Raw genomic sequence first — 230208 nt, forward strand, 5'->3', positions numbered from 1 at the left:
GACCCGGGGCCCGGGGCCCGGGGCCCGGGGTCTCAAGTCCGCGAGAAGATTACGCCAATGCTCGGATCAGACCCGAAAGACGCCAATGCACCGCTCGATCCCTCCTCCACCTTGTCGTCGGTCGTAGAAAGCTCTCAACCAGACGATGGTGGTCGGAGCACAACGCTCCTGCTGGTGGCTTTTCCACTTCCATCGCGCAGTCTTCTGGCCGGACCGGACGCCGCGATCTCGCCCCGCACCCGCACGAAAAACCGTCTCGCGCGCGTATCGTCTTGTCCTGTCTAGTTTAATTTTCGCCGTCCCGCCGAAAAAAAGAAACCAAACAGCGAGCATTTTCTCGGGACGTCGGAAACGTGCTCGCATCTGCTCGCTCTCGTTCGTAATAGAATTTACCTGTGAATTTGCATTTCAAGTGCCAGTCGATGTGAAGACGGTGGTTTCATGAGGAATTAGCGAAGAAGTAACGGAGTCGAGAGAGACAGGTTTGGTCCCTTTTTTTATCTTCGTTTTGCTCAATGCGTTATAAATTACATTCTCCGCTCTCGCGGAGATATAGGCTGCGTAATCGAGGGTATCGGGCAATTTTCAAAAACACAAACTTGAATCATTCTCCATTTCGGAATAAGGCTTTCGCGACTCTCGCGATCTTGCGAAATCTCCATAGTGTTAAATCGCTCGTTCGAGAAACGCTTTAATCTCCCGGTGAAACGCACCGATGTGTATACCTATATGTTTTATTAATTTCAGGCGCGCAATATTTATACTTTACTTCGTATCTATATACGCGTTCGCTATTAAAAAGAAAGCGAAGCGCCGCGATGTTTCGACGAACTTAATGAAATTTGTATTACCTCACCAACCCTAATCATAGTGTTTATTTAGAAAGAGTTCTCAGCTCCTGCCCGCGGTCAGAATATCATTGTTCTCTTGCGACAGTTCATGTAAGTTGGCCCGGGGGAATAGCCTCGAGAGAAAACTCGAGAAATTCAAAGTTAAGATTTTAAAACATTAATATTTATCTCTAATATTTTTACTCTCTCTCTCTCTCTCTCTCTCTCTCTCTCTCTCTCTCTCTCTCTCTCTCACTCTCTCTCTCTCTCTCTTTTTCGTATCAGTTATTTAATTATAGAAATATAATAATATGTTTACCTCTGCCTATTTATAAAAAATACAAATAACCCACGTATGATGGGTACGAGTCATCCAAGTGAATCGAGGAAAGGATATACAAAAACGCGAGCATTAAACCGAGCCGCTTCGGAGATCGCAATAAAGACAGGACTTTCGCTGCTCGTCGCATCCTGTACTTCTTCCTGTTCAGTCTTTTTTGCATCATCGTGGCAAGATGACAACGAGAGCGAACTGGTTTTATCATCGAATTTGTCACATCAGACTTTCCACTCGGCCGATGAGCGCGAAATCGAAAGAGTCTCGCAAAGTATCGCTTAAAAAAATAGCGCAATATTCTTGATCCTTTTGCGCGATATTTACCATCGCGAGTAGTCGAGCGATTGCGTTCTCCAGCAAAGTCACGAATTTCTAATCTGCTCGTCGGGAATCGCGAGTAACGAGAAGAGAGTTCGACTTAAAGAGAGACGTATACTCGAACGCGCCGCACACGTGCATGCACCTTCACACATGCAACGGCACGCACGCATCGGGCACGCATTCGTGCGCTCGCTCCACGAATCTTATTCCCGATGGAAACTTTCGTCGGTCTTATGGTAATTTATTCGTATTTATCACAGCACAGGAAATAAATCATATACGCCATTGCCATGAAATTGCGAGAAAAGTTTTCGTCGACGTAAGATCTTAAAGATAAATGAACGAGTAAAATAATTAACTAATTTAAGCGGTCGCATAATTAATCAATGAATATTGCGAGACGATAGAATAAAGATTTCGAATCGCTAATAATTTCAATCTCTTTGCCACCTGTGTGAGAAAATACCATTGAGTTTATAAATTATAAAGCGTTCATCGATTTATTTAAAGCAAGACATTTCACAAGCGAGCACTCACTTAACTTTCAATCGAGAATCACGATAACAACATATCTCCCTACCTTCTCTTATCGTGTATTTATCTAAATCGAGAAATTATTTTGCGCGTATGCAAGTTGCTACGATCAACCACTTCATCGATTAGGCGGGATAAGTTTTCCGTAACCTCGACGATACCTCAATCGACCCGTTCTCTCTCTTTCCTCGCCTCTCTTCTACTTGTGTAATTTATCGTCTCGCTTCGTCCAACGTGTTCTAACGCGTCCACCACGTTCACTTTCAATCGGTGGATTCCGCGAGGCGATTGTATACACGTTCGAAAGTGAATTTAATTTGCGAGAGGAACGCGTTAAAAGCGACACGCCTTGCCAGCTCTTCCTAACGAGACCCGTCCTTTTTTTTCAATTCCATTGGGACCATTTCTTGCGCTTAAAACATCACGATATATTTTCACCACATCTCTCGAATCGCTCGATTTCAACGATTAAAATTAAAACCGTTAAAAACCCCATCAGAAATTACGATAAACAATTGTGTCAGACAATTTTCCAATGTTCGTTCTTGCATAGATTCTTGCATAGATTCTTCGCATTCCTATAAGAATCTTTAAGTACCTATATATCTTCGTAATGATTTCGGACTCACGAGGGGCAAGACCGCAATATGCGCGAGAATTTTCGCCGCGCGCGAGAACGTCGTCGTTATGTAATTAAAAAAGTTTCATAATCACACGGTCGTCCGTTTTCTTAGCGCGCCGATGAATCGACGACGGAGGGTGCAGCGACAGCAGCAACACGTGCTCTCCCAATGTGCCGTTTGCGGGATCTTTTTCATAAACAATATTGCACAGCGCCACGGCGTTACGACATAATCCATGTCCGCCGTCGCGAGCAAGAGCGAGCGACGGTCGGCTTTCTCCCGATACGCCGGCGGAAAAATAAACGAATGACTTCGCCATAATCGAACGCCCGGATAGTTTTGCGATCCGCACGATTTGCGACGACGGCGACGGCGACGAAATTCCATTTCGATCCGTCATTAACGCCGGCTAAAAAGGTGACGATTAACAGAGGGAACACATAGTAAAAAATGTGTACCAAGGAAAATATAATATGTAATGATAAGACATCTTTTATTTATAGACGTATCGCGCAATATCTCTCAAATAATTACACGAAAGATACGGTTACAAAAGGGTATAAATAAAATTTTGCTCGCTAATGATGACATTGTTTGGTTTAACAATCTCGATAATTGTTATCTTATATCTTCCAGCCCACACACTCCTCACTGTATATAATAATTTCTTGGAAAATATAGTTACATTCACGGAGAAGATGCTGAATAAATGATTAAGAGGATAACCCAGGCAAAGGTGTACAAGTTCGGAGAATGTATATATGCATAGCTCTCTGATTGTGAGTAGCGTGCAAATAAAAATAACAATATGCATTTGAAGTTACTACTAATCACTATCAAGTAAAAACAATCGTTGTAAAAAGTCACCATTGATTGGAGAGAAAGCCAAAATTCACAAATTTAGTGAGTGCTAAGTGAGAATTGTTATTGTTTCCTATTGATAAACATCATTTTTTGATTTATCACGTTTCGTAGAAATTTGAAAAATAAATTGTTGGTGCAACATGTAAATTTTAATTGTTTGATAGAAATCAGACTTTTGAAAGCTCATGGCGTATCGCCCGAGGACAAAACGAAATTTGACCATCAGCACTTTCATAGTAAGAAAACCAGACCGGTGATCGAATACGTCAAGAAGCAAAAAGTATGTCACACCTTTGCACGATATGTGACGATGTTGCCCGAGTCTACTTTCGATAAATATATTTATTTATTTTGCAATCAAAATGTTGTGTATGCAGCTGGTGCAGAAGTAATAAAATAATTTGTAATTATTACTATATAAATAAGGACAGATGTATATAAGTATTTCTATCTCAGGATTATTAGACGTAATCTACTTTATATCATTGTAAAAGTTACATACGTAAAAGCCTACAATAAAGTACATTGTATAACTTGTATGAATTTATAGCGCGATAGGAAGTTACCATCGAAACGCCGTAAAATATCTCCTACATGGACCCCCATCGATCTCATTGTGCTCTCTTCTCTAACAAACAATCGTTCGCACGGAATAGGAAGAGCAGGAAGAAGATAGCGGTGAAGCACCGGCTTCACGACACATTAATCGTACTAATTATACACGAACCTCTCAAACACAGACCTCTCTTCTTAGGGGAGAAATTCGTAGGAGGCGAAACGGCGAATTCGTTCGATTTTTCTCTCCGCTCGCTCTTAAATAATATACTTTCGAATAGTTTCGCCAGATATATCAAAACGGTATCTATTGCGCGTTATTAGCACCTCGTGCTTACGTAAAGCCTCGTAATGAAGCGTGCAAAATTATTAATCATCTTGATATTATATTAATGCCTGATCCTCGAAATTGAATCGATGTAAGTTGAAAGCGCAACAAATATCTAGCTTTTACTAAGCAGATTTAAGAAAACCGCAAAATTAGCTTTTTTTAATTATTATCTTCATATTTTTGTATTTGTTGTATTGATCTTACACAATAAATCAACAAAACAACGTAAACGATGCTTTACGGTCGAATAAATTTTATTCTCAGTAAGAGTGAAATTATTTGTTCCAAAGCCAGTTTCTCGTCTGAATCGGCAAAAACGGCCAAAACACTTTCCGATTGATTCGATCGAATAAATTCTGAATCGCTGCCCGAAACAACAATTTTTGATAAAAATTAAGACTTTTGACTAATGCGCCAAAAAATTTGAAAATAACATTTTAAATGACAGAATATAAGAAAATAGAATTACTATTAATAATCGATAATATTAATAAAAATAACAATTAATTCGATAAAAATATTAAATGATATTATATTATTGCGCAATTGCTTTGTAATAAATGAGGTTGATTGAATTTTAATCCTAATTTAATGCCTGATCATTAGAGCGTACAATAAACTTCGTGAGTGCAAGTATTAGAAACTAATAAATATATCACTACAACTACGCATATATTGATTCGTTAAACTTGTTTTCCCACAAAGAAAAAATTCTATATATTTCCTTTACATGTAAATTAATAATATGTTATTTACAAATAACATATAAAATTAACTAAATATACACCCTCATAGAAAGTTTATAAAATTATTGAAAAATTTCTAAATTCTAATTGGAGAAATCGTTCTAGCGTTAGAACGGAAGCTTGGAAACACGATATGTTGGCGAGATAAAACAAAAATTATAACACTTTAAGAAAATCTAGTATGGAAACATAATAAATTTAAATTTAAATAATAAAATTAAGAAGAAAAATTTCTATTTAACATGTGTGAAGAAGCTCTTATAGCTGCTTATATCAGAAACAAGTAATATTATAAGCAGTATATTATAACGGAAAGAAATAAAAATACATTTTATCAAAATAATTTTATGGAAATAATTCAACTTTTCAAATTTAATTTGCTCTTCTTATTTAGCATTAAGATATTTTTCTGATTTATTTTTCATCGTAGCATAACAAATTTTATTTTCCACTCTACTTATTGCTTTAACGCTCTGGAATACAGAGATAATTTCTATGCAGGCATTTCTATATTTAAATATAAAATGTTCATGCTTACTCATTTTGACATGAAGCCATAAGTCATTCGCAAATAAATATATATCCGTAAAAAAAAATAAAAATCGATTCTTGCATGTTTACTTCACTCCTGGACACAGCTGTGCAGAATCGCATTTTGCTCGTATCTTTCGAAAATCCTCAATGCGGCCCTGGTGCTCGTCCAAACAAGTTCAACGTTTCATACTCTACACACAACCACATAGTAATCTACATAATTTGCGAAGGATACTTCTTACGCGCACGCACGATCAACAGCTCCCGTTGCGATTATTAACGTTTGCCCTGCATATGTTTGCCTTACACAATTGCACACTTTCTACCTACAAGGCAAGCAATGCTTGTAACTAAGGTAACAGATACCCTACGTGCGAATAGCATGATACGAAAATTAGAATGGCGAGAGGTGTTTGGTTTGCGATCGATTCATTGATATAACGGATTACGATAAATCTATTTCAAACAAGATCCGCTTTAGTAAATATTACATTTATTGATACACATATTCTGACTCAATCTGACTTAGTTCACTGCTTTATGAGAAAGTGAGCAAAACTCGTTACAATGAGATCAATTCTCTTTTAAAAATTTTGGTTACTTTATTGTGCGTGAAAAATATCGGTTCTTCCTTTTATTAGAAACTATTGCAAAACAATAAAAAATTGTGTCCCTAAACTACACATTTGTATCTTTGGTTCTGATATTTGGTTTCGTGGTATTTAGCTTCTAAATGTCAACCACCAGCTGTTTATGTAAATTGTGGCTTCAAGCGGCATTGCGATAAATTGCTAAGTCACATTTAATTATAGGATCTTAAATCAAATTATAGTTTGTAGTTTTCCATATTAATTACAACATCTTATCATATTTCTATGTATAAACAGCAATTCTCGTTAACGAGAAAAAGATTGATATTCTCGAAAAACGAAGAAAATTTTCGTATTAATTTCGCAACTTGCAGTATGTAATCGCATCTTTTAATTAACGTTTTCTCTCATCGTATCGCATTGCATTCGACATCAGTCGCATAGTTTTTTCTCGGTCGACGATTAATTCAATAATACGCCTCGGAGCGAGCATTCGAATAGCACGCACGAGGAAATGAAAGCCTGTTATTTCGGCATACTGTACTTTTGAAGGCTATCGAGTTTTGTAACCACGCCTTAGCTCGTTCAAAAAATGTCATTTGTCACATTTGAAAAAAAGCAAATAAATTTTATAGAAATTATTATTAAAAAAAAGAAATAAAATAACTAAACTCAAAATTACAAATACAACTGTCGGAATATTATGATTTATTTTTATTAATAATGTTTATCTCTTTTTTTATAATTCTCTTTTAATTTATTCAAAAAAAAAAAAAAAAAAAAAAATTAAAAACCTCTTAAACATTCTTCGCTGCACACTTGCCAAGATTGACTTAAGAAGTCTGATAAATCAAGTGACTCGTCGTACGAGCCATCACTTCCGGTGACCTTTAGTGAGCATGGCTGACCGTTACTCGCATGTCGTAACATAACGTAATTTACCGTAAGCTAATAGTATGTGAGTAACACATTCCGTATATAACTTGACAAAGAATACATCTTCGAGAAGAAAAATATTAAATAGGCAATAATAGATACAGCACGGAGATGTATTTAGATTGTATCTCTCTCTTATTGCTCACAGAATACGTAAACTCTTTCAGCAGTATGATAATTTTTTTTAAACTTTTTTTTCTTCACGTACAAATATCCATTTCTAATAATCATAAAAATGTCATAAATATAAAGATACAAAGATATACACATACGTAGATAAATGTCGCCGGAAAAAAAATCAAATAAACAAGAACAAATTACTACTCATTACGAAACGCAGTATTATTATTTGCTGAGTAAAAGAATTGTCCGAAATTATATTCATAGATTTCGTTAAGATTCGAGTCTCATTTGCGCAGCTTCCGGATAAAATTAATCTTTAATCTGGGGAAGGGATGTTTCCCATGCTTCTTGAGAACTCGCTCTCGTTGTGACACAAACACAGGGAACAATTACGAAAACTTGTGTAACTGAATAATGCAGTCTTGTATGGTTTTAGCCAACGGGGGAAGCATCCTCTCTCTTTCTTTCCTACTTTTATAGAAACGATAAAAATCTATCTGAGAACTAGAGCGCGATAGCGCACTTAATTAATACGAGCATATACGCGGTGCACTGCGTGCGATTGGCTCGAGCGTTCCACATTTCTGTGCGGAAACCGAAAAGTACGTGCGAGGAATCTCTCGCGTGTATTATATTTACGCTTGAAAATTACATGCCGCGCCTTTCTGCTTAATTAAAGGCGATAGACCGGAATTGAATTCTGTTGTGCGTTTTGCATTATGTTGGATTCATTTATATAATCAAGATACATTATGTATAGTTAGACATATAAATATATAAATATATAGATTTTATATTTATTGATGAGTTTCAAATTTATTAGATTCACTGTAATGTAAATCTCATTAACAGACCGAGTATAAATGTTAACAAGTATATATTTTAATTAAGTTTATATATATATATATATATATATATAAAACTAGTATAATATATATATATATATACTCGCCTGGTATATAATTACATCAAGTTCACAAGATTGATAATCTAATTTGATGTTGAAAGATTGCAAGGTTACTTTCACCAGGCGAGATAAAAAAAATAAATTTTAAAGGCGTGATGACGGTATGCAAATTATCGACAACGATTGGCAGTTTGGAAAAATGAAGAAGTCATTTACGAAGACATAATTTAAGTTAGGATGAAAAATTTTTTTTCAACTCCTTAATAAATTTTACAAGTAAATTACATGATATGACATCTATGTATATGATATACAAGAACTATATAAAAAATTTAAAAAGATTCTAATGTAAATTCAAGATTCGGAAAAAGGATACAAGAATGCAGTACCTATCGCAACAGCCTTGCGTGAAATATCTAGCATAATGAGTTATTGAATCAACAGACATTATCACAATTATCGCATCGGGAATCTCTTCCGAAAGATTTTGCTAAGCAGACGCGTGCGTTGCAGAAGCATACCCTCTAGTAATTAAACATTCGCAATCGCTACTACAAAGTCACACCCGATATTACGTGATCGCGCATTTATATAACACCCGCATTATCCTTGCATTATATGGTTAGCAGTGGTGACAGCACAGAGAAAGTTCCTATCCATTCCCATATGCTCAAGCACCTCTACAGTCTACGGCTATAGTGCTAAGGCTCTTTGCTTTGATTATATTCGCCGATTTACAGTGACGTACAATTGACTCTCAACACCCTGAGGAATTTTACTGACATTTCGCAAATAGAAACTTGTTTATCCTCCAGGATGTTTTGCGTAAAAAAATAACAGCAGGGAAATATCAATAAAGATAATAGATGGAATTTTAGTGACTTAGTATTTTCACCCTTTCTTTTTTTTTACACTATATCAAATGATTTAAGTTTTCCACTTAACATCTTCTAATTAAAGTATACAAACAATTAGCTAACACGAGATTAATTTATTTGTTACAGTGCCAACATGCGGGAGAAACGATGGCTGCTGCTGCTCGCTCTGTACGGTAAGCATAGGAGGATAACCATTCTGGAGGATGATTCTTCGTTTCTCGACGATCATGTTTCCCCAATACTAAGCGGAGCTTGTCAGCGGAACTTTTACTCGATTTCTACTATTTCTCGAAATCCTGTTTGTGCCGCTCCGCAGAAGAAAGAATCTCCCCTTGTCCATTTCGCGATCCCCTCTAACATTATGTCTTTAGTATTTTTGGACTTTTCACGGCCGTAGTGGAATGCCGAAGAGGCAGTGGACGACCTTCTACACTCGAGAATTTTAAGTCGCGCACGTAGATCGATTCTCACCGCGATTCATCCGTGCAATACAAAACAACGACTACCTTCCACGACGAATGAATTAAGTTGTGTATATGTGTATGTGAGATGGATAATTCAAAAAAAAGTTATTATATTATAAAAATGTCTGTTAATATCAAAATGGAAAAGAATTGTCTATTTGAAAGTACATATTGCCATATGAAAGTAAAGTAATTAACTTAAAAATTGTAAGACAAAATATTTCTCTCATATTTTGCTCACACAATTGTCAATGTTAATAAAAAGCTCGTAAGAAAGTTTTGACAGACGAGTTTTATGGATCGTTAATCAAAGGTACCGAATGGAAAAAGTACTGAGCCCCGAATCGTCGAGTGAGACAAGATTTTTATTAATCTCTTTCATCTTATGTCAAACACACATTTGGTATTCGTCCTGCGATCGTGGCTGTGTGTGATCCGCAAAAGCATTTTACAAAGAGGTTCCACGAAGAAAGGAGGACCTGTCGTGAATGTCAAGAGGGCCATTTTCTTTGTCTCGTCGTGAGGCATGTAATAATTTTAACAGTTCGAAAATTCAAATTAAAATATTCAGTAAAATGTACATTAACGTCAACTTGGCATAATCGTTTCATAATCGTTTTATTGCAATAATAAAAAAATTCAAATCTAATAAAAATAGGAAATTCCGTAAAAATTAATGTGCCGGAAAAGAGATTACTTCACCATTGTTTATAGTACACAATACAAATGCGTATTACAAATTGAAATCATTATCGATTTATTCCACTCCATTCCATTAAAACAATTTAAATCAATCACGGTTAACATTTAAAATGTTTTCTGACATTTTCTGCTTCTTAGGAAACCTTCGATTCAAGATCTTTAAAATCTCGCTTTAAAATCACGAAATAATTGAGAGGTTGCTATTCTTATAGCATCGTAAAAGTTTTACGATAATCATATAACGCTATATAAATTTTACAACGCTAAAGATAACTAATGTTTAATCATTACTATGTATTAGACGCAGAGGTAATACACGTAAACGCGTCTCGTAGCATCACAATTTCTTAATGAAAATTATCGATTGGGTTAAAAAAACGTGGTCACGCCCGCCAAGAAAAGAAAAGGTCAGGTCATTCCCATTCGCTCGAGATTCCGCGTCGTCGATAGACAATTGGATGAAGCAATTTATTTATGCCGACATAGTTAACAATAGTGATTTCGTCATGAAAACAGATTTACTGTAACTGTATGCATGAAAGGGGAGCACGCCCACGTGTTAGCATTTCTCACAAACGGAATGTGAGCGCACTCTCATAATTCATTTTTATACAATGTCGGCTTGTGCAGCGCGGTTTCTTATCGATCGCAAAGCCTGGAAAAGTATGATTCCGTTATACGATCGGTCGTCGAGCCATGCATATTTTCAACATCACTTTCGAGGACATCCACTTTCCGGTCCATAAAACCGCGTTCACGTAGCGCAGTCCTAATCGAACGTGCCGTTTTTCCGCATGTATGCGCACCATATTCGAGAATCTAGAATGTGTCGAAAATAACGGGAGCGAGAAGCATAAAATGATCGTAAAAACAACGATTACAGGCATTATAAAAATACCTACTCGATTACTCGCTTGTAATTATTTCTTCACTTTCACAGTATATATTAATTAAGTCAATAAAGTATGTATCATTTATTAATTCTCGCTGCTCTTTCTTCGAAAAAAACGATATTAACGTATTAATCAAATATATAGGACATAAATCATTGATTATATTCACGCTTATAAAGATGTTACGACCTCGGAAGATGAAATATTAAAAAAGCGAGAAACAAAAAAACCTCTTTTTCTTTCTTTATCTTAATTCGTACTTTGCAAACTGTCCGTACTTCTACGTCTTAATTCCCTCAGTTGCTAGTTTTCAAAACAGCCTTGAACTACTTCAAAACAGTTACAAGTATAATTCAGTAACAAGGTCTTCGGAGGCTAATGATTGGAAATGGCCGTTAAACATTTAGATTTTTTTCACTCATTTTAGAATTTAATAATTAAATATTAATGTAATATAAAATAAAGAATAAAAAAAATATAATTTAGAACCTATTAAAAATTAAAAAGAAAGAGAGGGAAGAACTTAATATAGATTATATTAATATAAATTAAACAATAAGGAAAATAAATAAGAAGAAAATTGAAAAATAAAAACTAAAAATTCATGAAGGACATTGATTGTAGATTAATACACAGTATATATTATAAGCTTATTATGTTATCACGTATATGGTTCGATTGTAAATCAACGAAATGTGGAAAGGAAACGATCAATAGACAGCCTTGATCCGTTTAAGAACAATTACCCAACCGAATGCACTCGCTCTCGGTGAGAGAAAATTACAACACTTATGTTAGATTCTCACAACACTTCACGTCCAAGTTTTGCAACGCCGACGCTTCTCCGCGATTTACGTAATCCGTGGATACGTATAGTGGCCTTTTTCCTTAATGTATCGGACAACTCATCAGAGCCATCGATACTCCTTAAGTAATAAAAATAAACTATATTTACTTGGAACTGATTCGTGATTATTCTTCTTCTTTCAGTCGTGATGCTGAGTTATTCCTAAATCAACGCTCTCGATAACGAGATTGAATTTTTTTTTTTATATTTGTAGGAATATTATTAGCCCACGCGGTCTCTGCAGCACTCAAGGCCAGGCCAAAATTTAAAATTGCGACAACCTCTACGACGACGACTACCACCACAACTGAAGAGCCTCACGAGGAGGAAAATGAAAACGCAAATTCGGAGGTACATATTTAAAAATATATAAAAAGATTACCAGATTCGTAACATAACTCACAAAATAAGATGATTAATTCTCAAGTATTATCTAATAGTTTTTAATTCAATATTTATCTCATAAGCCCGGATTTTAATGTTAATATTTATGATCAATCTTAAATTACAATTCTAAATCAGCGATTGAAATTGACATATGGTAAATGCAATGAATTCAATTTACTATAAATGTTTTGTAACGAAAAATTGTACATTTGTATAAAAACTTAATTAAAGTGAAATTATGTCTAATTCTAATGCTAGATGTTCATATTGTTCTCGTGATGCATGCAAAATACAATCGTCGAATGTTGCAAGACCGATTCAAACAGTCACATCACATGAGTACCAAACGAGTTCTGATTTCGTAAAACAGAGCTTCTTTGCGAATAAACCTCGTGATATGCATATACAAAACGAGACATAAATTAACCGCTAATTAAACATTTCGCAAAACATTATACAGCCGCTTTGTGACAAGTATTATGATAAGATGAATATCGTGCATCGTGTTCTAAATAACAAAGACATCACTGTGTAAAACGTTGTATGCGTAAATTTAATTTACGATCGACTTATCAGTATCTAAGATATCTGCGGAGGCGCCGCGGCACTTCGATTAATTTATGTCAAATAAATGTAAACTTTAAACTCACGCGCACGCGACAAGTTCACCTTCGCACACAAACGAGCGAATGTGACATCACCAAATCGAACTCGAATGCTCATCGCTAAACATTATTGCACGGCACACAGCGACTTCTTCGAGCGTAAAATAACTTTTCTATCAGATACTAGTCTGTCGAATGCGAGCGCTTTTCCGTCCACGGTTGTACGGAAATTGTTATTACGACAAAATCGAATCGATGCTCGTAGCTCGCATTTCCCGCAGCGGAAATGAAAGCTACATGAAATGTGACATAGACATAAATTTATTAAAGGTTTCAAACCTTTGATATATATACTCGAGCCTGTTATTTTGTAAGATTATGAAAAGTTCAAAGTCTCAAAAAAATTCTAACATTTATTCTTCCAGACGACAACTGTCGCGATCGAAACAAACGGAACGACCGGGCACACTTTAACAGGAATTCCGCAAATCGATTACATATGGGACCCGAATCTACCGCGCGAATTAAATGGCTATAATCTCAGTGATTATCCATTTTATAATAGTATACCCGAAGATATCGATTTCAAATGCGACGGCTTGCACGACGGCTTCTACGCCAGCGTGCCGCACAAATGTCAGGTAATTAATTTAATAATACTTATATTACAGAAATAATATCTAATCGGGATAAATTCAGCACGACATGTATCTTTGAAAATAAAAAAGAAAGATATACACAATCATAATGCGTGCGATTCGACATCGAAGGATGCTCATTACATTGAACGCAAAAAGCTTCATCGCTGCTGCTTTGTAATTAGAAACATATAATTAAAACAGTAATTAAAAATATAACATTAGAAATATATAATTAAAAACAGGTGGTAAGTTAGAATTATTTCTTTGGCAAAAAAAACTGATGCTGTCAACGCTAACCGCGGTGATAGGAAAGTCGATATCGTTTGAATAAATTTCAAAGAAAGATCTTCTGGACACGGCGATGTCTCCGTCGCGTAATAAACAGATGTCAATGATCCGAGAGTGTTGCTTCGAGTTTATTGACGTTTCTAGCATCAGTGAAAAACAATAATCATGATCCGATGTGTACTAACGATAATCAATCTACGAAGAACTTGATTGATAAGCATCGACACCCGACGCGAGCAGCCATGAACGAAAGTGAGTTCTCGAACGAGATGCGAATGCAAAAAAATGCGTATCGATTGAGCACACTTTTACCAATCATCGCTGAGAGCGATCGTTTCACCGTGAATCCTGGCATGACGGGATCGGCCTGAAAAACGACCGATTGAGAAATCATCGTTGCAACGACGCAAATTTATTTGCCTCGTTTGAATGCAATCAAATTACTCTTACTCTTCTGATGTAATTACCATATATACACGAACGGTAATTATTACAACTATATAGAAGGAAGTGTAGGCGAGATCTGACGTAATACCTATTATACGAAATTAAGAAGATTAACATCGCATTTATTAATACAGTATAGTGAAGTCTATTTCGATGATAACCAACGAGTATAATAATATATATTATACTTGTTGTACACTCCGTAATTTGTGCCAGGATAGAACGATCGATATTTTCGAAAATTGTCAAATAATTGGTAGATATACCATTATCGCGTCGATTGTAAAAGCAACGACGCAACACGAGTAGAAATCGATATCGAAAGTGAAAAATGTTTTACTGGCCGCAATAACAAGGTCGCGGTGGAAAGAAGCCGAGGAAGAGGACTTTCGTGGTCCGCTACGCTTCTCGTCCCTGACCGTTCCGCGATTCACGTGCGCGCGAAAATCCTACGATTGTGAAAGCGAAAGATTGCAAAGCAACCTCTTTCCGATGTACTCGGTTCAATCGTCTCTTATCGATCATTTTCACGGGGCTGTAGAACGAATGTACCATTGTCATGCAAATATCGTAAGCGAGATTCGCCGGCCGAGACGCGCTCCACGTGTGACGTTGTAAAAAAAAAAAAATAAAAAAAAAAAATAAAAAAAGAAAAGACGATTTACATTACTGTGCGGTTTGTAAAAGATTTGTCGCGGAAGAGAAATTGGGAAATGAGCAATTAATTCGCCGCACCGGCTTCCTGCCAGGAAATCACTCGCGATCGCTTGGGTTATTTTCTGATCTTTCCCGTAGCCCCGGGCAAATTTACAATTGTAATGGCCCTGATGATTAATGCTTCCAAGCATGATCGATAAAGAACATCTACGGAAAGATAATACGGAGTAACTTATTATTAATACGAAACTAAGGATGTGAAAGATATCGTACGGAAAAACTCGTCGAATAAAGAAAGACGCGTTCTGAATAATTCTAACGTCAATTCTAATGCAAATAACTGCAATTTGTTTTCAGCATTCGGCATAAAGGAAGTTCTGACAAACGCTTTACCAACTTTCCACCATAAATTCTTTACAGAGTTGAAACTACCGAGGACCAGAATTTCCTGAGAGAATCGGTGTTTCATATAAAATAAATTTTGCCGAAAAATATTATCAAATATTTAATAGAATGCATTCTCGATAATTACAATTGTAACAAACTAAAAGATAAGTCGAAACAAGAATATATTTCTGGCAAAAGTTTTATATAACAACTTTAAGTATACTAAAATTATTCTACACCGCGCGAGGCTCATTAAACGCGCGATTAAGCATTCAATGATCGTCTGACATTTACATGGCGAGTTGAGTAAGATTCATGATCTATTATTGGAGGAGATCAACTCCCCTTCTTTTTACAAGAATCTTAGTGAAACGATGTCGGACACTTACCGAAAGGATGTGCTCTAAATGATTCTAGATAATTCGCCAGATAATTCACTAGAGTTTTTGCGTTCCAGATAATACAGCGAGCCCTCCTCGCACACTAACTCTTTTTTTCTCTGTCTCTCTCTCTCTCTCTCTCTCTCTCTCTCTCTCTCTCTCTCTCTTTCTCTCTCATACCGCAGGATGCACATTTATGTGACTCGATGCAATTATTTGCCGTCGCACACATGTAGCCGCCGTGTGAAAGCTACGTAGCGTGCGGTAAGATCGCTCACGTTCGTTCGCGGTGAAAAGTGTGCTAAAATCGTCATATCGACGTTTCGTTATCTGAAGAAGACGTAACAAAGTGATAGCGAGATTTTCAAATAAACATAAAAAAAAAAAAAAAACGACCAAACATCTTGAAAAATCTCGAAAACCTGACATGCGGCGCCAATTCGTCGCCCGCTTTCACTCATCGATCGATTCGATTTCGTAAAGTTTATTCGTCACAATTTATTTCACTGGTCTTAACGATCATCATTATAATAATTAATATGGTGCTAATTTAAAAAAATCCGTTGATAACGACCCGTGTATCACGCAATCATTCTTATCTCGCTTGAATCTCTTTTTCAAGGTCTATCATCACTGTCTCTTTGGCACTCGCTACGACTTCCTGTGCGCTAATTTCACGGCGTTTGACCAGAAGACCTTCATCTGCCACTTTGTATCTGAGGTCGATTGCGCCAACTCTAAGAAGTACTGGCATAGAAACGACGCTCTTTATCAAGCAACTACAACTACAACTACCACGAGGACCACCGTAACGCCGGTTACCACATCAACCAGTCGACCGGCCGTACGTGACCGAATTCCACCCAGGAGAAGACCACCGGCAAGAAGGAGACCCTATGATTATTATGAGGAAGACTACTACGACGACGAATACGGTCGTCCGCGAGACTTTGTTAGTCGAGACGAATACGAGTACGACGACCGGAAGTACAGGCGTGATAGGGATCGCGAGTTCAGAGACCGGGATCGCGATCGCGACTTCCGGGAGAGAGATTCGCCATCGCGCGGCAGAGATGATAGAGATCGAGATACCGCTAGAGACAGATACCCAGGTAGAGGCAATAGAAGAGATCCATCGAGATCAAGAGATTCGTTGGAAGATGATTTGAGACCACGAGGAAGAAATCCGGATCAAGGTACTAGATCAGCGTCGAGGGAGACAGACGATTTAGATGTGTACGATCGACGACCAGAATCGAGAAACAGAGATACCGACGATCGAAGATACTCTGATAAGAGGTGAGAGGGAACTTGTTGATCTCATCTGATATATATATTAAATAGGATAATATTTACATGTGTTTTTAAATCTCTCTCTCTCTCTCTCTCTCTCTCTCTCTCTCTCTCGTATTATTTGAGTACATTTACAAGATTTAATATTACATTTACGTGCACGTTAGGTATAGAGATGATTATGATGATAAGGAACCTGTAGCGCCTTCGGCGAGTGCAACGTCCAACGCGGAAGGTCTGGTGAAACCAGCTGTGCCCAGTAGTAGTTCGGTTTATGCAAGACCGAGAACGCCACCCAAGATTAGACGACCGGTACCACTCTCGGAGCAAGATAAATATGCATATAAAACCACTCCTGCGCAACCAACAGGTAAAATTGATTTCTCTTCGGAAAGTAGTTATTAAATTGCTGTTTAAAAAAAAAATAATTAAATTATAATTAAAGAAGAACCACGACGACGACCGGTAGATTTGGTGGAAGATGATTATTACGATGACGAATTGGAGGATGTTAGACCGATTAGAAGACCGCTCAGAAGAAGGCCCTCGTATAGGGACAGAGACAGAGACAGAGATTTTTATGAAACTCGCGACAGAGACCGCCCTCTCAGGTAAGGTAATTTACACAACACTAATAGATACAATAAACTAAACTACTAAACAAATCATATTTATATAAAAAGAGAGTGTACTAAATATTTAAAAAATTAATTATATACTGATTGAATCGTAATATTATTAGTAATGAATCATTATAATTGTAGGTGTAAAATCTCATACTGTATAAATTATATCAAGATATTTCTAATATATTATACAATCATTGACATATTTTTCTATTAAGTTTTAATATAGAATTTTAAAATTACTTTTTAACAAAACACGGTTGCTGCAAAAATCAATTTACGAAAGCTTAACGCGACCATTAAACTTTACATTAATCGTTAATTAATTAATAACCATTGATGATAATAATTATTAATTTTTCTAGAACTCGTTATCATACATCGCCGGAAGAAATACGACTCAGAACACATCAAGATCGTTCAAGAGATCGCTACTACGATCGAGAGAGGGATCGAAGTAGAGACAGATCTTCTGATCGTGGAAAAGATCGTGGTTCCGAGAGATCTTCGGATCGTGATCGAGGAAAATCGCAAGATTCCGAAAGACCCTCAGATCGTGATCGAGGAAGATCGCAAGATCCTGAGAGATCCTCGGATCGCGATTCGCGTGGAAGATTGCAGGATTCCGATAGGCAAGAACGACCATATTCGCCTCGACTTCTCGATCGCGAAAGAGACACTGAACGACTGCGATCGTCCTCGAGATCGAAAGATCTATCAGATGGCACTGAAGCATCCAGAAGACCGAACTCTTACGATCGAACAACCGAGAAAGCTACTACTACCACAACAACAACTACAACAACAACGACCTGCTTACCGGAACAGTTTATTCACAAGTCTGAAGTAGACACTAAGGATGCGATAACTGATCGATCAGAAAAGCCATCGTATCCGGAATCGTATTCGGAACGGCCATCCAGACCTATTCAGACACAGAGCGATATTCAAGATTATCATAGAAATTTGTCTGGCCAATCTCAGAGAACGTCTCAACAAACGGATTATCAAGACAAAGACTTGGAAAGCAAGAATGAACAGAGCCATCATCAGGTCACATATACGGACGAATATTTGTCGGAATATTATGACGAGCCACTGGAAGATTCGTCTCCATCTCCCCCTCCACCTCGAACTGCCGTTCGAATCGTAAAGAGGCCTTTCTTGCCATCTCGAGGCGGTAATCCTAATCCGAGAGGATTGTTACCAGTCGGTTCCAAAGCGCCGCATTCGTCTAGAAGAGAGGAAGAAACGACTACTGATCATCGAAGCGCTTTAGGCGAAAACGAGCACAAGAGTTATTATGCACAAGAGGAACAAGAAGATAATAGAAACACCAATCATCAAGAATCACACTTAAAATCGGATAACAAACAGTATGATGCTTACAAAGCTATTCAAAGTGATATTCAGAAAAAGCAACAGCAAGACGAATATGACAGCGCGATATTTAGACCTGTGCTACGAAGACCGATCGAAAAGCACAACGAAAAGGAGGAAGAAGAGGAGGTCTCGAAGAGTCCAGAAGATCTGTCAAACTTCTCCAAAGGATACTCTACTCAGAATCAATCTTACGATTTACGCAATCATCAAGATGAGAGTCTAACGTCCAAGTGGACGGAAGATTATTCGAGCGACAAGTACGCGAACGCCGGCAACGTGCAGACCGGTTCTCCGATTCGTAACAAAGTCAGAGCAGGCGTAGAGACCACGCCAAACATTTACAGCTCGACGTACAAAAACGAAGAAATCCCGGACCACTTGCCTTCAGGACCTGGCAATTACAGAGTCAAACAGAAAATCAACGAAGTAACGCATCGACTTCAGGATATCCCGGAGAGTGAATACGACGTTACTCTAAACGATGCCCTGACGCCGACCTTGATTCAGGAAGCCAATTTGCCAAGTGGATTCGTCCTACCTATTCACAGACAGCAACTTGGTAGAGATGCTGTGCTACAACCTTCTGAAAACAATTATAAACTCTCCAGACCGATTAATCATCATCATCAGCAGCAGCAGCAGCAGCAGCAGCAGCAGCAGCAACAGCAGCAGCAGCAGCAGTATTCGCATCAACAGAAATCGTTTGTTCCGAGTCCTCCATTCCTCCCGCCAAATATCAATAATAACGATCGAGCCCGAACGATGTATTATAGGACACCGGAAGCTATACAGATCAGCGGGGCGCAATACAGACAGCAGAGACAATGGCAAGACTACACCGTATATTGACGGATATAACATCGTATGGTGTATCATATACGAGGAAGAGAAATTTTATCTTGCTTCACGAGCGATAAACGACTAATTTATACTGCCACCGATCGACTTATCTTAGGAAAGACACTTTCGTGAAAGAAATTATTCACTTCTTTCTTTGAAACTGGCTTTCCGCGGACAGACATCGCGCGTTTGACACTTAGCCTTGTAATCAAAGATGATCAGTATCTTTCGTTCCAAAGAACGCGTGACACACTCGTCTCGACGCGTCACGTCGCTCTGAGGATAGGAAATAATCTGTAAACGATTCAGTTAGCTATTGATAGTTTTTAAAATGATAAACTGTTCATTAAAATGATAAATTGTTCATTAAAATAAAAAAATAGAAATGAGAAAGATAGATTATTGTATAAATCGCAAAATGCCACACTATTTAAAAAGAAAAAGATAGTTCAAGTGAGAACATAAAAATGAGGTATTAGTCATCTTGATACTTATGAATACTACATGATTATTCACATAATAAGAAGCAAAAACAAGATTAATATTCAACGATATAACATCAACCATAGATAATTCTAAGAAATTCTTCGCTAAAAAAATTCTATATTATTAGATCCAATTGCAATAATGTAAATGCTGCAAGATAATGTTTTATAGTAAACTTGATGTTTCCTCTAGTAACGTAATCCAGGAATTAAACTTGAAACATAATACAATTGGATAATCATTTAATTTGTGATAATAATTAATATTATTCACGATAATAATCGATATGAAATCGAAGTAGAAGTTGAAATGTTAGAAATGCTGAAAACCTGTATCTCAACTCTATTCTTCTTAATACAAACTTGTAAATAATTGCATGACTCTATCCTAGGTATATTCGTTATATTGCAAGTTATACTGTAATTCAAAATACAATATAAATATGTTGCCTTATAAAAAAATTTTATACATTAAATCTTATCGTGTGTCAAATTTTAATTGATATTATTAGCGGATAAGTCTTCCTGAGCGTGTATCTTGTCTTAAAGCTATGTCGATATTTACGTAATAATATAAAAGAGTGAGGAAATATACGTACCATTGTGTTATTTATTGTGTTATACTGTCTCCTCTTTATATAATCTTGACGCCAAGCTGTAATATGTAAATATAAAAAATGATATCTGAAAATACTCAGTTGCAGAGAACTGTTTGAAGACCTTTATTATTTATAGTACAAATGACATAAATTATACAACAGAATATCTGATACTATAAGAAACATTCATAGACATTATAAGACCGAGTCGAGAAATCCTGTAGAGACAAGTAATTTCATACTAAAGTTTTAAGCGACAATCTTTGTTTCCAGATAGCTTTAAATAACTGCTACTTACACTGCCTGTTAATGTGCGAGAAATATATATAGAGCAAAAATATAATATTATATCGAACATTGGTATCAGAGCAACAATATGTAATATTTACATGAAAATACTTTAAGATTAGATTGTTTATTATGCCAAAGAAAATGCAGTGGTTCGCGATCAACGATAAAAATTCAGTCGATAATAACATAAAATACATCACAGAATCATGATTCAAAACTTAACAGAGCCACGCATACACAAATTATATCGTTGTAAATATCGAATTTTCTAGATTCTAGATGAAAAGAAAACACAATCTGAACACACATTTCTGGCGTGAAACCAGGATATTCAACAAATATCTACTATGACTTTTTGTATAAACGTGGCTGCAATATATGTATATATAGTAACAGTTAGGATATTCAGTCAAATCATTAAAATGCATTGACCTAATAACAAATAAGCAGACAGTACTAGCCATACTTTGGATATGATAAAAGTTAGTTGTCGCCTTACTAAAATTAATGCAATAATAATTCGCCAGTACTACTCGTCATTCTTAGATTTGTACTCGCGAACTATAAAAATATCAAATCCCGATCGAGACGGTCTGATCGATGATCAAAGTTACTATACATCGAATAATTACTATAATTTTTAATTCTAGTGCATAGTTCTGTACAAAAATGAGATAGAGTATAAGAATAGGATGCGTATACAATATATATATATAACTCTCGAAAGTTTGCTTTGTGTGTTAATCGCGAGCCAAGGCCCGTACGATATACGGATAATATCTTCCTATATATCACGATTAAGTTAAATTATAGGAAGAAGTTGTTGGCAAGAATATGCATTCGTGAGTAGCGAAAGGTATTTACAACTTTATTACATCAAAGAGATTAAAAGGTGTGTCGGTTCTTTTTTGGTATAAATGCAATCGCTTCCAAATTTCTTGCGGTTTAAAAGGTAACTTTGTTAAATTCACACGTTTATTAAAGTTTATTAATTAATAATTAATAGAATATTTCACATTATATTATCTTATATAGCAAAAAATAAGTACTAATTTAGATTCATAAATTTGGATTTATAATTTGGTTTTTTATTCCGCGATCATTAAATGAAAAAATTATTAAATGTAAATGAAAGAAAGAATTATGAAGAAAACAAGATATTCAAAGTAAAAAAATTAATACAAATATTATTTACAAATATTATTAATGTATAATAGATTCAAAAAATTGCCTGTGTTGCCTGAAAATGTTAAAAATTCAATATTTATTGTATATAAATTTAAGAATATTGCAGCTAAAAAATTAAACTATAATTGAAACTATAATTGAAAAAAATGTGTTTAATAGAAGAATTTTAAAAAAGAAAATTTACATATATATAAGTGTATATTAATAAATATTCCTGTAAAGAAAAATAGATGTAATTTTTTTAGATAATAATAATAATAATAATAATAATAATAATAATAATAATAATAATAATAATAATAATAATAATAATAATAATAATGATGACACAATATTTAATATATGTAAAATTTTGCATATATGTATAATGAAGATGGTGACGAAAGAAATAATCACCGAATTGTTATACACCTATATTATTATAATATTACGTAAAATTTACTGACCAGCTTATTAATATCAATGTAAAAAATTATGCTCTCAGTGAATGCTAAAACTATTATAAACTATTATAAACACAGTCCATTATACCATATACAGCATCCTTACAACCATCACATATAAAAATTCGACAACTAGTGTGAGTAACAACGCTTTTATATACTTCTCTCATGACTAAGATAAATGTTACAGTTTTATCGAAAAATATTCCTTTATTTTGAAATTATCTTGAAATTATAAAAATGTATTACATTTATTATAATTATACATATAATTATAACAATTGTATAATTAAATATATATCTATATATATTCCTATATAATTATATAATATATATACGTATATATTTATAATTACATGTATAATTACATATGAATTTTCTTTGTATCGATCGACAAATTTGATTAATCTATTCTCGTATATAAAAGCGTAATTACTCGCGCGAGTATATCTTTGCATTTGGCCTCGTAATTCATCTTGCTCCTCATCTCTCATGTATCTCGTGATAGAATCTTTTCCGCTGATACTTGCACGAAATTACTTGATTTCTTAAAGGTAAAACACACAAGCGTTTCAAATATATGTACGTGTATCAAAATCTATTAGAACTCACCACACCCATTACTACGTACATACTATCAAGAGAAGCGTACATAGCACTCGTTTAACGTTTTAAGTTTTGGTCAAGTGCGCTTTTTGTACACGCAATGTGTGTATTTGTTCGCGTCATAATTTTTTTTTTTTTAATTTATGCTATCGGCGGATCGTCGTCGTCATCGTCGTCTCTCGGGACTAGGACATTGCCGTAATGATTCTGACGGTACTGTCGAAATCGTTGCAGCCATTTGTATCGTCTCGCGCTGAAATATAGTAGTACACCGACTACTACGAGGAAGGTAGGTATTAGTAGACCGGCGGCTACGGAGCTACCTGAATCAAATTGATTAGATTTTAGTCGCCAGCGGTATTGCTGCTGTTTAGTTTCGACATTCAAATCCATGTTTGCGTCGACCTTTTTTTCTATTTATTTTTTTTTTTTTTTTTAGCATATCAGTGAATGAATAACAAAGCTAAACAACGTTATCTATTCATGACTGAACTAGCTACGTTGTCTGACAAAAGATGCTTTTGAAAAAAAAATCATAAACTTTGTCAAAACTGTACAATGTCTGCTAAGTCAGAGGTCTTTTAAATCTTTTTCAGTCTACGTTTTAAGAGGATATTTTAATATTCAGTAGCGCATTTATTTGCATTTGTATTTTCCAGTTTACACGTACCTCCTTCTGATTCGGATTTAATATCTGGCTTAGAGGTGATAGCGTCGACACTCGCCGCTGCAGATGTAATTCTAATACATTCGCCATGAACTAAATGAAACTCTCGCTGACACTCGCAATACGACTTCTCGTTGTTACTGCTTACACATCTTTCATTCTTACCGCACTGCTCGTCCGCAAACGATATATCACAAGGCTTCAAATGCATCCCATCGTCGTTCTCTGAAAAGAATCGCCGTCAATACATTAAAGAGTTGAATGAGTTAATCCACGTGCGGCACTAGCATTCCTTCAACTTGCATGCGAACTAACTCGCGGTTCAGATCTTCGTTTTACGTGCAGCTCTGTATATCTCGAATAAATTAATAAAATCAAGACACTGCTTTGTAATATGTATATCAACATGATAATTTCACAACAATTTATTAAAAACGGTAGAATCTAAAAAATTATTATATATTTATAATAAATGTATGCACAACATAATTCTTGATTAGATATTTATATCTAAATGATAAGTAAGCAAACACAAGTTATCGATAACATGTTCAAAATAACCATTTATTGGATCTATCAGGAAATAAGCATTTACTGCGAGATGAACAAAGAGTGTGATAAAATGATAATCAATAACACAAGTCGTCACGTTTAAGTTACATATAATCCAATTCAAAACCTTTGACACCTTAATTTATTTAATTAAAAATACTTTTGCTGTAATTATCTGCTGAACAAAAATAAATCCGCTTTGCTTACACAATACTAAAATAATGCTGCTAAATTAGTTTGTAATCGTCAAACTGACAAAAATTATATTCAGATAACTGTAAACATAAAAAAATTTTTAAATTGTATTTTTATAAAATACCGTGATCTTTACTATATTATTATTCATATACATTAAAAAAAATAATTTACATATATTATTATAATTTATAAATAATTATTATACATTAAAAAGATAATTTTGTGAATACATACAATAAAGAAAAGAAAAGTGAAAAGTTTCATACTTTAGTTATTGCAAATCATGCCTTAAGACATTTTTGTAAAAACTCAATCATTCTAAGATATATTAAACGCATTCATCGTTTTAATAAAATATTATTAAAAAAATCTTACACAGATTTTTTAGTACACAGATTTCGTGAAATGTGTGTTATTCAAAAGCTTTGTTCGAGACTGTGTAAATATATTCGCGAAATGATAAAGCGATAAATACAATTACTAAGCAATATATCAACATATAAATCAAATACATATATATCGATGATTGCGCACATCATACGAGACTTAATCGAACACGTCACATTTCTTATTCCTTTCATTATCGCTGACCAACTGTTTCGTTATCTCATCCAGAACAGAAGACATAAAGAAACACGAGGATGAATGACATTTTCGTAACTCTATCAAGCCCGCGTGACGCATGATTGGCTGAATCAGTTAATTGAGACGAATTCGTTTTATCAACAGTATATACGGAGGTTAACTGAGGCTGAGAGTCAAGCGTATTAAGGGACTTGTTTTTGATTTAAGTGACTGGTGTGGCATTAATTTTATTATTTAACATCATCCGATGTGATTTGTCTCATTGAAATATCGACATAGGAATGCACGGAAATGAACATCTTGTTACTGTCTGTATAAATAAAAAATGCATCCGTCGTAAAAGAAATACTACATTGAAAAAAAATTTTTAATTATGTCAACATTCCTACTATTGCGAATAATTTATTATATTCACAATTGTAAATACGAGTTTACTGGCAGATTTTACATCGACCAATCGCAAAACACATTAGATACAATCATAATTCAGATTTACTGTAATAGAAATTTACCATCATCAGTGTCAAGTTTCGACATTTGTAAAGGTTCGAAGTATCGTATTCGGTTTCGACTCGTTTATTGCATTCTTGTAGAGTCGCGTCATTGCACAATACGAGGGAGAGATGTTTTTCCGCGATAACATCGTAAAATCAAACCGTTTGGGTGGATACAAAGAGTCTGTTCATCTCAGGAAGCATCACAGCTGACGAACCTTCGTTAAACCGCATCAGAATCGGAGACTTCCGTTCGAAAAGACATTACTACTCTATCGCAAGTTAAGATTTTATATATATATATATAATTTTAACTTGCGATAAAGTAGTGTCATTTCAAGTGATTAATTGAAATCAAAATGAAGATCCATCAGAGATTGCAAATCACGTGCAAAATAGCGACGTTTATTGCAAAATTTTAAAGTATATTAAAATCGGAATTTGTAATTAATACATAGAAAGCATCATTAATTTAACAGTAAAGTAATTGTGATAGACATGTATGCCGATATTTATACAATTTAAAAGAGAGCTATTGCATTTTGACCTATTGAACAATGCATTGATAATTACAATACCAAAACAAGGTAATAATATTCAATGTATATTTTGAATAAAATTGGAAATATAAAATCAGTTATTGTTATCATGACATTTTTAGATAAATAATCCATCGTCACTGATACAATAAACAATAACAAAAAAGCAAAATTAAAGAGCAAGTGTTGGCGCGCAAATTTTTAAAGTAAAAACTTTAAAGTAAAAACATATTATGACGATAAATAAAAAGCTCGAAAAGAAATATTCCTTGCGTGTTTTCGCTCAATTCCACGTCAATTATCCAATTTCGTCGGACTGAATTTCGCCACGTAAACGCGAATTGGCCAAAGGATTTCATGTGCACGTGTAATACAATATCTCGCGTATACTTATCTCGTTTATTACATATTTATACATATAAGCTACACGCACACAAATATATGTATACTTATATAAGAAAAAAATCCTTACTTTGAAATATATCAGAGCATGTGTACATATTTTTTTATAAATTAATTGAAGGAGCTGCAAGAGAAAAGGCGAAAGAAGAAAAAAGAAAAGAAAGTGCGCTTTGTATTAAGACCGATACTGCAAAATAAATTTATTTTTAACCTATGATTATATGTATATAATATATACGTTTCACATTATTAATACTTGGTTTATTTTATTATTACTATGTACGTACAAATGCATAAATAGACGGACACGTGTCGTATACTTATGCGCAATTTAAATAAAACAAACGTACAAGAGTGCAAAGTGGATGAGGGAAGTCGCGCATTTCTTCGCCTACTGAAGGCGCCTTAAAATATTTGTTAAATATACGAACCAATGTTTGCACATGCGAATACCGTTCTGCCAGTTTTCTTTTCGATGAATTCTTTTACACGAATACTTATATAAATCTTCCGGGTGTTTAAATTAATACAAGAAATTTCGCTGCAACGCATGACATTGCGTACAAGAGCTTTCAATAATGTTTGAACCGACATAAATATGCGATTAATAAAAGCAAATAAAACAGTATTGCCTCGGCATCGTAAAATTGATTGCGGCAGATTCACATGATTGGCATAGCCGCTAAATCCTCACTGTTTTCGAGAAAATCGTTATGAAAAAATCCTAATCTTCTAGACAAGATAAAAAAGAAATTTTCTTCGATATATCATATCGAATCATATGAATATATTGAGTAGTGCGATATATACATATATGTATATATTATATCAATATATAATAGACAATGTATATATAATATTATGTAAATATGTATATTCAAAATGTATAATTGTATCTTTACATAACAAATATTTTCTTTAAAAATAAAACTTTCGAAATAAAGTCACAAAAACCACAAAGCAATTAATTTATCTCATAGAAAGTGTCATAAAAGTGACAAAACGGAAAAAGGAATAAATACAATAATGTGTACATTCTTATATCTATGTAAAAAAATTCATCTCATAAACATAATTAGGAGAAAAAAAGCGTGATTCAATATTTCACAATGAACTTATGTGTCACGATGTCGATTTCTACCCCGAAGCTACTAACGATTATGTCATGCAAAAAAAAGGTATTTCGAATCGATATAAATCGTGTACGGATTGACAACGCAAGAAGACATTTAAAAAAACACAATCCATCTCCTTAATGAGAAAATATATTATTGTAAATATATTCGTACTTGTGCACGTTTCGACGTCGTAATTATCCAGGAAAATATGGCGCTTTTTTGCAACGAAGCGTTTCAAATTAGCTTTCGTAATGCGTTGAACGAAATAAAAAATGCAAGAAATTCTTAATTAAAGTGCGCATAAGTCCAGTTCCAAGTAAGCATGATACAAAAACTTAAAAGAAATCGAAAGAAAATACATATTTAAACGGCATTTGATTGCAAACACGATATAATAAAATATAAATTCTTTATTCATATATGTCACATATATTTCTATATTTTAAATTTCAACGCACGATTACGTCAACGGTGACCACGCAAGCAAAATTTCCATCGATATCTAACTTTTTCGGAGTAACTGAGAAGTATTTTTAGTCTGACTTTGTCAACAACAACCTTGGCCAATTATTTGCGCTTTTATCATATCACATGCAATTATTATAAAGCATGATATCGCTAAATTATCGCTGTACGTACTTCCTGTAATTCCTTAAACGACATAAAAAATACACTTTGCAAAAACTACAAATATACGTAAAATGTACTCGAAATAACTTCAGCGGAAATTACCCAAAGTATTTCCGTGGAAATTTTCCGCGTAGCAAAAAATACATTTACGCTATATGTGAAATTACCGGAAACAGAAATGCGTCACGTGTTGCGGGTTGATCTCGTTTCCGCGTAGTAGAACGGAGGGTGCTCTCTCGTTTCTCGGATTGAAGATTTCAAGAAAGACAGAGATGAACGGCAGGGACGGGGAGATGAAAGGGACAGGAGAAAGAGAGAGGAGAGAAAAGTAGAGAGAAAGAGAAAGAAAGAGCGGAAGAGGATTATTGCGACTAAGTTGGGGTGACTGCTGTGGATTGCTCGGACGAACCAATTTCGTGACCGCTCGCGCTTTAATTTACCAACCAGACAACGGAGGCTTGACACAGAGTCTTTCTCTTATTTTACTCGAGAATATTCAGCAAAAATAATAGCTACGTGCGTGCATGTGTGTACTCACCTGCACGGCAAAGCGTCGACAAGACGCCGAGAATCACCACGATGAGATAGCAGAAAATATTGGTCTGCGCGGTCTGCATTTTTTCCCCGACTTCCTTCCTGTTTTCCTCGGTGTCGTTATCTTGCGACTCGTTGATCACATAATAATAAACGCGGTTATTCAAAGGTCGTCCGCTGCTCTCACTCGCGGTTACGCTCTCTCTCTCTCTCTCTCTCTCTCTCTCTCTCTCTCTCTCTCTCTCTCTGTCGCTCTCGCGCACTTGCCGCCGCGTCGTCGTTGTCGTTGTCGTCGTCGTTGTTGTTGTTGTCGTCGTCGTCGTCGAGAAAACGGAATCGCGTTCTCAAGTCCTACACCTCGCCGGTTAAACGCTCAACAGACGTGTGTCAGCCGGCGGCGCATCACTGTTCGTCGGCCGGCCGCCACCGCTTTTGACAGATAAATGCTACGCCGCGCGCCGCGAAACGCGTTCAATCATCTGTTATTAAACGACCATTTGCAATTATCGAAGCCAATTGGTCCGAGGAGTCGCCGTCATCGCTGCCGTTGCCAGTCGACTATTGGTTCCGCGTTTCGCAAGCTTCGCGACTACAGCGCCTCGAAAAACGCGACGCAGCGCGGAAATTTTGAAATAGAAACACCGCATATAAAATGCGTAGATTAATATTTTCAAATTACGTCTATATAAATCTGGTTCAACTGTCTAATTTGACACGTTATACACTCACCTTCCAATATCCAAAAGACACAGTGTTAAACGATCTTTGAAAATACAAGTAAAATACACGTTTGATTCTATGTATTTGCAGACTCACGCGAAGAACAATGAACGTTAAAACTAGAGCAATTATTTAAACTAAAAGCAACATTAGTCACATAAAGACAAATTTTTTTTAATAGACTGCACAGAGAATATACGTCTGACGTGATTTATATATAGCATTTCAAATGTATATATATATATATATATATATATATATATATATATATATATATATTGTATATAAATGTGTATGTACATACACTGGACGCGCCTGCGCATCTCTTGCGAGGGAACAGAACGACAACAGCGGCACGTGTGTGTCATGGCGAATGTCAGAAACGCCGCAAATTGAGCGTCTCGAGCGTTTGGTCGTAAAAGAGAGGTAAACTGACTTAAAATTATCACTATGAAGGAGGATTCCGTATTGAGCTTTAAATGGCAGAGCTTCCCGTCACACATGGTGATCTCGCTCGACACGTGCTACGAAAAACAACAGTTCGTCGATCTATCGCTGGTGTGTAAAGACAATACGATCCTAAAATGTCACAAAATGGTACTGGCCAATTCGAGCTCGTTCTTCCGCCGATTAATTATGGCTAACGATCATCCACACCCGATGATCGTCCTGCATGACGTCGAGGCTGACGATCTCAAAACTCTCGTCAACTTTATGTACTGCGGCGAGATACAGGTAGTCCAAAGTGAGGTTAGAAGGTTACTGAAGCTCGCCGAAACTCTAGAAGTCACCGGATTACGACATATCCCATTGACAATATTGTCTGGAGAAGGAGCCAACAACACTTCGAAGGAGCACTGTGACATATCGAAGAAAACCGCTACAGTATCACGATTAAAGATAGAAGAAGCTAGAAGTTCAGCCAGCAAAAATACCAATTCTGAACATGAAATAAACGCAAAAACACAGAGTAAAATATCCATGCAGTCAAAGTTTATTCCGAAGGTAAATCCTTATAATAAACCACCGATTAAAGTTCCTCATGATACGATGAAGAAAAAGGAGGAAATCAATATAAACGAACTATGTCAACGACTGGAGAACAGCAATTCTGGTATCAGTATTGTAGACATTAACGATATGCCGAGTACAAGCAAGGGATTGCCAAATATACCCATACTACACAAGAGAAAAGAATCCTCGGATTCTACAATCACTTGGCCACATGTATTAGCCACAATATCGAATGATAAATCACTACCGTTGAAGAGATTACGTTGCATCATGGATGAAATAGAGATTACAGCATCGAGAAAATCTTCTGTTCCTGTTGTTGTAGTAGATAGTAAACAAAATGAACAGTTAGATAGAAGGAAAATTAAGAAGAGTTGCAGTGAAGATCACAGTATGAATACAATTTATATAAAGGACGAAATCGACATATCTTCAGACATGGAAGAAGACGTCGACATGGATCCTCTCGAGGTTGACGACAATGACAATGAAAATTCAGAAAGCAGTAAAACATCCACGCAACAATTCTTCCCACAGATATTATACCATTCATTAAACAAGAACGCTCATTCTCACACAGAATTCTCTGCTAGAAAAGATCCGAACAGTTAATGCAAAATTTCATAAACTGGAAAAGAATTATACACAAGTCTCATTTTTTCATTACATGTTTTTTGTGGAGTACTTTAATATTTCATACATAAAATATTGTCTCAATTAAATAACTGCTGTTGCTTTCTTCATTGTTTTGTTACTCTAATCATATTGTTTTCATAATAAAATTCGTACAGAACAAAATTTGTTTTGCAACCTAAATCCTGTGTGAGTAATATTCTGTAAACATTTTTATGTGGTAATTTAAGTAATTAATATATTGACATGTATTCATATTGATTATATTTAATATTGATTGATTATATATAAATATATATAATACATATGAATAGCGCAAAGTAAACCATGGCAACTTGTTATTTGTTATGTTTCTATGGAAGCAAACTTCCTTTGTCTATGGTGTGTCAGATTTCCTAATTGTTTCTACAGTTTTTATATAAAAAGAAATGGATGTGAATGAAATAAATTGTGATAAAATGGAAAAAGCAAATCATATTTATAATGACTTACATCCTGATAAAAATGTAACTGAAGAAGAGTTTCAAAATTTTATGCATCGTGTTTCTGAAGTAGGTAAGTATTCATGTGACGCTGTATATCACGAATTTGTTTTTCTCTTACAATATTCCTTATTTAAGAAAAAATAGTCAAGAAATTAGTATCTTCTGATTCAAAAGAGCAAGAAGATGGAACAAAGTTGGCCGATAAATTTTTAGTAGAAAATGTTCAGGAAAAGGAAATTGATGAAAATGAGGTAAAAATTAAAACTAATCGGTCAATAATTAATAAATATCCTTCAAAAGAGGATAGTTCTTCCAATGATCCAAACAAGATGTCGCGGGGTAAGTTATCTGGATAATACAACATCGCCATTAAACAATGTAATAAATTAGAAATTCATAATTTGTGTAGAAATGTTTATGAAGAGCATGGAAGATGATGCTAGAAAACGAAGTGAAGATCGTAAGATTAGAAATAAACTGGCAGCACGGTTACTAAATACTGCAAACTTTGCATTCAAAACAAGAGATTATGAGAAGGCTGTGACTTATTATAGTAAAGCAATAGAACAACGTAAAGATTTGTCTGAATTATGGAATAACCGTGCCTTATCATATATACATCTTGGATTATTTGAAAAGGCCTTACATGATTGCGAATGGGCGTTAAAACTAAATAATTCAAATTTAAAAGCTCTTTTGAATAGTGCTAAGTGTTATATGAATCTTGGAAACAAGGAAAAGAGTAAAGAATATATACAAAGAGCCAAAAAAAAGAATCCTGCTTTCAACAAATATATTCATGGTATTGTTGAATATTTTTTAACAACTTAATTTTATATACATTATATAATAAATACTTCATATTTCACAGAATTTGAAGAAAATTTAGATGAGGAATTTAATCAATTCAATATTTAAATAATTAATGACAACGAGATATAAGTAGCCTGTTTTAGAAGGATAATGTCAAATATTGTTTCAATATATAAAGTAACATGATAAATTAGCAATATAAAAATGTATAATTGATGTCAGTAAATACTTTTTTGTAGTTGCCTAAACAATAAGTAATATCAAGATGTTTCTATTTTCGTTGCATTATCTTCTTTCATTTCTGATAATGATCTTGGTTCGTGTAAAAAAACTGTACACTCAATGCCCTGAAAAAATATAATATTTAAATATATAATGATGTATTAACTTGGACATATACAGAGAAATTAATTCTGTATGTTACATATGTGTACCTGCATACGTGCTGCTCTTACAAATCCTTCATTAGCAGAAACAGTGATGCTTTTCATATTTTCACCTGTTGCGAAAACCAGTCGTGATCGATCCTTAATTTTACCCCCTAAACGCAGTTGCATAACTCGACCAGTAGTTATATCGTCAACAATTTGAACTTTTTTTAATAATTCGTGAGCTCGCAGTGTCTCTTTTGGACCACCAATGACATCAATGATATTCATAAAATTATTATATGCTGTCTGGCAAACTATAAGTTCTTTATCACGAAACAAATTTTCCAGTATTGGCTTTATAGGACGTTTTCTTTCCATCTCAGTTTGTTGCGTAAGCAACGGTTCGCGATAAATATAATTATTATACCCATTAGACATATTTGTAACATAAGCCAATAGCGTTGATACATCCAGATTCAGGATTTTAATCTCAGTCGAGAGCGCAGATGTATTTAATGAATGTAAATCCAAGTCTTGTGGAGAATCATCTGTAGAATCTGTCAGTAACTCCAATTCATCGTGTTCTACCTCCAAAAAAATAAATATACACAATAAATATATTAGCCAAATTATTTTCACACACTATATTAAATATTATATAATGCTTTTTCTTTAAATATTAAATATTTATTAAATTATACTGACTGTTTAAATTCTCATTATCCATATCTTTTCTATCTCCTTCAACTATAATGCCCATTTGCTCCAAACGCAAAGCTAGAGGAATCTCTATGCCATAAGCAAAGTGAAATATCACATCTGGTGGCTTATAGTGATATAGATGGCATTTGCTACACATAAGATACGAATTAGCTTGATCCAAAACAGATTTCTGTCCATATTCTCCTTTACCAAGAGATATCAAAGTTAACGCTCTAGCATTTCTTGCTATAACCTTCACCCATGAAGCACTATTGTTACATACTAAATCAACTTCCAGTCGTGATTTCTGATGTTTAAAAGGTTTCATCACACTGACAAGATCCTTTGCGCACGACAATCTAGCCACTATAGCATTAAGATGAATCAGATTCGTGCTCTGTAAATGTTTCTTCTTCAAATTCCCTGAACAATGTACCTTTAAAAAAAAAAAAAAAAAAAACAAAATTATTAATCTGCTAATAAAATTTGTGTTAATTTATTCTATCACAATTGATTAATTGTCCAAACTATATCCAAACTTTTTATTTATCTGTAGAGATTATTTATATTACAATAGATTTTATTATTATCACAGCTAAATTTTTTTCCACTGTTTACAGTTAAAATAAATTAAATGTATGCATGTATACAGGTTTTACAAAACATAAAACTAAAAAGAGAAAAGGACAAATTTAATATCGATTACAATGTAAACAGACAATTTAGCCGGTATTAATACTATTCAATTTTTAATAGAATCGACAAAAAATGTAAGTACTTACTTTCTCTAGAAACTTCATCTCTTGTTGAATCTTTCGTATCAATTTGTCAATCCCATCGATCTTGTCCATGAGCTTCAGCCGCTCGATCATACTGCGGCCGCTCGCGATTTTCTCCTCGAGACACTGAAACAGCTCACCCTTGCCTTTGCCTTCCATCGTCGTCGCGGCCTCTCCATCAACGATCGGCCACACGAGCGGGCTCGAAATCGAATCTTTCCTATCGTCGCACGTGATAATTCCGCGCGGCGTACAGGAACGTCGACGTCGACGTCGACGAGCGTAGTATGTGCGGCCATCTTACGCCGCAGGTCAATATCACATATCACGCGCCGCGTAATGTCGTCGGCTCGTGTCAAAGGCAGCTGAAGGCTGAACCTAACCTCACAAACTTTTCGATCCAAGTGACAGTCGATGCCGACGAGCGAGTCGCGGTCCGCGGTGCGACCTTACGTGTCGTCGTTACGAAACGGTGACGCGAAACAGTGTCAAGTGCAAGACGACGAGGAATTCGCGACGTGCCGACACTCAGAGCACGAAGTCGCAGTGTCATCGTGAACGGCGCGAGCCTGTCAGGGGCTTCGACCAAGATAATCATCGAGAAAATTCCCTTCCGAAGGAGGAAATGTCCAGTGCCAAAATCATAGAAAATCCAGAAGTACCGGGTGAGTCATCTGTTGGTTCCCGAATGATCCCTCTTCTCGATTCATAAAAGCGTGCGACTGTGCGCGACAACAAAGAAGACAGAACTCATTGTCAATGTGTCTGAAAAAAATAATATAAAAAAGGATGCTTCGGGCCGCGAGAATCATAGAATATTTTGTCGGTCCATCGTATATGCATCGTATACACATCGAGAGATTAATCGAGTAATTGCGAATTTAATTCGGAATTATTTAATTTACAGTTTACTCGCGCTATGAAACTACCATCATGATCCGTCGGACGAGATGATTAGCGTGTATATCCTGACCCGTAAATTGCGAGTATCGTTTCCGAGAAGTGCATGCATAGATCACGCGATGTGCGAACGCATAACGTTATACATATATGTAGATCTGACCCTTGTAGTATGATTTCCAGGTCGATCAAGGTTTTATTATGCGTGCTCACAAATCACAACATTTTATACACACGTATATCGTTTTATGTCGCTTTCGTTGATTTAGTAAACAGTTATCAATTTTTTTAAATCGAGGATATACTTATAAAATAGAAGTATCCAAATTTTAGGGTAAAGATAAATTGATAGATCTTCAAGCTCATATACATATACTCGTATACTTATGTTATAATATTTAAATAATCTTTACGCAAAATATATATATATATATATATATATATATATATATATATATATATCTAACTTATAATATAATAATGTTTAAACAATATAAAAAATTTATTATTTAATAATTGTAAAATATATCATAATTCTAAATATAAATAATAATAAAAATTAATTTGCTTAGATTAGAATATTTCAAACGTAAAACACGCAACTTAAATTTTTTTTGTATGTTTTTTTGTATGATCATATAATTCCATCTTTGTGTAAAAGCTGTAAAATATTTAATGTTTCACATATTGATTTGCAAGTAATATTAAAGTCGTGAGCAATTAACGGACGTTGAAATATATATTATGCCATGACGTAGACGAGAAGCTAAATATATGCCGCTGTCTGGAAGGTTGAGATTATTATCGGGTGTGAAAACTAAAAAAGTGTAATATCGCGTTGCTTTTGTATTCAACCGATATCACGAATTAGCACTACGTCAGTATATTGCGGGTAATTAAATACAATTTCTTCGTAAATTATAAGCATGCGATAAGCATCTTGTCTTAATTGCCGCGCGAAATCATCGCTTTTTTGTCGATTACTTTTATATTTTTCCGCAAAACCGGAAGCGATTTGTTGGCCCGCAATAATTAACGCGTAAATCTCGCAAAATATTGGCTGATCGGTATCGATTTGTTGTTCGTAAATACATTGTTGTGTTCGCGAATACACTAATAAACTTGCTCTCGCATTCATTGTCAGTCAAAGTTACAAAAACTCTATTCTAAACTCGCTTTTTGCTTTTTACATTTTACCGTTAGAGGCTAAATAAATTGGCGTGAAATAAATTGAAATAAGAGCAAATAATAGAAAACGCAGGTCTCATATATCGCTACATAATTATTTTACCGTGTCATACACTTGAAAACGTTTTTGTAACAAAACCTTGAAAAATTATCTCGGTAAAACAGCGGGATACGATTGTCAAAAAAAGCCTTTTTCCTTTTTTAAGCCAAAAAAATATTGTATTGCTACTGTTCTGGGATGAAGAGCCCATTATTCTTGCCTCGAGACTCTTTTTAGCACAGATGACTCTCGACTCTAAACCTTCCGTTTACCTCAATTTTCTCGCAATAGGATTCGAATGTTTCCTGCCACCGCCTCCACCGCCGCCGCCGCCGCTGCCACCACCGCCTCCCCTACCGCCACTACCGCCTTTTTCTTGTTTGAACAAACCCTTGGACAACAATAATGGACAATCAACAACGACGCAACATCAACGAACGACGAGCGAAAATGTGATGACCGCCGCAACAGCATCGGTTGCGACCACCAGCGACGGGGTTCCTCCGACCCTTGGTACATTTCCGAATATACTTTCCGTGCCACCAAGTCCGTATATATTGCATCCGACGATGCAACCACAAACTCCCGGACAGCCGTCAACCCCGACCCCATGGTGGATACCTACCGACAGTGATACCTCGGACGTTTATCAATGGTATGATTCAACTTATAAGGGTGCAACCACGACGGCAGTCTCTCCCGCAGCGACACCGGCCATTGGAAAAAACAAGAGCAAGAATTTTTACAAACGTAAAAACGAGTTTATCGATCCCGCACAGGATGCAGGTAATTAAAGAGAGTAGCAGCGTTTTGAAAATATATCTGACTTTAAAATCTGTCGGAGGTATGAATTTTAAAATGAAAAAAAAAAGAGTTGTTATATGTATATATTTTGAAATGTATAAATATTTAACATTACTCTTTTGCATTGATTTCTTAGAGAAAGTGGCGAGTGCGCAGAGGGAACTATCGACACTGATGAAACCGCTCAAATGTGATCTGTGCAATGCAGTCGTAAGGCTCGGCTAATCATAATCGGATAATTAAAAATCTTCTCTCTCCGTTTAAATCTAGTTTAAATTCCAAGAATATGTCTGCGATGTATTGATTTCTCACGTCAAAAACTTATGAACACCGTATATCGATGAAGCGAATCATACTTTGCAGATGAACTCCACGTTGCAAGCGAAATTGCATTATGACGGCAAGCCACATCAGAAAAAAGTATCGATGTTTCTCAATCAGAGCGTTAAAAAACAGAAAACGGAAGATGGCCAAGTGAGCAGTACAACCAATAACGACTGGCAAAACTACTGTGATGTAAGAGGCCTCCAAAATGTGTTTTGCCTACAATTATGTATTTATACATACATAAATTAATATGTACCTCGCATACGATCTGCATTGCTAGATATGCAAAACGTGGTTCACTTCGCAAACAGACGCCACGCAACACTACGCGGGCAAAAAGCATATTAGAGCGGCAAACGGCGGTCCTCGTGCAAGGTATGTATGCCTACATATAGGTCATGTTTTTACAATAATATAATTGCGTTAATATAATCCTGAAATATATCTAATAAATAATTTACTTTAATAATATTCACACTCACAGTGTATAGCGCAAGCATTAATAATGTAGATTGAGAATTTGGTGCAATTTGTCATAATAACGATAATAAGATGTTGCATTTCACAGGCCATCGAAGAAGTCACAGAATCAAAATCAGTACAATCAGGTAGACTCGACGGGTCGCTTCGGGATTGGAATGGCTTTCCAGGCAGACGCACAACCCGCGGCAACCGCGGCACCGGTAGTGTCCGACGGAACCGTCGCGGCACCGAATCCGGCCGCGACATCATCCATCTACGCAGCATCATCGTATATCACGCCATTACGTTGCGACTTGTGCGGAGTTTCGGCCAACCGTCAGGATCAACTAGAAACGCACAAGCGCGGAGCTCGACATTTGAGGATGCTAAGGCTCAATGGACTGACTGTGCCTGAATCAGGTAATATCTATGAATGAAGTAAATACATGTTGTGTGAAAACTTGTCGATTCTTCTTGTTCCATTTCAGTTGAAAACGAAAATGTGTCCAACGTCTCGGAACCAATAGACTATTCTATTTATCGAACACCATCAGGTGAGAAAATATATATATATATATATATATATATATATATATATATATATATATATATATATATATATATATATATATATACATTTATATTTTATACGCGGATGTATAGAAAAAAAATTCGAGAAAAGAAAATATAGTTGTACGATTAACGGAATATTAATGCAACAATGTTCTTGTTTTGCAGGCCAATATTACTGTGCACCGTGCAATCTATCGTTGAATTCGGAGACCACATTTGCCCAGCACGTAGAAAGCAAGAAACATAAAAGTCAGTCTAATCCAAAGTTGCCCAATACCGTGGTAGCGGCAAAAAAAGCCAGATTCAAGAAAAAATAAAAGTACCATAATGACACATTACTTTTTAATAACATAGCGTTTCCCAGTTGTTAATTCATTTCTTTAATCAAAATCTTGACGCTTTTGTTTTCCCTGTATGCGCGTGTTTCTATTTCATGGACATTGTATGATAAGAGGAATCGATTTCCGTAAAAAATGCAATAAACTGTGATAAACTTAAACATTGGAAACATTGTTTTCGAAATCATAGCCGTGTCTCTTGGGACGCACGCCATTAAAATTTTCGTACGCCGCTGAATTTTATTAAACTCACCGCAGACGGAAGAGGTGTCGAATATTGTGAATTAACGCGAAGATAGATCAAGCGGCGACGCCGACTGATGAGAAACGTAAATATGTTAGTTACGCGGAACGAGTATATTTAAATTAAATACCGATTAACTCTAGATTAAATTTGTAGTAAATCGAGCGCAATGATTTAGACGGTAGCTCGTTAAAACGCGTCTCGAGCGTCGCGTAATCGTTTTCCACATTTATTCAATTACCGAGATTAACTCCACGTAATATAATAGAACTGTCGCAAGATTCGCCAAATTCTCGCGTGAATACGTGTATGTGTGTTATACTGCGCCACTATGTAAAATTTATGCGTCGTTCGGTTCTATCTCGTGACCTTCCAACGCGTTTTATGGGCAAACAAACGAGCCGAATCCTCGTAAGACACGTATGACCGATCAACATTTCCCGCTTCTTTTTACTGTCATTTATCTGCGACGAATATATCTTCCGTAAAACGGCAGCGAAAATAAAAATGTCGGGTAAAACATGAATCAAACAATAAAGTACTTGTGGAGGCAGCAGCAGTAGCAATGTTTATGATAGCTATCCAAAAATGGCAGTAGGAAACGGGCGGTCCTCAAATCGAATAGTCCGACAAGGAGAACGTCTCCTGGTGTGAGCTTAGGAGAATCCTCGATCATCGCAGCGATAGCATCGCGTAATTTCGAAATACAAGTTTTCAGGCCGAATGAGAGGTAAGGAAAAAAGGAAACAAGTACAAGAGGTTGAAAAATCTGAGCGTCAAAGGTGTACTCGAAATTCCTCCGGGTTTTAATATTCCCCCCTGGGTTCGCCGCGCATCGCATACCAGTGATTTTCTAATGAACCTCGGCAATTTAGCAGCTGCGCTATTCACCCTTTTCGAAGGTATCTTTTTGGTTTTCGTAGAAATCTCTTCCTCCCTCTCACCAGCGCCAGCGCGACGCGCGAGATTAGGATCGCTCTCGCGAGTAGACTTGTAGATTGTTGGTTTATACCTGCGCCTCGGATTTTTATGACCCCCCTCGTTTCACGTGTAACGTGTATTCGTCTCGTTTTATTTTCTACTACGTTCTCTCCCGATCGGCCGATGTCCCTTTTTCATCTTTCGTCTCCCACGAATAAACGCGTTGTTTTCATTTTGGGTTTTACAACCTGAGAGCTACGAAAAAGCGAAGTGACTTTTGTATCGTACTTTGTCGTACAAACGGAATTTATCATGAAAAAGGCGCGCACGCAAACTTTTCGTTAAATGATGAAACGCGATATAGCACGGTTCGATTTCCAGCCGCCGAAGCGAAGAGAAAAAACAAATTAATCTGTGACGCGACGAAGATTTTAAGGAACCTATATAGTCATTAATCGTCCGCCCTGAATTCCGATGGAATTCGTCTCGATGACTGGAGAGAATTTCTGAGAAGCCTCGGGTCAGAGTAAAGAGTCGCTTCCACCTGCAACGGGCAGTAGCGGTGCAACCAGACGTCGTGAAAAAATCAATCGATCGACCGACCATCCGATCGCTCCTCTTCTCGTGGCCCTTCCTCTTTCCCCGTTCAGGGCGAAAGCGTTCTCCACGATCGACTTCTTCTTGTTCTCTCTCGGACTCGGCTCGATCTCTTGGTTCGGGTCGCGCAAAAATCAACCTATCTGTCATGAAGAAAATCTCAATCGCTACGCAACGCTACGTGTTATTAGGAACGCATGAATAACCAGAGAACAAGAGCGAAAAGAAAACCTTGGTGATTGCGATTATTCCATGGAAACACAAAGAGATTTGTGTAATCGAGGAGTTAGTCTTACAAACAGCCTTACATATACATAATGATACGGACATTTGTGCGAGAAAAAAGTTTTAAAGCTTACAAGAAATTCCTGTTATGTATGTGTATGCATCTTTTTATAACAAAAGAATATAATAATAATAATAAATATAAAAGTATAATAATAATTATAAATATATAAATATAAACCAAAAATATAAAATATATGATAGAAGGTATAATCTGAAAAGTAATTTTCTAATAATAAAAAAGTGAAAAATAAAAGTTAAAATTATACATAATTTCAATTACGTATTCATGATTATGTTAATTAGATCGATATAATTATGTGCTTCATATTTTGCGCGAAATTTATACCTACATCTGCGAATTTCGCAAAGTTCAGCAATTTCCCGACGAGATACCTACTTATTTTTAGCACAACTCCACTCTATTTAAACGTAGTCCGGTTTGCCTCTGATTTCGTAACGAACGATGAATGGGATTAATACGTAAGGAAACCAACGGATGCCGAACGGGGCGTAATCGGTTGTTACGGAATCATTCGCGCAGAAATCCTCTTCCGCGGTCCGCGTTGGATCTGCTCTATCAAGAGAGAGCAATATGCCGATCGATAGATCGTTTCGGATGGTTGGTAACCCGGATATCGATGACGGATTGAGTCAGTTCTACCGAATCTGAATACATTTTTAGGTGTAAGCGACAAAAATTAATAAAGAAACAGCACGCAAGTAAATTCGCCGTCTTTATATAAATTTCATTACTATCTGAAATTGTTCCTGTTCGAAATTATCGTACAATCTAGACACTTAACATTCTAAAGTATACAAGGTGCTCCAGAACTCGCAATCTTAATAAACTATTTATCTAAATAAACGTAATCATATATACGCATGCCTTCTCCTACGTCATCATCGCTAATTTTTTAAACGAATCTCGTCAACGCATTGAATTATCCTGCAAAACGAGGATGCGATTTATATCTGTCCATATCTCCATTTTCGACGTGAAAGAGTTTACAACGTAGATAGCTTCCATTTATACATCCATTTGCGAGTTTTCTGAAGCTCTAATTGTATGCCTCGAGCGCTTCGCTGGCGAATCAAGCGGCCGCGCCGGTGACGTTTTAAAACGTGCCATTTTTCGCGATCTTTTCTAATATCGCTAACAAATGGCTAACCGAGTTAGCGCCGGTCGAACGGTACCGTGCATAAACTGGAGAAAACCGGACGAGAGAGTGTAGAGCAGCTCCTTTGTCTCGACGTCGATTCCATTGTTCCGAACCGATGCGTAGAAAAAACTTAAAGAAACAACAACGATGACGGTACGGGCGTGCACGAATTTCTTCGACGAGATGACGGCAACTCAGCGGTCGCTCCGATAAATTCGTGCAATTATTTCTCGATTAGGAAGGAGAACCGGGAATGATGCCGCAAGATTATATCGCCGGGTGTTAATGGAACGAGCATGCACACATCAGTCGAGTTTTACATATGTTTCTCCGTTGCTGACTGTGTCATTCACGATACCTCTCTGATTGTAAAAGCATGATGGACAATTTCGAAATTAATAATCGTCTTCTTTTTATTTACTACGTGGTAGGATAGAGTAAAAGAAACTGCAGAGCAAAAAATATTTGTTACATGCTTTAGATTCTTATATTATTTTTTTAAGCACAGTATATACTTATATATAAGTATATAAGTACTTAGAATTAATGAAATTTTAACGGTAAATTGTATATGTATATAACTTTTTAATGAATAAATTTTAATAGAAAATAAGGTACTTATTTGTAAAAGGCATGAGTGGATGACAGGGTGACATAGACGGGATAATGAAAATGAATTACGGTCATAACTTAAACTAGTGTGACTTAACCGTCAACATTATCGTGATACCATTAAAAAGCTACAATTTTATACAACACTAAATGAGGAATTTTCTAACCGCAATAAACAATTATAGACTTTCGAGAAAGAGAAATGAAAAAGAAGAAGATTGTTTTCTTCGAACGAGGAGCGATGCACCGCTGAGAGCAAATCGTAAGGGCAGGAAGAAGAGGAAGGAGGCAATAAAAACTGATCGAAACGTGTCTCGATGAGACCGACCTTGCGGGCCACCAATGTCGAGAGAGCCGTCGAGAAAATAGAAAATTGTGGTGCTCCCTAAATGCGGGCGGTGTGATGTCATGCGGAAATAGCCGTCCGTCTACTCTTGCCAATACGCTACCACACCACGTCGCCGTCGCGGCCGCAACCACACAAGATATAGAGGAACGATCTCGATCGATCACGAACGATTACCCCCTCGCCTCACTACGAAAGCAGAACCGATAGCTCATGGACCTCGAGACCGGTATAATCTCGATGGATCCAAAGTTCGAAGTTAAGTCGCAGAGAAACGTATCTGACGACAATCTTCGCGTTTTTATTGATACTAATAAGCCATCAATAAATTTTCATTCTGATTGAATAAATATCTTTATCGACACTAATAACTCGCCGATAAACTTTCATTCTGATTGAGAAGTATCTTTATATATGTATATTAATTTTTTATTATTTTTATTTATTATTGTTTTTTTTTACGTTTTACATCTCGATTATACGATTGTAATAAATAATATAATGAGATTAAATCACTCAATCTTATTTTCTTGACTTGTTAAAGCATATATTCATTGAATTAGAATTCAAGAATCAATATCTCCAATTAAAACATTTTCAAAACATTCCAAAACATATTCTCAACTATGTGAAATTAATTGTTGTCTTAGATGACAATTCCACAAAGTGCAAAAAAAAATGATTAAAGTTCATTATTAAACTGTGCAATACATTATTAAAGTTCGATAATTGGAGAGATGATAAAAATAATTATATAAAAGGCGTTGTTGAATTCATCTTAAAAAATTATGAAAAACACGAAAAGAAGAAAATTTCTCTATGATATGAGTATAATAAATGCAACGATCGTTGATTACTGACATTCGCAATCCTATCGCTGAGCTCTCGTGTGTCTTTTCGACACTAATATCGATTGCTCGAACTATCACTATGCATCGTTTACGAACCTCTATTAACCATAACTCGTATCGTTCGCGACGATTACAATTTTCCTTGCCGTATCTGCTGTAATTATGGCAACTAATTTAATGCTTCCGGCGTGCCTCGACGAATATAGGTATCGGGCCGATCGACGAAGATCGCTAATCTTTTTGTTATCGGAAATTGTAATTCAGTTGCGGCTAAAAAGAGAAAGCGAGCGATGGGAACAGTCTCGATGATCGAGATTTTTCCCGTTTTGCGTCAAGTCAAGTGAAATAATTTCTATCTATTTTAATCGTATATATTAATCGATAACAATGTAACTTTTATTATAGGTCAATTTTGATTTTAACAAGATGATAGCTGCTCACAAGATTAAAACCTTTAAAAGGACTCTCAAAGATTTAGCATCAGAAATTAAAGAATATCGATATAGATATATAGACTTTGCGACCAAGACATCGTCATATTTCGCGTAATTCACTTTTATCAGATACTTAAATAACATTTATAAGAGAAAATTATTCATATTTTAAACAATATCTCTTTACATTGGTTTTAAAGGATCGCGCATTATGGAAACTTGAATATTTTGATATATGAACTTCTCGACTGAATGCCTTTTTAGAATAACGAATGATATAAAGGTGCGAAAAGATCCTGAAAGGCTTTCATGACATTCCTATACGCAATGTAGTTAAAAGCACCGCGGAGAGTTTCATTTTTCCCAGTTCGAGTTAACAAAGAGACTCGGTTACTTGTGAAAGAGTATCACGAATGTGCGAAATCATAAGTATTGTAAAATGTTCTTATGGATTAAGTAAAATTTATTGAAAATTTGAGATCTTTTTTCAAATTATAATGCTTAAAATTTAGAGCATTATATAATTTTAGGTGAAATTATTTTCTCTTCCATACAGATACAATTCTTTTATTTTAAAATATATATTTATTTATTGATAAATAGTACAGCACGTTCATAAAAAAATATTGTTGTTTTCAATAAAATAATTGTATCTGTAAAAAATGTAAAGTTATTAAAAAATTTTTAAGCAATATCATAATATATGTAATATAAAATAATGATATGTATTTCGTGATATTTTATTTTGTTTGTTCAAATGCCATTATTAAGAATGGTTTTTCCTTTTTCTTTACTGCCATTTAATTATTTTTTCTAAATGAATTAATATTTAATTCTTTATATATGTATAATGATTTATTTTAATAATTCAATAAATTTAATTTAAAGTTATTACTAAATCAAACAATGATCTCTTCAATAATGCCTTTGGAGTAAATGAATTTAATCATGTTTAATACATATCTAGAATATATCTAGTCTTTATATTTACAAATTGTAAAATTCAGAGAAAATTAGATTAAAATCTAAAAGATTTATCTGTATCAATTTTAAGATAGCTCTAAGATGACTGTATTTGTATGTGTATTTCGATAAAAAGATTAATTTTGTTTAATTCTTTAAACAAAAGGCCATCTAGATATAAGCAATTTTGATAAATTTGGATCGCGTATCTCTTGACCCTCCTACTGACTAATTACTCTGATTAGAATGTTAACGTTTATGATAAATTAATTATAATACTATGTGTCAGAGCATAATAGTATAAGAAAAACTGACAAAAAAAATTTTTTTTACTCTCTGTATATGTATAAAATTATTGCATTATACATACTTTTTTCTTTATTTCACTATTAAAATAAATGATAATTAATTGAAACAAAATATATTGATTCAAAAAACGCTGTAGACATATTAGTCAACTGTATCCACTACGTAATAAAAATTTATAAATATTATTATTTTATTTATTTACTTGTGATCTGCATAAATAATGTTCAGAAATACTATAAATAAAAAACTATCTCTTGTTTTATTATTTGTCAGATAAAAAAAACAGTTATATCCAGAGATAAAAAAGCAGTTATATCCTTCAAGCTCAAATTTCTCACATTTGATGATGTCGTCGCAAAGATACATATAATGAATAATTTATAGTTTGTGCTTACCTCGATCACCGAAAAAAACTTTTATTGCCCATGTAGATACGTTCAAAATAAACTTACCCTGAGAACAATCAAAAATTTAAAAGAAATAATATAGAACTTTATCTTGTAAAGTTGCGAGAAAAAGAATTATCATTTCGAAACGTAGATGATATACATACTCATAATATCAATGTTCTACGATACGATGTAACAAATCGACACGACCAAAGTTAGATACGATCGATGCAGTCGAGGATACAAAGTATCAGGAGGTTCACTTTTATGCACTTCTTTTAAACTTTTCGCATTCGAAACGAAATATACATTTCCCGACGCGTCCCGGAAACTATGTCATTATTAAGTTGCACTTCCGACGGGAGCGCAATTTGGCGTCGCCACAGAATATTCAATGTTATAGATGCACTTGCCGTTATTTTTAATGTAACCAACATTTATTCGAGAACGATACGAAAATCGCGACCTGCTATTAATTTTACGACTTACAATTTCCATGGTCCTCAAACTTTTTACATTCAAAACGAACAAACGAAATAAAAATAGACATAATTTCCAAGACGTGTATATCTTACGCGTTTCAGAAATTATGTCTTTATTACGTTGCACTTTCGATGTGCGCGATTTTATGCACTTTTCAATATTTTTAATATAATCAATATTTATTCGAGAGCGGTGTAAAAATTGCGACTTGTAATTAATTTTATGATTTCCGCGATGCTTTCTTTCTTTTACACTCGAAATGAAACGGAACGAAAAATGAAATGTTTGTTCCACATGTTATAGATCTGCAAATTATATGCACTTGTAATATTTTTAATGTAGCAAAAATTTACAATATTAAACGATTAAAACTATTTCACCGATTATTTTCAAAATGATATTCTACATTGGTGACATCTTTAAGCGGATTAACAACTGTACTCGTACTACATTGTAAACAAAACGGGGATCATGCTTCCGAAAATCTTTCCCATGCATGTGACATTTGTCAACATAGTTTCTCGTTTAGTATCATCTAGATTATCACAGAGTTAGTCCGAAATTCTCTCAAGTTTCACTAGTGTCATACAATATTGTAACGTATTTGTTAACACATCGTCATAAAATTATATAACATTTGTATTCTACATTTAATATGTATATATATATATATATATTTTTTTTTTTTTAATATAATATTACTATATAATACTATAACATTATAAAATATAACATTATTGTAGTCTATATACATAAGAGTTAGCATTTACGCGTTTATATTCAATGTATGTATGTACACACATACATTGATTCTATACAACTTGGAACTTACGTGAGAACGTTGTCAAGATCGTTTAGATAATTAGATATTCTTAGATAACATTGCCGCGTTTCATCCTTTCCTGCAATTTTCTGATTCAAAAGAGTGAAGCTTGCGCACTTTTTGCCGCACCATTTAAACGGAGAGCGCAATCACCGCAGTTTGATTTTATGGACTGAAAAATTGAAAATTGGGCTCTCAAATGGTATGTCATGAATATTATTTAATTCTTAATCCAATCTATTATAACTAAGAAAGGAAAAATTATCTCAATTTCCATTTATTTGCAATAAAAATACTTCGACATCACTGATTAAGCGTATTACCTTTAGCAAATAAAAAAAAATTGAAATGTAATGAATATGGATATTGCATGAAAGCTTTAACAACTTATATATAAGAGAAGAAAATAATTTCTCAACATAGTAAAAAAAGTTATGAAAAAAATCCCTATATAATCTATACAAAACTATCAAATCATTCTACATGAGGGCAGCATTTTCAAATCTATCATCGAGGGGCAGGGGGCAGCCCTGCGTCTTTATCACGTGATCTCGACGCGGGGATATCGCGACAGTGGAAACTCGAGCAGATTTCGAGCGACAGACGACAGTTTGAGTCGGAGAGTGCGGTGCCAAGGGCGAAAGGCGAAAGGCGAAAGTCGGCGACGCGCGCGGGATATATTCGTGCGGCCTAGGACATTCCGGAGTATGAGAGGACGATACGACCGGCCGATGTCACGCCGCCGCGTCGGTATTAGTGCGCATGTGCGCGGGTTACACTTGACGGGCTCAAAAAATCAATGACCTCTCCCTGCCGCGCGATTCTCGCGAAATACGTCGGTCGTAACGAGTAACGGCGACGCTTGTTGGTTAGGCGATCTTTGGCGATTCGCGCGCGCGAGATCGCCAAGATCGCTCGATCCTCCATCGGGACGACGCGACGTCGCGACGTCGCGCGCGATGACACGCACCACGCACCTCGCTCGCCTGGCAGTGGCATCGACGACAGCGACAGGGGCGACGCGGGACAGGAGAGGGGGAAGAGCGCGAGAGAACCGAGAACACGGAGAGAGAAGAGAAGATGGCCGGCGCGGCGAGGGTGCAGCTCGGCTGGCGGCGCTAGTGTAAGACGGCCGAATAGCGGTACGCGGTGGAAACCAGCCGGGCAACCTCCACCGTTCGACAGCGCCGCTCGGCTCGGCGCTCGGCGCTCGGCGCTTCAGTTCGTGTCCTCTCGTTGAACACGACGGTTGCGGTCGTACTGGCGTCGCTCTTCGTTCGCGCATCGCCCAGTACAAACTCAGCAGAAACGAGTAAAACAACGCGTGTAAGAGGGAGAGAGAGAGAGAGAGAGAAAGGAGCGAACAGACTTGTGTGTCGCGTGAGAGAATAACAAACGCCGGAGTTCGAGTCGATAAACAAAACGTCGGAACAGTAATACGGTCTTATATACATTGAGAGATTGTTGTTTGTTTTTTTGTCTTCTATGCGTGCTCGGAATTCGGAATAAAAGCGCCAGTCGCTCCGAAGGTGTCTTCAGTCTCGCGCCGGCAATTTCACAGTGAAGTCTATAGTGTGAAAGTGGTGATAATCCCAGTGCGCGGCTAATCCGTTTTCGCGCGACGCGTCTCATCTTCGATAAATTCTTCTCGCCGATTATACGGTGCAACGATTCGCGACTCGCGTCGGTACGCGGAGTGGCGAGGCGTTGAAGTGAGGAAGGGAGGGAAGAACGAGAGACAGCGCACGCAAGAGAGGAGCGCGTACACACTCTGTCTCTCTCTCTCTCTCTCTCTCTCCTCGTCGCGTCGCGCGCGCGGTGCACCACCGCCGTCCGTCCACCTTTCGCGTAGCCGCGAATGCACGGGATAAAATGGCGCTTGCTTTCGTCCGTGCACCTCTATCGACCGTGACGAACTGTTCGACGGGATCGCGTCGGCATCGCTCGCCGCGGCCCTTCTGAGAGAATCAACGACGTCCCGTGTGCCGCCCGTCGTCCTTCTTCCCCGTGCTCTCGGATCCTCGACGTTCGTTGTCGTGATCGTCGTGCCCCTTTCTTTATCTCCACCGTCGGGGTACCGTATATGTATGTGTGTGCAAGTGCCAGAGAATCGGGGAGCTATCGAGTGCGGCAATTTTTGGGCGAAGTACCTGCCGACGATGGAGTGAGTTCTAGGTGAGTCCAAGTTGTATTCCCCGATACGATAATCCGTAAGAATTGCTGCAATTTTCATACGTGAAATTTTCCATAGCGAATGTGTTTAAAGCGAAGCTGTCATGAAAACAGTCTTGTGATAATAATCTGATAGTTGTAACAATGTGTTAACTAAAGGTCAATGTATATATATATATATATACATATAAAATATAAATCACGATAAAGAGCGTTAATCTATGACTTTTTATACTTCGCAGTAGCCTCTAGATATCACAGGCAGCAATTCTGAGACGGTATATTTTATACGCGACCCGTTATATTATGAGAATGTAGATGCACCGCGCGAGGAATCGCGAGACAACTTCGCGGCGACTCACGTAACGGCGAAGTATTAACGATCGGTATCACGGTGAAAGGCATTAATTCGCTTCTCTCGTTCGTTCGACACTCCTAGTAGATTCCGTTCTAGCGCTTTTTCTCGCATTTTCTCGCACATTTCGTTGCACTACGTTCTACGTTCTGTAAAATGAAAAAATCGTAAAATTTTACGTGTAAAATTACAAAAGTCGTAAAAAACAAATTTTCTACAGCACTTTTACCTCAGCTAAGCGAATAAAAGGGAACGCATTTAATAAATTTTTTACTTTATCTTTCTTTTATTCTTTTCCCTTGAAATTCCCTTAATTTTCTTCTGTATAAATCGATTTAACCTGTTCGACATATAAAGTTTTCTTGATTAATACGTTATATTATACTTTCATTCATCACATAACACGTGTGTAATTTCTTGGAATTATAATCTTTCCAAAATTTTTAAAATCTTTTCTCCCATTTTCCTGAACTTTGAATAAAAAAATACAAGAGAGGGTGCATTGTGTGTATATTTCATTCTTTGATGTAAGAATGTAAAAGGTATTTAAATAACGAGAGAGAAACTTAGGGTCAGTTTTCTATATGGTAAAATGCTATAGACGGACAAGCAGTTAATATCATTTATGCAAAGAAATTTTTAGGGCAACGAGGGTCACGCAACGCGACACGCGATATATATGCGTGTACATAGGTAATACTTATGTGTGCACAGAGGAGCGCGAGCGTAAAGCTTACGCGCGCGCTTTCGCACGCGCCGAAAGCCGAAACGTGCCGAAGAACGCGCCTTCGGCATAGCGTGCGGTGTACAAATACGCACGATGTTGTACCACACGGAAAATGACAGGCCGACGTGTTTGAGCTCGACTCTACGCGCAAATATTTTACGCGGGCAAACACTCGCCGCGACGTATCGTTTCCTCTTTCTCTCTTTTTTTTTTCTCTCCCTCTCTCTTGTCGCGCGGCTAGAGAATTTTCTTCCTCGTTACGTAATCCGTCAAACGTCAAAACGCGATTCTCTGCAGAGTCATTTTACGAAGCCGTTTCGGGTTACCGTCTAATTTCTTTTTTTTATATGGAGTATTAAATTTCCTTTTTGTACTTTCTTAAATATTAAAATCGAACAAACGTTTCCAACAACGTTTTGTCTTATGATTGTCATTACAAACTTTATTTGTACTTGTTGGCGATGTATTTCGTAGTATTTTGCGCGCTGTGTAACAGTAAGAAGCTCACGTTAAAATCTTATTTATAAAAAAGTATATTGAACGATCAGCTTTATTTTAAAGCTTATTCAATAAATTTCTTTTAATTTATACATATTTAATTGCATGTTATCTATCGACGTATTGTATTGACTATTTAATCTTCGATATTTAAAAGTCACATAAATCTATATGCAATAAATTTCACTCGAATAACAAAAAAAGTGATTTATCGATTTGTATCGATTAAAACTTATTGACCAAATTAAATTCCAACAGTCTCTCGTAATTGACGCAGGATATGATCTTAAATGCTAGAAAAATCGGACAGAGGGAAAAATTTTCGTGACACTATCGCGTCACAAATATGCCGAACGAACCGATTGTTATCGCGTGGTCGACGTGGACGTTTAGGTAGGAGTGTTGGTAATCTTTCGGCAAGTTGTTAAATAAAACGGGCCATACAATTCTTCGCTCTTCTACCTGTTGTCGATCTGGGCAGGTACCGCAGATCCTATACACAAGATTTACCTCGAGCTTGCAGTGTGTAACCTTTTCAAATTTTTTACTGTGAATGGTAGTAATAGTACTTTCTCCCAACCAATAAAGATCTATCGTACAATGGTTAGGTTGGACAGTTAGATGGGACGGTTTAACGCAAAATATATTTTAGTTCATATTTACGCACACGTTCGAAATATAATATATTCTTTAAAATATGTCACGGCTATGACTTTAAAAATTGAAATATAGCCAATCTTGTGTGTGTGTGTGTGTGTGTGTGTGTGTGTGTGTGTGTGTGTGTGTGTGTGTGTATGAATCTTGATAATTTATAAATTTATATGAATGTTAAATAAGAATGATTAATATTGCAATTTTCTCTTTTTAAACTACATTGAAATTGCGGTCTAAAAAAAAAAAAAAATAAGAAAGTAAAAAAGTAAATAAGAGAAATTTTTATTTAAATATAAAAAAGTGGATGATTTTTTTACTTTCGAGTTTATTATACATATAGTTGGTATTTTTTATTTACAAATACGAAATATATAATATTTTTGATGAAATCGTATTATTTTAAACAATGTTTTTGTGAAAATAATTTCTATATTTATGGAAAATGTGCGTAATGATAGAGAAGGTATACTTGTTTAACACGCTCGTTGCAAAACGTTTCTCGCTTGACAAAATAATCGAAGAATTAAAGGACTAAACGGAGAAAGTATGCACGGTGCGCAAAATAACGACAACCTAGTTTATTAACCATTAACCTCTCCATTAACTATTATACTCGCAACATTTAACGGCTCGCGTGTAATATCGCACTCTCGCGCGTTCATAAAACACGACAGTTTCAAAACAGTTTCCGCTTCGTTCGCAAGCGCGTTCAAGTAGCGGCGGTGGCCTCGTTTTGCGATATAATCGTGTAATCGATTTGGTAACGATTGAACTGTCCCGACTCCCGAGTGATCTACGAATGCATTCTAATTACAAGAAAACAAGGTTAATAAAACAAGATTCAAATGTTATCGCGTTACGCGAGCATTAAGCAATAATATCGCGTGTATATTTTAAATTTCTTTTATGCTCTAATTATTATTTCATTTATATAAAAATACATTTATACAAAAATATATGTTATATAATTTTTATATATTTTTATAAATATCTCTTTAGCTTTTTTTTTTAAGTTACAATATATGTACATATACATATATATATTTTTTTATAATACAAATATATATTTTATAGAAAATTGTAATTAGATAAATCGGAGTAAAAAAATTTAGTAAACTAAATTGTCTTTAAAATTATATGTATGTGGTAGTACAATTATACAAAAGGTATATCTGGACGATCTTAAATCCCAAGATGTATCAGAGGGTTATAATCGCGCGTGCACGTAGAATATAAGCGTTCGCAGCGACTTACCCGTGTCCCTCGTTTTCCCTCATATTTACGCCGACGTGACTCCGAGCTTACGCAATTTCATAAATGAATCGACCCGCTTCCGTCATTAGGGCGTAATTCCATTTTCGGCGACCCCCTTCTCCCTCGCTTGTCTCTCACGATTAGCCTCAATTTACTGTATAATGTATAAAAGCCGCTAATTGTCCCGTATCTTCTTTCTTTTTCGTCCCAGACGGGCGCAACTACCGTCTTTCACATGCTAAACATAATGAAAGAAAGAAAGAGAGAGAGAGAGAGAGAGAGAGAAAAAGATAGAGAGAGTCGCTAGCAACGTGAGAACGAATCCCCGATGTTTGTCTCTGCGATGCTATCGTCAAGATCTTGCCCGATAATCGTCGATGGACCGTTAGACGAAAACGATCGCAGGCTCTGTCGAGATATCGCGTTGTCCCCCTCTTCTCTCTCTCTCTCTCTCTCTCTCTCTCTCTCTCTTTCTTTCTTCTCCTCTCATTCTTCATCTCACTTCGCATACATACGTACGTTCCCGGGGGCAAAACTGCGTGAAAATTAATGAAGCCTAAGCTTTAGTTGTCAAGAGAGCCCCATAGGCATCTTTAAAACACTCGGGGCGAAATGTTATCCGAAATATTATTCCCTTCATTTTACTTTGACAGAGAGAGTTAACACTATGATGTGATTTAAAAATAGGGTAAAAAGTGATATTAAACTTACCGTCGTATCAATTTTGCTTATATTTGAGAATTGTAGAGGTATATAAAGCTCCAGGAAAATTAGAAATTAAAGCGTTTCACAATTTCACAGAATAATTTTTTTTTCATAAATATGATCATCAATGTTAGAGCATGCCGAGCGCGTTATCAATAATATTACCGTGTGTGTATGTGTGTGTGTGTGTGTGTGTTCGAGTGTATTTGCTTACAATACTAGAAATTATTCCGTACTAGAAATGAATCCCCAGGCCCTAAAGAGTTCCCATACTTCACTGCACGCTCCTGAGAAGCAATCTCATCGACGTGGCGAGGATCGGAGCAATTAATTATGATTACTGGTATTATTAGAGACGCTCACTGGTGTGTCTATCGACGGTCGACGCGTGTGCGTGCGCGAGTGCGTTCGTTCGCGACGTGCTGACTCGGTTCGCTCGTCCAACGTGTACAATCGCTCTCACACACACTCGTTCGAACCGGGCTTACTCGCCGCTGGTGTAATTGCATCGTGAAAGTGTTACAAAGCGATCTTCGTCGACTCCGTGGAAACGCGTCGCGTTGCGTTGCGACGCGTCGCGTCGTCGCTCGATCGACCGCGGAGTAGACGTAGTAGACGTAGTGAAAGTAGTGCAGCCACCTGGCTCGTCCTTTGCAAACCTGCAGCTAGTACGTATATACCTTCGCCATTTATGCGCACCAATCTAGTCCCGCGAGATAGACATAGCTAGAATTGAACTTTTCAAATACTGGGAGAAAGATAATGGTTCTCGCGTTTGACAATAGCTCTGTCAACGCGCACGATTATTCGTAAAAAAAATAACTTTCGTAGACTTTGAGAGTTCGCCGCGTTTTTAACAATTCTTTTGTCTGTAATCGATTTTACAAAGTTAAATTAAATTTTTTTTATTCATTTATAGCTTTTATATACATACTGCCATATGGCCAAAGTTATTATCCTTAAATTTTTCCTATTTCTTACAATTAGTATGTATGCCAAAATAAAGATAACATTTTTCAAATCTATCGATGGCTTTAAAATTGAAACTTCAAGCTTTAAAATGTTTTTTTCATTTTTTATTTGCAATGATTTTTTGTTGAGTATCAGCATTACTTTCACAAAGTATAGTTCAGTTTCAAAACCGTGTAACTCCAAAAAACCATTGAAAAAGGAAGAAAAGCGTTTTATACGGGCAAAATGTTATAGCTTATGAAACTTGATATAAATTTTTCAAGAGAAATTTTTTCTCAAGCTGCAGAGTTTCAAAACTAATTTTAAAGAATAAAACAATAATGCGTGTTCTTTTTTTTAAACAGAACAGATAAACAAATTTTAAAGCTTTAATGCGCTATCGGTAGTGTTTAAAATTTTTTTATCTTATTCTGCTTACTTTAAAAAAGAACACATTGTTTATTTTGTTCTTTAAAACTATGAATCTTTTGAAACTGCAACTCAATAAAGTTCCATTAACTACAACATTTTATCTATACTAAATGGTTTTTTTACTTTTTCTATGATTTTTTGGCGAGTTGTACAGTTTTGAAACTAAATCTGTATTTTTTAGAAATAATGACGATACTCAATAAAAAATTATCACAAACAAAAAATTAAAAACAAAAATTTAAAGCTTGAGGTTTCAACTTTAATGTGTTATCAATAGGTTTTTTAATTTTTTAATCTTTTCAGTATTTATTTTGACATACATATTAAGAAATAAGAAAAATTTAAGGATGTCTAATAATTTTGGTCATTGTGTATATATATATATATATAGACACGCGCGCGTGTTCTTTCTTACTTTCATCTTTTACTACATCTTTTCTGCATTTAAGTCTTTGAAAGGCCGAGATATATTCATTATTATTAGCAGTGGTTTTTGAAAATCTCGAAACAATTCGAGGATTACACAGGATATTAAGAAAGTTTTACAAAACAGAATGCTTCGTCATGGACAGGTCGGCCGATTATAATCTCGCCTTACATTTCCGACCACGCCGACAGGTCCTCCTGCAACCGCGCCTAATCTCGCTCGTTCATCTGGGATCTAGGGTTACCCGGTGGTGACCGTCGCCAGCGTCAGATGAGTGCATATATAGTTCGAGCACATTGTACAACTACGTGCATCTCGAGGAATATTACTATATTATTCGCGAGGTTCCATTTCGACTGGACGCGGAAAATATCTATGAACGAGATAGAATCTCGTTGCGTTGTTTCCGACCCACGTGTCGTGAAAATTTAATTTTTCGAATCAGCTTGTATCAAGTGTTTATACATATTTATGAAAACCGCTATAAAGAAAGTTCGCATTTCTATTGAGAAGCATTCGTGATGATATAATTTTTAGAGACATTACTTTTTCGAACAAGATACTTTGGTATAATTATAAAGTAATAGTTGTATTTTTTTTTTAAATTAAGATCTCTCATCTCTTTATCAAAGCCGCGATATAGACTCGTACTATAACCTATTTGAAAAGAAACGATTATTGAGCAGTTACAATTTAATATGCGCAAGCACTATCTATGGATATTCGTACATTTGTTAAAGTCATCAGATACCACTCGAACGATTAATTACATCCCTATATGTTGCTAATCTTTATCGTTTAAAATTGTACGTCACGGTCGCTCACGGTGATCTGACTGTGCGCTGAAGATCGTTAGATCTTTAGATGATTGATATCGGAGATTTCTTCATGGCCGTTTAAGCGAGACGAATAGAAACGTCACCTTATCTGCTTACGAGAGAGTGGACGAGGTGTTCAATGTGTTTCCGAGATGGCCGTGTCTCTTCGCTTCTTAATCTACAAATTACACGCGATATGAGATTCTCGTATAGCTACTGGAATTTTTAATGGATCCGCTATGGCTATTTGCATATTTCCATGACATCTGCCATGGATTGATTTACTGTCTTGTATCGAGCGACACGTTCGCTTACACAAGCGACGGTGGAATTGATAATTATCCCGCTGGTATTAATAAATCCCGTTAAAGAGAAAGAGAGAGAGAGATTTTCACTCCTACGTAAAACAAAAATATTTGTCGAGATCACGCCAAAAGATTAACGCGATTATATTCTCGATACTCCCGACGGCGTTTAAGCATATGATTTTTCTTAATGTTCGCTTTCGATATCAAATTTCTCTTATAAAACATCCGGCGCATACATCGTTAACGATCCGACATCTGTAAAAAAGAGAGGAAGAATCAGTTATAAAAACTGGCCGTTACGTAATTTGATTTATTCGCGATTTTACTCGCTTGGTGTTACCGAACGTCAAGAAAGAGAGACGCTAAATTTTTCGTCTTTTATAATACAGCGTGCGCGTGTATGTCGAAATACTCGCGGGGCGTGAATTACGGCCGCTCGTTCGTTTGTCAGATTGCGGTTTCTTTCAGGCAGTGGAAATCATTCGAGTCGCCTTGAGTGCCGTAGTGATCGATTCCGCGGGCAACAACGATCGGGAGCGTAATAGAGAGAGAGAGAGAGAGAGAGAGAGAGAGAGAGAGAGAGAGAGAGAGAGAAAGATCACCTGTGTGTGATATAGCAATAGTAATTACGACAGTATAACGTGCCCGCGCGCGCTAGATTACGAAACACCCCGTGGATATCGCGACACGGGGTGAAAGGTCTCCCCACTTTGATATCTATAAGAAACTTACATCGTGTGATCACATATTTGTACGTACATGTATATACATCCACATACATACTTGGATGCAAAGTCGACAGCGAAATTATTGGGAATTCACAGATGGTTTATCGGTGGCCGATTTAATTAAAACGTTCGGGCGGGCGTCTTTTACGATCGGCGGCCGATATTCGTCCTCGTCGATATTAATTTGCGAAATCGGCCGTGAGACAAATGCTTTCGTCGACCTAATTGTTCGATGCTTGAGCGTTTTATAAACGGATTCTCGCGACCGGCTCACATTTGCATACATTACGCCGCGAATGATGACGTCGAGACGGACGGATACGAATGTCGGTAAACGTTATCTTCGATTTTTCGATAGACCGCCTCCCATCTCCCCGTTATTCATCGGGCATTACGTACTTTCTCTCTCGCCGATCATCGCCAACATCGAGGGATAAAGCGATCGTTATCGTCTTTGCGAAAGAGTCATTCGTCACCCCACGCGCGAGTAAGATCGACGGGAGAGATGGTTGTCTTCTTTCGCTCATGAATTTCTCGCTGGGGTAAACTGGTGGCTTCATTGTGTCCACGTGGCCGACCTTTTGCCTTAACGATCGACACGCGCATCCCTTTGACAATGGTTACTGTGATCAAGAGCATTGTCGGAGATATACATGGACAAGATAAGCAGTTGTTAGGATCGTCCGATTTTAGCGAAATATTTTTCTTATTTAGAAATTTTATTTTCTTTTATTAAATAATTAAATAATCAAATCTCATCAGTTATATTTCATTTCTTTCAAGAACGACGAGAAAAGGCATGGGAAAAAGCAGAGAGTTTCAAATCAATTAAAAAAGAAATAGAAGTAGATTTAGGATGCCTAGAACTAGTAGATTAAGAAATCAGATTCGTATCTTTTTTTTTTTCCTCTAAAGTAAGAGCTGAAATATAACGATCTCGCGATAAATTCGGCGAGAAAATATTCGACTCTCGTCTTTCGCCGAAACGAAGATCCGATCGTCGATTCACGGAGGGCCTCGCGTTGCATTATTATTCGATAGCGGTTTGAGAGGGAGAAAGCTCTTTCGTTGGTAGGTGAAGAATAAATTTCGCACTGTCACTGAAGGAGATAAATGTGGCAGCCGTCGCGACGAATGGAGAAGTCTGGCTCCGATTATCGATATCATTCGCGGCCCTTCGCACTACTCACATGTATAACGGTGTGATTTTTTTTTTTTTTTTACATGTTAATCCTCTGAATTCATTTCGGAAATTGCCATGAATCGTCAGGTATAATCGTGAGTCTCAATAAAGATTTATCTTCTTTAAAAAATTCTTTCCTTAAAATAAATTATTGGTTAAAATATATTATTAAAGGAGAAAATTGAAGAAGACAGATTGATGAAACACATTTTTTTCGTCACTAGTTATTTTATTAAATATTTATGCTTATGTAAGGCAGATCAAAAAATTGTATTGCCGTCAGCCCACAATTCCAGTATCAAATTACATAGTGGAACATATATATACGACTTGCTAATGACGAAAGGATTAAGATGGCAGTATAGTATTTCCTGAGAAAAGCGGCGCCAAGAGAGGGTACACTACACGACAAATTACCGACGATAATTACCAAGATTTCGTTCGTCGAGGGGCGATGGATCTAGGTTTATTTTCTTGTTGACGACTCGCCGTTGAATGAACGCGAGTCTCGCCTCCTTCGTTCGTTCGCTGCTCGAGTTTCATGGGAATATGGCCAATGGTGGTTCTCTCTTTCTCTCTCTCTCTCTCTCTCTCCGAATCTTTCTTGTTCGCGTCTTGCGTCGCGCATATGGCTGTGTTCTTTCGTTTTCTTGCCGTCGACGGGCCATTTTTTGGGAAGTGGGCGTACCTCTTTCCGGTTTTCGTTCCATTGTGTCCTGCCTCGCTTCTTGCGCTCGCTTGCTGAGAATGCGAGTCGAAGCTGCATTCGCGCGAGCGCGTGCAGGCACAGGACCGGATTATCCCTACCTGTTTCTGTGCCACGCACGCACGTATAGATGCCTGCTCCTGCCGAGGTACGCGGCATTTCCTACATGTCGTATGGGAGAGGTATTTTCGCACTGAAACACACCTAGCAACTCGTTGCGTTTTACACGCGATTAAATAATTGCGAAAATTGAATCTTTTTATTGCTCCTGTAAAAATATATTTATAAGCCTTAAATATTGTATTTAAAAACGTCCGTGAGAAAAAAGAATAAAATTTAGAAGAATTATTTAAATAATTTTACCTAAATATTTATCACACAACATTTGTCTGTTTCAACGCATTAAAAATTTGTATACGTAACAATTAATTCCTTCGTATAAACTCGAATCGTGAATAATAATCTCGACGTCACTCAACTTATCGCCCTATTAATCGTGATCACAAGCGCGTGACATTAGGTCTGAGTCGCTATAAATCATGTGTCTGCCTCGGCATCTTTACAAATCTAGCTTTTCGAACTTAAAGCGCGAGTGCGCGCGTTTCGTTTTATCGATCCAGTTCGCACTTCGCTTTCAGAATTTCCCAATAAAAAGATCATCGCGTCAGGATATAACGCTTGAACACAGTCGTTGAACCGAAAAGATTTAAACGGCTACCTATTTATGCTGTCTATGGTTAATAGTAGCGTGCCGCCAATAGCGAACCGATAGTCAATCTAACTGTTCAGTGGCAAATAGATATTGAAGAATGACGACAGCATGCCGCATTTTGATGAAGGATTCTGTGCAAGAAGGACGTGGCCACACGAGATGGAGGAACCGTTAGAACTAGTGCTTCTTTCCCGCCTCCTCCTCCTTCCTCTCCTCTCTCTGGCCTCCTGCTCGCGCGCGCGCGGACAGTTATCTCGTCGAGAGGATCAAAAGATTCGGGTCGAGGTTAATCTCTACCTCGTCGTCCGACAGGCACCTGCGATTAATTTCATACCTTTTCCTCCAGTTCCTCGATATCCTTTTCCTCGTACGTCTCTTTCTCTTTTTCTTTCCCCTTTTTTGGACACGCAATTTTTCGAGAAAAAGGACGAGAATCGCGTTCATGATATTCGAGGACGAGGCCCCAATTTATCTCGACTCTCGCGCATCTTAATACTCTGTAATTTTGCACGTAAATATTTACCATAAGAATATTCGGCCGAACGGGATTTTTGCAACGACGGGACATTTTTTCACGTAGGAGATTATTTTCACGATCGTAATATCGAAAAGGAGAGCATTCGTCGTTGTTCGGAAAAATTTTGCTCGTCTTTTCCTTTTCCGCGATTCATTCGCCGCTCTCTTTACTTTACAAGCTCCGCCCAATGTGTAAATTTACGGATCAAACGGCATGTTAATCGATCCGTACGACATCGAAGCGAGTTCGTCGCGCGTTTGTTTGTTCGGGATCTTTATTCGCTGTTGGCTCCTAGTTTGCACCGTCTAGCGCGATAAAAGGAGCCCGTAGAAGGATCCAAAGGCTTTCGGTACCCCATCTTTGCTTCTCCTTTTTATGATCGCGCACGTTTAATGCGTAACATGTGTCAGCTTCTCTCTTCTATCTATTTCTCTCTCTCTCTCTCTGTCTCTCTGACCGGACCTTCCGAGTTTCTACTGCCTTGGGAGAATCCTTGGCTAAATATTTGACGTGCGAGCGCGCGCAGCTGCGACGGGATTCCGAAACGCCGAACAAACGATCGGGGATCGGCAAAGATACCGTTCATTATGAAATTCCACCTGGTAATCAGAGGACGGAAACTCCTTCTTTCACAAACGCAGTGAATCGAGCTTCTTTTAACGTACCGCCAACAATAATAGTATCTTTGCTAATATTTATTCAATGCTATTTTATTATATACATCTAGGAAAAATTGCGAAAAAAGAATTAGAAAAGTTATATTTTTTGTTAAAAATAAATTTACAAATAAAAGTATATTATATTTTAACAATCTCAAAAGTTTTTTTTTTATTCATCTGATTTTTCGCATCTGACAGTCGAAATCAATTTCGTTATTTTCTGTCAAAAGAATAAATTATCTATTTAAAAGAGATTCACACAATCTAGTATGTAGAAATCAATGACCAGTATGGTCACGTGCAGCCGATGTAAAAGCATCGAGTCGGAATAAACGGTCTGCATGGTCGGCGCACACTTTGCTTGGTGAGAAAGTATCGCGGCGGGAGAACGATGATATTCTTTTCGAGAAGAATATCGAGTGATTTGGCCGAAATTTCACGCTGTTTAACCAATCACGATCCTCCGTCACCTGCCCGATGGTAGCAGTGTGTAAGAAAGCATCGTTTAACGCACAAACTTGGCAAAGCGGATCGTTTTCCTTTGTCAATGGATCGCGCGCGCGCGCGCGCACGTCATCCGGAAATACCAAAGCGCGTTCAGCAAGATGCCAGCTTAGGAGTATATATCGTATCCGAGGGTCTTTATGCCTCGACGTGGGACACCTGGGATCCTCTTTCTTCTTCTCTTTCTCTTTCTCTCTCTCTCTCTCCCTCTCTCTCTCCCTCTTTTCAAAGACGACGACATTACCGATTCGTCGACACCTCTTCGTATTGAAAATCGTTGTCCATCCGCTCGTGTAAAAGCTGATCGATCGAAAGTAAAGAGAAGGCGGGTCAATTTGTCTCCGGATGATTTGGAGAGAGCTCATGGGGTGTGTGTGCATCGCACACTCCATGCCGTGTAACGTCCTCCTGCTGAGAACAAACGTTATAACGCCGTTGTATATCGAAGATTCAGTTAACGCGTGATACATACCGATTATCGATCGTGCGCGTTACAAAGCTGATTTATTCTCATGTACATACGTTGCTCTCTCGCTCTTCAAAATATCCTCTTTTCTGATTCTTTTTTCGCCAGCTTCATTTATTTTTTTGAATATTTTGATAGTTTCTTTAAACAAATATTTAAAATTAATTTTAAATGAATAAAAGGGTTGGGTCATTTAAACAATATATCCGTTTAATTTTACTAATATATGTTTTATATTAGTTATAAGAATACTTATTATAAAGATTCATGTCGTTGTAGATAAATAAAGCAAACGCACAAATTATATAGAATTCGTTTCTTAACTGGAATTTATCGAGAGATATGATAGTTTTATCATAACCTTTTTATCAAACAATAGTAGTTTAAGAATGATTCTCAATGCAAGGATCAAAGTACTCGGGTAGTGGTGTTGGTATTGGATATAGATTAATATCTCATCGCCCAAGTTTTCTTAGGAACGGTGACTCAACTTTTTGTATCGCGCATCACGGTGCGGTATTATTAATTCTGAGAATCGATGAGAATTACAGAGTAATCAGGTTCTCTTATCGTGTTTATTATCATTATCGTTGCGAAAGCTAGAAAGCAAGAGAGAGAGAGAGAGAGAGAGAAAGAGAGAGAGGTAGTTCGTGAGAAGAAATAAGATTTGTTAGATCTACCGCTCTCTTGATTTTTTTTTTTGATTTTTTTATTTTTTAATTTTATCTTTAGCTGCTTGCGCGTTGCAGAAGTAGGTTAAGTCAATGTCCGAGAAGAGAGGGGTGATTTAAAAAGATGTATTTACTGAATTTCCTTCAATTGACCTGTGTATGTGTGCACTCTTTCTTTCTTCCTTTTTCCTTCTTTTTTTTTTTCCTTTTTTCTTTTTACGGTGTCCGATAAGTTCGAACTTTAGACATCTCCGATGATTGCGATAGTGGCCACTCATCGACAAGCAGACTCTCTCAAAAGGTTAATGATTTCAAGCCTCGTCGGTCGCTCAAAAAGAAAGATGAAAGAAAAATATATAGCTTGCGTATTTATACGCACGAGAGAGCACATACACATCTCGGCGCTATTTAAGTATGCACGCGCGTTTTCGTCGTCTCATCGTTCTAACGGTATCCGCGTCTCTCCCCTATTTGTTTAATAATTATCGCGCGATCGAAGTTTTGCATCGAAGAGAAATCCCGACGCTTCGTTAAATATGATTTATGAATGCCGTTACATTATCATTATGCCGCACGATTTACGCGTAGGTGTAAAAGCGCGTTCGCGCCGATTAAATTCGCAACATTTTCCATAAAAGAGAATTTGCCGCCGATGATTGATTCGTTATAAATAATTCGATCCAGTGTATTCATAACGAGTTATTTCGATCGCGACTCGTTCGCACCGGTAATGTAAGAACTTCATAAAACTGCCTTCGATTATTTATAATGAATAATTCAGTGAATCAAATCCATTGGAGATTGTATTTACCGAAATCATTCGTGTTTGCATATACAAACTCTCCACTTTTTTTGTAACTGGGAACAGATAAATGCCGATTTATTTAATATCCATTAGTGTATGTTTCTCTCTCGACTAGTAATCATTTTTGCATGATTATTGAATTTTTTAAACTTTTCGATTTTATTAAAATTTACTTGAGTCAAGCGAAGCATGAATATATAATATTATATTTGGTTTAAAATTGTCTTGAATATATTTCTAATAATTCAAAAACTTGATATAAATATGATAAAAAAGTGATATATTATTAATGTATCATTAATATATTTTTTACAAGAACGGAAGGTTCTTATAGTCTATATATATGTAATGAATTACGGAAATCCATGTACAATTTCTTAATTAGCGGTTCTACTTCTTGATTAGTCTCGACAGATTTCGATCCTTTGTACGTGTTGACGAAGTGAAACGCTTAATCGGCATCCGAGTGGATCCTCTCGAAAATTGAGAAATCAGGAGCGTGTATACAAAAGAAGAAGGACGTGCGCACGCCGTATGCGTGCTTCCTCTTCTTCCCTTTCCCCCTTCTCGTCACGATTCTCCTCTCTTTTTGATGTCCGTCTGGGCTAGGTTATATACGGAGAACGTATCTACCTTTCCTTCCCTATCGGGCGGCTACATTAGCCTTTGTAGATAGCGTTAAGTGCTCCTGAGTATATCCAGGCCCGCCAATGCCGGTGGATCTCCAGCTGTCTCGGTATATATATCGGTACGTGCGAGTCTCGTCACACGAGCCTGAGTACTGACTACTGGTTCCAAAAATCGCTTCTTTTCGGACACCGCCCGTTACTTAAACACGATCAGTGTAGCATTGACAGATTTCATTTGAGAGAGATTATTCGCATGCGAAATTACAATAATTATTTTCATTTTTATATCTAAAATAGAAATTTTCACGGAAGAGTGGCTAAATAATGTATGCTGATCAATATTAATATTGTACATTTCGAGAGTAATAATAAAAAATATACATGTATTTAAAATGTTACATTTAAAGAGCAATATATGTGTAATGTTATAGAGGTATACGTTCATTGTCATTAAATACGAATAGGTAAAATATTTCCAAAGTAACACACACGAAAGTAACAAATTCGTCTGATAATACTGATAATAATTACGTTAGCTTTTCTGTTTGAGAAATTCCTTTGAAAAATCGCTTGCTCTTTATCGGGAGCGCAATTTTCCTTGAAACCTTACGAATCATCAGAGGCGACTCACTCGCGCGCGAAATCACTAATTATCGCTTTCTGATGGGAATAATGGTGATTACGCGCGTAACTCGTTATAATTCTAGCGAATACGTGACTTTTTATTTTCACCTCGACTCGCGATCAGCCTTTTGCGCGCGAGTCATTAGTATTGCTCATCTCGATGTTATAGTACCTCGATAATACGCGCGCTGAGAGAGCCGGCCGCGCGTGAATGTACCAATTATTGAGCTTGAATGAAAAATGAACGGATGGTGCGAGAAGGATGCCTTTCACAGCCACTCCCTCGGACATTTAGTGTAATCTCTATCGTTTTTGAATATGGCTCGCGCACTTTTCTCGTCATTCGCGTGAGACGCGACATTTCGGTAGACGAGCGATCGCGTTCATTTTTTCTCACAATTTGTCTGAAAGAGGATAGACACTCACACACTCTTGTGCTTTGCTCTCCCTGGACTTTGAGAGACGCGCGAACTAATAATTTGTCTCTCTGTAACGAGTAGAGAGGCTAATAAAACGTAATAGCAATGTCGCGTACCAAGTGAAGCGAGATATACGTGTCACGCGTCGGACTGTAATCTCGTATGTAAAGTAACTTGCCATTGTACACGGTGTCCCCGTAGTTATGAGAGAGTCTACAAGCGGGCCTTCTTCCTGCCTTAGGGCGACCGTGTGATTCTAACGGCGTCCAAGCGCGACGATGAGCACGGGGCTCTTGATCAACGATCCACGAGCGGTTTTTCATTTCTGCGCCAAGATTTCCTTGCGCGGAGCAGCCGGCTATTTCAAAGACTGACTCGTGTCAATTTAATCGATGAACGATATGGAAACATATATATCGAAAAATTAACAAATACGGAAACGGAAAATAATATTTCAAGAATAAAAGGGATTTTCAATCATAAAAATGATCTTGACACTAAAATACCCTTTTCTATTGTTTATTATTTTTCATGCGTTTTAAGCCTGTTTTATAAACTATCTATCTCGAATTTATATTTGCTGAATTTTGGCTAAAATAACTGCCGCGGGGATGGAACTGCGCGTGCAATGAAAACAAGCGATGGGTGACGAGAAAAATCGTGGAGGCACGATACGACTCGTAAAAGTCTCGGTAAAAGTCGTAAAACTATAGCCAGTCGACGCTAAAGTCGTAACGCGTCACAACGACGAGTCCGCAAGTTACGGCTTCGACGTCTTTACTTTCGTTTGTGCTGTAATGAAAGAGAGAAAAGAATTCGTGGAATCGTGCGCATGGCAAAAAAAAAATCCACAATTTAATTATATCAAAAAGAGTAATGCTGATAATGTCGAATTTTCGTTATTCTCTCTCCTCTCTCTCTCTCTCTCTCTCTCTCTCTCTCTCTCTCTCTCGTCGTTAAAAATTTAATTATTTTGTATCATCACATAATTACATTTGAATATGTTAAAAAGATTTAATATTAATTTTATACGTAACAATATAAAAAATCATTTTATGTAGTAAAACGGAATTATGCGCAAGGTATTTAAAATTGAAATATGGAAATGAAAGGAAAGAAATTTTTACATAATATTATAATATTAAATTACAATAAATTATGCAAGTTGCACGGCATATTTTTAGATTTATTTTTCCGCGATTTGACATCTTCTTGCAATGCATTGATTTTTTTTTCTATGACTTTTACGACTTTGACATTACGGATGCATCAGCTTCCGTAAAATACACGTTAAAAGTGTCTTTTATAGTACTCTTGGGGCGATGCGACGCGACAGTACGCGTATATACGTTTGTGTGACCAGAAGCAATTCGAACCACGTATATGCGATCACTCCCCGATGACTCGATCTATTTTCGAAATTCCATCCCTCTCGGCTAGCGCCAAAGTGCACTCCCGTGTAGTGCATCACGCCGTTACGATTACTTTTTCCTTTCGTTTCAGCGTTTCTTCCTTAAACGTACGCGAACATCGATGCACACGTTAATTGAAGAGAGAAATCTGGTATCCGGCAGTCCTACAAATGTATTGTACGACTTCTTAAGGCAGACGTTAAGAAACGTATGCAAATCTTGATTATGAAGGAAAATATTGACAAATTTATTCCATTTTTTAAAGCAATCTTATATATTTTTTAATAATATATCACACAATATATATAATAGGCTATTTTTCAAAATCTTAATCAAAATTGCGCACTGTCTATGGTAAATTGGCAGAATGCAAATTTGCACTACTCTGTCATCTCGTTTTTATCCATCGAATTGTCTCTCTTTCTTTGATTAATTGAGTCAAATCTGTCCTTCTTATAATCTTTGCCGATAACATCGTAACGAACCGATTTATTTCTTTTTGTGCTTGATGACGCTAGAACGAAATACCACGTTCGGCATATTTCCGGGCATGTTAATACCTAAGGAATTTTAAAAGGTCCGATTTGTCATAGTTTCTTCGAGCGTGAGTCCGGTCGTCGATCCTCTTAATTGGGAAGGCTATATGACACTGAAGAAAGACGGCCTAGGAAGAAGATGGTGGTTAGTTTATTCTGCCGGTAATTAAAAAATTCATACACCTTGCACGTCGGCTAGGGTACTATTCTCAGGGCTCGATTAATTATCGTCCGGAGTGCGTTTCATTGTTAGGATTATTCATTCGTGGAGGTCATTACTGCGAAAAGAGTAAAATCCGCGGAAGACAAGGCACGAAGAAGAGAAAAGTTCACTCTACCGTAGATGTGAAATTGTTTGGAAAGAAAATGTTCGGGATGGTGCTTCGGTAACCGAAGGTTATCTTCGAATCTCGTTCCAGGTACACGAGGTGTCCGTCTCTCGTTCACGTGTACCGTTAATTCAGTACGGGCGCGAGGCCGAGCACATATCGCCAAGTATAATAATTAATAATTATCCAGATAAGAATAATTTCGCTCGTTACATACTCCCTTATCACGTGCACCGAAACGAAAAAACGGCGAGTAAAGATCTTTCAACGGTGCGCGATCGTAATCGCGTTATCTCTTCAGAGGAGCGTTTCTTTTTTTTTTTCTTCTTTTGTCTGATTTAGCCATTCACCACTCACGCGCATTTGCGATATCGATCTCTCGAGTGCGGATCATAAATTAATATATAATGCATCTCGTACTTTCACGAGGCGCGCGCGACTTTCGATGGCTCGTTAGCTCGCCTCGATGCGTAAAACGCCGAGAGAGGAGAATGCCAGCCGATGGAAAAAGCAGCCGGGAGAATCGCACACAGTGTGCACACGCATGCACGCGTACTTTATAGCGGACAGAAAGAGAGAGAGAGAGAGAGAGAGAGAAAGAGAGAGCAAGAGAGAGGGGGGGGCATATTGTAGTGTCCGTGCATTAGCGGGACTCCGGCACGGCCGAGTATATCATTAAATATGAGAGCCGCTGAGTCGGGAGCAGCTCGATCCTTTCTTTTTTTGTTTCCTCGTCGAGTCGCGTCCTCCGTTCTCCGCCTAGCTCGGTTCTCTTCGTCGTTCCTTTGCCTTCTTCTGTCGTTTCTTCCTCTTCGCTGCGTTCCAGCGTCTCTTCTCTCTGACCGACGAACTCTCCTCTCTCTTACCTTCCATCCTTCCTTCTCGTCTCACTCCTCGGTTCACTCCTTTACGCTCTCTCTCTCTCTCTCTCTCTCTTTCTGTCTGTCCTTCACCCTTTTTCCACCTCTTTCCATCCTTTTCGCCCTAACTGAGTTAGTTCTACCTGAGTCGCCGAAGTCTCTCCCGCGGCTTCGCTACCCTTTACTATCTATCTAAAGGTGCGTTTATATCATGTGAGCACATGAATAGAGATGTGATTAAAACCGAATGAATTTGCTCCTTTATAAAATGACGATAAGCCAATAAATTATTAATGATATTAAAGTTATTTTGAAACCACACATACAAAAATAAATAAACTTTATGTTATACAATATCGTTGTTGTGTTATTAATATTCTACAAAATAATAACAAGAAATTCTTATAAGTTAATTGGAGCTGAATAAATGATATAATTGATTCTTGATCTAATTGAAGAATACGAAACAAATTTGTATATATAAGAGAAGGACAGAGCGACTTCTACTTTATGATTAAATTTTAATACGATAAATTTAAATCTCCAAATTGCGATGCACGATAATTGAAGAATAAGATGCGATTCTTAGCGTCACAGTGTATTTGAAATAGGTCGCGCTTGGACCAGTGCCAGAGAAATTCATTCGCGATAAGTGCGGACGCACCTTTACGTTTCATTCTCTGTCTCTCGCTCTCTTCCTCGCCGCTTTCCTCTTTCTGCTAGCGATGCCTCTCGTAATTGGCGTGACACGCTCTCCCATTCCTTCGTTCTATGAGTCGCGGGAGAAGCGGAGCGTATACGGACGATACCCTCTACGTCGCGTCGTCCTCCGTCCTCGAGGACCCGACGCGATGCCAAGGTTAGCGGCTCGATATATAGTGTCGCGTATATTCTCGATGACGGATATAGCGAGACGAGCGATCCTCCGAGTCGTCCCGCTTTATTTATTTTGCATAGAAACGTTTTGTCGCGTCCGGCGGTGATTTCTACGGAAATATTTCGACAAAGTGAGGGGAAGAGCAAATTCGTCGCGGATCTTTGAGAGAAATTCGCGCTACAAACGGTCTTGTAATTCGGTTTAAAAATACATAGCAGGATTCCTAATGAAGAATGTTGGAGATGAATTCTAAGCGTCTCTCTCTCTCTCTTTCTCTCTTTCTGAAGAAGAGTTGCATATTTTTCAGTATACAACGGCTTTGTATATCGCGGTTTCCCGCGACGACCTGTCGAGCCCTATTCACGTTTATGTTAATTTCACAAACGAGCGGTATTCATAGAGTCGAGATACGCGACATAAAAATTTCGTATGCAATTTTCTCGGCGAACGCGCGCGCGTAATCGCGGAAAAGGACGCACGACATCGAGAAATCGAGTCGTCGCGAACGTTTTTCCGTGGCTGTACGCGATCGGATTTTTCTCGCGCGCGCAAAACTCGATGATTTATTATTAATGAACGGCAGACCTGACTTTCGAAGGAAACCATTAATTATCGAGCCGTGCAGATTGCCGCGAAACCGCGCTCGCTCGACCAGAGACCCGACCGAGACTGTCGTGACCTCGTTTCCAACTGCAAATTATAACTTACGGGCTTTGCATTATTTCCCATCCCTCGTATCTCGGGCTCCTTGAATGCACGAATACGCTGTCGCGTGATCCGTGCGCGCGATGGGTCTCTCCTTTTTTCTTTTTTTCTTTTTTTTTCTTTCTTATCTCGGACCGAATTAAATTGCAAAGTCATCTATAGTCTCTCTGTAATTTATTCCGAGAAACTTCGTCGATATGTCCACGGCCATGAGCCATCGAGAGGGAGACGGCTTAAGCGATGCTAAAACGATAGCTCGATTTCCGATAATTGCTCGATCGATCCGCCAGCACCACCCTTTCCTGTGACGCTTCCTTTCAACATCTAGCCGGTTTTTCGGCTTTTTCGGCGGGGAAAAATATCGTACTCGATACCGCATCCGACGCGAATTGCGTCTCGTCAATCGTCCGGTATTATTTAACCGTCTGTATCGCGTAAATAACCGCGCGCACGTTTACCCTCCGCTTTATCCCCTTTTCTTTCGCCTTCCCTTTTCTTCTCTTTTATCGCTCACCGACACAGCGGGTAACCGATAGTTCGATCATATATTGCATACGATCGATTCAATGGGGAACCAAGAGAAAAAGGGGACCGCCGCGCATGAGTAAATGTAAAAAAAATGAGGTCGAGAGACGGAAGGCGGAGAGGAGGCTCATAATACAATATAATAACAATACAATAATAACTCAGTCATAAACAATTATTTTGGTTACAAATACTAATACGATTTATTTCTTTAATCTTAAGTCCCATTGTATATGGATATATCATATACATTATTGTTTTCTATTTAAATGAAACAAAATGTTTTACATACATAATATATATTCTAAAAACAATTTTATGTTTTTTACTTTAACGTCAGATTAAACTAACAATAAGGTCTCATCGAAAAACAAACTTATGAGTAACAAGTTAATTGGATACACGTGTAAAGAAAAAAAAAATTTGTTACCCGAGGGACTAGTTTCTCAAACCCTCAAGACCCACCCTCCGTGTCGCCAAAGATTTTCGATGGAGGGATTAATCGTGACACGAGTACGACATCATAAACTCGCGTCGTCTTGATATCGCGCTCGTGAGAGACTTGGATAAAGTCTCTGCCCGTCACGACCCAGTAATCGCGGCCGTCATCAGTCGTCGGAGGAGAAGTGTAGCGCGGGTATCAGCTGTTGCTTCTCCTCTCTGGCTTCTGCCCGGCTGACTTTTCTCGCTCGTCTCGCCGCATCGCGCCGCGCGCATGCCGCGGCCCTTCAGGGTCATTAAGAATCCATTAAGAGTTTTCCAAACTCGGGAAACTAAATATAAACTAGGCGGCCGCGAACGTAGCAGGTGGTGTCTTAAGCGACCCTCGTACAAAAAGATACGGACCGAAGGAAAAAACTTGGACGAGACGAGGATAGAAAACGCGCTTATTCTTTCCTCAGGGACAGCCTCTTCGCGTTGATGGAAGGATTGTAATATTAGGCGCATAGACATCTGGTCCCTCTCTTTCTCTTTCTCTTTCTCTTTCTAAGTTGATCTGTAACGTTGACACTTTCTTTGGAATAATTATCGCGAAGGTGTTTCGAACAGGCGATAATTAGTAACTAGGCAATATATTCTTTCAATAGATGCTGATCATTACCATATATATGCAGTTAATTATACGATTACGCTTACAATTCTATTGCTTAGATTACAATTAGCCTCAATTCTTCGGATATGTAAAGTTGTCTAGTGGAAACAATAGATTCGCAGTAACTGAGAATAGGTCGTATAGAAAATAATGCTTGACGTAATAAGATTTGAACGAGAATTTCGATTACATAAAAATCGCGTAATACGAAACGTATCGTATACTTGAAGCCGTTTGCAGTGTATCGTGCTCGTAACATCTCTCGCAGAACGAGTGAAAGTTCATTTCCATCGTCTCTTAATCGACCAGCGAGTCTAGTCGGAATGAAGTTGTATCTATCGTCGGAGAAAGTTTTCCTAGGGACACCGTACAGCAGTTTTAATTGAAAACTGTCCGGAAGATTGCCAAAAGATACACCACCGCGAGATTCATTTTGCAGACGCGATCGCGCGTTTATATCCGCATAAATATATACACATATATCTATAAATATATATATATATATATATACACACACACACAATATATACGTTCCTTTCTCATTCACGGGAAATTAATCATCTATTCACGCGCGTCGTGCCTTTGTCCTTGGGCGATTAAATCCAGGCGATATTCTCACAATCTCTTCGACCGGCAGATATCTGCCGTCGCGCGATTTCGACATGTACGCTGTGTATATGTATGTGTGTATCTCACGAAGACAGGCCGTCGGACACCAGAGCTGGATAACATTCCTTCGGCATTTTTCACCGATTCCTTTTTACACTGGTCCCCTTTCTTCGTCATCGTTGGCCCTGCACTCTCCGCGGCGTTCTGATTGTACCGGTAATCGAGGTCGTTAATCACTGTTATTTGTCGCGTCGACGCCGGAAGCGCCTCAGTACCACCGAGGTCGCGGTTAACGAGAAAAATAGACACCGCATTTACAGAGCGGACGAGTAAATGTCGGGGAACGCGAGTGCCAGCATCGACACGAAAGAGAGACGAAATTGAGAAAAGACGAAGCAAAATTTGCTCCTGGCCAATTTCCTTCGGTACGTCGTTGACTGTTTCTATTTCCGTTTCTTAACAAACGGAACCTCTAATGCTTAATCGAGTCGCTTATAGTTTCCTATCTTACGCATGAAAGAGAACAAGAATCGACTTCCAATCAATGAAAAACTTTATATTTTCCTTCTCTTACAATTTTTTTTTTTTTTTATATAATCTGTCAATTTTAATTAAAAATTTGGAAGTACGGATTTTATGGGTAATTAAAAAGTAACTAGTTATCAATATAACTGTTTTGATTTTAATATTAATAAAGATTTCGCATACATCTTTATCATTAAATAACGTCACTAATTAAAATATCTGTCGAGCATTTATCAATTCATTAATTCTATATTTATATATCTACATTTATTAATTCTACAATTCGCGAAAGGTTTCATTACTCTACTTTATTTTATCGATATACAAAGTTCTGTGAGTTTTCGGGATTATATATGGTTTCATATTAAAGTGCCCTCATAAACCAGTACGGTAAGAGGATACTCGCACTGTAGCCTAAAATGGCGGACGAACCTCACCGGGGTCATTACGATCGAGTGCATGTCTAATGAACGGTTACTCGTTAATGGAACTATTCCCCCATTGAGGATCATCCGTGGCACCGCGTGTGGGGTTGCGAACGGAAACCCCATGCTGCCTTCGTTTCCTCTGGGACGAGCTCGACGTCAGCCCGGGTGTCTGAACCCCCCTCTTCGATTCCCGAATCTCTCTCTTCCTCGATCGTACGAATGTCCCTGACGCGAGATCCCGTTAGTGTTTCGCCGTTTAATTAGAAAAAAATAAACATCGGTTGTTTTTCGCCAGCGACTGGTTGTTTACGAATTCGAAGTAACGTTTCGACTCGATGACGTTGGCGAAAACAACTACACTAATATTCGTCATGATATTACCATTTGACTTTTCTTCATATCTGTTAGTTGTGACATATATTTTGAAAAATAGAACTACGAGTATAAATAGAATTGTTGGCATTGATTTAAATGTTTGTTTGCTTTTGAAATAGAATAAGGAGTTTACAGAAACTATACTGTAAAAAAATATGACAGAATTATATGAAGAATAAATATACAACAATGTAATATATAATAAAAATGCATAACATATTTATTATCTATTATATAATTGTCTTCATGTGTAATTTTATTTATTTTTTACAGAATAAAAAAAACAAAGGTTTTCTCGCGACTAAAGTAATTTGATGATGTGTGTTCGATATCTTATTTATTCTAATTATTACGTTTTTACTGTTATTATATATACAGGATAAAATAAAGTTAGTAATAGCTGTGTGATAAAAATCTTTAATAATCTTTCTATTTTTATTTTTATGTTGTCCGAAATACAAAATTCAGATGAAAAATTTTTATACATCCAGATTTTTTTTTTTTTTTTTTTTTTTTTTGTAAAATAATCTTTTACAAACATCTGCCGTAATACGATCTTGTAGTTTCTATTTTTGCGCGGAATAAACAAAAAACTTACCTAATTAAAGGATACTTGCTTTATTTGTCACGATACTAAAGTAAATTGAAATTTCGTTAGAAAGACCGTCCCAATAGGATCGAAGGGCGTACAAATCGCGGGTCAGAATACGGGCAAAACCACAGTCGTAACCGATGGTGCATCTTAGGAGGGCGAAAGTAAGAGGGGGGCGAGATGCGAATGAAAATATTTCTCGCAGGAGCGTGAGGTCGTATACGCATAAGAGACAGGAGGGTGAAGTATCTGTTCGGTCAGTTAGGAGAAACATCCCGAGAGAAGCCTCGAGGGACCGCGTGGGGAAAACAGGGCGTTCAGGGACCCTCCATATGTCACAGGACGATGCTATCCTGATGTCGGGACATGGTTCGATCTGCGCAAAAATGCGGGAAGAATTGTGGGAGTACGAGGGATTCGGGCAGAAGATGTGAGGGAACGGACGGAGGGAGAGAAAGGGAGAAAAAAATCTCTCTCTCTCTCTCTCTCCCTCTCCGGATAAGCCGGAAATGTACGCTACGAATTGTGCGCTAGAGAACATATACGGTTTTTTTCTCCTGGTAAACATCCTTTTCTCCTTCCTTTCTTTTTCTTCATTGCTCGGTAAATCATCCGGATAAAGGAAAGCGAGGAGAACGAAGCGGAACAGCAAATTGTGTCGCCTTCGAGAAGGAAGCGATAATTTCTAGGATTCGCGTATAACTCTCGCGTTGTAGCCTCGACCAGACAGAAAGAGGGGGGGGGGGGGAGAGAGAACTAATAATGCCCCGAGGGTACAAAACAGAGATGTAGTCCTTTGAGGAATAATTTTATTCCGAGGGAGAGAACTTGAATATCTCTTTCTCTCTTTTTAGCGACGCGACGGCGACTGACAAAAGCGTTTTAGCCTATGAGAAGCTTCAAACTTTCCCGTCGAGAACTTCATCTTCCGCGCCTGTTATTTATTGGATAAAGTAAGTACGCGTCGTTTCGCCGACAACGACCGAAGATACGAGCCTCCTCCCTTCGACCCTCGCCGTCGCTTGTAGTCAGTTATAATTTAACTTGGGGTATTAATGTCCCTAATTATTAAAAAGTAGCGAACGCGATGAGAGACCGTGTCTGGATTTCTCGGAAAGCTTTTTTAAACACGGTACGAATTAGTTAAAATTTTATGCGCACAGAAAGAAAAAAAAAATAAGAGGAACAAATTTTCCTTTCACACGTCATATTTTTATCCGCCTATTTTTGTCAAGTATATATCATAGTTATCTGTCTAATTAATAATGTATCTCAGAAATCTCTTTTATTCGTAAAAAAAAGAAGCAGGTCTGTGTAATGTCTCTCCGGAATGATGAACTATACCTCGCGCGCCGAGCTAACATATAAAACTAAATATAGCGGAAAGAGAGACAATCCAACAGTGTTGCGTAGGAAGAGGGAAGAGAAACGGGGAGGGGGAGAGATAGCCCAACAAAGGGACAGTGCGAGAACTAAAGGGAGAGAAAGAGAGAGAAGAAACGAAAGCCATATGGCCCTAGAACATAGTGCGTGCCCACGAAAGAAGCAACGGAAGAAGTGCCGGCAACGACTCTCGGAGTTTCGTTCGAGCCCTCGTGAAATATAGAACCGTTGGGACCCCTTGAGTAAAATTATGAGGCACGCGAGAGAAAGAGAGGGAGAAAAGAGTAGAAAGAGAGAGAACGGGTGGCCTCATGAGAGAGCCCATTGCCCAAAAAGACTGCGAGTATATCATCGGGCACACGCACTCGCGCGTCGATACGGAGATACGCATGTGCCCGTGCGCGTGCGTCACGAAGACGCGTGTATCATTTCACTATACTTAACGCAATCCAGGAGACGCGAAGCCGCGACGAGGAGCTTATCGTCGAGATTAGAGACATATAAATTACGACGAGCGTAAGCACACCCTGTCGTTATCCCTGTTGTTATATTCTTCTTCCTTCATTTCTGACGAAGGGAGGAAGAGGTAAAGGGAATTCCATTTGTGCGAGGGGTTCAAGAAAAGCCGAGGAGACCACTAATGGTCGAACTATTTTGACGTATGCGAACAACGTACAGAACATTTGTCACGACACGTCACGGATAAACGGAGGAACGTGGATTAGGCTATCACCTGGCGGCAGTCCCAGATTCTGTCCTCCTGTCATTCTTCTTTCGGAATTCTCTTGTTCTTTTTCTTTCTCCTTCCTTCCGTTTTCCTTTATTCTTCGATTTTCTCTTCTGGTGAAAACGCGATAAAGATTCGCTCGACTCCGTTGAAGCGGATTCTTTACCGTGAGTAGAAAAGGAATGGAGGTCAGGATCGCGTGACTGATCATTGATGAACTCAACTCCGCGGAGGCCATTAGCTTTATCATCAGCTGTCCAGTTGCACGCTGGACGACGCACGATAAGAAAAACGTACTGCTTTTTTCTCGTTTTTAGTTCCGCCTGAATGACTCATATTTGTCTTTCTAAGTTTCACAATATATCGCTCGGGTATAGTGTTCTTTGGTTTCGTATCGCACTAAAAAAATATTATATATATTACATATATATCAAATAAATTCAATTGAGCTTTTCCTTAATCTTGAAGATATTAAAATTTTTTTTTTCCTTTTTTTTAAGAAAAGTTATTCATTATTTATTATACATATATTTATCTTATGTATTCATATAAAAGTTTTTCATTATTTTTATTATTTATTATACACGTTTATTATTCTTCCTATATTACAATTTCTCTTAATATAGAAATTAAAAAAAATTTAATTTATGTTTGAAAGATATCCATGTATGCAAGGAAGCACTCTAAACTAGTAATGAGAAAATATAAAAACGCATGTAATCAGGAATGCCTATGCTGATTATAGCGGAATGCTAATGAATGGGGCGAGTCTTATTTCTTATATTTCAGGCGCTCGCGTAAACGTCAGTTTCCTTTACGCGGATGGTTCGTTTAGATAATCTCTCCGACCCTCAATCACGAAAGCTATTTATGGATCATGCGAATCTCCAGCACATGCGCGCATACCATCTTTGTATTTAAATCTCTTCCACACGGATAGCTTTCGCGCGTCATAACGAACAGAACCGGATGTTTTGTCTATTAAACGAATGCATTATCGCATGCGCGAGGGATCAAACATTTTTCTGATAATATATCAGTGTCCGTAGAAATCTGATTGGATCTTCTGTCAAGAACCGGATCGAGCACAATGGATATGCTCGATTGCACGACGGTGATATGACGGTGCGTTAGGGTTACACGAAATCTTAATTAAACATGGACGAGAGAATCGATATGCATTGCGTCTTTTGAACGGATCACGGTCTTGCTCGATGCAGCGTTACAGGAGCTAGCACGGTTTACTTTCACTTGGCACAAGCGACCGAGCCAATTGCGAAATTCTCACGGTTTTATGTATCGACAGTGTAGATTTGTTTGCGTTTGCAAATCTAATCACGCTATACGATGCTTGCCGTAATTTACGCGAGATTTAATTCGTACGATATGGTCGTTAAATTTATAAATTAATCACGAATAATATAATTGACAAATTGCAGTAAACAATTAAATCTTATTAGTATTTTATTTCTTTTTAATTACATATAATACATTAACACGTGATGTAATAGTTTTACGAAAAAAGGCAAAATAATTTATTTATTATACGATATAATTTATAAACGGTATTTTGTAGATTATGTTATAAAATTTAATAATAATAGGAAAGTATCGATGATAATGTGAGTTGAAAGAAAAGCTTTTTTTCTATTATTTTATCAGCGTAAACACGTGATTCTGAAATTGAGCAGATAGACACAAGCGGTCCAACAAGTTAGAGAAACGAAAATAAATAATGGAGTTAATCAAACTAAACAAACGAAAGACTCAAAGGAAAACATAAAAGAAAAGGAGACGACGTAATAAGGTTTTAAAGCGTTGTTTTAAAATTTTTATCGCTACAAACATTGCAATAAAATCTCGGATAAGAAGATCGTGAACGCAGATTCAAAAAAGTAGACCTGATCACGCGATGGCCGCCTTAACGACGATGTTCTTTCATTTATCAAGAATGGAAGTTGTCTCGCTTCTTGTGTCTATCCGTCACTCGTTAACCGGACGATCGTTACTATCGTAAAAGATGAGACAGAAAGGGAGTGTAAAAGAAAGAAAAAAAAAAAAAAAAAAAAAAAAGAAAGATCGGATAGAAAGACGTAGTTTCGGAAAAATAATAGCGCCCGGATCGCCTCGAGAGTGGCAATCGTTCAAGGTATAATAATTTCGAGGAACCTTTTCTCCTGTAGCAGTCGTAGGTTTCCTTTGCTCTTCATCCTGCTCTTCGTTCATGCTTGCGCTGCTTCTCCTCCCGAGTCTTTTCTTTGTTACGTTTACGAGCCTCTTCGGATCCGGAGTAAAACCGCGTCGCTTCTCCCGCTCGCATTTCTCTCCTCTTCTTCCTCTTCTATCTCCCCCCCGTCCGCACGCGGCATGCCGGTGAAATAAATCCGTGTATTCCAGAGGGTCTTAAATTCAACCGGAAATAGAATTTGTCCCGGGGCGGTCACGGGAGTCGGCATGAAGAAAGTCTGACGAAACGTTGAAAACAAGAAAAATCGAACGAAAGCGAGAGCCCGCCCGAGTAGCGATGAGAAACAAGAAGAGGAAAAAGGAGATGAGGGAGAACTTACACGTGGCTCGGCAAAATTATTCTAATGCTTTCTCTAGACGGCGAAAAGATGTTAGATAAAAGATAAAAAATTGTATGCCGTAAGAAGTGAGACCAAACTTTATTAATTAATTAACTTAATAATTAATACTTGATTAACTTATATTCCATTAATTTAAATTAAGATTGTTCGAACATATCAATTATAAAAAAAAAAAAAAAATATACGAAGCGAAATCTTCGTGAGGTTCGACTGTTTCATTATTTACTTTTCGTACATGGAAAGATTACTGATAAGAATAAAAAATGTCTTACTATAAGATGTAATGTCTTACTAAGGATTAAAAGATCCGTTATTGAGCGCGTAGAACACGTTCTAAGATCAATCATTATAAATAGAATGACGAGCTTCCGTTATGTGCGTGATTGGATATTTTTTATCTTCATGTACAGCGTGACAATCAAACTGTCATCCATCATGTTTCGGAGATAGAGACTTTCTTTCGGATAACAAACTTCGGGATAAGTCCCGTAAAAGAGCGTCAGGGAACGTCTTAATCTGGATAGAAACCTGACTGTGGCAAAAGTTTTTCGCAGAGTTGTGCAAGAGGAGTAGTAGTCGGAGGGCTTGCGGCGGATGGATGGAAACGCGAGCGCACGACGTTACGAGAGCCGGGGTGGGGAGAGGGAGGGGAAAGGAGAAAAGCTTTTCACCTTGAAAGGAGGCAAGTGCACTCGAAGATATTCCCGAAAGCCGAAGAGAGGCATTGTACACAGTATATGTATGTATCAGAGGCACTCTTTCGGCTGCACCACCCTGTGATGGGCGAGTATCGCGGCTTGACGCGAAACTCGTTGGAAGAGACGCGGCATCGCACAGAGGCAGGGCTTAAAATTTTCACGAGCCACTCGAGAGTCGGGAGGCCTCCTCCGCCTCCCGAAATCTGCAATTTGGCGTACCTACCTGCCTGGGTGGCGGATACGCGGAAAGAGGTCTGGTCCGGAAGAGGACGCGAGGCGAGGAGACGGCGAGAGAAGGAGAGAAAAAGACGCGAGAGGCCTTTGCTCGTTGAAGAAGGTAGCCAACCACCTACCGAGTGGACGACCTGCTAGCGGGAGAAACGATTCTCGTCGTGTTTACGTCTGCTTTTCGGAGGAAGTAAAAAGTACCGGCAACGAGATGCGGGGATTGGACAAGAGAAAAAAATGGAAAATAGTGGCTCTTCTCAAAGATACTCTAGATATCCCGCCTACTGGGTAACTATCCTTTTCCTTTTTCTTTTTCTCCATCAGCACTTCAGTCCTTTTCCCCCCCCCCCTCTCTCTCTCTCTCTCTTTCTCATGCTCTCACTTGAGACAAGCTGTTTTCGGCAATTTCTTTAGCGGGTCTTATCAAAAAAATGAAAAAGCAGACCGGATGAAAGTAGGTACTACGGATTTCTAGCTTGGTCCGAGAAGAGGAAGTCGTTTTGAAGTGGGAAGGGATGAAACGGAAAGAATGATGAAGGAGGCCCGAAGAGGTGCGCCGGAGGAGAAGGAGGACATCTTAAATTTTTGACGAGACCACTCGTCGGGCAACAGTAGAAAACGAATGGTACCACAAGGTTGGTAACCGAGCTTAAGAGGCGCTACCTGGCGCGCCGACCCGAGCTGAGCCGAGTCGCAACAGCGGCGGTGGCGGCGTTTTACTAAAGTCTGCAATTTCGCGGATGCATCTTGGCTGACCTGGCTAGAATCGAAGAGAAAGGGAAGAAGCGAGAGAAGATCTTCGTCCGCTTTAGAAGAACTTCTAAAGAGTGCTTACCGTCTCTCTTGCTCGTTCTGGTTTTTCTTTCCTCTTTTCTCTTTACTCTCCTTTCTCTCTGTCTTTCGTCGTTCCATTCTCCAACACTCTTGCTCTTTTCCTCCTCTTTGCATTTCGGCACTTTAGAATTTTGTTCCTACTTAAATCCTTGCGCCCGCGCGTTCTCGCACGCGGCACCCTCTGTCTTTCCTCTCTTCTGTCTTGTCCCTCTCGTTTCATCGAAGAATGGCGAGACGCCGACCAGACCTTAGAGCCTATCAGAGCGAAAGCGAAAGACAGAGTGTGTCGAAAAGAGACGGTCGATACTTTACTCTCTCTTTTTATGTTTTTCTCTCTCTCTCTCCCTGCCATGTCGCGTTCTCTACGAGTACAAGAAGAACAGAAGTCGAAGATGGTGAAGGAGAGAAGGCGAGAAGGAGACGGATAAACTCATGGTATTGATCCTAAAACCTCTTACTCTCCCTTCCATCCTACCTTATCCCGACATCCTTCCACTATCGTGATGAACCCTAAATTTTGTGTTCCAAGTTTTCGTCTCTTTTCTTATTTTTTTTTATTCTCACCATTCCCGCATTCTGTCGTTGTTATTATTTCCTTTTTCACACACGGTAATTGACTGTTGAATAGTAGCAAATTTCGATATTACCAGAACCCTTCGCCAAATATAATGCAAGTTGACCTTGAACTCGAGATATGTCGTTTGTGGGATGTACTTTCCTTCTTTCATGTGACACATATTTTTCTCCATTGTCAAACCATTGTCAAATACTAGCATTTTTAAAAGAATAACACTTGTAGAAAGGATGTCTCACAATTTTATTCCTACTATTTTTTAATTAAATTTTAACAATTATATATATTTTCTTTTTTAATAGTTATTTATGTGTATTTTTATAATTATTTATAATTTAATTAGTAAATTAAATTCTATGTTTATATCAGAAAATATAATAATTATTATAAATAATATTAATTTATTTAAAAAGTAAACAACTATTTTGCATTAATCAGAAACACCGTATAATTAAAATCAAAATTAAAACATTTTTTTTTAATGAGAAAATAATATCGTGTTTTTGCGAGAAGTTATCAGAAGAATAGAAAAAAACTAATGAATGTAATTCTTATTTTTACAAGTAATAAAAACTATATTACTCTGTATATAGCATCGATATTTTGGAAATAAAAAAAGATGTGATTGTACAATAAAGTAAAAGAGGAGATATTCTCACATTTTAATTAACGCAATTAATTTTTATTTGTTTCAGATCCAGCAGCCAGTATACCGCTCTTCGTGTAGTGATTAGAAACTTCCACATCGAAGAATCAAATTTAGCGAAGCGAGATCGAACAATTTATCATACAACTGTATCACCATGTAAAGTAAATGAGAAGAATTAATTTCCGCTCGTCATATTAAAGGAAAACACATTATGTTATGAATGAAAGGAGACTACGAATAAATATCACGTGCATCGTCGAGTTCATAACATTGTTATTGATCTAAAGTCATTACGGAAAGTATCATTCACAAACATACGATCCGCACGGCGAGTGCGTTGGAAGAATTCTGAAAATAGAGAAAAGCGACAGCCGCAGAACGATAAGCTGGAGCATAAGCGGGCAAGGAAAGCTGTGGCTGGTGAAGAAGGCGGTGGTGGTGGGTGACAAAGAGGGTGGAGAAATTCGGCGGTGGCCATCCGTGGTGGTCGTGACGGACAAGACGACAACGCGAGGCGCGAAGCGAGACTTGGAGGAGGCATGAGGAGGCGAGAGTGACGACACTGCATCCTCGCGCTGATCGTGAGAGGACCGGCGGCCGTCCACTGCGGCAGTGTGGGGCCCACACGGCGATAAGAATGGCCCCCTTCAATATGGCGGGCGTAGCAGGCTTCCTAGCCACCTGCGCCGCCGTTGCTGCTTCCGCTGCCCACCTTCTGCCGTTACTGCTGCTGCTAATCTGCCCGCGAGGGACCCAGGCGGATCAAGGTAAGCGCTCGTCCGTTCCCTACCGTCTTTTACCTTATCTTCTGCTGTATACGTACTTACGTAGAACTAATCAAGCCGAGATGATAGTCCACGGCGACACCTCGGGTCGCGATATATCGCCACTCTCGAATGTATACTTATTGTTAGCCAGATGTATCGGATTAGGTAGAATTCAAGGGCTTATACCATCGCCACGTGATCGACCGATCTGTTGATTGTCTCGAGAAAACAGAGTCTTTCGATAACCGTTTATTGTGAATGACTTAATTATCTCGGCATTGCCTGATTGTTTTTATTCTATAAGAATTACATTAAATATTTTTAGCTTTTCTTAATTGTCGGAATTTATTAAGAGAAATAATATAATACGAGATAGTTTCAAATATACGAAAAAAAAAAAAAAAAAAAAAACTTTTTTTTGGAATATGCAATACGACGGAAAATAACGCAACATAAACATTACGAAAATTAATACTGGCACAATAACTATTAATATACGAATAGTAATTTGCGATAGTAATATATACGCAATATTTCTTTTGTACCGATACAAGATGTTGATACGGTTCTTCTTTCGACTAACGGAGAAGCGAACGTAAGGGACACGTTAGTTCGCATCAAGTCGACGTTTCCTGACGCTCCGGTCGTAATTTCGCGGCACGGCGCGGCGCGGCGGCCGCGTGATTTATTGCGCGGAGACGCTGAATATACGAAGAAAAGAGAGACAGAGAAAGAGAGAGAACAACCAAATTGCCACGACACTAATTACGTACGCACCGCTACACTTACTCACACGAATATCCTGGCGACCGATCACGTGGCGACTATGAGTTTCTTGTCTACTTTAAGTCACATTAGGCTATTATTTTATATAATCCCGTCTTTTTTTTCTCATGAAACAAAAGTCGCCAACCTCTTATTCAGCATTTCTTCTAATATCGTATCTGATAAATACAGCGCGGCTCTTTATACATCTTCTTTATTGTGGCTTTAATGCGAGTTATAAAAGAGCTATCATTATAAATTAGCAAAATATTTTTTACTCGGTAATTTTTTCCAGCCTAAAATACGACCTCGGACACATTTTACTTTAAGTATAGTCGAAAGGCTAAATATATGTATATTAAAGGGAAGAAATTTCAGATCCATTTACATTAACTACGCGCTTTGTCTCTTGTCCACCCTTAATCGCGATATAATTTCTCGTCGCATCGAGGTTCACGGCAACGCACTTTTAATTTTCTTCTCCCCTTGTTTTTTTTTTTTTTTTTTTCTTTTTTTTATGAGCGCCGAGTCAGTATCTCGAGGCGATGGATGTTGTTTGCTCGGATAAAGAATTCTTCTGTGCGCACTGCCCTCGTCCCGATCGTTGCGAACGTGATTTAACGGAGCCAAGATTGGCCTTCCAGTCCCATTATGCGTTTCTGAAGATCATCCACGCAGACTATCCGGAACGTTTTCCATATTTTAACCGAAAAAAAGCCTGGCGCCCCGGGCATCTCGATGGCTCGCCCTCTCCGCGGCCCCTCTTATTTCCCCCTTTCGTAGAGGGGAATAACGATAATTTCGTAATGCGGACCAATCTTCCGAATTGCGAGATCGTCCAAGGTGCTGGTAGTTAGCGTTCAGGGATTAAAAGGGTATCGTTTCGTCGCGCTTTTGGGGACGGTCGGCGCGCCGGCTGTCCGAGACGTAGAGACGCCTCCACGAATTCGGCCAGCAAACTCGCGGCATCCCGTTTAGCATCTTATTTTATACGATGTGATTTTCGAGCGTTTTTATGAAAAATAAGATGTATAACAAATAAAAAAGGGCAGCTAAAATTCTTATATTTCGGACGAGAAACTTTATTAATATGGAAAATGCATGTGTGTCGTGTATATGTGTGTGAAGTAATTAAATTTTAATTTCTACATTAATTTCTTTACTAAATATTTATATAATATATACTTTTGATCTCGTAGAAAAATAGAGAACATAATTTATAATATATAACAGAATATAATTTAATAAATTATTATATATTTTTTTACAAGATGTATGCATAAGTGTGTGTCATAGCATACAGAACTATACTATGCTTTACATAATCGATTAGATAATAATCAAGACTAATCCACGTGCTTCTTGCTTCTGGTGAATTTCGGATCTGACTTGGTTTCGAGATCTCCGGGTTACATCCTGCGATTGCGGCCACCGCGGAGTACCCGCGGCAAGTTTCTCCGGTGGCCCCTCGAGAGTTCTTCCCCCTCCTCGATACGTAACGCGTTTAATGGAACTTGCCAAGGATCTGTTCCCAGTGGACCGTGTCTACCGATGGAGGCGGCTAACTTTGTTTTCCTCAACTCGCACGAAACGCGAGCTCCTCGTTATCCTTGCCCCCACGATATCTTTGCGAAGCTCGCTTCTCTTCCTCTCGCCTACCCTCTCTCTCTCTCTCTCTCTCTCTCTCTCTCTCTCTCTCTCTCCTTTCGTTGCTGCCGTCGCCGCTAACATCAGCGAACTTTATCCTTCGATCGCACTCGTGATCCCTAAGATGCGCGTCCATTACTTTGGTTCGCGAACTTTCAAATTTACAGGTACAAGCATCGCCGGTGCTTCGAGAGCATCCTTCGTTCCGAGAAGAGCTTGGGCTCGCGAAATACCGAGACTTAAAATTCTTCATTGGTGCGTGACGTTTGGCGAAATCAAATTTCTCTACCGAAATCATAGATGCACACATGCCAGCGATCTCTCCCCACGATATGAATCATCGTGCTCTAAATCAGCGCCTTTATCTCTTTTTAAGAAAAAGGAATTTTTGTCAACATAAAAAATTAACAATTACTTATAGATAAATGCATATAATGAATTTATTTTCATAATATTACATATTTGACTTTAATTCGAATAACGACATGACAAAAATATTTTACATTGTTATTTTTTAAATTCACTAACGTCAACAAAAAGAAACTAATCTATCATACATAGCCTTTAGATTTTTCGTCCTCTCGATCGCAAAAGAACTCTTTTGAAAATTTTAAACGAACCGAATCCTGTTGCGGTCGAGATTCAATTACTTTCTCGAAGTAAGGCCCATGAATGTTGGCTACCACCGTCCACTCGCGCTCCGAACTCATTTACCGTTCAGAAGCGAGTCCATCGTTCTGCTCTCCGACGATGCGATCGCCCAGAGAGAGAGAGAGAGAGAGAGAGAGAGCTCGATGAAACCCCACCCAAGGCTCGAAACTTCCTTTCATTCGATTCCGTTGTACGTTAACAGACATTAGCCAACGCGAAATCAGAAATGGACGAACGAATCAGAATTGCGATAGCGCAGACGAAGAAGTCCCATCGCTCCTATAATTGCGTCCCTCGCTAACTTCTCCGTTGATCCGTTTACCGTAAACGCATTAATCGATACCGCCCACTCGATGTGCAGCTGTCCTCGGCTGGCCTGAGACGTTGATTAAATTTTAGCTAATCCCGCTTTACGAGCGATCCTTCGTCCTGTCTCTCATCGCGTCCCACGCGCGCGTGCGCAAAGGAGAGTGTCCGAAGTTCTCTCAAACGTCTCTAGCGTCTCTTGACGGCAACGAGTTTCCTTCCGTCCGAGTTTCCTTCCTAGAACAGAGCAACGAGGAAGAAAGTTAGCGATTCCCCGATGCGGGAGTGACATCAGGATATCGGGAGCGAGTGTCGGGAACGGGTGTCGCGAGAAACAGTGTGCTCTCTTGCCGAGCAAACTCGATTGCCTCCGCGAAAAGGCAGAAAGACTCGTTCGAGCTGTGCTCGTGGTTGTACGAGAGCCAAGCTCGTCGCTTTTATTCCTTCCTCCTTTGGCTCCTTGTCTCTTCCTTTCTCTTTCTCTCTCTCTCTCTCTCTCTCTTTCTCTGGCTGCTGCCTTTCTTCTCTCTTTCTCTCTCGTTTCTTCCTTTCTCTGTCAGGGCACGGTGAGTAAGAGACGTGGCAACGCCGCAGGAATGCCCCCGGCCAACCCTCTCCCCCTCCCACCGTGTGCATACCTGTACAACCTACTACTCTGATCCCGGGCCCCGACTGTACGCGAAGGAAGCCTGGCAGCATCCTATCGGTCCGACAAGGACGGAGTAGGACTTGTCCTCTATCGTCTGAGAAATAAAGAGAGAAGCGGAGAGAGAGAGAAGGACTGCACGCCTGGCTCTCCTTATGTACGTATGCGAAGATTGGGCTTATGGTCTAGGTACATTTCCCCATATGCGAGGAAAAGATTACGCGACGAATGTATAGGCTACTTTCATTGACCGAATCCGAAAACGCTGTGGCATTGCAATTGAAATAAGAGAGAGAGAGAGAGAGAGAGAAAAGCAAGAGGGCAAGAGGAAGAGGAATTCAGTAGTATTTCTCCAGATGCATCGATGCATCGCGGCGAGAATGCTTCTATCGCGAAATTGATGTTTTTACGACCCGAGTAGTATGCGCTCTTCTTGTTCATTATGCAACACGGAGGGAGATACGCGTTATCTTGTATTTAATATCACTAAAGATATCAAGGAACGTTCCCGCCGTAAATAAAAATGTTATGTCTTCCGTATAAGGTGTTTGAAAAAACTGAGAGATGCGTGATAGCGCAATTTACATGAATCACCTGTTCGATTTTCGGTATCAATTAAGAATGAGAATGACGTTCGGCGAGTTAATATATTCGAGCTATCGGACGTCATTATCGGCAACTTGTCAACGTCTCGATACTACGTTTAACTTATATCTTCGAAAGATGTTGGCTCTATCGATACCGACGGGACTGATTCTGGTTATCACACCGCCACGCCGGTCGATCTTTCAAATCAGGTTCTCTGGCGCGCCGAAAAAACTTCATATTTTTAACTCGACGTTGTCGTGCAGCCTCCCTCGCCCTCGCGGAATATCAATGCGATTTAAATATTCAATATCATCGGCGATGTGCAATATCTGCCCAAGCTGTGGCACGAGTCACAAAGGCTCGCTTCGGTATAACCTGCCAGAATAAAAATCAGTATTTTTTTTATCCCGAAGCTTTTTGTTTCGTCGGATGATTGCACGAAACCGCGCCTCTCCACCGTCAATCTCTCTCTCTCTCTCTCTCTCTCTCTCTCTCTTTTTTTTTTTTTTTTTTTAATGTCATTCTTATTTCTATAAATAGCAGATCGAGCTTTCCGCAGCGGAACCACCGCAATTCACTGCTGAAAAGAAACCGTCATCAGTGGTCCCTTTGTCGCGCACGTTTTCTCTTGGTAGATTGTCCGTTCGACGACGACGGCGACGGCGACGGCGAAATGCGGCCCGATTATGGACTGTAGAGACAAATAAACTTGTCAAATTCAGGGCGAGGTGGGAAAAACGCGAGAGAAAGACGGGATCATATCTCGGAACACATATCTGTGTATATGTGTGTAAACGCGTCTTGGACGTGTGCGTAACCCGGCGCAAAACGAGCATTGCGCGAGACGAAACGCGATATGCACGCACCGGGTACACGAGTGAGCATAAATTTTAATCGCCGAGAAAAATCTGGTGAGTGAGGTGGAGAGTGAGAGAGGAAAGAAGGGAGAAGGACGTCGGTCAAGAAGAGGAGGAGACAAGTATAGAGATATATAGAGAGGTTAGGCATGCCGTCCAGTAAAACGCCTCGAATAGCGGGGTCCGAAGTACGCCAACGACGAACGACTCGTGTTAGCCCCGTGTTACGTGTTTCCCCATTTCAGCCGGGTATTCAAACCGGTATAATTTCCGTGAGTTCGAGCTGCGATGCTGTAGGCCATGTCAAATTCGGTTCTCTTGCACAAACTGTCATAAACATTCAATTTGTTTATAATTGCTAAATGCATTGTCAATCTACTGATTACGACAATGCTTTGTTATAAATTTATAGAATGAATGAAATATATATTCCGCAGACGACGAGTTCTATATTGAAAATTTTTAAAGTTACAATTAAAAAATTCAAGTAAATAATTAATACATTTTAATTTCGATATATCACATATATTTCGTATAGGTATGTATGAAACAACGCTATGCGTAAAATTCGAATTCTAAATTTCTTTTCACATAGCACAAAGTTATTTCTGTACTAGCAGAAAGTAATCCCGTGGAGAACGATATTCTGAATAATTTTATTACGAAACGAAGAGCAGATAGCAATTTCTTAGGTAGGGAAACAATATGTGGGGATGAAACGAGGCGAATTGCTTCTCGAAAGTGGCGTATATCGACGTGTACACCCCCGGCACTTTATATACGTATTCTCTCTCGGTTTTTACACCCCTATGCGCGCACCCGACGTCTAGCTCTTTCGCGTTTCTTCTCTCCGCGCGAGGTGCTCTCCGTTTCTCCATCCGGAGAGCATCTCCTCTCTTCCTTCATCCCTCCATAAAGTCTCTCGAGGCGTCGCGACGAGGGCGTGAGCCGTCGGCCGGTTACATTTCCTAGCAGACCATTATTTCTCTCTTACACCTACGCACGCGTGTGACTAACACACACGCAGACACACACACAAGTCTCGATGGTTGCACGTGCACACCGGGCGGGCTCCGCATTTTCTCCCTTTTTGCCCCCGCTACTACATTACCTTTTCCGAGCAGCAGGGAGTTAGGAGTGTCTCGCTGCATATTAATGAAAAAATTTGTGACTTCCCTCCGTCATCCAGCAGCAGCAGCAGCACCAGCAGCGACAGCAGCAGCACCTGCGAAAAAAGGAAGAGTCGGAAAAAGAAACGAGAGATTTCTCACCGCTGTTGGATCTCTTCTATTTCCTCTTGTGGCCGCGTCTATCTCTCTGCGTCTTTTGCTCCTTTCGTGTGCGAGCTAGCGCCGTTATAACGACACCATAAATAAGATATTTCGTGATGTAAGACCGTCGTTTTTTCGTTTCAAAGGCAACAGTACTTGAAAATGAACATGTACGACACATGTAGGGAAGACTTGTGACTTCAGTCACTTAGGACAATCTTAAATAATTCCAAGTGCTTTCTTAAAAGTCAAACCATGATATCGTCACAACGAGATAAGTCTCAACTTACATTGCGATCTAGAGCATAGATGCCTTTAAATGGTATTTCGAAAAATTAAGGCATATCTCGAACAAGTTGTCGCGCAATAAATTTTAATTCACGCGATCAGGTGCGACGATTACATTAACGAGAGATATACAACTAAATAAGGTTCGGGTTCGGCGAATAAGCAGAACAGCCGGATCAAATACATACGAAGGTCTCACGTGTATATCGGAACGAGTTTGATGTCGTGTATTCATGCGGAACACGATCAGGTGTAAATGCATTTCTAAGACAGCAGTTAGAAGGGGCGTTGTTGCATTCACACGGGACTCACTTCTAACGCGAAGAAAGCATTTATGTCGCGTTTAATGGTAGTACACGTTAGCGATGAATTTAATGCGTCCGCCCGTGCGTAAATATTCCAAGTGTTCGCGAAACGTCGAGGTTTCAAAATTTTAATACACGGCCGTATTTCAAATTCGTTAATCCGACCATAAGTCAATCTAAACGTTAAAACTTCAGCTCGAAATGGCTTTCTGAGCTTATATCATGTCATATAAAAACATGTCGATATTAAATTGATATTTTCTACAAGATCTGTATTACGCTACAGAATTCTGGAACGCGACATTTATCGTTTGGTTTATTTATTTTCGCACACGGTATTGCGAGGATTCTTTAACGGTCGACGTCATCGGTTATCGGGCATCAGGACATCTTGGATGACCCGAGTTTTAGGCGCATTCTGACAAGATGGCTCGCCATTTCCATCGCATGGACCATCGAGGTCACCGCCGGACAGAACTCGACTGGTCGATTCGCACGAGAAACGAAACGAGATAACTTATGCGCGTGACTGACTCAGGTTCCTCGTTATTTTGGATCATGTCATAAAATCTTGGTCTTAACAACGCACGCGAGGATACAACCCCATCCTGTAGACTGGAATTGAAAGATTCCTGGGAACAGCGGTCGGCCAAGAGAAAGAGACGAAACAGAAAGAGAAAGAGAGAAAGATAGAGAAACCGCAAATATCTCCTTCGACCGCGAGAGCGAACGCTTTGCTAATGAACCCTCTCATCGCCCTCATCGTGCTGATTAACGACTTCTCGAACAAACCAGCCGGTCTTCGCGCGCTGATCAATATCACGTTTTTTAGGAAATTAATCTGCGTGAATGGTTGCGACCGCGATTCTATTTAATATAATTATTTCTACGAACTACCAATATCTTTGTCCATTTACATCTATCTCATCATTTTAAGACTGCTAATAAAATTTCTAGGTTATTGGCAAAAATTGTGATATTTTGCATGATTTGTTGCGCGAGATTTTCTTATTATATACTTCTTATCATAATATTCCACAATTTTACATCTAAAAGTGTATATATATATATAATTGAGTCTGTTTCTCATTCTCTTTTTGATTATATTCAGTATCTCGACGATGAGAGAGATGACGTATTATTAAAATAATTTATAAAACAACTTTTCCTTCTTGTGGAATATCATGCGATTAATCGAATGCAATAGAGGGGAGCTTTCGTCATCCGAATTCCAAGGATACGTTCTCCAACAAAGCAGATATACTTTTATGGTAGACGCTGTCATTATACGGGAGAGCAGTAATGTAGGGAGTGAGGACAAAAAGAGATCAAAGGGAAAAAAAAAGCGAAGAAAAATAATTGTAATCACCGTTGCTCGTCCGTAAAAAGGAATATAATGAGCGAATCGTTAATAAAATAATTATAATATTGGGCGTCCGATAATAGATTCTTGGAACGCATTAACCCCAGTCTCCTTCTCTCTCTTCCTCCTACCTGAGATAAATCGCGCTCGCTACGTGTATATATACCAAGCAAGGAAGAGACGCTTGCACGCTCTTATGCACGCGTACAAAACACGTGCAAAATCGTGATTATATATACTGGTGCGCGCACACATACACACACAAACATACACATACTACGGTAGCAGCCACAGGAACGCCTCGGTGTCTAATATTCTCGGTATGTGGAAATTATCGAGCCGTAGAAACTGCCGATCGGACAGGTGGCTGACAAATCGCGTTGAGGAAAATATATACAGGCTGTGTGCCCCAGGTTCCCCACACATTGCCTTTCACATGTTACTTTCCTTTCGGCCTTATACATACAATATATGTATATTCCATTTAATTATAAGTGTAGATCAAGAATCGTCTTTTCATCTTCGATATTGTTGATTATAAGCCGAATACATGCAATATGTATACATATATTTGTATGTGTGTTTAGATCGCGTCTTGTTTGTATATGGAGATCATCGGTATATGCGGGATTACTGACCCGCATAAATCTCCGATAAAGGCAGAGCGTCGCGACGCGGCGCCGGGCAGCAGCAATTTTCCGATGATTCTCGCTGATCGCTTCGGCGAATCGACGGCACGGTAGAAAAAAAAAAAATAATAAAACGTATAGGAGAGACGGACGATGGCCCACCCGATTCTAACGAGATATTTATCCTCTTTTTGTCGGTCGGTGAGATCGTGCCTGGCCAATTAAAAAGAATAACGAGAAATATAATCGCCTGAATCTCTCTCAGAGTCAGCTCCGCTCTCTCTCTCTCTCTCTCTCGCTCTCTCGCTCTCTTTCTCTCTCTTTTAAAACATAGGACGATTTTTCGGCGGGTATTTGAACCGATTAATTTAATTATCGCGATCACAGCATAAAGATCTACCTTCTTGTAGAGATCACGCGGTAATTTACATAGTGATGCGAGATTCGACCATTTGAGAAACCGGACCGAGGAGCGCGATGCAAACACGGAAGAGATCGAATCGACGAGAAACGATCAGGATCGGCAAAATCGGGCCGGAGCACGTTGTCAAGCGAATTTATTTTTTTTCCCCGTGACGACGCGGATGCGCGAAAGAGAAAAACAAAGAGCTCGGACAGGGATCACCGATCAGTTCGCTTTGTCCGACGATCGTTTGGGACGATTAATTTGATTATCGCGATCTGATAGTAATTTACATAGTAATACGCAGCTTAGTAAGACCGAGAAAAAAAAAAAAGAAAAGAAAAAGAGGATCGACGAAGAGGCGAAGAAATGCTCGGCGAATCGAGGCAAAACAAAGAGCAACGAGAGAGAGAGAGAGAGAGAGAGAGACGATGTCTCTCATAGTCACCGAATCCCCCGCTTACACATCTCGTTGTTTTAGATTAGAGAATTCGATTATCGCTGTCGCGTCTCGGATGGAAGGCTTCTATTCCAAAAAGCCTCACTCGGTGATTTACATGCTAATACAGAAACCGCTCTCTCTTTTCTCTTTCCTTCTTTTTCTCTCTCTCTCTCTCTTTCTCTCTCTCTCTCTCTCTCTCTCTCTCTTTCTCGTACAAACATACGCACTCGGACGAAGAGAATATAAGATAAATTAAAGCTCGTTTCACACCGTGATACTGCATCGTCGCTGCCGCGCGTATCGTTGGCGGTTAATACCGCTGGGCAAATTTATGAACGGGTAGAAGATGAGGATGAGAGAGAAAGGGAAGGATGATGGGTTTTATTTATTCAGATTCGGTCAAATCGCGATGCATGAAAACAAATAAATACATATTTCGGTGAATTGGCTCTATCCCAACATACGAATGATAATATATACATATATCTTAGCTGCTGACTTTCTTTCTTTCTTTTTTATTTGTTGACTTTATTACTTTATATTTATTTAATATTAACATATAGCTAATTTGCATCTAAAAAGCTTGATATAGAAAACTATTTATTCAATATTGTCCCATTGTAATCAACATCTTATTCATTCTATTAACGATATGCATCTTTTGTATCTTGCATTTGAATACGTTTCTATTTAACTACTTAAATATGATAAGAAACTGTTTCTCTCTGTCACCTACGTCACTCGCACGCACGCAATTTAGTTAGGGAATTCATTTTAAAGTGTTAATAAATTTCTTTTTCTTCCTTTTTTCTCTTTTTCTCGTACCGAAAAAAGTGATGAAGAAGAAAGACGAACTTGAAGAGAGAGAAATCACTGGAAAGAGAAAAAGGCGAGGAGGGTGAGTTTGGGTAGAGTTGGAGCGGTCGACGGAAAACAAAAGAATGGAGGCCGCACTTGAAAAGCACAATTGAAATTCAAGATCCATATGCAAAGAGCGCCGCTGGCAAGACTGAAAGAGGAAGTTGGAAGATAGGAAGAAAGAAAGGAGAGAGAGAGAGAGAGAGAGAGAGAGACTCTGTATTGCTTTCTCGCTAACTCTTTCTTTCTCTTTTCTTCACCTTTCTTTGAAGGTATGCTCGGTTTCCCGCGATATCGAGAAGATAGAGCTATATTCTTTAAATAATTGATTTAACATGTGTACATACATTATGCGCAAACATAATAACGCTATGTAAATGGTAATTCCACCCATGCGACGCTGGTCCATCCACGGCGTAGGCCGAGTTCAGAACCGCGTCTGCCATCCCATTCCATCGTGTTCGTACTCCCTTTTGCTTTCCTGCCGCCACTGCCACCTTTCTTATGCCGCCCAGTCAGACCCACGTTTGTGAGCCGGAGACTATGGGACCCCGCAGAGACAGTGGGAGAAACCGGGGATTAAGTTACCGAGCGCCTCATATTTTTTCATCCTCCCAGGGAATCTTCCCTTTTAGTTCCTCGCTTCCCCTTCACTCTTTTATCATTCGAGGAGGGTAATAATTCCACCTACGAATTTGGAGATCCATTTCCACGATCGGAAAGATTGGGCAAGGGTGACGAAGTCTTGACGCGCGCGAGAGAAACGGAGGAATAAATTATCAGATGGAAATCAAAGTTCGATACGCGTCGATGTCGAATGCATTTCGATTGTCCATTAATTCTTCAAGACATAGTTTACGAGCTAGGAGTTTACGATGAAATCTATTTTTATTTCTGTGACATACATTTATGCATATTTTTTTTTATTTCTGTGACATACATTTGTGAATAAGATTTAATTTTAGAAAAGCACATAATATAGGTATTACTGGAACTTTAAGAAATTGGAAAATATCAGTCATGTCTCATTATCAATAATTTGTTAGCTGAAAGTGACATAAATCTATTTAAGCAAATCGTAAAATAATTAGATTCTAGAATCAATCAATTTATTCGCAATTTGCTTGAACAAAAAGCAATTAATTTGGCTTTCATAATATTCACATCAAGCTATATATACAAACGTTGATTGTATTCCTAATCGCAATCTCTTTCGCACACAATGCGAATTCGACGGTAAACCTCTGGATGCCCCATTGGGGCATACTCCGGAGCGCGTATGGGTCAATGACACCCTGGCAAATGGTTCGAGGTGCGATAGGCTACATCAATGCCGGAGAGGGGATGCATGCGGACGGACGGCAGCGGGCGGCGATCGAGAATGAAGCGAAAGGGAGACAAAGAAGGGATATATAAACGATAGAGAGAAAGAGAGGGATAAACAGGGATCTTGACAAATTGGAAGGCTGTTAAAGCAAAGGCATGGAGGCGTCGCTCGTTGGAACCGGAGAGAGAAGAGAGAGAAGGATCTCTCGATGAGAGAGAAGGAAAGAGAAGGAGAGAGAATAAGTCGCGAGAAAAAGATGGTCCGCGCGACACTCGTGTCACGACGGACCTCGTAGCGGCATTTTTAGAGCCGAAATAAAGTGAAGGAACTAACGTACACACCGTCGTTTGGATATCCGCTGGGCGTGCGTCGTAAGACGTAGGTGGTCTCTCTTTTTGATATCTTTCTCTCTCTCTCTCTCTCTCTCTCTCTCTCTCTTTTCTTCCCCTTTCCCTCTTTCTTTTACTGTCATTCTCATTCTCGTTTGTTTCTTCGTTCGTTCGCTTTGAACCGAGCTAGCGCATGTGCCGGCGATTAGATGAGCGCACATGCGCTCTCCCACCTTCACGCGAGTTTCTCAAGAAATGTGAAATTGCGAGACTGCGATTTCTTCGCGACGACCAGCTGGACACCTGGTTCACTCCCCGATTGATCGCACGCCGTCCCGATTTGCATTTCGACGCGTCAGCGTCGTCCACGCATGATACTCCATAATCCTTGTTTAATGTTACAATCTTAATTTAATGTAAGCGATCGTAAGATGCAGAGAGATCCGAGTACAAAATGATTAATATTAAGAATTTTATTTATTGAATTAAGTAAGAAAAGTTTATATTTTCATTTGATTTTTGGAAGGTTACATCTGTTTTCCATACATTATTATGTTTAACGTATGACAATATATTATTATTAATATAATGAGATACAAAAAAGCCAATGACGAATGATAAAATCGAATGAATTTGGATGGCCAACGGGATATTTCGTTAAACTCTAAGAATCCTAGAACGAAGATGGAAGCGAGATATGAAACGACCTCGCTCGCTCGACGCTCCGACGTATGAAATGCAAATCGGCCGGGATAAAGATGAAATCTGGATAACGGTATCAAAATCTGGAATATACTTCCTCGATGCGCGAGCACGATGGGAAACGCAAAGGACGGCGAGCGTAACGTCTCTTGTTCGCGTTTATGTGTCCGATCTTGATGAAACCGGCAGCAGTCTTGCCCTCTCTCAGAAGGAGAAAGAGAGAGAGAAAGATCTTTAACCTGGAAGCTGCGGATGAAACTTTGTTGCCGCTCGTGAGAGTCGGGCATTAGCAGGAGTCGACACCGCGGGTGGGATTTGGTGAATGATAATCGCGGAACGGTAACGATATTATACCGAGTGAGATCGGACCCGTTGATCTCGTGTGCGTGCACGCGTGCGTGCGTGCGTGCGTGCGTGCATTCGTGCGCGCGCGCGGAAGACGAAATCATAATCTTAATCGTCCTCGTGACGGGCAACAGGTTCTCTCACGCTCGCGATTCAATCGTACCGTCTCTTTGGACATATAACGCGCGCGAGAGGGTCGACCCCCTCCCTCCACTCTCGCCCCCTTTTCCTTATACGAAGATCGTACGGTAAGGACAGGCTCGTTACGTCACTCATCCATCTATTTCCTCTTGCGCGACCTCCGCTATTGATTTATCGCCGCGAGAAAGCATTCGATTTCTTCTATCATAGAGAGAACGTGCACGCGGGTCGTCCCTCTGATTAAAGGTATGCATTGTGCATTGATCGACGACTGACGGATAGAGTGACAGGGGGAGAGAGAAAGACGGAACGGTATCACCTTACGCAAGCTCGATTGGAAGTCGCGGAGATAAGCTGACCAATCGACATCGGTGACCGAGCCAATCACTCAGGGTCGACATCAGATCCCCGAAGGTTTGGACTTTGGAGACGAGAGAGGAAGTTGATCTCGATTCTCTTTGCTCGTTAACCACCGATCGTCTGACCCAAAACACTGCATGTCAGATATATAATTTCGATATTTCTCCAATGCACGATTTTCGAATCTTGATATAATGAGTTTCGTGAATGCAATCATGCAATAAAGAGTTTAATGTGACAGTGATTTGACATACTTTTTTAAATACTGTAAAAATTAAGATATATACAAAGATATGTCTTTTTTTTTTTTTTTTTTAACTAAATTACTTTTTATCAATTTTTTTTGTTAAGCATTGACTCAGAGAATTGCTTATTGCACAGAAATTGATATTTATACTTTATGTTATACTCCATTTATGTCAGTCCTAGATTCTATATGTCATAGATTACACGAACGTTTTGGCACTGACACTAATGCAGTAATTATACCGCACTATCATACCTAACCGAAAGTACATCATTCAACAGTAGATTTGCATTTGTAATATAGTCCACCCACTTTCAGCAAAAATGACGAATCGATTTATTTCATGGTTGACAAATTTTTCTTAAAACAAAGTACACATTTGAAAAGAAAATCGATTTAAAAACATGGACACTAAAATACTACGTAGATATAGAACTTTATGTAAAGTGCTTTATTTGAACGTGCATCCAAACGGAAATTTCTTTCGCCGATCGATAAGATCGAATTCCTTTCTTGTTTGAATAATATGAAAAATCGAGAGATAGATAAATGGAAGAAATAAGAGAAACTGTTGGATATATGCGCCGGCTGGACTCGGGAAAAGGGGAGAACCGCGCATAGGCACGGAGAAAGGGCAAGGGGAAAGAGGATGGGACGAAGACGCATCATCGGTGGAGTGAGTTAGAGCCGGCGGGCAACGCTATGCATACCGTCACACCCTGCGACACGCTCCAAATTTGAAATTTAAATTCGGTACCTCTCGCGGGACCACGTTGTATGTACACCGGTTACGTACACACATACACACACACACACCCACACGCACGCACGCACTGCGGTACGCATACGACGGAGGAAGATCCATACATGTTCACGAATGCGTATACAGGATGCTCCAAAATAGCTTGAATACCTTGCACTGAAAATATTGACTAATTAAAGAGTTATTTAACTCTTTTTTTTTTTTTCTCTAGATAATTTAGGAATAAATAAAAATGAGACGAATATATAAATGTAAAACTTTATACTTTCTTTAATTTGAAATGCTTTTATTTAACAATTTTTTGTTTGACAAAAAATACTATCTACATGTCCCATGTCAATAACATTACGAAAAAATGTAGCATCTAATAAAATTTTCTTCAAGAAATTCTCAATATTGATGCAGAATATCGTGAAATGTTGAAGCTCTCTGTGCAACCTGAGCGAATCAGAATATTTGGAAGAGCAAGATGGAATGGAGAGCAAAAGAAAAAGAGAGAGGAAGGATGTATCGTCGTTTTCACCGACCTGCCCGTTAAGTCGTTTCCGCTCGTCGATGAACACACACGGGAATAGTAATTCGAGACAGGCCCTGCGTCGTGTCCTTTCACCTCCCGTGTTTGCCCTCTTCTCTCTCTTTCTCTCTCTCTCTCTCTCTCTCTCTCTCTCTCTCTCTCGTTCTTTCTCTTCTCTCTCCCTTCCTCGCGCGACTGGTAAAGTTGTCTCGAGTCGTGTATGATTGTCTTGTCGCTGTCGATCCACGATTGCATTGAATTCGAGCGAAAGGGAGCTCTTTCAGAGGAAGCTTGTTTTTCAGATGTCAACCAAAAATGTGTTTTACTTTGCATCTTGATCGCAGCTATTGTCAAACACGATTACCCACTTTGTTCTCAAAGAACTAATTTGAAACAATAAATCCTCTAAAATTAATTGGATGATGTTTAAGAAAATGATTCATAAAAACGCGCGTTAATAATTCACAATCTTAATATTTATTGAAAAACAAATTCAAGAGATTAAAAAAAGAAACATATTTATTGATTATCGTCTCTCTGTACTATTACATCATATTTTTCTAATATAATACAGTTATCCGATATACTTATGTTATACTTAAACGACGGTTCCATTACGATAAACTTATACATTACATATAGTAACCACAGAATATTCTACAAAATAGCAGTTATGTTGCTGATATTAGTCGCGAGATGAACACCGCGACATTTTCTCTTCCTGTTCGTTTAGCCGTAAACTTTTTACCGAACACGCGTAATCGCATTTTCCTCGGTTATGGTTGATCCAAGCCAGAGAGAGCAGCACATCCGTTTGTCGTAATTTCTCTCGTTCTTGTCTCGCTCTTATCCCCGACATTCCACGACGACACACGCCGCGAGTGGTTTGCGTCACGTGACACGTGTCCGACGAACGGAGGCGCATAATGCACGTGTCGCACGCACGATGCGTAGCGGCTACACCAGCCGTTTCGTACCGGCGAACGGCTGCAACTTTCTCTTTTCCTGTCGATGATTACATCGGAGATGCGGCCGACCAGCACAAAATCCTTGAACCGTACTGCAATTATTTACGCGATTATTTTTCCCTCATAATGTCACACACTTGTGATAGGTTAATTTTATGAGGTAGCAGTATTAGCAAAAGAAAGTCTTAAAAAATTTATATTGGTCCTAAAATGAACCCTCGAAAGATAAGACCTACAGTATATAAATCAAGGTATATTAAAATGTAAGTCACACAAAAGTAGAAAATACAACACATAAAAAAGAGATATATAAAATGCATTTTAAAAATTCTGTAAAAATTATTTTTCATATATTTTATACATATTTTAACAAATTTAAACTAAGTTTTTTTAAGATACAAAATGATAAAAAAAAATGTTTAAGTTACATAAAGTAAGCTTGTGTTTTTAAAAAATTTAAATGCTATTAAATATGTAGAACAAATTTATGTTACATAGTATGTAAAGTATACAGAAATACATTATATATATTTTATTCATATAACTTTTCAACGATATGAAAATATGCGCATAGTCCAGTATTTTATATATATATATATATATATATATATATTAATTATCTCGGAACATTTAACATAAAGCAATAAAAAGATCTATATCAGATCTATGGAAAATACGAAAATGATGGACTACGCGCATATTTTTATATGATTGAAAAATTATACGAAAATATATTACAAAATGACTTTTATTTTCGTGATGAAAACATGATCACTCGTGTCTATTAACGGAGACTCAAGAAACATAAACACTGTTTGTATATGACGAGTCAATCGTACAAGGTCACCGACCGCTGGAGTGGGGATTATATACGCTACGGCTGCGTAAGACGACTATTGTTAGTTTATTCAGTCGATTATTAGCTTTCGGTTGAGACGTACACGTGCGGAGTTTAGTAAAGACCGAAACTAGTATCATTGCGAATCGAATAATACTTTGACAGGTATCGTGTTATATATTACAGCACAAATATTTGTGTCTGTATATAACGGCTTGTACTTGTATTTAACATTATTTTTAACTTATTTCTATACTAAATTTTTGGTAAAGCAAGATTAACTTCAGGTTGATCGTTAAAATAATGATGGTTTAAAAGGTGCGAGAATTTTTTATAACCGTTTAAGGAAATAGCGCATTTGCGGTTTCTTTAATAGTCGTTTTAACGATACAGTTGAATAGTTACTAAAACATCCTAGTAATCAATTGAAATTATTTCCGTAACCGTATTCATTGAAATTATTACTGGATACTTTAGTGCGTCTCTTTCCGCGGTCATCTATAGTAAAGAAACTATAGTTATCTATTATCCCGGAATTACCTTACACACACACACAGAAAACTGGTACAGCGCATCTGATAGCCATGTACATTCTACATATATATAGATTGACAATAGTTATGCTCGGAGTAAACTCAATACATAGTTTCTAGAGACATGGCTCTTTCTTACGTGGCTCAAGTTCGTTCGCGTCGCTTCGGAATATCAAATCGACTTGAGGAGAGTTTGTCATTCCGTAATTCATTTTATATCTCTTTGTATATCCGACCTACGGGGAAATAAACATCTCGCGACAAAAGTATAAATAGCGTCGTTTAAAATGCAAATTTGAAGAAACGCGATTATCAAGCCGCGGATTGAGTTCGTCGGATATTCGGCGAGAGGAAATCTCATCTCGACCCCCGTCGGCGAATAATCCTGAGGTCAATCCGCTAAGGCTTTCCACGAAGTTTATTAGGAGTGATAGAAGAGCCATGGAGAAGGAGAAGACAACTCTGTCTCTCTCTCTCTCTCTCTCTCGTCCAGATCTTACTCCGTGAATTCGGTTGCGGAGGCGCGTGCCTATTATATCCAAAGTTCTTCACGAGAGCACTCGAATTAGACCGGCACGCTTGCATTGCAAACTCTAGTACGAGATACTACTTCACAATGAGACGGCTTAGAGGGCAACTGATCCTACGGCTTAAAATGAAGTATCCCTTCGCGATACTGATGCTCGCGCCCTTATCAAATACTTGCATTCCAAAATGTATATGTATATCTCGTAAAGCCCTTTCGCCTTCGCGAGGCTGACTGACCTTTTTGATTGACATAACATATTTATCTCTTTATTTAGAACTTACTTGTCTCTTTGTTTATATGGAGAACAAAAATTCACAATAATACTGCAGACAAAAAAAAAAAAAAAAGATACATCATTGTGCAACTTGGATTAAGATTGCCTGAAAATTTAGACCTCTGTTGCGTCACGTTCCAGAACTTTACCTCAGATTAATCTTGAAATTATAATATTTTTTTTATTATTGCTATAATATATTTCGATACAATACTTTTTTTTATACCTTTCCCTCATATTCCACTGCGATCGGTTTGGATGCAGCGAGATAATCGTAATTCTCGCAAGTGCTTTTGTCGAAACGATCGATGGTAGAATAGGAAATCGATGAGATGCGAGAAGATAGAATCATGAGGGAGGAGGGGGGGGGGGAGAAGAGGAATACGGATAAAAAGATCAGATAGATTTTACGACGTACAGTTTTCACCTTTGAGATTCCCTCTCGTGTCGGGGCGGATGGATAGGTGGGCGTGTTACATCCACATCGGCCGGGGTGCTTTAACTTAGAAATTCAAGAACTTGAGGTCTATGTAGAGGGTTTACGAGGACGCTAGTTGTTGGGGTGGTGACGCGATCAGCTCGGTTCGATATTCGAACGAGTATCGCGAAATGCACGATAACGAAGAAAGAAGCGAAATAACGATACAGAGAAAGAGAGAGAGAAAGCAAAAAAAGGGGCATTATAACGGCACGATGAGGAGGCTGTAAGAAGGAAGGACGAACGAGTGCCAAAGCTGAAGAAGGAAAAGGCGCAAGAGATACAAAGAACGCGAGGCGAAAAGAAGAAAGACGAATGAACGCAGAAGAGAGGAATGCGCTGAGCGCGTAGAAGAGAGGCGAGAAGAGCAGGAACGGATCGACGAAACGAAGAGGCAGAGAGGAGAATCGAGGGTAGTTGGTAGCAGCCCAGACCCGGTCGATACGACTATTACCACCAACATCACAGTCGCCACCTCTACCTCTACCACGACGCGATGCAGGACACGGTGCGCAACCTGGTCCCCTAACGTGTATGCACCCGATACGCAACGAGATCTTTTCGTTTCTTTTTTCCGACCCTCTGCGCCTACCTCTCTGTATCTCCCTCTTTCCCTTTATCTGCTGATATTTTTTTCACCCTCGCAATACGCTCTCGACGATCCGCCATTTTGAGAGGTAGCTCGTATCTCCCTTCGACAGATCGACTTCCTCACAATGACTTCGATACGCACTTGTCTTTATTAAGATCGGCTTAGTCTGAACGTAGTTTTAATTTTGCGTCATATCGTGTTATATAATATTTATATAATGTGTTTATAATTATATTTGCTAAAGATATGTTGCGACTACATGACAATGTAGTTAAAAGGACTACTCATTAAAAGCAGATAAAAGTATAAAAAATCTTTGGTAATCTCTTTTTAAAATAATTATTAACATTTATAAAAAAATAATCTAATTTTTAATAAAATTAAATAAATTTATTAATTAATTTGTTCAGAAATAAAAGAAAGAAATATTATTAGAATAAATATAGTACAAGTTATGCTACGATCGCGTACTAAAATCGTGTTTTTTATTTTTCATTGCAGTTGTTCTCTTGGATACGACGACGGAGGAGAAACTGGACTGGACGAAATACCCGTTCGGGCCTCAAGCTAACACTCCTGGCGTAAGTACACTGAATTTCTCATTGTTTATTAATGCGTAAATGCAGAAGGTGGAGAGAAACCAAAACTCTTTCTATATTTACCGAAACATTCTTAACTCTTTTTTTTTTTTTTTTTTTTTATACAATAAGAAGGGAAAAACTATTTAAGTTTAGATATCCTCAGTTCTTCAAAATATCGAGATGAAAATATCAAGAATTCAAAAGTAAGTCCGTATTTGCGCTCTTCCTCGACGTAAGGACGAAACAATTTCTTAAATATCGCGAATTTTCTCGGAAATATTCGACGTGCCGACAGCAACACGAGAAAATTCTCGTCGACGCAGGAATTCCGCTTGCTCGCGCGCGCACGGTATCCTTTTCCGCGAGGCCAAAGAAAAATATTAAAAATGTCTCATAAATTAATACTCCCTCGCGTAAAGTGGTTGCGTTCACTGTTCAAGAATGGCCTTCGAGGGCTCTCTTTCTTCTCCGGCGATTACAACAAAAGGGAAGAAAGAAGGGCCTAAACGGGAAAAAATTCCAAGACTTCCCGATATTTTCTTCTCTCGGTTGCTTTTTCTTTTTCTCTCGCGCAGAAGAAATCTTTTTTGATCCAACCGGCCCGGGTTCCGGGGGTACCAAAAGCACTTTATAGTCTCGGTGCGCGCATACATGGGCCCCCGCTGGTCGATGCGTTCTCTCGGCGCCATGTTTGTTTTTCAGTTGTTAAGCGCGCAGCGGGCCTCCAGACAGGTTTAAATCAGCCTCCACTTCTCTCTCTCTCTCTCTCTCTCTCTCTCTCTCTTTTTTTCTCATCTTCTACATTCCTTCTCTCTTCCTCTCTCTGCCGATTCTTTCCTCCCGGCACCTTCCGCCTCCTTCCCACCTCCCCGTTCCTCCTGCGCGCTTCTCGAGCGAACCGCATATACACCGTTCGGTCCGTGAGTCAGTCTGACCGGGTAACAAATTGCTTTTTGTTTGAACGGACAAATTAGTGATACGGCCACGCCGGCTCGGCAGAGATGCCGGTCGTGAGAGGGAGAAAGGGGGACACGCGGTGTTTATTTAAATATCGTAGGAACCGAGAGTGCAGCTTCGCGCAAAGGGGACGTCCTCCTCCTTGACCCCACGTGGGTGTTGGTCGGATATTTCGCGTTTGCCTGGATCACGACGATAAACTGACGACTTCGATTTGTCTGGCAACTCGTCGGATATCTCTCGAAAATTAACGTTTTTTCATTCTATTTTTATTATACCTGTCTTCCTTCTTTATTCAACGCTTTTTATTTAATGCATTTATTTAATGTTAATATTGTAATATAACAGAAAAAGCTTTTTCGAAAAGGTATAAAACTAGGTTCTTGATTATCAATTATCACTAAATTTTAAAAATCTTTCGTTCATCATAACTATAATGATACATAGATACTATAATATATATTTTTTCAAATATATATTAAAAAGCAGTTTTTAAAAATCTTGCCCCTAGTATGAAAAAAAAAATCGAGCACGACGGAAACAGCACACGTTGCGTGCATTGCGTGCTTGTCCTCCTTTTTTTTTTCGAAGAGTCGATCGTTAGTGTCGCGACGCTAATCGGCCAGCGTAACGCTCTGTTTGAAAAGGTTCTTTGAGGCTGCTGTTGATTTTTCTGGGTGCTAAACGTTCAACGCGCGTCTCCCTCCGAACCGAAGAGGGATGGATATGCCGACGAACCATACACGGGAGTCTGATTTTTTTAAATTTTTTTTTTATTTCTGGAATGACCCGAAAAAGAGCGTTCTCACTGCACACCTCGTCCTCCGTGAACCACTCGAGTTCACTTTGCACCCATTCCATCTAGTCCGTTGGAAGTGCTACGTCCAAATACACGTTCTCCCTCTCTCTCTCTCTCTCTCTCTCTCTTTTTTTTTCTCTGCCTCTCTTTCGTGGACTCTCGAGCGCACGTGCTCGTCGTAAAAAAACGGCCGCGATATTAGTTACACCTACGAGCCTTTAAAGTTCCTCCCGAAAGCCAAAGGTCCGTATTCCCGCCACACTTTTAACGCTAACATAAGTGTTACTGTCCGTACAATTCTGTGTGGTCGCCTATTGACACTGTGAACGTCTTCCTCATATTGGACAAATAAAACTCAAGCGCAGACGACCGTCACATGTGTGTTGGAATACGAGACAAAGTTTTCAATCGAATATAATATTTTTCCTCATTACTTTTAATGACATTTTCGTATATTTAATCTTGACGAAAATATTCATTTGAAATTCCATCTCTTGCACATTTCATGAATCGACTGAATCGGCAGCAATAATTAAATTTGTTGCTCCAATTGAGAAATTCATACGTCTTTCTTTACTATACGAAGAATGCGTCAAGTATACCTAAGCCAAAGTGGAGGATCCTCTTAATTAGGCTAGTTCAGTTGATCCGCTTTCCCGGGCCGACCCTTTTCGAAGGAAGTCGAGCTGCCTGAAAGCAAGATCGATAAAAACGAGAGTATTTTCACGGCTCGCTCTCGCACCACGACCTAATCAGTTTTCTCAGACAGGGATTAGCGTGCCTTCTAGCGCACGCCATTAGCTTCGATCATATATGACGGGAAATTTATCATCGAGAATGAATAATTTATCTGGGAAGATGCAGGTCTAATTAGTCGAACATCGTTTATCCGAAACTCACTATATTAATAAACAGAATAGGGTGATATTTTTGCAAGCGGAGAAGATCGTAAACATATTTCTAATTGAACACATAAATTGCTTAAGGAAGACGATGGTGCTCTTCGATTTTATTTATAGATATTATGCCGTTTAACTAATGCATCGTTTACTAAATATTGTCGGATATTTCGTAATTAAGCATAGTGAGAGAGAAAGAAGAGTGCAGAGTTTAGAAGCTTATCTATATTTTAATTAGAAAAAAAAATAATCATGTGAGCAAATCGCGGTATACTTTATGGATGTAAATCTCTTACGTCATTTTAATTACTCTTCTTCAGTTGGCATTAATGTTCCACGATAAACATACACGATACACGGTGGCCTTTAATACTGATAGCGAGACGGTTATTAATATACAAGCAAAATTAGCTCGAAGTATTTGAACAAGCCAGCGATGGGAGAGTATGGCAGGGCGAGTGTGGAGAGCGAAAAGACGCTTTGATGCTAGCTCTGGAAGCGAGGGTCAAAACTCGCATAAAGGATCGAAGATACACTATGTGTTCTTTTTCTCTTTCTCTCTTTCTCTCTCTCTCTCTCGCCATATTATATATTCTATCTTAGTGCCCTCGACCGCGATGACTTTTGATGAAAGATGCGAGAAAACGTCGTTAGAATTAATTAAGCGTCTTTTTGACCCTGAGCTTACTTTGAATTGAATTTAAATTTCGTTTCAAGCTCTTAACGTTTAATAAATATCAAAGGGAGAATCTCAGAATTTTTATTTTGGAAAAACTCTGAAAAATGTTTTATTTTTTTTTTCTTTATTCTTAATCCCCGAAAAATACATAAAACTTGGAATTTATCATCGACGTATATCAGCAATTGGAATCTTAAAAATAGAGAAAGAGAATAATTCGGAAACTTTCCTTAAAAATTTCAAGTTACTTAGGAAAAACGACGCTCTTTGATTTCATTCTCGCCGCTTTACTTCAAACTAATTTCCATGCTTAAGAAGTCGTAATCCGATCATGATTGTCGAAATGAAGAAGTTTCGCTCGCCTTTTAGGAATATTGACTTGCATTTGCACTGAAATTCGATAAAGCCGAGCGATTCGCGAGTGGAGAAGCGTTCACCGGTCCAGCTACTTTCGCAACGAGCGACACATTTCGATATCTCGGATATTTCCGCAGAGGACGGGATGAAGTCGTCGAGTCGGATTTCCTCCAATAAGGACACTGAAATCGGATAGATTCTCGTCTCGCGTTTCGTCGAATTTATTCTATGAATAGGAAAACGCGGGATACGATGCGATCGCGCGCGCTTAATGGGAAGGCGAGAAACACAGAGGCCATTGGTCCATTGAGAGTAACGGTCCTTTCTTTCCACGAGCGTCCATCGATAGTCGGAAGGCGAATGCTTACATAGTGGCTCTCTGCCGGGAGATCTCGCTGTCCTTTTTATCCGGAAAAATTTATCGTCATCTTGTGAGAGCCGAGCTCGTTTCCTACGCCATGATCGATTGTAAAGAACGGAGGGAGAGGAAAGGGGTGGGGATTAACAGTTAGAAAGTCTAATAAAGAATGACGGGACGATTTTAAGGAAACACTGTTCTAGTGATGTGTGCGTGTGTGTGTGTGTAATACTTTTATGCTCAATGTCTCGTTAAAAGTAAATTATTGAATGCCCGATGTACGGCTCGAGGGCGTATACAAATATCCGGATTTCCAAAGATATTGAAGGAAAATCTAGTAATAGGTTTCAAATAGATACGTCGGAAGATTTATTTTCAAGAAAATAAAAAGAGTCGATAGTATTAATTCCAAAATCAATTCCCGACAATTCCTAATCGATTATAAGTCGGAAATCTATTTCAAATTAATGACAAAATCTATGTTTCCTGACAAAAAATATCACCTGAGGTTTTAAACGTTTTGAATGTTTTATTGGATTATATATAGATTTAGATATACTTTTTAATTTAGAAAATGCTGATTTGTATATATATTGCCATATTTATAATTACAAAATTTGTAATTACAGACACGGTATATTATATGTACGAAAATGATCCGTGTAACGTGACAGTAAAGGTGCGATTCAGTAACCCTTGCAAATGTATTTTCACGATGCAACAATAAAATCTCGACAAAGATTGATACTCAAATCTTTTACGGGCGGCTTTAAAAAAAAAAAAAAATGTCCTCTCGCCGCCACACATTTCGCTTCTGTTGAATGCTTATGGTAGCTAAGTTCATCTTGCGGCTGATAAAACATAGTTGATCGTGGTCGCAGTTCCGGAGAAAAGACCTGCTTGCCTCGGTTCGCACGTGGCACTCAGGCTTCTATCTGACCGTTTCATCTTCCGCTTCCTTCATCTTCATCCATCCTCGTCTTTCACCCTTTCCGTCGTCTCACTCTCCAGTAGTCCCCTCTCCCTAGTTCTTCTTTTATCTCTCCTTTACCCTCTCTTATATCCACTAGCTCCCTCTTTTCGTTATTTTTTTCTCTCTCTCTCTCTCTCTCTCTCTTTCTCATTGTGACTGCGGCTCTTTAACCACGCCCGTATCTCCATCTAAATGCGCTCCTCGAATGCGAAATTCGCGTAGTGATATGTGACTCAAGTAATCGTGTCTTTTTCTGAACACTTGCGTCCTCTGGAAACCTTCCTGGAATGCGATATAACGCCCGCGGGAACATAATCGTCTCCAATGAGAGTATAATGTACGACCAATGCAATTTTCTAAGTCAGCATCTTTGTCGACTAACTCTACACTTTTGGATAAAGTACAAAGATTCATACAGTTGGCATATTTGAGATATATATATATATATATATATGTATATTTTTTTTTTATATATATTTTATATATCTTTTATTGGTAACACGTGGAAAGAGAGAAGGAATACGCGCGTAAGCATGCGAGTCGAAGAGCACAGTCGAGCACGCAGGCTACGAGAATTTTACGACGTCGAGTGGCAATAATAAATATCAGGTTACTTTCGGGTCGTATCTGGAATAGACTCTAACTGACTATTAGCTAAATATTTATTAGCTAGATAAGGACGTGATTTATTCCCCCTTCTCTCGTTCGACGCTTGTTACGAAAACCCATCGACCGCACCCCATCGACATTGACCCGTCGTCAAGTATTTAAAAAAACATCTTCATCTCCTGCCGGTGGCATGATTAACCGGGGAGATTAACTGCGCATGGAATTGATTATTTAAGACCGTCTTATCGATGATGGTCTTCCACTTAACCGTAATATCTGATGACAATTAGAAAGGAAGGAAAGGAGTCTTCTGTTATCACTCGGAAATTTATCATTCCGGACGGAAATTTGAGAGCCACACTTGTCATTCGTATCCGGTCTTCCTGGATCGTGTCTCCTACGAAGCGGGACACGTGTTTATGGGGTCAATTTCGCCAATCGAGACGCTCGATTTCGCGTTAATGTAATCGCATTTCCGTTTCTTCCGAGTAGACGTGACTCGATATTCCCTTTCACCTCGATTTATCTCCCCGCATGTGTTATCATACGAACGCGAAAACCGCTGATTATATACAATGTGAAATGATCCTGCATACCGCTCTTTGATGAATCATTTGGTTTTATCGATAAGATGACATTCCTCTGATATCGACAAAAAGTTATATTTACAAAATCGCTATATTAGAAATATTTCAATCATATTTTTTAAATGAATTTCTCTTCCAAAAATTAGGCACTCAATTTTTTTTATTGTATGCATATTTTATCAGCGAGATTTTGCACATTTTCGTCAACATTTATGTGTTTGGAGTGCGAAATGTTACACGTCATGCATATATCAATACGATATATCAATACGTATATGAAAGGAGAAATATATCTTTGATACTCAAAACTATTGCCGCTTGTTTAACGGTAGAGATATCGAACGATCGCATGCGAATAACGCGGGAAATAGTAAAACTCGTTCTCACGGAAACATGTCGGCGAGTTCTCGAATTGCAAAACGGCCGCGCACCGCCTCTCGTAAAGTGTCACCGGGGCCGCGCGCATCGGGACTACGCCGTATAATCAAAGAACCTTCTTTGCATGCAAGCGAAACTCGCGTCGAACGAAAAGTATCGATTACAGAGATTTTTCATTGAACTTTCACGGAGCAGATATAAATCCTCTCTGCCCCTTTTTAATTGCACTTTTTTCAAAGCACATTTTGTAAAAGTTACAACAATGGTAGATTCCTGTTTTTCACCTCTGTTAATTCTGAAAACGATCTCAGAAAAAAATTTCCAGCGTTTATAATACAATCTATAGCATTTTTATTTTATATGGAAAGTTTGCTTACATGAGACACATTACAAATGTATATGTAATTCACTTATAAAGTTATATAATATTAATCCTCCGTTAGGCGCATTGTTTCATAGGTATTATTTTTTAAGTTACTAACACATCGATTTCTTTATCTATTGTAATATTAATCAATTTGTTCTTTACATATTTATTATTTTTTTTACATATTTAATATCTGGTTTGTTAGCCAAGTGCTAAAAAAATTATTTTAAAAGCAGGGAAAATATTGCACCTAACGGAAGGTTAATATTAATGTCATATTGACATACATTTAAACAAGGCAAGTACAGTTTGAATATTTTGAGAGAGAGAGAGAGAGAGAAGATATAGAGTAAGTAAAATTTTATATCATAAATGAGTATAAATTGTATCATAAAAAATAAATTTATTTTTATCCGATATCCTCGTTTTGTTGATCATTCACATCAGATAGTTGAAGAAAATTTGCTTCCGTTTAACGTAGAATCATTAAATTAAAATAACATGCCAGTCGTAAAGTCGAGTTTCTTCGCGAAACGATCGTTAATTCATTTCTGAATTAATTATTAAGGACCCGTTGAACAAGATCCTCATTTACGTGCAACTTTCTTATAGCTAGTAAACGTCGGCTTATCTATTAAAAATTAATCACGACAATTCTGAATATGGACAGCCGCTTTAAAGTATACCCGTCCGCAACGAATTTGCCGTCAGTACGAAAGAGATAATAATCGTCCAGCATGACTTTAATTAGGAAGAAACCGGCCAAAGTACAAAAGGGAGGAAGAAGCGAGACGTGACGCGAAGTGCGTAATAAACTTCACGTGCGTACGACTTCCCAAACCAAGCACGTTTTTCACGTTCGTTAAATTCTGCGTACTAATTATACGGAAGCCAATCCAATCATTTGCCTTTGCCGGCGGCTCTCATCCTCCGAGGGGCTGAGAGGACGATTTATTCGGGACCGCGCAGAAAATCGCGAACCTTCGGGAATCCGCCTCGTAAATTTCTTCGTGTACGTACGCGAAACGGGATCGAGCACTTTTCTCAACGTTGACTAAAAAGCGGCGTCGACAAACAAGGGGTTTAATCATACGACCTATAATAAAAAGCTTTATAAAGTTACTTGTTACTTACACATATATAAAGTAGTAGTAGAAATAAATTATTTAAAATATTACATGTGTTGTGCATTGCGATTTTATTCACGTTACATTCCATGTAATATCGCATATACATATGTATTCGCTAGTAAAAACGAAATGAATAAATTTCTTTGCTTTAATATCTTACTCGATAATCGTCGTTTTAAACTGCCATGCAATTTAATAGATCAGAATGCTAATGCGATTTTTAGCTGTTGCGAAAATAGTAAATGCGACATACATAACAAGATAAGTCTTGTTCTATATTCAATACGTGATACCTGCGCGTTCTCCGATAACACGAACGTGAATTTGATGGACGACATGTAGACCGGGGAGAAGGGACGGAATTTTCGTTGTCTTCGTCGCCATGCCGAACGGTCAGAAAATGTGTGGAATTCCGTTTTCGCTTTCGTCGATGTCGCCTCTCCCTCCTGAATGTGAATCTCGGAGACAGTCGACTGACCTCGCGCGGGTACCTCGTGCTATGCGCACGGAACGAAATTAATGCTAATCCCTTGGAATTAATCCCACGAGCCGAATGATTGAATGGAGGTTGGATTATTCTGGTACGCGCCATCGGTCACACGAGTCGCGCAGCGAGCCGTTTCCACGGGATTAATCACCCCCGGTGCGCTTCTTTTCCGCCCCGATCGTGGGGCTTTTTTTTTTTTCCACATTTTATGACCTCGCGGGTGGATTACTATCGACTTTTTCGAAAGCGCGTCACCATGCGCTTTGACAAATAATGCATGATTTTTCCCGGCGAGGCTGCCCGCGGGGCATTTCACAGAGTTTTTTTGGAGTTTTGCGAGAGCTGACAAATGTCAATCGACACCATCGATTCTTTATATGACGCGGGATTAACGGCAGCTCGAGCTCGATTGTAACACCCATGATAATTTGAGTCGCTCCACGCACGCAACGGACAATTAAATCCTTTGCAATAATAACAAATAAATCTTTATCGTATAAAAAAATACCACAGAATTGCAGTATGATATTTATTACGAAAATTGCAAAATTTATATGTATATATCCGTTTTATTACGTTCCCAAGTTTGATTAATTTGCTAAAATTTTTATTCCACAATTATTGCACGCCATGTAATATAAACCTCAGTTATTGTAAATCAAATTCATGATAACGCGCGATGACTGGATCGGGCATGGTATGAGATTAAGTCGCATTAATGAATCGGGCGACCCTCGTAATCTCGATTCTTTATAATCATCTTTTGTTCCCATAACGGAAGGTCGTCTTATCTGCTAACCACGCGGATGACTGGGATGATTCACAATTCACACCGATACACGCGCAAGTTCTCGCGGTGTTATTTATTTATTGTAAGTGACATTGACCCATGCGATGATCGTCATCGCGCCCATTCGTTGGATCATCACCGCCGATCTCTGCATCAGTATGACCGATCTTTTTCTTTCTCTTTTCTCGCGTATCGGGTGACTATGCAAGTTAAAAAAAAAGTCGTTCCTCTTTCACTCTTAACTCCGTCGTATCCCTCGACATTAACGATACAACAGGAGGACTAAACAGACGAATGATCGTTTATTAGAACTGATAGCGTTTTAACTGGCTAAGATATTTCAGGCGAGCAAACCGACAAGAAGAAAATATATATAATACCGAGAACGAGAGAAGGGAACAAGAGAAGAGATCTATAGCTCAACTTAGTCCGAACCATATGTGTGTCTCTATATGCTTGCGTGTGTATAGTATGTATGCTTACGGATACGAACGCGAAGCGTGTGGGTTTGAATTCTGTCCGATTAAGATTTAATTTTTAAATCACGACCGTTCGCTCTGCACGAATCTACATGATTGTCGAGACACGTGCCATCCTGCGAAACGTGATTGTGCTTCGTTTGCCGTTCTCTACAACCGCAATATCTATTCGGCGGTGTTTATTCCTGCAGGGGTGCGATTTCGCGACAGATGGCTGAAACCTTGACGAGACGATTTGTCGATACGGTCCAACGATTACATTCGATCAAGCAAATGATTCGTTCTCGATTGAACAAATATTTGCAACCACAAAATATATAATGATCCTCGCGTGCAATTTCAATTTGAAGATGTCAAAGTTATTTTATTATTTACAACGAGACGAAAATTTATCTCACGCGATATAGTCAAATATTTTTCACGAACGAGTAACGATCTGTTTCACGAGAACTCAATGTCTCTTTGTGAATAGAATTCTTTTGAAAAAAAAAAAAATCTTCAAATCATGCATCGTTAATGGTTCGATTCTTGGTAGATTTTCGTGGAGAAATGCTGACCTAGCCCAAGTGGTCGGTCACAAACTCGGACCGACGACGACTGCATAATAACCGAACGGTTCCTGGGAACCACGCAAACGCGGCATTATGTACGCGTGTCAATCTCCATTGCCAAGCGCCTTCCGTTTTCATGAGGCTTAATAAAAGCCTCGTCCAACGGCGAGAACTGTATATAGACCGTCTTGTGTAAATATTGATTCCCGGTATTATCGTCCCTGAAATTGAGTGACCAGAATTTTGGGCGTTTGATACTGTCATTGAGCTGTCATGTCGCACTTGCAATGTGACAAATATCGTGTCTATAAAAACACTTTACCATTATTATGTCAGCGCGATTAGTCATAAAATAATCTGATTAAGATAAAAGATACGAAAAATATTCTAGGAAAGTAAAGATAATATAAAAGCGATAAAAGTATTATTTTCCATTTTTTTTATATTTTAAATCTGTAGAGAACTTATAGAATATTCTAGTCTTCTGTCATCTAAATGTTTCATCGCTGAGCAAAATGACAAAAATCAGAGTGCTCCCTCGATTTCTCATCGAGTTTAACTTTCAGGCCGCGGACTCGCCGACGAAACAGTTGGCGTCGTATTCGAGAAACGTGGTTGCTCTCACAAGACACGGCATGCTTGGGCCCAAAAGTAGTTTCTAGGAATTAAAATCATAAAGACGGCGACTACGGTGAATACGAAATCTGCGGCTACCATCTGTTTCTCAGACGAGGAAGCGGTGAATGCAGTCGCAGGTAGGCTGTCCGCGTCGCATCAGCGACATAAATCCCGCCTTATGATGCCTCGTTTCTTTTCTGACGGATCTCGATGAATTCACAATGAATTAATAGGATCGCGAGCGGAATACGGTAGGGAGAAGAGGTCAAAGTATCGTGGCTCACGACCGAGTTTCGGCCGTGGAAAGGTCACACGCGGATCAAGATGTACGGGACCTCGCCGCGTCCGTCGCTGCATTTTACGATGTCAATTGTACGTGAGCCAGGTTGCGGACTCCTACTGCACAGTCGATGTCGGGTTTCGTGTACATGCATTCTTTACCACGCGTTCGTGTGCCGTCTTTATCGATCTGCCCTGCATCGAACAAGTGTGCGACGATGCTCTTAGACACTTGCTTTACCCGCTCGCTAAATCCGTATTCGTACACGAAAAATTTAGAGGTTTTTATTAATAATAAAATTTATATTTATTTCTAAACTGACATTGATAAATTAATTCTAAGAATACAAGAATACTCAGGTATATATATATATACACCTATATATAGAATTTGAATGGAAATTAAGCACTATTATTCATGGCGTAGTTTCAACCTCTTTGTAGCCGCAAAAAAAGATTGGGAAAAAACTTTCAAAGCACAGGAAAGAATGCGAAAGACCGACAGTGCCTTTTCGAACGCGTTCTGCCTACCGACGAGATATCTATTAGGATGGCAAAGCCTCTCTTAATGCATCTGTACGTTTCCCATTACGATTCGGCGCGCGTTGGGTTAAACTAACGAGACCGGGCGACTGGGAAGCGAGGGCTGGAGAGGAGGGTTTCGTAACGGGGCGATCGGAGGAAGAGGACAGAGAGGCTGCCGGGTGGTAAGAAGGAGCATGATGGGGCGAGAGATAATTTGGAAATGACAGAGAGAGAGAGAGAGAGCAAGGGAGGGAGAGAGAGAGAGGAGGAGGAAAGCGGGACGCAAATACGTTGGGACGTATATAAAACGAGAAAGAGACAAAGCGAGAACGAAAAGCGGAGAAAGTGAGATAGAGAAAACAGAGAGAGAGAGAGAGAGAGAGAGAGAGAGAGAGAGAGAGAGAGAGAGAGAGGAGAAAGGATGAAGAGAATGCCACGGTTGAGTTTCCATCTCGATTGGCGCGGGTTTCCATGACGACCGGTACGTGACCACGTTGCCCATGGGGAAAACAGCGAAAAGAAAGGGATGGAAGTGCAGAGGGAGGAAGGGGGATTGTACGACGGGGCGCAAGAGTAGTGTCATGGGCGCAGTGAACGGTGCGCGCGTTCTCTGTCACCCTTTCGTCGACCTCATCGTGTGTGCGGGGAGGATGACAAATAAATGGATACAAAGATGCGAGGTAGAGAGAAGGAACGGTTAAAGCAACCGCGTGGGCTCACGTGCGAGCGGCGGCTCCTCGGAAAACTTTAGAGTCAGCGGGAAGTCCGCTGGTCGGGCGAAATGGATCGTCGCCGAATTGTCGCAATTGAATTCGTCAATTGTCGGTGAGATGATGTTGCTTTGAAGCCAACGGGATGGATTAAATTGTTTTTTTTTTTTTTTCGCTGACGATTATAGTAGTAAAGATACTTCGATCATGTTGAAATAACCAAAACTGTATTACTTATAAATATTACTATTATTAGTTAATATCATTATAATTTTTATTCGTGCTGCTATTAATATTATAACGTTTGCTATTAATAACTCGATGCAATACCTGTTATACAATACAATCCGAAGTGTTTAAAGCCTCCTTAATCATGATGTTTTACAATTTAATAAAGCCTAACTGTTTTCTCTCATGCAATTAAACAGCACGAACCGCAAATGAAAGCGCCTCGTAATAATTGATAAATAATTATTGACGAAGCGATATTTAGCGTACAAAAGAGGAGGCGTAACAATTGGAGCGGATCGAAACACAGCCGACAGACCCCTTCGAATCTCTCTCGGTCTCTCTTCACACGGCGGTGGTGGATTGCCAATTTGTTCGGAGGGTCGAACGGCAGGATCCGCATCGTGCACTTCTCGCTACCCCCTCAAAGGATCTCCCCAGCACGAGAACTCTGCGCGACTATATCCCGAGCTCTCGGTATGCCGCTTGTATACATTTGTATGCGCACACGTACACTTGCGCGAGACGAAAATCCACGCGCACGCACGCACGCACGCACGCACGTAGGATCGATGATTCATCTCGGGGAGCCGACATTGCCCCGAAATAAGGAGCCGACCGACCGAGAGCGGCGGGAGAGACAGAGAGACAGAAAGAGAAAAGTAGTGCTCTAGCAGCTTTTCTTCCTCCGGTGCGAGACGCGCATACCAAGCGTTCTTTGGTAGCCGAGGGTCGTGCGGAGGAAGCGGAGAATAGAAGTGACAGTCGGAGCGAAAGTCAATTTGGAAAAGCCTGACTGAGCGTACCGAAAAGACGGACGGGGAGGAAGGTGCGAGCACAGAAAGAGTCGAAACGGACGTCGGGACGACCGATCGACCTTTCCTTCTTTCGCCTCCCGTCGCTCGATTCTTCACCATTTCCCGGCGTTTCGTACCGACACGTATCGGATCCCTCCCTATATCCGGAGAAAGCTATTCTACGTCTACGTCAGCTTGTTGCGCGCCCAAAAGCGAGATCTAATCCTAACTCGAGAGAAAAGAGGAAGCGAATTTGAAATTGCATTGCCAACGAAATGTAACAGAATTCACAAACGTTAGAGAAGGATTTTATCTTTTTAAGAATTTTATATACTTCTCCTTACAATGTAATTCTTTTTCATCGTTCATCTTTAATACATTACAATCATTTCTTTTACATTTAGGAAATTTTTTTAACATTATTTCTATGCAATACAAAATGTTTAGAAAAATATTACGATAAAGATTATTAATTGTAAACATTTCAAATTATCGCTAAAGGATCTAAGTTTCTAACATGTTTGAGATGTTTCAAATTTTGGATGTATAATCATCCTATACCAAATGGTCCGTAAGTGCATCAATGAAGCAGCAATCTTTAGTATAGTTGAACGAAACGATACTCATGTATCGAGACGTTCCGAGTACATACCATCGGGGTTGATATCCTTAGCGAATATCTCTACTTACGGTGCATACGCTGGATACCTCGCCTCCACTGCTGACCTCGAAACTCTGTGCTATATTCGCCCGTTGTGTTTGTCGAGTAAGAAGTTTGCGTTGTACGCTGTATCGGCTACAAAGAACGAAGTCCATCTAAAGACCGGAGATATATCTCGATCGGTATCGCGATACGCGTTCGTTTATAGACTGAGTCAGGACCGAGAGAAAGAAAGAGAGAGAGAGAGAGAGAGAGAGAAAGATATCTTAAGAAGATCGTGTTTAACGATCTTTTAGAAGCGACCGGTCGGTCGATGGTTACCGCGTCCGGATATCGTCCTACCTGTAAGACACGCGCAACGAGAGTAACACACAGGGTTAAACGTGTACCCCCGGTTACATCGTATCTCGCGGTGGTCCAGCCGGCATCGCGAAGCCCGGGTAAGATTGGATCAGCGAGTATCGATCATGCATCGAGATGAGACCTGGGCCGGAGCTCTCCGCTCCATTCGAGTACTAATGGAAAGACTGGTATTCATGTGAACGGCCTTCGGGGCCTCTGCAGGCCGTTGCCTCCGCATTCGTTCCTCCTCCTCTTTCTCTTCCTATCTTCTCTCTCTCTCTCTCTCTCTCTCTCTCTCTCTCTCTCTCTTTCTCTTTATTTCTCTCGCGCGCTTCTTGTTCTTGCCGCGCTGTGTCTCTTTCTTTGCACGCACAGCCGCTCTCCTTCTCTTCCTCTTTCGTCCACACTTTCTGTCTCTTCCTTCCTTTACTTTCAGATCTGTATATCCGTCATCCGGACCGCGTCGTTAGATGAGACTCTGTTTATTGACGCGAGTCCTCCAGTGGCTCCTTGCTCCTCGTTTCCTCCTCGATGCCTCGGTACTGTTCATCGTGTGCGGTATATACAGTCTGTCCGTGTAACTCATGGTGTGTCAGGATATATATGTGTGTATTCGCAGCTTAATGCGCTTTCATCTGAAATCTCGACGGTGCCACACGCGTCTTTCCACGAGAATTTCGTACCGCGGGATCAGAGATAATGGACTCGAGGGAAGGCAACGGAATATATCGACGCGACGGTACAAAATGAAGGGTGAGCGAGAAGAATGACGACAGTGAGATTCGAGTCTCCGTAAGCTTGTTTCTAAGTCTTATTAAAGTTGACCGAACTTTCCCGCGAGACATAGCCGTTGAAATGTCACGGCGGAGAAAAGTACAAGAGGATGGACCGAACAGATTAATGACAAACTAGAGCTAAACGATCCTAAAACGCACGTCAATGTTTCAAATGTTCTTTGCTTTCGACATCTAGTAATAAAAACGATAACAATTTGTTGTTAATACTAAAGTTATTAATGATTATGAGCTTTTAGTTTTATCCACATAAAGAATTGTGTAAAATTTTGTGTAATAAGTATTATATTATGAATCAAATTAATTTAGATCGATTAATAATCCATTTCTTTGTCAATATATATTATTCTTATCTTGTTCAATATTTATGTTTGAACAACAATTTATAATAGAAAGACAATAATATTTTTTCAATTAAACAAAAGCAACTTAAATCTATCAACGTCATTGTTAGAAAAAATATACAACTATCTTACTATTATCAAGAAATGAAATACTGAAACTTTAGTAAGATTTAAAAAACTTGAAGATGAAAGAAAATTCATTAAAAAAGTCTTTAAAATATCTCTCACTTATTATTTCATACGATATTAGATTCTACAATGATAAGGTACAAAAAACAGTCCCAATCAAAATTGAGATATAAAAACAGTTTTTCTCTTTTTTTAAACAATAAATATATGTTATGAAAATGATTAGGACTAAATTTCATTTATCGATAATTATTCGCGATGCGGCAAGCGGGTGCATGCATAGGGATCGCATTCTCGACTTCTTGATCGGCGTGTTCCACGCGCGTGGAACGAATTTATGTACATGTATGTGCGACGCGGCCTCGGCGTGAATGCACTCGAGGGTGTCAGAAAGAGAGAGAGAGAGAGAGAAAGGAGAGAGAGCGGCAGTCCGTTGCGCGCCGCGTTCCCTATCACGAGGAGTAATTGACTATATAATGGATTCCTGCGACTGCGATACGTCAAACTGACAGGTCCAGGGGCGCGCGTCGAGAATCTCCGCCGTTCAACGCGCGCGACCGGGTCCTTCGTTATTAAACCTAACCCCTGGGCAAAAGAGCGTGGTGGACCCTCCAGCTAATTCGTGACGATTTTATAAAGCTGCCGCTTCCTCCATCTTTTAATCCGGAATGAAGCGGAATGAGTCGCTCGAATTAGCATGAAACTATATGTATGTACTAGCAGTCCCTTGACGAAAGGAAAAATTGCATCCAATGATTGGTATTGATTCTGACTAACATCAGTTGCAAAGATGGAATGCGACAAAGTTAATATTGATCAAAAAATATTTATTTCGGTAAAACATAAGTTACATTGAAAAATTAAAGTGTATAAATTATATTTGTAATATTTCACAGAAACAGATCGGCGAAATAATGATTACATAATATTTGAAAGTAGTATTTATATATTAAGTAGTCTTTTTAAAAACATATTCCTTTTTTCATTTATATTTTATTTATATTATCGATAATTGGATTCTCAACGAGAATGGTATCGATTTCAATCTCTAAAAGATTCTCGAGCGGACAGACTTGCGGGCAAATTCAAGCCTGATTCAGTCCACGTGGCTCTGTTCTCTTCCCTTCTCGTTACCGCATGACGTGCGCTGTCTCGTCAGGGGCGTTCAGCCCTTCTGACACGCGAGAACGTGCACAACGCTAACTCGAAATATTACGACGACGGTTAAGCTCATTACGGATGGGTGGTTATCGTAAGGCACACTAGCTGTCGTCGGCCGCCCGACAAGTAGCAAGGTCCACCGACGACGGATTTCGACAAAAAAAAAAAAAAAAAAAAAAGGCAGCGCGCTCGAAAACCCGTTTCTCCTTCCAATAATCATGAATCCTAGAGAGAGATATGTTCCCAGCACGTCGAGAAACTTAATGAGGCTGGCATAACACGTGGTCATTAAGTATTATAATTTGGTGTCAAATGGCGCGAGGCAGATTCTTCTTGATTAAACGAAATGCGGTTCTATGTGTGACGAACGATTATAAATTCTCAAAAAACATACATCAACGACCAATATAAATCGAGAATTATCGTCGAATGATGTCTTCTTCTTCCATCGTTACTCATATATCGGGAAGATAATTTTTTTTTTTATCGTTGAAGAAAAGAAATGGAATCTTCTTTGCTATACGTTGCTAGCATTCTTGAAGGCACCATCGTGTACCATCCCGGATACAATTTCACCCCGCGCGGCAAATAGAAACATCGGGTGTCGGATATATCGGCATAGTCGAATTTTGCGAGATCCCTTGCGAGGAGTCGATCTTCGCGTCGTAAATCTCGCGGCTGGAAATTGCTTCTCCCGGCAGCGTTTCGATCCCGCGGTAGAGAACGATTTGTCCTTTTCTGGAAGGAAGATCCCCACCCCGAAGCCGTTTTCCCGGCCCGAATAATCTGGAAATAAATTTTCACCCGACACCTTCTCCCTCCCTCGAGTTTCTTATTTCACCGACAATCTTTTCTCCCCTCGCACGCGCGTATATACGCGTATATTCGCACGTATATGCGTATCTAGGAAAAAAAGAAGAAAAGAGAGAGAGAGAGAGAGAGAAATCTCAGTTAAGTGTCGAGGAACCGTGGAAATGCTTCTTAAACGGTCTTCCTGCCAATCTTTTGCCCTGAAATACGGTTATATCGGCTTTGGGGTGCGCGGAATAAACGGTTACATAAAGTTTTCGATTGGCGCGTGGCATAACAACCCCTGTCTGCCCATACCATGTCCGAGGGATGGTCGCCCATCCTCCCCTACTCGAGGATACACATATGTGCACTTGTTCGTCCGTAACGGACAGACTACCCTCGGCCGGACGCTGTATTATATTGCGGGCGATATCTGTACCATTGTATTTAAAACGGCGACTATTTCGCGAGTCGGGCTCGAGTTAATGAACTTCCTACGACAGGATAATGACGGGGGCACTCGCTATTAAATTTGCTTCGATGTATACTCTACTTATTTGCTCTCTCTATATATACACACCTCTACTACGAAATTAGTACTCGTGCCTTTAGAATTCTAATTACGATATGACGTTGTTCACACTAAATGCAAGAATACATATGAGAGAAAACAAACAAAATAAGATATATTTATTTTTTGTAAATTTAGGATAACTGTCTCAGTTGTAAGTCATGTCCCAATAGTAAGTCACTTTTTCTTTTTAATTCATTTTATTAAACAATTATTTATTATATTTATTATAATTAATTAGTAAACATATTTAAAAAGAAACATTATCATGCCATCTATTAGTAAAATATCACATTTTTAACTCAACTATAATATTGCAAAAAAATTAAAAAAAGAATTTTTAACTGGCGATATTTTTGTATAATCTGCAGTGTAAATTGTCAATAGTAAGAAAGACTACATATTACATGCTTTATTAAATGAAGCAAAACAAGAGGTATGTTGTTTCGTATTGCAATTGAAACAAAAGAATTATAAGTAACTTACAACTGGATCATCAATAGACGATTATCAAAATTTAAATAATTATTTTATATACAAATAAAAACTTTATTTTTATTAAATATGATAGCTAAAAGTTTAGAGAATTATTATGTAAAATATATATATTCGACGTATATTATATTCCTTTTTTTTGAAACATAAAAAGATCGTAGTCAACAAATATCTTAAATGACTTATAACTGGGACAGCTATCTTAATACTCGCATAATTTAACAATATTAAATATATAAGAGAGAAAAATAAATTTTAATATTATGAAAAATAAATGAATACTAAAATATTAATATTTAATAATAATATAAAATGTAGTACATTTTTTGAAACTTAATAATAAAGGTCTTTCTGATAGTTTATTGTATTATGAACGCAATTAGCGTCGATTCTCGCGAGTTGTCGGCTCAGAAGAAGAAGAACGGGAGAAAGTTCGATCGCGTCTGGACGCGGTACGTGTCCGTCGTGAGCGGACCATAACGCGCCGCATGCACGTAGCTCGACGGAGGAGAGAGCCCCTACGTGCCTGCCGATGCAACCTCACCCCAAGGGCGAGGGTTAACCCCCGGCACGAGAGCTCAATATATATTAAGATCCGCGAACCCCTCGGACTAAAAGTTCGTAACGCCCCCTCCTCCGTCGAAGTCTCTTCCTGCAGACTCTCGCTAACCTCCCTATTCGGAGCTACGCCGTCGGAATTGCGATTATGGTGGCGATATTACTGGCGCAGGGGCAGTTCCCCTATCCGCAAGGGTGGCAGCATCCTACATCTAAGTCTTTCGTTCCTCCTTCTCTCTTCATCTCCGGGCGCGCGCACGAGCTTCGAGCTTATTGGCTTTACTTCTGAGCCATCGACTCGTATCTATTTACTGCCATGGTTTGATCCGCGGGAAAAGCCATGGGCGGCGGATACTTTTTCTTAGCGAGTGCACCGCAGGGTGGCTCACAGGTAGCTTTGGCCACGTCGACCACATGGTTTCCCACAGTACCTACTACCTCCTTCCTTTTGTCAGTTAGTCTTTCTTAACGAATTATATAATAGATGTTTAACCGTGAAAAAACAAGACAAATAACTGGTTGGGAATAATAAGAATCGGTCCGGTCGAGAGTCTTGTATTTGTTAAGATTTTATAACAAAAGGATTACGGTACACACAGAGGGATGAAGTGGTAAGAAATATTTTTATCTCAATCTCCGAGGATACAGAATATAACACAAACGAAATGTAATGCTTTAATTCGATTCGTGATTTATCACCGGCGGCAGCATGGCTATACCTCGAAAATAAAGATCGAGGGAAACCAACGATTTGCACGTGCTGTTGCTTCGCTTCGTGCTTTCGGCGCGGAAAATAGCAAAAACGTGTCTACCTACTGCGAGACGGCGAAGCGAGGGCGTGCGATCGATACTCGACCACAAAGTGCTAACCGCATAGTTTTCGAGATATCGATCGATGCACAATCTCTCAGTTATACTTAACGCAACCGGGCAACTGTACGTGCTCACGAAAAAGATTATCGTGCTATTCTACTATCTCAATGATATTTTCCACATATTAGCGTTATGTAATGCTTTTTCTAATCTAGTGCAAAAAAGTTGATAATAATTTATCAAAATATGAAGAATATATTTAAATTAAAAATAATTAACATAAATTGCATTAACAAATATTATTTTGCGATTTTTTTTTAATTATATAATAATCCGACTGATGAATATAGCGACAATAAAAGAATATTTATTTAACAAAACTTGGGGCTCTTTAAACAGATTGTAAACCCAAAGGGAGAAAAAAATATCTCGTCCCATCTTGGATGCATCTGTGCGTGCACGACTGACGAAAATGACATAGGATTGCAATGAGATACGGCAGCGGTTAATCGTCTTTTTTCCCTCCACGCGATGAGTAATTTCATGGGACGGTCACATCGAGCGGAAAATCCGCCTCGCCGAAAAATCGACCGCGACGCGTTAAAAAGAGAACGCGATCTCTCCACGCGATCCAATTAAATGCCGCGCGACGTTAACGACGCGCGGCCTCTCCTCCGCCTTTTTCTCACAGCTTCCAGTGGGATAAAAGCAGCAGCCCATAGACGTAGACTCATGGAGCACCGCGCGAAAAGGAGGCTGAATTTCATCGTTCTAATGAAATTTCCTAGACGATAAAGAGCAGACGTCTAAATAAACACGTGCATGACAGTGATGGTGGGTTTTCTCGTTTCCTTAATAATCCTCGGACGAAACGTTCGCACAGGGAAAAATTGACAGTAAGAAAGCATAACTGTAGAAATAAATAAAAAGACATAAAATGTGGGTCTGATTTTTTATTTTCAATTCGCGTCTTGGCAGCTTCATTGATTTAATTATACATGTGATCGAGGATATATTTTAGGATATATGTTAGGATGTCGTTAGAGGAATATATGCGAGGTGCTCACTTTAAAAGCGATGTAAATCCCGTTTGCCAAACCTCGCTAAAAACTATTAATTGCGATCGGAGGCGTGCGAAGGATACCGGATCGTAATTCGATGCGCGGACGACGGCGAATTGCGGAACTGTTGGTTCCCCGTGATTCCCTGGCTGCTCGAGTACTTTCGAGCGTGCGGACCGCTGAAAAAGCTTTTTTTCGCCGGCAACGCTTTAATGAAATTTTTTCGACCTCGTCATCGTCCCCGTAATAATCTCCCTTTTGCAACCGGGTAGCCGGCGCGGCTTGAATTTATTGCAGCCCGCCTGCCGGAAACACGTCCGCGAGGAAATCTTCTGGATAAGAGGCTCACGGCTCTCTACCTCGGTCTACCGTTTTTTATCATTCCTTACCTGCCGAGTCTTTCCTGGTCCGAGTATGAAATACGCGGGAGCGGAGAAGCGCGTAAAAAAAAAAAGGGAGAAAAGAGCGACGAGGAGAAAGGAGAAGGACAACTGGAGAAAGAGAGAGAATGAAAGACAAAGTTCCGGTAACGACGAAGACGAGGACGACGAGGACGACGAGGACGACGAGGACGACGATGACGACGACGATGGATCCTTCTTGCCCCGGTCGGAACTTTTTGCGGTCACTCTCGGGACGAGCCCGAGAACCGAGGGGGGCAATAAAACTAATGGTAACGCGCGCCGGTAATTCCTTGCGGTTTGTTTGTCGCAAGTCGACGACCTGGCCTCTCCGCCTCGTCATTTACCGAGGGAGGATTCTATGGCCAATGTCGACGACAATGATGACGGCGACGGGGTGGTGCTTTCTCACTTTCGTCGCGGTTACGTGGCGTAACTCGTAGAACTGGGTTAGAAGAGAATCGCGGATCTCAACTAGAGAATTATACCTTCGAATACACTTTCTTCGATATACTTTCAGAAAGATCCCTCTCGATCGCGCTCCATCTACCCCATGTCATTTATTTTACTTAGAATTTAAAAAAGAAGATGTTTCTAAAACGTAATTTGTTTTCATGATTTTTTTCACAATTTTTTTACAGTGGATAGAGGAATCTTTCACGAACTTCGACAAGGGTATCAATTGGCGGAGTTACGTTGTATGCGATGTAGCGTACAACAATGTGAACAATTGGCTATGGACGCCATTCGTGGAGAGGGGTCCGGCGAACCGCATGTACATAGAAATAAAATTCACGACCCGCGACTGCTCGCTATTCCCCGGGAACGCTCTCAGCTGTAAAGAGACCTTCAGTCTGCTCTATTACGAGTTTGATGCTGCTACCAAGGAACCGCCTCCGTGGGAACCAGAAAGTTATAAACTTATCGGTGAGTGCAATGAAGCGTAAATATTGAAAGTTTTATCTCGAAAATGGAGTAATATGATAATATTCTGAAAATGTCCAATTTAAAGGCTTACATGTTTTAACCAAAAATAATTAAGAACAATTAAGACGAGATAAATTTAAAAGATGAAAAAAATTAGAATATCGTATAATATATAAATTGCCTCTTTTAGTACCTATATCTCTCCTTCCTTCACTGAACTTTTTGATTTCAATATCTGCTTCTCATGTGCTGACATATTTGACATATTTGCAGGTCGCATAGCCGCGGGTGAGGGTAGATTCAATACGAACGCCGAGGTGATAATAAACACCGAAGTAAAGTCGATTCCAGTGACAAAGAAGGGCGTCTACTTCGCTTTTCGCGATCAGGGGGCATGTATATCGATCTTGGCCATCAAGGTGTACTACATCAATTGTCCCGAGATCTCGGTGAACTTTGCCCGTTTCCCGTCCACGCCGACCGGCCGCGAAGTCGCGCTCATTGAACAAACGCTCGGTATTTGTGTCGAGAATGCTGTCAAAATTGCCCAGCCGACCTTCCTCTGCAAGGGAGACGGCAAGTGGTATCTACCAACGGGTGGATGTCACTGCAAGCCCGGTTATCAAGCTGACGTGGAGAAGCAGCAGTGCAAGTTGTGCCCCATAGGCAAGTTCAAACACGAGGCGGGCTCTCACATCTGCGAACCATGTCCGGAACACAGCAAAGCTTCCGATTACGGTTTCACGGAGTGTCGTTGCGATCCGGGCTATTATCGGGCGGAAAAGGATCCCAAGAATATGCCTTGCACGCGTAAGTATCAATTGAATTTTATGTAGTTTCTTTTTTGTCGAGATTTAATCTTTTTCAAATATAATCTTGAAATCTAAACATTTTTTAAAGCATTTAAAAGATTTCTCCAGCATATCAACGTTAATATGTTTGAACTCCGTACTTTAAAATTGCATTATTAACCATTTAATATTCGCGAGATTTTTTTTACTTTAATTTAAAAGTTGCACGTAAATATGGAAGATGGAGAGAATTTAAAGGAGGACGAAAATCTTGAAGAATATACTTTTTGTGCAGAACCACCTTCGGCACCGCAAAACTTGACTGTCAACTTTGTCGATCAGTCCACGGTGATCCTTTCCTGGAATGCGCCGCATATGCAAGGTGGCAGGTTCGACACGACTTATAAAGTGGTCTGCGATGCTTGCAGCACGGATGTCAAATACATTCCCAATACTGTGAGTTTCCTTCAAAGCGCGGGCGCGCGCGCGCGCGTGTGTGTGTGTGTGTGTGTGTGTGTGTGTGTATGCATTTGTATGCGAGCACAGATTGCATAATAGAGAGTAAATTATTCTTTGATCAAATACTTTACGGAATTATTTTGTGCAATAGGAAACCTTCAACGACACGAAAATCACGATAACCGGTCTGAACGCAGTGACTACTTATCGCTTCCAAGTATTCGCCCAAAATGGTGTATCGCTGTTGACTCAAAAGAAGGAATACGTCGACATTACTGTTACAACGGAAGCCAGTGTGCCGAGTCTAGTGAGCAACGTTAGGATCACGAGTGTCAAAAGCTCCGAACTTAGCATCAGCTGGGACGCGCCGGTCATCGAAGTCGGCGGAGACAGCGATCTCGTCGAACGATACGAAGGTAAAGCTAAAGTCCCGCTGTGATATAAAGCTCTGCCAGTAATGCGTGGCGATATCAATTCTAAATTGTCACTCGATCGCGCGGCAGCGGGATTAATAATCATCTCGATATCTGATACCAGTGAGGTGTTACCCGCGCTATGACGACGCCACTAATGCAACCGTCATTCAAACGTCTGAGCTGTCTGCCACGTTCAAAGGCCTAAAGCCTTCCACGGATTACGCGATACAGGTTCGCGCCAAGACCACCCGTGGTTGGGGCGAGTATACGCCGGTGGTATTTAAGAAGACACCCCACGCCATGGGTCTAGGTAAACGCGCATGAACAACATTTAGATTCGCGTTTCGCAATCTCCTTTGTGTACTATATATATCTCTAATGCGAGCACTCTGTTCACAGACTACGTCGGTGAGGACGACAACATGCAAGTTAGGATAATCGCAGGGGCAGTCGTCGCTGTCGTCGTACTTCTTGTCATTATTATTATCATGACCGTTTTGATCCTTAGAAGGTAATTAAATCACTTTCAATATTGGAAAGAAATATCTCTAACAATAAGATATTTTCCATTTTATAATTAAGAAAGAATATACATATATGCGAATTATCGAGTATTTGCGTATTAATACGCGTAAAGATACTTTTTTTCAATTATTTTGCTCCATTTCGTTGCAGCAAATTCATGCGATTCATGCGATTTCGTTGCAGCAGGGCCTCGGACGAGTGCAACAAGAAGCAGCCCAGCGACTGCGATACTCTGGAGTACCGAAACGGCGAAGGTACGTTTGCATTTTGCTCAAAGTTTCTCTTCCTCTTTAAAGATTTATTATCGCTGCTACCCCCTGTCACTTTTATAGTTGTTTCATTGCGCCCTCGTGTCTTGTGACTAATATATATTGGAATCACTGCGCCCCCCCCCCCCTCTTAGATCCAGCAAGTGTCGAAGCTATAACCCCGTATGCAAACAGACTCATAATACAATTAAACACCCCTCAGTAGAAATTTTTTTACGAATGAGAGTGAGAGAAAGAGAGCTAGCTAAACGTTAACACTGTAGAAAAAAAAAACAAAGAGAAAGCAGTCGGGGGCTCTGAAATACGTCCATCCGTCTGTGGGACATAAAGAGAAACGATCGCTTTCATACCAAATTCCCACTGATTTGGCCCGCGGCCCGAATGCGATTATTCTAACCAAATTCTTTCGATTCTTTCTTTTCATGTGCGATTCCCCTAATCTATCGAACCTGCCTCCATGAAAAATCCATGAAAAAACCCAATGAAACAATGTACACAATCGCCTGCTACTACAGGACTAGTTGTGACCTACAGTAAGTCTTCTCCAAACACCTCAAGTTTTTTTGTTTCTAGGAACTCAGTTTTGTGTAGATTATTTTTGCAACCCTTATACATGCATTACACCTTCAGACTTTTACGCTTTTGCATATATACACGCATATACACGTACATACGCACGCACGCATACACATACAAACAAACACGCGTGCACATGCGCGTGCATATAACAATTTTTTGCACGACACCTAATTTTCTTAAATACACATTGTGCGTGCTCAGCGTGCATTGTGCTTGCGTATGTTGTGTCGCATTTTTTTGTCAATATTGCATGCGTATTGTTTATTGTTTAGCGTATGTCGATGTTATGTTATCGAATAACTTTTATATCTTGATATATTTGATTCATAAAACAATTCAAGAAGAACATAACCGACGAACATAAGAGACAAGGAAAAATAAAACTACGCAAGGATTTTTTTTTTTTTTTTAAATAAGAGCGTGGATTGTTTACTATCGGAAATAATTGTTTTCACTTGAATTTAATTACACGTTCAATGGCTTTGTCTGTGTGATCAATCGAGATTTTTTTTCTATTTTATTTCTCGCTTTACGTCATTAAAAAAAAAAAAGGACAAAAAAAAAAGAAAAGTATTTATGATTGAACACCCGCCGCTTTTTTTGTTTTTCTGTTTGTAAATTAGTTTGTTGGTTGTTGTGTTGTTCACAGTGCACTGCAAAATGGACAGTTCACCGATTGTGACAACCCATACCAACAACAAGAGCAAGTCCTCGCGTAAGTCCTTTGTTTCCCAAAGCGATTTCCAAGTCAAAACTCTTGTGCGACCGCAAAACTCGCGCAGACACGTTCGTATGACATATTAAAGACATAACCGAACGCACTGACATTCGCACACACTCCGAGTTCTCCAAGTTTATTATAGTTTCGCTTTATAGTTATGCTATACTCTATTCTATTCTTTCTTCACTGTGTTCTGTGGATATGTGATATGGATGAAAAGTACCTACGGAAGTAATAAAAGCATGTCGTGGCCCCATTGTATTTTGCACGCAATTGCATCATTGTATTCTTGCAGCCAATTTTTTGTGTTACTTTTTTTTATTTTTACTTTTCTTTAGATGATCGTGCTTCATGATTGTTCATCTTCTTGCATCGATATACGCAAAGTACACTTGGATATTTTGAGCCGATTCAAATAGAAACTAAATTAATATGAATAAAAGAGGATTGAGAAGAAATTGTGTGAGAAAAAAAAAGTATTTTTGAATCGTCTGAAGAGTATCCAGGACGAAAATGTGAATCGTTGAACTTTGCGAATGTATCGATAATAATCTGGATAAATATCAATAATAATTTAGCATATATACAGGCATGCGAGAAGTGTGCATTTTAGCATGTGGATTGGCTACGCGCGAGATTTTTTTTTCTAGCGTACATAGACACCGCTGTTCGACATTTAAACAGACCAGATTTTAAAATAGATAAACACATACAAGTAAAAAAATGACTCTTACTGATCGAGTAAAGTGGGACTGAAAGAGGAGAATATATCTTAGAATCCACCTGCGTTTGGCTTTCTTGATTGTGTCTTGTTTTTTGGAAATTTTAAACTCTTTGACGAGGGAGAATGTGTGAGTGTTACTTTTTTGATACGGTATTTGACACGGTTGGCCGAGCGCGATAGAGCGAATGTTGAGACGCGCGGTCTAAAGTTCTGTCAAAATTTCGCACCACCGGCCCTCGTGTTAATATAATGAACTCTGTTTTCGTGACGTTGCAGTGACCACGCCGCTATTCACACCTGCAGTGGGGGTCACCGCGGCGGGCGCAGGCGGTGCAGGTGCAAGGAGTTACGTGGATCCTCATACTTACGAGGATCCGAATCAGGCTGTACGGGAATTCGCCCGAGAGATCGACGCCGGATACATCACGATAGAGGCAATTATAGGTACGCAATTCTGTATATTATTGTACTTTACATTATCACATGAGCGAAATTATCAACATATACTGCAACTACTGTAATAATATCACTTTATGGATAGTCTTTAAGATCATTTTAAAACTTGATTATATCTTTTTGATAATTTTTTTTCTTTTTTTACGGTTACAGGTGGCGGAGAATTCGGCGACGTCTGCCGAGGGAAACTGAAACTGCCTCCCGACGGACGAACGGAAATAGACGTGGCTATAAAAACGCTGAAACCGGGCTCTGCGGACAAGGCGCGTAACGATTTCCTGACAGAGGCGTCGATAATGGGACAGTTCGAGCACCCCAACGTGATATTCTTGCAAGGTGTGGTGACAAAGAGCAATCCGGTGATGATCATCACGGAGTTTATGGAGAACGGCAGCCTGGACACTTTCTTGCGCGCTAACGACGGCAAGTTCCAAGTGCTTCAATTGGTGGGGATGCTGCGCGGCATCGCCAGCGGTATGCAGTATCTCGCGGAGATGAACTACGTGCACCGCGATCTCGCCGCGAGAAACGTGTTAGTCAACGCCGCTCTGGTTTGCAAGATCGCCGACTTTGGACTCAGTAGAGAGATCGAGAGCGCCACGGAGGGAGCTTACACGACCAGGGTGAGCGATAGATTCAAATTGCAGAATCAAAATGTATGACATGTACCAACATATTTATGATTTCTCGATATAATATCGATTATTTATTATTTTCAATCTATTTTGCGTTCAGGGCGGCAAAATCCCAGTACGGTGGACGGCACCGGAAGCAATAGCTTTCCGTAAATTCACCAGCGCCTCCGACGTTTGGAGTATGGGCATCGTGTGCTGGGAAGTAATGTCGTATGGCGAGAGGCCATACTGGAACTGGTCGAATCAAGATGTGATAAAGTCGATCGAGAAGGGCTATAGGCTTCCAGCGCCGATGGATTGTCCGGAGGCTATTTATCAACTGATGCTCGATTGCTGGCAGAAGGAGCGCACCCATCGGCCGACCTTTGCCAATCTCACGCAGACTTTGGACAAGCTCATACGAAGCCCGGACACGCTGAGAAAAATTGCTCAGAACAGGTAAGGAGCGCGCCCACTTGTCATTGTTTGATCCACGAGCAGTGATCGCCAAATGCTGATACGTGATGAGATTACGAAACAATATCCCCTAGAATATATTAATCGTAAAAATAATGTTAAAAACTTATATCGTGAGTCAATTATCTAGCGGACAATGCAATCATCATCATTTAACGCAAACCAAACGTATACGACGGAATGTATAAAATATCGGCACACAACGAATGAAATTTGTTTAAGTGCTTCGAACATACATTCGCAAAAATAGTTTCCGTTGCCATCATCACCATTTCTCTTTTTTTATATCTTGTTGAATCATTTATTTATTAATATTTTAATAAGAATCACGCCGCATGCTATCGAGTTATATACATGTCGTGTCCATAAATTAATTTCTCTCGACAGCTAATACTTGTTTTCATTCATTCGCCGAAACGCTCACGCACAGATGTCGTGCTATATCCGTTTCACGCTACTTACAATGGGCTTTGACATTATGGCTCATTGACGTATGATGTTCCGCACAAGCACACAATCTTATACACATATATTATGTGCCCGTATATGTGTATGCAGTCAAAAAAGAAACAAAAAAAAGGAAGTGTGCATACTCATGCTCGCGTCGTCGTGATACCTCGACCTGATTGGCATTACTGGAAGCGAGCATATATACATACTGGACTGTCATTCGTATTATTGCTTTTGTTCTCGTGCTTTTTTCTGTTTTATTTTTTTTTTTATTATTATAATTATTATTATTTATTTCTCAGTGTTTTCTTGATACAATAATCCCTTTAAATAATAATCATCAAAATTCATTTCTGTTGCATCTATACTACCTCGATATTTATTTTCTGACATGCACGAAAAAGAGGACAAGGTAATCATTAGATTTGCTTCAAAAAATTCAAATCTCTCTTGCTTCTCGCAATAGCACACACTTTCCGCATAATGTCTCTTGTTACGGAAAATATTTTAACATCGAAGAGTCACATTTGCATACTTCGAAAAAGCACGCTGCTTAGCCAAAAAAGTTCTTTTCTGCATCAATTGGCGGGAAAATTAATTTATGGACTTTGCATAGAATACTTTTAATCGTGTATTTTGATCACGTTCGAGATCGCGACGATTTTTAGCAGAGCTTTCACAATCGCTTTCGCCGCTTATTGTTTCTACATTTCTTAAATCTATGGTTCGCATTTCACGCAATTATTTCTTACAAGATGCAGCTATGTGTAGTAAAAGCTAATTTTGTCTATTTTGCATCGCTCTTTTCTTTGATGGATTTTGATAAAATTAAATTTTGCTGCGATCGAGAATTAAAAAAAAAATATTCGCGAGACAAAAATTTCTGTTTATAATTGTAAATTTCGTAATAATATAATTTATAATTTCGCGTTCATACGAGAATCGAAAACCGCAGCGAAAAATCGGGTAAACCTCCTTTTTATAATATTCTGCGAATATATCCCGTTGGCATGGACGAAATTTAATAATTATATCGCGAAGTGTTTATTTCTATGCCAATGAGGTCGCAGTATTTGCATTTGGAAAATCTCGTTGGTTTCTCTCCTGTTCCTTTCGATCCGCCTCTTTTCTCCTGGGCTAATTCTTTGTGCTTTTGGTTTTGTGGTGTCCTTTGGTACCTGACTACGCGAACTACAACGCAACTGCAACGCAACTGCGACAACTATCGTCCACGACCACGACGACCAACTACAGCGTGAGGCCACCTGCACACAATCCGTACTATGTCACAAGCCATACGGCTGCCGTCCAGGCTGCGGTGGCGGCTGCGATGCCACCAGGCCCAGCCGCGAGCACGGCGGGCCCGTTCGTAGACATAGTCGGCCATCAGGCCCATCAACAAGCCCAGTCAGCGATTGCCGTTCCAGTAATGCCACCAGGAGCCGGCCGTAGCTTACACTATCATACACACGCAGCGACACACGCACTGCCACACCAACAATCATCGCTGACCTATCCCAATTGGGTCCCGTTCTCCCATTTTAACTGAGAAAGGGGTCCCGTTTGTAAAAGATTAGAACGAGCAAAAGCATCGTTTTTCCGCCCGTCTTTCTAGCCGTCAAAACTAATATTCGGCATTGGAATGTCAGATATTGAATCTCAAAAGACTGCATCATTCTATATCGTTATGGTTTTACATTACTTTTCACGATCGCGCTAGTCGTAGGAAAATTGTAGGCGCTCTTCCAGCGAAATAGTGAAAGCGTGTAATCCAAGTTATCAGACGGAATAGTAGATGTAACGAATATAGGTACGCGCAGCATCGATAGGAATATTATCGTCGTGCTATAGACTGTATGTACAAGAGTAGTACCGTCGTAAAGAAATCTCATATATATATATATATATATATATATATATATATATATATATACACATATATACATATATATATAGTGTTTTTATTATAAATTATCGACAAACGCGAGAAGAGATAGCATAGATATGTATTAGAATATTAGAGAATATAGAGAATTTCTATGTTGCATAACTGAGCAATAAATTTTACCGTATAAAGAGTTAGAGCATATTATCAATTTTATATAAATGAAACGAGATATATAAATTGATCGTTTAAGAATTTCCAAATTTTATAGAAGATCAATTCAACCATCGAATAGCAATACATATACGCGATTAAAAGCTTAGAAAATAAAAAAAAAATGATTTAACGGTGTGCATGAAAACAATTAGTTTTTCAGATATTTCTACATTAGTAATCATAACTTTTACGGATATATACATAAAAAGAAAAAAAGAAAGTATATACGTAATACATGTACACACATATAAATTTATTGAGGGTGTCCCGATATTAATGTCATTCTTCTCTTTCAATTGCGAATTGTTTGGTCAATTTAGATTCGATAAGACGAAACTTTTGATATAAAAAAAATAATTTGCAAATTGCTCAAAAGAACTGTAGTAATAAAGAAAAACAATCATAGTTTCTCTGACGCCTCCTGTATATCATTTACATAAAATTAAAAGCCGCAAAGACTTATCAGCATATGTACAATACGCGCGCGTGCAACCGGTTGACCATATTAGAATAGTATTTTTATACGTAATGTGTGTTAAAAATAAAAAAAACGCGATATAATTAATCGTGTCGTTCATATTTCCGCATCGATAATAAATCGATCATATATATAATCGTAATATTAATTCTAAAATATTTCCACAGAATGTGATGAAGAAATGTCACGACACGCCATTCTAAAACAGATTTACATGCATTAGCTTATCTATTACAAGAGATCCGCATTTTAAATTATACTTTCTGTAAATTTAATTCTATATATATATATATATATATATATATATATATATATATATATTGAAAATCTCTAGCAACGTGTAAAGATCTATCAAAAAACCGGAGGTGAATATTTATCCAATAACAAAGACAAAAACGATTCGTCCATAATTCCTTCAGGTGTTTTATTTAAATATTAATCGTGCAGAATTCTTTTTATTTATTTTTTTTATTTTTAAGTTCGAGTATATAAACTACTCTTTAGTTACTTAAAACTTAAGTTGCTCGCACAAAACTACTTATGAAAGGTAATATAAAAGGGATATTCGCATCGACACACATGCGTTAGGGGAGAACTCAAACTCGAGAGTCATAATCAGATAGGTGAAACTATAGCCTGCAGATAGTAACACACATTCGGTATAATCTCCATCGCACTAACAAATGCTAACAATTGTCAGAATCAGGGAAAGGGGTGCTCCAACCCCACCCCCATCCGCCTCGTCGGCATCTTCCAACGTGCGTTTGAGAAACAGGTAAAGAAAAAGAAAAGAGAATCAAAAGCGCAGCATCCTCCCATCCACCCACACCGAATTCCCTTTTTGCGGATACGAGAAAAAAGAAGCGCAGAAGAACAAAGCGCAATCATTTCTGTTTCGTCCAGTGCCCTGAATAACACAAAGCTCCTTCGCCCTTTAACGTTTCGACGATTCGATTACATTGACTGTGCTTTCACGTTCTGCTCTGCTTCTTTGACGTGATAATGAAATATTGCCGCCATGTAGACAGCAGACTCCCTGCGCTTTAGTAACCACCTTAGTTTGCGTTGCACTGCTTGCTTTCATACGCACCGTAATCCATTCAAATGTATGTATATACACCTCAACTATAAACTATGTACCACTAACGCGTTATACATATGACACATTCATGTTCATCAACGATACTACTGATGATATTATTAATTAGCGTTATTACCGCCCTTGTTATTGTCATCGCGTCGTTATTGTATTATGACTATCATTATTATTAATATTTATGATAATTTTATTACAATATTTGTGTATTATTATTATTTGTATTATATTGATACAAATTGTTATTCTATTAATATTATTTTTATTATATTACGATACTTATTATTATTTAATTATTATTTAATTTTAATTTTTACTATTATTTTTATTATTATTTCTATTATCGAGACAAAAAGAAATTGTACGCTTGCATCCGTATTAATATATTCTAGAGCGTGCGTAATATCTCATATAAGAGAAAATGCACGAAATCCTACGAAATCCTAATTACTCGTATACATGTAATAACATTGATCGTTTATTTTTTTAAGTGATTTCTATAATATTATTTATACGAGATCGATATAGTATACGTATGAAATGACTTATAAGCCAAGTGTACATATTTAAATAGGTTTTTATTTAAGTTATGTAAGACCCTCGTTTTATGTTCTCCCGTACTGTCCTCAAAAATTTGTAAAATAAACTTTATATCATCTCAATAATTATTTTGGAATTTCTCACAGATATTTTAATATCTGTAAATTCATTGTAAGTTTCGATAATTTAATCTTTTCATCTCAATAAGCAATATAGCAACAACAATCTCCTATATAAAATGTCTCTTACAATTTGTACATGTCTAACATTTGTGCATATATTTTTTTTCCATGTATATAAAACTAGGAAATAACATGGTCTCGTTTTATAACCGATAAAAATTAATATATATTGACAAAACAAATAATTTATATAGTAAAATAAAATATGATTGTTTTTCCACTTTGACTTGATTAAAAGTACATTGTCGATAAAAGAACGAGATCGCGTTTTGAACAGTGTATTGTATTTCGATATCTCTCCAAATAGCGAAGATACATCACTAATAACGATGATAAAAAAACATGAAACAATTAATAGACGACGAACAATATTGATCTTTGTTATTTCATTCATAGCTTTTATCGTTATTAACGTATAATGTAGTCAATAGCAAATGAACAAATCTATACCCGTAAAATATACATATAAATTGTGCGAATGTGAATGTACTTCCATAGCAAGATGATACGATCTATAAAGAAGCTTGAAATCTTGCGAATCCCTTACAATCTCCTTATTTCGTATATTATTTATTCATGAAAGAGACATTTCTTAACTTGTCGTTGTTGACAGGGGCACCAATCCACTGGCGCCAGACGCGGTGGACCTAACGCAATTGACGTCTGTCAGCGAATGGCTGGCTTCCATCAAGATGTCACGATACGCGGAGAGCTTCGAGCAGGCAGGCGTGACGACGCTGGAAGCTGCGGCGCGTGTCACCGTCCAAGAACTCACGGCTCTCGGTATAACGCTCGTGGGGCATCAGAAGAAGATTATGAACAGCGTGACGGCGTTACGGGCGCAGATGTCGGCCACCTCGCAAGGTTTCCTCGTATAATAAGGCTGCGACGTATTAGGGTTACTCAAATCCTGTAAAGGGACCGTACATAGGAATCGGTTGATCGGCATAGAATTTCACTACCCTATGGATCTCAGAAATTTCCACTCTTTTTCGAGGTGCCCCGTGAGACGAACTGCAGGGGACGACGAACCGTGTATCATCTAGGACTCGTGATTACCTAGTCAGAACGAAAATGTCCTTGAAAGAATATCTCTTCGCACGCGAGTAGATCCGGTAAAGTAGTCCGGTGGTTGACTGAGGTGGAGGAATAACACCTCCAAAGCAACACGCAAACACCGTTTCGCCGAATGATTCCAAGTACTCGTACTGTAGACATTCCACGTTAATAAGAGTTGAAAAAAATTCATTCATCGCATTTATAACTTCCCTCGATAAAGCCAAGAGGGAATGAGAAAGTACGAGGACCATGCATTCGTTATCTCGCACTTAAATTACATACAACGACTTATCAAACTCGTAAGGTACTGCGAAACTTTCGCGTAATATCTATAAGTGTCGAAGAAATCACTTATGAATAATGTCATTCTCACATTCAGATCGAACAGGATGTCATAAAAAAATCGCTCTAAAAGGCATTTGGCGGGATCAATGTAATAACACTTTCTTCTACGAATAACGAGCGCCAATTTAGTCTTTTGTTAAGCCGTGATCATATCTAAAGATCAGACTGACAATGGAGATGCACGAGCCATCTCTGTAATCACTGCCGCAAATTTAATGTTAAATCTTTCATCACTAATGTGAACAGCCTTCTCTTTTACTTTAAATACCTGTGTAAACTGTTAAATTGTATATGTTGTATATTTTTTATCGAAGATCCATTGAGATTTGCAGCCGAATTTCTTATTCGTCGCACTTGTATTTTGTGACATTTTGTACTGAACGGCAGCTCCTTTTTAGTACGTATATATATATATTTATATATATATATATATATATATATATATATATATATATATATATATATCTGCGATATAAGGCATTAAAAGGCGAACTACATGTCGGCCTAAATGTCATACGAACACGTCTGCTTCTGGGCCTTGCTTCTTCTAAGTATATTAAAGTTACGTCTCTCTTTACATAACAATCGATAGTAATGTGCGCCTGATAAAGGGAAACAACATGACGATTTAGAAAAGTAGAGAACCGTATCACGAATTGTACCAAAACCGGACTGTAATAGAATTTTCGAGATTCATTATTTCGTGTAGCAAACGTAGCGAACACATTACACTACGTCGCCTCGATAATGCACAATTGAGAAAACAAGGACGAATCACGAATGAAAGTGAGTGTTTACGAGATGTCTTTATGAACTATAACTTTACGAGGGATGATAAATTACACGGTTTTTACCTTCGCGTCACCTATATACGAATATCGTATCGTGCGGCCTATATGAGGATATATCTTTCGATTATAAGACAAACGACAAAACGAACAAGGCGGACATGTGCCAACGCGAGTGTGCAAGAGTTATTTTAGCGCGAGACACGACAAGTAAACGAGAGAGAATGTGAATGAACGTGTGCGAGTTGTGTGGATGAAATTGAGAGAATCTGCAGCCCGCTCTTCGCGCTATATTCGTATGTACACGAGCGTGCGATCACGAGAAATTATTCTATATACGTATATAAAAAGATATCTATTATACTATAAATACGCGAGACATGTCAATCAGAAAGAACGAAGAAAGACTCTCTATCGATAAGAGAAATTGCCTAACGTGAAATCGCGAGAAATGTCTGTTCTCGCTTTAGAAGAGAGAGAGAGAGAGAGAGCACGATACGTGAGAAAGTGAAAAAAAAAACTGTTTCGAACGTGTCCCACTATAGCGAGCAATGCGTCAACATATCAACATTATTCAGAATGCAAAGCGAGCAAAGCAGAAAGGGACTTGCGTGCACGAACTTATTGTTGCTCCAAGATCTCGAGTCGATACGACTCCGTTTCTCATCATTCTTTCCTAGCGGATTGTAACGAATGATGAAAAAGAAAAGAGAAGAATGTAAAAAAAGGAACGTAAGCGCGTAAACAGTATGAGATGTGCGGATAAAACACGTATACGCGAACGACGATGCGCGCGATAGAGGCGTCGAGACTCACCGACAAGATAATCTTCATCGAATGATTCATTCTTTCATTTTCATGGTCTGATCGAGGAGTTTTCTCATGCAGAGTAACGTCCATTCCAACATGTATCCACGTAATAGGAAATTTTTTTTCTTTTTCTTAGGAAACAAAAAGAAAGAGAGAAAGAGAATCAGAGGCTTGTTTCATCGTATTTCGTATTACATTTGTATTCGCTAATTGTAAAGACTGTTTCTCGGGCCACGATACATACCCGGGATGCATACATATGTTACTGGCTATTTGTTCTTAAAGAGACCAACAGGGCAGAGAGAAATATATATATATATATATATACATATATAAATATATACACGGTAAAAAATTTTTAAATTAAAATTTTTAAATTTAACACATTTCTCGTGTGCGAACTTATCCACTCTAATTTTAATGTTAATTTAACAGAAGACAAATATGTAAAAAATTAATACAAAAATGTAAATTAGTGTAAGATTTACTTGTTAATTGTGTTGTTTTAACTCTTAGAAACGGTGAATATTAACTCAATGCAGAAAAATTAAAATAACATAACGACAATGTGTTATATTAACATAAGAGTATTTTAAAAATTTAACACAATTTCTACACAAGAAAATTGCAACAAAAATACAAAATATTTTTTACCGTGTATATATATAAATATATATTTATATATATATATATATATATATATATATATACATATACATATACACATACAGAAATATCGCGCATGAGATTAAAACAACTTCCAAGTGAGTCCGACAAACCACGGAGAAATTGTTTTTATTCTTTAATTTAACGATTTAACGTGTTTAGTAATATATAGTCGACGATGCCGAAGCGACGTTGAATAAAAGCGGAAGGCGTGCTTTAACAGGCGAGATTTCGCGCTCGATCAGAGATACAAAGCGGACAACGACAAAGCGAACGACCTAGCGCTTTCGCAGCCAGCCAATTCTCTATTCATATTGCCCTTCCTATCTTTAATTACAAAGAAACGAAAGTCGCGCCTGCGAAGCGCGTCGAATTACGATCCGATTAAAATCGTCTGATTGCGCTTCTGTCTCGGAGCACGACCCAACGATGCTTCGACCGTTCCCTCGTAAATAAAATGTTGCTCGAGGTCATACTCGGAGCGTTAAAAAAAAATGCCGAGATACGTCCTGGTGTCTTTCGGTTCGCCGTGCCACCTTCCGCGTTCGTTTCGTGAAAGAAAGAAAAAGAAACGAAAAACGGAAGGACTGCGCGACGAGAACAAAATCTCCCTTAGGAAAAACAAAAAAAAAAAAAAAAGAGGCGAGAAAGAAAGAGTAAGCTACTGAAAATGGTGACGATTAAGAAGCAATAAGTGAATACACGCAAATGCAGATTTTTATATAGAGAATGTTAACAAATTTCAGATGATATTAATTATAGCGCTATCTTCCTAAATGTTCGTATTAAAGGTTAAATGAAAAAAATACGATAAAACGTAAGATGAGATCGCGCGGAGTCCCGACCGAAGAAGAAGACGAAGACAAAAAGTTGTACGCGAGTCGAATTACGCTGCGATCGATTGTAATAACGTTCGGTCGAGACTCCACGGACGAGAGAAAGAGATTCTTAAGAATTTTCAAGCTGTAACTATCTGTGTTTTAGCGAGTCTGCGAATCTGCGAGTGCGACCTGAAGTTTTGAGGATGTTGTTAATTTCGACAAATCGATATTTAGATTTCATAGAGCTCTATCAATATCACACACATACACACACACGGCCACGTGTAGGCGCAAGAGAAAAAATACGCGAAACTGAGGATGTATCAATCGATAGCGAAAGTATCTCGTGTACGACTTCTCCGATTTTTTTTTCTTTTTGTTCTGTCGAGTTTCTCCCAATAATCTTAATCCTTTTCATTTTAATATAGATTAAATGGTTTTTAATCGCGTTACACTTTCAAAGCTTTCGATCGTACTTCACATGTCAGATATATTTTGATACATATTATGGTTACATCTCGTATACACGTAAAGCTTTATTAAAAAAAAGTGTGTGAAATGAGAGCAAATAGAAAAGAGTGACAGGAAAAAAGCCTGGGAAATCAAAATTATTCAATATGCACCCGTGTTGCGGTGAATTTTTGTTCGCTCTTTTATTTGTTATTTTTTGTTTTGATCTTTTGATAGAGAGAGAGAGAGAGAGAGGAAGCAAGAACGACATAAGAAACTAAAAAAATCCTCAAATCGCCTCTCGCGTTTTGCTTAACTCTTTAATTGATTTTAATTCAATTATATTACTATTTATTAAAAGAAAAAATTTATTTATTTAGAGATCTGACTAAATTGCAAAACATTTTAATTATATCGTAAATTATCTATTATTATTTAGCGACGAGAGATGATGGGGCAGAGTGATGCGTTCTTTCCCTGCTGTGGGAATTTTCGAGGAAACTCTGTCGTGTAAAAAAGAAAAAACGAAGCTACATCTACAGTGATAAATACGATCGTCGTATCGAATCTGTGTACATGCAGCTATTATATTATGTTATATTTAGTTAAGCGTTAATTAAATGATTTACGCGACCGCATTGTTTTTTTTTATCCTTATTTTCTACAAATCTGTTTACAGCGAACTCTGTCAAAGTACCTGCTTCAAAAAAACGAAAACGATAAAATCTGCGAAAAAAAAAGCAAATTAAAAGCACATTAAAAACAGGTACCGTCCCATATATTAAACATAACTCAAAGAAACATGCGTACATACCATATCCACATACACATTCACACAGTCATACACGCATCGCATTATCATACATACACATACAATAATTTATATACACTCGCCGAACTGAGTTTTCATAAAAATTGGTTAAGCGAATCGCCTCCGTGTGTCTTCGATTCATTGTATAAAGGAAAATACGAGAATAAAAAGCAAGCAAAGAGTTACTGTCGACAAATTTTGGAACATGTCTAAAACATTTTTCCTATGGTGTTGTCAAGACGATGTTGAATGTACATAAGATATAATAAATAATATACCTTATACGATGTAAAAATCAGTACAAGTTTGCTTTTTTCCTGTCATCGTTTATTTTAGACCAAACATCATATATAATTATTATTAATAGTTTAATAAAATATATAAAATTTTAGAAAAGAAAAACATAAAAGCTTGTCCAACTTTTGTTGTTCAAAATTAATAATGCTTTACGATATGGAGACTAAGAATTCTGCAAGTACACTTATTATGAATACATTAAATTACATTTTAATTATAAATAGGTTCTCATTAATAAAATTAATTTAACGAAAAAAGTCTAATAAATAAAATATAAACAAACTCTAAAAAAAAGTATAACTCGATAAATGAAAAAAATTTGAACTGAAATTTGAAATTGACAAATTATTAGTTTTAATTTATATCATTCCGATTTGAACTATGTATAAAGATTCAAAGTAGCTTAGGCAGAGATTTGAATATGACTTTGTTAGCCCTGATTCAAACCTTTTTAGTTGAAATGCAAACCCTGCTTAGTCGATACGCCGCATTTAGCAGGGATTCGAACCATCTTAGCGAAGATTCGAACCTCCTTTACCCACGATTGATAATCCATACACTGCCTTGACTACGCGTGCGTGGAAACATTTCTCTCTTTGGCGTAACGTCGGTTCCTCTTCCGTTTGGCTCCGAAGAAGGTTCGTGACGCTTTTCTATAATTTTCTGATATCCACTCTGTGTGTGTCAATCATAAATCGCATCGATGTAATATGATTTCGATACGAATCCGCGACAAGTGATTAGACGTCGGGATAGATTATAGATTGATTTCTCTCGTTAACAGATAACTTTTACGTTGCAGAAGCAAGATGGTACAACGACTAACCTATCGACGACGCTTGTCGTATAATACAAAAAGTAATAGGAGGCGTGTGTAAGTATTCTATTACAAATAATATTAACTGTAGATGAAATTTTCTTTCTCGTTAATTTTTGTGCGCAATGAAATTTGACTTTAGCAATTTGTGTTAATAGTAAAACGTTCTTGATAGTTTTGAGGTTATGTTTTGGTCGGTTATATTAAGTAAGTCTCACGTGCAATGGGCAGTGAAAATAATCATTAACACAAAATAAAATTATTTTTATCAATATTATATATTTATGATTATCATTATTATGAATAGTTAGCCTATACTCTTAAAAGTATCTGTCACATTGAAGTAAATTTCTTTTACAAGACCTATTTGGATATTATTTTACTTTGAGATTAATTGATTCATAAAATGTTGTTCAACAGTGTACGCACGCCAGGTGGCAAGTTAGTCTACCAATATCTTAAGAAACCTAAGAAGATCCCAAGATGTGGACAATGTAAGGATAAACTCAGAGGTATTCAACCTGCTAGACCGATGGAACGTTCACGTATGTGCAGACGTAAGAAGACTGTCAAACGTGTATACGGAGGTGTCCTTTGTCACAAATGTGTAAAAGAAAGGTATGAACAATAAGTTTAATAAAAAATAGTTAAATAATATTTTGAATAATCTGTAGCAGAAAATATTAATAATTTAACGCTTTTAATGGACAATTTATTAATTAGCAAACAATTTTATACTTTCATATTAGATTTAATGTTCTTTAGAACTTACACTAAGATGTAATTTTCAGGATTGTACGTGCATTCTTGATCGAAGAACAAAAGATCGTCTATAAAGTTATGAAAGCACAACAGGCTTCAGCAAAAACGAAAAAAGTGGAGAAGTAAAAAATCCCGTGCTTTTTATTAAATAAATAAAATAAATAATAAATCCAAAAAAAATTTAACTATACTGCTTATATATTATTTTATGTGATAGGCTCCACTTACCTATGTATCATTATCACATTTCTGAACTATATATTCACACAAATCTTTTTTATAATAATTAAAAATCATGTATAAAAAAAGTCTTAGTTGCAGCTGCATGTACATTTATATACAAACGTACGTACACATTTTTTCATATGTATAATGTAATATGTCAGATGCATGTAACAGAGAGAAAAAAATAGTTATCTATTATATAGTTGTCTATAATATATATAATATACCCACTTGTGCTTAAGTTTGATTGAATTTAAAGTATTCAGTTACTTGGTAATCTCTGCTAAATACCATCGCTATCTTTTATGAAATTAGATGTATCTTTCATAATGCTATCATATTTCTATTTGTGTGTATGAATACATATACTTTTTTATTTTCTTAATTTAATATAAAATATTTTTACAATTCTAATTTTAATTAAGCATCACTATCATAGAGAAAGTTACTAAGCACGATAAAGCTTAATATGCAGAAGTGGAAAATACTGTGTATAGAAACGAATGCGTATCTCACAATCAGATGTGTGCATACGTTGCTGCATTCGACAGGGGCACGTGTCAATGCCATACTATCTCTCATAAAATTATTATTGATTATGAGTTAAAAAAGAACAATTCTGTACAATCTGAATATGAAATCAATATTTCACTTAAAATATCGGAATATAAAAGTTTTTAGATAATAAATAAAAAAAATCTGTATACACATATCATTATCATTTATTAATAAAATTATTACATATTTTCTTATTATTTCAATAATGTTAAATATTTTTCTCATTATTTCAATTGAATATTTCATTGTTAAAATATTAAATGTTAAAGATTTTCAAAGCAACTAAATGTGAGAGTTATTCGACTGTCTGACAAATTTGAAAAGGAGTCGACGTTAAAATTACATTCATGGTAAAATGAGCATTCAGAGATATTCGAGTATGCTTGTCGAGAGTATAACAATATGTTTGCAGAAACGTCGATGACTTTGATGCAGTCTTATAACACGGAGACAAGTATTGTGCTGCCAAAAGAGGGCTGCGCGCAAAACCCGTCCTGTAGGGATGTCCTTTACAAGTCGCTAGCCTCGGAGCGTCTAACAAGTGCCTTATTTGTTGAGTGCACCTCGATATCCACTACGTATGTACATATATGTACTGGGACCGCGCTATAATTTCCACGGTGCCGCAGAAACGCCGCGTCGGAGAACGGTGAGAGCTATAAAGGGGCTTGTCACCTGAGAATGCGGACAGCCCGGCGAGACTTGGCATTAAATACCTGCGTTCCTCGTGCTACGCCATGCCTATCGTTTATATAGCGACCGCTGTTCCTAAAAAAATGTTATGGCTAAGAACCTGCCGGATTTTTGTTTGACATTAACCTGTTTACAGGTAAAAAACAAACTTTGCTATAAATTTAAAAAGCGAACATACGTGATTATTATTTATACCGTTGAATATTTATTTCGCATGTTTTACTCTTCTGTCACATTTTAATAATGATAAATTCTTTGCGCGGAAATTAAATCTCACAATTATTCTGCAGTCAATTTTAAGTAAATTTAACAGAATTTTTATGTTTTAATATAGTTTTAATATAAAAAATATATGATAATATTGAAAAAAATTGCTGTAAATAATAAATTTCTTAAAGAAGTATCAATTCCAAATTGATTTCAAAGAATCTATCGTATTTAATTAACATGATAGAAGAATGAAACACTTTGTATGTTCAAGTAGATTAAAACATAAAGTAAGGGGAGAGAAAGTACATAATTTAATTAGTTTTAACAAACGTTTATGGAAACGTTCGACGGAAATAAAAAAGACATAAAAACGAGAAATATTTTACATTTCGAACGTTCTCTTAAAAAGAACCGTGTTTTTTTTCTTTTACGATCATTCAGCGATCTGTACGATCTCGTCTCGATCGATTCTGGAACGTGATTACCTCGGTGTTTCCTTTTCGAGTTAAAAATTGCCGCGACGAGGACAAAAAAAAAAATACTGAGAAGGCGAGGACGGTCACGTAAAAACAACGAAAAATCAGACACCATGAAGCTAATCCAATTTCATGGGATGAGATCTCATGGGGCTCGCACAGGCACCAATCGTGATTTTCCACGGAATCTTTCTTACTGGTGCATCCACCCTTCTCGAGTTCTTCGAGCCTATATCGAAAATAATGGCTGCGGTTAGCCGCCGTGGTCGGTGCAGCATTTCGTCTCGGTTCAATTGCCTTGGAATCGTTGTAAGTTGCAACCACCGTAGCTGCGAGTAATATATGAGATTGGGATACCTATCTACTCACGCGCATTGCAATTTTCGATTCCTTTGATCGCTCTGAAATGCATCGCGGCAATATCAAGTTGAATCTCTTTTTTGCAAAGACGAAAAACGCATATATAAAAGGAATAAAATGACATTTTTCGATATAAATTTTAAATAATAATAACTTATATGTAGTCGTTCAGTCTAGAAAAAGAATGGAAAGTTTTTCGATTACATAGAATTGACTTTTAATTAATCCATAGTAATAACAGACGATGACACTTGATCGAAATTGCATATACACGATGAATAACAATGTGCGTCACAGGGGGAGGCGACCGTTAAATTTCGCGCCTGCATACGGAATTATACAGGAGTATATATATCGGTCACAAACAGCAATTGTCCGGTGTCACGTTTAATTGACGGTTATAAAATGTAGCGCGAGCGTGCAATCGAGAATAATTTGGCGTGAGCCGCGCGAGCCGGCTCTCAGAGAGAGGAGATGCGTCGCCACGTGATTCCTATAATTTTCTGGATTCATGTTTAGTGAAACGACAAGTGGGAGGGTGTCGTAATATGCGTCCCTATCATTTCGCGACATTATTATTAGATCGACTGCGCTTTGCATTCCCATTACGTTGAGTTATCATTATTATTCTAGAGAAAATTCTCTCTGCCACTCGAAATATACGCAAAATTGGCAGATAAAATAAAGTTATTATAATCATGAATTTCTTTTTCCATGAAGATTTTAATACACATCAGACATTAATAATAAAACGCCCTAGAGAAAAATAGTTAACATAATATATATGTTCAAAATATTTTTACCTTAAATATATATATGTATGCATGTAACTATATGCATATATCATATTAATTATATAATGTTATGATTATACATATATACTATATTACGCAATTACGCAAAGCACAGTGCGGTCGGGAAGAATTTGTGCTATAAAATTGTTTCAGGAGACGTGCTTCAGCATATGATTCCTATAATTTTCAGGGCTCTTGTTTGACAAAATAACAAGTGGGTGGGTGTCGGTTTTCACACCCATAGCTCGGCGGGGCCTCTTCGAGGAACGTAAAAAAGGCCGGCATATGAAACCGGTCCCGATGAATCTTTGTTATATCGGGGCCCCCACATATTGCCTGCCACCTTTATACGTGTGCCTATAAGGATGAAACGGCGAGAGACCTTCAGGACTGTACACAGTACGAAAGACACCTACGCTTTCTATTTCCGGTTGTCGTTAAATTATCTTGAACACACATCTTGAGAAAATTAATAAATTATTATTCTTATATGATATTATAGTCTAACGGCTCTTGAAGCGAATCTAAATATTATTACGATTATTTCTCTCTTAAGAAAATGAGGATAAAAAATGGAAGATTTAATCATAATAATTATCTTGGGAAGACGTATTGTCTTATTGTTAATTTTATGAGAAATATTTTATTTCGAGAACAAATAGCTATTAACTGAGAATTTTCTTCATTCCATTTATTCAGTGTATTAAATATAGGCATTACGTCGAATTAACGTATTCAACGGCAAGCCAAATCCGTCGAATCCCCGTTCATTAACTTAAGCACCCGATTACATCACGCCTGATTAAAATCGAATGTAAATCATGACTCTCACGAGTCGGCGATGTCTCATCACAACTAGCCTGGTCATGCTCGGACGCGAGCCTTTTGTAACGATTCAAAAATTTGGCTGAAAAGAATAATCGAGAATCCTGACTTTCAATAGTTATCCAATTAAATATCTCTCTCTCGTTTTATCTTTTATATCATAATTACGATAATTAAAATTCTCTGAGAACAAACATTGTCAGTCATATTATTGAAGAACAATTCAAAGATCTTGAAATTATTACAAGTGATTATCTTTCTTCTCTGTTTATATAATGGTTAATTAAAATTCACTCGAAGCCGATTAATCGATACAAGAGGTCGATTAATCTCTTGGCTGACCACTGTCTTTTCTTCGGATGCGGTTTAACTCGGCGGTACATTCTCTTTGATCAGAAACTAGCAGTGGCTTCAATTCACACCTGAGTCTTGGCGATAAAAAAGCCGCTTTTAAAGATATCTGTAGCCCGCTTCTGCGTAGGCACGAGTCCTACGAGGAAGTAAACTGTTATCGTAGCAGGTAGTCGTCTCTTACAACGCGCCTTATAGAGCAAATTCATTCGAGTGCTCATCTACTGAAAGAGGAGACCTCCGCGGCCCCACTATTCCCCTTCTTCTCCTATATTCCTTATTCTTTTTCGTGATAAACCACTGCAGCCACGCAGCATCTTTCGCCGACCACTCGAAGCGGTAGTCGACAGGACGATTAATTATCTCGGCGCCAAACGGCAATGATGAAGGTAACGACGGTCGATTAAGATCCAGGATCAAGAGAGAAGAAAATATAGAGAAAGAGAGAGAGAGAGAGAGAGAGAGAGAGAGAGAGAGAGAGAGAGAGAGAGAGAGAGAGAGAGAGAGAGAAAGAGGAACTTCTGCGAAATCCTTGAAGAAAATTAACAAGAAGTATACCTAGTCTGCCGGCTATCTAGATTTTTTTCATTATACTGCACGATCAAATACTAAGATTACTCGACAGCTAATAATAGTAAACGCAAAAGTACAACATCTAACGTTCAGTTGCAACATCTGCGATCGGTTGCTTTGAGATTTGTATTTCGATTTTGACGTCCGGTAGCGATGCATACCCGTTAGTCGAGACTCGGACAGCTTCGGGGACTCCTCGCTAAGTAGACACAATTATGATCGATTATCCAATGTAACCTTCCACTACTAATCTTGACCGTTGACCGTTGGTCGTTGGTTGCACAAGCCGTTACATATGGGAAGAAGAGTACAATATACTCCCGAAAACAAAACAAAAATTTATTAGCTCCTCGATTAAATCACTAAAGATTTAAATAATCATTAATGTGAGTCAGCTGAACATCCTGTATGATGTAACGCCAATAAAAAGATATACCATAATTTTTTATCAACGCAATATTATCTTTGTTGAACTGACAATATACATATTGTAACAATAAATTTGACAATTTATTTCTAGCAAACGTTTAATTTTTGATTATATAGATATACATAAATTTACAAATATATATTTTTTACAGACTATGCGAAGTAGGAATAGAGAACGGGAGACAAAAGAGGAATTGTCAGTAAGTAGAAAAAATTTTAAATAAAAATGGAGAAGGATGGGAAATCATGAAAAGGATAACTAAAACAAGGAAGAAAGGGAAAAACAGATGGACGAAGGGGAAGAGAGTTGAAGAAAGAGAGAAGAGATATAAAATGAGTTTAATTTTGTTCCTGATAATTTTAATTCTAATGTTAATTTTAATTTTGAGTTCAATTTTCAAATTTGACTTTAACTTTAGTTTGGAATTTTGAATTTAATTGTAATTTTAATTAGTAGTCTATGTGATGTATATTTTATGTTTATAGTTTATTTTATTTTATTTGTTTTATTTTTAATATAATTTATATCATTTATTATATGATCACACACAACATGGACACAATCTCAACAAATGTAAAAAGCTGGAAGCCATCCAAAGCTGAATGGCAAGGATTAATAAAATAATAATAATAAATATATATTTTTAATTTTATAAGAATTATAAATGTTTTAAATACATTTTTAGATTTCTACAAAAAGTCTCAGGAGCGTATTCTGTTGCGTACAGGACTGAAGTGTACACCATACATAAAGAAAAAGGAAGAGAGAGAGAAAGAGAGAGAGAGAGAGAGAGAGAGAGAGAGAGAGAGAGAGAGAGAGAGAGAAACAGAGAAATGAAGAGAAAGATCAAAAGACCCAAGGGCCTGAATAGCCTATGGACGCCATGATACGTTAGTTGCCAGACGAGGATTTCGCTCTTTTATGACTCCGATGTCAGGCCATCGGATCCCTTGGTTCCTCTCGACGAATGAAATATACTTCCATGGCCAAAACGATCCTTGTAGCTGGCGCCGAAACAGATTGGGATTTTCGGGGCCCAGCGCCCAGCGCCCAGCCTTCTTGCCCGTTCACTTTGTTCGACCATTGTCGTGCAACGCGTTGAGGCGTAAGGTCCGTTCGTAGAAGAATCCTATTTATCATCATGATTCTCTCTCGACGTTCCTCTCGTTTAAATTTTAACCCGTTACTCGCTAAAGGTCACATATATATATAGTCGACACTTTGCAAAAAGTATGTAGATATATGGCAATAATATATAATATTTTTCTTTTACAAATTTACCAAGTGATTTAATATTTTCTATACACAAACTTTATTTTTATAAATTCTTTGTTGCACCTCTAAATCTTGCTTGGCTCAAGTTTCTTGACAAATTAATTTTAAGGCATTAATATAAATTAAAATTTACTTGAAATTAACCGCAGCACGTGTTTTAACTATACATTTATATTTCAAAAGCCAAATTCATCTACATTTTATTATTTTCATGCTTGTCAAAGAAAATTCTTAATTCTTATCAAGATTACGATTCTCATTTTTGTTTATTAACAATATATTTCGCTTATACTGACGTTAAAGAGGAGTGACAAAAATAACATCTCAGAGGAGCGTCTCAGTCTCGAAATGGCGCGAAATAACAGCAACAAAAATTGATAGAGTTCGATCATGGTAATTGTGTTTCGCCGCGTCACGTCCGCGCACAACAACCCGCTGCGCTCTTCCTTCTGTCAGTTCGTTCGTCTCTGCCAGCATAATATATTTCCAAGCGAGACGAATGAATCGTGATTTTGTGGTCGCAGGAGGAGCGAACCGGGACCCTTTGTTATTCATTGTCGCGTTTCTTCGAAGCCGGACAATAACGATATACGAAGGCGAGATCTCCGTCGCCCTCGCTCGTATAAAATAAACGCGGTAGAAGGGGGTATCTGATTCTAATCCCGAAATCCGGTTCGAAGCTCCGGATTGTCGGCACGAGGTTTTTCTTTTTTCGTTAACACGACGCTTAAAAAGTCGGATCCGACGTGATTGTCCGGAGGCGTTCATGAATAAGAAACGAGGATTTGTTATCCGCTTACCGCTGTTTATAAAACGAAAAAAATATTGCAATCCAATTTATTTGAAAATCTTATAATAACATTTTTTTAGCGCCTCTCCTTCTCTCTTCCAAAAATAGTGTAGGATTGATTTACCGCAATCGTTAAAAATCGTTATGGAATCTTAATGATAACTCGCGCGCGCATTGTCATTTGCTTGCCTCGCTTTCAAGTTCATTAAAAATGCAGAGGTTTCAGAATGAAATAGGTTTCATTAACTGCGTGATCATTATCTCTACCAGCGAGCATTCGTTAGCCAACTGTAGCAATTAATACGCCTCGCATGCATATTTATCATTCAGCTTCCGACAGTTTTCGAAAGATTTTCAATAATTTATAATTAAGCGTTAATCTTAAAGTAATCCGGAGGCAGGAAAGTGGTCTTTTTAACAGACGCCGCGATTTTTCTACAAAACCGATGACAGTGATGACAGTGCGAGCAAAGTATTAATTTTTCTTTCAGAATTTGCTTCGACCAATGATTATCTTATATGATCTTTGACGGCGACATCGAGTGAAGGAATCGAATCAATTTCCGGTTAAATGATAGGCGAGGCCCTCGTTCAAATAGGCTAATCGTGATTAGTCGCGCATAAGATGTTGCCATTGAAGTTAATATCGTCTTTACAGACACTTTTATGCCTCGCGCGCGTACAACTTTTATTGCGTCTTTTGCCAGCATCTGCAAATCATTATAAGTGCACGCTATAGACTAGAATAATTTCTGCGTCATACCGAAGATCGACGATGAGGCAAATGCTGAAGTTAAACTAAAGAGCCATCATTTACTTCAGAGAACATATAGTCGAGCGAGTATTAGCGGTTTCCAACGATGTACACTCTATAAGCTTAATAGCGATGTTAAGTGATTTACTGTCAATTGTCGAAGCTGCTTGTTATCCTGTTCACGAGTTCTCGCGCAACAACGCTACCCGCAAACGATATTAGTGTTTACATTAAGATGTAAGAACAATGGGATTTTAATTATATGGAGATATTTAAAATATCGAGCAATTCCAATAGGGATGACGTTGATTTTAAGTACGTTAAAAATTCAGCCATTATGATCGAAGAATGTTGAGTACGAAAACAAAATCTCTGCACATGTTCTTCATAAAATATCCGAAGAAATCAACGAGACGATCAGCTCGGGGAAAAATCCGTACACCGCTATAAAGTACGCTGTATCGCTTGCATCTCGAACGGGATCGGCGCGCGTGGACGTCTTTCCATAAAAGTGCCGAAGATCATCTCTAAAAATATAATGACTGACGCCTTTTAAGCGCGAGACGGACGCGCTTCAATCTGGATCGCGCGACTTCACGCTCGAGCGATATACACGCAACAGGTTACGCTATACGCGAATAAAGCTGTATGCGTGTATATCGTGTGTTGCGCGAGAGACGACGACCTAATCTCGATGCGAACCTAACCGACGTATAGCCTTCCTCGCCGCGATCCGATCTGACAGCTGTTGCAGCGCGAAAGAATTGCCACGAGCTTTATTCTCCTGCGGGAACAGTGCGCCTTTTGTCGTGCCGTATAATACTCAGCATCTGTGTACGGCAGTTCTCTTTCATCTACACGCTACCTGAATGACCGATTTAAAAAGATAGAAAAGATTTGCTGTAAAATATTTCAAAGGTTTAATGTAATAAATAATTTATCACGTAACACACAAACAGATGATCTTTTTGCGTCGATAGAAATAAAATATTTTTTTTTTCGCAGGTCGCAGAAAGATTAACAAGATTCACGATGATATAAATAATGTTTCATTAAAGTCGTGCTACAATTAGGCGTCAAGTGGAAGGCGGTAGCGAGCGAGTCTCGCCCTCCTGAAGCGTGAAATACTGTCGGAGTGCAACAATCTTCGGGGCCGAGCTCGCCGCGCCGTCAGCAATTAACCGGTAATCTGATATCGATATGAGTATACTCTCACGTCGAGCCGAGTTGAGCTGAGCCAAGCTGAGCCAAGCTGAGCCAAGCTGAGCCGATCGTGTTGCACCGAAGGACGTAGTAGGTTGTATCGTTACTTAAAAACGCAGCGTGGTGCGCACCCCTGATGCGTTTAATCACAAACCCTTTTTGACCTTCACTGTAATACAGAATGGTTTTCTTCCAGTTCTTGCACTTTTTATATTTCATTTTTCTATTTCAAATAAAATCGATGCAGACTTTACAAGAGAGAAAAGGTCGGGAGAAATTGAACAAAATATATAGAAGAGAAAACAAAATGTGGGTTTCTCTTTCATTCAATCTTGGTTTTTTTTTCTCATTGAAAATAAGAGTAACCATGTTTTATTGAAGATACTTTTTCCGTTACGGCTTTTCATCTCTTATTCAAATAAATCAAATCACAAAATATTGAAATATCTATCACGTTACATCGACGCTGTAAAATGTTTACGCGATAATCTAAAATCTTGGCAAATGTAAGTTTTGTAGTAAATTCGGTCCGCGCGTTGATGCATCCAATTGAATCGGCTATGAGAGACCTACCAGAGTAATGCAAATACCACTAAGTGAGAGAGAAAGAGAGAGAGAGAGAAAAAGAAAGAGATCTCGCTCGTGTATCCCGCGGGGTCGGAGAAAAAGATTCCAGATTCTAGCCGGGTTCTAGATTCCGCGGTGACGCGTCGCGCATAGACATTCGCGCCTTTCCAAGGAGCCGAGCGCTGCTCGAGTCGACCCTCTCCATCTCGCTCGTTCCGGAGAATATCGCGATCCTCGTACGTGGGCGAGAGAAAGAGAGAAAGAAAAGAGATCTCCGGATCTCGGTGCCGCGAACGGCGGCACAGTGGCGCCCGTAGGGCGCCGTCGCGCGTCTCCCCGCTAACAGACGACGCCAGGCCCGTACTCGAATACGGCGAACCGTGTACATACACGTAAGCACAAGCCCTAAATAATAACAGATATTTACGTGGAAGACATGTCTTAAAGCCAGAGTCTCATCTAATCTGATCTCTTGGAGAGATAACTTTTTAGACAAATTATCTTCAGACTTTTTCGGAAAGATCAGCTTTGAGCGCGATAAAAACTTTCGGAGCAAAAACAATTGTCGCCATCGTATCTATTGTATTATGTACCTGCAGGTTGTAATTTGTTTGTTTACATAAAACGATTTTGTATAGAAATTATTTATATAAAAGCGATTTTAATTATCTTCTTCTTTATCTTTATTTATTTATTTTTAATTTCATTCAACAATGCGTTAATATATTACGAAATTTTGTTCGTTCATAATGCTAGATAAATCTTATCTTAGGATATTACACAATGCTATTGCCCGAGGGAAACGTCGTTAAATGATGGAGAAAAATACGCGCGCTGCGTTCATTAACATTATTCCTATATTATGATAAAATCTAAATGTTCGTTAACTTTATATATATCATTAAAAATGATTCGCATCAACGATCACAGATTAACAATTAGATAATATAGTTAATCGTATAGTTAATATCTCTTATTGTCAGATGAGAATTCTTTTTCCCTCGATTCTTAATACAGACCTGGCGATCCTCGTCGCAGCATCGTCACCATCTCGCTCGCTCCTACATCGTTGGATCGACTCTTTTCAGCGAGCCGAAGATGCCCGAGACCTCGTTCCACCGGGGCGACGTCCCCACCAACCGGCCACGACGGAGACTGCCGAGGCTGGGTAGCCTGCGCCTTGCGCCTCGACGCGGAGCGCTATACGTCACAGTGAAGTATGTGCTCCCGAGTGTAGAAAATGGCTGGGCTCTCCGCTTCCAGGGATCGGCGCGGATGTAAATATGGCCTGTTTTGGCTCGGCTTGGGAGTGTTCGCCGCGAGATGCCTCGGCGGTGAGTACAAGAAGCCGTCTGTGCGCGATGTGTCGCGTACGCTCTTTTGCGCGTGTGTTACGTTGTACCTCTCTTATGTGTTTGTACGATACTCCCGACGGCGAGATGCGGGGAACGCGTCCGTCGCTGCCGGGCCGTCGGCATCGATCGGATGCGGACTACTTGCGAGAAACGCGATCACGTCGCGGTCTCGTTCGCCTTCTGCCTCGCAGATGTGTAAACCTGGACGATCTGTCTCCTCCGGATCCTTCTCCGTCTCCTTTCCACCGCTTGTCGGCAGACACGCGTTCGTTTCTCACCAACCTTCGTTTCTCTTCCTGGCTTGCCTGAACCGACGGTCGACAAACACGACGTGTTCGATCGGATCTGCGGATGTAAAAGATCACATTACTCGGCGGGCTCTCGCGATCGTATCCCGCTTTTCTCTTACGATTTCGAGGAAGCGCTCTTGTTTGAGAAGCATCGTTAGCGAAGCGCGACAGCAACCCCATCGAGTGAGATTTTTATCTCTCTCGGTACGGTGTCCTGTTTTTCTCATTGTCAGTTTCGTTTCACACGTTAAGTCAAGATGCTTCCTCTTCTCTTTCCCGGGTCTTTCTTCCTTCCTCGTAACGGACGTGTCTCGCGATCGATGAGTTTTCCAAAGGAATTTCTACATCGTTTGAGATGGCATGCGACCGTTCTTTTTTACGCCTGTGTATAGGGACGAGAAAGCGGGAGAGACGAGGAAAACCAGAGAGAGAGACAGAGATGAAATTAACCGCTCCGGACTCGGACTGAAATACCAGCAATGCCGAGAATCGGTGCCGTTCTCGCCACTGCCATGACCTTTTTCCATTTTTCTCTTCTTTTCTTTCTCGGTTTTTTTTACTAACGAGATTTCTCTCTCTCTCTCTCTCTCTCTCTCTCTCTCTCTCTCTCTCGGATCTTCGATCATACTTCAACCTCGAGCGTTTATACGAGATACTGGACCAAACGATCGCTGCGCGCGATCGATTTGATATCAGCAAAGTGACACCCAGACTTTAACCCTTTGAAATTGCAGTAATTACGATATGTAATCGTAATATTTTTAATATCGTTTTTTTTTTTTTTTTTTTTTGTCAATCTACACAGTGATTGCACTCGACTGACGTTTGTTACAACAACAGTGATGGCAATGATAAAAAAGTTGAATCGTTCACTTTAGTGCGATTTATTTAAAATTTAAAATGATATATATAAAGATAAAAAAATGTATATAATTTTATATGAAAATTATTGTATTTTTTTTTTTTTTTTTTTTTTTTTTTGTAAGAGACAATTATTTCGGAGCAATGTGTCCTTTCTAAAGTAATAATTGATTCGCTTTAGTGCGCCTGTTCGATTCGCATGCCACATCATGACGTCAAACCGTATCTTCATATTTCAGTAATCGAAACTGCGATTAGACAGTCGCTTTTAAAGCTAAATATGTGCGAAGCGAAATATAGGAATCTGTCTGTCGGTAGGAAATAGAGATTGTTTACCTTGCTTCGGTGGGGTGCATAAGACTCGAAATACATCAAAGGGTTATAAACGACGTCGACGTCGTTTTAGCGTGTCTCCCTCTCGCCGAATACACGCCGAACGTAATTTCGTATTCTCGTTGAAAACGTGAAGAGGAACTTGATCCCTTTTCCCCTTCATCTCATTTGTATGCGTTTCTCTCTTTCTTTCCCCTCTTTCCTTTCTCTCCTTCGCATATGACGTACGTTTTTTTCCGCCAGACTTGCAAGAACATCGTACCTATATACAATGTTTAAAATAAATAATTAATAAAAACGACCTTTCTCAATGTAATGCATATGCATTTCGAATCAATGCGACATAAAAATAAGCTATCTCTGTGATAGATTTGAAAATATATTAAATTTTTTCTTAATTAATATTATCGTTTCCAGCACAGTTATTATCGGCTGTTATCAAGTTTTAATGTCGCGACTTGGGAAGGTTTCTGTTGAAATAAAAAGAACATAATACATACTATCTGAAATCTGAATAACAAAGTAGGTTGCGGTGAAAAGGATGATTGATGATTCCGATAAATTAAATTAGAAATAAAAAAGATGCTGCGGATTTGAGATGGGTCCAGATTGTAAACACGCGAAAACGATCGTTATTTTTATCCGTGACAACGAAAACGCGACAGACTGGCATCTATATGAGCCATTCCCATAAACGTTAATTAAAATTGACCGAGATTTAATGGACTCCCCCTAGTTGATTCTTAGAAAGAAGCGAATGATCGCTTACAAACTTGAGTTGACTTTAATTGGTAATTGTAGGAAAAGATTGTGTTGGATGGTGTTGAAAATTTGCTCAAAATTAGAACCCCCTTCAGTTTTTCATTTAACTTATCGTCGTGGATAATGCTGGACATTGGAATTTGCGCGATCTCCTCTCGCGATCAGCGGGGGATTTCCCACTCGAAATCACGACGAGCGACACAGGATATATAGGATTACGCGACCGATTGTTCTTCCACGAAAATTATAATCGCGATGTATCACGGTTACGCGAGTCGATTTGTGCCAGTTTGCGCCGCCTTTCTCGACAATATTATTTGCAGCCCGCGAGTATTAAGTTTCCTATGCACATTCGCGTGCAGCGGGAATGCCATTCTATCGCGATAACGCGCGGCCTCCGAAACCGTTGCTTCTCAGCATCGATTAAAAGTCGATGACATTATTCGATTTGGCGGATCTGAAATAAGAATCACGTCGCGATAAAGTGTACATAAATGTAATAAAATTTCTAAAACTGTGTATGATAAAAAAAAAAAAAAACTATTTTTTTCAACTACTAGACTACTTACTTTTATCGCGGCATTAATTATTTTATCGGTGAGACTTTAACACTTATTGTAGCACAAGCGGAAATACACTCCCTAAAATTGCGCGTCTTCTATTGATATGTATTTATTACTGGTAAATATTGATAGTGCGATAAAGCGAGATAAAAAGGTAATAGAGAGCTAGAGAAAACTATCGTTTTCACATCTGACGTAAGCACGTATCAATATCCTGCTGTACAAATCGAAATTAGCTTTCAATCTTTCAATATTTACACAAGTGGGTTTTTTATATTAACTAAATGGCGCGTTACCAAAGCAATGTTATATATTGTCTTATTGATAAATTAAAAGGTACCTTCTAAAGGTCCCTCTCTTTAGCAACATTCTATTATTATTTTGTTTCACACAAGATGTGTAACTCGCTACTTATCCTTTGCTGTCGACCCACAGATTCCGCGGTGTCGCAATCGCGATATTATTGATAAAAAAAAAAAAGTATCGGGATCTTGGAATTGGAGTAGTTGTATTTACGTTGCATTTATTAGAATGAAATCCGCGCCGCGCCGCGCCGGCAAACTTCGGGATTCGGCGACTCATAGACGTACGGAATGGGCTATCGCTGATACTGCTCTTTGCCACGCTGATAAGGTCCGCGACTAGCTGGCACGTTGCCTCGCGCGATTCATTGAAACCTTCGTGCGATTACGGGCACCGATTGCGTCGCGAAAGCCGCACGAAAGCAGATATGCGCGTTACGCCTCCCGTCCGATTCGCGCGTTCGTGTATTCGCACACTCTCGCGTGTGCATGACAGTTTTCTAAACAGTTCATTATGGCTTTCCTCACCAGTAACTGACGGATTGATAAGCTGACTCTAAGCTCTCGTTCGGAGATGTGACTGTTGAAAAGCTTCTCTTTTGCTAATGGTCTTCCCTAATTTTATAACCGCGCGAAAAGAGATTATTGTAAAATATAAAAGATATTATTTATATTTATTTAAAAATAAATAGAGAGTAAGATAAAATAATGTTTTTAGATAAATATATAATTCAATATAAATTAATTAATTAATATAAAAGTATATGGACGTTGCGATATCTCCCGAAGGAATCACAATTTCTGTAATTATTGTTTAGAGGTCTTAAGGTTTTAAATCCGTCACTATTTCTCCTACGGGAGTCGGATAAGACAGAGATTGGTATCACGGTTTATTATAAGTGTCGTTTAGGTGATTCTTTCTCTAGATTTGTGTCTGCGTTTCCGCACATTGTAGTTGTTAATCACGAGTCACGAACGGGGATAATATCCGTTGAGTGATCGTACGCGTTGACACAATGTTGTTGACGTGGAAAAATACATTTCTGCCATGTTTAAGTATTTGCGTTTCATTTCCAGATACGCAAGGATAAGTTAGTCGCGGACGTCGTGACACTTGAGAGTTCGTTGCTTTACTTTGTTTACGTTCGTTTGCCTTGTTTGTCTCTTGAAAAGCACGGTTACGATTTGCTCCAAACAACTTGGTCGAGGTCCATCAAGTAGAAATGAGATTATCACGAAATTCTCAAGTCTCATTGTCAGTATAACGTAGATTTCTTCAAAGAATTTAAACACTAGGAAAAAATTAATAAATTATAACTATCTCGCGGCATTTTGCTGCATCTAAATTTTTGCCCGAATTTTAATGGCAATTCATAATCAATATATTATATCAAATATTTAGTTATACATAATTAATATACACGACATTTTTTAATGGTTAATATTACAATTAAAAACTAAATTTTTTGCCTTTACTGAGGGAAAAAGACAAAAGGGAAAATGCGGATACGCGTGCTACGGATGCAGAACGAGCAAAGAATCGATCCGTCATCCAGATACTCGTAGGCTATAAATAAAACGGTCACCATAAAATAGACGGTGCGGGAGTAATTTCGCGGGGCGGAAGATAAGCGCAGCCTCCGTGGTTCGCGCGCGTGTCTCTCCGTGTATTTCAATGCTTCCTCTTTCCCCTTTTGTGTCTACGGCTGTTATGCTGTCGCGAGAACGGTCGTCGTCGTCGTGTCGTCGTTGCTCGCATACTCGTTAGAAACGTGACACCGTGTTTGCATCAAATTCACCGCCGTTATCAGCCACCGTAACGCGGAGGCGGATGCCTTTTCCTCCACAGTTTCGCAATCTGTCAAATTTAGTTCGAGACAAAATCACGTCTAACTTTGGATGCTTTGCATCAATGTAGATCGTAATTAAAATTTGAGATAATTTGAACTCTGCAGAATTTATTTTAACCCATAGAACATATATAGATCATTTTGATCCTGTCGATACTTTAACTATAGAACATCGAAAGACTTAATCGATAAAAAATGTTACAATTATTTTTTTTTAATTTTTATTGTATATGAACATGTATCATTTTCTATAGATGTCACGGAATATATATATATATATATATTTTTATAGATTTGTTTAAGCACTTTGAAACGGCTAAAACTACGACAAGACATTGTAATCTATATGTAACTAGGAACGGAACTATATATGTGCGACCTACAAAGGCTATTTATGTTAATATGTATGAGATTTATATGTATCTTACTCATTGTCAGTATCGTTTCTCTTTTTATCCCACACTCGTATCATTTTCTTATTTTCTTCTATTGATGATCCGTTAACGCGATATTTTTCGAATGGCGAAGTAGGAGATATTTATATGATTCTAGTGGTGCTTTTGTACACGGGAGATTTACGATTCAAGAGATATCAAATCATCGATGGTTCTATATCAATGTGTATAGCAGAGACCACGTTTACGAAATATCTCCGATTTCCGACGCACCTATCTACTTATCTCTCCTTTCATCATGACGATATATGTTCTTCCGTGGGAGGCGACGACGGTCGTTCGCCTACGCGACACATCTCGCGACTTGTCAAACAACCTCTCGAATCCGTTCAACTCGGCGCGCCTAGTGTATCTCTTTCCAACCATCCCTCTTTCCTCTCTCATATCAATTATTACTGAGTTATTTATCGCACCTCGCGCAACGCGTTGTTTACCTTCTTTTCCATGCCGCGTCTTCCATACTCGTGACTTGCTTATAAATAAATTTTAATGTCAGAAGAATCGCGCACGATCTAAAAATAACATTTAAATGACTAGATGCGATTAATATTAGAGGTGTTACGCATTTCTTTATCTATGCATATTGTTTTGATTCATTCAGATCGAGCAGTAATTAATAATATCACGTTGTATTCCTCTTTTGCAGTGTTGGGGATTGTTTGTTACTGCGATGGACACTGTCCGGACGACAGGCAAAACGGGACCTGCGAATTACGAGCCGGAGGACAATGTTTCAGCGCCGTGGAGGAAGTGTGGGAGTCTGAATTAGGAGAATTCGTGCCTGAGTGGTCGTTTGGTTGCTTGCCACCCGCGGAGGGCGGTTTTATGCAATGCAAAGGGAATCAAGTTCCTCACTTACAAGAGAAGAGTATAATATGTTGTAACAACACGGATCTATGTAATAAGGACCAGTTTCCCGAAATAACCCACAGGCCGCGTCCTACCGTGGTTACCAATTCGATGGGTATTACAACGGGAGCACCGATTATTATTCTAGCAGTAATCCTGTCAGCAATGCTGATGATAGCCATGATAGCGATAGGAATCATGTATCACAGATGTTGGAAGAAAGAGGTAGATCCGTGCCTAGTGCCGCCGCAAGGAACTCTCAAAGATTTTATAGATCAAAGCAGTGGATCGGGATCAGGATTACCGCTCTTGGTACAACAGACTATCGCGAAACAATTAGCCATGTCGCAATGCGTAGGAAAAGGTCGTTACGGCGAGGTATGGCTTGCCAGATGGCGAGGCGGCGAAAAAGTAGCGGTAAAGGTTTTCTTCACTTTAGAAGAAGCGTCTTGGTTCAGAGAAACAGAAATTTATCAAACCGTCCTGATGAGACACGATAATATCTTGGGTTTCATCGCCGCCGATATCAAGGGAACTGGCTCTTGGACTCAAATGCTGTTGATCACGGATTATCACGAAAGAGGTTCATTACACGATTACTTACAAGTAACCGTGCTGGATCATAATGCTCTATTAGCGATTTGTTTGTCAATCGCCTCTGGTATCGCGCACTTGCATACTGAGATTTTCGGTACACAGGGAAAACCTGCGATAGCTCACAGAGACATTAAGAGCAGAAACATTTTAGTCAAGAGGAATGGGGAATGTGCCATAGCTGACTTTGGCTTGGCTGTTCGTTACATCAGGTACACAAGCACTTAATGCTAAAGTCTTGTTATCATTAATGTGATTTTAAATGAGATAAATTGCTACAATGAGATATTTATTTTTTTTTTGCAGTGAAACCGGAGAGATTGATATTGCGCCAAATCCTCGAGTGGGTACGCGACGCTACATGGCACCGGAAGTGTTGGACGAAACTCTAAATACATCTTCCTTCGATGCGTTCAAAATGGCAGACATGTATTCTGTCGGTCTCGTATTTTGGGAAGCGTGCAGAAGGTGTATTACGGGTGGTAAAAACTCTACCGTCGAGCCTTATGCCTTGCCTTATCACGATGTCGTACCAAGCGATCCGGACTTTGAGGATATGCGCCTGGTAGTCTGCGTGAAACGATTACGTCCACTTATTCCGACCAAATGGGATAATGATCCGGTAAGAGAGATACATTTTCACGTCACTTTGTAATGTATTTCCATCGATTTTACAAATCGAATAACATTGCTATCTTTCTTACAGATTTTATATGCGTTGGGCAAAATAATGTCGGAATGTTGGCACCCGAATCCACCAGTTCGCTTAACTGCTCTTCGCGTTAAAAAGACACTAGTGTCAAAAGTACACCATAATTTTACTATCAAGTACGTATAGCGCGTACGTACGCGATTACAAAAAATTGACTCTAGTTAAACAACTTTCTACCCCTGTAAATATACTTTAGTGTACATAGAACTGTTGATAGACTGCAGCCTTAAGACTGATGATTAAAGTTTATAAATATGCAAAAGAAAGAAAGAGAATAATGAATGAATATGTACATAAAGAAATGATTCGCTGCATTCAGCAGAGCAGAGAAGCTACTTTGGAACTGTTGTAAGATTCGTGAATCTGATTGATGTATGATTTAGACTTAGGTAAGATTAAGAGCATACACCAAATTCAAATTCATTTCTACAACAGTTGTAAAATAGTTTTTTTTTTTCTGTTGAATGCAGCCAATGATTAATTGCAAAAATTGATAGCGAATTCGGTTAGCTATACGAGTGCACTACTGGTGTACATTAAAAGTTATTGTATACACAAATTAACAATATATAAACATAAGTAATTAAAACATTAAAACAATTATATTAGTATAAATTATTATTATTATTGTTACTATTATTGTTATTAAATATTATTACCATTAAACAATATAATAGTAGTTTTTAATAGTATTAATTATTTTACTTATTTTAATTACTTATGTCAATGTAAATTTGTGTACAACAACCTTTGTGTGCATCAATACACACTGGTGCAGTCCAATCGAATTCACTATGAATGATATGTATATATATATATATATAGATATAATACCCATGTAGAATATGTTTCTCCAAATTCATGCATTACATTTTATCAAAGAAGAAAAGTCATTTTTGCTATATGAAAATATTTTTAAAGAAATGGAAGATAAAAGTGAATGTGGAAAATTTGGGATCTCTCTTGTGCATAATTTCCTTTTATATTTATAGAAAACGTGTTACAGAATTGCGAAAGTATGATTTTATACATGCTTTAAAGCTTGTTAAATATGTTATTCACATAGGCTGCTATTTACTAAATAGTATTTAGAATGTGTTTACTATTTATTAAATAGTACTTTCAAAGTATAAAATATATAAAAAAAAAGGAATACATCATACTGTTTTTGGACTAACAAAACCACACAAAACGAATTTAGTGTGTGAATATATTGGACACATGTGACGATCGACATAAGTTTATGTTTACGTAAAATATTTTACCAATGCATCGAATTATTTAGCTTGGATGTAGGAAATGTGTTTATAACATGCCTAATAAGAACTTTTTAAACGTTACTATTCTTACGATCTACATAATGCTGTTTTCCCTTCTTTTAAATACCTCACATAGAATATATTTATTATTGAAGATCATCTTTGATATACACGTTTTGCGCACTAAATTTGCATTAAATAAAAAAGTTCACATAATGACAATTATAGAGATTATATATACTATTATATATATGCGCGCGCAAGCCTGTATTATTATCTGTACAATATATAATTTATATTTCTAACTTGTACACAAATGCAACATATATATATATTAATCCCTATTTTTAAAAACCAAAACTTTGGTTGATTATCGATCATCCTGAGTTTTCGTAATGCTGCCGATGTACTCTTCGAATTTGTATGTTTTTGTACAGAGAAAAAGTAATTGGAGGAAGAAAAATTGTGAAAAAATAACAATTGTATAGTGCAATAACAATATATAATGTAGAAAATGTTATTTTAGAAGGCAATTTTTTTGCGCATATCCCTTTGAATTTATATTACATTTGTATGGATAAGAATCAAACAAAGAATAGTTTGGATTGTTAAAAATTATAAAAGTAAATTTTCTCAAATATTGCTAAACTCGAGATATTTTTTACGAATTCTGAATGTATTTCTGTTGTAATATGTGATAAAGATATTAAATATTTTTCTGCTCTAAGCGCATTAATTATCATTAAACAAAACAATGAAAACGATGATGTAGAAAATATTATTGAAAATAATATCAAATTTATATTTTTAACAATTATGTCATTTCTTTCGGGTATCTTCTTCATTTGTTGAAAGATACATGAGACATTTAATTTTTTTATAGATCAAATATAAGTATTATAATATTAGATATAAGATAAGGAAAATTGCTCTACTTACTAGTCGTTTTTATTTAAAATATCAAATTGATGACTTTTTAATAGAAACGAGTCTGTTTCTTTTACTTGCACTTTCTAATAAATTAAATTATTTCCTTTCTTCAACGTTTGAATACACAATGTATATGATGTAAGGTATTCATATATTATATCTATAGAAGATTAACATTGCACTTAATATTTTAGGTCCGATACTCGATAACCAATAGGAAGGTTTGTTTTCTCGATACTCGATAACCAATAGGAGAGTTTGTTTTCAAGAACAAAAATATCCTCAATTATGGAGAATTTATATAATATAAATCCATTAGGATAATATTATAATTATCATACTATAAATTAGAGAATTTCTACAGCTTGGAAAGTTTCTTACAAGCCAAGCAAGACGTTTACAAATTTAACAACGTCTTTATTAATTGGTTGAGAAGCCTCTCTGTTGTATCTATCGTCTATGGCCAGCGGTTAGGTTAGGATTAGGTTGGCAGCAGTACAGGAAACATTGATTGACGTGAGCGTTTCTTCGCGTCGCTGCACATTTCCGTTTCGCCATCTTTTATCTCACAAGCGTGTGGTTCGCGTCGTATCGCGTGTGTATCGCGCAGTTTTAGCAGTTTTACAGCCTACCGACTTGGTGAGTATATCAACCATCCTCGCATCGATGTGCTAAAATTGTTAGGCGCGCGACCGCGTCGTGCGCAAGTAATCGCGGGAGCGCGATCGCGATCGCGTAGCTCGAGATACGCTACCTTGGACGAGCATTCCATTCCGCTCAATGTCCACCCGGCCGGTGCGACTCCAACATTCCTAGTATATAAAGAATTTATTTCCGCGACGTCGTGATACAAAACTCTAACTGATTAACGTGGCTTCTCATCTCTTTTCCGACGGTTTTGGTCGATTAAACACGCACGCACGCTCGCTCGTCGGTACAATTTCGTCGAGTTTGTTTTTAATGCAGCTTTTTTTTTCTTTTTTTTTTCTTCTTTTTTTTTTTCCTCGTTAATCGTACCGCGTTTTTGTCGCGAATATGCGAGAGATTTCATTTTCTCACGACGCCGGAATCTGAACTCGACGATGGTATATCGGCAATACTGCCGATATACTGTCGTCTATCGCGTCGGCGAGATGAAACTTATCGACGAAATGACGCTTCTACGAATGCATTCTCCGTCTTTATCACACTCGTGCGCAATCATACGATCTCCGTTGCGGTAATTTTCCACGCCAACTTGTCGCAACCCCACGTATCCGAAATGATGAGTCGCGTTTAACATTCTTGACGATAGTCGTACAAATGCGATTACAGCACTTTTATGTTTTTTTTTTTTTTTTTTTTTTTTTTTATTCGTTATGACAAAGCTGGTAATGCTGCAATATGCACATTTGGCAAAATTCCAATTATTGCGTATTCTTTTGCAGCAAATTCCACGTAGTTTGTCGAATATTTGGCCAGTTACCAATCATTATTATTGAAAAATATTCGTTTAAATAATAGATTGAATTAAATAAGTCTAATTAATCCTCGGGAGTAACAGGTTATTTATTTCTTTGTAGTTATAAAAAAGAAACAACAAAGTAAATAACTCGTTTATTTATTTATTGACTTTGTGAAAATCTAGCATCAAGGAAACAAAGTATCTCGTCACACACTCTGACGTTATTTCTAAAAATATCGTATCGAGAAATACTAGCATGAATTAATACATTGTCTACATATTCATCAAATTGAATAGATAAGTTTCTATTACTACTACTACCATTACTAAATATAGATTTTTCTCTCATTTGTTATGAAGGTAAAAAAATTAGAATAAATGTATCTTTTATTCATGATGGTTTACAAACAAATATATGCAAGCTGTTGAAAGTATATTTTGCAATGTAAACATATATGCATTGCGGAAGAACGATTAAAAATCTCTCTTTGTAAATACTTCAGAGATCGACATTGAGATACAAAAGTCTGCATTTCCCGTAATTTTCCTCGAAATCTATATACATGTCTACATTTCGTCATATGGGTACACGCAATCGTGCAACGAAAAAACGACGCATAGTAATTGCAGTATAGATATATACGGGCGCTTCTTCCCGCTCCGTTTAGCGCACAGAAGGAAGCGCGATGTATTTCCGATTGAATAATTCGGAGAGATGGCAGCGGCTGCGGAGAGGCGCAGTAGGATTCTCCCGCGCTCGCCCGGCGCCGCTAGTGATTGGTTGCTTTCTGGCGGCGCTGACGTCGCGACAGGCGGGCGCACGATGAGTTGAGGAACGCGCGACGCGACCCGAACGACGCAGCGAGCGAGACGGCCCGCCATTACTGCTTCTCGTTTCATCGCGTGTTCAAGCACGGCCGGCATTAGTTTCCTTTGCGTTTCCGCGCGAATCGTTCAGCGCGCGATCGACTTTCCGCGAGTTTCGCGCTAGTCCTTTAGTCGAGTATCTCTCGTGTACCGGTTCAATATCGTGAGGAACATCCGATCGCAGGTATGTATGTACTTTCACCGGGTGCGGCGCGGAAAATCCTCCTCTCAGCCCCGAGCATTTACGTACAATCACGTGGGCCCGCGCACAAGGGCGGATTATAACGAGCTGGTTTAACGTATCTCGGGCGATATTCGAGTATACGCTTGTATAAAGAACCAAAGGGAAGGAAGTTTCTTTCTTATGCGTAAATTGGTTACTTGACAGCGGCTCGGCGACTCGCGCGGGTGCAATCTCGGCAAGATGGAGGAAAGCGTCGAAACCAAACGATCGCGTCGCCTCTTCCGATTCCTCTCCAATTCAATCTCGAGGGAAGAACACGAAGTGTTTTGAGACAGATTGCATCAAACGAGGGATAGAATATTTCAGCCGAGAGTTACAATAGTTGAAATATTTGGGGGGGGGGGGGGAGGGAAAAAATTTATTGTTTGTAATTTCGGGTAACCTTGAAGCAGGATACAATGCGACTGAATGGCGTTTATGTACTTTCGAAATCACGTTCGCTATTTTGCCCTAGCGCAACATTCAAAATGGCGTAATTAGGATTAATTTGGTTCCCGAATAAATATATATACATATATAAATAAGGATCAAACATTTTCATATGTTTAGATTGTTATTGTACAGCATTGAAATTTATATTTGCCGATATTATACGGTTTCGATACTCGGACGACGCTGTGCGGCGCTTGAAGAAATCCATAGTGGAATCCATAATGGAATAAATATGATGGGGATGAAATAAGATAGATTGCTATCACGTCATATATCAGGAGCATATAATTGTACAATAAATAATTGAAAATTACATGTAGCAGTCATAAGATGCATAAATAGGCAGAAAAATATCGAATGAGAGACGACGAAAATAATAAAATGACTGCGTCTAGTAAATGAGAGAATTTTATGTATGGGTTCTTCGATATTTTTCGTCGCTTGTAAAATATTTTACGTACAAATTTCTATTATTTTTATGGTTTAATTACTGCAAAATGGAATCACTATTAATTCCCTGAAAATTCAATAGCTCTACATGTCTTATTGTTATAATTAAAAATTGCTATAAATTAATTTTATTGCGAATAATATTTTGATAAATATATAATGCAGTAACATATTACAAAATTTAAAAAAGGCAAAATAATACAAAGCAAATCCAATTATATCAAAAGTAAATGGTAGAAGGGATTAAGGAGAAGTATTTCTAGTCTAATTATATATTTTTGTAACATTAGGTTCTACGAGCCGCAAAATGCCAGGTTTTAGCAGCGTTGGCACATTTAAAATCTTCATTGGTAATTTAGCCGACAAGACTTCAAATGCGGATATAAAGCCACTATTTGAGAAATACGGCAAGGTTGTGGAATGTGACGTGGTAAAGAATTATGGATTTGTGGTAAGTATTGTATTAATGTGAATCGTATTTGGATTAGTAGAAATTAGATGATATATGCTTAGCAAAATTGATAATGAAATTACACGTTTTATTTTGTAGCATATGGAAAATGAGGAAGCAGGACGAAATGCCATACAGAATTTGAATGGACATATGGTCCATGGACAACCGATAAAGTGCGAAGCCGCAAAGAGTCGTAAGGGCCCCAACACTCCTACGACAAAGATCTTTGTCGGCAATCTCACAGATAATACGAAAGCGCCGCAAGTGCGCGAATTGTTTGCCAAGTATGGCACGGTTGTTGAATGCGACATTGTGAGGAACTACGGTTTTGTTCATCTTGAAGCGACGGGCGACGTGAATGATGCCATCAAGGAGTTGAACGGTCAGATCGTAGACGGACAGCCGATGAAAGTGCAGATATCTACCAGCCGCGTGCGACAGAGGCCAGGAATGGGTGATCCGGAACAATGCTATCGATGCGGACGAGGCGGTCACTGGTCCAAGGAATGTCCCAAGGGAGGTATGGGGGGTGGTCCAGACAGGAATGGATATAGAGATCGAATGTTTGGACGTGATCCATATCCTCCACCCCCACCGCCACCTTTCCTTCGGGACCGGCTCATGGGAGGTGGCCGCTTTGGAGTAAGTTTCCCTTCTCGTCAAATTTCACATATTTATCGTTGTGCAATATATTCGAATCATCTTATCGATGCCTTTGTTGATAGTAATAGATAATGTGAGCGATTACACTCGGGACACAGGATTTTCGTTTATTAATCTTTGGAATTTTGTCTGTTAACAGGACTACGAAAGCTACTACGACCGGCGAGGATTCGAGGACACCAGGGATCTCTACGAGAGGCGGTTTACGGGTATGACAGGGCCCTGTGACATGGGAAGTTCCATGTGCGGGCTAGACTTTCCACCAATGCCTCTACCACCAAGACGAGACCCAATGCCTCCTATGCCTCCTCTAGGTATGGGATCCATGCGCGACACTGGCTTCTCCCGTGGTAACGAGTATGGAATGTTCAGCCGCCGATCACCCCCTCCAAGTGGCAACAATGGCCGGTTCAGGTGAGTAGCGTATCCGGCGTATCAACTGCCCAATCGTCCGACTTAACATTGTGAACGTTCCAGGCTGGATTAACAGCTCATGCGAATTGGGGTTCGGTGATTCGTCGACATTTTTTTCTAATCTGTCGTATTCTTTCTTTTGTCATATATATTTCATCTTTATCTCCTTAATCTTTTTCTCCTTATTTCTTTTTTTTGTCCCACGTAGTAACGAATGTTAAATCTGGATAGGCGATCGCGAGATTTGCAATGTTCCACAATGCTTATCTTGTTATATAAACCTAACCTCTACTTTTTTCATCCTTTTTCCTTAAAATAAACTCTTTCATACTTCTTCCTTTTACCTTACTTTTTATTATAAGATGCCGAAACGGAACTTCTTCTTTCCAACAATATTACTGCGCGACACATTACAACGCATGACTCGTTATCGTCTATGCAAAATCTTACTTTCTCATACTTGAGATTTAAGACTTTTAGTATTTTTTATACACGTACGAGTGTCGACCCAACGCCTACACAAGTGCAGACTCCATCGTAGTGAAATGTTAATTATATGACGCTTGGACGTTTCTGTACATTCTAAATTTCAGTGCACCTCAGGCGTACCATCTTTGTCCATGAACGCGGGCAACCCTAGAGAGACAGTCCCGGGTCAGCGTTCAAGTCGTACAAGAGTAAGTCTTTGACTCATTTTGTTAGCGAGTAGTCACGCCTCGTTCTTGTCGCTGTAACAACAAACAATCGCGTCAGAAATATGTAGCAGTCGCCTATACGTCGTCTGCGTCCCATGGTGGTTCGAAACTTTTCGGGTCTCGACTGATTGTGCCTTGAACATGTCGACTGCTCTTCTAGGGATGTCCTAGTTCATAGACTCTCTTGTTCCATGGCATTAACTGCGGGATTGGCCTGTATGTCTCTCACTGAACATCCTTTGTGTTTCAAGCGCTCCTTATTACGCACATCACTCAACCGGGAGTGGCGCGGAGGCCTGGGATGAAGAAACGTTCCTAAGGAATGCGAACTAGAATTTCTTGATCGCACTACCGCGAACCAGGATGCGATCTGCAATTTTAAACCGAACTATCATACGCTGTAGATAGAAACAAAAAGAAACAGGGCTGACGCGATTTTGGAATGGCGCATCGAATCGATTGTCTTTGAAACGTATCGTAAGTAGAAACCAGCTCTCCAGACGATTTGGACCAGTAAGTTTCTACACATCGGCATCTCCCATAATATTTCCAAGCCAATTCCGCAAGTTTACGATAAATTTATAAAGCATCGATTCTCACTTCAATTTTTTCATGTGCAAAGATGATTTCTTTTATTGATTTGGATCACGTGATACTGATTCTGTGATAGTAAAATGTTATAATGCATCCGTAAAGATGTGATGTTAACAAAGAATTTTTAAATTAAATAAATTTTCCTTCTATCTCTTGGTTTTTTTTCTTTCTTTTTTTCTTTTTTTTATCTTTTATGTAAAATGATAAAAAATGGTACATTTTCTGTCTTTGTGTGGTATACCTGGTTTCTAAGTCGTAAATAATATGAAAATCTAATCTCCTGCCTTTAACTATACAATGATTTTTTTCCCATTTTGTTAGTTTACAATCGTACCTATTATATTAAATTAAGGAGCAAAATTTTCATCTGTATCACAGTGGATTATCGCATTATTGTGTTTTGAATTTCGTAGTATTGCCATATATTATTCAATCGACGAAAAATTTCACATAAAAGGTAACGAGTGTCGCGAAGATATTCCGATTTCGTCTTTCGTATTCCTCGAAATTACAATCCATAGTTCTTGAAGCTGACTTCTACTCACGAGGTTCAAAGCTTTTCATGTATGTAAATCCATTCGCAACGTTCAAATAGAAAACAGAATTGAGATTGAATTTCTCAGTTTTTCTAAGTACTTTGAATTTGTTGTTGCACGTTACCACCTTATTACCTTTATATGATCCCAGCCTGGGCTGTAAGTGGCTCTTATTTGTTATAATCATACATTCTTGTTGTTTTTGAGAAGCTGTAATTTGCAAATCGCATGGGTTAAAAATCCAGTCTACCGCTGTCTGTGCCTCATATGACTATCTATATTCCACATTTTACCCATATTAGCCTTCCTTTTTACTTTGACAAAGTTTCTCAAACTATCAATCAAATCAAAGAGTTGTGCAGATAGCGACTTACTATAATTGCTTGTTCTCCACTTTCGTAGGTTTTGTAGTTTTAAACATCTTGCATTTTTTTTTTTTTACTCTAGTCTGTATAAACGATTTTTAATTGTAGAGTACCAAAGACTTTTCAGTCTTTTAATGATTTTTTGATGAAAATCAAATTTCTCCTTTACACGCACACGTACATTAATCTGATGTGCGCGTGTATATTAATGTAGAGGAATAGGAAATATTTCACGGCAGATTTTCTAACTAATCATAATGATCTGTGTCTAGTTCTTCGATAGTTCTGTCCCCGATCCAAAGTCATATTAGGCGAGGCACGCGACTCTTTCCTTTGCACGTGAGAATACATATATATGTATATATATGTGTGTGTGTATATATATATATATATATACACATATATATATATAATGTATGTATGTATGTGTATATATACAGGGACTAATTCACAAAGTTAAGCCTTGGACAAGGGAGCCAATATATGGTATATGTTGATCTCATTGGTAGATTCGATTATATATTATACCGCTGTTATAGTAGAGGCATGTACGAGGACTTCAGCCGAGATTCGTTTGAAGAGCGTAGGTAAGTAGAGTGAAGTGCCATTGGGTTATAATATTATGCCCGAATTGAAATCCCGTTTCTCATAAACCGCGATGTAGATCTGAGATATAATAAGCTGCTCTCTTCTTTATGTTACGATCATGTCAAGGCGACTTTTATTTATTTTTTGATTTAAAAAGTATTAAACACGCCACTGTTATTCTATTTGATATATTGCAATTAGTGGTAGAAGAAATTTTAATATCATTTAATTAGAATTATTGAAAATTGCATAATGCGAAAATATTGCTTTATTCTATTAGAACAAAGTAACGAATAAAGAATATTTCTTTTCGTAATGCGATCTTTCATAAAGAAGAGTGCTCCAAAGATGAAGAAAAAAAAAATATTTAACTCGCGCAAACATTATTATTATTGCAAAACGAAAGAATTAGTAAAAAAGTTAGCGAGAAAAACGAGGTACTTTTCGAGCTGCTGTCCTTTTTTTCTCTTTTTTTTTCTTTTTTTTTTTTCTTTTTTTTTTCTCTTTTTACTTTTTTTTTTTTTTTTACATTTTTTGTCTCGTTATGTATATTTTACTATAAGTTTTCACTCTACATACATATTGTTACGCTCTGTTACATTTCTTTATCTCTCTCTTCTGTTTTCTCTCGTACCACGCAAATGTATTACAGCATTTTACATTTTCAATCTATATTTATCCGTGCTTTAACCCGTATCATCGATATCTCGTGTGACTGACGTGGCTTAATTTTGATTACCAGACCGGGATTACGAGGGCCATCGCCGTCGCGCCGGTTCGCACCATACTAAATCGTCGCGTCGGGCTCGGATCGGTCTCTGTCGGTCGCCGTCGGTCCGTCGGGTCTGTCTGTCGCTAGCAGGAAGCCTCGGAACCGAGATACTCTTGGCCGTCTTGCGAACTGCACGCGTGAAGATCTGCCGCCCGCTCTATGAGAACAAGTGTTACCCGCAGTGCGCTTTATTTAGGCGAAAAAACGGAGACAAAAATAGAGAGCTAAATGCAAAACGAAATACAACCAGTAGCAGAGACAGACAAACAATAGAAAATATCATCCGAATTATCTCTTCTCCCAACCGACGAAATCTCCCTTGTATCTCTCCGAGACTCCCGGCTTATCGATCCCTTCGTATCTCTCTTATTATCAACTATCTTGTCTTTAGGACCTCTTACCCGGCACTCCTCCCTCTACGTCATACATTTGTATAAAATCACAGTTAAAGTGATCCTCGACATTAAGAACTCGATGTAGCTCCTCCACCGTGGAGACTCCTCGATCCTCGACATTTCTCAACAAGTATTTTTGACAAATGTTTTTATCTCTTACTCGTTTGCGGGAAGAACGTAAATCTTTAGTATAAAATTAATTTAAACGTTTGATTTTCGGGGTGGTGGGGGGGGGGGGAAATATGGGATCGACGAGCATTCCGGTGGGGTTGTATTCTGCGGCGATTGTTTCGGTTTCCTCTGACGATGATCCGTTACCTTGGCCTGTTTCTCTTCGCTGCGCAGTAATCGATAGACCCTTGTCGCGCGCGGACGCGTCGCACCTCGCCGCAAAAGTTGCTGAACGATTAACAATCGATCGCAGACACAGCGTAATTCACCATTGATAGATCTTATTCGTATAATATTGTACCGATTATCTCCGCGCAATAGAGCTAGAGCAAAAGACGTCCTGATCGAGAAGCGTTGTCCGCGGGATTCCCGTCGATTTTTAGTTATTATGCCAAATGAATGTGTATGACACTTTTCCTCCGTCGAAAATAGCGCGAACATTCGTACAACGATGCCAAGGGATGCTGTAAGGGATACTCATAGTTATTATTTGAAAAATGTATGCATGTAATCAAGAATTACTTGAGCAAATAAGAATTTTCTGATTCAATGTATTCATAAATAAATTTATATTCAAAAAATGACTATGAATACTACTGTGTTTCTTAAAATCGCAGAAAAAATGCGGATAAATTGTATTAGGTATGCGTCATGATTTTTTGCTCGCGTTAATTTAATGATCTCGTCGATTAGCCGCCTCGCGTATCTCGATCGGAGCTCTATTCTTTTTTATGATTCAAATAAATAGATTCACCAGCGAAAAGCCGCGACGCGGTTCTTAAATAAAAAACAAAAATGCGGAAGAGTACTTTGCGAACAATTGTATATTCAGTCTTGAAGTCGGCGAATTTGAAATATCATTCAAATTGATAGCAGGCCTCATCTTCCGAAACGATTGTGTACATGTCGTCCTGATAAGTAATGTTATTTTTGACAGATACATTGTATAGAGCGTAAATTAGTAACTTTTAGCATGTTCGCGAAAAAGTATCGAGAAGACGTAGGCCGTGCTTAAGAAAAAAAAAAAAGAAAAAAAGAAAAATAAAAGCGTTCAAAATCTTTCTCCAAATGGGAGGGGGTAAGCGTGTAGGTTCGACAAGAAAAAAAACCGATTTCCACAATGCTGTTTCCCGCTTTTATCGCAAAAAGGAATTATATATAATTGGACTTATATTAGACCCGGTAGGATGCGCCGATTCTGTATGGGAAACCTGAATGGCCGAACATTATCGTTAGCATATAGTAACATAATCTTTTTATTAACGTAGGATTAACTCCGACATATAAAAAAAAAAAACGTGTTGTAGTCTGTAATAATCGCACTTTCGTTTCTTTTTTCGAGCGTAGATATTTGCTGTAAGTCTTTTTTTTCTATTCTCCCATCTACGCCTTTGGGTTTTTTTTTTTTTTTTTGCTGAAAACGATCGTGTTTTTTCATTAAAGATTATGTAAATTATAACCACGATACAAATAATAATAATAATAATGATACTGAATATAAGAGATATGTAATAACAATGTATTTGTGAAATTCACAAAAAAATACGACGTATACTGCGTGTTTCTTTAATTACATCACACTGACCGCTCTCTTTCTCTCTCTCTCTCTCTCTCTTTCTCTCGCGATGTACCCCTTTTTTGCCAGCAACTATAAACCATCCTAACAAAAACCCGTCGAAAACCCTTTTCCATCATGAAAGTTTTGATCGGGTACGATCGGACGCGCGCTGGCTTCCTGCGTCGCGCGCGCGTTTCCGTCTCGCGCTCGCTCAACAAAGATTCGTCAACATCTCGATCCGAAACGCGCACGGCGTTATTCGCTCGTGTTTTACTCTGTTGCCATCCTTGTGCGCGCGCGTCTCGGAAACTCCAAGTCTGACAGTCGATTTACAGGCAGAGTTCTGCGATGTTCTCCATCGAACGAATTTCTATTTTTTTATATTTTTATTTAATTGCGATACAGTGCAATCTCTCTCTCTCTCTCTCTCTCTGCCTTCTTCTAACATTGATTTAATTAATGATAATAAACGAATGAAATTTTTTTAACCAATTTTCATTGATGCATGAATAATTAAAGGGCGCGTTCGGGAAGATTTGTTCAATTTTTAATGAGTACCGTCTAAAAGTCTTGTTCCGGATAGATGTTGCACTGTGTCACTCGCATTACATTGGAAATTAGAGGTTTTTACAAAATTTCAAGGACTATTTCACATTTACGTGTGCACAGTCCTATTTTAACAATTGTTTTTTTTTTTTTTTTCTCAATTTTGTCATGCAATATCCTGTCGAAATCTTATCCTGTCTTTTATTTCCGCAAACATTTTATTCTCGATAGCGTGGAGAAAGTAGAAACACACGTATACGAGATGTAATATTTTCGTATTAGTTGAATGCATAATTGTACAATTCATTGTCGTTAATCGTTGCTGGATTTCGTTTCTGATACTTTCATATGACGAATGTTGAAAAATTTTAATTTGTCGCAATGGATATCTGACGACAAAAGGGTTTCAATTCATTCATTCTATGACATATATATATAAATGCGAAGAATTTCAAAATTACCAAAAATCTCGCCAGCCATATAGATTCATTGACAGATTTAGGAGTTTAATTTTCGCACAGCAAAAATTTTATAAAAAATTATTTATTAATATTTTTTAAATTGATTTTATTTTATATGATGCCTTTTTCAATATCAAATGTCTCAATATCTTGGGATTTAATTGTATAAATTTTTGAAATTTTCAAAATTGAAAACTTGTAGATTTCTTGTATTTATATGATTGAAAGGATGGTTTCGACATTTTTATATAACGTAACATTCTCAGCACGCGTTACCTTGAATTGACAAAAGAAACTTTTGAAAATCAGCAACGCAATCTTTTCCCTCGAATTCTTTTAATTAACTCTTGGAAATCAGTCTGATTATAAAAGCACACAGAAAAACTTTGTATAATCCGAATCTCTTACAAAGGTCTTCATAGAACCTTTACAAATCTGTCATGTTTGCTCGCTATTTCTGATCGTAAAATACCCATTCTATTCGTCTGGAATATTAATTGAGCAATATGCTTAAATTAATATATCGCTGTCGATCTTTTTTCATTTTTAAGATGATCATAACTTCAGACGTATATTTCTTCGACGAGTCTGCTTCTCTCTTTCTTCTCTGTCCCGTAATCTCTCGTGCCAGCCTCAATAGTCAATCAAAGAACAGGAATTGTAACGCGTTATAATTTAGACTTTGATGTCGAAGAAATGACTATTAATTGTGAGGCACATTTTTGCACTTATGGGCATGGAAAAAAGTTTAAATCCTACCAAGATTATAACGACTTCGATCTTTGGTTTCCTCTACTATCTTTTTGCTGTTTTAAAGAAATAAGGGCTATCATAACGAGATCGGTCGAGCATTATGTAAAATCGTTCGTTGTATCACTGATGTTTACAGAACAATTGGCACTGCGGATGAGGTGGTTGCACACGAGCTAGCATATAGCGCGAATAAGTCGCTTCATCATGCATTCACGGACATGGAATATTAATTTTCTATATATATGTGTGTATATTTAAAACGGGAAAACATTGGAAAAAAAAGAGATCGGATTCCAATAAGTCTGTTACATATTCCCTTCTCGCCTTAGTAAATATATGAGATGAGATCCTATTTTGTATGTCTGATGCATCATTTTACGTGTGTTTTTTACAAATTTTTATTTTTAATAAATCTTAAAAAGTATGTGCGAACATCTCCTTAAATTGTGACTGAGAATTCATCCCTCCTTCAGCTGGCTCTGTCAAACTAGACTGATTGTGAGTTTATTCGTCGAAAGCGATTGTATTTATAGATTGAAACTTAAACTCGAGAAGAATAAGAAAAGCCTTCCGATTAATCTTTCAAATTATATGGATTTTAAAATTTACGAATTTGCAAACTATATTAAAACGTTATATATGATAATATAAATGAATCTGTTATAATTTGATATAATTTGGAGATTGCATCGTTTTTCATTCTTCTTCTCGATTAGTAATATGTTGTCTTTATTTTGTAGACACAAGGAAAGATTTTGCCATTCTCTTTTATCGCAATTACATCTTTATATGATAGCGCGGCTATTGTTCACTTGCATAAACTTTCGATTAAAGCCAAAGTTAAAGTATATTGCTGCTTCCAGAAATATCACAGATGAAGACGAAAGTAAATGTAAATAGATGACGCAGTAAATGTTTCTTTTTTTCTCTTTTAATCTGATTGTTATCAGTATGTACATGGTAATGTTTATTGTGTTATGTGCCAGTCAAACTTGCAGACTCGGAGGTTGAGCAGGTCTACAGAATCGGACTTGGCTGAAGGTCTACAGAGAGAGAGAGACTCGCTTTTCTACCCGACCAACGGCAGGCAGAGGCGCCCGGCCACGTTCTGTAACGTCTAATACGCAGTCACAGCCAAAGTGTGAATCCCCCCAGAAAGTTACTTTAAGAGACACCGTGCAGTGTCTACAGAGATAACCGAGCAAGCCTCGTGTCAGAGTGACGTTGGAACACGAACGTGTAGAACCAGGCACACACTACTCAATCATCTCTCCATACTGAGATGTGGTGAGCAGACTCCTGTCCGATAATAAGTAGACTATTCCGAATCGAGAAAGATCGGCCGATCTGCGTATTCTAAGTTGGCGCGAGAGAGGAGGTCGGACCTTCTCCCGTCTCCCCGCTCTGTTGCGCAAGAGTTGCGAGTTTGATCGGTGCATAGCGGTGCGTCGATGCCGCGTTAACTTTGGCTTTACCGTATCAATGCACGGAATCGTTTCGTCAACAGCGAGAAACCCCCGAGCGCACGATCGTCGACGAGACATATACAAAGGTGCCTCAGAACCAAGCAAAATCCTTTAATTCAAGATTTGAGAATCTATTAAAGACTAACTTAACATTTACTTAAAAACTTGAGCAAATTAAATTCAAATACACGTCTAGGAATATTAAATTTATGTATTTAAATTTAAAAAATGACATTTAAATGCTCAAACTCTCTTCCTATAAGTATAAGTAATATTTATCATACTGGTTTTGAGACAATCTTATTTTATGTACTAAAATCCCTTTTTCTCTTTTTTTTTCATTTTTTGAAGATTCTTTTGAAGGTATTTATAGTCTCTTCTATCTACAATATACCGCTTAAATCAACCCCCGATCCACGATACGTAGACTTGGCGAATAACCCGAGGCTCGTTGCGGATACGCGGGGGAAATGTGCGATACTGAATCACGCGCGTATGATACACGCGTGCGAGAATCACACATACGTCGTGCGGGAAAATAAACAGATTCGGGAACACATGGAGACTCATGCACACCGGAGAGCTTCGTCGGATATATTCGATACGCGATGTATCGGCTGTAATGCAAGCACTCTCGAGGATTACGGTAACATCGGTGCCGGACTTGATTGTCGGATAGAGAAGGCCTATCCGATGATTGCAGTCCTTGCTCTATACATAGTCCATACGTGGACGAGATTCCGGCGGTTCGTCGTCGCCATCGTCTTTATCTCGTCGCATCGTCGTCGCCGTCGTCAGCTTTGTCATCATCGTCGTCGTCGTCGTCGTCGTCGTCATCGTCGTCGTCGTCGTCGTCGTCGTCGTCGTCGTCGTCGTCGTCGCCGTCGTCGCCGTCGCCGTCGCCGTCGCCGTCGCCGCCGCCGCCGCCGCCGCCGCCGTCTTCGTCTATAAAATCACGCAGCCCGAGTTGTAAACGGTTCGGGACGCACGCTGGCCGAGAAGCTCGACAAGATGAGAAGTTCCGGGTCCAGTCTCTTGTAGCTGAGATGTATCGCTGAGATATATCTCTCGGATACGCCGGCACAGATCTTCGCAACCATTTAGGAAAAAAAGTACTCGGTCCTTCGGCAGAGTTGTCACTAGAGACCGTGAATCGCCGATCGGATCCGTGTACGGATTTTTAAGGGAGACACGGTCGACACAAGAAACCGAGAAAAATAACAGACACATCGAGACACGGGTTATCCCTTGACCTCGCGTGATAAAAAACGGAAAGCGAACACATACACACACACGTGTCGATTGCCGCATTATGACAAAAAAAGCGCAAAACCGATAGAAACCGCGCCGGAATTGTAACACGCTGTATTATAATATGATATGTGATATAGGATTCGATGATAGCCCTCTACACCGGCTACGTCCACGATGGATGTACTTCGAAGGAGCCGAGAGTGAACCAAGCTCGTGAGACGAGAGCTTCGAGAGTAGAAGCGACGAGAGAGGTCTGATGAAAAGAAGCAACATGGTGTAACGAGAGGTAATTGTTCAGCAGTCTGTACCACATTGAAAGATACCGCGAGAGAGACAGAGACATGGAAAGGCAGTGAGAATAAAGACGAGGCTGTATTACCGCATCCAAGGCAAGTCCATCCCTACGCAGCCTCTCGGTATCATTCCGATAAAAGAAAGCAAATAAAAAAAAATAAAGGAAAAAAAATGACATGTTAATTCCCCCGTGTACCATTCGAACGTCTTTGAGAGTCATGTTTTATTTCTTAGGAGAAGCGGCACTTCTTAGAGGAGAGCCCATCTCCTCGAGATGCGAGGAGAATCTTCTGTAAAATGAGGAACAAAACTGAGAGATCGACATATTCTACAACGTGCTCACAAGCCGAATCTCGCCTTAAAGCGAAAGTCTCTCTCTCTCTCTCTCTTTCTCTGCTCGACAGGAGCACGAAGGTATCGTAAGAACGAATAATTTTCTCTCGCTGCCTATAATGATCTTTGTAAAGTCCGGAGAAGAATAACAAATATTCGATATAAAATACTCCTAATAAATAATAACATTATATTATCGCGATAATATTGATCGCATTTGTACATTTTTGTTTACTCTTTTTACTGAGATTAAAACTGCTATACGATATATATATATATATATATATTTTTTTTTTCCCAGTCTTTAAAATCCTACATTTTTCTAGCAAAAATATACCTTTTGATAAAATTTTAGTCATTTATTAATTTATAAATTAAGAAATTTCTTCAAAATTATATTTAATAATTTCCATTACTATCAAAAATAGCGATATAGGGAAAAATTTATTTTCACGTAAAGTATAAAATAAAAATGTCTATACATAATTTTTTAGCAACGGTAATTTGCTTCATAATTTGTATATTTTAATGTTTTATTAATAATGATTGTAAAATATAAAAGTACGTGAACGCATAATGGTAAGTAAAGCATAAGTAAGGTTCTAAAGCTTTCTGTTTTTATTTAGTCATAAATTCATCACAAAGAATTAAAATAACATCGTAAGTAAATTGCCGTGTATAAAATATGTTACAGAAGGTTGCATTTTTGATATAAAAAAATCAGGTACTAGAAATATTAGGTCATAGAAATATTCGTCATGTAATTGAACAATAAAAAGGCTTAGACTTAATTTCAGAGAATTCATATCAATTGTCTTACTTAAATCAAAGCAATTTATTAATATCACAAACAATTGTATGGTTTATTGTAAAATAATAAGATATAAAATGAGAGAAAAAAAGAGAATGGAATTCTCCATTTACATATATATGAACCTTTCTTGTGTTTGTATCTGATATGTTAGAATTAGAAGTTATAATTTGATATTAGCAATTATATAAAATTTGATAAAATATTCCAAGTAAATTATTATTTTACTTGAATTATAATTATCTTTCTATTTCTTTAGTTAATTTGTGTTTTAAATTTTCTCATTCATATAAAAAAAATTAATAATTACCCAAGTAGCACATGTTCGTTTTATAAACGTTTTATAACGTTTTCTAAACGCATCTTTTCGTATTAGATACGTTTAGAAAACGTTTATAAAACGAACAGTGCTACCTGGGTATCTAGTACCATACAGTTAGATCTTTTCATGACTACACTATACAATTTTTCTTTATCCTATATAAAAGTTGAATACATTTTTTTTCTTTATTCTGTGAAAAGTTAAATACATATACTGCTATCAAATATAAAAAATATAGGATAGTATCATCAAAAATAATATATTGAAAAAATAAAATAGTTATATTAAAACGAATGCGATTTACATGTATTATGTAAGTGTCAGGAATAATCATTCCTAATAAATATAAATGAATTTTAAATTAATGTATATTATACAGATTATATAACGATTTATATTCAGTAAATATTCAGTCATAATCCTCTGTTAATCTCTTAGTTTATCTCCAAGTTATCGCATGTGACATTTAGTGATAACATTATATGTTTACAGAATTAGAGTATTTTTTTTAGTAACCACGTGTAACCAAATCGCTGCCATTGGATCTGTGTCATTCCGGAGGAAACGTCGGTGGCGCGCCTTTGCAACTCGTCACGGCAGACCATCCTTGGCCTTGGTGCATTCCAGTGCATTCCCTCGTGATCGTACGAGAATACAAACACCGCACAAATGGCTGAAAACTTACGGTAAGATAAATATCTTGCCGTGGATAGTTATGCATCTTCTATTTTCTTCTCTTGCAATCTGTCGTCTATATCACGCGGTTCGAAAGTGTGAATCTATCTTTTTTTCTCGAGTTATGACAGGGTGTCAAAGTGTCAAGGTTATGTATATCACGATGTGAGTAGCTTGTGATGATGAGACTGATAATGAAAACAGCATTATTTTAAATGATGATAAATGATTATTTGCAAAAACGTGTTTTTTTTTACTTATATGTTGACAAGAATAATTAATGATGTTATATTCACAATGAAATTGAACCGTGTGGCGAAAGACGTGATACAGGTTATGTAATTCTTAAGGCTGATTCTTATCGATTCAATTTCATCTTGTGTCCGCGCGCGAAATTCAATTTGAAACTATTTTAGCCACGATAAAAATAAATAAAAAAACCGACATCGAAATTCGCTATATTATATATTCGATATATATTTTATTAATAATATTGCAAATACTTTTTATTAATCGAGTCTCCATCAAATTGATTGCAAGAATTAATTGTAATAATAAGAATAATCACGTGTAATTAATTTTTTCATTAAATTTTATAAACTATATATTATTATATATTTATAAACTATATATTATATAGAAAATTCTATATATATTATATAGAAAATTCTATATATATTATATAGAAAAAAACCTGATATAAATGGTATAAAAATATTTTACTAATATATAATCTATTTCAGAGAAGGGCTACTATTAGGCATGGGAAATCCTCTCCTCGATATTTCAGCAACTGTAGATTACGAATTTTTAAAAAAGTATGATCTAAAGCCTAATAATGCTATTCTTGCTGAGGAGAAGCACAAACCTTTATACGAGGAATTAATTGACTTGTACAAAGCTGATTTTATTGCGGGTGGATCTGTACAGAATACTATGAGAGTGACACAAGTAAGTAATACTTAAAACTAAGTAGTATAAAATTATTACTTAAATACTGATAAATTTATTTTGGCAAGAGAAATAAAATTCAAAATTGCAAAGCAATATGTAATCAGTATTTATGTTATACAGTGGTTCTTACAAAAACCAAAAATTGCCACTTATATGGGCTGTGTTGGAAGAGACAAATATTCAAAGATTCTAGAGGATAAAGCAACCACGGATGGTTTAAATGTTCAGTATCAATACACTGATCAAGAACCAACTGGAACATGTGCAGTACTTATTACAGGAAAAGAACGCTCCTTGTGTGCTAATTTAGCAGCAGCAAATTGTTTTTCACTATCGCACATTGAAAAGTCAGAAAACAAGCACCTAATAGATATTGCAAAATATATCTACTTATCGGTAAGTGTATAAATTTCTTGGTATAAGCAAAAAATATATAATCATAAAGTACTATACTGTATAATAAAATTTGACAATATTTTAGGGATTTTTCTTGACAGTTAGTCCAGAATCTATACAAACAGTGGCTAAACACGCTTATGAGAATAATAAAATGTTCATGATGAATCTTAGTGCCCCATTTCTATGCGAGTTTTTTCAAAAGCCAATGTTAGCTGCACTTCCCTATGTGGACATCTTATTTGGTAACGAGACAGAAGCGGACGCATTTGCTAAACAGAACAATTTTAATATAACAGACAGAAAACAAATTGCGTTGAAGATATCAAAAATGGAGAAAATCAATGACAAAAGGAAAAGGATAGTTATCATAACCCAAGGTTCTGAAGCAGTACTTTTAGCCAAAGATGAAACAGTGACAGAATATCCCATCATAAAACTGTCAGAAGAGAAGGTTGTAGATACCAATGGTGCTGGAGATGCTTTTGTTGGAGGTGAGTAAAGGAAATTTGACTTTCTATTATACAACAGCAAAGAAGACACTTGTTACTATAATTGGAAACAATTGTTTCAGGTTTTATTGCACAACTTATACAAGATAAAAATATAGAAACATGCATAAAATGTGGCATTTGGGCAGCAACACAAATTGTACAAAGATCGGGATGTACTTACGAGGGAAAGCCGAATTTCCAATCTTGATCGACATGAACTCAATAGCAAGTTGGAAATTGTGTACTTAATAAATATTTTGATGTTTTTTTTTTTTTTTTACCTATCTTTCCTATCTTTTATATATAAATTTATACAAATGTACAAATACAATTATAGCATTAGTTAAATTTAAAGTATAAAAATTGAATTGATTTTAACAACTTTTTAAGTTAATAATAAGTTAATACATAAACAGACTTTAAATATATAAATTGACTTTCTATATTTATGAAGTTTGAATACTTAAAAAAAAAATATATTTTTTTATAATTTTGTAACTATAATTGCATTTGTAACATAATACTGCAAGTATATAGATATAATTAATATAGAATTATATATAATTGTACAGATATTAACAAGAATTTAAAAAAATCAATTTGTGCATATTAATAAGAAAAAAATCAGATGGTTTGATTTATGACAGCTATAAATCATAAATGTTTGTTGAGAAACATAAACTGCGCAGAAATTCTCGTTCGCGCGCGTACTTACATTGCGACTCGCTAATTTACATACTGTCTAGAAAATCAATACAATCACCGGGTATGTAGATATTACGGAGAATTCGCTGGTTAGCTTCGCATACGCGCGGCCACTGGTCGGATGATATCGTCCGGGAGTGTAGCATATTCAATTATGCGAGATGTTACACGCGTGCGTCGTGCGCGGCCGAACTGCGGAGTTTAGAACAGGACAGAGGCTCATCGACCTACAGAAGTAGACGAGGAGAGAGAAGCGGAGAAAGATGGAGGATAAATATTGAAGAGAGAGAGAGAGAGACGGCAATTCTTAAAAAAAAATCAATAATCTCATTACGAAACTGCATAGAATATACTGTGCGTTTTGCATATAAACGGTAGAGAGGTAACGCACGTCACTCGCCGCACGGCAGTATCGTATAGAAGTAAATCGATACCTTCCACATTTTATTATATCCCATATATAAATAATACAAATGCGCTTTTCTGTTTCAGTGCGTAATCCGTTCACTTGCGAGAATCGACATCGAATACAAAACTGGTTTCTTTTCTCGTAAAATAATTATACATCTTTGTCCCTTTTAACGATGAAATGAAAAAATGTGGAAGAAACGATATGCAAATTATTTACCTCATCTGCGATTTATAAATTTGTATGTATTTACAATTTAATATTTTTTTATATACGCATTCACATACATTCGTGTATTTTTTACATTTCTAATAAGGTAAAATATAGTTAGAAAAAAAAAAAAAAAAAAAAAAAAAAAACCGAATCGCGCGTTCAACGACTTATTCCGATGTACAAAGTACGGCCCTGACGTATCTCGTTCACAAGCTCTCTCAACTGCGTTACGTAGCATCGTCGGGCGCACGCCTGTCGCCTCGACAACCCAATTGGGTAGAAACGGTTAAAGCGGGTGCAAAAGGCGGGTGGCCATAGTCGTGTCGGGCCAGCGCTGGTCGAACTTTGTATATGTCGTTGCGCCTCGCGATCGGCCTCGTTTCTTCACCGGGTGTTGCGATCGCAGTTATATATTTATATACATATATATGTATGTAAGTTGTGTACACACCCACACATACATTTTATGAATTTGTATCTCGCGCGAGGCGCACACGTCATGTATACATGTACATATACGTAACGTGCGACACCTGTACGGGTGGCGTGTACGTGTACAGTCGGGTGCGATACGTTCACGCGCTTCTATGCAACTGTCAAAAATTTTTCTGTAAATTCTTGTTTTTTTTTTTTATAATTTAATTTTTGACGCGCTTTACGCTTGCCAAAAATAAGAAAGGATATTCACGAGAAATGGAAACATTTCATTCTTTATTTTAATCGATACTCATGCTCGAAGTACGGTACTTTTTTCACCTCGGATAGATGTCATTGCCCCGTATTCGCAATATCTCCGTCGCGTTACCGCGTGACTTTAGATCACAATCGCTCGTAACGTATGTTACAGTACGAGCGCTACAGTTGAATTTTGCGGGTACCCCACTAATGCACCCGATTGTACGAATACATATCCATCGCGCGCGCGACATATGCACGCATTAATTTAACCGTATGTACGTATATATACATGCGTACGCATACAAGCACGTTTCCCGCCGTTTCCGCGTGTGCGTGATACGACGTTGGACAGGACACAGGATCTGACATGACACACGTGTACTAGACCGGGTGAGTGTGTCGGTGTGCGAGGTGCCCGCGGGACGCCGGGCCGGTGATTGGTCGACGGGAATGCGTGCCGCTATGGCGTTCCGTGTTTCATGCTTCCGCCGAAGAGTGCGCAGTGTGCGCAGTGCGCTCCCCACCGCGTGTGCGTAGTGTGTAACCCCCGCGCGGCCGCCATCTTTGTCAAGTGGGTAACTTTTGTTGATTTGTGTGAAATGTGACGCCGTTGTCGCGAGATAATTGGTGATCGTGATTACGTATCCCAGTGCGTCGATACCCGGTGGATCTGTTACTCGCGTCGTGTATGGATTTATCGATGGGATTGCCGTATTCAGGTAACGTCCGCCCGCTGGGCATTGCGAGAGATCGCTGCGTGGAAAAACCACGCGAATCGTCGTCGTCGTCGTCCTCGTCGTCCGACGCATACGGAGCCGGAGAGCGATGCTGATACGGCCACTTGGCGTGAGAAAGCAAGCGATAGAGAAAGAGAGAGAGAGAGAGAGAGAGAGAACGAGTGAGGGAACGGAGGACATTCTTGTACACGATATACATACAACATTGACGCGACATAACATTCGCTCGGTTTTTTCTTTTTTTTTTTTTTTTTTTCTTTCTTTCACGGGTTGTGGCCGTGTCGCGACGGGACCAGAAGGCTATCGCGAGCATCGCGAAAAGGCGCGCGTCCCCGACGCGGACGACGCCTTCGTACGCGCGGAAACGTGCCCGAACGACACGTGAGAGTGGCCCGGCGGACACGAAACGGAATCGAGAAGCGACCCGTGTCTCTGCACCAAGATGGCTGCCCGTCGCACGGGCTTCGACAGCCCGCCCGCTCTCGTCCGTCTCATCCGCGTCGGATCACGCGCCGCCAGGCGTCGACGTGCGACGTGCGACTCGAGGAGCGCTCGGGCCGCGCGCGGCCACGACGATCCGGGACGGATTTACGTTCGATGGCGGATGGCCGTTGAAACGGTGCCTCGACGGTGCCCGCGAGCCGTCGGAGTACCCATCGTCGGCGTCGCGTTCGGCCGTCGAGCCGCCGACGGGGAATCGACGGCGGCTCGACGTTCGCCCGCGACGTTGTCGTCGACGCGTCGACGCTCGATTATCGGGAGCGGCTTATTACGTGGGTCACGGTCTCGCCGTGCATCCTGCGCGAGTAATTCCCTCAAAATGGCTACCCGTCGGACGGCGGTGTGCTAACACGCGGTAGCGATTCACGCGACAGTTGCTTTTGTTGCGCTCCGTGATTTTCCATCGCGCGCGCCAAATTCGCATTCTCGTCACGACCGATCGATCCGTCCATGCGTCCGTCCGTCCGTCCGTTCATCCGTTCATCCATCCATCCATCCATCCATCCATATATCCATCCATCCATCCGTCCGTCCATCCGTCATGTACATTTTTGTCTTTCTCATTTGCTCGCATTCTTTTTTCCTTCTTTTTTCCACCTTTTCGCATTGCCTCGGTCACTCCGAGGCGAAAGCACGATGGTAAATGCACGTTTCTCACGCGTGCACGCTTTGCCGAGCGACGGACGGCAGCAGTTAGAGTCGTTGACGACAAATCGCTCCTCGGTAGCGACGGCAGCGGCAGCTGGCTCGCTCTTTCTCTCTCTCTCTCTCTCTCTCTCTCTCTCTCTCTCTCTCTCTCTCTCTATCTCGTTTTTCTCTGCGTCTTCACCTTGCTATTGCCGTCACTCGCTCGCCCGTTCGTTCGTTCGTTCGTTCGTTCGTTCGTTCGTTCGTCCATTCGTTTCTTCTTTCATTCGCTCGTTCGTTCGCTCGCTCGCTCGCTCGCTCGTGAGCTGGGTGAGAGGGGCCCCGACAAACACGCGCAGCCGGTGGCCTCTCTTCGCCCTCGGCCCCATCGTCTTAACCGGACGAACGACGGACAAATAGACGGACGTGTTCGTTCAGCCGGTATTTCATTTCGCCTAATAAGATAGTAGCGCGCGAGCGGAGAAAGACGCGCGCGTGACGGTGTAAGAGAGCGAAAAGCGCGCCCGTGATTTGTCCGCTCTCTTTTCTCCTCTCCGTCTTTCTCGTTTTATGCGACGATTGAGCCTTGACAGGCCTATACTTGTGAGAATTTCATAATTTTCCCGTTCAAAGTCAAATATAATACGTGTTGTAATACGTTTAACACTCGAAAGGCTCTTTACGCCGATTTCCGTATTACGTACCGTCACGAAATAGCGGGGATTATCTTCGTGTGTTTGTTGATATCCAAAAGATGAAGGATGACGTTTCTTTTTAATATTAGTATTGTCGCGAAAATTCTGTGGTCCCCTTGTAGTACATTCGAGAAACGTGTGTAGTTATATTCGAGAAACACGTGGCTTTCGAAGCTACTTTACGCTGTGGTAAATGTCAACGTCGTCGCAAAGTCCTTTACCGAGTGTAAAGAAGAGACGCTCGTGTCAATGAGATATTAAAAGTTGCGTCGCGTAGTAAAGATGCGCGAGAGTACTATGGTATCTCTCATTGAAGCCACGATAAAGCTGCAACGATAAACGAGCAGTGTTTCATTGACGTTTCCGTGTGGAACACGCGATGCGAGGATCGTTTCTCTCGCTGCTTGACATGCGTTTTTAACCTTTGCACTTTGTGTTGTCTGTTTGAAAGGAATTTAATTCTTCGGCTGCGTTTCTCCTTTCTAAATTGTATTTAATCTCCAAGATCTCTCTTACACATACACACACACACTCGTACATGATACGTACATGATAGTGTAGAAAATATAAAAAGAAATAATGTTCAATTAGATAAACGGAGTTTATAATTCCGATTGGTACTAATCAATTAATTATTGGAACCTCAATTAGTGATTCGCATTTTGCTTTTATAATAATTCTATCTTAAAATAGATAAAGCAATAAAATTGAAATAATAGGCAACTAGCATTAATCAACCGAGAACCTTGAAGTGCAAATGGTTATGAGTGCATCTTCCCGAATTACGTCATATTGCGTCATTCTTCCGGGCATAATTATATGAACCGTACTACGGTCTTTTTTGTTATTGTTTGATCGCGTTTTATTATAGGGAAACTCCAAGAAATTAGATTAATGTTATTTGTAAAAAAATATACGCTACACACGCACATATGCACATAAATACATAGAGAATGTCTTCAAATAATTGAACTTAATTTTATTAATTTTTATATTATACAAGCGAGAGAGAAAGAGACAGAAAGTGCTTCAACATTTAAAAGTTAGTGTATTAAAAATATATTTTTCGATTTGGAAAAATTGATTTTGAATTTTTCAAAGAATATTTCACTTAATTAACAGTGGAGTTTTCAGAATACTCAATATATGCACGTTAAGCATTTCGACGATTTTTAAAAGATAGGAAGATTCCGTCTTGTAATAATAAATTACAACGCATGCGTCCAATGAAACCCGTCGTTTCGAGAATGACCGAGAAGGCCGGATGTTGAAAGGCCAATGAGGTTTTGGCGGGAAATCGTCGACTTGTTCCTGCAAGATGTCAGTTTCGAGAATAGAAACGTTCACGTGGTGAGAAAACTTGGTAGCGAGGTTTTAAAATGAAGCCGGTTTTACAGGACGGTTTTTCATACTTTCTTTCTTTCTTTCTTTTTTTTTTTTTTTTTTTTTTTGGCCACTCTTCTCTCTGCATTTGAGAGAGGTAGAGAATCGGATATTTATTATCACTACTGGCCTAGGTCAATTTCGTACGACATCGGTACACAGCTGTCGCTCGATTCTCACATAATTAATCCTTTCTGCGTTCAGTTGATTATAGTATTGAATACTATTGCTTTCTGTCAAGACTTTCACATCCATTGACACATTATCGTCGAATGTTTGATTTATTTTACTCAATCGGAAATCTCTAAAAACTTAAGCATTATCTCTTATCACAGATTCGTAACAATATTATTTTGATATAAAACTTTATTTTATTATTATAATTTTTAGTAATATTAAAAATTATTACGTGCGACATTGTAAATTAAAAAAAAAACATAATATGATTTATTTTAGTTTACAATTTTAGAAACTCTCCGAGCGGATTAATCACAAAACTGCATACAAAATTCAATTACATCCATGTTTAAGAATATACTTGAGCTTGCTATGCTGTCCAATTGTTAAACTAACTTACAATTAATCTCTTATTAATGCGTCTACGCGATTTTTAGCGATCGAAGCGTGCTGCATATGCGATACGGATATTGCACGAAAACGGTGGGTGGTCTTTGTGTCTCCTCTCGAACAATGGATCTCGTGGCCGACCTACGGTCGAACTCTCCGCTACGCTTACCTGAGAATTATGCTTCGTATATCTTATGCGCATTAAATAAACGCCGTGTATACATATGCCATCGGGAGTGTTTAGGCGATCGATGCCGGGCACATTGTTTTCTCACGCTTCGATCACGATGGCAGCCGCGAGAATCGAGTCTAACAAGGGTCCTTCTCTCTTCGAGCGATTTTTCGTATCGAAAATTCAGCTGTCAACAAATGGTTTTCTCAACATAATATTTTTAGAGGATTACGAGACATTATATATATTATATATGTCCTTTTGGAACTTGACAATTTTTACTTCTCGCTGGTTTTAGTAAATGTTTGTGTTTTACAAAGTTTTAAGATATTGTAAAGCTTTTAATTCTCTAAAGATAAATTATAGTTAGATAGAGAATGCGAAAAATTTTTAATCTTAGGATTAAGATGTGAGCATTTTGAGAAAAATAACAACCTGCGTAAAATGTTGTAAAAGAAACTTTAAATTATTACGCGAATAAATGGCAGAATTTTTTGTTTTCTCGACATTTCAAAGTATAAATAATTAATCATTTTTAAATTATTATAATTATAATTATTGCGCGCGCATAATTTTATTTGTAATAAATTAATATAGTAATTACTTCATTTTACGAAAATATTTGAAATATTGAAAATTTGCTTTTATTAAGCTGTTATTGCTTATATTATACAGTGCTTTTATTAAGAAAAAAATCCACTTTTTCTTATAAATCAAACAATCTATAAATGAAGAATAACATGTCAAATTTTTGGACACCCTGTATATAAACTACATTACATCTCAGTTTCTTGGCAGACGATTTATCTCAGAAATCCCAATCGATATATCTATAATTATTCTATTCTTGGGCCAATATTACATTCATGCGACGAAAAATTATCGGACATATCGATGTATATCGAATACAAATTTCCTCCACTTCCTATCAGGATTCAGGGATTCTCTATGCGACAACTAATCACGATACATTTGACAAACTTTGTGTCTCGAACGAATATAATATCAGATTTATTTTTATATTTTATTGTACCGTGACCCTAGGTCTTGCCAATGTATTGTGCGCTTTCAACGCGTACATGCGACCTGACTTAATACGCGTTTGCGAGCTGTTCGCGCATTGCGCAATACTCGCTGTCAGATACAGTGATTTTAAATATTTGTCTTGTGTCGTTGTGTGCGCGCCAGTACGCAGGTGCGTGCGTGCGTGCGTGCGTGCGTGCGTGCGTACGTACGTGCGTGCGTGCGTGCGTGCTTGCGTGCGTGCCTGCTTGCGGGTGTGTATCTCTCGCGCGCGCAAGAGAAAGTTCATCGCTCAGAGGAAAAGCGGACGATCGTTTCGCGAAGTGGAGTCGAAAATCGCGTGACCCAACCGTAAGAATCGAACGTGTGTTGTAACGCTACGTAGCGTACGAACAAAGACAAAGTGCAGAGTAAATTCCGGATTCTGAATCCGGGATATAATTCCGGTAAATTTCGAATGTCACGAACACGCGAAGATAATCTTTACGTCTAATCTGACGATGGAACTCTCGGGCCTCTCAGAATTCATGAATTTGATAAATTTATAATTTGTAAAATTTATTGTATAAAATTCTAAGCACGTAGTTGCGTTTAAAGTTAAGCTTACAAGTGATCAAATTATTCTGCTACTGTTGCGTAAACACTTTATTTTTGATATAGTGATTCACAATTGACATTGAATAGTTTGTCTGTATTATATGGTATTAAAAATTACATTTTTTTAAATTATACTTTAAATATATTTATATGTAATAGTAATATACAACAATAATTACAATCATACAGTCTTATTTCATTTGATAGGTTTGCCTTTTACCGGTAAATGGTAGCGAATTAATTCGATCGACTTACCTATATGTATCGCTCAATAACTTTTGATAGAGTTGGACAATCAGTCAGACTCAAGTGACATTGAAGATTTGTTTAGCGCTGAGACAACCGAAAAACCTCTTCCGCAGATAATCTTTATAATCCCGTGTGTTCTCTTTTCAGGGTCAGCGCAATAGCCCGCGGTGAGAACGTGAGAGGAGACATTGAGGGCTAGTATCTAAGCCGAGAAACCGGAGAGTCCGCAGCAGGATGTAAACGTCGCTACTGATTGTGACGTCGCCTATTGGCAGGAGGAGGAGGAGGAAGCACTGGCCGTGACTTCGTCGTCGTCGTCGTCGCCGTCCGCGCCGTTCGCGCCGCCGACGGAGACGCGATGGACGAGCCCGAGTCTCCCGAGACATGGTCGGTCTGGTTTTTGGACGCGATTCGGAAGATTCGCAGTCAAAAACAGCGACCGAGCGTCGAACGAATATGTCACGCGATACGGCAGCATCACAATTTTCACGAGGAAGAGATCGCCGAGCATCTAGAAGTTGCTGTGAAACGCGGCGATGTGCTCAAAATTTTCAACAAGGGCCAGTCCTCGTACAAGGATCCGGGTGGTTTGCAGTCCAAGACGCTCAAAGTTACCAAGTCGACGGACATCAGCAAGGTCATAGGCAAGGCTGTGCGCGAGCTTGGCGAACGCGATGGCTCGAACCTGAAGAGCATCGAAAAGTATATCAGGCAAAGCCATAACGTCCAAGAGGAAGCCGAAGGAGACCTTAAAATCGCCCTCAAGTTGTCCGCGAAACGGGCAGTTGAACGAAATCTGGTAATTCAGGACGGCAAGCTCTTGCGACAACCAGACAGGCCGCCGTACGTCAAGAAGCTAAGCGATGGCGCTCATGCGCCGCCCGCGGAACCGCCCGCGCCCAAGGTGAGTCACTTGAACCGCTTATAAGTCGCATAGCCGATGATGAGTCACTCTGGAAAGCGCGTCCTGTGACCCATCGGAATTATCGACGGAGATTGGCGTGATTACAGCTTCGTAGTCTCGTATCATCTTTGTCTTTTCTGGTCGATGTAATCTCTTAGTTTGAAGATAAAGATTGATTTTTATCAACATTGGATAATATTATAACTTTTAATTGATTGATTCTTCTTTTTTTATATAGAAACACATTGAAACTTTTAGTAAAACTTTTGCGAGAACTGTGTTTAAATTTTTAATATTAGTGTTAAAATTTGAGAATTAATTATAAACTTTTTTAATTATTCGACCTCGAAAATCTAACCTCGACAAAAACAACCAGAAACAAGCAATGATAAATCTATTAATTTAAATTTTTATTTGTATGTAATATTTTCTTCTTTGCTATCGCTACATCAGAGAAATAGTTGCACGAGCGTTGTTGAAGTAAGGATTTTTAAATTCAACCGTGTTGTGAAAACAGTGTTCGAATACTCTTAAATACTCTTAAATTGATGTTATCGTTATCAGATGACTAATGAAAATCAAGAATTTCTTATCAGATTAATTCTTGCAAATTCGAAAATGATTATACTATTATTTCTCTATGCCGATTCCGTCAAAGTAAACTCAATTTAGTATTTTGCAATGATTGATTCTCATAGTGAAAAAATTATGATTGACAAAGTATATATCTTTGAAACCAACATGAAATTCTCCAACATAAGTAACAAAAATTAATTGTTTTATCAAGTGTCAAAATGAAAACGAAGCTAATATTGGGAAATTTATAATTATTAATTTGTTGTCATACAGGATGTTTCCTTAACGTGTGTTGCTTACGTTATGCATCGCTTAGTTTACACGCCGCTACGGGCAAATGAGAACGCGAGAGCCGGAAAAATATTACGCCAGGTCACGCCGTAGTGCCCACGTTCCGGCGAGGTTGGGAACGTCGGTTGGCGGTCGCTAGGGTGGGACAACAAGAGCGAGAGAGAGAGAGAGAGGGGGGGGAGGAGGAGGGGGGAAAGGGAGAAGAGGGAAGGAGAGAAGGTCGAGATCGCCGGGACGATCTGGGCTATCTCGACCGACTTCCGGCGACTCTGGCGTCTTGCTTCTCCCTCTTATTGATCCTTCCCCTCGCGGAATCGCGCTCCCTTTCTTTCTCCCTCCGCGGTGAGCGCGAAAAATCCTCGTGAACGACCTCGGCGCCGACGCGAATCCGCCGATCCGTCGCGCATCAGGTGGTGGACACCAGGAACCCCTGGCCGCACCACGTCCGCTCGGCGTCCATTTTCCCGCGTTTTTTATCCCGCGACCCACCTCGCCGTTCCTCTGCTAATCGTTGGGCGCGAGGGCGATCGATCGCCCAGCGCGTAATGTTTTGCGAGAACGACCATTTTGAAAATTATGTAGGTGACTCCATCGCGGTCGATTCTGATGTCCGCGCGAGTACAACTTGACGACCCAAATAAACTTGTCCCAATCATAATATGAGCCAAATCATAAGCGTCTCCTGAAAAGCAGGATTATTGATCCTTAACTAATTCAATAAAGTGGAACTTTTTGTTTGCGGTCTTTTTATAATCCCGGTATCATCATATCATGAATAAATTATCAAAAAAGTATTGTAAAAATTTCTTTTTATTGAAGATAGGCTTTTGATGCATTTACATGTACTGATTGAAACATTGAAAAATCAAAAATTGTTTCCACAAGTTAAATTAGATAATTTTTTGTGGCTTACAAAATTACAAATGCTTAAATTAATCTGCTTATTTAGCTTTGAAAAATATATCAAGATTTTTTATAGCGTAATATAGTAAACAACGAGTTAAGAGATATAATCTCATGATAAATAATTGAAAATCTTATTAGAGATATTACTGTTGTGTATAATTTTAGATAAAATTATTTTATTAGCTTTTAATTAATTTAGCTACATTCTATAATGTATCGATGTTTACGATATACGATAGCAGATCGCTCGGAGAACGATTCGTTTCGGAGCCTGCCTCACGCAACTTGGAGATGGCAGGAAATTAATGGGCGATGTTGGCGCGTGAAGCATTCGCGGATACACGCGTAAAGGTGCGATACGGCGAGTCGACCAATCGCGCAACAGGTCGCTGCTGGTACGGAGGCTGATCGCCCGCATATCTTATGCTTTCTCTCTAATTCACCATTTTCTCGTCTCACTAAAACAGGAGTATTTTAGACTAAATTATCTATCTTTTATTATTGTGTAATATATTTGAATATTTAAAGAGATTACTGAATTGAAAAACTAAAAAAAAGTTTTGAAAAGTTAAGAAAAAACTGACTCATTCAGAAATGAAATGTTTTTTCTTTTTTTCTTTTCCCATTTTTTATTTTTGCTGAAAATATAATTTACAAGATATTATCGAATGGTTCTTTAAATGTTTTTAGAGTTATGTACTTTTTTTTTTTTTTTTTTTTTTTTTTAAGAATGTTTATAGCAATTTATATAACATTTATATTTTGTTAAATTGTATTATATGTGAATAATTTGAATATTGGAATTTGTCACCAATTTAGATTTACGTTTGTCAAATATTTTTAAATTTATACAATAATAGAACTGCAAAGGATAAAAATTTCTCAAACAGATGAAAATCTTCCAAATATACAAAACTTGGAATATGTGAAGAGTAATAGAGGAAAAACGTTTCTTCGAAACCGTTGTTGCATCCATCGTTAACCCATGCGTTCTCACCCGCGTTCTTAATAAGATGCACCCTCCCGATGCATAAGAATACCGGCCACCAAAATGAATAATTATGTTCCGCATCAGGACTCGTTCGTCTTTTGTATAAGCGATATACATATAACGGTATTAAGTCGTCAATACACAAAAGTTGCAGTTGATGTGTGAAGATTTTGGCGAACTCTGACATTGTAAATTATTTTGCAATTTACGGATGATATGAAAAATTTTCAATGACATTTGTGACAGCCTCTTATTAATATACTATTAATATAAAGCTATAAATATTATAAACTTTCCCTATATTATATTTATATTTATATATTATGGACTCTATGACATTATACTATTATACCTTACATATTTTATATACTTTAATATTTATTTTATGTCGATTTTTCTGTTTGTTTTTCACAGCAACCAGCACCGCTACCGATATGCAAGGAGTGCCTCGGTGCCACGGTGGCCGGCAATAACAATAACACCAAACGTAATGCCAACGAGAAACTGAGCAGGTGCAGCGTTTGCGGCGCGGCATTGCACAATTCCTGTGCCCCCGCGGAACTTTCGATACTTGTTGATCGAGGGATAACTTGGTCCTGCGACAACTGTTCACCGATTTGCGCCGGTTGTCAGTTAGAACGGGAATCGCAGAATTATCTTGTAAAGTGCTCCGGCTGTGTGAACTGTTATCATCCCGCTTGTCTCGACCCCGTCCTCGACAAGAAGACCAAGACACCCTGGAAGTGTCGACACTGTCAAACGGCGCATACGCCGGTGAGCAAAGATGACAGTAAACGAAGCAAGGCGCAGGATGCAAATTCGTCTGATGACACACCGAGCGGAAGGAAGAGGCTCAGTAAATTACGTGAAAATCGAAAGTAAGTGTGCGCATGTATCTCTACGATAATTTTTTTGTATATACTTTCATAAATATATATTCGTACTTTCGTAAACATATTTCGTGATAAATAATATTTTTAAATTTGAGAAAAATAAGATATCTAAATTGCATAATAATACGATTGTGTATATTGATAACGGGACTAATGCACACGTTGTTGATGACCTGTTTTGCAGATCGATGGTATCCAGAAAAAGCTTGGCAAACGCACAACCCAGCAAAAAGAGCGGTGCGGGAGTGGCTCAGGTGGACAGCAGCACGGACGGTAATGCGGGTGTTGTCCCCCCTCGTCAACCACCTTTGATTTCCTTTCCTTTACCACAACCCCCCACCCCACTCGCAGGCCAGGGTAGGCTGCTCGAGGAAAAGAACGACAGGATCTCCAAGGAGAAGCAAAAGTTCTTTAGATTGAGTGCGTTTAACGCCGAGCACAGTAAATTGAAGCGGGTGGGGGGCGGTGATAAATCTAGGCCCTCACGGAACATTAGCGCTAGGTCGACTCGGGGTGCTACCGCGAATCCGAAGAAAGTCGGAATGTCACGAATGTCTAGCAACAATAGCAGTAGCAGCAGCGAGGCCGGTAATAATAGTAGCGAGAGCTCTGAGGGTAGTGATAGTAGCGATGAGGATGACGATGAGGACGACGTGGACGACGAGGAGGACAATAGCTCGAGCGAGAGTAGTGACTTCTCCTCGTCGGACGAAACCCAAGATGGGAGTCTCGAATCTTCTAAGGCGAAGGCACCGTTTGTTTGTGACTTAAATGAGGACAAACCCTGGGGTTTCGCCGCTGCCGCCGCCAAGCTGAATGTAGAATCACCATTCTTCAGCAATATCACAAACACCTTTGGGGCGCCTTTACCTAAACTCGATGTGAGCGATACTCCGACTTTTGGCTTACACATACAGCAACCTGCTGCTGTCGCCAATTCGTCGGACAATAAAAAGAAAGACAAAAATGTCGCGCAAACGCCGGTTAATTTTGCGAGCCCGGATAACAAAGTCAAACCCGGAAGCGGCCAATTGAGGAGCCTTTTCGACGGCTTGAGTCACTTTTTTTCAGCACCTGCCAACAGCAGGGCGAGATCGGCCGGTGCACCGGCGCCAAATTACGCGCCAGACCGGAGGAAAAGGCCTAATACGAATGATATCTCTAAAACGAACAAAATTCCGAGGGGCGCGCAAAAAAATAAACCGGATGATTTACCTGGCACGAGTAAACCCAAGGACCGAAAAAAGACTGAAGTTACCGCTGAGATATCGAGAGTACCGAAACCTGGTATCTTCGTACCTTCCGACGAGAGTGCGTTCAGCCCACTTAATGAAAAATTACCGAGGATGACGCCTTCGGGTTTGGTGAAAACCGCGGTGAATAGTAAAAGGCACGAGCACGAAAGGAGAAAGTTGATGCGAGATGACGCTTCATCGCTTATAAAATGCGCTGCCGCAGATTCGTCGTCGCCGTCATCGTCATCGTCGAGACACGAGCAACACCATCAGCAATTGCGTAAGAAGCAAACGGCTGCGGATTCGAATACGCAGATACGCCACCCTGTGCCCGCCGTTGCAAAATCCTCAGACCTCGGTTCCGATCCCTCCGTCAAATCAAATCCCAACCTGAAGTCCAATCCACGAGCCTGTACTAGCGCCACCACTACCAACACCACCACGACACCCCGCGCGACACCCTGCTCCACCAGGAAGGGTAAGAGTCTACCCCACCCGCTCACAAGTCCCTAACCTAAATGATGCACCCTAAAAAAAAACTCGCAATGAAGATTTCCTTCTAACCCAATCCTCGCTCACGACCACGTGGATGTGTTGGCGGTGTGGTGTGGTAGTGTGTGTGGTGTACGTGCGCCTGATGACCATAACTTTTTTTCAAGACAACGTGATTGTTCCGATGACTTAGAGAAATCAACTGTAAAAACTTCGGGCCTGAAAAAATATTTAATTATAATCTTTGTAAATGGTTATAACAATGAATCGTGAACAATCAGGTTTCTTGATAGGACGTTTATCTGCTACATGGTGTAAAACCAATGCTAACACATAATGCTGTCGAAATATTTAATATATTGTAGGAAAAAAATGCAGGAATATGGTAATTGGGATATACATATATATACATCAACTGCAACAATTTATAAAAAAAAACTTGTTTTCATTTGTTTTACACTGTGGATACTAATATGGTTATTGCATGTTGTTAATCATATTTTTTGGCTCTGGCATTTTTTTCCTTTAATCCATGCTACAAATATTTAAAGAGATATTTACTAAATTGAAAAATATTAAACTGGCGTTTATTATTTTAAATTCAGTCGTTTTTCATTTTTTTTTCTTGTCAAGATACTTGTACAACCAAGATGTGCAATTATAGTTCGCATCTGCAAACGAATCGTACCATGTACATATAACATTTGCACAATTTTTGCTTTGATCTCTCATTGTACATTTGATTACATGAGTTTTCATCGATACGCGAGATTAGTTCTATTGTTGCGAGACAACTGACAAAAAAAACATTTTACTTTTTGAATAAGTATTATCAATTTTGATAGCTTCTACTTTACACAAAATGGAATTCGACGTATCATGTAACGCTTAATTGAATACTTTAATTTCGATTCATTCCCTGCTCTTCCTTTCCTTGTAAAAAAATGAAACCAATTTCCAGGCACTGAAGAAATACGGCATTGGGTGGCTTATCTTACACTCAGCCGCCCTCTTATATCATTCACACTGGAGCCTACCTGCTGCTGCTGACATTTAGCAGGCATCACCGCCCTTTTTACCCCTACTTCACGAAAAAAAAAGAAAATTTCCTGCCGTCGAAGAGCCAACTTTGATACTCTGCCAACACATCCCCTAAATCTAACCCACAAGCTTTGCTTTGAATACTACTCACATTATTAACGGCAATCGAATTATTATTCGCATATTCCTTTGACATATTACATTAGGTTGCCTATGTCACCGTGTCATGCCATTCGATTAATTTTGCTTTTCCTATAATTTAAATATGTTGCGGACTGATTGATTCCTCTAGTGGAACACAACTAATTTCCCGTTTTGACGATTATTTTAGCCAAGTCATTTAATATTCAACTCATCAAGTCGAATAATGTCAAATTATCCTTGTTTTTCGTGTAACATATCTCGTGTTTAAAGAAAGTGATCAATACATACTTCAAAATACTTCAAAATTAATATTTCTAAATATTCATACAAATGATGTATTCCACATTAAATTCACGGCAAATTACATTTCTCATTTTTGAATTCGTCTGACAGTTTCCTTTTACATGAAACACATAGTTTTTTCCTATGTTTTTTTTTCATACAAATTATTGCAGTCGTAGGTGGCAGTGTTATAAACAAAATGCAATTAATTATATCAGAAATATGCAAAATTCAATCCTGATTATAACAAATCTAAGAAGAACGGATTATTGAAAAACAATATTAAAATCTGTAAGGCGCTGCATATAATTGGTTAATATATTCATAATTTATTTTTCTACTTTTTACAGAGGAACCTGTTGTACCACAAACGTTGCCGCCAGGTGTCACGCAAAAGGACGTGGACTTAATCAAGGAGGCTCGTGAGAGAGCTCAGTTGACCGTTAGCAATGATGAGAGCGAACAACCATTGTGCGTCAATACACCTAATGCGTCCGGCACTGCATCGCGCAATCCCGCTGCAATAGTGTTTGGCCGTTATGAGGTGGAGACATGGTATTCGAGTCCGTTTCCTCAGGAATACGCGCGATTGCCGATATTATTCTTGTGTGAATTTTGTCTCAAGTATACGAAGAGTCGAGCTGTGTTAGATAGGCACATGGACAAATGTCAATGGAGGCATCCACCTGCTACCGAGATCTACAGGTGCAACGGATTGTCTGTGTTTGAGGTACATGTTATAATAAGTATAGTATACTATCTACTTACCTATTTTTTTCATCTGAGTGTGAAACTGAATGAGAATGTTTTGATGTTTCAGATCGATGGTAACGTAAACAAGATATATTGTCAAAATTTGTGTCTACTAGCAAAATTATTTTTGGATCATAAGACTCTCTATTACGACGTAGAGCCTTTTCTCTTCTACGCGATGACGAAAAACGACAAATATGGTTGCCATTTGATCGGTTACTTTAGTAAAGAAAAACATTGTCCAGCTCAGAGGTACAACGTATCCTGTATTATGACATTGCCGCAATATCAGCGACAGGGTTATGGCAGGTTTCTCATAGAGTTCAGTTATCTATTGTCCAAAGTCGAGGGCATTCCGGGAACACCAGAGAAACCGCTTTCGGATCTCGGTCGAGTATCGTATCATTCTTTTTGGAAAAGTGTAGTGCTCGAATACCTGGATGCGCATCGAAAAACAGTCGATATCAAGCTCAGCGACATTACAAAGGAGACTGGCGTGTCAGCGCATGACATCGCCACTGCGATGCAACTGCTCGGATTCATAAGATCCGTTCATTTGCCAGGCGAAGGGAATATTAATAAAGTGGCTGTGGTAGTCGATTGGAGCAAGGTAGATGCTCACATGGCGAAAGTACGAAAGAGTTCCCGCATCAAACTGGATCCCGACTGTCTCAGATGGATACCGTTGCTCACACAAATCCCTAATCCCTATCAGAGCCCGGAAGAGAGCGGTGACACCGGCTCGGAAATATCTCCTCCGGTAGAGCCTAAGCCCGTGCCGGCGGTCGTTGAGAAGATACAAAAGGTGAAAATAAAGAAGAAACCCAGGGGAAGAAGGACGAGCCAGAGAAGATTAACGCCTTTGAAACCGAAGACTTTGCAGAAGACTGCAGCATCTCAAAAGTATGCGACCAAAGAGGAAAAGAATGTTAAAGATACGAAGGAAGTTAAGGTGACAAAAGAATTGAGAGAGCCGAAGACATCCGTAAGGGAAAGCCGTAATGTTGAGAGCGCGGAGAGTCGGAAAGATGCAGGAGCGGAAACTAAAAATGTGACATCTACGCCGAGAAATTCGCGCACTTCTAGTTCGGCAAAAAACACGACTCCATCGACTCCGCCGAAAGCGGTGCAGATGACGATGTCGAGGAGAAGGATTAGACCACCCAAGACGCTTATATCCGAATCGGTTATTACTCCTTTGAGAAAACGAAAACATTCCGAGAAGACTGAGATCGAGGAAGAGAAGCTAGAAGTGAGCAGTAGAAAAAGGACGCGAGAATCTCTGAGAGAGAAGGATAAGGAAAGAGAGCGAGAAACGCAGCGTGAGCGCGAGAAAGAAAAGGAGAAAGTGAAAGAAAAGGATAGTAAAGCGAAAGAAAAAGAATCTACAAAAGAAACATCAGTAGAAACTAGGAAAACACCTCCCAAGGTGGACTCCACGTCGAGTCCGCCTAAACCAGCGAAGAAGCAGTGCAAAGTGGACGATATTTTATTGAAGGTGACCAGCAGGCAAACTAAATATTTACAAGCGAAAGAGAAGAAAGCATTGGAGGAGACGATACAATGTAACGGTAAAGAAGAAACGCGAGATGTTAAGAACTTGCCGCTGTCCAGGCGGGGTAGAGGTAAAGCGACAGCGGAGGCTTTGAAAATGCCACAACTTACGCCGGAATCACTGAGCGCGAAAAACCGAGCTGAGAGTCCTGTGATACCACCTCCTTCGTTGTCTCCACCACCTGAATCCGTAAAGAGCTCTCCGGCTCGAAGTAAACAACCGTCCGTGCCCGAATCACCTCCTACAAAGCACTTTAGTAACGGAGATAACAAAAATGAGAGCGTGGAAGACAATGGATTGCCCGTTCCTACGGAAACAGAGGTAGTATCTGCGAGTTCCGGCGAATACGAGGGCGGCGATGAGGATGAAGGAGAGGAAGAAGAAACAGCTGTACCGACGCCTAAACTCATGACGCAATCGGCCTCGCCTGATACGGACAACCCCGCGAAAGAATCATGCGAGAATGAGAAGGCAGATAACAAGTTGCAGGAGAAAAACAACGATGAAAGCTCATCACAGAAAGCAGAAGCAGACCCATCACTAATGGTCGGCGATAATCAGACTGAAGAAACTTTAAACGAATGTGATAAGGACTTCGAAACTGACAAACGTTCCGTTTGCAGTCCGGAGACATCGAAATCAGTACCTGAACCAATTGCTTCACCAAAAGAAGAAGAAGTCGAAAAATCGGAGAATATGCTGGAGAAGGATAGCGACAGCCCTCCTAAAGAGAAGCTCGTTTGCGAAACGCCAAAAGACGCCGCAAAAATCGATTTGTCGCGACCGAAAGTAGAACCTTGCCCCGTGGAGAAAAAGGACACGTGTGCCCTCGGTGTTAATACGGTGCTGACATCGGAGACCGAACCGCTTACACCGCAAGAAAAAACACTACCTACCGTAGAGCATCAGGATACGACGTTGCAATTGCAGAGTCAGGCGGAGGAGTTAAAGCAGCACTCGCCTGAGAGCGGTAAAACAACGCCACATCTGGAGAATCCAGGCTCGGTAAAGAGAACGCCGCCGTCACAACCTGACTTGCCGTCTATGGGAGTTTATACACCAGACTCGACAACCAATTCCGTGCACTCGCTGCATTACGGTCAATGCGATCTGGATGTTAGTCAACTAGGCTTGGAATCGCCCACTTCCATAGCTAGTGATCTCGCATCGCAGAACAGCGTGGAGAGGCCGCCCAGCGCTTTACCATCGATTCCGCCACCCGTCAGTGTACCTATCTCAGTCCCTATGCAAATCACAGCGCCGGTGACTTCAACACCAGTACCGGTGAACATACCGCCACAGGTGCAGTACGCTACCGACTGTAGTTCGATATCACAGCATACGCCGCCGGCACACCATCCGGGAATCCATTCGATGCATCAATCGCAATCCCTCCAGCAACCGCGTACTCCGCAATCTCACACTCCACAAAGTATACCTACGCAGAGTCCGCAACCGCTTCCGCAGAGTCACACGCCACAACCGTTACCGCAGTCCCACACGCCACAGAGTATACCAACGCAAAGCCCGCAACCGTTGCCACAGAGTCATACGCCGCAGCCCTTGCCCCAATCGCACACGCCGCAGCCGATGCAACTGTCGCTGGCGCAGAATCAGAACATGGCACATAGTCAGTCTCAGCAGACCCAATCGCAACAACAATCGCAGCAGCAGCAACAACAACAACAATCTGCGCATCAACAACAACAACAACAGCAACAACAACAACAGCAGCAGCAGCCGCAACAGTCTCAATCGCATAGTAAACGAGCCAGCGGTTCGCAAACCACTCACAGATCCAGGTCGACACAGCAGAGCAGTAGCAGATCACATCGAGCCACTCCGCCGACGTCTCATACTACGCAAGTCTCTCAACATAGCACCGCAACGTCGCAGACCAGCCACAGCAGCAGTGTGGCGCATGTTGCAGTGCCTCAGTATCAACAGTCGCCGTCGTCAATGAGCGTGCCACCGGCGGTGCCGCATCCGCATTCGCACACACCGCATGCCGCGCACTCGCACAACATGGCAGTGATTTCACAGAGTAATTATATGGCAGTGGCGGGCTCGCAGGGCTTTCCTACGCAAAACACTTACGTGATTCAGCATCGAAGTGGCCGTACCGGCGCACCAACTCCTTGCACTACCGCCACCAACTTTTACATACAGACCAGCGCGATGCCGCCGCATTCGCACACCCCGGCGCCGACGCCACTTTCCGCCTCCGGAGGCAGTCATCAGACCACCAACTCATGCAGTCTGGCTAAACTGCAGCAATTGACTAATGGTCTAGATATGATATCACCCACGCCACCGCCGGCGATGAACCTCACGCCGCCACCGCCGATCCCGCACACCATGACGCCGCCGCAAACATCGCGGCAGTTGCCGACGCCACCGCAAGTACCGCTCGGCTACACGAAGAATTATTACAACGTCAATACTGTACCGCCTGGCACACCTGGACCACCCAGTCGATCTGCCTCACGATCGTCCGCAAACGCCAATATGCCGTCGCTCACACAGCCGTATCCCAGCGAGAGTCTTTACCGGCAGACTCTCGATCCGGGCGGCACCTGTCCGCAAATGCAGAGCGCTGCGAGTCGTGTCAGCCCGAACGTTGCCCTCAACACGAATCTCATGGCAGCTGCTCAGTACGGCTATCGCGTAGCGCAACCGGGCACCGGTTATATGAACCAAGCGCAACTCGGCGGTTTCATGAATCAAGCGAGCCAGCTGCCAGTCGGCATGGTTAACGTACCAACGTATCCGCAGGATCCGCATCAACAAAATCCGACGGCAGTCTACACTACGTACCACGGCTACATCAACGGTGGTCTCATGCAGCCCCTTAACAGCACGATGAGGCCACGCTAGCCGTCGCGGTCGTCGTCCCCCACTTTGATCACTACGTCGATCTCTCCCGACGTTCGACGGGCGAACAAATTAACTTCTTCACGCGCGACAAGTTAATGCTCTCTTCGATACGATCGCCGACGGGACCTCGACCTTCTACCACCACGTGATTGGCGCCACGGACACTTTTACTTCCTCGACCACTCGTTGCTTCTGTCAGTTCTGTCCGTTAGCCAGTCAACTATAGCTCTATTCTTCTCTTCACACTGGCTCATTTGCAACTCTCGTTATCAATTTAGGACTACTACATGGAAGCTCCAAAAGCGAAGGTGCTCATTTCTTCGATTTATTGACAAGAATACCACATTGAACAACTCAGTGTGGTGATTTGCGAGAAAAGTAAATACTTGAATAGAAACAGGATAGAATAGAAATATTGCGTTTGACGTAATCCGTTTGTCAAATAAACAATTATATTTTATTCTCTTTTATCTCATCTTGATAAAATATCTTCGCGAATAACAAATGTATTAGCATGTATTATATTTATATATATATGTATATAAGCTAATACATTCGAAATCGCGTCATACAAACATATATGCCCAATGTTTAATCCAGATTTATTTTTAGAAAAGCAGAAGGAGAAAGATAAGAAAGGAGGATAATTAATATCCTTTTACTTCTCTACTTACGTCCATCGACAGCAGGACATTTTTCTTCTCTATACTCGAGGAAGGCTCGTATTAAACTGATTCTTAACTTGTCGACACAAAGATTGCACACAAGGTACAATTTAATCATAGTTATCTTCTTTCGAAAGCACGAGTTTGTGTAAAACTTGTGCATTTAATAAAATAAAAGGAAAGAAAACAAAATGAAGAGGTAAAAAAACGTTATCTTGGACGGATTTAATTTCAGTCGGCCAAGATACCGTTCTTTCCTTTCCTCATCCCTGATCGAAAGAGAAGAGTGAAAAAAAATGCGGATACCTATTTTTAGTAGGGCATTCCTTTGCGAAACCGCAGCGGTGTTACGTTTTATGTATTTATATATATATATATATATAAATATATATAAATATTTACGAATAAAAACTATTCTGTTTGATATTATCGATTGTTGAACGTTGTTGTTTATTTGGCACACTTGTACTTTACTGTATCATAAAGAAAAAAAAAGTAATTACGTATATGATAATCCTTATTGTATTTTTGCGGAAATCGATTAATTGTCACCGACATCATTTCATCGGTATATAAAATCATGGATTTCGATCTTCAGCGTCATCGTTCGCATAATTTTTATCAATTGTTATTATTATTAATCAATCTCATTACTGCTATTATGACAAGTATGATCAGAAGCGTACACAGACACATTCATACACAACATATAGACATAATAAACGTAATCACACATTGTGCGTTATATTTTAATTGTCGCATATACGATATCACATACGCATTCATTCGGTATTCATTATAATATGTTTTTATTATCTATCATCGCAAGAGGGTAGCTCTAGTTTCGGAAAGGATAAATATTTGCGGAGCGCGCAAATCTGACTCTTTCACGAAGCGTCGCGAGATTCGTGTTGAAATTATTTTTTGTATCGAAATCGCGAGAGAAAGCGTGCGTGTCCTGCGACTTTCTTTCACAAAATGAAGGAAAGAATAATGGTAACGTACATACATATTCGCGTTACCCTCGTAAATATATCGCCCTGAACTGTGCGTAATTTCTCCTCCCCTTCTTCCCTTCCCTCGTTGGACGACGCTTCGCGGAACGGTCAACACGGCAAAAAAAAAAAAAAAATAATATATTTATGGTACGAAGCGTTACAAGTTTAATTTTTTCAGACGAAAGAACGTGAGAAAAGCGAAATGGAAGAAAACGGCAGATCGCCTAGTTTAGGCTTAATTGAATGATAAGATAATTAATAATGTATAAAAATACATCAATATTTATTGTACATAGATCTAAAAAAAGACTACTAACAAATAAAAAAGAAATCAAAAATATATAATCGCATTTTGATCGTTTCCAGATATTATCACTGTAGCGACATGTATTGCGCGTGGTCATCATCCCAGCGTGAGCTCGAGTCTCTAAAAGCCTCGCTACTTCATCCTGAAGATAAAAATACGATCGGATTTATCTAGTATTTGAAGGATTGAAAGGAAAGGAGTGAGTTAAAAAAAAATCTATAATTGTGTATCTTAAAAAAAATATGTACTTTCGATTTTTGTACAAATTATGAATTCTAAGACTTTACAATTTATTAACTTTGAATTGTGAGATTTTTTGAATTTTGAATTTCCCTTGGATTTATTATTTCACTTAAAGATCTCTTCACCTAAAGATGATCGAAATATTTATCCGATTTTTTTTATTCGCACACTGATTACCTCGAACGTGTAGACAAACGCTTCCTTTTCCATTTTTTCTCCTGGCGTCGTTTCTTCTCCGCGTTGGCGAGATCTATATATTTCTTCCTCTGTTCGGGAGACATTCGGGCCCACAGTTTACCCGCAGCTCGTGCTATCACGGTGACATGCTCTTTCGGTTTCTTACTACGCAATCGCAGGAAGAAGATGATGAAAGGATTCGTCGCTCGGACATTCCAGTCTCGTGAACTTTGGTCGATCGGTTTACCCTTTCCGTTCGCGGATCGTCTGTCTTTTCCAGTATCTGCGCTACGTAAAAGGCAAAACTGCAAAGTACGCTTTTGCGTGCTCGATTGGTCGCTAACAATAAAATTTCGGTATCTGTCCTAATAAATTGTAACGTCAAAAACAATTAATTTTGGTGCCTTTCGCTTTTACACAAATAATTATTTAATAAGAACATCACTTTTTTTATCAATTTTAAAGAAATCAAGGAAAAAAAAGAGACAAATTTAGTCAATAAAATATTTCTCATATGAATGTATTGCATATATCTTATATATTGAAAGAAAATTATTTTTTTTAATTTTAAAACAAACTCTTAAAAATTATATCGAAAAATATATACGTCAAAAATTGAAATTATATACGAAACGAGGATATTGCTTTCCCATATAAAATAAAAATTCTTTTACCAGCCGTGACTTTCCTTCTTATGATCTTTTTGAGTCTTAGAGGACTGCGTAGAGCTAGCGTTTCCCATTTCAATTTTATATTACGGTAGCATTAACGATTGTTTTAACAAATAGTGTTACTTTACAATTTATTATTAATTATTTTCATCGATCATGGCCAGTAATTTTATCTAAAGCAGTTGTTGCATCGACATTTACATCGCAAAAGACTGTCCCTTGTTTTTTCAAAAGACAAGCATGATTTCGATATTACAGATTACAGTGATGTACGTAAAATGGAACATCTAAATCTTTGTGACATTAATTCAATGTACTACACGTGTCTGACTTATCTCTCTATCGTTTTTAAAACCCATTTCGTACAATTTACAAGATTCAAGACAAAAATCAATTTATAATTCACATGCTGAAAATTTTAATATATATATATGTGCATTCTGACACATAATTTCTTTGAATGTGTGTTTTCTTTATATACATTATTAATTCTACTATATTATATGATATAATATTACATGGTGAAATTAGAATATAATATGGACATTATATGTTGAAATCAATAAAATTGTTAATAAAATTATTAATAGATATCTATCACGCGCGAATTTTGTCATGAATAGATAGACTGAAGTGGTTTTAACACAGTTTTTAATTAGCAATATAATATAAATATAACAAAAATATGTTCTTATTTTGTTTTTAGTAGTCTTTGTTTATTGATTTTCATAAATTATATGGACATATAAATATATATGTATAATACTATAAAATAAATATAATATAGAAATCCTATTTTATACCAAGTCATTGGTAGCAATTTATTGTAGATAGAAATTATTTCTCTTTTTAATTACACTTTGTTATATATGTATTATATTGTCTTTTTTTCCTGTGCAACATTATAATTCTCCACCGGCCTGTGCCGCTCTCTTTGGTTTCTTATTTTTGCTCCATTTATCAGGACAGTAACAAGCCTCTTTCTGAGCATCGAGAAAGCTTTTGCAACCTAATGCCGTTGTCCCTGTGAAAAGGACTTTTGCTGCAGCTTTACATGTGTTGACGATAGTAACACCGGTAGTTTGGTACGTGTCGCAATATTTATACAAGCATCTCTTGAATTCCAAATCGCACTTCTCCTTGTCCATATTGCAAGTGTCATAACAAATGTCATGGAGGTCACAGCACTTTGTCATTTCAGCGAGCGGGAGGTATTCTTGATTTAACTACAATATAACAAATATCTTATAAAAATTGCTATATAATTAATACAATAGAGAAAGAGAAAGAGAAAGAGAGTTAAATTAATAATTATGTATTTACTCTATTAAATATAAAAGAATATTAAAAACTAATTCTAAAAAAATTATATATTTAAATTAAAAAAAAAATTTTAATTAACTTAATAGATAACAATATAGTATGCTTGTTTGTTCAATTAATCAAATAAATAGTCAATGTCGCACATATATGTCAACTTTTATTATTGTGAAAATAAAGTGCTTCTCAGTGATTTATTTATTTAGTTTCCTGAGGAAGTAGGGTTTAGACACCAACCTCGATTCCGAGAGAACCGCATCCGTTGCTTCGCGGCTTATGATTCCAGTCTGGCTTTGGCGTGGAGCCTGAAAAATTTAAATAATGTGCCACTAAAATTTGTCCAATCACAACGCAGATGATTACGCTTTACTTGACGCGATCGCAGCGTTGCGAGTATATAATCTATCTTTGTTTAACTTTCAGTGGACAACAAAGATGATATGTTCCTACGTAGCACTGCGATTGCCAAGTGAACCGTAATCCATATCAGCTGTAGAGAATATTTCACTTCAAATGTCAAATGTCAACATCAGAAAAGGTTCACTTGTGGAACTTAATTTTTTTTTTTACTTTTTTTGCATAGAAAATGAAAAAGATACTGTATTTCTTAGGGAAATTCTTAGGGAAAAAAGAGGCAGAAGAACTCAAAGTGTAAAAAGTGTAATTGGAACAAGGAGCTCCAAATCGATCGGAATCGACCAATGGCGGTGTGCGTAGGAGAGATAACCTGAGATAAGGCGAAAAAAAAATTCGAATGTAAATATACGCACCATCGGGACATTGGAAAACGCAGTTCTCTTCCACGGCGGCGTCAAATATTTCGTGTATATCCTTGATCTTCCTCGCAACGGTTATGGCGTTGCTAAAGAGATCTTGAAAGACCGATTCCGCTGCCAACACGGCGTCCCTTAAATTCGATAACAATCCGGCACCGTAGCCGGACCAGGCGTACGCCAAGAACGTTAACACGTAGATTATGATTTTACGATACTGCGACAGATCCATCCTTCGTGATAACTTCGATCGTTTTGTTCAGGATCTATGCGATGGGCGATCTCTATTGGACTGCGAGTATTTTTAGGTGTACGAATTAACTGCCGTCATCACGAACGAACACGTGGTGCTCGCGGATTGTGGACACGATGTCAATTGAATTATTATTTGCTCCGTTTCTTCTACTTACTTATACCTTTCGGTCTAAGATGAAATAGGTACTCGATATAGAATTCGCGACAGAGTGGAAAGGGGAAAAAGTGCAGAAAGTGCAGGTAAAAATGACAGATTTATTTCTTACCTCATGTCGCGAGCATCGCGTGTAATGTATCTATTTTTAAAAGCGCACAATTTATATATATATACTAAGTACAATATATAAGCAGTTAACGGAGTCAGAAATATTTTTATATGTCAATTTTGTCCAGTAATTTTGTCTGGATTTGTTAATTTTAAATAGAATTTATTTGATTCTGTATTTCATAGACTGTTTTTAAAAATAGTAAAATTTAAGTAAGAGTATACTCTTTAAAAAATTATTTAAGATAAAATTAAAATGTATTTTCATTCTTGTGCTCTTGCATGAGAATGTCAACATACGTAATATTTTATCATATATATATATATATATATATATATAAAAAAAAAAAATTATACATTTTTTATATTGAACAAATTATTATTTGTCATAAGACACTTCGTAAATTAAAAGTTAAAATTTTTTTTCAAGCTCGCCATTCTCATACAATTTCTTCACATCGGTACCACCTCCTAAACATTCTCCATTGAGGAATACCCTGGGCACTGTTCTGGCACCTGTTATTTCACCCAACACATCTTGTATGTCTTGTGCGTCTTCTCTGTTGTCCAATTCTATCACTGTATATGGTTTTTTTAATGATTCAAATACCTATAAATATCAGAAGTAAATTAATATTGACAAATAAATAATAAATTAAGCATAATTTCAATAAATTTTTATTTTTGAATTTTTTATGAAACATAGAGTTGAAAATTCTATTTCATAAAAAATGATTGTCCATAATAATCAAACAAAGAAAATGTCAAGAAAATAATTAATTTTCTTAATATGATATACAATAATGGAAATTTAGATGCCAATGTAAGAACATTTTTTAAAGACTCTGCGAGTCTGTTATTTGGATATGAATATATTAGCATTTGCTGTAATGTTAATTAAATGATGTTAGTGTTTATCATTTAATTTCCAGGAGAATTTGTGTCCATTATAAACAAGATTGAAATCACACACTCTATATATATATCTCTCTCTCTCTCTCTCTCTCTCTTTCATGGAAATAAAGTATACATACTTGCTTGGCCATTTTGCAGTATGGACAGTAGGTTTTGGAGAAGATGACAACTGAATCCTTTGTGATGAGTTCGTTGACGAAATCTCGTGTGGCAGGCATGATTGACTTCTTTGTACTGGAAACTGAACCCATTCTATTGAGCTAAAGAGATTATTGACTTCGATTATGCCTCGCACGTTCGCGTTAACTTCAATTATAAAGAATTTAAATTTTGTTCTGGTATTGTTTGGAGAATCTGATCAGAGAATTTGTGTTTTCCAAAGACTAATAGTATATTTTTTCCTACCATAAATAAATTTTGTTATCAGGTTCAGACATAGTTTGAATCATTCATTAAATTCTTTTAGCACTTTCAATTATATATGTTACAGGAAAATTCATGCATTTTGTTAGAAATACCTGAATAAATATTTAACAGATTATTATTATTATTATATAGAGGAACAGATCTAAATAAACGTGCGATTCTGTTATACATTTTTATACGTAAAAATATTACTTTGAAAATAAGTCCTGAGCTCGAATTTTGTTTCTCTACTTATAGTACTACAAATGTGACTAATGTGTGCAAAGAGATAAGACATTGCAAATTTATTTATCTAGAGCTACATTACTAATCTGATGAGTCATATATCTCACTGATCAAAACCAGTGAACAGATAAGATATATAAAAAAATACAAAGAAAATAAAGAATATTTATTGTTACAAACAAAGAAAATAAAAACAAAGAATATTTATTATTTCAATAATTAAAAGATTTTTACATAAATTATATAAAGTTGGAAAACTATTACTAGTTTTTTCATAAATAGGTTAATTCTTCATTAAGTAAACTAAGAAAAATAAGATATATAAAATATAAATGGAAATATTTCCTTCATTATTATTTTTTTATAACCTCTCTGATAAATTCGACTATATAATCTATCATTGTATTTATCTATGAATAAAGAATAAAACAACTCTTTCAATTAATACTCTACAGAGTTTTGACGACATATCATTTTCGTTGAATTTATAATCCTGATAAAATGCCATTTTCGTTCGAAAACAGTCTGTCATGTTATTGAGAACAATCGGTCATTCTTTCTGTTGACCGTTGCTTTAATCTGTAAAAGACAGCGATAGTTTATCTGAAATTTCTAATGTAAATTCGTCCGCACGAGGCATACACACAAAGAATCTCGTCTCATAATGTATTGATTTAATACCATACAATTTTTGAAGAAATAATCTCGATAGGATAATCTCGTAAGGATCGATTCATCTTGTATGGAATGCAGGCGATTATTAATGATACATACAAACGTAGCAAACGTCAAGAGAGAAAAAGATCTTAATACTTGATTCATTCTTACCGTCAATAATCAACTGCAAATATGTTGGAGGTTTAAGTACATGTATATTTTCACAACAATGTACGGCTAGACGTTGTCAATAATTGAGAAAAACAGATCGTAACTCAGAGAGTACGAGTTACTACACGACACACGCTGCTCCAACTGATCGATTAATAATGTAATAGTTTCCAGTCGATAGTTACAGTTATCTCCAGTTAGCACAAGTCTTATATATACAGAGTGTCCATGAAAAAACTTATATATAGTATGTATATTGATTACAATATATAATAATACTGGTACAATACAGACTAATAATTGGAACGATTGTTCACTTGACATTTATTTAAGTTTATTAATATACTGCTCAATTTTTTTAATTAATTTTATCGGTCCATAATTTTACAATCGATATATATCAAAGAGAGAGAAGCCTGAAAAGCCACCAGCTACGGTGCCATTTTTCATACGACACTTTTTTCACGTTGTACACTAGCGTCACATACATTCATTTCACACCTGCCCGGAACTACGTATCCACATCCACTTTCCATAATGATAAAACAGTTGTGGATATAGTATTGACATGAACCGATATACTACTCCATTTTTTAAATTAATTTTTAAAATTAATTTTTGCCACATCATTTTATACTCAATATGTTTTTTTACGGATTTTTTTTTTTATAAATGTAGAAGAGTAACATATTCTCGACATATTAATATCGACTAATCGAACATATAGTAGTTCTAATTGCGAGAGCCGTAGGTCGACGGTGGTCGATGATTATCGTGTTGGAAGTTGGAAGTTGGAAGTAGTGGAAAGTGGCAAGTGGTAAGTGGTTCGCCTCGATACTTGACGTATGTTGGCGAACGTTTGGCAAATGTCGCGAATTATCTGACTGTGATAGTCGTAAAGTTTCTTGATTCGGTCATGACGTAACGATAAAATCACGCGAGATGAGCAGAACGAGATCCGTAGGTCTCTGTAGGGGCGGCTTATACGTCGTCGAGAGCGAAGTATGCCTCCTGGTGACGGCGATGCGGCGAGGTGCCCGATGGTCGTCGCACTCTCACCAGGTTAGAATAGCCCATTTTTGTCTCTCCTTTATTAATTGTTCTTACCAATAAAATAATCAGTCTTATGTGTACTGAGAATTTACATCTATTTTTGTTCCTGTCAAATCAGGCAGGTTGCAGAAATCGCTATAGTAATCGATATTTTGACACTTGTATAAATTTGACAGAGATCATTATGATAGATCTGGAAAGTATTTTAATGATCTAATTTAATTTCTAGGATGACGATCAAGATACTTTAATGAAGGGTTTAAACACCTTGAAGGAAGTGTTAAACGAGCATAGAGATCTGTCTCAACTGGAACCTGCAGTTTTTCTTACTCCTTTTCTGGAAATTATAAGATCGGAGGAAACCACAGGACCTGTCACTAGTCTAGCGCTGTCTGCTGTTAATAAAATAATTTCTTATGGTCTTGTTGGTTGGTCTCAATTGTTGTAACGATTAGAATTCTTGTCTTTTTTGTGCTCTAATGCATAATTTTCTTTTCTCAGATGCTAATCATCCTGCTACAGCTTCCTGTGTAGGAACTATAGCAGATGCCGTTACTCATGCAAGATTTGTAGGTACTGATGCATCCGGTGATGGAGTAGTCCTCATGAGAATCCTACAGGTACTGAGAGCCCTCATGCTTTCACCTGCAGGCGATCATCTCTCCAATGAAAGTGTATGTGAAATTATGCTGAGTTGCTTCAGGATATGCTTTGAAACACGTCTGAGTGGTGAGTTATATCAGAGGCAGTTTCACATTTCTGCTGACAAATGAATCAAGTGAATCAACTATCTCCTTTGCAGAAATACTTAGAAGAACAGCAGAACATTGTCTAAGAGACATAGTTCAACATTTGTTTACCAGATTACCTCAGTTTGTCGACGATACTAGAGTCTTATCAAATATGAAAGTAAGCTGTAATTTTTAAAGTATAGTAGTGTTAAAGTACTTTTTTTAAAGTATATGTGTAAAATGTAATATTTTAATTTTTAACAGAAAATGAGGACAAACAGCATAGAAAATACTCGTAGTAAGAATAGAAAACATAAAAGTTACACAAAGCAAAAGTCGAAGTCTGTCACAGATGACATCGATGAGAAGGAGCCGCTTATTCTGAGTTCAGTAGACAGAATCCAAGCAAGTCACTTGGCCACTACACCCGTCTCACCAGTCGGTAATATTGTTGATATGCAAGGATCTCTAGATCATGGAAGTATCGATAAAAACGAAGATGAAAAAAATGAAAACAAAATTGATACTAATAAGGATAATAACAAATGTAATAAAGCAGTGGATAATCAGGAGACGAATAAGAATCAAGAAAAAGAAGATAAAGACGTAAACAGTAAAGATGTTAAAAATGAGACAGAAACAATCGAGATTAACGGTGCGTCTGAAAATGTCAACATTGAAAATAAAACCGTAGCTTCAACAGAAACTAAGATCGTAGAGAAGGAAGATGCAATCGATCAGAAAAATACATTGAACGAAACATCATTGAACGAATCTTCCATTAAGCAATCTGTATCAGAAAATCAAGGTACTTGCTATTTTAAAAAATACATCTTAATTTTTAAATTTTTATTTTATGAATAATTGTGCACAGGTGATGAAGAAAAAAGTATCGATTTCGCGCAATCTCCGACTGGTAGTGTGGAAGACTTGTCGATAGACGAAAGTACATATAAAATGTCTAAAACGAAAGAACCCGAACAAATCGAGGAGTACGTGAATAGTCAGGGTGTTCGATTTATTCCACTGCAACAGCGCGCGCCATATGGCGCATTATGTGTGCGCGAGCTGTTTAGATTTCTCATTTCCCTGTGTAGTCCTCTCGACAAGCAAAACAACGAAATTATGACTCACTTGGGTCTCAGCTTATTGCAAGTGGCGTTGGAGATCGCCGCCGATGCTCTTTCTAACTTCTCATCCTTACTCGCGCTTGCAAAGGACGACTTGTGTAGAAATCTTATCTTGGTAAATGAAATAATTAAACTTTATAATTATATTTAACGTGTGTATATTAATGAAACGAGAAATATCGTAATACTTTGTTTTTATGTATCAGCTGCTTGGAACAGACAGATTATCGATCCTCGCTGTAGATCTTCAAGTATCATTTCTACTGTTTGAATCGCAAAGAGAACATCTGAAATTTCAGCTGGAACATTATTTAATTAAATTAATGGAAATTGTTCATTCTGAATCTAATAGGATATCATACGAACAACGAGAATTAGCACTTGGTACGTTTTAATTTTGTGACGTCATACAATATGTAATATTAGAAGCGTGTGCTAGTGATTGCAGCAACTGAGCATGAATTGCTCAACATATGGAAATATTATGACAGATCTGCTCAGTGGGTGTTATCCCATTGTCGTAAGCTTCTAGTAGCTTTTATCAAGACTCTCGACTACGCCTGCATCTTCGTGGTTCGTTTACGACCCACGGATTTGCACGCCAGCACGATCGAGTCTTTATATCGTTCCTTAAAGTACAACATGCGATGTTATTAATAATATAAGTTTTTATTTTTGTAATCTACAGAGGCTATAGTAAGGTTGTGGAGAATACCCGGTTTACCTGCCGAGTTGTATTTAAATTATGATTGCGGACTTTATTCCACAAACTTGTACGAGGAACTTATGAAGATGTTCTCTAAGGTACATTCTTTCTTTCGTGTATTATGTATTAATAACTAATGTTTTAACTAAAATTTTATATCTATGAAAATTTCTTCCGTAGAATGTTTCTATACATATGACTACAAGCATGTATAGTATGCAATTGATTTCTTTGGATGCTATAATAATGCTGATTGCCGGTATGGAAATTCGTTGTAAAGGATGCAAAGAATTGTGCAAGCCATCACGTCACGAGACATCGTCGAATCTTCCTACGCGCGAAGATCTGTTCGCTACAAAAGCGAACAAACGGGTAGGTAATAGTTTTCCTTTCAAATTTTGATATAACAGGCTAGAATAAACCAGGTCTTTTGTTATTTTCAGTGGTTAGTCCTTGGTACAGAGAAATTTAACGAGAATCCGCGAGAAGGTATCGCAAAACTTACAGAACACGGTCTTCTTGGTGGTACTCTTGGTCACTCGGATCCTGAAAGAGTCGCAAAGCTTCTGAGAGAAAATCCAGGTTTAGATAAAAAAGCAATAGGCGAATATATCAGCAAAAAGGAAAATAAGAACATTCTTAATTATTTTGTGCATAATTTTGATTTGAGAAATACAAGAATCGACCAGGCTCTACGACTTTATCTGGAATCGTTTAGATTACCTGGAGAAGCCCCTCTTATATCTCTTTTACTCGAAAAATTCGCCGAGCATTGGCATGTAAGTACACGTATTGGAATAGTTATTAAAAATAACACGAATATGAAATTAGACTAACCGAATATTGATATTTTTAGGACAGCAATGGTAGACCATTTGCCTCTGCCGATGCTGCCTTTACGTTAGCTTATGCAGTGATTATGTTAAATGTCGATCAACATAATTATAATGTAAAGAGGCAAAATAATCCTATGACTGCTGACGAATTCAAGAGAAATTTGAAAAAAGTTAATGGTGATGCTGATTTCGATCAGGATATGCTCGATGACATATATACTTCAATTAAGTAAGTATTGTGCAAAATTGTAAAGTAGGTTGATGTATGTTAGATTTATATTTTACAATTGTATAAACATTGTTAATCTGTATTTCTAGAGGGGAGGAAATTGTAATGCCGGCTGAGCAAACCGGGTTAGTAAAGGAAAATTATCTGTGGAAGGTTTTACTGAGGAGAGGTTCCGGACCTGAGAGTGTATACTTGAAAGTAGGCAATTCCGGTGAATTCATCGACAAAGATTTGGCCGAGCATGCGTGGGGTCCGATTATCAGTGCTCTTTGTCGAGCTTACGATAAAGCGCCGGACAGATCATTGCAACGCAAAGTCGCTCAAACGTTCCTCAGGTTTGTTACACTTAGTCTTTTAAACATCTACTTAAATGTATTCTTGTACTAGCTCAACTTTCTTTTTTCAGTTGTGCGGCGATCAGTGCTCACTATAGCATGTGCAGCGACTTGGACACACTCATAGTGAGTCTCTGCAAATTCACGGGTTTGATGATTGGCGGGAAACCTGAACAAGTGGTTCTGCATCTTGGTGGAAGTTCAAAGTCGCAATTGGCTGCTCGCACTCTTTTCAAGATCACACATTTGCACGGAGATGCCTTGAGAGCGTCGTGGAAGAACATTATCGATTGCTTGCAATCACTTTATGAAGCGAGATTATTGCCGAAGAATCTCACGGAGGCGGAGGATTTTATCGATCCATCTGGCAAGATATCTCTACTCCGGGAGCCAACTACGCCGAAAGTCTCCCCGGGCGATCAAGGAATATTTTCTACCTTTTATTCCTATATTGCGATGGATACATCGCGTCTAGCACATCCCGCCGAAGCAACGGCGCGAAAAAAGGCCGTGGAGTTTATCGCCAATTGTTACCTCAAGGAAATTATTGAAGAAAGCAAGTTCTTTCAGGTAAGTCGACATTTGATGACACAACAATTTATAATATTTACAATTTGAATTGCATTTTAACAATTGTTATACTTTACAGAGTGAATCACTCAATTCTTTAGTTGGTGCTTTAGTAACGGTGAATCCTAATGACGAAGACATATCTATATTTATATTAGAGCTATTGTTAGAAGTAACTATACAGAACCGTGACAGAGTAACATGCATCTGGCCGGTCGTTCAGGGTCACTTGGATCGCTTATTGACAATGGCGGCACGCGAGAACCATCCTTATCTTCTCGAAAGAGTTGCCGTGGGTATGTTGAGACTGGCTATCAGGCTTTTACGCGGTGAAGAGTTTGCATGTCTGTCTCCTCTACTACCTCTAACCCACCTACCGTCCGCGACGACCGCGCCATTGGCTCGACAGATCGCCTACGGTCTGTTCGAACTATTGAAAACAGGCGCTGCAAATATTCATAGTGCCGAGGATTGGAAGGTGGTGTTCAGTCTATTGGAATGCGCGGGTGCCGGCGCATTAGCACCAAAACGGTCCAACACTGTTCTGGATGAAACAACAAACGCTCGCACATCGGTCTTAGATCCCAGGCCGATTAGTCCCGTGCCGGAATGGGTGCTAGTGTCGCCGACCGGCACTGAAGCACCACTTCCGGTAGCCGCTGACACGATAGTACTGGTGCGAGATCTGCAGCCTCACGATTCGGCAGCGTTTGTCAAGTGCTGCGAGAGTCTGAACTTCTTGGTACGCGACATGGCGCATGTGACACCGTTCAACTTTGATCTGTGCGTCAATTGTGTGAGAACGTTTGCCGAGGCGGTACTGCAATGCGCTGGCAAGAAAAACAGGGCGAATTCCTCGGAGGAGTCAGCCAGCTACCAACAGAGTCCGGTACAATTGTTGGATCTAATGCACACGTTGCACACGAGAATTGCGCAGGTATTCCGATGGTGGGCAGAAGAGGGTAGCATCGATGACGGCATATCCTTATGGCCGCAAGCTTGGCGCCCGTTGTTGCAAGGTATCGCGCGACTCTGCTGTGACGCCCGCCGACCAGTGCGCACGGCTGCGATAACGTATCTTCAGAGTACTTTGTTAGCGCACGATCTGGCACAACTTACTGCGATAGAATGGTCGCAGTGTCTCGAGGAAGTGTTGTTTCCATTATTAGCGCAGTTGTTGGGTCCCATCGCGTCCAACGATCCTATTGGCGTCGAAGAAACAAGAGTCAGAGCCGCGATGTTACTATCCAAGGTATTTCTTCACCATCTTACTCCTCTGCTGACTTTACCCGGTTTTCTGCCGCTATGGTTGACGGTGCTGGAGCTTCTGCGTGCGTATATGCATGCTGACAATAGCGAGCTTCTGTTCGAGGCGATTCCTGAATCGTTGAAGAATATGTTGCTGGTGATGTCGTCGGCAAACGTTTTGGCGCCAAGTTCCAATCTCTGGGCGCCCACATGGAGAGCGATCGACGTGTTTTTACCGAATTTAAAAGCGGAGCTCTTTCCGGAACCGCCGGTCGCGGTTCTGCCATCTCCGCAACCATCACAACAACCGCTGCAACAACCGCAAGTCATCAGTTTGGTCGGTCAACAGCAGCCGCCATCCTTCCCGGGATCTATAGCGCCACAACCAGAAAATACTACTCTTCTTTCGGCTGACACCGAGTGTTCTAACGAGAATAACACAGATGTAAAAACCGTAACGCAGCCAATCGATATTCTTAATTCTGTGCAATCCAGCGGTGTTCCAATTCCGATTTCGTTACCGACATTGGTATACAATACCGAGGGTAAAGAGTCGCAGCAAGTGATTACTCTAGTTAGCCAACCGCCGCCCAGCGTCTCTAGTCCAGTCGCGGTGCAGCCCACCGCTCAGAATATCTTTGATATTTGTTATTCGAACTCTTTGACGGATAAGATGGATGAACGACAGCAGCAACAACCTCAACCGGTGTCGCTGAACGAAGAAAAGTACAGCAGGCCACTGAAGAACACACCGCAAAATGTTGAACTTACCGACGAGAATCGAGATTTAATTCTCGCGATGAGGAAATACGAGGAATGGAAACAGCAGGAACAACAACAACAACAAATGCTGATGCAGCAACAGTGCGCACAGCACACACAATCATACGAGCAACCAGCGCAGCATCAGTGTTCGGTGACGGAAGGCTCGTCTCCCTATCGTGTAGATCCATCTGAGGTGAATCAATGTCTTACGTCTTAACAAAATCTTGACGAGTCATTCATTAGGGTATGATTGACTCAAAAAATAAATAAATAAATAAATAAATGTTTGCTTTGTATTAATTAAATGATTCAATCTTTTACCAGTTAACGTTAAGATAATGATACATCAAGAAACGTATATAAATATTTAATATTTTATCTTTAACGCGGATATTTGAAATTATCAATTGGAATCTTTCGCAATTTGATTGTATATTTCGTTAGAATAAATAAAGTAGAGTTTATGTATTCATACGTGATAGAATTTAACCGAATGTTCTGTTTGCAGACAACGACAGTAGATTCTACGGGGACGACGACGTTTAACTCCGCGGCATATTTTAGCGAGGATCCGGCGGCGGATCTTCTCTTCGTCGTCACCAATCCTTGACCACTGTATATTTTTTATGTAAATTGTATTATATAAAATATTTCTACGATATGCGCGTTATCATGTTTTGTGTAGATGAGGAACTCACTCTCTCAAGATTGCTCGATTAGACGAGGGAAGATACGTGGTATAAGCATAGAGTTGTCATATCTTTGGTTTGTATATTTCGCACTCATTATATACAAATAATATATATGTATAATACCATAACGTGTGTTATTGTTAAGATTATCGTGCATAATCTTAGCAATAACTCACAACATATAATATACTCTTGACATTACTTTTAGTACACTTGATATGTACTTGCGTTTAATTTTTTTTGTTTTTGTGTCATGGGCAAAAGCTCTCTTCGTAAATAGCCAAATACTTGGGCCAAAATCATCAGGATCATGAGACGACCGATCAATTCTTTGTGATTGTAATATTTTTGTCGGCGTGTTGCATGAGTTTTACGTAGAATTATGCGAGCCAAATAATATTTCTCATCAGATATCTATTCTTACAAATTCTACTTAAACATTTACAAATCCAATTTAAAATTGCAGATGAGAATTGCAAATTCTCTTCTCTTACGTCTGCATGGATAGTCACGTATGTTAGATTTGTGCATGTTCAATGCCATTCTTAGAGAGAACTAATCGACGATCTTAAAAAACCAATATTTGCAGTTACTGAGCTCAGTTTCAAGATGTTGAAATACACGAGAAGCAACTACGTATGTACATCATCGTCGCATTTCCGGATAAACGTATCTATACTGCTCTCGTCTAGCCAAGAATCTGCAATCAAAAACTGAACTTGCAGTAAAATTGTTTCAATTGTCGCTCGCAACTTATACTTTGAACGCAACTCGAATGTTTCTTCATTCTCGTGATATCGTAGCCCGATCTGTACATATGCAAATAATATATTGAATAATAAGAGATTTATACATGCATTAGTGTTCGCACATTCCTGGATCCGTTAAACAAGATTTTCAATGACGACGTTTTGCGTTTAATATAACTCGAAATTATTGTGACATGTGAACGTTTCGTTTACGATCGTTACATTCGCTAATATTTAATTATTATTAAAATTCTTAAAGGATCAAAATATATCCCTGAGAACGACGCTCTCGTTTTTCACTCGCGTTTCCCTATATGTCACGGTGTGCTGACTGTCAAATATCGACAAATCGAAAAGAAAATTATCATCCCGCTGGCACTCTTATGCACACTTTTTGTGTCTGTGTAGATAATTGTTCAGTAATATGAAAAGAGAGTGTCGCGCCTTTTGAAATCGCAGTCCTCACCAAAGATCGTGCGATAAAAAGCTTGTTTTATTGTAATTGTACATAAAAATATATCTGTTTATTTCTCTCGTATAATATGTATATATAAATTTGTTCGTATTTAATCTTTCGCGACAGACGGGCACTCTATCTTGTCTAGATCCACATCCAGATCGATATCGGTATCAATATGTATCAAACATGATGGATTTTGTAGATTTGTCTTTTTTTTTTTTTCAATTCACTCTGATAAAAACGTTTCTTTCTCTCTTCCTTAGTATGATTAAGCGATTAATAAATTGGACGGAATTTGATTGTCACTAAGTTATTATTGCGCTGCGTCTGCAATAATAGCCCAACGTTTTACACTTCTCGCAGAGATGTTGGGGATGGACCTTGCTTTGATCGGACACGTCCAGACCATCGGGTTTTTCCAACGGCCTCTGAAAATAATACAAACGATCTTATTGCCCACATGTAGGAGTGTTTGACAAGAATAGCGACTTGCAAGAATATTTCGATTTCCTCGTTTTATGTAAGAAAGAGAGATAGAGAGAGAGAGAGAGAGAGAGAGAGAGAAAAAGAGGTATATATGCTCTATTAATATTATTGATATTCATATTGTGTATTTTTAATATTATTCATATTGTATTTTTTAATATTGTAACGTTATTTATTATATAATTTCAATATTGTTAATTATGTATTGTTAATTAGATTAATATAATTCGTTGTACGACTTTATTATATAGAAAATATACATGTAAATCAAAGAGTTTCTTAGTGATTGTACAACGATTCTCGGATTGTATCGATCACGTCTAAAGCATTTATTCGCGGCGTAATTAACGCTCTGTTACAATAGAAAAATTTGCAAATGTCTTTTGCGAAATTCGTAACGTAATGATTACCGGCGACTCTCCGCGCGACCGGATATTTCTACACACCGGGCGGCAAGAGCGAGCGAGCGAGCGCGATTATGCGACTATAATTAGCTTTCCTGCTGGTTTACGCGAGATTTCGTTCTCTCGGTCGCGTAATAATATTTCGAGAGAGCAGAAGGCGGTTCCAAGGGTCTTTTATCAAGTCTGACCAAAGAAGGAACTCCGTCTGGCGGATATCTCGACTTAATTTTATCTTAATCGAGCAGAGAGTCGCATGATCGAAAAGACGGATCCTTCTTGCCTCACCTGTTTATGAGGATATACATTTATGTGACACTTGATGCATTCTTGGCCCATATTAGCCCAGCTGTTGCCTGACATCCATTTACGTTTGCATTTCGGACACTTGTACTCGCCAAAGCATCGCTTCTTGCCTTGATAGGGCGTCAAGCCCTCACCCTTTGGTCGTGCCTGTGGAAATTAAAAGTGTAAGAGATTTTCTAATCGAACGCCGAGCACAAAGTTCCGCCACGATTGAACAATTAAATCGATCGTTGAAAATTCCTCGTGGAATCGCCAGTCGGTTCGTCTTTTTTTTGCATATCGGTGCGTGTGATTTAGGTGAGATCTAAAAGTAACGCGTATCTGTATATCGAGTTATATTAACAAATAACAATCAAGATTTTCAAAATACATGCGAGAATCTATTTCAGGGACATGTATACAGTATCGAGGTCAAAAGTATTGCATCATTTATAGAAACAAGGAAAAATCATTACTTTAATAAACATGTATAATCAAATTATTTTATTGTCGTTATTGTATACTTTAATTATAATTATAATTTTATTACATTTTTATGAACATGAGTAGATCAACTCGGGGAAAAAAAAACTTATTCATTTATTTGCCTTTTTTTGAGATGTAATATTTATGACCGGTATCGTATGTATTTAGCTTTTGGAAGGATATCATACCTTCTTCTTCTTTGAGAAACTCGTTTAGTAAGCGTTTATCTCGCATTAATTCATCAGAGTTATCAATTATTTTTTGGTCGAAACATTAGAATATCTTTTCCCTGTTCCCTATTCACTGAATAAGTAATGGTGACGTGAAAAATGTCACCTCAGCCGGGAGAAGCGGCTTAATTGGTACACCCTCATCGAGCATGTCGCGATGATTGACCGTGTGACGTCATGTGTCCCAGAGATGCTGTTTGCTATGTCAATTAACGCTCAATTGAGCTACGAGTATCGCGCTGTTGTCGCATCAAGGCACGCGCGTCGTTTACGAGTATCGCTAAATTTACTGATGGACTCCTTACGACGATTTTGCGTCCGTGGAGATTTATGTCTGACGATGAATCATTTCGAAAGAGAAAGAAGAGAAAGATACTCTCTGATATTCTACATTAATATTGTTTAATCTTTCTGATTGTGTGTGACAGAGTAGTAAAGTTCGAATAGACTTGCATAATAAGTTAAATGTTGGCGATATAATTAAAACTATACTTAAACTATATTTAGTTGTTCTACGGTTATTTATTCGAAATATAAAAGTTGCCCATTATTACTTTACATTATATTAATGTTGTATATTATATGTCATATAAATTATTATTTTATTTATATATGGATTTTGTGTATATTGAAATACTTTTAATTGTGTGTTGAACATTTTCAGAATTTCTTCCACAAAACATCCTATTAAAAGGTAAGGTTTATATCGTGATTATATTCCAAAGTTTCGAAATTTTAAAACACTGCTGATCGGATTTAAATTTCACTCGTCCGATTAATTTTTATTATATTTTCTTTATTCATTATTTTATCGACAATTAATCATCCCTTATATCATCACAATAAAATTTAAACAAGATATACTTAAAATACTATCTTGTGCGTTGCACAATGAGATATCATACGATGATTGATCAAAGTTTTCCATGAATCGGGCGATAAATAGTAACTGCACATTGAAATGTAATATCAATTCAAAGGTTGATAAAGAGATAATTATTATATTCTAGAAAAATTTTCAAACTCTAATCTGCGATTGCAATCTATACGCGCTTATAGGAGCTTCAAATTATCTATTGACTTTCTTACGATTTTTTATTTGAATACAAAATAATTAAAAATTATAATGTACGTGAGTGAAAAATTAATATTTAATGTTTATTTTTAAAAGTATTTAAAATACACAATAAATAAAAAATATAATATGAATAAAAAATGAATAAAAAATCTATAAGATTATATAATAAGAAAAGAACGATATTATAATCTCACCGCGAAAGTACCGACCTGTGGGCAGTCCTTGATATAATGACCTTTCTTGAAGCACAAGTGACATAGGTATGTCGACGGCGGCCTCTTGGTCGGTTTCCTATCGTTTAAGCTTAAATCTGTAAAGTGTTCCGCTAAATCCGCAATATTCTCCGTCACGTTGCCTCTCATTGGTCTGATGGATCCGGACGGATTCAGCGAGCCTTGATGCAGATAAGTCTGCGACGCGCCAGGGAAATTATTCCAGACTGTAGGAAGTAGCTTGCTCTAAAATATAAACGAATAATTCGCTCTTATTAACAATAATGAGCTCGCGAACAAAGACCTCGAATAACTGCCTTAAGTCCTTTTATTATTATTCTCTTCAGAGGCAAGTGTAGATAAAGCTTTTTATAACTTTCTCTAACATGTACATCTTCATTTTTTAATAGATTTAATAAATGTAGAAAAAATTCTTCGTAAAGGCAAAGGCTCAAGATAAATCGTATTCGAATGATTCACGAATGACTATACCTGATCAGGTGGCTGCGATGGATTTTGCTCGGCGATAGCCAGATAGACCCAATTAAGCAAATGCGGTGGATAGGTTGACTGCTGAAGGGTCTTCTGATTCGCAGCACCCGCGCCGTAACTGATCCGAGTCGAGTCCTGCAACTGCATGCGTTGCACAGCAGGTGTCGAATGGCAAGCAGCCATATTTTTATCTAATCGGCCCACAAGTTTATCGGTTTCGGTCTCGGGTCGACGCAGCAATTTTCTGATTGATAGATCTCCGATGATCGTTTATCATATCCTTAGAGATTCGAGCGCGACATTTCCAATTAACTATCTCATTCAACAGTTAATTCTTTTCATTAATCTCTTTTAAGAAAATTGGATTTGTCACATAAAATTAATTATTAAAATCCTCCCAGTTTCTTTCTTTTACAATTTTTCGTAATAATTTCTTAATTTCTTGAAGCACAATTTTGTTTGGATTTGTAACAATGATGCGATAATCAATCGCGATAATTAACACAGATGACTTTCAATTTTGAAATCATCATTGCAAAGCTTTATAGAACACAACTGTTCATGCGACATTAAAACAGAGTCGTAGTTTAAAATCAAAGATCCTCGATGAAGATTTTCAATGAACAAAGATACCATAATTTTATTCTCGCCCTGCAATTTTGAATACATATTAAAAGTCGCCGTTTTCTATTAGCTATAGAATCGCTTGGAATCTCACTGATTTCGTCACGCTTCCTACTGTCACTTTTCGTCAAACATTCTCTCAAGTCGACAGCGCATCGCGAAACTGCATTTTCTTGGAGGCACATTGAATGCATCCGAGCACTTTCGACTGGACAGACTCTTCAAAACGAGTACTTAATGTTTGCAGGCGACGCTTTTACGCGCTCTCACGCACACACGCACGTTGCGCGTGTTCTGAATCTATCTCGTTTCCTCATATGTTACCAAGATGTGTATTCTTGTACACACATATCGTGGAAGAAACGACCGTTTCTTCGGATTTTTCGACGCGATATTTTCGACTCGATATTTTTCGCTCGTTTCAGTTCGCTTCACTCGTGAAATGTTCTTGAGTTTACATTTTCTTATTAACAGGTCAGGTACATCCGTTCGATTTTCAATGCAAATCTCGAGGCTGATTTAAAGAAAAATTTTTAAAATAAATTATCATTAAATTATATTTTTAATTTTAGTAAACTATTTTCCTGTAAGATTGCACATCGTTGACATTTGACTCATTAATCGTATAACAGAGAACAACGAATGTTCTCTCATCAGTTTCGACTCGCCAAAAGACGCATTACTCTGACGTATTACTATGACGATTCTGAAGAATTTAAAAAAATAAAAAAAAACGTATAGTACTATGTCATTTCGTCGGTCGCGAGAGCGTTAAATTGTGACCCACATACATGTTCTTACGCGATCACGCGCATCTAACTCACTCTTCGAGATTGAGACGGAAACTCACGCGATTTTCACGCGATCCCGCTCAGCTGAGGCCGCGAAGCTCGGGACGGGCCTCGATCGCGACGAGTATGCTCGTTGCACGAGTACGACGTGCCTGCTACGCATCATATTAACGCACTGATGCCACCGAAGAGACGATCCAACGGCGTTGGACCAACATGTAAAAGCGAACGGACGTATACACCGAGAGAGGGAAAGAGACAGAGACAGCCCCGCCATGTGTTGCGTCTATTTCCGTGCTTGCTCTCGACCGACACGACGCCTCCGAATGGACCCCGACTCAAAGCGGCTCCTTCTTGCCGTTCTTGATGAATCCGCCCCGCGAAGCTTCTCATGGTCGTGGCCCACGTGAGCTTGACAGACGCGCTCGCCTACGCACAATGTCCATCGAATATTTTTGGTTGCATCGATTATTCTTCGATTATTCAAGATATTTCTGTATATTTTTTATATTTTTTATATTTTTATTATTTATTTCTATAGTTCTCATTATGACCTATATCTTCCATATAAAGACATTTCTACATATAAATAAGTTTTATATAGATATTGATTATTATATTATATATAGAATGTTATAAATTATTAGAAATGATTTATGAGAATGTATTTTCTTATATAATTACAAACACTATCATAAATCATTAGAATTCTCATGCA

The 230208-nt window shown here is 38.5% G+C and overlaps 15 protein-coding genes across 53 annotated transcripts; 9 read left to right on the top strand and 6 right to left on the bottom strand.

Moving 5' to 3' along the window:
• Window positions 1-217: 217 nt before the first annotated feature.
• LOC140665652 (uncharacterized) lies at window positions 218-21024 on the top strand. 2 transcript variants are annotated; one of them, XM_072891990.1, is made up of 8 exons: window positions 218-482; window positions 9236-9282; window positions 12230-12366; window positions 13433-13648; window positions 16430-17106; window positions 17268-17470; window positions 17546-17711; window positions 18092-21024. In XM_072891990.1, exons 2-8 carry the CDS (start codon window positions 9243-9245, stop codon window positions 19956-19958), a joined length of 3306 nt encoding a protein of 1101 aa, XP_072748091.1. In that variant the 5' UTR covers window positions 218-482; window positions 9236-9242; the 3' UTR covers window positions 19959-21024. The 2 variants fall into 2 exon arrangements, with proteins under 2 accessions (XP_072748091.1, XP_072748092.1); XM_072891991.1 differs by having other exon boundaries at window positions 17549-17711.
• Window positions 21025-21140: 116 nt separating this feature from the next.
• On the bottom strand, window positions 21141-29772 carry LOC140665653 (uncharacterized). The gene is made up of 3 exons (XM_072891992.1): window positions 29285-29772; window positions 24232-24453; window positions 21141-23884 (listed from the first exon to the last, which is right to left on the bottom strand). Exons 1-3 carry the CDS (start codon window positions 29361-29363, stop codon window positions 23703-23705), a joined length of 483 nt encoding a protein of 160 aa, XP_072748093.1. The 5' UTR covers window positions 29364-29772; the 3' UTR covers window positions 21141-23702.
• Window positions 29773-30334: 562 nt separating this feature from the next.
• On the top strand, window positions 30335-32393 carry LOC140665737 (uncharacterized). The gene is made up of 2 exons (XM_072892205.1): window positions 30335-32202; window positions 32268-32393. Exon 1 carries the CDS (start codon window positions 30451-30453, stop codon window positions 31624-31626), a length of 1176 nt encoding a protein of 391 aa, XP_072748306.1. The 5' UTR covers window positions 30335-30450; the 3' UTR covers window positions 31627-32202; window positions 32268-32393.
• On the bottom strand, window positions 32196-35100 carry LOC140665736 (UPF0415 protein C7orf25 homolog). The gene is made up of 4 exons (XM_072892204.1): window positions 34801-35100; window positions 34022-34454; window positions 33380-33900; window positions 32196-33292 (listed from the first exon to the last, which is right to left on the bottom strand). Exons 1-4 carry the CDS (start codon window positions 34954-34956, stop codon window positions 33206-33208), a joined length of 1197 nt encoding a protein of 398 aa, XP_072748305.1. The 5' UTR covers window positions 34957-35100; the 3' UTR covers window positions 32196-33205.
• A 98-nt stretch (window positions 35101-35198) lies between these two features.
• LOC140665735 (zinc finger protein 346) lies at window positions 35199-39590 on the top strand. The gene is made up of 8 exons (XM_072892203.1): window positions 35199-35462; window positions 37217-37711; window positions 37866-37939; window positions 38093-38245; window positions 38337-38431; window positions 38625-38938; window positions 39007-39072; window positions 39257-39590. Exons 1-8 carry the CDS (start codon window positions 35423-35425, stop codon window positions 39406-39408), a joined length of 1389 nt encoding a protein of 462 aa, XP_072748304.1. The 5' UTR covers window positions 35199-35422; the 3' UTR covers window positions 39409-39590.
• Window positions 39591-49054: 9464 nt separating this feature from the next.
• Eph (Eph receptor tyrosine kinase) lies at window positions 49055-143159 on the top strand. Of its 27 annotated transcripts, none has more exons than XM_072893413.1 (16): window positions 49055-50024; window positions 82367-83087; window positions 103548-103627; window positions 125948-126233; window positions 126507-127043; window positions 127320-127480; window positions 127635-127899; window positions 128021-128209; window positions 128299-128410; window positions 128575-128678; window positions 129209-129226; window positions 129922-129987; window positions 130994-131161; window positions 131327-131829; window positions 131909-132246; window positions 137725-143159. In XM_072893413.1, exons 2-16 carry the CDS (start codon window positions 82958-82960, stop codon window positions 137987-137989), a joined length of 3222 nt encoding a protein of 1073 aa, XP_072749514.1. In that variant the 5' UTR covers window positions 49055-50024; window positions 82367-82957; the 3' UTR covers window positions 137990-143159. The 27 variants fall into 27 exon arrangements, with proteins under 27 accessions (XP_072749514.1, XP_072749513.1, XP_072749519.1 ...); XM_072893412.1 differs by lacking the exon at window positions 137725-143159 and adding an exon at window positions 133969-137074 and having other exon boundaries at window positions 131021-131161; XM_072893421.1 differs by having other exon boundaries at window positions 49056-50024; window positions 131327-131796.
• Window positions 143160-143741: 582 nt separating this feature from the next.
• Window positions 143742-144922, top strand: LOC140665739 (large ribosomal subunit protein eL34). The gene is made up of 4 exons (XM_072892206.1): window positions 143742-143796; window positions 143961-144032; window positions 144396-144593; window positions 144767-144922. Exons 2-4 carry the CDS (start codon window positions 143968-143970, stop codon window positions 144861-144863), a joined length of 360 nt encoding a protein of 119 aa, XP_072748307.1. The 5' UTR covers window positions 143742-143796; window positions 143961-143967; the 3' UTR covers window positions 144864-144922.
• Window positions 144923-155946: 11024 nt separating this feature from the next.
• Window positions 155947-165526, top strand: Tkv (serine/threonine receptor kinase thickveins). Its single transcript, XM_072892081.1, has 4 exons — window positions 155947-156155; window positions 162239-163247; window positions 163342-163657; window positions 163742-165526. The coding sequence occupies exons 1-4, from the start codon at window positions 156062-156064 to the stop codon at window positions 163871-163873; spliced, it is 1551 nt and encodes a 516-aa protein (XP_072748182.1). The 5' UTR covers window positions 155947-156061; the 3' UTR covers window positions 163874-165526.
• An 894-nt stretch (window positions 165527-166420) lies between these two features.
• Window positions 166421-185604, top strand: LOC140665688 (uncharacterized). Of its 3 annotated transcripts, XM_072892085.1 has the most exons (8): window positions 166421-166575; window positions 169664-169824; window positions 169924-170469; window positions 170630-170904; window positions 184237-184444; window positions 184568-184843; window positions 184929-185337; window positions 185418-185604. In XM_072892085.1, exons 2-8 carry the CDS (start codon window positions 169681-169683, stop codon window positions 185543-185545), a joined length of 1986 nt encoding a protein of 661 aa, XP_072748186.1. In that variant the 5' UTR covers window positions 166421-166575; window positions 169664-169680; the 3' UTR covers window positions 185546-185604. The 3 variants fall into 3 exon arrangements, with proteins under 3 accessions (XP_072748186.1, XP_072748184.1, XP_072748183.1); XM_072892083.1 differs by lacking the exons at window positions 166421-166575; window positions 169664-169824; window positions 169924-170469; window positions 170630-170904 and adding exons at window positions 174472-179246; window positions 179325-181766; window positions 183331-183504; XM_072892082.1 differs by lacking the exons at window positions 166421-166575; window positions 169664-169824; window positions 169924-170469; window positions 170630-170904 and adding an exon at window positions 183532-183658.
• A 1849-nt stretch (window positions 185605-187453) lies between these two features.
• On the top strand, window positions 187454-208729 carry Enok (histone acetyltransferase enoki mushroom). Of its 5 annotated transcripts, XR_012046645.1 has the most exons (7): window positions 187456-188061; window positions 194041-194797; window positions 197976-198439; window positions 198639-200167; window positions 201999-202378; window positions 202469-207601; window positions 208675-208729. XR_012046645.1 is itself a non-coding variant. In XM_072892052.1 (6 exons), exons 2-6 carry the CDS (start codon window positions 194252-194254, stop codon window positions 206831-206833), a joined length of 7086 nt encoding a protein of 2361 aa, XP_072748153.1. In that variant the 5' UTR covers window positions 187454-188061; window positions 194041-194251; the 3' UTR covers window positions 206834-207141. The 5 variants fall into 5 exon arrangements, 4 of the variants coding, with proteins under 4 accessions (XP_072748153.1, XP_072748155.1, XP_072748152.1 ...); XM_072892052.1 differs by lacking the exon at window positions 208675-208729 and having other exon boundaries at window positions 187454-188061; window positions 198639-199969; window positions 202469-207141; XM_072892054.1 differs by lacking the exon at window positions 208675-208729 and having other exon boundaries at window positions 187467-188061; window positions 198639-198727; window positions 202469-207141.
• Window positions 208730-208825: 96 nt separating this feature from the next.
• LOC140665692 (uncharacterized) lies at window positions 208826-210446 on the bottom strand. Its single transcript, XM_072892095.1, has 3 exons — window positions 209898-210446; window positions 209224-209511; window positions 208826-208945 (listed from the first exon to the last, which is right to left on the bottom strand). The coding sequence occupies exons 1-3, from the start codon at window positions 209963-209965 to the stop codon at window positions 208936-208938; spliced, it is 366 nt and encodes a 121-aa protein (XP_072748196.1). The 5' UTR covers window positions 209966-210446; the 3' UTR covers window positions 208826-208935.
• A 208-nt stretch (window positions 210447-210654) lies between these two features.
• Gxivspla2 (phospholipase A2 group XII) lies at window positions 210655-212329 on the bottom strand. Its single transcript, XM_072892090.1, has 3 exons — window positions 211985-212329; window positions 211452-211519; window positions 210655-211120 (listed from the first exon to the last, which is right to left on the bottom strand). The coding sequence occupies exons 1-3, from the start codon at window positions 212217-212219 to the stop codon at window positions 210797-210799; spliced, it is 627 nt and encodes a 208-aa protein (XP_072748191.1). The 5' UTR covers window positions 212220-212329; the 3' UTR covers window positions 210655-210796.
• Window positions 212330-212477: 148 nt separating this feature from the next.
• Window positions 212478-215204, bottom strand: LOC140665691 (uncharacterized). 3 transcript variants are annotated; one of them, XM_072892092.1, is made up of 3 exons: window positions 214902-215204; window positions 213542-213682; window positions 212478-213117 (listed from the first exon to the last, which is right to left on the bottom strand). In XM_072892092.1, the coding sequence occupies exons 2-3, from the start codon at window positions 213671-213673 to the stop codon at window positions 212920-212922; spliced, it is 330 nt and encodes a 109-aa protein (XP_072748193.1). In that variant the 5' UTR covers window positions 213674-213682; window positions 214902-215204; the 3' UTR covers window positions 212478-212919. The 3 variants fall into 3 exon arrangements, with proteins under 3 accessions (XP_072748193.1, XP_072748194.1, XP_072748192.1); XM_072892093.1 differs by having other exon boundaries at window positions 213542-213663; window positions 214902-215180; XM_072892091.1 differs by lacking the exon at window positions 214902-215204 and adding an exon at window positions 214041-214171 and having other exon boundaries at window positions 213542-213663.
• A 432-nt stretch (window positions 215205-215636) lies between these two features.
• On the top strand, window positions 215637-224965 carry Garz (Sec7 domain-containing protein garz). The gene is made up of 15 exons (XM_072892055.1): window positions 215637-215963; window positions 216184-216382; window positions 216456-216683; window positions 216757-216863; window positions 216950-217493; window positions 217560-217930; window positions 218022-218199; window positions 218504-218619; window positions 218702-218893; window positions 218965-219300; window positions 219378-219586; window positions 219676-219921; window positions 219993-220491; window positions 220571-222697; window positions 223013-224965. Exons 1-15 carry the CDS (start codon window positions 215844-215846, stop codon window positions 223112-223114), a joined length of 5574 nt encoding a protein of 1857 aa, XP_072748156.1. The 5' UTR covers window positions 215637-215843; the 3' UTR covers window positions 223115-224965.
• LOC140665689 (zinc finger CCHC domain-containing protein 24) lies at window positions 223256-229713 on the bottom strand. Of its 4 annotated transcripts, none has more exons than XM_072892088.1 (5): window positions 229524-229713; window positions 228076-229213; window positions 227566-227829; window positions 225581-225745; window positions 223256-224833 (listed from the first exon to the last, which is right to left on the bottom strand). In XM_072892088.1, the coding sequence occupies exons 2-5, from the start codon at window positions 228256-228258 to the stop codon at window positions 224711-224713; spliced, it is 735 nt and encodes a 244-aa protein (XP_072748189.1). In that variant the 5' UTR covers window positions 228259-229213; window positions 229524-229713; the 3' UTR covers window positions 223256-224710. The 4 variants fall into 4 exon arrangements, with proteins under 4 accessions (XP_072748189.1, XP_072748188.1, XP_072748187.1 ...); XM_072892087.1 differs by having other exon boundaries at window positions 229491-229713; XM_072892086.1 differs by having other exon boundaries at window positions 228076-229713.
• Between the last annotated feature and the right edge of the window lie 495 nt (window positions 229714-230208).

This window comes from Anoplolepis gracilipes, chromosome 5 (genome assembly GCF_047496725.1).
Source record: "Anoplolepis gracilipes chromosome 5, ASM4749672v1, whole genome shotgun sequence".
NCBI lineage: Eukaryota > Metazoa > Arthropoda > Insecta > Hymenoptera > Formicidae > Anoplolepis > Anoplolepis gracilipes.

Excerpts from the sequence above, each read along its gene's own strand:
- LOC140665735 (XM_072892203.1), top strand. The coding sequence starts at position 35,423 with ATGTCCAGTGCCAAAATCATAGAAAATCCAGAAGTACCGG. Across the intron at positions 37,712-37,865 it reads CGATCCCGCACAGGATGCAG|AGAAAGTGGCGAGTGCGCAG; the intron begins GTAATTAAAGAG and ends TTGATTTCTTAG. Across the intron at positions 38,939-39,006 it reads ACTGACTGTGCCTGAATCAG|TTGAAAACGAAAATGTGTCC; the intron begins GTAATATCTATG and ends GTTCCATTTCAG.
- LOC140665688 (XM_072892085.1), top strand. The coding sequence starts at position 169,681 with ATGCCAGGTTTTAGCAGCGTTGGCACATTTAAAATCTTCATTGGTAAT. Across the intron at positions 169,825-169,923 it reads TAAAGAATTATGGATTTGTG|CATATGGAAAATGAGGAAGC; the intron begins GTAAGTATTGTA and ends TTTATTTTGTAG. Across the intron at positions 184,445-184,567 it reads ATACTATGAGAGTGACACAA|TGGTTCTTACAAAAACCAAA; the intron begins GTAAGTAATACT and ends TATGTTATACAG.
- Enok (XM_072892051.1), top strand. The coding sequence starts at position 194,252 with ATGGACGAGCCCGAGTCTCCCGAGACATGGTCGGTCTGGTTTTTGGAC. Across the intron at positions 194,798-197,975 it reads CGGAACCGCCCGCGCCCAAG|CAACCAGCACCGCTACCGAT; the intron begins GTGAGTCACTTG and ends TGTTTTTCACAG. Across the intron at positions 202,379-202,468 it reads ACGGATTGTCTGTGTTTGAG|ATCGATGGTAACGTAAACAA; the intron begins GTACATGTTATA and ends TTGATGTTTCAG.
- Garz (XM_072892055.1), top strand. The coding sequence starts at position 215,844 with ATGAGCAGAACGAGATCCGTAGGTCTCTGTAGGGGCGGCTTATACGTC. Across the intron at positions 218,620-218,701 it reads TTATGAAGATGTTCTCTAAG|AATGTTTCTATACATATGAC; the intron begins GTACATTCTTTC and ends TTTCTTCCGTAG. Across the intron at positions 222,698-223,012 it reads ATCGTGTAGATCCATCTGAG|ACAACGACAGTAGATTCTAC; the intron begins GTGAATCAATGT and ends TTCTGTTTGCAG.
- LOC140665736 (XM_072892204.1), bottom strand. The coding sequence starts at position 34,956 with ATGGAAGGCAAAGGCAAGGGTGAGCTGTTTCAGTGTCTCGAGGAGAAA. Across the intron at positions 34,455-34,800 it reads AGATGAAGTTTCTAGAGAAA|GTACATTGTTCAGGGAATTT; the intron begins GTAAGTACTTAC and ends TTTTTTTTAAAG. Across the intron at positions 33,901-34,021 it reads GGATAATGAGAATTTAAACA|AACACGATGAATTGGAGTTA; the intron begins GTCAGTATAATT and ends TTTTGGAGGTAG.
- LOC140665692 (XM_072892095.1), bottom strand. The coding sequence starts at position 209,965 with ATGGGAAACGCTAGCTCTACGCAGTCCTCTAAGACTCAAAAAGATCAT. Across the intron at positions 209,512-209,897 it reads AAGAAGGAAAGTCACGGCTG|CGCAGATACTGGAAAAGACA; the intron begins GTAAAAGAATTT and ends CCTTTTACGTAG.
- LOC140665652 (XM_072891990.1), top strand. The coding sequence starts at position 9,243 with ATGCGGGAGAAACGATGGCTGCTGCTGCTCGCTCTGTACG. Across the intron at positions 9,283-12,229 it reads GCTGCTGCTCGCTCTGTACG|GAATATTATTAGCCCACGCG; the intron begins GTAAGCATAGGA and ends TTATATTTGTAG. Across the intron at positions 12,367-13,432 it reads ATGAAAACGCAAATTCGGAG|ACGACAACTGTCGCGATCGA; the intron begins GTACATATTTAA and ends TTATTCTTCCAG.
- LOC140665691 (XM_072892091.1), bottom strand. The coding sequence starts at position 214,125 with ATGTCTTATCTCTTTGCACACATTAGTCACATTTGTAGTACTATAAGT. Across the intron at positions 213,664-214,040 it reads GCTCAGGACTTATTTTCAAA|TTTCCAGTACAAAGAAGTCA; the intron begins GTAATATTTTTA and ends GAATGGGTTCAG. Across the intron at positions 213,118-213,541 it reads ACTGCAAAATGGCCAAGCAA|GTATTTGAATCATTAAAAAA; the intron begins GTATGTATACTT and ends TGATATTTATAG.
- LOC140665653 (XM_072891992.1), bottom strand. The coding sequence starts at position 29,363 with ATGCAGACCGCGCAGACCAATATTTTCTGCTATCTCATCGTGGTGATT. Across the intron at positions 24,454-29,284 it reads GTCGACGCTTTGCCGTGCAG|AGAACGACGATGGGATGCAT; the intron begins GTGAGTACACAC and ends GATTCTTTTCAG. Across the intron at positions 23,885-24,231 it reads TAAATCCGAATCAGAAGGAG|GTAGCTCCGTAGCCGCCGGT; the intron begins GTACGTGTAAAC and ends AATTTGATTCAG.
- Tkv (XM_072892081.1), top strand. The coding sequence starts at position 156,062 with ATGGCTGGGCTCTCCGCTTCCAGGGATCGGCGCGGATGTAAATATGGC. Across the intron at positions 163,248-163,341 it reads TTGGCTGTTCGTTACATCAG|TGAAACCGGAGAGATTGATA; the intron begins GTACACAAGCAC and ends TTTTTTTTGCAG. Across the intron at positions 163,658-163,741 it reads CCAAATGGGATAATGATCCG|ATTTTATATGCGTTGGGCAA; the intron begins GTAAGAGAGATA and ends TCTTTCTTACAG.
- LOC140665689 (XM_072892088.1), bottom strand. The coding sequence starts at position 228,258 with ATGGCTGCTTGCCATTCGACACCTGCTGTGCAACGCATGCAGTTGCAG. Across the intron at positions 227,830-228,075 it reads CATCGCAGCCACCTGATCAG|AGCAAGCTACTTCCTACAGT; the intron begins GTATAGTCATTC and ends TTTATATTTTAG. Across the intron at positions 225,746-227,565 it reads CACAGGTCGGTACTTTCGCG|GCACGACCAAAGGGTGAGGG; the intron begins GTGAGATTATAA and ends TAATTTCCACAG.
- LOC140665737 (XM_072892205.1), top strand. The coding sequence starts at position 30,451 with ATGAAGGAGGATTCCGTATTGAGCTTTAAATGGCAGAGCTTCCCGTCA.
- Eph (XM_072893410.1), top strand. The coding sequence starts at position 82,958 with ATGGCCCCCTTCAATATGGCGGGCGTAGCAGGCTTCCTAGCCACCTGC. Across the intron at positions 127,481-127,634 it reads TCAAATACATTCCCAATACT|GAAACCTTCAACGACACGAA; the intron begins GTGAGTTTCCTT and ends TTTGTGCAATAG. Across the intron at positions 131,162-131,326 it reads CACGATAGAGGCAATTATAG|GTGGCGGAGAATTCGGCGAC; the intron begins GTACGCAATTCT and ends TTACGGTTACAG.
- Gxivspla2 (XM_072892090.1), bottom strand. The coding sequence starts at position 212,219 with ATGGATCTGTCGCAGTATCGTAAAATCATAATCTACGTGTTAACGTTC. Across the intron at positions 211,520-211,984 it reads CGTTTTCCAATGTCCCGATG|GCTCCACGCCAAAGCCAGAC; the intron begins GTGCGTATATTT and ends TAAATTTTTCAG. Across the intron at positions 211,121-211,451 it reads GCGGTTCTCTCGGAATCGAG|TTAAATCAAGAATACCTCCC; the intron begins GTTGGTGTCTAA and ends GTTATATTGTAG.
- LOC140665739 (XM_072892206.1), top strand. The coding sequence starts at position 143,968 with ATGGTACAACGACTAACCTATCGACGACGCTTGTCGTATAATACAAAA. Across the intron at positions 144,033-144,395 it reads AAAAGTAATAGGAGGCGTGT|TGTACGCACGCCAGGTGGCA; the intron begins GTAAGTATTCTA and ends GTTGTTCAACAG. Across the intron at positions 144,594-144,766 it reads CACAAATGTGTAAAAGAAAG|GATTGTACGTGCATTCTTGA; the intron begins GTATGAACAATA and ends TGTAATTTTCAG.